The sequence below is a fragment of the Oncorhynchus mykiss genome, chromosome 30, assembly GCF_013265735.2.
Source record: "Oncorhynchus mykiss isolate Arlee chromosome 30, USDA_OmykA_1.1, whole genome shotgun sequence".
In the NCBI taxonomy this organism is placed as follows: Eukaryota; Metazoa; Chordata; class Actinopteri; order Salmoniformes; family Salmonidae; genus Oncorhynchus; species Oncorhynchus mykiss.
This window is the reverse complement of record NC_050570.1, coordinates 21865239-22142399: the sequence shown is the minus strand read 5'-3', so window position 1 is coordinate 22142399 and position 277161 is coordinate 21865239. Positions and strand designations below refer to the sequence as shown.

Sequence of the window (277161 nt, the reverse complement as noted above, 5' to 3'; positions counted from 1 at the left end):
AGCAGAAACACACAATTATCACAAGACCACTTCTGGTTACCTTCACCGATTCAACAGCACCCAGCAGTTTTCACCACAAATGGATCAGCCAAAAGGCAAAGGGTCCACTGTTTCCAAAAACTTCACTCCTGTCACAGATTCATCTTTATCCTGACCCCCGGTGCTCCGAGACCTTCACCACACCTACCGCCTCCGATACTTCGACCTCATTCCCTTCCAGTTTGCCTCCTGTCTTCAGCTCACTTTTCACCATCTTTTTTTTAAACATAATTTTTAACCAACTCTAGCTCATCCTCTCTCCCTGATCTCCTCTGCCTCTCTTTTTTCCTCCATTCCTCCTCCCCTGTATTCCAAGTATTTTGCTCCTTATAATACTGCACTTCTCCTGACATACATCTTATTCTAGCCTTCTCAAGGGACACCATTTAAGCGGCTGTCACAATCTCTGCACAACCAGTACGAACCCCTCGGGCTGTGGTGCTCAACAGTACATCCCACCTATAAAGCAGCTACTTCATCTTGATGTTGTTCTTTATCAAATGCTACCGCAAAGCGGTTCCATTTCAAACAAGCAAGCTCTTCCAACCACCATCTAGCTTCTTCGATCAAAACCCGACCAATCGAATTGCGATGCATGCTAAGGAACATAAACACATTTGTGCGGATCACAGTACTCCAATGAGACTTTAGTCTAGTAAAGTTTATCATTCGAGGAGGATTTAGTTCATAGATACTCCCCCCTGTTTTTATGTGATCTGAAAGAAATGGATAGTGATCATGTGCACCCATCTCTTCCAATGAACACAAAACACTTCAAAAGTGTTTAATCATTTAATAAACCCAATAGAACAATACAGAAAATGGTAACATTAAATATATTAATTATTACAGTACAATAGAGAACTCAAACTTCTTAGGATTGTGGACCCTGCCTGGAAGAAATGCCATGATTAATAAATAAGACATCCACCCAGACACTTCAGAGCTTAGAATTCATTTTCCATGCCAATCTGGAATATTCCAGTACTATCACGTACACGATAAAGGTGTCAAGCCTACTATGAACGTCAACCTCATTTGGGGATATTTCTCATATTACCACTTAGATAGGGACACATTTTCTAATAAGTATGAGCAGTTAGGGGTATAGGACAAATCATATCCTGGTATACCCTGTCAGTAGCACTGGGCTTTAAAAAAATATATGAATATACAAAGACTTGCCAAGACAACACTAACATCCATAAAGTTGTTTCTAAAAATCAAATCACTACTGTACACTAAATCAAGAGAAGTTCATGAACTAACCATACATTTTTTTCACTCGTCAGAAATCTATTGGAATTAGGCTCTTGTCCCCACTATACAGGGTGCCAGTATTATACAGTAGAAAACAGAAGGAGCTGTTCATACACATCAGAGCGCACTAGGACTTTACATCTCTCGCTCTGTGGCTTTAACAACCGATCCAAAGTACTCACCTCAACATAATGTAAAAATATCATGGGACATTTCCGTAGTGGGTTAGAGGCTGTTTAACCTTTAAACTGCTTTGCAATAATTCTAACATTGTACTAAAACAAGGTGATCCATCTAAACAATTGAATTATTTCTGTGGTTCCAATTCAGTTTTTTAGCCGTGTTTGTTAAAGGTTTAGCTACCTATATACCCGTCTAAAATGCATTGGACATGAGTAACATCTGAATAACAGATTTTCAGAGGACATGCTACAAGTTGTTTCTCTTTGAGTGAACAAGGTAGCCTTTTGCTTTGATGATCCCCCTGCTTTTGACAATGATGGAGTAGCGCAAAACCCACTCCAACCTCCAGTCTGCTACCTTCAGGTCCTGAGTGCTCTCCTGCACTGCCTCCTGGAAGCTGGCAGCAGTAATCAGTTCTACAGGAAAATACAATGTGTTAATTCAGTGCCCCTCAGAGCACACACAGCCTTTCCTTAACATGTATTATCTGATTATACAGTGAAAAGATTACAAATTGAAATGATCACAATCTTCACCTTTTGGGTCATTATGAGTCAGTAGCTGAATGTCAAACTCCTTTGCAAAAGCAGTCAGGTCAGGGGGCATCACACAGCAGGAGGCCAGATTCACCTGGTTACTACTGGGTTTCACCTAGACCAGGAGAAAATAAAACAATTCAAAACCCCAAATACACCAACGCTAACCTACAACAATCTGATGGTCTCGTCAGCATCACCACTCACCTGGGCCCAGTTGTAGAGCTGCTCCAGGAGCTCCTTGTCCAGGTCGGAGGTTCCGATGGCAGCGATCTTGTGGCTCTGCACCAAGCCCTCCAGCTCCGTCCAGGCAGGCTGCAGGTTCTCCAGGGTCTGGCTCTCCCCCTCAGGCAGAACAGGGGGTGCAATGATCACCGAGTCCAGCTGGGACACAGCCAAGGCCTGACAAGCTGTCACAAACAGTCTTATGAGCATGAAACTAGTATACAGAGTGCGTACTTCTTAAAGCTGAAATCTGTAAAAGGGGAAACAGTGCCTTTGTTTTACTTAGATGAAACAGAGAAGAGGAGCTTCCAGGAGCGTGGTAAAAAATATACACACAGCTCAGTACATATTCTGGTGTTCTACCGCACATTCAATAATGTCGGGGGAAAAAAGTTTGTTTTTTGAAGTGATCAACATCTTTGTTGTTGTAATATCCCAAACAGATGTGATAGCTTCTGCCTGTACGGATTTCATCTGTCAAATACAACAAATTGAGGTAAGGAAAGGAGTTGGCATGCCAACAAAAGCAGTTCACCGATACTAAAGTCTGTTGCATTTTTATTTGACGTGGTCAGGTCTACAAATGACTTTTCCGTACAGTCACCGAGTCAGTGGTCCTTTGCTGTTTTGTAAATGTAATACTCACACTTATCGACTGCATCTTTGATTGAAGAGAGGTCTGCCTCGCAAATAAATAGTTTCACTGTAAAGCAAGAATATGGACATGTTAATAAAAACGCAAACAATCAGTAAGGCACCAGGAATGGTATTTTTGTCATGAAATTCACACACTGGGCTCATAATTCCTTATGCCAATGCCACACCAAACTATGGTATCAAAGCAGGGGTTCCTAAACTTTCAGGCCAGGGACCCCTTTCTGATAGCAAATTCATAAGGGACCCCCCTCATAAACAGAACACAACTCGAGTGAGATAAAAATAGCATACAAAGAGTTCAGTGACTTTGGCAATACATGGCCCACCGAAGGAACATTTTAAAAACCAATTTCTTGGCACGGAGAGAACATTTGGGAGTGTTCAAGCATATTTCCTTCAATTCTACAGATAGTCAAGGAGCAGAGAGATTTTTTGGTTGTTGAAGCTAATATCCTGCAATTCTTCACATTTTGCTATGAGGCAGAGAGAATAAATTATATATATATAATAATAATAATAATGGAGTACTGTAGATACCAATATCCCTGTATGTCTCCCAGGCCCATGCTGCCCAGGGTTAAGAATATAACATTTTAGACTAATAATTGCATTGTATTACACCCTCTGAACTTACTCCAGGGATCCCTTGGCCATTAAAAAAATAAATAATAATAATTATGTAAAAAAGTGGGGCCCATGTGCCACTGAGAACCCCCTGTCATAGAATACCAGTAACTCACCAGAGACCTTCAGCTCCTCCCTTTCTTCAGGTGTGATTGCTTCTGTAGCTTGAGGGATGGAGCAGTCAATGGTGTCTGGTAGGTCCTAAATGTACAACAAACGTGTTAAAGAAAAAGACTAGCTTAAAAATACAAAGAAAAAAAGCAACATCAATATTGTCTTAACTTTGTCCAAATACAAACACATGCTTTTGATTTCACAAACTTGTGGGATTTCATTGCAGGGAACATAAGCTTTGACTTTGTGTATGTAAGACCCCCCGCTGTACTCACTGAGCGTGTGGAAGCAGATTAGCTGACCCCAGCAGAAAAGCAACAGGGCAAAGCCACTCAAACTTCACAACAGAAGCACATGTAGAACCTTTCACAGCCAACTTTGCATGAATGATTACTATGACAGTTCCCTTTCATCAGTCTGATAAATTCATTGTGGTCAATCAACGTGCAGCTATTTTGTTTTCCCAGCAGAAGAACGGAATTGCATAGTAGTATCGTAACATTGGGACTACTGTAAGCTCCAAAAGTATTGGGACAGTGACTTTTTTCCTGTTGTTTTCGCCACATATCGGGTAAACTGTTTGGAAATTACAGCACCTTTGGCACAGTCCCCACATTTTATCAAAAGTATTGCGACAAATTCACTTATGCGCATTGAAAGTAGTCAAAAGTTTAGTATTTGGTCTAATTTCTAGCTCGCAATGACTACATCAAGCTTGTGACTCTACAAACTTGGATGCATTTGCAGTTTGTTTTGGTTGTGTTTCAGATTATTTTGTGCCCAATATAAATGAATGTTAAATAATGTAGTGTCATTTTGGATTCACTTTCATTGTAAATAAGAATGTTTCTAAACAGTTCTACATTAACAAAGATGCTACCATTACAGATTATCATGACTGAATCGTGAATAATGATGAGAGAGAAAGTTAAAAGCAACGCACTATGTACACAACGTACTGTAAAAATCGAAACAGTTCGCCTGATATGGATGAAAATACCCTCAAATTAAAGCGGACAGTCTACACCTTAACATACACATAGTCATTGTATAATTTAAATTCCAAAGTGCTGGAGTACAGAGCCAAAACAAATAATGTGTCACTGTCCCAATACTTTGAGCTCCCTGTATAACTCCTGTTCCCTGAAGGAGGGAAACGAGTTACAACATACTATGGAGAGTCGCACACTCCTGACTTCAGTTTAAAGATCTACAATCACGCCTCGCAGGGCCACTGAAATCTATGCCTCGCTGGAAGCCCCTACTTCCACATCTGAAAAGCGCGATGCTCGGATTCATTCCTTCAATTTAATACCACTCTTCACAAGCCCAGGGACGGGTGGCCAAACAGGTGTTGTGCCTTGTTTCCCTCCTTCAGGGATCAGTTGTTATAGTCATAACGTTACGCTCCCTTTCAGTCAGTCAACTTCGGTACAACAAACTACGGTCACTGCCCAAGCTGAATGAAGTGGCCCATGGCAGAGCACCCAGACCTGACCCAGCCAGATGCGTCAGTCTGGGTATTGCAAACACCTAGTGACTTTCCCCTGTCCGTAAGCACACTGTGGGATACACAGAGCAGTGACTAACGATAAAAGCTCAAGAAAATAAAAAAAGTGTGGCGATGCCCAACTGTCCGCAGCACAAATATCTCCTACAGTCAATCCTTTAAACAACAGCCAAGACACTGCCAGACCCCTGGTGGGGTAGCAAGTACACTGCTAGGGGACACTTGCTGCAATGTGCCAGGGAGATATCCTCTACAATCCAGTGGGAGATGCGCTCCTTAAAAGAGTGTCCTGACATGAGCTAGATTAGCAAAACAGACAAAAAGCTGGTCACATAACCAACCATAACCATTCAGTGCATGTGCATAAAGCTCACACCGGACACAGGCCATATAACCTTTGTTGCTCTTCAGAGCAAAAGGAGGAGATGAAAAGGGAAATCGCTCAAAGCTAAGGACCTGTAGGACATTTCCATGACTTCCGGGGCTAAGGCTGCATTTGGAAACAATGTCACCTTAGTCGCCCGGGGCAAACGAAGTACAGGAAGGGTGTACTGATTACACGTGGTTGGTCTCCAACATATTTAGCCTAGGCCAAAGTCATGAGTAGGGAGGTTTTGTAGAAGGATCTTAAGTGCCACCAACTCCAGAGACTCAAAATGGGACACACAGTGCCCCAAAAACCAGCCCCAAAAACCAGCACCAAGTCCCATGTGGGCGCAATAGGTTTAGAGACTGTGTACACCTTTCAGGAACTGCACAACGTCCCCGGTGTGGCTCCGTCAATTCCCACACGACACACCCACATAGCGATCACGTACACTTTTAAAGTAGAGAAAGCCTGTCCCTGCTCGAATAGCTCCTTTAGGAACATATCGATGTACCTCAGAGCACTGAAAAGGAACCAGCACTCCATCTTATCAACAGAGCTCAAACACTTGCGACAAATGCATAAGGTCCTCACGTGGAAGTGCACTTGTGGACTGAATGGTAGCAATAACTTCCGGCGCCGACAGAGATGGCCGCCTTGCTTCGCGTTCCTAAGAAACTATGCAGTTTGTTTTTTTATGTGTTATTTCTTACATTGGTACCCCAGGTCATCTTAGGTTTCATTACAGTCGAGAAGAACTACTGAATATAAGAGCAGTGTCAACTCACCATCAGTACGACCAAGAATATAACTGTCCCGGAGCAGATCCTGTGTTCTGCCTTCCACCCAGGACATCCTGCGACCCAAAACAATGACGTCGTAAAAGAGGCAAACGAAGCGGTCTTCTGGTCAGGCTCTGGAGACTGGCACATCGCGCTCCACTCCCTAGCATACTACTCGCCAATGTCCAGTCTCTTGACAACAAGGCTGATGAAATCCGAGCAAGGGTAGCATTCCAGAGGCACATCAGGGACTGTAACGTTCTTTGCTTCACGGAAACATGGCTCACTCGAGAGACGCTATTGGAGTCGGTGCAGCCAGCTGGTTTCTCCACACATCGCGCCGACAGAAACAAACATCTTTCTGGTAAGAGGGGCGGGGGCGTATGCTTTATGGTTAACGTGACGTGGTGTGGCCACAACAACATACAGGAACTCAAGTCCTTCTGTTCACCTGATTTAGAATTCCTCACAATCAAATGTCTACCAAGGGAATTCTCTTCGATTATAATCACAGCCGTATATATTCCCTCCCAAGCAGACACATCGATGGCTCTGAACAAACTTTATTTGACTCTTTGCAAACTGGAATCCACACACCCTGAGGCTGCATTCATTGTAGCTGGGGATTTTAACAAGGCTAATCTGAAAACAAGACTCCCTAAATTGTATCAGTATATCGATTGCGCAACCAGGGCTGGTAAAACCTTGGATCATTGCTATTCTAACTTCCGCAATGCATATAAGGCCCTCCCCCGCCCTCCTTTCGGAAAAGCTGACCACAACTCCATTTTGTTGCTCCCTGCCTACAGACAGAAGCTAAAACAAGAAGCTCCCACGCTGAGGTCTGTTCAACGCTGGTCCGACCAATCTGATTCCACGCTCCAAGACTGCTTCCATCACGTGGACTGGGATATGTTTCGTATTGCGTCAAACAACAACATTGACAAATACGCTGATTCTGTGAGTGAGTTCATTAGAACGTGCGTTGAAGATGTCGTTCCCATAGCAACGATTAAAACATTCCCAAACCAGAAACCATGGATTGGTGGCAGCATTCGTGTGAAACTGAAAGCGCGAACCACTGCTTTTAATCAGGGCAAGGTGACCGGAAACATGACCGAATACAAACAGTGTAACTATTCCCTCCGCAAGGCAATCAAACAAGCTAAGCGTCAGTATAGAGACAAAGTAGAATCGCAATTCAACGGCTCAGACACAAGAGGTATGCGGCAGGGTCTACAGTCAATCACGGATTACAAAAAGAAAACCAGCCCAGTCACGGACCAGGATGCCTTGCTCCCAGGCAGACTAAATAACTTTTTTGCCCACTTTGAGGACAATACAGTGCCACTAATCTTTAAACTGAAGTCAGGATTGGTCCACCCACACAGACAGCATCGTGAAGAAGGCGCAGCAGCGCCTCTTCAACCTCAGGAGGCTGAAGAAATTCGGCTCGTCACCAAAAGCACACAAACTTCTACAGACGCACAATCGAGAGCATCCTGGCGGGCTGTATCACCGCCTGGTACGGCAACTGCTCCGCCCACAACCGTAAGGCTCTCCAGAGGGTAGTGAGGTCTGCACAACGCATCACCGGGGGCAAACTACCTGCCCTCCAGGACACCTACACCACCCGATGTCACAGGAAGGCCATAAAGATCATCAAGGACAACAACCACCCGAGCCACTGCCTGTTCACCCCACTATAATCCAAAAGGCGAGGTCAGTACAGGTGCATAAAAGCTGGGACCGAGAGACTGAAAAACAGCTTCTATCTCAAGGCCATCAGACTGTTAAACAGCCACCACTAACATTGAGTGGCTGCTGCCAACACACTGACTCAACTCCAGCCACTTTAAAAATGGGAATTGATGTAAAATATATCACTAGCCACTTTAAACAATGCTACTTAATATAATGTTTACATACCCTACATTATTTATCTCATATGTATACTGTACTCTATATCATCTACTGCATCTTTATGTAATACATGTATCACTAGCCATTTTAAAAACTACGCCACTTTGTTTACATACTCATCTCATATAATATATAATGTACTCGATACCATCTACTGCATCTTGCCTATGCCGCTCTGTACCATCACTCATTCATATATCTTTATGTACATATTCTTTATCCCTTTACACTTGTGCGTATAAGGTAGTAGTTTTGGAATTGTTAGCTAGATTACTCGTTGGTTATTACTGCATTGTCGGAACTAGAAGCACAAGCATTTCGCTACACTCGCATTAACATCTGCTAACCATGTGTATGTGACAAATAACATTTTATTTGAACATTCGGGAGGTAAACCTCTAGCCATCAGATTAGCCCACTCAGGGGCCAGGCAGAAAATAACCAAATCGTTCCACGCCAAACCTGCCTGTGCACCTGGCACAACAGGTCCCCGTGCAACGGGAGTGGCCACAGGTCCCCGCCTAAAAAGGTGAATGATCTCCGCGAACCAAGGCTGCTTGGGCCAAAGTGGAGCCACAAGAATCAATGATAAGCTCTCCTGGCGCACCCTCTCCAACATGGGTTGAATCAGAACCACTGGTGGAAACACTTAGAGGGTCCGAAGCCACTGGTACGCCAGAGCATCAGTGCCCAATGGTGCACTCTGTTCTCTCATCAAGAAAAATAAACGACAATGCGCGTTTGAGTTAGGCGTAAAGACCTGTGTCGGCATTGCATAATCTCCCATATCTGGCAGTCTCCACTTCTGCTATCCAGGGGGGCACCCCCCAGAGTTGAGGCAACCGGGAACATGAATCACTCGAAGAGCAAATGCAAACTGCTCCACATGTTCTATTTCAGTAATTTATCCAGAGAAACTTACAGTAGCACGTGCATACATTTTCATACTTGTCTCCAATGGGAATAGTACCCACCACCCTGGTGTTTGATGCGCCATTCTCTACCAATTGAGCCACACAGCAACAGGGTGTGAGCCTAGGTGAGGCGGGGAGGGACCGTGTGTCCCACGCCTTCTGATGGATGCCACCGTCATCATGATGGCTCTGACCAGCACATGCCGGCCCGACAAACGAGGGAAGCAGCGCCAGAGCGCTATTTACAGTGTCAGAAGTTCCAGGTAACTAATATGCCAGGCACTCTGACACCGTCCATACTCCCCGAATTGAGTAACCCTCGCACAGCTCGCCCACCCTTGGGGGGGGGGGGGGGGGGGGGGGACGGGACACACACGTCTGTCGTGACCATATTGCAGAACACCCGGACAATGAGAAACCCTTGTGACAGTAGCCAGCGATCCCGCCACTGGGCCAGTGCCCTGAAGGCAAGTCAAGGACACATGAATCGAGAGGTTTAGGTGGCGATATGTATCCAAGCTCATGGCTAGCAACCAGCACTGGAACAGTCACAACAATAGTCCCAGGGGAATGACCACTATCATAGAAGCCATCAACCTCAGTAGGCGCAGAAATTGGTGAAAAAGTACTGTGCGCCCCAACCTAAACTGGGCCAAGCAGAGCTGAAACCCGGACAACCTCTCCGGGGTTAGAAAAGCGCTATTTGCAATTTTCCAGCCCCCTTGTGGACAAAGCCAACTTATTACTCTCACTATGGGGAGAAATGGTATACCACTTGAGCCCTGTGAACACCATGGAATATGGGGTAACAGAGGAGCTTTAAACATGGACAAAATTCCAAACTAAATTGTGCTTCCGTGAGACTATAGCCTGGATGAAGCCCGGTGCCCCCACGTTTGGCCGTAACCAAACGTGGGGGCACTGACTGACATCACCGTAATGTTTTTGTTTAGGGGTTCACCGGTTGCGCAGACCCGTGAGAAGACCCCTCACTCCAGGGGTTACCCATGCCCAGTGCTCGGAGGCAGCTTCATCATTGAAGGTGCCCGCAAGCCCCGCTTCCTCCACTCTAGGAATGTGATTGCCTTAACGCCGGAGGAAAGCTAGTAAGCTTAATTTGCCGGAAGTTATGCATGCTAGCCGACATTAGCCATGAGGCTTTTAGTCTAAGCTAGCTAGCCTCAGATCGCAGCACGGTCCATTTAGACTAACCAAGCGACGTAATGCTAGATCGGAGCTACCCAAGCAATTCTACCCAAACACCGCTAGGAAGGCGGAATAGCTAGAAGTTACTAGCTTAACTGGCTAGCACGCTATGCATCGCTTTAGGGAAACACCAAGCTCCCTAAAGAATGCTCCACGATTGTCAAGAGAACCTGTGCCACAAACGAGTAAGGGAACAGTGACAGCGGTCTCCTTATCTCGCACATGAACTGATTTGAGTGAGGGCAGCCTAAGCATGCACCGAGCCAAGTCATACAATAAAACTAACTTGAAGAACTAATTGTATGGGATTAGGAAATGTACAAGAACCATACAAACCTCAGCACACAATGTCCAGGGGGTGAGCACGTTTTGTTAGCGCAATGTAAAAGTCTCATGTTCTAATTGTTTGTTTTAGTAGCGCAAATCATTCCTGTTCACACCGAGGTGAAGAGCAGAATAATTTAAGGAATGAATCTGAGCCTTATCACCCAGTGATGTGACTAACAGGGTGCGCTGTACTGAAGCCATCGCGAGTCCATTTTGGTACTCCTCCCCATTGTCATTTAAAGAAAGCTATAAAAATGCTTTTATTAATGTCTATTTTTTTTTTTTACATGTTTATTCTATTAGACACCTTAATTTCAATATACATGATCGAAACAAAAAAAAGTATACACAAAGAACAAACGTAAGACAACGACCAACAATTTTACAAAATTACAGTTCATAGGGAAATCAGTCAAATTCATTAAGCCCTTATCTATGGATTTCACACAACTGGGCTGGAGTGCAGCCATGGTTGGCCTTGTAGGGCATAGGCCCACCCACTTGGGAGCCAGGCCCAGCCAATCAGAATGAGTTTTCCCCCACAAAAGGGGCTTTATTACTGACCGAAATACTCAGTTTCATCAGCTGTCCAGGTGGCTGTCTCAGACGATCCCGCAGTTAAAGAAGCCAGATTTGGAGATCCTGGGCTGACGTGGTTACACGTGGTCTGAGGTTCTGAGGCCGGTTGGACGTATTGCCAGAGAATTGCCAAACATTCAATTCTCTGGCAATAGTTATGGTGGACATTTCTGTAGTCCGCATGCCAATTGCGCGCTCCCTCTACTTGAGACATCTGTGGCATTGTGCTGTGTGACAAAACTGCACATTTTAGAGAGTAGCCTTTTATTGTCGCTAGCACAAGGCACACCTGTTTAATCCACTTCTTGATATGCCACACCTGTCAGGTGGATGGATGGATTATATTGGCAAAAGAGAAATGCTCACTAACAGGGATGTAAACAAATTTGGGCACAACATTTGAGAAATAAGATTTTTTTGCCTATGGAACATTTATGGGATCTTTTATTTCAGCTCATGAAACATGGGACCAACACATGTTGCGTTTATATTTTTGTTCAGTGTGTGTGTGTATATACACTGCTCAAAAAAATAAAGGGAACACTAAAATAACACATCCTAGATCTGAATGAGTGAAATATTCTTATTAAATACTTTTCTTTACATAGTTGAATGTGCTGACAACAAAATCACAAATTATCAATGAAAATCAAATTTAGCAACCCATGGAGCTCTGGATTTGGAGTCACACTCAAAATTAAAGTGGAAAACCAAACTACAGGCTGATCCAACTTTGATGTAATGTCCTTAAAACAAGTCAAAATGAGGCTCAATAGTGTGTGTGGCCTCCACGTGCCTGTATGACCTCCCAACAACATCTGGACATGCTCCTGATGAGGTGGCGGATGGTCTCCTGAGGGATCTCCTCCCAGACCTGGTCTACAGCATCCGCCAACTCCTGGACAGTCTGTGGTGTAATGTGGCGTTGGTCGCTGGAGCGAGACATGATGTCCCAGATGTGCTCAATTGGATTCAGTTCTGGGGAACGGGCGGGCCAGTCCATAGCATCAATGCCTTCCTCTTGCAGGAACTGCTGACACTCCAGCCACATGAGGTCTAGCATTGTCTTGCATTAGGAGGAACCCAGGGCTAACCGCACCAGCATATGGTCTCACAAGGGGTCTGAGGATCTCATCTCGGTACCTAATGGCAGTCAGGCTACCTCTGGCGAGCACATCGAGGACTGTGCGGACTCCCAAAGAAATGCCACCCTACACCATGACTAACCCACCGCCAAACCGGTCATGCTGGAGGATGTTCCAGGCAGCAGAACGTTCTCCACGGCGTCTCCAGACACTGTCACGTCTGTCACGTGCTCAGTGTGAACCTGCTTTCACCTGTGAAGAGCACAGGGCGCCAGTGGCGAATTTGCCAATCTTGGTGTTCTCTGGCGAATGAAAAACGTCCTGCACGGTGTTGGGCTGTAAGCACAACCCCCACCTGTGGACGTCGGGCCCTCATACCACCCTCATGGAGTCTGTTTCTGACCGTTTGAGCAGACATGCACATGTGGCGTGCTGGAAGTCATTTTGCAGGGCTCTGGCAGTGCTCCTCCTTGCACAAAGGCGGAGGTAGCGGTCCTGCTGCTGGGTTGTTGCCCTTCTACGGCCTCCTCCCCGTCTCCTGATGTACTGGCCTGTCTCCTGGTAGTGCCTCCATGCTCTGGACACTACGCTGACAGACACAGCAAACCTTCTTGCCACAGCTCGCATTGATGTGCCATCCTGGATGAGCTGCACTACCTGAGCCACTTGTGTGGGTTGTAGACTCCGTCTCATGCTACCACTAGAGTGAAAGCACTGCCAGCATTCAAAAGTGACCAAAACATCAGCCAGGAAGCATAGGAACTGAGAAGTGGTCTGTGGTCCCCACCTGCAGAACCACTCCTTTATTGGGGGATGTCTTGCTAATTGCCTATAATTGCCACCTGTTGTCTATTCCAATTGCACAACAGCATGTGAAATTTATTGTCAATCAGTGTTGCTTCCTAAGTGGACAGTTTGATTTCACAGAAGTGTGATTGACTTGGAGTTACATTGTGTTGTTTAAGTGTTCCCTTTATTTTTTTGAGCAGTGTATATAAAAGAGTACTAATGTTACTGGCCCCACTACAACAAAAAATGCATGTTATTTGGTCCTTGAAACATTTAATTGAAATACTATAGAATTCTGTTCATTCCTATGGAGGACTACTCCAACTGGGGAGTGCCAATATGGCCAACCAGTGCTTCAAAGCCTCTCAATGGCCAATACATAACATCAGCAATCCAGGATTTATATACATTATTGTTATCACCTGTGGAAGGCGGTGCTTCCAGCGAGACAGGATTTCATTGACCTTGTCAGGTGTGATTGTAGATCCTTTAACTCTAGTCGCAACAGTGTGAGTATGTTGTACCAAACTTGACTGACTGAAAGGGAACCAATGGTTACACAATTGTTTTTCATTATGGATCCATCCCTGCTAGATGATGTAAAATGTTAGCAGGTACTGTAGACACTTGGTCACTATGGGAACTTGGTAAACAGGGATTATGGACACTTGATACTGTTTGGATGTTGGTGAAAAGCTGTTATGTAGCCATGTGTGTAATAAAATATGCATGGGAAATACAACTATGTGGTATTGAATAGTGAGTGTGTGGACGGAGTGATGTCTCACCGTTGGTGAAGTTGTTGGTGGTATGGTGGCACACCACTCATTAAGAGTGGCTCGAACACAGTCTTGAATCTGTAATGCAAAAAAATGTTTGAGGGGACTAAATGAATAGCAGTGCTAACAGGGTTGCTATAAACACTTGTAACTGGGTAGGGCTTTCATGGACACCTACAGATCATGCAAAGATGCTAAATTATCTAACATTACTTTGAAAGATGTCATATGGAAAGTATATGATTATTTTGTACACTGCTGGGCACAATGGGTGATTTGAACAGCATGAGAATGTGTGGCCAGAGCTATAGCATGTTATACAATAACTATGAAATGGTGCAGGGAGAGTCTTAGTTACACTTATGAGAGTCAGGTGGTGCACAGCTTCAATGACAGTTATGGTTGTTAATGCTAAATAAAGGCTGGCCTTTTAGAACCTACACATGACAAGTCCTTGTCCTCAAATGTATCATGCATTCTTGAATCTCATTATCAGGTGAATCCTGGCCCAGATACCTTTAAAAAAAAGGTAGGGGCCTGGATCAGAAAAGTATCTGTGACCAACAGATATCTGTATTCCCAGTCATGTGAAATCCATAGATTAGGGCCAAATTTATTTATTTCAAATGGACTGATTTCCTTATATGAAATATAACTCATTAAAATATTTGAAGTTTATTTTTGTTCAATATAGTTAGCTATTTAACGTCGAGGCTATGGTTTTTCAAGCTAACTAGTTAACATCTAGCCAGGGGTGTATTCATTCTGCCAATTCTGTTGAAAAACGTTTCTTAAACGGGAGGGAATGGGACCTACCTGAATCTGTCCGTTTTTGGACCATGGGGATTAATGACTACACTCCAGCTAACTGACCAATGTTGCACTATTTTCTTAAACATCTTACTTCAGCTAGCCAGTCAGTTATGACAGAGTCCAATGGTCAGTCTTACCTCTTCGCTAGGTGAAGACGGACATTGTTTCTTGAGACGGCTTCGGTTTACTAAATTCCCCGTGTGAAGATACAAAATCGTAGCATGGTTGAGGAGCACCTTAGCACTGGTGGTGTGTTTTTCCATGTGGTGTCCTTGGTAAGTCGATAAATCTATCGTGGTAGAAAGCCTTTATGAACTATTCAGCAACTTCAGTTACTTTATTCTAACAGGAGTGACCTCGTTTCCAAACGGTAGCTACCGCTGAATTAGAATGACTTGCATTTGTAGATTATTTAGGACGCCCACATTGTAACCGGGTGTTGTGTGCAAAATCTGGCATGGAGTTCTGGACTCTTTTAACCAAGAGATTGTTACAGCTCAGCAATGGTGTTATGACTCACTGTACATTGGAATGTACACTGTAATCATGACACAGCATGTTTCAAGAGACCAGATGTTCCATTTTTTAATTCAACATTCACCCCTTGACCCTAATCAGAGGGCAACACACCCACACAGAAGACAGTTTGGGCAATAAAAAGTTAAGACACAATCAATTTAGTGTATGTAAACTTCTGACTCACTGGAATTGTGATACAGTGAAATAATCGTCTGTAAACAATTGTTGGAAAAACTACTTGTGTCATGCACAAAGTAGATGTCCTAACCGACTTGCCAAAACTATAGTTTGTTAACAAATTTGTGGAGTTGTTGAAAAACTAGTTTTAATGAATCCAACCTAAGTGTATGTAAACTTCCCACTTCAACTGTATAACTACTCCTGTCTATACAGAAATAAATTAAATCACTCTAAATACTTCACCAGAAATCATGATTTAGCCAGAGGAATCGAGGATCATTAGCTTTTTTTTGGGTGGGGGGGGGAGTGTGGAAATAGGCCTGGCTGATTATTGACTTGAGGCGGTCAGTGAAAAGCATCTAAAATATGCTACATGACCAAAAGTATGTGGACAGAATCATCTAGAATGACTTTTATCTCCCTCACCAACTTCAAACATCTGCTATCTGAGCAGCTAACCGATCGCTGCAGCTGTACATAGTCTTATCGGTAAATAGCCCACCCAATTTTACCTACCTCATCCCCATACTGTTTTTATTTATTTACTTTTCTGCTCTTTTGCACACCAATATCACACCTGTACATGACCATCTGATCATTTATCACTCCAGTGTTAATCTGCAAAATTGTAATTATTCGCCTACCTCCTCATGCCTTTTGCACACAATGTATATAGACTCTCTTTTTTTCTACTGTGTTATTGACTTGTTAATTGTTTACTCCATGTGTAACTCTGTGTTGTCTGTTCACACTGCTTTGCTTTATCTTGGCCAGGTCGCAGTTGCAAATGAGAACTTGTTCTCAACTAGCCTACCTGGTTAAATAAAGGTGAAATAAATAAAACAATTGTATGCTGTTGCTTTAAGATTTCCTTTCACTGGAACTAAGGGGCCTAGCCCGAACCATGAAAAACAGCCCCAGACCATTATTCCTCCTCCACTTCACTGACACTATGCATCGGGGTAGGTAGCGTTCTACTGGCATCCGCCAAACCCAGATTCGGCCGGCGGACTGCCTGATGGTGAAGCATGATTCATCACTGCTCCAGAGTCCAATGGCGACAAGCTTTACACAACTCCAGCCGACACTTGGCATTACACATGGTGATCTTAGGCTTGTGTGGCTGCTCGGCCATGGAAACACATTTCATGAAGCTCCCGACGAACAGTTCTTATGCAGACAGATCGGTTGAAATGGTAGTATAAATTGTAAGCTTGCCCAAACTTGAAACTCACGCGCCGCCTATGAAGTCGTTTCCATGGTCGGATTTTGCCTATAGGCTACTTTGAAGCAAAGTAAGACATGCCTCATTATATGAAGTTAAACATTCAGATTTCAAACAATGGATTTCAAAATGCATCCTGCCTCCAGCTCACATTGTAGCGTGGTGGTGACATGCTGATAGCCTTTTGCCTGCACTTGAATGTTGAATGGGAGGTGAGCTTCAATTAGGCTACGAGTTGAGAAATAAAAATAGTATGCCTAGCTCTTTTTAATTGTGCACCAAAACTGTTTAACATGCAATTGCATTTACAATTGTTGTGCAATGGGCTTATAAAAGCACATTTTACTCTTGCAGTAAGCAACTGAGGAGCTGCAGGAGGAATCCCGCTCAAAATAAGCTCTGTATGCTGTGTGAGTGATAGTTATGTTGGATAAATCAGATAGGCTACATGACTAACGCAAATACACACGCCAATTTTATTCCACTATATTATGCAAATTGACCTATAGACCGATAAGAATGATAGTCAAATGTATTTCCATCAATGAATAAATAACATTTTGCAATGGGAGTTTTTTTTTTACCAGTCATTTTGGACTGCAACAGTTTTATTTAACAGCTTTTCATTGATTAATTTGTTTTCCAAAAGCTGACAATTGTTGGCTAACCGAAAACCCTGATTGGCAGAATAGTCCAAGTTAAATAGCTACAACAGGCTCTATCACTTCTTCCAAAACTTGCTGTAATCATCCACTTTGAAATCATCTTCGAATTCCACTGTCCTCTGCTTAACAGCGCCCTTCCTGGGATCCCGCTTCCGCATCCTAATTTTCCTTTCTTCCTCTGAGAGTGTACTGATGTCCACAGGCATCTGAAGAAGGGATACAATACCAAATCCTCACAATCAGTCTCACAATCTGATTAGATTTAGTATTCCTGAATAGCCAAACACTGCAAAAACAGATAATCCAATTTTTGTTTTCAGTTCAAGGATGCTTACCATGAGTATCCTCTTGGGCTCTTTGTACCTAATGTTAATTGTGGAACCATCGGGTTGTACGAGCAACAGTGGATACAACCTTTCATACTTCTGTCGACTGCTTCGTACAATTGATGTCTTGTTGGAGTTGTGCTGAGTGGTTGTTGTGTGTAAACTTGATACACGAAGGAAATGACTCTGAGCAACCATCTCTTGTAGACATCTAAAAGACAAAACATTCACAATGTTGAAACAATTAGGATCTAGAAAGGACAAACTAATATAAAGGCTTCATGCAAATGTACTCAGAAGCTTGCCGCGAGCTGCCCAGTGATGCGAGCCTACCAGATGAGCTAAATGCCTTTTATGCTCACTTCGAGGCAAGCATGAGAGCAGTATATCGGGGATAGTATATCCAGAGAGAGACATGATTCCGTGAAACAAAGTATGTTACAGTCCCTGATGTCTATCTGGAAGGAGATCCTCACCCTGAGCTCATCTACTTTATTGTCCAGGGACTGAACATTAACGAGTAATATACTCGGAAGCAGTGGATGGCGCGCATGCCTCGTGAGTCGGACTAAAAGTCCGCTCCGAATACCTCTTCTTCACCGGCGGCGTCTTGGAGCAGCCTCTGGGATATTCACTCTGATATCCAAAAGTTATTTCCGGCTGTATGTAATAACAACACAAAAAAAAAAACGTTCCGGGCTAACAACGTAAACGTAAATACTGCAAAGTTGCTTAGGAGCTAGAAACAGAGCTTGCTGTTGCTAGCACATTTTTCCTAGGATATAAATATTTGGTTGTTATTTTATCTGAAATACATATGGTCCTTTTTTGGCTGGATATTTGTAGAATTTTGACCTATTTTGAGTCATACAAAATCATGTGTTCTCTACTCCAACAATTAATCCACAGATAAAAGGGGAAAGCTAGTTAGTTTTCTTTGATTAATATCTAAAAATAAAATAAATAAAAACTCTCCTCATTCATCTTTCCACTTCTTCTGGATTTGATATGGTGGTTGGCAACCAACTTAAAGGTGCATACTACCACCAACTGGACTGGAGTGTGGACCTCTTATCTTTCAATCATGTGGGTTAGTATGCTCATAAAAAACAATGAGTAGTTGGGAAAGGCGGGACATGTAGCACGTCAAGCATCTATTTTAGCTCCTGGCTACACAGGCCTGCAGGAGCAGTTTGGATGAAATTATTCACAAACATGCATGTGTACATTTATTTTGCAACACGGACAGTTTAGTCAGCATGTAAGAAATCATTTTTCACTTCTCTCATTGACTTCCCCAAAACCCAGCCTGGTCGGGTTCTATTGAACAAATTCAGGTAGATCCCTCCCCGTTTAGTTAGTTTCCGTTTAAGAAACGCGTTGCAACAGAATCGTCATAATACATACACTCCCATGGGTGTATTCATTACGTATTGCAACTGAAACAGTTTACCATTTAAGAACCAAACAGTAGCAAATAAAGCAAAACCTGAATTTGTCCAATAGAAACTTTCGTTTTCGTTGCAAAGCGGTTTCGTTGGAATAAACGGTTATAAACGGTTTCTGTTGCAAAACCGACTAAACACTTTGCAACAGAATCGGCATAATGAATACACCCCTGCAGTGGCCTGTTTTGTATGTTATTTTGGCATTCAAACTTGTCACATCAGTTTACAATGTAAAAAATACTAAATACAATTAAGACACATACAAACATGGTCTCTTTTTGCTTTCTTGACCAAGGCTGGTCCAAAATGCAAGTGTTTCAGCCTAGCTCAGCGCTTTCTGTGTTTGTGGGAGAGCCAGCAGAAAATACAGAGCGTTGGGGTTGGTAATGTTCTCTATTTGCGCCGTGATTGGCTCAGTGTTCTGTCACTCATGGGGACATGACATCACCGCAAAATCTACGGGGAGAACTCGAATATTCAAGACCCTTGGGTACTGCTATAGATTTACATTTGAAGTGCCCATCCAAGTCCGACTCAAGGTCATTTGCCACAGATAAAATTACATCAAATCACGTTATATCTATCATAGCTTTGATTGGACTGTCAACATCATACTTAGCTAGCAAGCTAAATCTTAGACAGCAAGCTGGAGAAGAAGTCATCATCATGAATCAAGTCGGCAATCTACTGGCAAACCGTTTTTAGTCCTTGTCATATGAAGAAAAGTTATAGATAAAACGTATCGGTGCTCATCAGCATTGGACATAAAAAGGACACAAGAGAAAACACAAATTAAACAATGAGTGGTTTGAAAGAAATCAGTGGCTAACTGTAAGCGTGGCAAAGCAATCACTAGCCTGCTATTCAGTGGAGAGGGTGTGTTGTCCAAGTTGGGGTTTAAGGGTCTCTTTTCCCAGCTTAAAAAGATCAACATTCACATGCAACACCATGGGCCAGAAAAGGTTGAATACATTGGCCAACTGGAAACTTGGAAATCTCAGACTTAGTTAGTTCAAGACAACTGGGAACTCTGAAAGAAACAAGCTTAGAGTGGGTAAATACATTTTGAAAGATCATCCAACTTGGTCTGGAACCCGGGCCTCTTTTTAGAGCTCCAACCTGCAGATCACTGACGTCATGATTCAACCTTGATTCAACCTTGTTTCCTCCCCCTCCCTGACTTGCCTAGTTAAATAAAGGTAAAAACATGTTTTGTTTGTTTTAAATTACAGGGCGTTGAATGCGGCTCAAGCCGCAAGTAACGCCCTGGACCAGAGCTACTTGTTATCTAACGTGCATCCCAATGAATGTCTTCAAAACCAACACTTAGTTTATTTACCTGTTTAAAACACTCTTCGACGTCCATACTTTCTGTAGGGCCATGTCGGATTTTAGCTAGCGTTTTTCTCAACGGAACATTAAATTGTTTGGTATTCTAGCTAGTTATCTCGCTAAACGTTATGTTTTAGATTTCTAAAAGAGAGAACAGGAAGTGGAAGGTCGTGCGCAGTTGTCCCGGTAAATAAACGACGTCAGGAAACAATTACCATCCAAATGGTTCCTACATGTGATAAACCACGTCAGGAAACACATCCTGCGTGAATAGTCATTGGTTTGAATCAAATCAAATGTCAACATTTAACAATAATGTAATACAGTTGAGTTTATTAAAGAAGAAATGGTCAACTTCATGCGTAAATGTATACATGATATACTTTATTCCTAGTTATATTAATATGCTCTGTCTTGTGTAGTTCAGTCCTCCTGGGATGTTTGTGGGCAGGGAACCACAGGCTGAAAAGCCAGCTGGTAATGTTGTAGTATAATACTCATTTTCTCTGTAGCCAGAAACAAGGCTCCCTTAACTGTCTCCTCAGTCTTGTTTGTTAATAAATTGCGGATGGTTGAAATATTTTTCTTAACTAATTAATAATACATAGAGTTAATTTATGTAAGAATTTCTCACTAATGTTCTTAGATTTTCGGTGATTGCTAAACAGTGTCATCTGTCGTGGTTTTTATCAGCCTTCCGTCAGCTTGGACACTTCAATAGGCCACATGTGCAAAGTCATTCACTTTAATTTAGGTTAACTTTTTTTTATTTTAGCTGAGAAGGAAGGTAGAATTGTAATATTTGGTTACTATATATTAAACATCTACAATTCATCTGACTTGGTCCAGCCATTCCATCCACAATGAAAATTCGCATTATTGTCATTAACCACTAGAGAGCGCACAACCATAGGATAGTGTTGCGTTTTCAATGTCAACCAAAGCGCTCTATCACCTCAACTTGAGAAGTGTTACACCGGCAACTCTATTAGGGCTTATTTGATTCAGCTGTTGTATTTCATTTATTTGCTGATCAGATCTGTTTGTTGCTATATTTGAGTGTAAGGGCTGCCCATTGGCTTTAAAGTAATTAAACCGTAAAATACAATTTCTTTATGACACAATAATAAAGACAAATAAACGCATGGCAGGGCATATTTTAGTTTCCCAGTAGATGCTGAAACCGCGTTTTCTACTGCCAAGGGTATGAGCAGATGCTGGTTGGAATAAGTAACAGTCCCTCTACTTTCCTTCACAAGCAACGGCTGAAAGTGAACTGTTAGAGGTGTGTGTGCAGTTGGTGGCTGTGCATGTGGCTTCTTTATATCCCTGGAGGCCAGTTGAACTGTATTATGATGAATACTATTTTCCTCTTCAATTCCAGAACCAATTATTCACTTGAACAAAAGAAGATGAATTGTGTGGCAGGTATAAGTGAGTGTTGATAATGGTGGAGGCTGATTCTCAGGGGGGTGCAGTTTCCATCCACAGTGGATCACCATCACCTGTTGCTATTAATACTGTAGTTACCTTACCTGCGGCATTAGCAGAATTGTCAGATTTGATATGACAGGGTTACCCAACTGGCGCGGGTGGTTTTATTTGGCCCCAAAAATTTTGGGACATAAAAGACTGTAAATGCAACAGAAATTTGTCTCCACATGATTTAGATTTTGTTAATATGTTCCCAATTATTTCCACGCATAATAAAGAGATTGTAAATACATTTAAGCAAGGTTTGAATTATTATGTTTTAGTCAAATATATCTGTTTGGGCTTCTTTCAGTCAATTTGCGGTCTACAAATTATTTGTAATTATGTTTCGGTCTCCAGACCATCCACTCAAGAAAAAAATCGGCCTGTGGCTGAATCAGGTTGATGATCTCTGTGATATGATGGTATTACGTAGCTCTAGTGCCTGACTTTTTTAATTTGTATGATTAATGAACTGTGAAATGGCTGAAAACCATTCAAATATGTATTTTTTTTCAAAAGTTGATGTCAAAAAGGTTTATTCACAGTCATCATGTTTGTGTTTATTTCCTAGCCAAGAATAAACCATACTGTAAATGCATGACAGTGAAATTAGATTCAACAGTAGGAGAGGGCAACCTCCCCCTCTTTTATCAAGCCCTCCAAGGAAAGGAAATATTGTACCGCACTGTCAGTCTGCACCCAATCGCTGTGTATAGCACTGGCCTTTCAACACATACATAGAGCCAGGGCACTGCAGAGGCAAGCCATTCGCTTTCTTCACAATGAGAGTTTGCCTTTTGTTCTGCTAGCCTAGATGAATGAATGACCTTATTGTAAAATTAACTTATCATCAGTCTAATTTATAATCTTTCTGTGTTATTGTGCACACGTCTCAGTTTTCAGTATTCCAGGGTTCTCCCCTTCAAAGCCAGGGCTCAGATTGGTGCTGCGGCTGTGGGCAGGTGAGTGTGGGGGAAAAAAATATGTCTGAGGAGAAAAGGCTTGCTTTGTATGACACAGATGGCAAAGGAATACCCAGACAGCAGGCCCATTATTTTTCAGGGTTAGGACAGAGAACACTATGGATCCATGTCCATTTTTATATAGATTAATCCCAAGAGTAAGAACACACATATTTAGACACTGTTATTCAACCTTACCTTATCTGTTTAAAGGTGCAATCTGCAGTAGCTACATCCATTTTTGGATTTATAAATTAAAGATGTGTACCCATTTATTCTTGAAGAATATAACTTAGAAATGTCTCATGAGTTTAGTCATACCCCATCAGAATCCAAAACATAAGCTTGTTTTACCCCAATGTTTGTAAACAAACTAAATGTAAACAAACATTGTATAGCCTCAACACACGTTTAGAACTATTATTTTGATGTCATGGATGGTCAGTCCTTGCATCCATACCTCTATCAATGAATTTGAGAGTGGTTACATTTCTCCAGCCACACCCTTGGATTTTTAGCAAAACAGTGGCAGCTGGTAGGGAAAACATTTAATCATTTTTTCAACTGCTGATTGACGTATTAAGGACAAATGTGTTTAGACGATAACTGAGAATTTGCATTAAATACTTTCTTATGAAACCATAGCTTTGATATCAGACTTGCATATGTAATAATACAACCCATTGACTGACTGTTTAAAGGTGTGTTTAAGGTCTAAATTGAATTACCAGATGTCTCATAATGGTTGAATTTAGTTTTGAGTGAGAGCAGAAAAACTGGAGGAACAGGGAATGTTTGGTTGAAGGGGGAGAACACTAACAGTGTAGTTTTTCTTATATTTTATATTTTCCCTTTCCTACAGATGTGACTTGTCAGGACAGGACTGTCCAGGGGCAATAGTAATTCATTTCAGTTTGTCCCTGTACACACAATCTGGACTGACTGCCTCCCCCATGGAGTCCCCATGTCCTTCTCAAAGGAATTTCAGACAGGGCCCCAGGCACCCTGAGTGGCTTGTTTGACTTAAGATAGTTGAGCGGGATACACTGTGGGGGAAACCATATTTTTCTTTCGCCTTATGCCACCAGTACACCATTGCAGTTCCCTTCAACAAATTGTTGTTGCTCAAGACGATACACGGACTGTTGAGAAGCCTTCTAATAACACGTGTGAAACACAAAGCATCTGAAAAATACTGGTTTGAGAAATATTGTTTGAAAGGCCTTCAAGTGTTACAGCATGTAATACAGCTGTAGTGGTAAGCGATAGGGATCATAGAATACAAAACATCTAGACGCTTGTGTTCTGTATAACTGATCTCTGTGGGTGCTTTCTCTCCTACACAGGCAAATTAAAATGGGTCCCAGACAATGTAACAGTTGTTGGGTGTTTCAGAGGGCTTATTGTGTTGTTTTGTGTGTCTCGTTCTTGGCTCTGCAGACGCAGTTTTGCCTGCCTCCTGCCATTACAACTCCACTAGATGCCCATGCCAAGCATGTCATCTGCTATGGTTACCAACAACTGACATGTAAATATTTGTAGTCCCAATTACTGTATCACACAGAGAAAGGGCTGCCTGTTGACTCGCTCCCAGACTAATTACATATCGATGTTGGGTTCGTTCTGGCGCCGCAGCAGAAATCAAAGGGGATCCTGAGACACCATGCCAAATAGTCTCATCTTCACAAAGGGGAAAGGGTATTAAACTATGATAACAGAGTTCTTCTCTCACCAGTCTCTTGGAACATTCAGCTGAATCAGAGAACATAGCCCCATGTGAAAAATGAATTTAATTCAAATGCATTACTGCAAATAATGCATTTCTAAATATGTTACTGTAAATATGAGATACATTGTCAATTTATTATTTATTTGGTTTTCTCTCCAAATGTATGCTTATACTGTATATCCCGTATTATCGTACACTTTTGTTCCCTTTAGTGAAAACAAAAAATCATTAGGAACTCTGGAATTAGTTTGCAAGTTTACATCAGTTTGTACAGTTTACACTAGTAAATGTGTAACTGTATAGTTATACAGTAGCCTATCTTAAAGATGTCTTCAGAAGTTCCTGATCAAAATATATAGAGGTCCTGAATATGACCCACATCCTGATGAAACAAGAGGTAAATGATAAACCAAGGCCATATCTTAGCAAGAACAATGGTCAGACTCAGACAGCTGAATGGGTTCTGGCTGCCAGCCCTTTATGTGGAAAGTTTAATTAACTAAGTGCTAGTGGTCTTGTCCACAGAGCATTTCATGCAAAGAATAAGGGTCAAGAGGTAAAGGTAGAATTCAGCTTAGGTGAGGATATTTAAATCCTCCACCTACCATTGTTCTTTAGCTGTGGCAGAGTGCGTCCTAAAGTTATATAGCAGACCTCATGTGGTGAGTCAGAGGGAGTGACCATTGTTATGCTGATTACAGAAACAATGACTGAGCCCTAATGAAGCATTGATGACTACACCCCATATAGCTCAATATTTATACTTTGTCCTAATCAATTGGACCATAGTCTACACTGTCAAAAAAAATACTATTTCGATCAGTCAAAAAATAAAAATACTTCAACTTGTTACAAGTGTCGTGTCTTTACTATCATTAACTGAAGACAAAAATATAATTTTTATCCCAGATTCTCTGTAATTAGTTACTGTGCGATCAACTGATTAATCACGTAACTAATTAACTAGGAAGTCGGGGCACCAAGGAAAAATATTCACATTACAAAGTTATAATTTCCTAAAATAACTTTTCAGATATTTTATCTGATCAATTAGTCTTAGAATTAATGAATTATTTACTGTACCTCACGTTAGTCTCATTCCAAACGTTGTAAATTGTTGGTTATCTGCACGGAAACCAGTCTTCACTATGAGTCATCCATACATCAATTGTCTTAAATCATTTATTTATTACTAACTAAGTAATTCACAGATGCATAAACAAACAAACATGTAAATGTGGTTACATGAAATGATAGGAGAATATGCCCTAGTGGGCTGAACCGGCATGGCGGCTTGTTTGACAAAAGGGGAAGTGGGGTCGACTAAGAAGTCACTACAGAGTGATAATTATAAAAATATAAATGCTAATCCTTTACGCATGAACGCTCACTCATTCGGGAACAATTGCAATCAATATATATATTTACGGTCAGTGTGTCATCTTGATCGCTGGTGAAAAGTTTGTCTTTCGTAGAATTGTCTGTCTCTCTCTCTCTCTCTCTCTCTCTGTCTTGGTTAGAGGGGATAGTTCAAAGTGACATTCGTTATAAAATGTATCTTTAGGCGGTTGTCGTTCTTCATGTTTAATGATACCGAATTCCTAGTTTCAGACTAGTAATTAGTATCAAAGACTTGTTCTTATTCTGTCAGTATCGATAGTCTAAGAGTTGAACCACATGGTATGGTTAAAAGATGCAGCAATGGTCTACAACCTTTGTCCTCCTAATGGAGAAAAACATGGTCTGCAACCTTTAGCCATCTCGTAATTGAGGTAAGCTTGGTCTGCTGATAATTTCTCAAAGTTGGGTTTTATTCGCAATGGCAGAAAAGGGGCTGTCCCAGGAGGCCTGACCCTAACTGGGCTCAGGGGCGGTCCTCTGATTTAGTTCAAATCAAAAGGGAATTGTATTTTTCTTCATTAAACAGTCCACAATCATATTACACAATTTATACAAACAGTATCATACTCACTCATTCATCATATACAACAATTAGATGTAAACCTCATATCTGAGGCTATTATATAAACAGCGTTATGGTAATGTGGCCACACCGTCTCCCATGAGCTTCCCAAGTTGTAACAAACGGACCAGTTCGTAGCTGGATTCTTCACCGATCTTTTATACTTTCTCTGGAACATGAAATTTGTTCGTACCTCAAGTTCTGTGAGGTGGAAGGATTTCCTTTGTCCTCTATGAAAGTTTACCCCTCTCTACTATGTGGCCATGTGGCAGCGTCTTCTCAGGAATTTACGACCTCTGACCACAGCAGCCTAGTTGAAGGAGGCAAGGGGGAGGCAGGGAGAGGGGGATGGGGTTGGGGTTGTTATACCCAAAGAGGCCAACTAACTAATTTACTTGTGTCAACAAGTAAATTAGTTAGTTTTCTTAATTGAAAAATATAACATTTGTTGAAACCAAATATGATTCAATGCCAACTGTTTTACTTTTAAGTGCTTTGACATTCTATAGAAATGTAATAAATTATTACATTTAGTTGTCACAATATCCTAACCAAGCATTGGCTAATTTAAAGGGATTCTCCAGTACTTTTGTAAACCTTTTGCCAGTATTTCTGAAAGTAGAGCTCACGAGCCAAAAGTGGTCCCCAAAAATGGCATACTACGTCACATATGTGCATCACGTCATTTCTCTCGCTCTGCTGTGGGTGCATCTGGTGTCTCTGGGGGGTCTTTGGCCAGGTTTGCTAACTACCTCTCTCAAAGAGTGCAGTGTATAAAGTCAGAACATCTGCTGTCTCAGCCACTGCCTGTCACCAAAGTAGTACCCCAAGGCTCGATCCTAGGCCCCACACTCTTCTCAATTTACATTAACAACATAGCTCAGGCAATACGAAGCTCTCTCCTCCATTTACATGCAGATGATACAGTCTTATACTCAGTGTCCAAAAAGCTTTCTCTGCCCTTAACCTTGTTCTGAACACCCCCAACACCAATGTCATGTGGTCTGGTAAGAAGAATGCCCCTCTACCCACTGGTGTGATTACTACCTCTGAGGGTTTAGAGCCTGACCTCATACATGTACTTTGGAGTATGGTACACTGTCCTTCTCTCAGCACATATCAAAGCTGCAGTCTAAGGTTAAATCTAGACTTGGTTTCCTCTATCATATTCGCTCCTCTTTCACCCCAGCTGCCAAACTAACCCTGATTCAGATGACCATCCTACCCATGCTAGATTATGGAGATGTAATTTATAGATCAGCCGGTAACGGTGCACTCGAGCGGCTAGATGTTCTTTACCATCCGTCCATCAGATCTGCCTCCAATGCTCCTTATAGGACACATCACTGCACTCTATACTCCTCTGTAAACTGGTCATCTCTGTATACCTGTCACGAAGACCCACTGGTTAATGCTTATTTATAAAACCCTCTTAGGCCTCACTCCCCCCTATCTGAGATGCCTACTGCAGCCCTCATCCTCCACATACAACACCCGTTCTGCCAGTCATATTCTGTGAAAGGTCCCCAAAGCGCACACATCCCTGGGTCGCTCCTCTTTTAAGTTCACTGCAGCTAGCGACTGGAACAAGCTGCAAAAAACACTCAAACTGGACAGTTTTATCTCTGTCTTTTCATTCAAAGACTCAATCATGGACACTCCTACTGACAGTTGTGGCTGCTTCGTGCAATGTATTCTTGTCTCTACCTTCTTGCCCTTCGTACTGTTGTCTGACCCCAATAATGTTTGTACCATGTTTTGTGCTGCTACTGTGTTGCGCTGCTGCCATGTTTTGATGCTACCATGTGTTGCTACCATGCTATGTTGTTGACTTAGGTCTCTCTTTATGTAGTGTTGTGTCCTAATATTTATCTGTTACTCATGGTGAGGGGCTAAAGGCTCATTGGTGGAACTTGAATTGCTAGGGGGCTGGCCCATGTGGGGGAAATGGTGCAGCTCAGTTTCTAAAAACTTTTGCTTTCAAACTAGGGATTTCGTGTTTAATTAAGACAGTAATTCTGCTCATAGATGATGCATGTATGATCTCAATACGGAAAGTAGTCCGATGAAGTGAAAGCTAGCACAGAATGGAATATGTTCCGGGAGTCATCTGACGGCATTGAGGAGTATAGCACATCATTCATCGGCTTCATTTGTTAAGCGGAGTGACACCGGGGAACTCAAGAGCAAACTCGGATGAGGAAACGGGGATGAATGAACCAAAATATTTATTGTTACACAGAGATATGGAGTGCAGATCCAGGGTAGCTTGGATGAGTTGCAGAAAAAACAGATGTGGAGACTGAGGTTGGAGTTGGCTGAGTAGAACAGGGTGAACAGGTCCTGAGGGGAATCCAAGGTAGTGGTGGTGAGTAAAATCCAGAGCAAGGTAGTTGGATGGTGAGATGTGGAGCAGGAGCCAGAGACCGAGCGTTAACTGCAATGAGAGGATAAACGGTGTCAGGCAGGGAAACAGGCACAGCAGAGTAACAGGATCTTGTGTAATCATAAATGGCTAGAATCATAACTGACTGAGCAGAGATTATGATCTGGCAAAGTGGAAGTGGCAGGACTGAGTATTTGTAGAGGTCTTGATTATGGAACGGGTTGCAGCTGGTAGGGATCTGCTCTGACTCCAGCACATCTGTCTCCAACCACACAATCACACAGAGAGAGTACAGGGGGAGTAACTGCAGGTCAAGAAGACACCGGATGAAAACCAGAGGGCGTAGCAGGAGCAGATGTGGCATCATTAATAAGTGCATCGATGACGTCGTCCCCACAGTAACTGTACACACATATCCCAACCCAAAGTAATGGATTACAGGCAACATATGCTCTGAGCTAAAGGCTAGAGCTGCCGCTTTCAAAGAGCGGGACACTAATCCGGACGCTATTAAGAAATCCCATTATGACCGCCAACGAACCATCAAACAGGCAAATTGTCAGTACAGGACTAAGATCAAATCCTACAATACCTGCTCTGATGCTCATCGGATGTGACAGGGCTGGCATATTATCACAGATTACAAAGAGAAACTCCGCTGTGAGTTTCCCATTGACAGGAGCCTACCAGATGAGTTAATGCCTTCTATGCTCGCTTCGAGGTGAGCAACACTGAACCATTTTTTAAATGTATACCTTTATTTAACTAGGCAAGCCAGTTAAGAACACATTCTTATTTTCAATGACGGCCTAGGAACGGTGGGTTAACCTTGTTCAGGGGCAGAACGACAGAGTTTTACCTTGTCAGATCGGGGAGTGGATCTTGCAATCTTTCGGTTACTAGTACAACGCTCTAACCACTAGGCTACCTGCCGCCCCATATGCATGAGAGCACCAGCTGTTTCAGACATAGCCAATGTAACATCCACAAGGCCGCAGGGCCAGATGGATTTCCAGGACGTTTACGCAGAGCATGTGCTGATCAGCTGGCAAGTGTCTTCACAGGCATTTTCAACCTTTCCCTGAACCAGTCTGTAATACATGTTTCAAGCAGACCACAATAGTCCCTGTGCCCATGAACGCCAAGGTAACCTTCCTACCGCACCGTAGCACTCACATCTGTAGCCATGAAATGCTTTGAAAGGCTGGTCATGGCTCACATCAACACCATCGTCCCAGAAACCCTGGACCCACTCCAATTTGCGTAATGCCCAAACAGATTCACAGATGACGCAATCTCTATTGCACTCCACACTGACCTTTATCACCTGGACAAGAAGAACACCCATGTTAGAATGCTGTTAATTTACTACAGCTCAGTGTTCAACACCATAGTGCCCTCCAAGCTTATCACTAAGCTAAGGACCTTGGGACTGGATTCTGGACTCCTTGACAGGCCGCCCCAGGTGGTGAGGGTAGACAACACATTCGCCACGCTAACCCTCAACACAGGGGCCCCTCAGGGGTGCATGCTTTGTCTCCTCCTGTACTCCCTGTTCACCCACGACTGTGTGGACACACACAACTCCAACACCATCAATTTGCATCCTGTAGCACTAATTCCAAAATGTTTTGGGACACTAAAGTCCATGGAGAATAAGAGCCCATCCTCTCAGCTGCATACTGCACTGCGGCTAGGAAACACTTACCACCGATAAATCTACGATAATAGATCATTTCAATAAGCATTTTTCTACGGCTGGCCATGCTTTCCACCTGGAAACCCCTACCCCCCGGCCAACAGCTCAGCACCCCCTGCCGCAACTTGCCCATGCCCCCCGTCCGCTTCTCCTTCACCCAGATCCAGATAGCTGATGTTCTGAAAGAGCTGCAAAATCTGGATCCCTACAAATCAGCTGGGCTAGACAATCTGGACCCTCTCTCTCTAAAATTATCTGCAGAAATTGTTGCAACCCCTATTACTAGCCTGTTCAACCTCCTCTTTTGTATCGTCTGAGATCCCCAACGATTGGAAAGCTGCCGCGGTCATCCCCCTCTTCAAAGGGGGAGACACTCTAGACCCAAACTGCTATAGACCTATATCCATCCTGCCCTGCCTTTCTAAAATCTTTGAAAGGCAAGTTAACAAACAGATCTCCAACCATTTCGAATCCCACCGTACCTTCTCCACTATGTAATCTGGTTTCCGAGCTGGTCATGGGTGCACCTTAGCCACGCTCAAGGTCCTAAACGATATCATAACCACCATCGATAAAAGACAGTACTGTGCAGCCGTCTTCATCGACCTGGCCAAGGCTTTCGACTATGTCAATCACCGCATTCTTATCGGCAGACTCAATAGCCTTGGTTTCTCAAATCACTGCCTCGCCTGGTTCACCAACTACTTCTCAGATAGAGTTCAGTGTGTCAAATCAGAGGGCATGTTGTCCGGACCGCTGGCAGTCTCTATGGGGGTGCAACAGGGTTAAATTCTCAGGCCGACTCTTTTCTCTGTATATATGAATGATGTCGCTCTTGCTGCTGGTGATTCTCTGATCAACCTCTACGCAGACGACAGCGTTCTGTATACATCTGGCCCTTCTTTGGACACTGTGTTAACAAACCTCAGAACGAGCTTCAATGCCATACAACACTCCTTTTGTGGCCTCCAATTGCTCTTAAATGCTAGAAAAACTAAATGCATGCTCTTCAACTGATTGTTGCCCGCAACCACCCGCCCGACTAGCATTACTACTCTGTACGGTGTCTGGTTAGACTGTAAACTCTCCTTCCAGACTCGCATCAAGCATCTCCAATCCAAAATGAAATCTAGAATCGGCCTATTTCACAACAAAGCCTCCTTCACTTATGCTGCCAAACATACCCTCGTAAAACTGACTATTCTACCGATGTAACGGTTTTCCTCCTCTTCTGATGAGGAGTATGAAGGATTGGACCAATGCGCAGCGTCGTAAGTGTTCATGTTATATTTATTAAACTGAACACAAAAATAACAAAGGAGAAAACGCGACAAAAGACGAAACAGTCCTATTAGGTGACAAAACAGGAAACAACTACCCACAACCCATAGTGGGAAAAAAGTCTGCCTAAGTATGGTTCTCAATCAGAGACAGCTTCTACCCCCAGGCCATAAGACTGCTGAATAGTTAATCAAATGGCTATCTGGACTATTTACATTGACCCCCTTATTTTATTCTTATTTTTTGCACTGACTCTCTTGCACAGACTTGATGTACACTGGACTAACCACACACTCACACATACTACACTGACAATCCAACACACACACACTCTCACACACACACACACAAGCGCATATTGACGCCACACACACGCACACATTCACATTCCTTCACACTCTTCACATACATTGCTGCTACTCTCTGTTTATTATCTATGCATAGCCACTTTACCCCTACCTACAGTTGAAGTCGGAAGTTTACATACACTTAGGTTGGAGTCATTAAAACTTGTTTTTCAACTGCTCCACAAATTTCTTGTTAACAAACATTAGTTTTGGCAAGTAGGTTGAAACAAGTAATTTTTCCCAAAATTGTTTACAGACAGATTATTTAACTTATAATTCACTATATCCCTATTCCAGAAGTTTACATACACTAAGTTGACTGTGCCTTTTAAACAGCTTGGAAAATTCCAAAAAATTATGTCATGGCTTCAGAAGCTTCTGATAGGCTAATTGACATAATTTGAGTCAATTGGAGGTGTACCTGTGGATGTATTTCAAGGCCTACCTTCAAACTCAGTGCTTCTTTGCTTGACATCATAGGAAAATCAAAAGAAATCAGCCAAGACATCTGAAAAAAAATTGTAGACCTCCACAAGTCTGGTTCATCCCTCAACATCTGAAGGTACCACGTTCATCTGTACAAACAATAGTACGCAAGTATAAACACCATGGGACCACGTAGCCGTCCTACCGCTCAGGAAGGAGACGTGTTTTGTCTCCTAGAGACGAACATACTTTGGTGCGAAAAGTGCAAATCAATCCCAGAACAACAGCAAAGAACCTTGTGAAGATGCTAGAGGAAACGGGTACAAAATTATCTATATCCACAGTAAAACGAGTCCTATATCAACAACCTGAAAGGCCGCTCAGCAAGGAAGAAGCCACTGCTCCAAAACCGACATAAAAAAGCAAAACTTCAGTTTGCAACTGCACAGGGGGACAAAGATCGTACTTTTTGGAGAAATGTCCTCTGATGAAACATATGAAACAAAAATAGAACTGTTTGGCCATAATGACCATTGTTATATTTGGTGGAAAAAGAGGGAGTCTTGCAAGCAGAAGAACACCATCCCAACAGTGAAGCACAGGGGTGGCAGCGTCATGTTGTGGGGGTGCTTTGCTGCAGGAGGGACTGGTGCACTTCACAAAATAGATGGCATCATGAGGTAGGAAAAGTACGTGGATATATTGAAGCAACATCTCAAGACATCAGTCAGGAAGTTAAAGCTTGGTCGCAAATGGGTCTTCCAAATGGACAGTGACTCCAAGCATACTTCCAAAGTTGTGACAAAATGGCTTAAGGACAACAAAGTCAAGGTATTGGAGTGGCCATTACAAAGCCCTGACCTCAATCCTATAGAAAATTTGTGGGCAGAACTGAAAAAGCATGTGCGAGCAAGGAGGCCTACAAACCTGACTCAGTTACACTAGCTCTGTCAGGAGGAATAGGCCAAAATTCACCCAACTTATTGTGGGAAGCATGTGGAAGGCTACCCAAACGTTTGACCCAAGTTAAATAATTTAAAGGCAATGCTACCAAATATTAATTGAGTGTATGTAAACTTCTGACCCACTGGGAATGTGATGAAAGAAATAAAAGCTGAAATAAATCATTCTCTCTACTATTATTCTGACATTTCACATTCTTAAAATAAAGTGGTGATCCTAACTGACCTAAGACAGGGAATTTTTACTAGGATTAAATGTCAGGAATTGTGAAAAATTATTTTTAATTTATTTGACTAAGGTGTCTGTAAACTTCTGACTTCAACTGTACATGTACATATTACCTCTATTAACCCAAATCCCTGCACATTGACTCGGCATGGGTAGCCCTTGTATACAGCCTCCTTATTGTTATTTTATTGTGTATTTTTCCTTTATTTTAGCAAATTTTTCATACTTACATTTTTTAAAACTCTGCATTGGTTAAGGGCTCGTAAGTAAGGATTCGACAGTAAGGTTGTATTTACCTATTGTATTTGCAGCATGTGACAAATAAAATGTGATTTGATTTGAACTACACATTGACACATCCAGCCCAAAGCAGGCGGTTTAAAAAAATACCCAGGCGGTTTAAAAAAATACTTCATAAATGCCACATTTCAGGACGATGTCTTTACATTAGAAACCTTATCAGACCCTTTAGTATCACATGCACTTTTGCAAGTATCATTACATATTCTGGCAGTGTACAATAATACATTTAAATGATGAAAAGAATAGACACATTAACTGATTCTGACTAAAGGGAGTACAGCTACGACTGTAAGTGACTTTTTCTTAGCAGGTTATGAGAATTTAAGCTGGAGTTAAGATCATTAACATGGCAGGTTAGGAAACTTAAATAAGGTTAGGAAAATGTATATTGTAAGGGTTATCTTAAACACCCCTACTCAACGAAAAGTCACGTCCTTTCATAACTGTACTCCCTCTAGTCACTACCACATTATCTTGACTGACGTTCACTTGTATGGGTTGGCAAAAAGAATAAACGGATAGCCACACCCCCAATAAACCCCACAATATTATTTTTGTCTGCCGACTCTTCATTACCCCACCGCTATTCAATGCGCATGCGCAAAGTGTTTAGAAGCTTTCATTTCAATTTTAAAAATCACATTGATCTTGTAATTTGATTTCAGACAAATTTAATAGAATAGGTTGAATGAACCAAAGTTTAATTTTAAATGATTCCAATCAGTAAAAGCACGTTAGATTAACAACAGCATTTTCCCACTTTCTACTGTGTAGTTTCTGCATCATTTCTGGCAAGTGACAATGGATTTAGTTTTACTGAGAGGGGCGGTTAGATGTGATGATGGCATGTCATTGATGTTATTTTGTCATCGTAAAAGGTGGCCGTTGTAAACACATAGCCTAAACTGATTCAGAGAGGTAGAACACTGGCAGGTTAGCGGCCGTATGAAAGGAATGTGGATGAAGAGCAATCGACAGCACAGCGCATGAAGAGCTCCCAGCGCGGCGCGAAAGTGAGATCAAGCGGGATGCAGTTGCAACCTGAAGCCCAGTCAGTGTAGATTGGAGTTGGCATTTGCTGTTATCTCGGTAGCATCAAACCTGACCTTTTATCCAATGGCGTGCATCTTTGAAGTATGTGCTCTCCACAGGTTTTCTGTCTCCCAAAGGGCGATATGGTTATCCTCTTGGTAAAGAAAGAGACACTTTTCTCATAAAATTCAACTACTCTTCAACTACTCTTTTCGGACTGCTCTTGTGTTTTGGATTGCCTTAAATTTCTCGAGTATTTCAAGGTACGTTGTGTGTTTATTTCTAAGGCTTTCCTTCAAGTGTGCATGATGAACGTGTGTTAATCAAATTAAATGGAATGCGGGACATTTGTTTATTTTATTTTAGCATTTTTGATGCTGAAATGTACATGCTTTTAGAAAATATTCATTCAAAATATGTTTTGTGGGGAAATATTCATTCCACATGCACCTGCTCATGTTGTAGCATGGCATGAGGTTAGAAGCTACACATGTAAAGTCCTGACTCCTGTGATTTATTGCAAGGTGATGTGTGCTCACTTGCATCCCACAAGAATGTTAGACAAATTATGTAAATAATGAGGTGGAACACATCACCATTTCATAAGGATTTTCTGTAACCCTTATGATATAAACAAACTGTAATCCTTGACATCATGTATGGTCATAGGGGAGAGTGGGGTACGGAGAGCCAGAGGGGCAAGTTGAGCCACCCTTGTTTCTAGGAAACCATACACAAAATTAGTAATTTGACCAAGTACTTAGTAGGTAATCATTTTATTGAGTCTCCGAAGGAAGAAACCACAGGGAAAAAGTTGTAAGCAAGTTATGTCCAAAAAACACATTTATTGTGTTAAGAGTTTTCCTGATGCTTGTATTTAAACCAAAGTAGATTATTTTAAGATTGTTCTATACATCAGTTGAGGTCCTAAATATAGCATGAAAATGTATCCCTGTAGCTGTGTGGGCTAATATAGTCAAGATGTTTGCCATGGGGTAAATTGAGCCAATGGTTGAGCCAATGGCAAGTTGAGCAAACTGAAGTGTTTTCTTCCCAGGAGTTAGGCCAGGCCCTGTTGTTACCTTGCATATGTTAAAATTGTTTAAAAGTACAAAGTGTTTGTCAGGTGTTAAAATATATTTCAAATTATTAAAAGACAAAAAAGTGATTGTGATTGTGTTGAGGGAAGTGGTAATATTTAATTCAGTACAGACATTTTGAGGCAACTTCATTTAGGGCTCAATTTACTCCATAAGTAAGTTATTTTCTTCGACAAGCAACGTTTTCAAAACTTTAATGTTTACATGAATTCATGTTATTTTCCAGTGATACGCAACATCCTGAAACATATCCTTGCACCTTGCATATCATCTTTGTTAGAACGAATACTATATTTCCCTTGATGGAGTGATGCTGAATGTAAAAAAATGCATATTTTTCCCTAAATCTCTCCCCTAAAATCTGTTTATCAAGATGCCTTAACAAAAAAACATTAGGGAGACCTTACAAGAGAATTTCAATTTTCCATGGATAATACATATGGTGTTTTTATGCTTGCCTGTTTTTATTCTTATCCCTAGGGGGCATCACTGTGGAGAGTGAAAATCACCTGCTGCATTAACATTAGTACCATGTCTTCTTCATAAGACCAGTTATGTGGTTAACATAGAAAGATCTCTGCCACAGTACCAATAAGCCACCTCTGATCCCAGGGTCTCCTGTCATCCTCATGATCATATGTTTGGTACAGAGACCTTGTATCAGTCCAGACATGTGAGCCAGAAGTGCAAATCTCTCCAAATTAAAGAAATGTGATATTTCTCACTGGAAGGCACGTGGATGCCAGGGGGACTGAGGAATGGGTTATTACCGCTATGGATGTAATTTCAGGAGACAGAGACCTGAGCCCCTTCTGGCAGTGTTTAGGAGCTAACCACACCACAGCGCTGCAGAATGTTGAGGGCTTTACATGTGGCACACTGCATCATGCCTTAGCACGATGGGGAGGCTGGCGGGCAGGCGACTGAAGAGATTTTGCTCTTCCACTCTGCTCCCACAGCTTTCACACTCACAGCTCCCCAGGATGCTGTCAACTGAACTATCTCAATTCTTTCCCCCCAACGTGGTGAGGATTTGAAGTTATGCAGTAGTCAAGAGATGTTCCTCAACAGTTATCATTACACATGTTCCCTCGGAACTTCTGAACTGAATCATTTGAGGCATGTTCAGGGAGAAGCCAAACAAGAAACATGGCATTTGACTTTAAAAAACAACACATTACATAAAAAGCTAAACTGAATTGTGTCTTATTGGTCCTTTCACTTTATTTCAGATGACTGTAATAGTGACTTTGGCTTGTCATTCACCCACAACTACTGCCAGTGTTAACACAAACATTGCTATGTTTTTATTTTAATTTAACCTTTATTTAACTAGGCAAGTCGGTTAAGAACACATTCTTATTTAAAATGGCGGCCTACCCCGGCCATGTTTAGTGTACATCATTCTAATTTTACTCTAACTTAATTCAATAAAACAATTGTAGACCTTGCACCAGCAGAGGCAGTCATATGCAGTGGTGGGAAAAAGTACCCAATTGTCATATTTGAGTAAAAGTAAAGATGCCTTAATAGAAAATGACTCAAGTGAAAGTCACCCAGTAAAATACCTACTTAAAGTAAAAGTCTTAAAGTATTTGGTTTTAAATATACTTACGTATATCAAAAGTAAATGTAATTGCTAAAATATACTTAAGTATCAAAAGTAAAAGTATAAATAATTTAAAATTCCTTATATTAAGCAAATCAGATGGCACCATTTAAAAAGTATTTATTTATTTATTTTACAGATAGCCAGGGGCACACTACAACACAAGACATCATTTACAAACGAAGCATTTGTGTTTAGTGAGTCTGCAAGATCAGAGGCAGGAAGGATGATGTTCTCTTGATAAGTGTGTGAATTGGACCATTTTCCTGTCCTGCTAAGTATTCAAAATGTAACTAGTACCTTTGGGTGTCAGGGAAAATGTATGGAGTAAAAAGTACATTTTCTTTAGGAATGTAGTGAATTAAAAGTGAAAGTTGTCCAAAATAGAAAAGTAAAGTACAGATACCCAGAAAATCTACTTAAGTAGTACTTTAAAGTATTTTTACATAAGTACTTTACACCACTGACCAAAGTTAGGGTCACATTGTGAATTCTCTAATGCTTCTCCATTGCTGCCAAGTGCATTCAGCATTTTTCTACCCTCTGCTGTCTGAGACTGTCAATCTGTCTGGGACTGAGTCCAGCTTTCTAATGGAGGGTTGGTTGTTTAGCAACAAAATTGACGCATTCGCAACTATGGGGCAAAATAGTCGAGGTTGGCTTAGATTGACAACATGTAAACTATATTTTGTCTCCATGTTTATTGAACAAATTAATACATTTGCACAATGTGCACTTGTTGTCTCTCGAGTACATTGTTACAGTTGTTGGTTAGCTAGCTAGTAAATTTTTTGTTGCCATATTAGCGTTGACATCAGTCAAAACACCTCCAAACAAGACACCCCACTGGGCGCACACAGGCTGAATCTATGTTGTTTCCACGTCATTTCAACGAAATTACACGGAACCAATGTGGAATAGACATTGAATTAACGTCTGTGCCCAGTGGGATGGTATCAAGAACAAGTTAAAACTAGCTAAAACGAGCCACCTATGTTTTCCCACATGGCAGCTTCTTGTCATTGTTGCTAGCTATCTGCCCGTTCAGGATCATAACAACGCACGACTTCTGGGCCCCTTCGATGTGGGTGCATCATTTTCATGACGTTGTCAGCCAACCCGTCTATAGATGTACTGTTTTTGTTAGAAACTTAACAATATCATAAGGATACCCAACAATTTAAACATTTGAAACACAGAAGACTTTAAGAAAATTATATACGGACAAAAGTAAATCTTTCTGAATGGCCAGGCTTGACATGGAGCCCTTTTTGTTGACTTTAGCTGATATTGGCAGCTCATAAAGGGATTTCATGGACCCACAGTAAAATAGGACATGGGAAACAGGGCTAAATGTCTCTGTTTTTATCATTATCTTTGACCTTTGGTAATCCCTTAGAACCTCTATGGTCTTCAGCCTCAGTATTGACATAGAGTTGCAGAGTTTTCCTGTGTGGAGTTGAGGACGGACCCGTTACCAAACTGAAAAGGAAAATAACATGTGAGTGTTTGGACTTTCACAGCACAACTTGACCCAGATTACTCCGGTGTACAGTCTGGGTTTGTGTACTAGCATTGGTGCTATACTGGAAAATATGCATCATATTTGTGTTTGAATGGTTAACTGTGTGATACATGGGACCATGTCAATGGCTGGGGTTAGGAATCCGAAGCCAGTGTGCTGGGAGTGTTCCAGGCCTAACTCATCAGCACAGTCAAATGTACTGCCGGGTGCAAACCCTCCCCTTCAGTCAGGACTAAGAGTCTTCCAATAGTGTTTACAGTACACTACAAACCTGACATACCAGCGTTATCTAACAGCATGTCAGAGACGATGAGTCAAGTCAAAGAATGTGGTGAGCTGTCTTGGCCTTAATGCCACGGCCCAGGCATGGCAGGCACACAGTGATTCAGCATGGCACTCACTCCAGGGAGAAAACCCACCTCCGCTTGGCTCTGCTTCCTTGTGAAATGTTCCTCTATTACACAAGCCTCTACCATAGAGCTATGAACTGGCAGATTACAGGTAATGGCCAGTTCTGGGTACTTCATGTCCAGAACTCCAGATCAAGTGCACTGATTTCAGGAGACTTGGACCAGAACGCTCAACAACTGCATAATGCTGATAGTAAATCTTCTGCAGTGCACTGCACATGGATGACATCTCTCAGACAGGTTCAGTGTCAGTACTGAATGGGTCATGCTAAATGACTGCCAAAATCTAAATCAAGTACCTCCCTCTCTCCAGCCTTGATTGATATCAGGTTACTGTTGGAGATAATAGTTGACCTGGCTGGTACAGTCCCTGACTAAAGGCTTGACAAGTGGCTGTTGGTCAATACTGTCTATTCAAAGATATGACATCACCCCTTATATAATGGGCTCAGTTTAGTAGAGCTTTGTACAGTCAATTATTTGTAACAAGAAACTTAAGAACTGTGCTTGGGGCTACAGTACCAGTCAAATTTCTACATTTAACCCCAAAAAGTGTTAAACAAAACAAAATATATTTTAGATTCTTCAAAGTAGCCACCCCTTGTTGACAGCTTTTGCACACTCTTGGCATTCCCTCAACCAGCTTCACCTGGAATGCTTTTCCAGAAGTCTTGAGTTCCTACATATGCTGAGCACTTGTTGGCTGCTTTTCCTTCACTCTGCGGTCCAACTCATTCGAAACCATCTCAATTGGGTTGAGGTCGGGTGATTGTGGAGGTCAGGTCTTCTGATGCAGCACTCCATCACTCTCCTTCTTGGTCAAATAGCCCTTAGACAGCCTGGAGGTGTGTTGGGTCATTGTCCTGTTGAAAAACAAATGATAGTCCCACTTAGCGTAAACCAGATGAGAAGGCGTATCGCTGCGGAATGCTGTGGTAACCATGCTGGTTAAGTGTGCCTTGAATTATAAATAAATGACTGACAGTGTCAGCAGCAAAGCACCATCACACCTCCTCCTCCATGTTTCACATGGAACCACACATGTGGAGATAATCTGTACACCTACTCTGCGTCTCACAAAGACATGGTGGTTGGAACCAAAAATCTAAAATTTGGACTCATCAGACCAAAGGACAGATTTCCACCGGTCTAATGTCCATTGCTCGTGTTTCTTGGCCCAAGCAAGTCTCTTCTTCTTATTGGTGTCCTTTAGTAGTGGTTTCTGTATACCACCCCTACCTTATCACAACACAACTGATTGGCTCAAACGCATTAAGAAGGAAATAAATTCCACAAATTAACTGTCATCAAGGCAAATTGTGACTACTTTGAAGAATCTCAAATATATTTTGATTTGTTTAGCACTTTTTTTGCTTACTACATGATTCCATGTGTGTTATTTCATAGTTTTGATGTCTTAACTGTTATTCTACAATGTAGAAATAGTAAAAAATAAAGGCAAACCCTTGAATGAGTAGGTGTGTCCAAACTCTTGTCTGGTACTGTATATCAATGTTTTTTAATATTATTTTTTGCTAATAGGCAAACTTTAAGACAGGCTACTGTGGAGTTTGGAGGATTATTGAGTTCACATTCTCCTAGCACTTTAAAAACTATACCCGTTCCCACAACATGCTTTGTCCAGTGTCCCTCCATTCCCTCCCTTCATGTCTTCAATGACTCACACCTGATGATGCAGTGTATTGAGTCATGTACTGCTATATACTGTAGCTGGGCAAGTGGCCACTATTTGATAGCTCCTCATTGTTTGGTATTATTACCATGCAAGCCTGTTGCCGGCCCCTGCTCTACATCATCTGTTGTTGGGTGGAAACACCAGTCGGGGTGGATTTTATATGGCCCTCATTTCCTGAACTCCTTCCCTAGACCTAAACATACACCGAGGCCCCAATCCTAGTGCCTCAGTACAGGCCATTCATGTCCCTCCAGATGGTTCTATTCAGAGCTGGCCTAAATATCCCTCCCAAAGCTGTCTGTGTGGGGATGTGCTGGAACACCTTACCATAGAGGCTACAAGCCTGACTCTGGACACCTATTGTTCTCAGCAGAAATGAAACAGACAATTCTACTATGAGTCTTCTCTTCTAGGAGCTGGGGCCAAATCACACACAGACAAACACACATATCCCTCCAGTAAAATAGTACAAATATTTTGGATAAACTCAGGTTTGATAATAAGGACAACAACAGCATGTCTTGACAGTATCATTGGATATGAACATAATTTCTTATCCAGCCATAACTCTATACTGACTAAATAACTATACCAGGTTAAGATTGGAATTTCTGCTGATCTGGAGAGAATATGAATCTGGAGAGATCTGGAGGGAATAAGAAAATAGGAAAATAATGAATCTCTTCTGAAATAATGGTTCTGTTCTGTTCAGTGGTCACAGCTCCAGATTCCTCAGGGCCAGATGTCTACAGTACTGTACTAGTGGAAGCCTGCGAGGCCTCTATGAATGGTACAATGCAGAGAAACAGCACCAGAGCACTGTTGATTAACGTAAACATCCTGCTTGCGTGTGTGTGTGTGCGCACATGTGGATGGTGATTACCATGACAGCATCGAGTGTGTTAGATCAGGGTGTGCGGTCCACCACCGTACATCACTAGTGCCGAGCTCCCTGCCATACAGGACTCTATACCAGGCGGTATCAGAACAAGGCCCTAAAAATTATCAAAGACTCCAGCCACACAAGTCATAGACTGTTCTCTTTGCTACCACACAGCAAGCGCTCACGGTGCACCAAGTCTGGAACCAACAGCACCCTGAACAGCTTCTATCCCCAAGCTATAAGACTGCTAAATAGTTAACCAAATAGCTACCCGGACTATCTGCATTGACGCTGTTCAGGGTGCTGAACACTGCTACTGCTTATTATCTATCCTCTTGCCTCGTCATTACTCATAGTGTATTTATTCCTCGTGTTATTATTTTTCTCTCTGCATTGTTGGGAAGGGACCATAAGTAAGCATTTTACTGTTAGTCTACACCTGTTGTTCAAGAAGCATGTGACAAATAAAATTAGATTTGATTTGACTGCTGAGATACAAACATTGTCTTAGGCAACGTGTTGACAGTTGGGATAAGATAAGGAATTCAATCAACTGTCACGCCCTGACCATAGAGAGCCCTTGGAGTCTCTATAGTGGTTTAGGTCAGGGTGTGACTAGGGGGGTGTTCTATAATGTGTATTTCTATGTTGGTGGTTTTGTATGATTCCCAATTTGAGGCAGCTGGTAATCGCTGCCTCTAATTGGGGATCATATTTAGGAAGCCCTATCTCCCACCTGCTTTGTATGATATTGTTTGTGTTAATGTGTTTGGGCACTAAGTCTTCACATTCTTTAAGTTTTGTTTCTAGTTTCACTTTGTATTAAAAAGATGTGGAACTCAATGCACGCTGCGCCTTGGTCCGCTCATTTTGAAGTTTGTGACACAGCTGTTCTTTGTCTCTAATTGAGAGAGGCATGCTAATCGTCATTGGTGGTTCAAAGGAACCTCTCGGGAAATATATTCCAATACAGGATAAAAAACATATTCCCACACAGGATTCTTGCAGTCAGCTTTATAGTCACATACATAATGTAACCTGGCACATTCTACAGTATAGTGAATGCTTATGTTTCAACTCTCAGCAACTGATGATTTTGTTTACTAAGTACTTAAAACCAGTTGGAAGTCATTATCTTTCATTGCAACTTTTGCATGTCTGTGACAAGTCAATACTAAATAGTTTCATGACTTAGGCACGCACAACCAGTTTAGCTTCCTTCCCTCTCCTTCTCCTCATCCCTACCTGGGCTCGAACCAAGGATCCTCTGCACACATCGACAACAGTCACCCTCGAAGCACTGTTACCCATCGCTCCACAAAAGCCGCGGCCCTTGCAAAGCAAGGGAAACAACTACTTCAAGGTCTCAGAGCGAGTGACGTCCCCGATTAAAACGCTATTAGCGCGCATCCCGTTAGCTATTTCACACCGGTTACATCTGCATACTGACTGGTGCAGACCTAGGGCTATGTTTTTGGCTGGCGTCAAGCTAGCTAAATTGTCAAAAGCATGCTCATTTGCAATTTCAACATGTTAAAGCTGGCACTCTTTTATTTTTAAACCCCAGCCCCAAGATTCGTAATTTACCTGTTTTATATGAGCTTGCTTGCGATGAGGTGGGAGCAGTGGCAATATCTGAGGCGTGTCCTTAAAAACGTGCTCCAAAGTGCCCATTTCAGTATGCGCTGGTGGGGATATTTATGACCAACCAAAAGCTGATCTTAAGCCTCGTTCACTTTACCCCATTAGTACTCGGTTACGTTGCACCAGATGTCTTGCATTTCAACAGGGATGTCCACAATGGATTGAAAACGCAATGCCCCCCTGTGTTTGAAGGCTCGGTTGCTAGACGGACACCTCGTACATTGACATTTTTCAAACTTAGCATTGTCTTCAGTTCAGCAAGAGTCCGTCGAAAAACAGAGAAGAAGATATGTGGTTTTCAGTGATTGCTTTTATGGGATAGCTAGCAACATGTAAACACTTATCCAAGTGAATACTATTTTAATAGTAATGTTAAATAATAAACGTTTGCTGTTAAGTATAGTATACTGTATGACTGTAGCCTCCTGTTTAAGTTCATTGTGACGGACGTTTGTTTTTGGTGGAGGTTGCTAGCTGCAATGGTATCTTCAACCTAGCCTAGCTTTTAGCTGGCGACCTATGCTATTTAAACTGTAGTATCAATCCACACTGGTCGAGGAGGAGATCATTCTGAGCCCCCAGCCGAATTGCAAAGACCGTCCATAACCTACAGAACTTGAGACAAACACATGCAGTATTAAGCCATGGAAATGCCTTGATTGGCCAGTGAGTGGCCAAGCCATCACACCTACAACTTGCTTGTTCATCAAAACCCAGCCCTTTCACACTACCGGCAGCTAGTGCAAGCTAGTTTGACTTGCAATTAGAGAAACAAGTTGAGGAAAAAGTAACAAAACAAAACATGTTTTATTATTACCTGAAACAATATATTTATCCTGTCTCGAATTAAATTGTCCAAAATAAATGCAATCTCTCATCATGTGTTACAAACACTACACTTGTTCGTTCAGTAGCGGGGCAAGACTCCATGAAGATGACTTACTCAGTAATGAAATGAAATACGCTTCGATGTGATCGGGACATTAGAGGAAATAGATAGAACAATGAGAGTTTAGTTAGATTTTTTTTTTGATAACACAGTGGGTTATGGCATGGATTTTGACAGCGGAGGCGCAGCCTATCCAGCCGTGACACACATTGCCCATATGCACATAGAACAAGATATGTGGTTTTTGTGCCCATAAATCTCATATTTAGAAACATAAAACATTTAATGTTTTTTTTCCATTTGTTTCATTTGATTAAATAAACAAGCGTAGCCTCCCATCCTCTTACTGAAAGGCAGTTGTTTTTTGTCATACCTAATGCATTCGCCAAGTAGTCAAGACTATCAGTAAAGGGTTTAGCTCGTGAGACTGATTTAAAAAGCAGTCTCAAGCTTTAAGCTTTATTCAAAGATTTGGCAGCAGCAAACAGTGACATCCCCTTTTTATCTATGTAGGCTATTACATTATTTTAGCCAGCTTCTGTTATAATTTTGTATGTGCATAAAAACCCCCCCATATAGGCTATATGTCATGAAATGAGAGATTAAAAAATCCATTGACATTCAATTAAAAACATTCAAGTTATTTTCATGTAATAATTGCTTGTTTTCCGTTTCGTTTGATTAAAAAACAAGGCCACCCTTACCCTACTATAACGAAAGCTGGTTCAACAACATTGCATCTGGTGTCTTTCTTATCCTATCTGGTGTCTTTCTTATCCTATCTGGTGTCTTTCTTATCCTATTCATTAGCCAAGGAGCCTATCCATAAAATATTTCTAATGTTCTACTTGTGAGGCTTTTGCCGAATTGCATTTTTCACAATTCATATAGGCCTACCTGCAGTGCATACTCCATTCACAATTCATATAGGCCTACCTGCAGTGCATACTACATTCACAATTCATATAGGCCTACCTGCAGTGCATACACCATTCACAATTCATTTAGGCCTACCTGCAGTGCATACTCCATTCACAATTCATATAGGCCTACCTGCAGTCCATACTCCATTCACAATTCATATAGGCCTACCTGCAGTCCATACTCCATTCGGCTTGTATCCATCTGCATTTCCAAAGAGCGCCTTTTTGTCCGATTACCAAAGACACTCTCTTCCAAACATCGGCTATTCAAATGTTTCAGTCCTATAATGGCATGTCAGTGGTAGGCCTGCAGGCTATATCTTGCTTATTGAGAACGTGCCACACACATACAGAACAATTTAAAGGAGTCTAGTATTTTTTTATTTGAGGAGAAGTGCAGCGCCTAAAGGCCAATAGGCCTACTCTTTGAAGCCAATTACAACAATGTTGACTGTCAACACTCCAAAGATATTTTACTGTTGCTATCACGTTATTGAAGGCTATGCTATTTAAACTGTAGTATCAATCCACAATGGTCTAGGAGGAGAATATTCTGAGCCACTAGCCGAATTGTGTTAGGTTTGTTAAAATAGAGCCCCTAGTGTAATACAGTAGTGACACAACATAAACTCATCAAAAAAAGAAACGTCCTCTCACTGTCAACTGCGTTTATTTTCAGCAAACTTAACATGTGTAAATATTTGTATGAACATAACAAGACTCAACAACAGACATAAACTGAACAAGTGACTAACAGAAATTGAATAATGTGCCCCTGAACAAAGGGAGGGTCAAAATCAAAAGTAACAGTCAGTATTTGGTGTGGCCACCAGCTGCATTAAGTACTGCAGTGCATCTCCTCCTCGTAGACTGCACCAGATTTGCCAGTTCTTGCTGTGAGAGGTTACCCCACTCTTACACCAAGGCACCTGCAAGTTCCCGGACACTTCTGGGGGGGAATGGCCCTAGCCCTCACCCTCCGATCCAACAGGTTCCAGACGTGCTCAATGGGATCTTCGCTGGCCGTGGCAGAACACTGACATTCCTGTCTTGCAGGAAATCACGCACAGAACGAGCAATATGTCTGGTGGCATTGTCAGGCTGTAGGGTCATGTCAGGATGAGCCTGCAGGAAGGGTACCACATGAGGGAGGAGGATATCTTCCCTGTAACGCACAGCGTTGAGATTGCCTGCAATGACAACAAGCTCAGTCCGATGATGGTATGACACACCGTCCCAGACCTTGACGGACCCTCGACCTACAAATTGATCCCGCTCCAGAGTTTAAGCCTCAGTGTTACGCTCATTCCTTCAACGATAAATGCGAATCCGACCATCACCCCTGGTGAGACAAAACCCAGACACATCACAGAAGAGCAGTTTTGCCAGTCCTGTCTGGTCCAGCGACGGTGGGTTTGTGCCCATAGACGACGTTGTTGCCGGTGATGTCTGGTGAGGACCTGCCTTACTACAACAGGCCTACAAGCCCTCAGTCCAGCCTCTCTCAGCCTATTGCGGACAGTCTGAGCACTTATTGAGCGATTGTGCATTCCTGTGAGACTGTCTTAGACGTCTCACAGTACAGACATTGCAATTTATTGCCCTGACGACATCTGCAGTCCTCATGCCTCCTTGCAGCATACCTAAAGCACGTTCACGCAGATTAGCAGGGACCCTGGGCATCTTTCTTTTGGTATTTTTCAGAGTCAGTAAAAAGGCCTCTTTAGTGTCCTAAGTTTTCATAACTGTGACCTTAATTGCCTACTGTCTGTAAGCTGTTATTGTCTTAACAACCGTTCCACAGGTGCATGTTCATTAATTGTTTATGGTTCATTAATTGTTTATTAATTGTTTACAAATTTTCTTTTTTGAAAGACAGGGTCCTGAAAAGGGCCGTTTATATATTTTTAACTTTCTTCTCTGTGTCATATGTTTTTAATTTTCTGATCTACTGAAATGAGGATTATAATCACCAATATTGGGGGGAAACAAAAATATTTTTTTATGCATCTCGTAGACTTTTTACATAATACATTTTTTTAAACAGATCAAGTATCTGTTGTGAGGGGTCGAGCTGTTGCTCTGAAAGCCTCTCTGATGAAGATAATTGTGAGATATCATGATGGAAAATACAGTGCCAGTAAAGTTTGGACACACCTACTCATTCAATATTTTGTATTTTATTTGGACTAATTTCTACATTGTAGAATAATAGTGAAGACATCAACACTATGAAATACTACATATGGAATCATGTAGTAACCAAAAAAGTGTTAAATAAATTAAAATATATTTTATATTTGAGATTCTTCATAGTAGCCACCCTTTGCCTTGATGATAGCTTTGCACACTTTTGGCATTCTCTCAACCAGCTTTCCTGGAGTAGTCACCTGGAATGCATTTCAATTAAAAGGTGTGCCTTGTTAAAAGTTAATTTGTTGAATTTCCTTCCTTCTTAATGCATTTGAGCCAATCAGTTAGGGGTGGTAAAATACCAAGTCCATATTATGGAAAGAACAGCTCAAATAAGGAAAGATAAACGGCAGTCCATCATTACTTTAAGACATGAAGGTCAGTCAATACAGAATGTTTCAAGAACTTCGAAAGATTCTTCAAGTGGAGTCTCAAAAACCATCAAGTGCTATGATAAAACTGTCTCTCATGATGACCGGCACAGGAAAGGAAGATCCAGAGTCACCTCTGCTGCAGAGGATAAGTTCATTAGACTTACCAGCCTCAGAAATTGCAGCCCAAATAAATGCTAAGTAACGGACACATCTCAACATCATTAGACCGGTTAAAATCTGTCCTTTGGTCTGATGAGTCCAAATTTGAGATTTTTGGTTCCAACCGCCGTGTCTTTGTGAGACGCAGAGTAGATGAACGAATGATCTCCGCATGTGTGGTTCCCACTGTGAAGCATGAAGGAGGATGTGTGATGGTGTGGGGGTGCTTTGAATTCAAGGCACACTTATCTAGCATGGCTACCACAGCATTCTGCAGCGATACGCCATTCCATCTGGTCCCATCTTAGTGGTACCATCATTTGTTTTTCAACAGGACAATGACCCAACACACCTCCAAGCTGTGTCAGGGCCATTTGACCAAGAAGGAGAGTGATGGAGTGCTGCATCAGATGACCTGGCCTCCATAATCACCCGACCTCAACCCAATTGAGATGGTTTGGGATGAGTTGAACCGCAGAGTGAAGGAAAGGCAGCCAACAAGTGCTCAGCATACGTGGGAACTCCTTCAAGTCTGTTGGAATAGCATTACAGGTGAAGCTGGTTGAGGGAATGCCAAGAGTGTGCAAAGCTGTCATCAAGGCAAAGGGTGGCTTCCTGCTTTTACCTCCACAGTATCATAGTCCTTGATTTGTTTAACACTTTTTTTGTTACTGTGTGTCATTTCATAGTTTTGATGTCTTCACTATTATTCTACAATATAGAACATAGTACAAATAAAGAAAAACCCTTGAATGAGTAGGTGTCCAAACTTTTGACTGGTTCTGTATATAGAAACAAAACCAAAAAATCACAACATTTGTGAGCTAGGCTTTTATTACTCCTGTATGAGCTGAGAAAGTGAATCCTCAGCAAGCCAGTCAGGTGGGCACCCTCAGGACACATGACTTCATATATGTACGGACGCAACATCGAAAACATTGAAAATGTATTCACTCTACTGTAAATCGCTTTGGATAAGGATGTCTGCTAAATTACAAAAATGTACATGTAAATGTAAAAATCACTTAGCGTGATTGAGGAGGCAGAGAGGACCTGATGACACCTACTGCACCAACCACTCAGTGGCTCTTAAGGGAATTGGATCATTCTGATGTGGATGTCATGTCTAGGGCAACAGCGCTAATACCTTTGTCAATCATATGGTGGTTCCTCATTAGTTATGGTTGAGTGTCAATGGGTGTCAGTGGTAGGGTGTAACTTTGCCATAGTAGATGAATAAGCAACGTCATTATTAATTATATTACTGGCCATCAATTAATTTATTCTTGACCAAGCTTTGTTTTTATTTTACTCCTCTGTTTAGCCACTGATTCAAAAATTCTGCTTTCCATGTGCTATGCAACTGCAAACAGTAGTTTATGGAATTGTTAAACAAATGACATGTTGAACAGGCATTTCCTAATGGCTTGGCATGGTTCATTGTACCAACAGACATTGTGTATTACAATCCAACTCCATTTTCTGTGTGTTTCTGTAAAACAGCATGACCATAATGATGGTAATGAGAGAGCACCATTGGATGCTTCCCCAGTGTCAACAATTCCAAGGAAGAGCCTACTCAGCTATTCCATCCCAGGGTTGTGAAGACGCAATGCGTCTCACTGTGTGTTCTGTCTGACATTGACATACATGATTGAGATGAATGGGGGATGAATCTGCCCCTGTTTTACTCTGCTGATTGCTTCACCCCAGGAGCACCATCCCAGTCAGTGGGCTCAGCTGGGGGAACACACTGCAGGTTGGATTAACTAACTACAACTTTACCACCTCATTGTCCCCTTCAGGGTTTATGACCCATGCTATGAGCCTCCATCTCCACTTTATAGAGCATTGTTTGAGTATGTAGAGAGAGGCCCTATAATAGTCTGGAGAGGGCTGCACTCTGCAGGAGTTTGGCACAAGTTTCCATTGGTTGGAGTGGAGAGAGCAAAGGAATATTTCAATATGATGCCTCCTGTAACAGCAAGAATTCTCATCAAGCAATGATACAGCTACAATATGATTAATATACAGTAAAGACTGGCAGTGCTTTAAGCTAAAGTTGTCTGTTGTCCAACTTGATATACATGCCACCTCTCATTTAGTGTTGCTGTGATGCTGCTGGTCAGTCAGAGTGGGCCTGGTTGTGATGGAGTGTATCTGGCTGAGCTGAGCGGTGGGAAGAGGACACTTCACCTGGCATAGAGAACACTTGACAAAGCACTTCTCTGCCTGAGAGGTGACCAGGCTGGCCTTTACCTGGCTGCCAAGCCCAAGTAATAACTATAATGGCCTCTCTCCAATGGCCATCTCTCGTTCTTTGCCAAGTTATTAAAGTTGTATTGTTTAACACGTAATCCCTGTATTACAGAAAAAAATGTTGAAACTGATGACAATGTTTTAGATAATGTTTGATAAGTATCTTATTAAACCCTTATTTCTGTTTTCACACATTTCTAACCATACTGAACATTGAGGAAAGCTTTTTTCTCATATGAGAAAAGTGTGTGAACTGACAGCTCAATTATTTGTTCATGGCAGGGTATTCAGGCTGTGAGTCGGCCAATAGTGCTGCACTGTATATTCCCCATTATGCAGAGTAAAAATAAAAGCGGATGACATCATCTGCTGTTGGTTCCTTGAATGTGGTTTTGATGACTGGTTTGCCTCTTTGTTCTTCACTACAAACAGATGTAGCAGCCATCCTGAGTGGGTAATAATGGTGATGCTGTTCCTGGTCCTCTCCTCAGGTGACAGAGGCCCCAGGAGAGGGAGAGGCTGGCCTGGCGGTAGGCTGGCAGCATGAAGCACCTAGCCATCTCCAAGTGGCTCAGTCAGCTGGGTCTGCCGCAGTACTGCACTCTGTTTGACGACGACTATGATGGGGTGGAGGTAAAAGCAGATTTCAGCCTGATTCACTATGTAGACACTGCACACTCAGGCACGTACATACACACACAAACAGACACACACATAAAAGCATGCACAGTAAAGGACACATACGTAGACTGCCTATGCAGGTCAGTGGAAAAGACTGCTAAAGCACAGCAGTGGGTCTCAAATGAACTACTTAGTTTACCAAAAGCAGTTAAAGTATACTGAACAAAAATATAAACGCAACATGCAAAGTGTTTCATGAGCTGAAAGAAAAGTTCTCAGACATTTTCAATATTCCCAAAATATTATTTATCTCAAATTTTGTGCACAAATTTAGTTTGCAGCCCTGTTAGTGAGCATTTCTCCTTTTCCATCACAATCCATCCACCTGACAGGTTTGGCATATCAAAATCTGATCAACACAGGTGCACCTTGTGCTGGAGACAATAAAAGTCCACTCTAAAATGTGCATTTTTGTCACACAACACAATGCCACTGATGTCTCAAGTTTTGATGGAGTGTGTAATTGGCATGTTGACTGCAGGAATGTCCACCAGAGTTGTTGCCAGAGTTGTTTACCATAAGCCGCCTCCAACGTCGTTTTAGAGAGTTTGGCAGTACGTCCAACTGGCCTCACAACCGCAGACCACGTGTATGATGTTGTGTGTGCGAGCGGTTTGCTGATGTCAATGTTGTGAACAAAGTGCCCCATGGTGGTGGTGGTGGGGTTACGGTTTGGGCAGGCATAAGCTATGGACAGTGAACACAATTGCATTTAATTGATGGCAATTTCAATGCACAGAGATACAGTGACGAGATCCTGATGCCCATTGTCGTGCCATTCATCCGTCGCCATCACCTAATGTTTCAGCATGATAATGCACAGCCTCTTGTCGCAAGGATCTGTACACAATTCCTGTAAGCTGAAAATGACCTGCATACTCACCAGACATGTCACCCATTGACCATGTTTGTGATGCTCTGGATTGACTTGTACGACAGTGTGTTCCAATTCCCGATAATAGCAAGTCAAGTAGAGAGACACGGAAGCCCAGCTAGCCTAGCTAGCCTGTAGCCTAGCTGGCTTGGCAGTCTCAAATGGAGGTCGCTGCAGGAGCTGTGTCTACTTTGCTTTATTTCGGGAAAATGTGGACCGCCTGGACTTTCAATGTAGCAACTGTTAGCTTGCAGTGGACTACTTAGCAAACAAGTAGTGAACCTACACATGCTACTGGGAAATCCACACCCGCCTACTTTTTTATTTTTCTTCTACCCCAGTAGCCGGATGCCGCTCTGATCTGGTGGAAGTGTGGCCGCCGGGTAGGCTCTCCACAGCCGACTGGCCTCCACTCTGCAGGGATCCCCTCCCGAAGGGGTCTCCCCCTTCCCTGGAGAACGGAGCTAGTAGGATGCTCCTGGATGACTTGTGGGATGTTCCTGTTCTCGGCCAAACCAACCAGCCATGGAGATATTTCATTTTCCATGGAGATGTTAACGGACATGGATCCAGAGGTTCCGGCATCTCCTTCCTTAGGGACTTCCGATTCACAATTGGATCTGGAGTTACCTGCGTCTTCGTCCTCTGTTCTGTCTCCCTCTCCGGTGGCTCCCACCCTCATCAGACCTTGAGACTGCCTGAGAGATCAGCCCATCCACGATGGATACTACAGCCGGCTCGATTCCATTCGGCCCCAACGCCCTTCGGTCCTCGAGGGGTCTTCTAAACCACTTGAGGTGAAAGAACGGCCGGGCCTCCCCGATTTCACCAGCTGTCATCATCGGCAGCTCTATGGTGAGAAACAAATTGGTTTCCAGTGCAAAAACCCTGTGCTACCCAGGAGCACAAGTACAGGACACTACAAGGTTGCTTCCGACTGTTCTACGACAGATGCCGGGAGCCGACGCTGTCATAGTCCATTTGGGGTCAAACAACATCAGGAGGGCTAGCTCGGAAATAGACTACTGAACATTGATTTTAAAGAACTGATTCTAGCATTGAAAGATTCCAAAAAGCGGACAAACATTTCAGGTCCGGTACCATTTTTGGGCTGTGGGTGTGAAAGATTCAGCAGGCTACTGGAATTACACATCTGGCTAAAATATTACTGTAGCTCTGTTGGAATCACTTTTATAGATAACTTTGACACCTTCTGGAAACGAAAGATACTCTATAGTCCATCCAAATCATTTTGTCTCCTCGCATTTCAAGGCTGCATTGAGACAATGACTTATCAATCAGCCAAGACCAGCTCAGTTAATACCTACCATTGTGACAATGAGTCGTCATAATGCATGTAATGTACATTATCCCAGTGACTTTTGCAGACCCAATGTAAGTAACTTAATTAATGTCCCACTAACTGCTCTGAATACCTCTGTTGATCCTACAGCTATTGTATGCAGTAATCATGTGCCTATGAACCAGAGTTACACTGTTAGCACTGAGGTGTGCCCTAGTAGGAAGTCCACTGTGTGCAGCTCCAATATAAATAACATTAGAAAGTCTACTTCTGATAAGCTTCCCAGTAAAGCATTAAAAGCAATCAAGCAACCCAGAAAAGTGCTAAAAATAGCCCATATTAACATATGTAGCCTAAGAAACAAGGTTCATGAAGTCAATAACTTGCTTGTAGCAGATAACATTCATATTCTGACTATCTCTGAAACTCACTTAGATAATACCTTTGATAATAGTGGTAGCAATACATGGTTATAACATCTACCAAAAAGACAGAAATGCCAACGGGGTCGGTGTTGGGGTCTATATTCAGAATCACATTCCTGTAAAGCTTAGAGAGGAACTCATGTTAAATAGTGTTGAAGTAATATGGTACAGGTTTATCTGTCTCACCTAAAGCCCATTCTTGCGGGAAGCTGCTATAGACCACCAAGTGCTAACAGTCAGTATCTGGATAATATGTGTGAAATGCTTGATAATGTATGTGATATCAACAGAGAAGTATATTTTCTGGAAGATTTAAATATTGACTGTCTTTCATCAAGCTGCCCACTCAAGAAAAAATGTCAAACTGTTACCAGTGCCTAAAACCTGGTTCAGGTTGTCGGTCAACCTACTAGGGTAGTTATAAATAGCACAGGAATGAAATCATCAACATGTATTGATCACATCTTTACTAATGCTGCAGAAATGTGTTATAAAGCACTATCCAAATCCATAGGATGTAGTGATCACAATCGTTTTTGTTTTTATTGTACATTGTGTATTGTAGATATGTAGTGGTGTAATAATGTTGTATGTACTGTTTTGTCTTTTGTTTTATTTGTAATGTAAGTGCTTTAATGTGTTAATAAATACAAATATCCAGCAACGTCGTACTGCCATTGAAGGGGAGTGGGACATTCCACAGGCCACAATCAACAGCCTGATCAACTCTAAGCGAAGGAGATGTTGTGCTGCATGAGGCAAATTGTGGTCTCACCAGATACTGACTGTTTTTTTGATCCAAGCCGTACCTTTTTAGGTATTCATGACCAACAGATGCATATCTGTATTCCCAGTCATGTGAAATCCATAGATTAGGGCCTAATTTATGTATTTCAATTGACTGATTTTCTTATATGAATTGTAACTCAGTAAAATCGTATAAATTGTTGCATGTTGCGTTTATATTTATAAAATATAACTAAAGTCAACGGAAGTCCATTTAATATAAATGTGATTCATTAACTTTTTTCCCAATGCCATAATGTAGATATGTTTTGATCTCCTCAGAGAATGCAGTCTGCAATCCTCAAATTTTTCCACAAGTCAATCCAAGGAATACAAAAACAGATAGCAATATCCCTGCCCTGGGAAATCCATCACTTCTCTGAGAAGAACTACCTCTTACCCTGGATCCCTAAACTGCAGGCCTAAAATACAATTCTTGGTATACATTTAAAGCTGTGGCTGCCCAGGCCCAGGTGAACATGTGAGGAATGTGTGTTCGCGAGGCAGGAGTGTTTGAGGGTGTGTGAGCCCTGGGCTGTCGTGGTGATGGACCTGTTTGGAGCCTGTAAACAGTAGCTGTCCCCCCTCTGACCTCAAAACCAGGCTGCTGTGGACATTCCCTCTCCCTCTTCCTCTCATAACCGCCCACCCACCCACTGTCTCCCTCCCACTGGCTCCCGCCTGTCTTCTCCCACCCCTATCTCTCTCAACCTCTGTCTTCCTTCCCTTCCCTTCCTCTCACTCTCCCTGACCACTTCCCCTGGTCTCCTCCCCCTTTCTCTTTCCTCTCATCTCCTTCCCTCGTGTATCTTATCCATACCTCCTCTCTCATTCCCTGTGTCTCTCTCCACCTCCCTCTCACTCTCCCTTCCTCTGTCTCCCCTCCACCCAATGCACCCAGCACCTCTCCAGGGCTTCCCCTCCCTCATCCCCAGGAGGCAGCAGCAGCACTGCAGTCATCTCAGAGACCCTTATTACTGGGGATTTATGACACCCATTTAACTGTTCGTTTTTGGACCCAGCTGTCTGCTGGCTGTCACAGAGGCGAAATGGTTTTATAGTGACCAGACTTAACCCAGAGCTAACCCTCTCTCCCCAAGATTAATCCTCAGTGGTGGAAAAAGTACCCAATTTCTCATACTTGAGTAAAAGTAAAGATACCTTAATAGAAAATGAAAGCAAGCCAGACGGCACCATCTTCTTATTTTTTTTTTCATATTTACAGACAGCCAGGGGCACACTGCAACAGTCAGACATTTACAAACAAACCATGTGTGTTTAGTGATTCCTCCAGATCAGAGGCAGTAGGGATGACCAGGGAGGTTCTCTTGATAAGTGTGTGACTTGGAACATTTTCCTGTCCTGCTAAGCATTCCAAATGTAACACGTACTTTTGGGTGTCAGGGAAAATGTATGGCGTAAAAAGTACATCATTTTCTTTAGGTATGTCGTGAAGTAAAAGTTGTCCAAAATATAAATAGTGAAGTACAGATACCCCAAAAAACGACTTAAGTAGTACATTAAAGTATCTTTACCTAATTACTTTACACCACTGCTGATCCTGTCCTGCTACAACTGTAAGTTATTTCCTCTGCGGTGATGTGACTCTATGGTGAAAGGTTAACGGACATAGGCTTGAATCAGATCTCATTAAAGGGTGAAAGTTCTATCTCATTCTTGATCCCAGTGAAAAGTGTGGCAGGTAGCCTAGCAGTTAAGAGCGTTGGGCCAGTTACCGAAAGGGTTCTGGTTTGATCCCTGAGCTGACTAGCACGAAAATCTGTCGATGTGCCCTAATTGCTCCTGTAAGTCACTCTGGATAAGAGTATCTAATAAATGAGTAAAACATATGAAAAGGAGATAAAATCAGAATGAGCTTGTCAAGCGTCTCTTAAGGGACCATATCAATGGGATGTCCTAGCACTCTGACTCATGTCAAGTGAAGGAGCTACTTGCCAAGGCCTCCATATTGCTTCAACTTGTACTTAACCATGACTCACACTGCTTGTTTTTGTAGTCTGAGGATGATATGTTGCCTGTGGTTACCGTTACCCCATCCCTTTGTTTCACTTCTGTTTTGGCAATATGTTATTAGATGATTAACCTACAGTATATGATGACTTACCAGCTCACAGTAGATATATTCAGCTTGTTCAAAACATGTTTTGAACAATTCCTATGATGAAGGATTAAATACAGTAAATATTTTTGGGAATCCGTATTAAAGTCCATGCCTAACAGAACAGCAGTAAGAGGCCTAAGAGTTCCACCTGTCCCCACATTATAACACATATCATCCTATGTATGAGGATTTAAACTGGCTTCATTAAGCTTCCCAGTTGTCCTCTAAAAGCATTTTATAATCAAATAAAACATATATTTAAAAAATGATATAGCCCTTCGTACATCAGCTGATATCTCAAAGTGCTGTACAGAAACCCAGCCTAAAACCCCAAACAGCAAGCAATGCAGGTGTAGAAGCACGGTGGCTAGGAAAAACTCCCTAGGAAGAAACCTAGAGAGGAACCAGGCTATGAGGGGTGGCCAGTCCTCTTCTGGCTGTGCCGGGTGGAGATTATAACAGAACATGACCAAGATGTTCAAATGTTCATAAATGACCAGCATGGTCAAATAATAATAATCACAGTAGTTGTCGAGGGTGCAGCAAGTCAGCACCTCATTAGTAAATGTCAGTTGGCTTTTCATAGTCGATCATTAAGGGTATCTCTACCACTCCTGCTGTCTTTAGAGAGTTGAAAACAGCATGTCTGGGACAGGTAGCACGTCCGGTGAACAGGTCAGGATTTCATAGCCGCAGGCAGAACAGTTGAAACTGGAGCAGCAGCACGGCCAGGTGGACTGGGGACAGCAAGGAGTCCTCATGCCAGGTAGTCCTCATGCCAGGTAGTCCTGTTGGCTTTTCATGGTCCTAGGGCTCTGGTCCTCCGAGAGAGAGAAAGAAAGAGAGAATTAGAGAGAGTATACTTAAATTCACACAGGACACCGGTTAAGACAGGAGAAGTACTCCAGATATAACAAACTGACCCTAGCCTCCCGACACATAAACTACTGCAGCATAAATAATGGAGGCTGAGACAGGAGGGCTCAGGAGACACTGTGGCCCCATCCGATGATACCCCCGGACAGGGCCAAACAGGAAGGATATAATCCCACCCACTTTGCCAAAGCACAGCCCCCACACCACTAGAGGGATATCTTCAACCACCAACTTACCATCCTGAGACAAGTCAGAGTGTAGCCCACAAAGATCTCCGCCACGGCACAACCCAAGGAGGGGCACCAACCCAGACAGGAAGATCACATCAGTGACTCAACCCACTCAAGTGACGCACCCCTCCTAGGGACGGCATGAAAGAGCACCAGTAAGCCAGTGACTCAGCCCCTGTAATAGGGTTAGAGGCAGAGCATCCCAGTGGAAAGAGGGGAACCGGCCAGGCAGAGACAGCAAGGGCGGTTCGTTGCTCCAGAGCCTTTCTGTTCACCTTCACACTCCTGGGCCAGACTACACTCAATCATAGGACCTACTGAAGAGATGAGTCTTCAGTAAAGACTTAGGTTGAGACCAAGTCTGCGTCTCTCACATGGGTAGGCAGACCATTCCATAAAAATGGAGCTCTATAGGAGAAAACCCTGCCTCCAGCTGTTTGCTTAGAAATTCTAGGGACAATTAGGAGGCCTGCGTCTTGTGACCATAGCGTACGTGTAGGTATGTACGGCAGGACCAAATCAGAGAGATAGGTAGGAGCAAGCCCATGTAATGCTTTGTAGGTTAGCAGTAAAACCTTGAAATCAGCCCTTGCCTTAACAGGACACCAGTGTAAGGAGGCTAGCACTGGAGTAATATGATCACATTTTTTGGTTCTAGTCAGGATTCTAGCAGCCGTATTTAGCACTAACTGAAGTTTATTTAGTGCTTTATCCGGGTAGCTGGAAAGTAGAGCATTGCAGTAGTCTAACTTAGAAGTAACAAAAGCATGGATACATTTTTCTGCATCCATTTTTGGACATAAAGTTTCTGATTTTTGCAATGTTACGTAGATGGAAAAAAGCTGTCCTTGAAACAGTCTTGATATGTTCGTCAAAAGAGAGATCAGGGTCCAGAGTAACGCAAAGGTCCTTCACAGTTTTATTTGAGACGACTGTACAACCATTAAGATTAATTGTCAGATTCAACAGAAGATCTCTTTGTTTCTTGGGACCTAGAACAAGCATCTCTGTTTTGTCCGGGTTTAAAAGTAGAAAGTTTGCAGCCATCCACTTACTTATGTCTGAAACACAAACTTCTAGCGAGGGCAATTTTGGGGCTTCACCATGTTTCATTGAAATGTACAGCTGTGTGTCATCTGCATAGCAGTGAAAGTTAACATTATGTTTTCGAATGACATCCCCAAGAGGTAAAATATATAGTGAAAACAATAGTGGTCCTAAAACGGAACCTTGAGGAACACCGAAATTTACAGTTGATTTGTCAGAGGACAAACCATTCACAGAGACAAACTGATATCTTTCCGACAGATAAGATCTAAACCAGGCCAGAACTTGTCCGTGTAGACCAACTTGGGTTTCCAATCTCTCCAAAAGAATGTGGTGATCGATGGTATCAAAAGCAGCACTAAGGTCTAGGAGCATGAGGACAGATGCAGAGCCTCGGTCTGATGCCATTAAAAGGTTATTTACCACCTTCACAAGTGCAGTCTCAGTGCTATGATGGGGTCTAAAACCATACTGAAGCATTTCATATACATTGTTTGTCTTCAGGAAGGCAGTGAGTTGCTGCGCAACAGCCTTTTCTAAAATGTTTGAGAGGAATGGAAGATTCGATATAGGCCGATTTTTAGTTTTTCATATTTTCTGGGTCAAGGTTTGGTTTTTTCAAGAGAGGCTTTATTACTGCCACTTTTAGTGAGTTTGGTACACATCTGGTGAATAGAGAGCCATTTATTATGTTCAATATAGGAGGGCCAAGCACAGGAAGCATCTCTTTCAGTAGTTTAGTTGGAATATGGTCCAGTATGCAGCTTGAAGGTTTAGAGGCTATGATTATTTTCATCATTGTGTCAAGAGTTTTAGAACTAAAACACTTGAGTGTCTCTCTTGATCCTAGGTCCTGGCAGAGTTGTGCAGACTCAGGACAACTGAGCTTTGAAGGAATACGCAGATTTAAAGAGGAGTCCTTAATTTGCTTTCTAATAATCATGATCTTTTCCTCAAAGAAGTTAATGAATTTATTACTGGTGAAGTGAATCCTCACTTGGGGAATGCTGCTTTTTAGTTAGCTTTGCGACAGTATAAAAAATAAATTTAGGATTGTTCTTATTTTCCTCAATTAAGTTGGAAAAATAGGATGATCGAGCAGCAGTGAGGCCTCTTCGATACTGCACGGTTCTGTCTTTCCAAGCTAGTTGGAAGACTTCCAGTTTCGTGTGGCGCCATTTCCGTTCCAATTTTCTGGAACCTTGCTTCAGTGCTCGGGTATTTTCTGTATACCAGGGAGCTAGTTTCTTATGAGAAATGTTATTAGTTTTTAGAGATGCAACTGCATCTAGGGTATTGCGCAAGGTTAAATTGAGTTCCTCAGTTAGGTGGTTAACTGATTTTTGTCCTCTGGCGTCCTTGGGTAGACAGAGGGAGTCTGGAAGGGCATCAAGGAATCTTTGTTGTCTGTGAATTTATAGCACAACTTTTGATGCTCCTTGGTTGGGGTCTGAGCAGATTATTTGTTGCAATTGCAAACGTAATAAAATGGTGGTCCTATAGTCCAGGATTATGAGGAAAAACATTAAGATCCACAACATTTATTCCATGGGACAAACCTAAGTCCAGAGTATGACTGTGACAGTGAGTAGGTCCAGAGACAGTCGATGATGGCTCTGAAAGCCTTTTGGAGTGGGTCTGTGGACTTTTCCATGTGAATATTAAAGTCACAAAAAATTTGAATATTATCTGCTATGACTACAAGGTCCGATAGGAATTCAGGGAACTCAATGAAGAACGCTGTATATGGCCCAGGAGGCCTGTAAACAGTAGCTATAAAAAGTGATTGAGTAGGCTCCATAGATTTCATGACTAGAATCTCAAAAGACGAAAACGTCTTTTTGTTTTTGTAAATTGAAATTTGCTATCGTAAATGTTAGCAACACCTCCGCCTTTGCGGGATGCAAAGGGGGTATGGTCCCTAGTGTAACCAGGAGGTGAGGCCTCATTTAACACAGTAAATTCATCAGGCTTCATCAGTGAACTCTTCAGATCTCTACATAAATGAGTGTAGCTGATTTTGTTATATGCTCGGATCAATAGTTGTTAGTTATTCCAACCATGTCTTGCTTCTACTAGTGAAGGCCCACAATGCCTCAGTAATGTGAAACAGAGATAATGGAATCTCCATTACTGCTCCATTAGTGGTGGAATTAAGGGAGAAAAGAGAGGGAGGGATACAAGTTCTAAAATATTTTTTAGAATGGACCTTCTATTTTAATGGTTGAATATGATACAATTCTAACACAAACATGCTTTTTTTATGCCTTTCTATCAACCATTGGAGAGCATCAATCAGCCAGGAGATTGTGTGTCACGTCTCTCTGCTCCACTGCTGCTCAGACAGGTGATGGAGATGAGGGGAAACGCATGACTGCATGGCTGCCTTCCTCTCTGCGTTCTGCCTTTCTGGCTCTGCAGCCTGATAACCGCCTTGTAATGAGAGTAATGGGGAGATATCAGCAGTTGCTCCTCACCCCCTGGGGACGAGTTCTGCTACACCACATTTTAACGCTGGTGAGCGTCAGAGTTACATTAACTGCAAGTCAGTCCGACCCTCCGGTGCTCCTCTCTCTGCCCATCGTCGTCTCAAGTACACCAGACAAGAAAACAACGACCCAGACCAAACCACAATCCAGACAAAGACAACTATTCAAATATCTACATGAGGAATTGATTGAAATGCCTGTCAGTTCTAAAGGTACTTATGTGACTACATATGGTACGGTCGGATAATGCATAGGAGAGTCTTCAGGACAGACCAAGGGCTGTTTTTGCCTATTGATGTCAGGAAGTGGGCAAGAGGGTGTGGAACTACTAGGGGCCTCTTTGGGTAAGCAGTGTACACCTAAGAGCCATCAGGGGATAATGGACCCTTACCAGCATAGGGCACCCAGACAGACACACACCTGCCCAGCTGCCCTGGGAAGCTGGCTGTGCCTGGGCTCCCTCTCACTCTCTCTCCAACCCCCCCCCACCCCCCGACCCCCCGACATAACAGATGCAGGACAATGCAGAAGAATGCCTGGTGATCACAAAGATCCTGGCTGAGATTCCACTGGGATAGAGCACAGATAACAGGGACAAAGACTCTAATGCACTGTGGTGGAAAACTAACTCTCTGATGCCTTAAAACAATCTGGTCCAGATCACTGCTCCATTGCACCAGGGACAATAAAGGCAAAGCAAACAGCCTAGCTGAGAATTTGAACTTTGCACGGTGTCGTTATGAATGATGTTATTATCATGTGACTAAAGCGAACTTGGTCACTTCACTTGCATCAATAATATACGTTATCAATGATTTGTAATTATTTGTAAGCTAACCCTGATCTCATTAAGTACATGAATGCAGAATAATTTTCTCTGTTTGGATATTTCAGTATTTTTAACACAAGCTGAAAGGCATGTTCCAAACAGCAGAAAATATCTTCTAACCAAACCTATCATTTAACTTGTCTGTTTTGTCTTGCTGGGGAACAATGCACGCTGGAACACTGAGAGAAACAGGGTGGTGTTTGTGAAGACACCACCCAGAATGTATGGTTTTGAAACCAAAGCAAGCCCCTGGTTTGAAGTGTAAGAAAGGGCACCGTTGGCAGCAGAGTGGCAGCCCAGTAATGACAGGCAGTGTGTGGTGCTGGCCTGACTAGATTAGGGGGAGGAGAGGACACACTCAGTTTGGAGGGAGGGGAAAGGTGTCCTTGGTGTCTGCCTGGCTAAAAACAGTCCTGTCTAGCCCCCGAAGAAGGCTGTTGTAGTTGAAATGTTGTCTGCATTGTGGTACAGTTTGGTATACTTCGTGGGCTTGTAATTTGCAGGCTTTCTTTCCTTCTTCATATTGCCTAACCCTTCACCCATCCATCTCTGCAGGACCTGTTGCATCTGAATGAGCTGGATCTGCTGGAGCTGGGGGTCCGTAACCACCTCCACCGCATCCACCTCCTCACGAGCATCCAGATACTGCAGGAGAGCGAGAGGAGGAGAGGTCAGTGGCTCAACATCTCACTGGTAGTTATCTTCCTATACCAAACCTGTTCATGAAAAATATACTTTGTTGGTCTGTTCACATTATGAGTCACTGTTGTTGTGACTCAAATCCTGAAAAGTAATTCCCACTGAAATATTCCCAGTTATTCCTTTTGAAAGCCACAAGACTACAGCATACATTTTGAGCTGTTGTTTGCTAAATGCAATATGCCGTGCATATGCCCCATACTATAACACACTGCACTTACACTTGTTTGGATGTGAAAGTAGGGAAAGTGGAAGTGCTTTAACAAGACAAGTGTCTTTCTCTTCCAACACTCACACGGCTGACCAAACAGCCTTATCATGGCTGTTTTCACAGACTGGCTCAGGCCCTGTTTGTCTGGTTCCCAGCCCTCCCTCCCGCTGTCTCCCCCTGTCCGGTCCTCTGTTTGTGTTGGGAAGCACAGGCCCCATAATGTGTTTGGAAGTATAGAGAGAATAGAGAGGATAGGCCTAGTGAGGAACAAGACCCCCGGCACTCTCCCACCAGCCACTGCCACCCCACGGCCCCACCTTTCTGGTCCAGGGGTCAGAGGAGAGGCCCCTCCGGAGAAACAGTGTTGTGGTGAATAGTAGCTGACACTTTCCTTATAGTCACCAGGGAAAACGATGTGCCCTAGTTAAAGGCTAGAGACTTTTTCCTGGCCATCTGAGTGAATAAAGTCACCAGTGACTTGATTATCCTCACCAAGTCACTGATGAGTCAACAGTTTTTTTTTTCTCCTATTCTTATCCCTTGACGCCACCTATAAAGACAAGAGAATCTAATGAGGTGTTCAGCTATAAGTCATGAAAGCACCAGGAGGCTGATGGCAACACGTAGGGATTACTGAGATAAGACAGACAGGCATCATGGTCCTGGGAACAGAGGAGGAAATCAAAACAGTCTCATTTACTGTAAACACAGGTATTGTGTCACTCAAAGGCATGCTTCCGCACATATCACAGCATTATACTCCTACAACCACAGTGGAACACACAAACACCTCAGGTGGCCGGTAGCACCATAATTGGGAGGACGGGCTCATAGTAATGGCTGGAACAGAATAAATGGAATGGTATCAAACACCTCAAACACATGGTTTCCATGTGTTTGAACCCATTCTATTCACTCCATTCCAGCTATTATTATTATGAGCCATCCTCCCCTCAGCAGTGTCCTGTGACAGACACACACACACACACACACACACATACATACAGGGTCTACCCAGGCAGCTGTAAGAGTTAGAGCAGTGGTGACTGCCCTGAGGCAGGTGCCCTGCTGTGTATAATCAACTCTAGAGAAGTGGGGATGAGGACTCATGCATTATACGCCAACTCCCTACTGTTGCTATGGCTACTGCCAAGATTTGGTTTAGAACATTCTAGTAAGGCCGTTTTGTCAATATTCCATTCCTAATAAAAGACACTTCTTGTTTTTATGTGTCTGCAATAAGTGGCTTTGGGCTGCTGGTAAATCCTGTTGTAGCACCTGAGAGGGTTTGTGGTAAAAGGGTCATCCATTCTCATGTTGCACCATCCATCCACACCACAAGTTTAAATGCATCTCTCACTAACGATCAGAAAAGCAAACTTGCAGGGAGTGTTAGTCCATGGTGTGTGGATTCAGGGATAGTGCTAAATAGACTGAGTGTGGCTGACGTGACTCACGTGACTCACAGCGAGGGGGAGCTGTGACACACTGGTCTGGACAGGAGACTGTTGCAGAAATGTGCACCTGAATGTGCTGAGCTTGAATGTTTTCTTCTTTTTTTTTTTAAGTATTAGTACCTCATGCTGTTTGGATTTGAAAATCCAACAGTTGTATTGGAAGGGGGCGGTGCTCACGGGCTGTGTGTGGCTGTCCATGTGGGTGTTTCAGTGAGAAAGAGACAAGGAGAACCAATCAGAAAAAAAGCACATCCCCTTCATTATCGACCATCGTGCCCGACAACATCAAAATAGCCTTTCCAGACTCTGAAGTCAGGAGGACTTTGTTTGGTGTTAGCCAGACTAAAATAGATTCACCTTCTGTTATTCTGACTGTTATCTTTTCTCTTTGAGGAGTCTGAGCTCTATGAGACAAATATGACACATTCGACATTGTAATTCAGTAATGTAAAGCAGATGGATTAGTTGCCTCAAAACGATTAGAATGGAATTGTCACTATTGAAACGCATTGAATTTCTACTGAACATATTTCCCATGCAGTACTGTGTGTTCCACAGAAGTAGATTAAATGTTTCAGTCATGCTGGGTGTTTTTTTCATATGATAAATTTAAAGACAAGCTCCGGAACTTTGGCGGTTTGCTGGTTGTGACAATGTGCAGTTCATACATGCTTAATCTATGAGCAGAATTACTGTTTTACCCCAATTAGCCACGAAATTCCTAATTTGAAAGTGACTGTTTTTCTGGAAGCTGTGCTGCGCCATTTCTCCCAATTTTTCCCCCACATGGGCCAGCCCCTTACCAATTTGAGTTCAACCAATGAGCTTCAGCCCCTCGCCATATGAGTGACAGCAAGCAAGATGCACTTGATAAACCCACAGCAGGGCGAAAGAGAGAGCAATGACATGGTGCACATATATGATGTGGTACACCATTTTCAGGGACCACTTTTGACTCATGAGTGCTACTTTCAGAACTTCTGGCTAAAAAGTACACAAAAGTACCGGAGAATATTTAATCAAATTATCATCATTTTAAACATTCAAGCACATTGTCATTTCATGCTTTATGACTTTTGTGAAATGCCCTCTCATAACCCACTGTTTCCAAGCCAAATATATGTTATTAGTATCAGGCTAAGATTCAAATGCCTTGTATTTAGAGTCGTAAACAAATCCTCTTTTCGATTAGGGAGACTTTTAAAATGTTTTCATAATATTTGTTATAATTAATCTATTCCTTTAGTATTCTACAGACTTCTAAACATACATAACATTGCTTTTCTTGGGAAAAAAACATTATAATGCATCCCGTTTCTTGTTCCTAATGCTCCTATAAGATTCCTTACTGAGCATTTAAGTCACCCCACAGCATCGACATAGATGACAGGCCAGAGTATCGCTGAGAGCAGGTAGTATAAGCCTACCATTAAATGGAGAGTTGGCATGCTGCCTTCCCTTCTATTAGGGCAGATTGTCTATGTACAGTATTTGTTAAAGTTAATGGCATCCTTTGGAAATTGCAAACTCATCTTGTGACCCAGATAAGAGCATTTGAAAGACAGCACTTTCATCTATGAGAATTAGAAACACTGCAAAAAAAAAGTTAGCTGCAATAAATAAAGGTATAAGATCAATGTTATACTAGTCTTTGCCCAGTGAGTCCCACACTATGATCATTTAATCTCATCATGACGACATACAGCAATCCTCTCTGCATTACCCCTCAGGTCCTGAAGGTAACGTAATGTCACAGACATGGCCATGATTGATGGGATGGTTATGGAAACTATAGTGAGAGCCAGATTATGACAGCATGGGGATGAAATGCTTGTGGGTTGGATAGAAAGAGATTGACATGTCAGATGTAATAACAACAATGCCTGCTACCATTACAACAAGATGCCTTTTGAAACTTCATGGGATCAATGTGTTGGGATTGAGGAGGGCGTTCTCAGAGTGGTCCCAGTTCCCGTGTCTCCTCTGTCACATGGGGCGGGACAGTGGAAGGTTTGACGGTTAGTGGTGAGAGAGTTCAGTCTGTCCAGACCAGACTAGCTATGATCGTCACCAACATAAACACAGTCCTCCATTGTCAACAGCATGGGCATGCTGCGTAAAGAAAGAGAGAGAGAGAGAGCTAGCTCCGTTTGAAATAACACGTCCTAATTATCTCTTTCTTGATGCTGATAGCTGATTGTAAAACAGTCACACGCCACTCCAACTAGAAATTACTGGTCAGGTATATTATCAACCAGGCTTGTGTGACAAATGTCACCATGCAATGTGAGCGCAAACCAAGTTTAAGCAGCGTGTCCAATCCAAGGCCATCCACCAGCCTGCTGCATTAGTCACCTTGCTTCCCAGCATTGTCACTGACACAGGGCCATCCATTATTTTTACAACACTCACTGCTGACTGACAGCCATAGGTTTTGTTGTGCTGTTGGGTCTCAGCGCATTCCTCTTCACACTGTGTGTGGACTTCCCCTTGGTGACAGGCTGAAAGACACTCTTACTGACAGTTGCCCTTGTGCTGCTGTCTGTGCCCAATAATGTTTGTACCCTGTTTTGTGCTGCTACCATGTTGTGCTGCTGCCATGTTTTGTTGCTACCATGTTGTTGTCATGTTTTGTTGCTACCATGCTATGTTGTGGTCTTAGGCCTGTCTTTATGTAGCGTTGTGTCTCTTGTCGTGATGTGTGTTGTCGTATATTTGTATTCGATTTATATAGATTTTTAATCCCAGCCCCCGTCCCCGCAGGAGGCCTTTTGCCTTTTGGTAGGCCGTCAATGTAATAAAGAATTTGTTTCTTAACTGACTTGCCTAGTTAAATAAAGGTTCAATATAATAAAATAAATTAACAGGTCGTCAGTAGTGTGAGAAGATAGATGAACAGAAATTCAGCAAAATGCCGATGAGCTATTATTTGTCCCTGACGGAAAATACTAGTTACCATGGTGAGAGAATTCCACCATGGAGACTGTGGACCAAACATTGGTCATAACTGAATACCAGAGGATTTTACGAGTTGGTGTTGTAGTTGAGTCATACTCAGCTTAACCTGGTCCCACTAACGTTGTTCTGTTATCAGAAGAGTGTTCACCAACAGAGTTAGGATGATCTGTTTGATCACAGGTTAAATATCCACTCTTCCAAAGAAATGGATTCCATGCCAACTGAAGTACAACACGTCCTTGAATTTATACCCCGTTAAAAGTTATGAAATGAGGTGTTCTTTAAAACAAGGATAGTTTACATGTGCTGATAAACTGTTCTTCTTCTCAGCCTTGGGTACTGGGCAGAGAGGAACATCTTCAGGTTTACATACTATTCTCTACTCAGATCAAAACTACAGCATAGGGAAAAGACTGTTAGAGAAACAGTCTTAGTAGACATCCAGTACATCCCTGTACAAAAACATTTCCCTTTACAGAACAAAATCACTGTATTTTTCCCAGAGGGAACTTGGTTATGATTGACAGCTCATGGGCATGGGATGGCTGGCTCCTGAGTCATGGTGGCTGTCAATGGGCATCAACAGGCAGTGCTGTGAGTAACCACCAGCAGATTACAGATCAGGGTCTTGACTCAGAGCAAATAATGGGTGGAGGAGTGATTTCCTGGAAATGCCCTCCTTTGTTTACAACCATGTGAGAAATGGGATGGATCACGACTTTTGGATCTTTTCAGAGGGGAAAAAAGCATAGCACCTGGCATCCAAACGTTCCCTTGGTGTTCTCTAATTGGTTCATGTCAAAGAACATGACTTTGACTGATTGAAGTTACATCACATAGTATGCCATTCTGTTTATGTAACATTTCTACACTAAACACGTTTCATATTTGTAATGTGTGAATCATTTTTAGATACCTGACATCTTGACAAATGAGGGGTGTTATAAGGTATACTCATCTAGAGTATAGTCATGGCAGGTGCAGTGAAACTGGAGATTGTCTGTTTACAGATGTCTTTCCAGTGTATGCCTGGTGTGTGTCTCTGTGTGTGTGTGTCCTCCTGACCAATGCCTGACTTTGACTGAAATAGTTGACGTTACTCATGTTGGATGCCATTACTGTTTATATTTAGGTGCAGGAGCTCCACAATACTTTTTAGCTAATATTCTATAAGAGGAAATGCAGTAGAACATTTGAGGTGCCGGTACTCAGCTCTGGTGAGCTCCTGCCCAAATCAAGCACTGCTCCTGACAAAAGACCCAGCTGGGTCTCATGTGCTGAAGGCTTCTGTGGAGACACACACATTCATATATATATACACACACACACACACAGAGCCCTGACCCTGAGTCACCGTGGCAGATTTAGCATAACGTTACACAAAACAAACATCACCTGACTTAAGATGACGCAGAAGAGGATGGCTGATGTTTTACATACCCGTAACCAATTGTGCTATTTTGTTCAGTTTTTTGCAACTTCTTTTGTACATAATGTTTCTGCTACCGTCTCTTATGAACAAAAATAACTTCTGGACATCAGAACTGGGATTACTCACCACGAACTGGAAGAAGCTTTTTCCTTTAACGAGTCCGACGAGAAAGATATACTTCTCTCCTGGGAACAGGCCCAGATCCCTGTCATTTGCATGAATAAAATATGGAGGAAAGAGGATGCCGATCGAGTTGCCTTTTGAGAATCCGTAAGCAAGCGAGTGAACTCCCACTGCCATCAATTCTACTTGCTAACATGCAATCATTGGAAAATACATTTGATGACCTACGATTACACTACTTACCAATAAGCCTCAAACAAGGTTCTAAAGACTGTTGACATCTAGTGGAAGCCTTAGGAAGAGCAATATGACCCCATAGGCACTGTACATTCAATAGGCAATGACTTGAAAAACTACAAACCTCAGATTTCCCACTTCCTGTTTGGATTTTTTCTCAGGTTTTTGCCTACCATAGGAGTTCTGTTATACTCACAGACATCATTCAAACAGTTTTAGAAACGTATGAGTGTTTCCTATCCAAATCTACCAATTACATGCATATTCTAGCTTTTGGGCCTGAGTAGCAGGCAGTTTACTCTGGGCACCTTGTTATCCAAGCTACTCAATACTGCTCCTCAGTCCCAAAGAAGTTAAGAGCTTGTAGTAAGCATTTCACGGTAAGGTCTACACTTGTTGTATTCGGTGCATGTGACAAAGTTTGATTTGATTTGACCTGTGCTCTCAATCATGGGGCCATGGTACTGGTATCCTCTGCCAGGGGGAGTCAGGAAGGAACACACACAAAAACACACACACTGGGGTGTGTGTTATATTTAGAAGACAATGTGGAATATTTAGAGGACAAAGACAGGGGAAAGTGTATTCAGTACCACAGTCAAGACAAACACGACTTCCTCTGTTACAAGACACGATACTAGCTACCTTAAAATTGTATACAAATTATTTTAATGTTTTCAGAGATGTGACCAGATTGCACATCATAGGCCCACTGTTGCACTGTCTGTATAATGACAAATGACAGTAACGTCTTGTTCAAAGAACATTAAAAGATATTTATCACTACTTAGACCTTTTTGTTTCTAGCTGCCATGACATAATGTGGAGTGAAACTGGGCAGTAACAAAGGCTGTTGTTGGGAGGGTTAGGCTGCTCTGTCCTCTATCCTGGGCTTTGCTGAAAGAGGAGAGTAGGAAAAGAGGGGGGAAGAGGAGAGGGAAGTTTTCAGTGCTGTGGGGCAGTAGGAGGATAGGGGGTGAGGGGGAGGATGGAGGGTGAGAAGGAGGATGGTGGAAGGTCAGGGGCAGAGGCCGGGGCCGGGCAGGAGACAACTCTGCTGGCTCCACCCAACCCAGAGGGTGTGGCTAGGAAGTCATAAATCACTCCCCTATGGGGCGGTGTGTGTGGAGGAGCAGGGGCATATGTGTGTGTGTTTCAGAGAGAAAGAGGACTGATCACCCCAATCCACAAAAGTGGAGACAAATTTGACCCCAATAACTACTGTGGGATATGCATCAACAGCAACCTTGGGAAAATTTGCTGCATTATCATTAACAGCAGACCCGTACATTTCCTCAGTGAAAACAATGTACTGAGCAAATGTCAAATGGGCTTTTTACCAAATTATCGTACGACAGACGACGTATTCACCCTGCACACCCTAATTGACAAACAAACAAACCAAAACAAAGGCAAAGTCTTCACATGCCTTGTTGATTTTTAAAAAAAGCCTTCGACTCAATTTGGCATGAGGGTCAGCTATGCAAATTGATGGAAAATGGTGTTGGGGGGAAAAACATACAACATTATAAAATCCATGTACACAAACAACAAGGTGTGCAGTTAAAATAGGCAAATAACACACACATTTCTTCCCACAGGGCTGTGGGTTGAGACAGGGATGTAGCTTAAGCCCGACCCTCTTCAACACATATATCAATGAATTGACGAGGGCAATAGAACAGCACCCAGCCTCACCCTACTAGAATATGAAGTCAAATGTCTACTGTTTGCTGATGATCTGGTGCTTCTGTCACCAACCAAGGAGGGCCTACAGCAGCACCTAGATCTTCGGTACAGATTCTGCCAGACCTGGGCCCTGACAGTAAATCTCAGTATGACCAAAATAATGGTGTTCCAAAAAAGGTCCAGTTGCCAGGAACACAAATACAAATTCCATCTAGACACCATTGCCCTAGAGCACACAAACACTATACATACCTTGGCTTAAACATCAGCGCCACAGGTAACTTCCACAAAGCTGTGAATGATCTGAGAGACAAGAATGGCATTCTATGCCATCAAAAGGAATATAAAATTTGACATACCAATTAGGATCTGGCAAAAAATACTTGAATCAGTTATAGAACCCATTGCCCTTTATGGTTGTGAGGTCTTGGGTCATCTCACCAACCAAGATTTCACAAAATGGGCCAGACACTAAATTGAGACTCTGCATGCAGCATTCCACAAAATATTCTCTGTGTACAACGTAAAACACCAAATAATGCATGCAGAGCAGAATTAGGCCGATACCTGCTAATTATCAAAATCCTGAAAAGAGCAATTAAATTCTACCACCACCTAAAAGGAAGCGATTCCCCAACCTTCCATAACAAAGCCATCACCTACAGAGAGATGACTTGGAGAAGAGTCCCCTAAGCAAGCTGGTCCTGGGGCTCTGTTCACAAACACAAACAGACCCCACAGAGTACCAGGACAGCAACACAATTAGACCCAACCAAATCATGAGAAAACAAAAAGATCATTACTTGACACATTGGAAAGAATTAACAGAAAAACAGAATGCTATTTGGCCCTAAACAGAGAGTACACAGTGGCTGAATCCTGACCATCGTGACTGACCCAAACTTAACCTCTCTAGGGTACGCTAGTGTCCCACCTCGTCAACAGCCAGTGAAACTGCAGGGCGCCAAATTCAAAACAAAAATCCCACAATTAAAATTCCTCAAACATACAAGTATTTTACACCATTTTAAAGATACACTTGTTGTAAATCCAGCCAGTGTCCAATTTCAAAAAGGCTTTATGACGAAAGCACACCAAGTGATTATGTTAGGTCAGAGCCAAGTCACAGAAAAACACAGCCCTTTTTCCAGCCAAAGAGAGGAGTCACAAAAAGCAGAAATAGAGATAAAATGAATCACTAACCTTTGTGGATCTTCATCAGATGACACTCATAGGACTTCATGTTACACAATACATGTATGTGTCACGCCCTGACCTTAGTATTCTTTGTTTTCTTTATTATTTTGGTTAGGTCAGGGTGTGACATGGGTGTTTTTGTCTCTTTCTAGGGTGTTTGTACTGTCTATGGGTTTTTGTAGATTTATGGGGTTGATTTCATCTAGGTGTTTATGTTGGTCTATGGTTGCCTAGATTGGTTCTCAATTAGAGGCAGGTGTTTATCGTTGTCTCTGATTGGGAACCATATTTAGGCAGCCATCTTCTTTGGGTATTTTGTGGGTTATTGTCTATGTTATGTTGCACATTGTTTATATAGCGGTCACGTTGTCTTAATCGTTTTGTTGTTTTTTGTTTGTGTTCTTCATTTCAATAAAGAAGAATGTATTCAAACCACGCTGCGCTTTGGTCCCCTCCATACGACGATCGTGACAGTATGTTTTGTTTGGTAAAGTTCATATTTATATCCAAAAATCAGAGTTTACATTGGCGCGTTATGTTCAGTAGTTCCAAAACATCCGGTGATTTTGCAGAGAGCCACATCAATTTACAGAAATACTCATAATAAACATTGATAAAAGACACAACTATTATGCACGGAATTATAGATACACTTCTCCTTAATGCAACCGCTGTGTCAGATTTTCGAAATAACTTTACGGAAAAAGCAAACCATGCAATAATCTGAGTACAGCGCTCAGACAACAAATCAAGCCAAACAGATATCCGCCATGTTGGAAGCATCAGTAGCATTAGCATAGCATTAACAGCATTAATAGCATTATAAACATTCACTTACCTTTGTTCGATAATGTTCATCATTTATGTCAAAACACCTCCTTTTTGTTCGCGCGTTTAGCCCAGTGTTCCAAATTCATGACGCGCGATCACTAGGAGCAGACGAAAAGTCTAAAGGTTCCGTTACAGTCCGTAGAAACATGTCAAATGATGTATAGAATCAATCTTTAGGATGTTTTTAACATAAATCTTCAATGTTCCAACCGGAGAATTCCTTTGTCTTCAGAATTGCAATGGAACGCAAGCTAACTCTCACGTGAATGAGCGTGGCCAGCTCGTGCCTCTCTGGCAGACCTCTGACTCATTCCCCTCTCATTCGCCCCCACTTTACAGTAGAAGCATCAAACAATTTTCTAAAGAGTGTTGACATCAAGTGGAAGCCGTAGGAAGTGCAATATGATCCCATAGACACTGTGTATTCGATAGGCCAAGAGTTGAAAAACTACAAACCTCAGATTTCCCACTTCCTGGTTGGATTTTTTCTCAGGTTTTTGCCTGCCATATGAGTTCTGTTATACTCACAGACATCATTCAAACAGTTCTTCTGAGTGTTTCTATGCAAATCTAAGCTTTTATGGCTGAGTAGTAGGCAGTTTAATTTGGGCATGCTTTTCATCCATAATTCCCAATGCTGCCCCCTACCCTAGAGAAGTTAAGGAAAGCTTTGACTATGTACAGACTCAGTGAGCATAGCCTTGCTTTTCAGAAAGGTTGCCATATGCGGACCTGGCTCTCAAGAGAAGACAGGCTATGTTCACACTGCCCACAAAATGAGGTGGAAACGGAGCTGCACTTCCTAACCTCCTGCCAAATGTATGACCATATTAGAGACACATATTTCCCTCAGATGACACAGATCCACAAAGAATTCGAGAACAAACACAATTTTGATAAACTCCCATATCTACTGGGTGAAATACCACGGGGTGCAATCACAGCAGCAAGATGTTTGACCCGTTACCACAAGAAAAGGGCAACCAGTGAAGAACAAACACCATTGTAAATACAACCCATATTTATGTTTATTTATTTTCCCTTTTGTACTTTAACCATTTGCACATTGTTACAACACTGTATATATACATAATATGACATTTGTAATATCTTTATTCTTTTGGAACTTCTGTGAGTGTGATGTTTACTGTTCATTTTTATTGTTTTTTTCACATTTGTATATCTACTTCACTTACTTTGGCAATGTTAACATAAACTCAGCAAAAAAAGAAATGTCCCTTTTTCAGGATCTTGTCTTTCAAAGATAATATGTAAAAATCAAAAAAACTTCACACTTTCTACTGACTCTGAAAAACACAAAAAGAAAGATGCCCAGGGTCTCTGCTCATCTGCGTTAACGTGCCTTGTGCATGCTGTAAGGAGGCATGAGGACTGTAGATGTGGCCAGGCCAATAAATTGCAATGTCCGTACTGTGAGACGTCTAAGACAGTGCTACAGTGAGACAGGATGGACAGCTGATCGTCTTCGCAGTGGCAGACCACTTGTAACAACACCTGCACAGGATCGGTACAACCGAACATCACACCTGCGGGACAGGTACAGGATGGCAACAAAAACTGCCCAAGTTACACCAGGAACGCACATTCCCTCCATAAGTGCTCAGAATGTCCTCAATAGGCTGAGAGAGGCTGGACTGAGGGCTTTTAGGCCTGTTGTAAGGCAGGTCCTCACCAGACATCACCGGCAACAACGTCGCCTGTGGGCACAAACCCACCGTCGCTGGATTTTTCGTTTATCGCTTATCATCGAAGGAATGAGCGTTACATCAAGGCCTGTACTCTGGAGCGGGATCGATTTGGAGATGGAGGGTCCGTCATGGTCTGGGGCGGTGTGTCACAGCATCATCGGACTGAGCTTGTTGTCATTGCAGCCATCTTAATACTGTGCGTTACAGGGAAGACATCCTCCTCCCTCATGTGGGTACCCTTCCTGCAGGTTCATCCTGACATGACCCTCCAGCATGACAATGCCACCAGCCATACTGCTCGTTCTGTGTGTGATTTCCTGCAAGACAGGAATGTCAGTGTTCTGACATAGCCATCGAAGAGCCCAGATCTCAATCTCATTGAGCAAGCCTGGAACCTGCTGGATCGGAGGGTAAGGGCTAGGGTCATTCCCCACAGAAATGTCCGGGAACTTGCAGGTGCCTTGGTGGAAGAGTGGGGTAACATCTCACAGCAAGAACTGGCAAATCTGGTGCAGTCCACGAGGAGGAGATGCACTGCAGTACTTAATGCAGCTGGTGGCCACACCAGATACTGACTGTTACTGTTCTTTTGATTTTGACCCCCCCCCCCCCCCCCCCCCCCTCCTTTGTTCAGGGACACATATTTCCATTTATGTTTGTCACATGTCTGTGGAACTTGTTCAGTTTGTCTCAGTTGTTGAACCTTGTTATGTTCATACAAATATTTACACTTTAAGTTTGCTGAAAATAAACACAGTTGAGTTATAGTGAGAGGACGTTTCTTTTTTTGCTGATTTTGTGTCCCATGCCACTGAAGCCCCTTGAATTGAATTGAGAGATAGATATCATACTACTGAGGGGAATAGGAGGGCAACACAGCCACTGTGGGAGGCCCAGGGACACAAAGCAAGAGCGAGAGAGAGAGAGCGAGAGAGAGAGAGGGAGAGAGAGAGAGAGATGAGGAAGGAATTTGTTTCTGCACGCTGGTCTTGTTGTTGCCTGTCTGTGTGAGTCTTTGTGCTGGTCAGTCAGTCTACTATGCCTTGGACTCTGTAGTGCTACAGCTCAGGAGGAACTCTACTCAAGTAAAGTGAGGAGGGAATCTCTGGCTGTGCTCTTTTTCAAAACAACTTTAAATAGACAGGTAAGGAATTTTGGAAATGATACTGAATGGAAGTCACAGGGAGTGTTGGAGTGTGATGGTGTTGTATCTAAATGCTGATAGGAGTTACAGAGGTGTGGGCAGTATCTATCTCTCTAGTATGTTTACGACTTCAAAGAACGTTGATTTATTCAGACTTTACACGTCTTCACAACAACAGGAAACTCTCAGTATTGTTTTTAATAGAGTTACTTTAGTCAATTCAGTTTTTGCAGCCTTTTCTCGCTAACAAGGTCAAACTTTTACAAATATTTCCTAAATGTTTTTTCTTTATTTTACACAATATCATAAGATAAGCATTTCGACTACTGAATCAATGTCTTTCAAGGACTTTGCTTTCTGAGACTTTTCCCTTGGGAAATTGTCCACCTAAGATGCTGTGTGTGTAGGAGAGAGATGACAGTAGCTGGTCTTGTTGGTGAGGAATGGAGTGGCAGCCACCGCTGTGGGCTTTAATAACTAGCGATTAATATGTCACACACAGACCAGCCATGCAGCCCATAAACTAAGACTCAGCGGGTTTCTTTCTCTCTCTCTCTCTCTCTCTCGCTCTCTTTCTTGCTTCTCTCTCTGTAGCTGTCTTTCTCTCTGAGGAGGAGGAGAGGAAGATCTGAGTTCATATCAAACACCCCCCTTTCTCAACAAAAGAAGGGCCCAAACAAGTGTCATGTGACAGTTGGGCTCATTGTTCATTTCAGAGATCTGGAGAGAAAGACTGGCCAGGGGATGCTTCAGTAATGCACTGGTGTGTGTGTGTGTGTGTGTATGTTTATGCTAATGTCTGTGTGCAAGCATGTTTGTCCTCAGTTTTCCGCCCATCCACTCTCTCCAGTTTGCGGTGAGAGAGGAAGGGCAACCTCACTCAATCAGTTTCCTCTGGTTAATTTTATCCCTCTCCATTTCCCTGCATGATTTTTATTTGTGGCGTTGTTTTCCTGTGCCACTCATTAGCTTTCCCTGTGTGTCTGCTTTGCTGTCTGGGTAATGAGGGGCCAGGCCTGCAGCATGTGACAGAGCTGGAGCTGTAGGGCCTTATAAAATCTGCGTAGCAGAGAATGTGGACAGAATCCAGACATTAAAACTGAATGCAACAATATTTAAAAATGTATTGGATTTAGTAGTAGGAAATCAACTAAATCTATTGAACTTATTAGAAAATGCATTAATTGGCCCAAGTTAATCATAAGTCACGAACAAAATGTATCAGTGATTCATATTTTCCTGCAACATTGTGAAACAAAACAGGAATGCCCCTGTCTATGTGTGTGCGGTGCACGTGTATGTCTACACTTTGTGTAGCCGCTAGCGATGATGCTAATGATTCCATCTCAACCAGAAGAAGGTTTTCCCAAAAACCTGTTAACTTTGCATCAATCCCAGTGGCCATTTGTTTTGCAAACTCTGCAATGAGATGAGTGCTACAGAAACACTGCTAACCAAACAATGGTCTATTGCTGGTGTGCACAAAATCTATTAGATTCTTCCCGGATGTCAAAAATGGTCCCCTGATGTGGTTGAAACATTGTGTTGTTTTTCTTTATAAAAAATAAGTATGATTATAAGAGGGAAAAATGAAATCAGGCAAAAATTAAACAGATTTTATAGGTCCCTAGAGCTGTGAAGTGTCTGCTGGCTGCTGCATTTAGAGGCCCATCTGAAAGACATCCGGATCTCCCTGCCCTGCCTGTTGCCTCCACACCTCAGCTGATTGGGCATGTGAGCTATTCACAAGTCAGATCCTTTCTCCACAGCTTCCTGTTCCTTCCTGTAAACTAGATAAGATGCATGCTGGACACCCTGCTATAGAAACCCTGAAAGCCGGCTCAGAGCCTGTATCCAGCCTGATTCACTGTGATTTGTGTACTGAGTGGAGGACCAGCGTTAATGCAGGGAGAGAGAACTCCCAAAGCCCTGGGTGTGATGGGTCTGATGGGGGGAGAGATGTATGGTCAGCCCAAATGATCACGGAGTACAACAGGCTGATATTCTAAACTAGACTAGACCAAACTGTTTTGTCTCCCTCAGAACTGCCTGTTTCCATTGTCAGATATGGGATGGATGGGAGAAGCTGGATGGGCATAGCAGTCAGCCCTATAGTGCCAAATGTTTTAGAGGTTTTATTTTGCAGAGTACTCTCGTGGCCCACAGCCTCTCTCTGGCCTTTTGTCCACTCAACGCAGGTTTGAATTCATTAAAGGGGACTTGCATTATTCACTAGATTCACATGGAGGAGTGAGTGTGGGGGAAGGCTGGAGAAAACAACATAACTCTGATTATACTGGCCAGTTGGTTTTGAAATGCACTGGAATATTCTCTTCCTCCACTTTTCAGTAACTTCTCTAATAAGCTTTAGTTTTGATGTTTATAGTTTCATTTCCTTTATATTTTGACTCACATATCTTTCTGATCAAGGCCAATTTTGTCATTGCTCACAATTAGGTAACAGATTTGTAGATGCTGTGTGACTAGTGCAGGACACAATGCTCCTACTATAAGTACAGTAAAAAAATACAATATTTGTGTTTGTTGACATGAGCTAGTGTGTGTGTGTGTGTAATATACATAGGATGATGTCAGCAGTGGGCAGCAGTTAAAGTGATGAGAGGACAGAGACAGAGATGGAGAGAGCCAGAGAAAGACCATTGTGCTTGTGAGAGGTAGACAGACAAAAGAGAGAAAGGAAGTGAAACAGTGTGAGGTAAAGCGGAGTGACATCATGAGGCAGAGAGGAGATAGACAAAAGAAGAGGGACGGTGGCGATTTTCTACACTCACACCTCAGTTCAAATAACAGCCATAACCTTGTCACTTCTTCTAGTATTTCACATGAATCATTTATTTGATCAGAATATTGAATATTCATGTTGTCTTAATGAGCCCAGACAGAGTTAACCCTTTGTCTTCCAGCACGTGCAACAGACTCACCACAGGGAAGTAATTATCAAACAGCATTCCTTGAGTGGGAACAGATGTGCCTGGTTTTGGCCACACTGACTCACTACTGGTTTCTCATTCTGCTTTTTCTGAGGTCAACAGCAAGCCTCCACACACTGGCCAGCCCTAAGCCCTCAGGCACCAGCCAATTAACCCCTTGCCCCAGCCCCACCAGTTTCACTGGCTTCTATAGGAATCCTCACCTGGCCACTGAAGAGTGGTCTGGCACAAAATGGCTGCTTAGCACTAGGTGGGTGCTGTTGGTTAAGGTCGGGTGTTTGATTGAGTCAAAGATAGTTTATTATATTGACAAGATAGTCAAGTGACCGCTCTAACAAAATAAATACAGTGCATTCGGGAAAGTATTCTGACTTATTTTAATTTTTTTTTGCAAATTCAACTGAAATACCTTAATTACATACGTATTCAGACCCTTTGCTATGAGACTCAAAATAGAGCTCAGGTGCATCCTGTTTCCATTGGTCATATTTGAGATGTTTCTACAACTTGATTGGAGTCCACCTGTGGTAGATTCAATTGATTGGACATGATTTGGTAAGGCACACACCTGTCGATATAAGGTCCCACAGTTGACAGTGCATGTCAGAGCCGTAACCAAGTCATGAAGTTGTAGGAATTGTCAGTAGAGCTCTGATTATGGATTGTGTCAAGGCACTGATCTGGGGAAGGTTACAAAACATTTCTGCATTATTGAAGGTCCCCAGGAACACAGTGGCCACCATCATTCTTAAATGGAAGAAGTTTGGAACCACCAAGACTCTTCCTAGAGCTGGCCGCCTGGCCAAACTGAGCAATCAGGGGAGAAGGGCCTTCGTCAGGAAGGTGACCGAGAACCCGATGGTCACTCTGACAGAGCTCCAGAGTTCCTTTATGGAGGTGGGAGAACCTTTCAGAAGGACAACCATCTCTGCAGCACTCCACCAATCAGGCCTTTATGGTAGGGAGTCCAGACGGAAGCCACTCCTAAGAAAAAGGCACATGACAGCCCGCTTGGAGTTTGCCAAAAGGCACCTAAGGGACTCTCAGACCAAGATAAACTAGATGCTCTGGTTTGATGAAACCAAGATTGAACTCTTTGGCCTGAATGCCAAATGTCACATCTGAAGGAAACCTGGCACCATCCCACGGTTTTGCTAAAATTTCTCAGAACCCGATTTTGCTTTGTAGTTATGGTTTTCTTTTTTCTTCTTTTTTTTTTTTACAAATTCCACACTCCCTCATTGACCGCCATACAAAAATTGCTCATTTCGTGGGGTTATTTTCGTGGACAGATTTTGGGCAGAGTAAAACCTCCCCTCTCTGGGTGAGTTGTGTGATTTGTCACACCCCCATAGACTGTAATTTGTGTTTGTTCTGTGGTATGATGTTGTTGATGATGATGATGAGTAAGTGGAACGTGCTCAGTGACTGAGCCCACATGATGAGTCTGGACACAGAGCAGGGGAATAAACAGCTGTGGTGATTTGAGATCCACGTCAGGACATGTGATCGATATGATATTAGAGGTGTTAAGCAATTTCTGGGAGACTTTAAAAAAATATAGTGGAGTTTTTGATTCTGGATAGCTAACAGTACCAAATCACTCTGTGAAAGCCAGTACTCTGATCTGATCTTTAGTCTCACAATACACCTGGAACACAGTAGGTGGATTAAAAGTGTTTCCGATCCAATTTCACCCTGAAATGCCCTAAATTCTCCTGAGATTGAAACCTGTTGTTAACCATGGTTATTTCCCAGCATTCTATCATCTCATTGATGCTGCTATGCTGAGTAAGGAGACATAGAACAGAGAGAATGGAGATCTTCGCATACGTCAATTTCAGGACTATGTTGTACTACTATTTAAATTGCATTTACATGATAGGAATGAGTGTGTCTGTGTATTTGGAAGTGTGCTGTCATCACAGGGCAGATTATGGTACTCTCCCATCAGTCAGTCAGTCAGTCAGCAGTACCCGTGATGGTGGGGAATTCCTCCCATGCTACAGAGTAGTCCTCCCTTCTGCTGCCCTCCTGGCACTCAGCCAGCGGGTTAAACAGCGGAGCATCTCCCCATAGAAGAACATATCTGGTTGCACTGCAATCCCTGTGGGGAGGATGAACCATTTTAGGGATGTGAAGCAGGGCCTTAATCTCCCCCTCTCAGTTAGAGACAGGTCACAGAGTTAATACCAGACCTAAACACTGACACCAGCGCTGGCTCAGATTAAATTTCACACAGAAGAAAGAGGACAAAGGCTCTGAAAGCAGCACCAGGCCTTGTGTGTGTGTGTGTGTGTGTGTGTTGGGGTCACAGTGACCGTGTGTGTGTGTTGGGGTCACGGTGACCGTGTGTATGTGTGTTGAATAGCGCTAGTTAATAGGGTCAGTGCGTGGTCACATTCAGCTGTTGTCTGGGTCAGTGGATTCTCCACCTCTCCTTGTCCCCATCCTCCCCAAGGGGCTGTTTCTATAGGACTGCTGCTCCCTCAACCCACCGCCCATTGTTTTACACGCATTCTGCACTACTCTGCTTTTTTAATCACACAGAGGTTCACATCCATACATGAATGTGTAAAGCAAACCCTGATGAAAAAAACAGTAACATTTCAAGCTGGTCTGACCAGCATGGTCTAGCTGGTTAGGTTGGCCGACCAGCTGGTCAAGCTGGTGACGCTGGTGACCAGTTTATGATGGTATGCTAGTGATCATGCCGATCTATGCTGGTCCACAATAGTCTAACTGGTCAAGCTGGCCTGGCAAAACCATGCCCATCATTATCATATTTCCCAGAATTCTCTACTGCAGTTAGATATTTTTGAATGGTTTGTTTCACATTTTTTTGTGTTTTTGCATGTACATTGATTGATTAATAAATCTTATGCTACACAACGATAAATAACATACATGTTTATAAACTAATCCAATCTGTTAGTTGGACTTACTGTACCTGTTACTGAAATGGTTGTTCCAGTTTAGATGGTTTAGGTAGTTTCATTATTCATCTTTCTAACCCAGGCAGTAATTATGAATACAGATTGTGGGTGAATAAAAGTTACAATTGTTATATATCCCCCATTCTGTCTGGATTCCAACAGGAATTAAAAATCCATTTGCAAGCCAGCCTGATGTGACTTGCAGGCCTGATGTGGCTACTGTATTAGGGGGAAACTAGAACCTGAAAAGTAAGGCCTTATAGTACATGTAATGTTCTGTCTTAATTAATGAAGCACTTTGATGCTGGTTTTGCTGGTGACCAGCATACCAGAATAGACTGGTCACCAGCATACCATGCAGGTCACCAGTGTCCTAAACACAGTGAAGACTGATCACCAGCAAAAACACAGTGAAGGCACCAGCAAAAACACAGTGAAGGCACCAGCAAAAACACAGTGAAAGCACCAGCAAAAACGCAGTGAAGGCTGGTCACCAGCAAAAACACAGTGAAGGCACCAGCAAAAACACAGTGAAGGCGGGTCACCAGCAAAAACACAGTGAAGGCTGGTCACAAGCAAAAACACAGTGAAGGCACCAGCAAAAACACAGTGAAGGCGGGTCACCAGCAAAAACACAGTGAAGGCGGGTCACCAGCAAAAACACAGTGAAGGCTGATCACCAGCAAAAACACAGTGAAGGCTGGTCACCAGCAAAAACACAGTGAAGGCGGGTCACCAGCAAAAACACAGTGAAGGCTGGTCACCAGCAAAAACACAGTGAAGGCGGGTCACCAGCAAAAACACAGTGAAGGCGGGTCACCAGCAAAAACACAGTGAAGGCGGGTCACCAGCAAAAACACAGTAAAGGCTGGTCACCAGCAAAAGTACAGTGAAGGCACCAGCAAAAACACAGCGAAGACAGCAGCAAAAACACAGTTAAGGCTGGTCACTGGCAAAAACACAGTGAAGGCTGGTCACCAGCAAAAACACAGTGAAGGATGGTGACCAGTCTTGTCTAGGCTGTTTTTTAAGAAATGATCAAAGTGCCAGGCGATCTTAACCAAAGGTTTTCTTTATCTTCCATCACCACAAAATTGTATTTGAATGAAGACCGCAGGCTTTATCCTCAGTTGACCCCTTACAGTATGATAATCAAACAACCTAAATTACAGCTAAACCCTGAGATGATTGACATACCATTTTGTTTTACACTCACTCCCCTTCACATGCCACGTCAAGTTTAAGAAATGAGACAGGTTATGAATAATCCTGTGCTGCTGCTCTTTGAGGAGCAGGTGAGGAAACAGCAGCAGCAACAACAAGTGACGTCATCCCCTCTCTGCTGAGGAGGGAATTTGGTTTCTCTGCTTGTTAAGCATGTTAAGGAGTTGGCTGGAGGCAACAGATAAAAGCAGAAAGCTGAGCAGAAAAGCTTCTCGGCTTAGAAAGAAGTCTTTATTTCATTGTCCAATTAGAGGCGTAGTGGTCCAAACTGAGGTAAACATGTTTTTGGAGAAGACCGAGAACAAGAGATCCCTATCTGCTGTTGTGTTGTCAGAGTCAGACTGGCTGGTGGTTCACTGATAGCCTGGAGTTGTGTCTCCATGCTCCTTGCTGTTCCTCTCTCTCTGGGTGGTTGTATGGAGAGGGAGGGATCATCAGTGGAACTATGACTTGGATAAATGAAGGATGGTGGTCTCTGTGCCATTGGCATCATTTCAGTGTACTTACGTATATAACATGATCTTAACATATCCAGTAGCAATGCCATTGTCACTGTACTGTACTATACTGACAGCTTAAGAGGAAAGGCACGCACGTAAATGTTGCCACCCATCTTGTGCATCAGCAGCACCTGTTTACTGTCCCAGACACCATGTCTCTGTGATATTGTCATAACAAGGAGAAAACACAGTCGTCTGCGATAACCAGCCTTATATAACCTCTAGGTGGAAGTAGGTCCTCAGTCCACTCTTCCTGCCATCTGTTCTGATGTGTGTCTCTCTCTTTCTTCCCTCTCAGAGCTGAGGATGATGGCGGAGGGGAAGTTTGCCAGTCTGCCCAGGAATATGCACATGGGCGTGGGCAGCAGGCCGTGTCCCCTGGCCTCCTCCATGGACCTGCTGACCTCCAGGCCTGCAGTACCAGAGCTGCCCCAGGCCGGATACCACAGTGTCTCCATCCATGGCACTCTGCCTAGGAGGAAGAAAGGGTCCCCAGCCCCTGCCCAGGGCCCTGCCCGCTCCTGGGACATGTACAGCCACATGGGCACCCTTCCCCACCCGGCCCGCACCCGCCTGCCCTCCTCGCCACTCATTCACAACATCATAGAGGAACACCAGCCTTACCATACAGGGAGGGAAGGCCGCTCTGCATACAGGTACAGACACACATCCTTTAATGCTCCAGTGCTATGCTTTATATTTAGGCCTAGTTTAGGACTACCTTGGCAGCAGCTAATAAGAGTCCTAATAAATACTAAATACTACATTTTCCTTTGTTCATATCACGCAATCTAAAAGAAAGGGTTATGTTTTGTAAAATAAGACACTTAGGGGTCACTCTTCAAAGCTACTTGAGTACTGTGCTACTATCACCCCCCTGACTGACTGAGACTACTTCACTCTGAAATAGTGTCCCAGCTCAAGTGTCTGTCATGGTAAGCAGGTCAGCTGAGATCTAATCCGTGAGCAGCACATGTTAGCACTAGCCTCTCTGCTACTGTCTGTCATATCCCTCAGGCTCTGTTGAGTCACTGCATTGCAGCTTCACTCTGGCCCCCTCTAGATGTTATCCGGGGCTTGGGCCTTCCTCCTCCCCACAGCACCTTGCACTCACTACTGAAACACAACAGTGTCAGACTGCTGATAGGGCTAGCTTGATCTTAGATAACACAGAAAGGGAAGGTAGAAGTTCCACAGCATCAATTCATGTGATTAGCCCAGAAAGCTGTGGGCAGAGACATAATAAAACATACACACATCTCACAGAGATGGAGTGACGGGAAGGCTTCTGTTTAGGGTGATATAAACCACCCAACACAACAACAAAGCTTGTCTCTAGTTGAGAGATATAGGCCCAGACAGCCCTGGCTGTGAGTTAGATCCTGTGTGGCAGAGTCTTAAAGTGGCACTCCAGTCTCCTTTTCACCTCATTTAACACCTGATTTACTTAACAAAAGGCACATCTCAATAGGTTGTCCAGGCAAATCATTACATAGCACAAGTGGGGGGGGGGGGGGGCTTTCATCTTTTGTTCTCTATTGCTCCTTTAATGTTCCTTAAGCAACGGGGAGTCCAATGACATCATGGATTCCCATCAGACCAACTCATTGAATGCCCTACTCCTTGAAGTATGCAGTTGTGTAAAAAAATATATATATTTTTTGCTCAAACATTGTTTTTACCCTTTAGTGTGTGAAAGTAACTGTATTTATACTTGGGATATCACTTTTTAACAGTAAAAGTTTTTTTGAAATCACTGAAGGATGTCTTTATGTGACACTGTAGACCAGAGCAACCCAGCAGCGCGGGACAGAATGAAACACAGCCCCCCTCTTTAGACACGCTCTGAGCAGGCAGATAGAATATGTCTGGGCCTGGGTGGAGGAAGTGGGTCGGGGTGCGAGGGGGGTGTTAATTAGAACTGAAAAGGCTGCGTCCATCCCTTGACATTTGAAGGTTATCTAATATTGGTCTAGTATTTCATCCCCATAAAGCTGGTGAGGTTAGTGAAGGTAAAATCTAGACAAAGGGAAAGAGAATAAATTAGCCACTGGTTTCCATAACAACCTCCATTCTGGCACTATGGGATACACAGTGGAGGTGAAGAGGAACAACAAGGGTAGAGGACTGTCTGACTCAGCAAAGTGAGGGGAGGAGGGAGAGAGAGAGAGAGAGGAGGAGGGAGGGAGAGATGGTGAGAGAGGGAGGCAGAGGAGGGTTAGAGAGGTACTGAAGAGAGCCCTGAGGTGTAGTGTCTTCTTCAGAACATTGCACGTCCTAATATTTATATATTTATTTTACTTTTAGATTTGTGTGTATTGTTGTGAATTGTTAGACACTACTGCACTGTTGAAGCTAGGAACACAAGCATTTCGCTACACTCGCAATAACATCTGCTAAATATGTGTATGTGACCAATAACATTTGATTTGAACAGGGGATCCTGTGGCATTAAGTACACAGCCCAGAGTCCAGCTGTAGTGTATCCGATTGTGGCTGCTGCTGTAACTCTAGACACTGATGTGGGGACATGGATGAAGGCTAACAGAACACTATAAAAGCTTTAGTTCTTAGGGACCCATTCTGCCTGCACTGTGCTGCCTGCTACAGGACAGGACTGCAGCCCCATTGTGTCTATCTTAAGGCCACTGGTTGACTGGTTGTGGCTGGCTAGAGGGGGAGATTTCAGGATTACTCAAAGGTCTTTGTCCTGTTCTGTTATGAAAAGATAGGTCTGTCCTTAACTTCAGATGGGAGGATATGCCACTCTATCATCTCTTTTCATGGAGATTACATGAGTGAATGACCACTTCATTTCTGCTCACTGAACTACTTGGATAGTTGTTGTTCCATGGATATTGTACATGTTTTAAATAAACCTATGTTTCTTTGTGCTGACCTGTTAGTCTCCCTGACTGTCTGTTGACCCTTGCCCCAGACAGTGCTCCATCCTTCAGTGACACGCTACTTAATCAGTGTTTATTCTGTATCGATGACACTATCTGGATTGATCCACAAAGGGAGACATTTTTCAGGTGACCCCTGACCTCAGTCTGTCTGTGTGCGTATGTATAAGCCAGATAGCCCCTATAACCCAGGGCTCACTCACTTTGCTCCAGGGAGAGATAGACAGTTCTGGCTGCGGTGTGCCTGCAAATCCTTTACGAGTTGGTCTCAGGTTGAGCTGGAGAGGAGATTTACAGCCTCGTAGAGGAGATGAAAGGGCTGATTAAAGTTGGAGCTGGCCGTGAGCTCAGAATCTAGACTGACCTGATCTTCTCTGTTTGTTCTGTTGAGAAATGGGCTGCTGCTGAGTTTGTGCCAGACCCCTGTATGGTAACAGGCAAGGCTGGAGAATGGGGAAAAGTGGTGGAGGTAAAACAAAAAAAAGTGAAGAGTGTTTTTCCAGATATCTGACTGCCAGGGTCAGTTCTGAATAAACCACTCTGATCCAAAACAAAAACATGGAGCTGCAGTATGTACAGTACATTGATAGGACCATGTGGGTAGGCGAATAGACATCACACACACCACATTCTTTCAAGGGACATATTGTTGTTTTCCGGCCATGCCAAGGCTATCCTCAGGATCACAACAGAGATAAATCATGATGCCAGGCCTCGATGTTTCCAAGGACGCAGTGCGCTAACCCGAATCCAGGAAAAATATGCTATTGTTATGATCAAATCATGCTGTGGTTGGTTAGGTACAGTGAACCTTCAATTCCAATATCAAACACAGCCACAGAACAAACATTTACTGTACACCATCATTTGTATTGATTGGCTGTGGGACTCACACGCTTCTAAGCCAATCACAGTGTACACACTATAATTCCTGTCAGTGTGTTTGTAGTTCTGTTTATAATGTTCACCCAGCCCAGACCATCAGGTGCTGGTACTGCTTTTGGAAGGCTGCTGCTACATGTCCTTCTCCCCAGCTGAACCAGCCAGCAAGAGGCTGAGGGACAGAACATGTTCTATCTGAGGGGACACACACCTGCTGCTACCCTGTAAAATAAAGAGATTTATCCGACTCACCCTGGGCCAATCATTCACACCCCTTCACCTCCCCCAGTTTCTCCTGTATTAACTATTCCATGGCCAGATGGTCACTCAGTGTGAGTAGTATATGTATGCATTTATTAATGAAAATGACTTCAATAAGGTGACTTGATTGAAGTTATGTTGTGCCCCGTAGAGTGCTGATTCACTGTACTATACGTGTAAAAGTTGAGGGATTTGCCAATAGAGTCACACTGCCCCTTGAGTCAGTAATGTGCATGTGCCTTAGGCGTGCAGAACAACCTTTGACTCTTCTGTAAGGCTGAGGGAGTGTTGCATGTCAAGTGCCCCTCTCTCTCAGTCAGTCAGTCAGAGAAGGGGAGGTTGTGTGCGAGAAATCCAATTATAGCCAGGTCGTCTGTGTGTGACCTGGCCTGTCCTTGTCCTTGGCTTGACTGAGATCCATTTGAACTTGAGGTTTGAGGAAAGTCAGTGGTTTTGTAGGGTACACATTTTCTCTCTGCGAAACGATGCAGCTGTGGTTTGGCTGACACTCAACCGCTCAGAGGGAGAGGCTCTTTGGCTGGCCTGCGGCCTCGCTCATCCTCTTTCTGTGAAAAATAATCAAATCTCCACTATGCCTCCCAACATCTTTGTTCTCTAGCCTCTCAGACCCAAGAGGTTGGGGATATATTGTATGTCCTGAAAGATACCAACGCGCAGTGAACTGTATGATATCACCGTACTGTGAACTGCATGATACCACCACACTGTGAACTGCATGATACCACTGCTCTGCGAACTGTATGATACCACCACACTGTGAACTGTATGATACCACCTCACTGTGAACTGTATGATACCACCACACTGTGAACTGTATGATACCACATACTGTGAACTGTATGATACCACCACACTGTGAACTGTATGATACCACCTCACTGTGAACTGTATGATACCACCACACTGTGAACTGTATGATACCACCACACTGTGAACTGTATGATACCACCACACTGTGAACTGTATGATACCACCTCACTGTGAACTGTATGATACCACCACACTGTGAACTGTATGATACCACGTACTGTGAACTGTATGATACCACCACACTGTGAACTGAATGATATCACCACACTGTGAACTGTATGATACCACCACACTGTGAACTGTATGATACCACCACACTGTGAACTGTATGATACCACCACACTGTGAACTGTATGATATCACCACACTGTGAACTGTATGATACCACCACACTGTGAACTGTATGATACCACGTACTGTGAACTGTATGATACCACCACACTGTGAACTGTATGATACCACTGCTCTACGAACTGTATGATACCACCACACTGTGAACTGTATGATACCACGTACTGTGAACTGTATGATACCACCACACTGTGAACTGTATGATACCACTGCTCTACGAACTGTATGATACCACCACACTGTGAACTGTATGATACCACGTACTGTGAACTGTATGATACCACCACACTGTGAACTGTATGATACCACTGCTCTGTGAACTGTATGATATCACCGTACTGTGAACTGTATGATATCACCACACTGTGAACTGTATGATATCACCATACTGTGAACTGTATGATACCACCACACTGTAAACTGTATGATATCACCACACTGTGAACTGTATGATACCACCACACTGTGAACTGTATGATATCACTACATTGTGAACTGTATGATATCACTACACTGTGAACTGTATGATACCACCACACTGAACTGTATGATACCACCACACTGTGAACTGTATGATATCACCACACTGAACTGTATGATACCACCACACTGTGAACTGTATGATACCACCACACTGTGAACTGTATGATACCACCACACTGTTAACTGTATGATACCACCACACTGTTAACTGTATGATACCACCACACTGTGAACTGTATGATATCACCACACTGAACTGTATGATACCACCACACTGTGAACTGTATGATACCACCACACTGTTAACTGTATGATACCACCACACTGCGAACTGATTGGGATGTTACCTAACACTGTAGCTGTAGTTGTTGAGTAACAAGGCCAGCTCTTTATTCGGAGGGAGTGACTTCAGAGCTGAACCAGCCAGCGCAGCAGCCTGCCTGTGTTGTGTTGTGTTCCTCTGAGGTGGTGTGACAACCACCCACTCACCCTGCTGAAAGAAAAGCCAGGTTATTGTGTGGGCTGACATGAAAGAATATGCAGAGGAGAGAAAGTTCAGTTCTCCCAAGTTCAGTGAGTAGATGAGACGTGGTCGTACAGAAGCTAAATGGAGAAAGAGCTGAGAGGAGCTGTTTAAGAGCTAGTGGCCGACGCTGAACTTCTCAGGATGCAGCAAACATCCTCTTTCCAGTTGACTTTATTCGCCACCGTATTTCCTGCTGCATTCACGCCCTGTTCAGAACATTAGGGAAAAAAGGAAAGACCAAGGGCCATCAACGTAGTTTGGTGAGTTACTTTTAGATTGTAATCTTACTGTAAATTCTTTGGTTTGGATACCTGTTCGCTTAGCCAACATTTTGTATGGAATAAGGGGCAACATTCGACTGTTTTCTATTCCACAGAGGCTCTTCTTAAAACACTTTTTTTGAACACATATTTATTAGTTCCAAATTAACAATTACAGAAATACATGGATTTCTTTATTTCCACACATACCCCACCAACCCCAAGAGACAAAAGCATAACAACCAAACATTCACAGACACATTTCTACTTATAAAAATACATAAAAAGTATTATATTCAGTCGTAGATAATGCAGATTACGCTTCGACTATAGCCAATATTCGCCTAATATTCACCTTCCAATTCTTCTAAAATATCACTGGTTTGCAAAAAGTCACAAAACAGATCCCAAATATCATGAAACTCTGGGGCTTTCTTTTTCACTATATAAGTACATTTTTCAAGAGCCAGGATTGACACAAATTATTTTAACCAATGACCAAGTGAGGGTGAACTGACATACTTTCAGTGCAGAGCAATTGAAAGTCTAGCTTGTAATAGACAGAGATCAACCATTTTCTTCTCTTTCCTATGTAAAGAGAAATTCCCTGGGTAAAGATTTAGGATGCAAAGTTTAGGGATTAATGGTATTGGGGTAGAGGTAATCTCAGAGATATAGTGCAGTACTGAGCTCCAAAACGTTTGTATTTCAGCACATTCCCACAGGCAATGATACAAGGTGCCTAAATGCATGTCACATTTAACACAGGTCTGGGATATTAGGGTCAAATATGTGGAGCTTAACAGGTGATATATGTTCTCATTATCAAATTGTATTGCAACAATCTCAGGCAGGTGTTTATTGTCTGTATCTGAACTCTAGAGCATATCCTACCCCTGTCCTCTGCTGAAATATCTTCCTGCATATCTTGTATCTACTGAAGTCTCTTACTATCAGAGTTTATGAGTATCTACCATTTTCCCATATAGTGACTCTCCCATAACACACACTAACAGAGAGAGTTTCTAAAGTGGTCAAAGGACGTTGTAGGGACGATTGTTTTAGACTGGAACAAAATAAATCTTCTCAATTGTAAGTATTTGAAAAAAGGCTTTTGTGGTAAGCTAAATCTTTCATTTATTTCTTCAAACGACATGAGCCCTTTTTAATTGAATAAATCCATTACTTTAACAATACAATTTCTTGGCCATTCTTTAAACCCAAGTAATTTTTAATAGGTGTGAAATTGTCATTGCCCCAAATTGGTGTAAAACTGGATAATACAGGGGATTCGCCCAGATATTGCTGTACTTCAGGCCACATAGTTAGGATGTTTTTAACAAAGGGATTAGTAGTATTCTTCTTTAGCTTCTTAAAGGGAGCAGAGTACAAATATCCATACAGAGTTAAGCCTTTTGTGGACAGCATTTCAGTCTGCAGCCTGGGTAAGTATGGTTTCTTGGAGAACCAAAACATTGCAGCCCTAAGTTGTGCAGACCAGTAATACCACTGTAGGTGTGGAAGTTGCAACCCCCCTCTGTCATAGGGCAAATAAAGAAGAGAAAGTCTAAGCCTTGGTTTTCTGTTGCTTCAGATCAAATTTGAGAGTATCTTTCTGATCTTTGTGAAAAAATAAAGGTGGTGGAGCCAGAGGAATTGATTGAAATAAATAAAGAAATGTGGACAGAATATTTATCTTAATGATATTTATTTGACCAATAATAGATATAGGCAATGATGTCCATCTGTTGATGGATTCTGTTACACTCGTTACCATGGGTTCATCATTTGTTGAAGTCAAGGAGCCAATTTCTGGTGTGATTTTAATACCAATATATGTGAAACCTTGTTATGTATTCACAAATGGATGCTGTACAACTGGATTCAGTCTCTCTTGCTTGTTGAGGAAAAGGATAGAAGAGGTTTAAAGTTGTATTAACTTTAAATCCAGAAACCTGACCAAAGTTATTAATTATATTGGAGAGGGAAGAGATAGAATTCTTTAGATCTGTTAAGAATAAGAGGGTATCATCTGCATACATGTTCAGAATCCAATGTTTTAATTCCACTAATTGACAGGTGGGACCTTACTGCAATGACAAAGGGTTCTATAGCTAAAATAAAGAGTATTGGACTGGCCGGACATCCTTGTCTCGTACCTCGAAAAATCATAAAAGGTTGTGAAATCAAGTTGTTAGTGGCAACTTCTGCAGTGGGGTCGGTATATAATATCTTAATCCATTTACGGAAGTAGTTCCCAAACCCAACTCTCTTAATTAAGCACTTCAAATAAATAAGACCACTCAACTCTATGGAATGCCTTCTCTGCATCATGTGAGAGTATGACAGTATCAGGGGACCCTTCACATGTGCACTATGTTTAGTACTCACCTCACATTGTGAAAACCTTGACGGTTTTTCACAAAGTCATTTTGGTCTTTGTGTGTTAGAAATGGGAGCACTCTATCCAATCTCCTGGCTAAAGCTTTGGCAATAATTTTTGAGTCAGAGTTCAGAAGAGATATCAGTTTAACTTTCACATTTTGTTGGGGATTTATCAGGCTTCTGAATAAGAGTGATTAAAGCACTCCTTAGAGAGAGGTGGAAACAACCTTGCTGAGAGGATTCAGCATGCATATCCAAAAGTGGATCTGGAAGTTTGTCCTTAAATATCTACTAGGAGAATCATCTGGACCTGCCGCTTTACCTCCCTTCATATTAGAAATAGCATCAGATATTTCAACACCATTCAATTCCTTTCCAGATCCAATTTTGTGTCTTCTGACATAGAGGGAAAATCAAGACCATCCAAAAATGATGTCTGATTAGTTAAGTTAAGATTCAGAGTTGTAAAGTGTGTTGTAGTAGGAAGCAAATGTTTGGTTTATTTCTACAGGATCCATTGATAATTGTCCTTGGAAATTAGGAATTCAATTAATGGCTTTGTCTGAATTTAACTTCTTAATGCACCAGGCCAGCAATTTGCCATGTTTTTCACCTTGATCACAGAAGGACTGTTTCAGCCTTGTTAGGCTGTTTGCAGCCTTTGAGGTGGAAAGTTCTTCATACTGAGCTTTAAGAGTAAATAATTATTTGTTTACTTCTAGTGAGGTATCCAAAAAAGCTTCCCTCTCCAATTCTCTGATTTTGCTGTCCATCGCTCTCATTTTCAGATGTAATTGATTTGATTTGAAACTGGTAAAACGTATAATTTGCCCCCTAATATAGGCTTTGAATGCCTCCCATCTGGTACTCGCTGAGGTTTGGTCAGTGTTCAATGTAAAATATACATCTATATGCACTCCAACGTAACGTAAGAAGTCTGGGTCCTGTAACCATCTGGGATGCAAACACCATCTAGAGGATCCTTTTACCAGTTTTGTATCCCTATAGAATAATGACACAGGAGAATGGTCACTCAAAACAATACTATTATATCCACGTCCTGCTACATTGGGAAGCAATGAGCAATAAACTAAAAAGTAGTCCATACTACTTAGTCCTCCAAGGTTAATTAAAATAGATTTAAGTCCGTAATGAAATGCTGTAATGTCTTTCTACTCTGCGAGTGGGAAGTGTCTAAACCAGAGGAGCAAGCTAGATGAGGATCAAGAGTGCAATTAAAACCCCCTGCTATTATGACTTTATTAGGAAGGGAGGCTATCAATAGAAATACATTCCTAAAGAATTTGGGAATAGCATGATTAGGACCATCAACATTAACCAGATTAATACACCCATTCAAAAGAGTTCCCTGTTAAAAATCTATCTAACTGCTGTATCAGTTATAATATTTTCCACTTGAAACGGAACAAATTTGTGAATTAAAACCATAACACCACGAGAATGAGAGGAGAAACAGGATGCTTTTACTTGGCCTCGCCATCTCCTGCGTACTTTAAGTAGCTCGTCCTTAAACACGTGAGTTTCTTGTAGGAACACAATAGATGAATGAAGTTGTTTAAGCCTAGTAATAACCTGTTTAAAGCTTGGATAGTTTACAAACTCTACAGACATTCCCCAAAGTAAAATTAAGGTTGACATTTGAAGTAATTTATCCGAAGATGTAAACATGGAATAAGCTATAGCATAAAGATGTAAAGATCTGTTGGAACAAACAAACATAAATCTATCCTAACAGTAAAACACTGAACACCATTCCCTTGTCTCCCTAACCGAGACACCCATCGCTTCCTCTCCAACCTCCCCCTAACCGTAGAGTGTAGCCTGGTGGACGACTGATCCGTTAAAGGGAGCAGTCTAACCTAAGCGACCCTAAATAAAACAGTGTCTCCTACCGTCTCTCTGCCATTACTCCTCACGAACAAAACAAAAGGCCCATCTTGCAAGATGTTATGTGAAATATCACAACAAAACACATATCTAGCAAGATGATATGTGAAATACTGTATCACGTAGTATTCGTTTGAAAAGTAGCAAACAATAGCTCCACCTAAAACAGTAATGCTAGTCAGTGAAGCCTGGCTAACGCTAACGTTAAAGTATGGACAGTCCAAAATAGCTAGTAGCTACCATGTAACAAAATGGCCCATACCTATAGCATTAACGTAGTATACCATGATAAGTTTATAAACCAAAAAAAGTATCAAAGATCAGAAATTAACAGGCTATGTGAGAAAAAAATATACCCTTGAATATGTGCTACATTACCCAAAGGCCCCAGCACATGATGTAGAAGTCAGGCTTGCACATGTGTGTCTTCATATAAAGTAGTCCCGATACTTCTCGGTAATGCAGGATGAATGAATAAGGTCCCGATGTGTCCATTGACATGGAGCTAAACATCTTCATCAGCATTTTGGGGCAGGTGGTAGCCTAGTGGTTAGAGTGTTGGGCCAGTAACCAAAAGGTTGCTAGATTGAATCTCCAAGCTGACAAGGTAAAAATCTGTCGTTCTGCCCCTGAATGAGGCAGTTAACCCACTGTTCCTAGGCTGTCATTGTAAATAAGAATTTGTTCGTAACTGACAAGCCTAGTTAAATAAAGGTTAAAGAAAACATTTGACAGTGTTTTATGTAATCCAATGGAAGAGAATTATCAACATAACATAAATAAACTTAAACATGACATCCAATGTTCAATGGACAGCTATCTTGCCTGTCATATTGAAGAAACTGAGCTAAGTGATGAGCACATACAGGCTACAAATATTATAAGAAAACTGAGTGGGCTAGCTCATCATATTATTCACTTAACTGTTATGCTAGCTACAGTACTACAGTAGCAGTTAATAAATTAGTTATTGTTAGTTAGCTTGCCAACAGTCACATAATCCAAGCGGGTTTAATTCTCCATAGTCCAGAGTGGTGGTAAACTTCACAGCTACAACATGACTAGGAAGAAGATTTATGTTATATGCCATGGATGAACGCCTCGGTTTGAGAGGGAGATTCAAACTCGTGTGACCATCCATTGTCGGTCAGATATTCCATGAACAATGTTGAGGGACCTGAGCTGGTTGTTTGACCCTGTCGTAGCCTTTTCCTTTTCGGCGGAGAACCGCAGATAGGTCAGGAAAGAACAAGATCTCTTTGTCCCCGTATATCACCTTGCCCATAGCCCTGGCTTTCCGCATCACTCGGACTTTGTCTTGAAAGTTGAGAAACTTAATGTTAAGGACTCAAGGAGAGGGATGGTTTCTCTGGCCTGAAGGAGCAGGAAGCAGATGGGCTCTTTCAACTCATTGGGGCCGGACAACTTTCCGTACCCCTTGCGCATTGAAAGAGCACATCAGCTTCCAAGAGAGAGAGAGCGAGAAATGCAACTGCGTCACCATTTGCCACTTTTTCAAGTAGATTAACCAGTCTCAAATTAGACCTCCTGTGGTGGTTCTCGAGTTTAGTTTTGAAGTAAGATCCGCCACCTGTTTATCCAACTTTTCGGTCGTTGTTTTGACAGAGCCGACAGTATCTTCCACCATGCAAATGTGTTCCTCTGCTTCGTCCAAGTGCGTGAAGTAGGCTTGAAGGTCACGTTTAACCTCACTAATCCCTGTTAGGACACCTTTGTGTTTTGCGGAAAAGTCCGCCCTCATGGCAGAGATTGCTTCCAAAACCCCTTAGTTCTGGTTCTGGTTGTCTACTTTGCTGGTTGTCATGTCGGACTTGTGATGTGAGGAGCTTGTAGGTCTTGCTGGGTTAGTAGAGCTGGCTGAATTAGCAGGGCTAACTGGCCTACCCTGGACCACGTTGCCAATGCGAGATGTTCTTCTTGTTTTAGGAGGACTATGTTTAAGTCGATTCATAATGGATGTAGATACGCCTGAAATTGTCCAAGAAAATTGATGTTCATGTTACCAGGATTAAAAATAAGAGATCAAAATAAGTTTAGCCGAAATTGGCAGGAGAGTACTAAAAACACATCCTCCCAGTTCAATGCCATAATATGATGTTTGTGTTTTTTCCCTTCACAATCTTTATGGGAAAAGAGGTGAAAGGCTCAAGGAATTAATTCCCCCCCTGTAAGGCCTCTGCATCAAGGGTTTAGATTAAACTACTCTTTAATCACACAAAACAGAATATTGGAGAAAAAAGTAGAGTAGAGAGGCAGAACTAAAAAAAACAGAATGTTTAGCAGAACCCTAAGGGGGCATCGTCTCGTCCTCAGGGATTTGAAATGAACTCCTCTCAGCCGTTAGAACTGATTTCTTCTCAAAATCCATTATGGACATCTTGAGGTGGTTCTGAGAATTTAGGGAGGACTAGCCCTGCTAATGACAGGGACAGTTTAAACCCCTTTTTCTCATCTAATGTAACAGAGAAAGGACTCATGTGGGAGTTTCTTACCCCTCTGTGAATTTGCCACTGAGGTCAGAAGAAGGGGACATGTGGCTGTGACTTGTGTGGGGGCTGGTTGGGTAGACAAGTGGGTGGCGGCGGGTGGTGTCTGAGCTTGCCACTCCTGTCAGAAAGGAGGTAGAATCTCAGTCAGCAGCCAGGATAGTAGCAGCAGCTCTGCAGACACAACACAGCACAGGGAGGGAGTGGATGGGACCAGCAGCAGCCAGTAGAAATGTGTTCACTCAACAGAACCCTGTCTCTTTTCCCCAGGGACCTCAGCAGCAGCATGGATCCCACCATGGAGTATGTCAAGGTAGGAACCCACTCAACCATTACACATCTGGCTGAGACACAGGGCTCAACAGGTGTCACTATTGTTTTGTTATCTCACTTTGTTTTTAAACCGATTCAGAAGCGGTCAGAAATATTGAGGTTTGATTCATCACTTATCTGAATGGTGTTTTAGTCAGGACTGACAAGACCAGTCATACAGGTTTATGTTTTCTACCAGACAACAAATACTGTAAGGAAATAGTTCAGCTTTTTGAAGTTGATATGACACTAATTCCTACAAAACAGTTGAGACTAGTTTTGTTCACGAGATCAGTGAAATAGGGCAAGAATGCTAGTAGCGCTCAAGGACCTCTGACACAAGATGTTGATCTGACATCAAGGATATGAAGTGTCTTGGTTTATTTTTCCAGGATTTTAAAGAGATACAATGAAAGATTAAGACAGTAAATATGTACAGTATATATGGAGAAGACATGATGTGTGTACAGTATGTGTGTGTGTGTGTGTACATGTGTACATGTCTGTGTTCGTGTGTTTGAGTTATAAGGCCTGATGATGTCATGTTTTGTAACGTACTATTCTTTTGACAAGAGGTTGAACTTTTTGTTCTCCAGACAGGTTGAGCATTCAGTTCAGAAAGTTTCGCTGTGTAAAAGTGTCCTCTTCAAGCTTTGTTTCCTGTGTAGACATCATCTAGTATACCCATTGGTTAGAGAGAGAAAGGGGCATTTGTTTGAAAAGGAGTGAAGATCCAGACGTAGCCCTCATAGGCTCTCAACTGTTACCGCAATGCCACAGGAAAACAGTAGGCAGACAGGAGACTGTAATCACTAGTTTTGTTGTGTTTTGTCTCAGAAGGAGCCACACTGTACTCATCTGTAGCTAAGGAGCTGAGTAACATCTTCAGTGGAGTAACGTCTCTTTGGTTAAAAAGTAGCAGAGACCACTTGGGTAGAAAGGAGTGTCTCTTAGATGGAAATGATGTGGAACACACAATGTTGCATTTCCACCAAGAAGAGAGACATTTCTCTTTAGACTTTTTTGAAATCTAGTGCTCTAAACGTTTGTATAGTACATGTTTAAGTAGCTAAGTAACTGATGTTAGCTCTAGCTATAATTCCTCTTTATGTAAGTTTGCTGTGAGCATAAATGATTCTACTCTCTAAGGGGGAAGCTGTCAAGAAGCCTCAAAAGGAAAAGGACGAGCGAGCGGTGGAAATGTCCTCTGTCTAATACACTAATCTAATTTCTCTCCAGGCTACGAGGCACTTTGTCTCAGAAATAGGTCAACGTATCGACCAAATCATATTTCCTATTACCTTCACCTGTGTCCCTGCTCACTGTGATTGGGCTTGAGTGGTGACTGAGGTTTGTGTGTTCTGATACCACACGCCTGACAACTCTCTCTCTCTTTCACACACATGCTCGTTCACCCACTCCTTCTCTTTTCCCCCTCACCCACTGTCACTAATACCCTGGGCTGCTTGCCTCATACGATAGGATGCTCTCAGGTCAGTGTGAAAAGCACACATAGTGGTTCTTCACATGCAGGTCAGGAGAGCAAACAGCTCTCATATCAGGTGCCATGGCAGCCTTTCATGAACACACACACAGCTCTGCTACCTCACTAGGGTAGTAGGCAATGTTCCCTATAAGCTGCGCCAGCTCCCCTTGGACAGATGAAATATCAGCCTGAGCAGAGATGCACGAGATTGAACTTCCCTTCACTTTCTAGAGTTTTCCTCTTTAGTTTACACTATTAACGTTTCACTCTACTGTGGGAATTGAATGAATAGTTGTGTCCAAACTTTTGACTGGTACTGTACACACATCTACACGCACGTACACTAACACACACACACACTAACATAAACATCAGCCCATCTGTAAATAGCCCATCAATCTACCTACCTAATCCCCATATTGTTTTATTTACTTTTCTGCTCTTTTGCACACCAGTATTTCTACTTGCACATCATCATCTGCTCATCTATCACTCCAGTGTTAAACTATAATTACTTCGCTACTATGGCCTATTTATTGCCTTACTTCCTCACGCCATTTGCACACACTGTATATAGAGTCTTTTTTTCTATTGTGTTATTGACTGTACGCTTGTTTTTTCCATGTGTAACTCTGTGTTGTTTTTTGTGTCTGCTTTGCTTTATCTTGGCCAGCTCACAGTTGTTAATGAGAACTTGTTCTCAACTGGCCTACCTGGTTAAATAAAGGTGAAATAAAAAAATAAACACACAGAGGTACACACACACACAAACTCTGTGGTGAGTATCACTAGATTCAGGGTAGTAAGTGTAGAGTTTCTCCTGTGGTGTTTAACCAACGCTAGAGAGGCCCGACGAAGCACAGCCCGCCTCCAACAGACTCATCCAACTGTGTTATTCTGGGCAGCCACAGTGCAGAGGACAGCAGGAGTACAGCAGACTAGAGCACCTCCTGTTAATATCTCTCCCATTGTTTTTGTTGGAGATCCAGCTGCTGTGTGTGGGGCCTTCCTGCTGAACTGCACTGTCTGGCCCAGGCCGTATATAACGCCCATGATACTTTATCCACTGTTACTGTGAGCTCCACACCTCAACACAGCCCATCCAGGTGTGTTTGTTTTTCCACCCAGCTGGGCCTTAACTGAACAAGCTATTTAAACAACAATGAATGTTTGCCACACATGAACAGGATACATCAAAGGCCGATGTGCCAAAGTAATTTCCTGTGGGTAAGTGACCCGTGTTGCAACACGGAGCTGGTCAGGGTAATACCCACAATCCTACTGCAACCAACCACTGGGATAGTGGTTTAGGTGGGTGGACTAGAGACACAGAATGACTGAATGCTGCACCAGTGTAGCTTCAAACTGTTCTTTGTGAAAGTCTTGTTGTTTTGCCTCCAATTTCACATGGCTACTATCTTCAAAGCCAATCTAGAAGGCGGGAGAGTGGAAATTGTTCAAGAAAGACTCAATGCCTAAAAATACAACTTTTTTGCTGGATGGAGCCCAACTTCTCCCTCTGGGAGTGTGTGGTGTTTATGAGAAACAGGTTTTATATCATGGGCATGTGTCTACATGGATTAGATTGAGATTAACTGTCAGAGTGACTCAGAGACACAGTCACAAAGAGAAAAGGGTGTCAGATGAGGACAAAGGGCCAGGACCAGACACCTGCTACTCCAGTAGACTCTTCAGTCTAGTTTTGATTCACATTTGGTTGAGTTGTCAGCTAATGTGAGTTCAACGTGAAATCAACCCAAAAAAGTCACCATGTCATTGAATTTAGGTTCAAAATTGGGTGAAAAAAATTAAATGGCCTTACGTTGATGACCTTTTGCAAATCCAATGAGATTTCCACATTGATTCAGTGGCTGGAGTGTAGAAGAGAAGAGGGGTATAGCGTGAAAGACTGAGTGACCTAGTGAGAAGAATGGAAAGAGAGAGCATGAGAGTGAAAGAGAAGAACCGGAGGACAAGGAAAGACAGGATGGAGAACATCAGGCCTAGTGGATTGTTTGACCTGTTGGTCTCCCCGGGCCCCCGATGAAGGGATTTCTTTACTTCTTTTCACACGAGGCATTAACACAGCCTCTCTCTCTCTCTTCCTCTTAGAACCTGCTGAACAGTAAGCAGCTAACTGCTTATGAAAGAGCTTTAAAGGGAACAATGGCTCTCTGTGCCTCCTGTGAGATCTCCAGCCCTTGCTAAACACCAGATGAAGACCCTTTGGCCCTCCGTGTGGCCTGCACAGCACAGAACAGCACGCGCAGCCTGCAGAAATACACACAGAAATACACACCATATGTGACAGGCAGGGTGAGATCTGACAGTCTGACAACTCACCAGACTAGACAGCCTGTATGTAGGATTGCAGTCCTATCATCTTCATCAATACCAAGTAAATGAATTTGCCCAGCACGTAAAACGTTTTCTACTGCAAGGTCAAAGACTGTGGAGTTTAGGTGATCTTGCTGTAGATAAGGAGAATTGTGTTGCGTTCAGGGAAATAGTCAGCAGTGTCAATTTCCCGGGGGTTAGAGAGATTGACTTACCAATTTGAAGAAAGAAATTGCCAGAACTGCAAAGACATAAGTTTGGATTTCTCACAATACTTCTAAATAGGAACATTCATACATAATGTGCATATGGTGTGGCTAGGATATGCAGCACAGGTGTGATTGAGACGGACCGGACCAATTGCATTTCTTGGAAAATCAGATCAGCTCTTTTGACAATAATTGGGCATAAGATCCGAATTGGGCTGTCTGTGTAAATGCAGCCACAGAGTCCACAGTTCATACCACAATGTAAGAGAAATGGCAATCTCTAGTGGTTTGATTGAAGTACTACAGTATAATTTATTACACAGCAGAACAGCTGGACAGACAGTGTTGAAGTGCACCCATAATTCCAGTCAATCTCTTGATAGTCTGTTCTTATCTTTTTATTTTCTGGAGTTGAATTAAAAGATGTGCCAATATGCTTTCCAGGGAAATTGTATTTGTGTTATCCTTTGTAGTTTCCAAAATTCTAAAGGACAGACATTACACACAGTTTCTAGATCTTTTAGACATGACCAAGAGACAAATGTGGACATTGTATGTGATGTGCTGTAATGGCACACTTGGCACTGGTCAATACTGCTCTTTGGTTCTGTGCCAGCGTTGTGTGTTGTGTGTCTCACCTTTCATCACAGCGTTGTCATCATCAGTGTCAAAGGCATTCTAATCACTTATTGATGCTTGGTTGCACACTTCTATCTGGCTCTATATCCATCTTCCTCTTTGCTCGTGTCCAAGAATGGTAAAGTAACTGAAATGAACGACTACAGACCCGCAGCACTCACTTCCGTCATCATGAAGTGCTTTGAGAGGCTAGTCAAAGACCACATCACCTCCTCCCTCCCGAGACACTCGACTCTCTCCACTTCACCTACCGCCCTGACAGATCCACGGATGACACAAACGCCATTGCACTGCACACTGCCCTCAACCACCTGGACAAGAGAAATACATATGTGAGGTTGCTGTTCATTGCTTACAGCTCAGCCTTCAGTACCATAGTGCCCTCTAAGCTCACCACAAAGCTCACAGCCCTGGGACTGAACTCCTCCCTATGCAACTGACAAATGACAGTCCATCATGAGCCCCACAAGGGTGTGTCCTCAGTCCCCTCCTGTACTTCCTGTATACCCACGACTGTGTGGCCTCACAGTTCCAACTCCATCATCAAGTTTGCTGAGACGGGACAGTAGTAGGCCTGTTTACCAACAACGATGAGATGGCATACATGGAGGAGGTAGGTACTCTGATGGTGTGGTGCCAAGTAAAAAACCTCTCCCTCCACGTCAGCAAAACAAAGGAGCTGATTGTGAACTTCAGGAGGAACCAGGTGGGGCATCCTCATCAACGGGCTGCCGTGGAGACGGGAAAAAAACTCACATTTCTCGGCATACACGTCTCAGAGGAGCTGAAATGGTCAAACCACACAGACACCGTGGTGAAGAAGGCATGACAGCGACTCTTCAATTTCTGGAGGCTGAAGAAATTCAGCTCGACTCCGAGGGCCCTCAGTGTCCTACAGGAGCACCATCGAGAGCATACTGTCAGGCTGCATCACAGCCTGGTACAGCAACTCCACCGCAGCAGACCGCAAGACACTACAGAGGGTGGGACGCTCAGCTGACAAACCATTGGGGCCCCACTGCCTGCCCTCCAGGACACCTACAACACCAGGTGATGCAGGAAGGCCAAGAAGATCATCAGTGACCTCAGCCACGGGCCACCCGCTTCAAACACTCAGACGTGGGCAGAACAGGAGCATCATGGCTAAAACTAGCAGACTGGCCAATAGCTTCTACCCCCAGACCATCTGGCTGCTGAACAGCCACCACTAGTCAGCTACCTGCTCCTCCTGCCTCCCCGGACTTCCTCGAGTTGAGTTCCTCATCCTACACATGCACTGTTTGTTTGCGGTTGTATTTGCTCTGTTTCCAGTATCTTCTGTCTGTTTTGTCTTACATTCGTTTTTTGTTGTTAAATAACAATTTGTTCTTAGTTGACTTGTCTGGTTAAATAAAGTTGTAATACAATTAAAATGATGATACAGGTCAACTGGATGTCAGTCAAAAGTAAAGTATTCTGAGTTGGCTGTTCCTCCATTCCACTTGTCTAGAGAAATAAATGTGTGTATTTTGGGGGGTACTTTACTTAAAGCTGGTAATTTGAAGCTTGTGAAAACTCTCTAACAGGTTCCTCTCTTTCCCAGGGGCACGCAGTCTTCTGGGGTTTTAATGAAAGCAATTAACTTGTTTGATGTGTTTCCTGCGGGAAAGCATTTCTGCACTGTGTAGAGAAGAGGGAGTTCCAGCCTGCTTTCCCTAATGTCTTTGTTTACACTTTATGAGCGTTTCGGAGGCAGGGGAATGGAACCCAGCCGATAGATAGCCAACTGTTTGCATTTCTTAATGGCTCTTGGGTAATTACACTCCTGCACTCATTGGATCTCCTGACCCTTTCCCAATGTGGTTACAACGGGAGCTTTTTGTTCTTACAACAGATTTATGAATGGCACAAGACAGAGAGGACCACTTAAAACTATTATACAACATGAAAACAAAGCACATGGATGACTGATTTGTCCTGTAGCGCCCCAGATGTGCTCCAGATGCATATTGGAGATAGATGGAGTAGAAGAACATACTTAATAGAGTATTCACTTTACATAGATTCAAAATGGCAGATTTCCTTCTTTTTTTTTTTAGATATTGTGTAAATGGGAATCATTAGGTCAGCCGGTTCTCACTCCCCCTCACCTGTAGTGGGACCGTATCGCTGATTCATAGGGATGAAGCAAGCCAGTCCTGTGAGGCTGTATCTAATGATTGCTATAGTATATTTTCATCCGTCTAGCAATCTGGCTTTTTCCCCACATGCCGGTAATAGGCTGTAAGTTTCCCTAAAGCTTTTTCAACTGAATGAAGCTGGATTTTACCGCTCACGCGTTAGGATGTCAGCTGATATCATGGTATTGGAGGTCCAACCAAACATTCCCTGGACAATGAAATGTGGTTGGTCAATTCCTGTAGTTGTTGGAGTGGTTGACATTCCACTCTGTCGGCATTACTTGGGCAGTTGACAAAAAGTGGTTCTGTGTCAAATCAAATTAAATGTTATTTGTCACATGCGCCGAACACAACAGATGGAGACTTGACTGTGAAATGCTTAATTACGAGCCCTTTCCAAACAATGCAGAACTAAAAAGTATGAAAATGAGCTAATAAAAATAGAAAATAGTAACAATAAATAACAATAACGAAGCTACTGTATATACTGTACAAGGAGTACCGGTACTGAGTCAATGTGCAGGGTTACGAGGTAATTGAGGTAATATGTACATGTAGGTAGGGGTCAGCCATTTGGTAGCCATTTGATGAACCATTCATCAGCCTTTGGGATAGAAGCGGTTCAGGTGTGAACAGAGTGAACAGTCTATGACTTGGGTGGCTGGGGTCTTTGACAATTTTCCAGACCTTCTTCTCACACCGCCTGGTATAGAGGTCCTTGGTGGCAGGGAGCTCTGCCCCAGTGATGTACTGGGCCGTCCGCACCACCCTCTGTTGCGCCAGTGTGGCTCAGTCGGTAACAGTGTTCACAACATCAAGGTCTTGGGTTCAATTCCCTGCAGGATCCACCGACATAATATGTATGCAGTCATTGCCCTGTAAGTCATTTGGGTAAAAGCACCTGCTAAGTGCCATTGCTTTCTAATGAAGAATACAGTCTTCTGGACATGCTCAGTTATACTCCAACCATCTCTCTGACTGAAGTTAAGTGGCCTTAGCATTGAAGGACACAGAGACATAGCTCTAACCCCAGTGAATATGTATCATCACTACTCCTGCCTCCCATCTGTGTACTAATACATTCTGCTCAATGGTTGTTCAGAGAGACAAATTAAATATAGACTGAGAAACCAGATCATTTGCCTATTTCTCTGTTCAACAACTATGTCTGACCGACTTAGTATTAGATCAAGTATGAAAAAAGACCTTCACAGTTAAAAACAGCAGTGTGTTAAAAGAACAGAAGAATCACAGAGCATGTTTATGGTGGCGGTGTTAATCAGAGCAGCACTGTTGGTAGGGTACCGGGCTTCAGAAGAACACACAGGAGCTTCTCCCCTCCCTCTAAACTCAGCCAGTGGTAAGAGGGGGCTGCAGGGGTTAGTCCTGGTAGAGGCAGTAGAGGCAGTGCCCTCCAAGCTGGCTCTGACTTTATTAGTGCGAGAGCAAGATCACATGGAGTTTCCACCGCTCCATACATGGAGCTCCGGGACTGCGTGAAGCAGCATGGATTAGTGTGTTCACCGTGTAGAGCACAGACAGCAGGGCTGCTTAGACTGAAAAGGAGACGAGAGAGAGCCACAGAGTAAGGTGCTGCAATGCTCACCCCCTCGGTGTGACATAGGTGAAGGCTAATTGAGAATCTCTGTGCTGTTTTGATGCCAAGATTTGTTTGTGAGGCCGTTTTTGCGAGTTAACCGAAAGGTGCGAAGGATGTCAGAGAGATGCAACGTTCTGAGTACCTTGACTGCAGCCCTGTGCTGCTTCTACCAGAAGAGCTCCGTCATCAGGGCCAAGGTGAGTGACGTCATGCCACTGTTTGTGTCACACGGTCATCTGTCAGCATTCACATCATAGCCTACTGTGTGTTCTCATAGTCAGTGTCTTGCATGTTTTGAAACCAGGTCATCTTAACTGCCTGCACCAAATTTCCTGGAATTACTTCTGTACTTTAGTGAAAGGAAAAATGAATCAAACCTGGAAAAGGGCTTTGATTCATCCTCTGTAATCTTATTCTAAGCTTTCTTTGGGCAAACAGGCTTAGCCAATGGTAATGTAGATGAATCATCAGTTGCTCCTTTAAAAAGAGGCTTTATCCTTGATCCCTTACTGTAGCCTGAATGTTTGGGTGTGATGAATGTGCCCTCTGGGCTGTGTGAGTGCTGAATGTCGTTTTTGGGGGAGCTTTCTCTTCTGTATTGACTAGTTAATGTGGGTTAGAGTCTGTCACTGTTGTGGGATGGAGAGAACTTTTAATTGCTCTCTGTGTTTTTCTATGCTCTGTGCTGCCTGGCACATGTGTCTGAGTGAAAGCTTTAAATAGCCCTGTTAGTCAGTGCTGGTTGTTTTTTTCCTCCCAGATCAGACCTGCTGTTTAGATATTTTCATTATAGTAAGTGAAGAGGTCAGCCAGACATCCCATTCCATGTGACGACTTATGGGAGTTGGAAAGTGATGCTAAGTGTGTTCGTGATGGTGTGTGTGTGTGTGTGTGTGTGTGTGTGTGTGTGTGTGTGTGTGTGTGTGAGAGAGAGAGAGAGACTATGCCCTTGGACTATAAATGTGTGAGAGCTCATCTGTATAATCTGTGTAATTGATTTAGAATGTATCTCACAATCCACTTAAGTTATTAATGAAATTCTTTACTTTTCTTTGTTTGAAGTATGGCTTTGATATTCCTTTGTAATATGTCCCATTGAAAGTGGTCTGTCCTTTATGACATCAGGGGGAATTGTTACAGTGGCATTAAGTGAATTGGATGGTGAGGCTGGAAAGAGAGAGACACTACAGTATATCTATCCCAACAGTGTTATAGAAAGGCCCTATATCTGTCCCAAGAGTGTTATAGAGAGGCCCTATATCTGTCCCAACAGCATTTATGGAAGTGACACAGGCCTGTAACTTCAGAAGGGGCAAGGGGGTCATGAGATGGACCAAAATACTGACATTATTAATAGCCATTATCAGTTATGCCAATTATTTGTGGCTGGCTGAAGAATGACATATACTGTAGGCCTATTCTGTACAGTACAGTACTTACAGAGACACCTTGTACACAGTGTGTAATACAAGTGGGTTGTAAAAATTGCCTTAACAGATAAGCTGCAAATGAGTTGAAAGGCTTATAGGAAGTGACTTTTCCCTGGAGGTCTACTGCCCCAAAGCTCATCAGTGTTAACCACAGTGAGATCAGCCCCTCACCCCCAGTCCTCCTCCTCATCATGATTATCATCTACATCTATGCTGGCTCTCACACTCGTCCATCACATAGTGATCCCTCCATCCCTATTTCTTTCTCGATCCATCAATCTCTCTCTCTTTTCTTTAGTGACCCTCTCTCATCATGACCCACAGTGGAGAACGGCATGTTTCCTACAAGTCTATGATTCATCTGATTCTATTATTTTAAGGAGAGATATTTGCCCCAAAATAGCCCACAGTTTGTTGCTCCTGGAGTCTGGCTGTTTGGGCCCAGCGGACCCTAGAGAGTCCAGATAGTCTGTTAGCTTAGACATTGGCTCTGTTTTGTTTGGCCCAGGCTTAAAATAGTTCCATGTAAATACCTGGTTCGGACACGCTAGTCTGTGTGTCGGGGTCACAGGGGGTAACACAGTGGGCAGTGTTGGGCCTTGGGGCTCTGGGCTCTGGTGCATGGGGCCATTAAAGAGGGAGAATTATTGCCTGACGGACTCACTCTGAATTTAATTCCGCTGCTCTGTCGATCGCTACATACATTCAGTCTGAATCTCCCATCCTAGGAGTTGATAATGTCATCAGCCTGGCTCTGGGACCAATCCGAATGGTCACAATGTGTTCGCATTCTAGAAATTGTATGGGGGTGAGGCAAATCCAGACTCATCGTGGAGAAGAAACATCAGTTTGGCCGGAACGATGTGGATGTGTAGCCAAGTAAGGAGAATTGCTCTGGGGCCTGTGCTATGTGCTAGCTACTGAAAGACATCTCACTAATTTCCTCTCCATTAAAACAACACCCAGCAGCGGCTTAAGCACTAATAAAGGACCCAGGCAGCTCAGCAGCACAGCTGGGAGTGGAGGACAGCCATGTAGCTCCAAGGAGATGTACTGTATGCTGAGGGTGCAAACACCACACACACTCTGCAAGGTCAGAGTAGTAGTGCTAAGCAATTAACCAAAATGATGGTTATTTTTCAGTTTTTAAACAATTCAATTATTTGAATTCCATTTCATTCAGTTTTTTTTCTGTGAGCTCGATGTGCAGTTTCTGTAGAGATAAATTAGATCAAGCCTGAATTGGCGATGTAGTAGGGATTTTCCAACAGGCCAATAGTCTACATAGTTTAGCGCAGAAAACATGGTAATTAACTACAATGACCATAATCCATTGCGCCGCTTAAACTTGTCCGGTCTGTGTATAGCAGATACGAAGACTGAGAAGCGAGAACGAGCGATCGAGAGGGATAGAAAGCAGTTGCTTCAGGAGTCTGAAAATACATGACCTAAGTGATTGATAGTTACTATTCAGCAGTCATAAGAGAGTGCCTTATTTACTTGGAAGACCTACTAAGATAGTGATTTTGTCAGAGAGCATAGGCAGCAGCTCTACAGAGATGAGATGATGACTTTATGATGGTTAATACGTGTAAAGTAATAATGGGTAGTCACTACCATCATGGGACTTTTATTCATTGTTTTATTCTGTGTTGTTACAGCATTCAACCCACATAATGTATAGTGCTTTTAATGCGATGGGCTGAGTGGATTGCTGTGTGGGGGAGCACAGCAATCCTATATTTATATTTTTAGTTTTAATCCCAACCTCTATCCCCGCAGGAGGCCTTTTGCCTTTTGGTAGGCCGTCATTGTAAATAAGAATTTCTTCTTAACTGACTTGCCTAGTTATATAAAGTTTAATAAATAAGTCAAAATAAGAGAAAAGCCTCTGGAAGGTGCTGATTTAACACAGCCAAGGTGGACACAAAACCCTGCATTCTTCTACTCCATCTAAACAATGAGGTTTCCTTCCAAATGGCAAAAAAAAAAAACTCTGAAGGAAGGCTTTCATCTTTTAGACAAAGTGACGAATTAGAAGAAGTACAACCGATCAGAACAGCGCCGCTTCAGAGAAATGTGGACTTTAAAGCAGCAATCAGCAGTTGAAACAATAACAAATTGATTTTCCCGCCCCTGTTTTGAGATAAAGGTGAGGGATGAGGCTGGAGAAATGTAACCACTGTCAAATTCATAGACAGAGCTATGGATGCAAGGACTGACCATCCATGAAATCAAAATGATCGTTTTAACCATGTTTTGAGGCTAAATAGTGTAGTGTGTGTTTACATTTACTTTGTTTTTCAAACATTGGAGTAAAATAAGCTTATATGGTGGGATCTGATGGGGTACGACAGTTGAACTAGCACATGAGGCATTGATAAGTTATTTTCTTGAAGGATCAATGGGTACATATAATTCTAGAGGGATGTAGCAGCTACAGATTGCCCCTTTAAGGCTTGTGTCCTCTCCTCCATATCCATCACTTCGCATGCTTTCCTGTGTGGATGTGTCCTGTTTCTGGACATTATATTACCAGTGTATTGTTGTGGATGGACATGGCCATGGAGCCCAGTTGTCGTAAACAGGTCAAGAGATAATGGAGGGTGAGTGGACTGCGGCAGGTCTCCTGAGGGGCCTCAGACAGAGATAGGATGCCCTGATGGTCCCATTTTACCCCTACACAGGAAGGGTGAGCCCACATAGCAAATCACAGATGAGAATGATAGAAAGGCCATGAAAGACTACTAAAAATACCCCCCTATTCTTTAACCTCTGTGGCGAAGTGTCCTTCTCCCCCCATCTCCACAGGAAACTCAGTAATCACCCACAGGGTTGATGTTCTGAGGCAACATTCTGGCTATCACATTTCTGTGACAAATATTGGATGTATACTAGGCCATTGGTATTATAGGTCCCCCTGGGTTCAGCTCCACATGTAATCCTAAATCTGCACTGCCAACTGACTAGAGTTTCAACCATTTAGGCCAGTGTTTCCAAACTCCAGTGCCTCCAACAGCACACATGTTTGTTGTAGCCCTGGGCAAACATACACAATTTAATTAATTGAGGGCTTGATGATTAGTTGACAAGTTGAATCAGGTGTGCTTGTCCAGGGCTTCAATAAAAATGCGTAGTGTTGGGGGTACTTGAGCACTGGAGATGGGAAACACTGATGTTTACTGATGTATACTACAGGGTTAGCAATGTAAGGACCGGGATTAGGAATAAGAAATCGTTATCTCCAAGCGGTCATTATCTCCAAGCGGCTTATGATGGTTCTGTTAACTAGAGGGTCTGGAGACTGACTGAATGAATGGGCCGTCAGCTTAAAAGGGACATTTAAAAATGTTCTACTTCATATTCATCATCGTCTATGGGCTCCCGAGTGGCGCAGCAGTCTAAGACGCTGAATCTCAGTGCTAGAGGCGTCACTACAGACCCGAGTTCGATTTCAGGCTGTATCACAACCGGCCGTAATTGAGAGTCCCATTGGGCAGCGCACAATTGGCCCAGCGTCGTTCGGGTTTTGGCCAGGGTAGGCCGTCATTGTAACAGAATTTGTTCATTAACTGACTTGTCTAGTTAAATGAAGGTTAAATAAATAAATAAATAAAATCTTCAGCAGCACCCGAACATCAACATGTGAAAATGGCGCGTTTATGTTTTGTAGTAAAAAATAGAGGAAGTGTGTCCAATGACATCATAAACCAATTAGTAGGCAATGCCTACTCATAATTGGTTAAATATCACATGATACACACTGATGTCATTGGAAACACTAATCTTCCTCTGTCCTTTTATACTACAAAACATAGAAATGCGCCATTTTCACATGTTGATGTTGGGGTGCTGCTGGAGATGATGAATAGGAAGTTGAAAATGTGTGCACTGTGATAGTCTCAGAGGTCCTTTAAAAGTGCAGAGAGCATCATGAAGAACAAGGAACACACCAGGCAGGTCCGAGATACTGTTGTGAAGAAGTTTAAAGCCGGATTTGGATACAAAAAGATTTCCCAAGTTTAAACATCCCAAGGAGCACTGTGCAAGCGATAATATTGAAATGGAAGGAGTATCAGACCACTACAAATCTACCAAGACCTGGCCGTCCCTCTAAACTTTCAGCTCATACAAGGAGAAGACTGATCAGAGATGCAGCCGAGAGGCCCATGATCACTCTGGATGAACTGCAGAGATCTACAGCTGAGGTGGGAGACTCTGTCCATAGGACAACAATCAGTCGTATATTGCACAAATCTGGCCTTTATGGAAGAGTGGCAAGAAGAAAGCAATTTCTTAAAGATATCCATAAAAAGTGTCATTTAAAGTTTGCCACAAGCCACCTGGGAGACACACCAAACATGTGGAAGAAGGTGCTCTGATCAGATGAAACTAAAATTGAACTTTTTGGCAAAATTTCAAAACGTTATGTTTGGCGTAAAAGCAACACAGCTGAACACACCATCCCCACTGTCAAACATGGTGGTGGCAGCATCATGGTTTGGGCCTGCTTTTCTTCAGCAGGGACAGGGAAGATGGTTAAAATTGATGGGAAGATGGATGGAGCCAAATACAGGACCATTCTGGAAGAAAACCTGATGGAGTCTGCAAAAGACCTGAGACTGGGACGGAGATTTGTCTTCCAACAAGACAATGATCCAAAACATAAAGCAAAATCTACAATGGAATGGTTCAAAAATAAACATATCCAGGTGTTAGAATGGCCAAGTCAAAGTCCAGACCTGAATCCAATCGAGAATCTGTGGAAAGAACTGAAAACTGCTGTTCACAAATGCTCTCCATCCAACCTCACTGAGCTCGAGCTGTTTTGCAAGGAGGAATGGGAAAAAAATGTCAGTCTCTCGATGTGCAAAACGGATAGAGACATACCCCAAGCGACTTACAGCTGTAATCGCAGCAAAAGGTGGCGCTACAAAGTATTAACTTAAGGGGGCTGAATAATTTTGCACGCCCAATTTTTCAGTTTTTGATTTGTTAAAAAAGTTTGAAGTATCCAATAAATGTCGTTCCACTTCATGATTGTGTCCCACTTGTTGTTGATTCTTCACAAAAAAATACAGTTTTATATCTTTATGTTTGAAGCCTGAAATGTGGCAAAAGGTCGCAAAGTTCAAGGGGGCCGAATACTTTCGCAAGGCACTTTATTTCAGTATATAAAATACACTATATATACAAAAGTTTGTGGACATACCCCTTCAAATTAGTTGATTTGGTTTCCCCATCTGGCATTCCAATGGACGAGCCCTGACCTCAACCCCTTCAAACTCCTTTGGGATGAATTTAAAGACTGATTGCGAGCCAGGTCTAATCAGTGCCAAACCTCACTAACGCTCTTGTTTCTGAATGGAAGCAAGTACCCGCAGCAATGTTACATCTAGTGAAAAACATCTGAGAAGTGTGGAGACTGTTACAGCAGCAAAGGGGGGACCAACTCCACATTTGACGAGCAGGTGTCCACATACTTTTGGTCATGTAGTGTATGTACAGTATATATATATAATTATATTCTGAAAAATCAATGATACTCACGAGATGAATATGGGGCAAGGTCCTGGCTGTTCACAATCATCTTGTCAAAGACAAATGGCCAGCGGTCCCTAGTAAGCTAGATCCCGGTTAAAACCCAGAGAGATTACTAATAACAAACCGCTACAGAAACCATCATCTGGAGCAGGGGGTGAAGGGGCCAGCTCTCTGAGGAGAACCCACTAAACTCAAGTCAATAAATCAGACAATGAACGTCAAGCATTTCCAGTAACTCACAGCCCTCAGAACAAACAAACAATTCTCGCCCGTGTTCATCTGGAAGGATGAAACTTCTGTCACTGTCCTGCTGTGTTTGCCTCTGTATCATTCTGGGGGTTGTGCTGTTTAGCTAGTAATCTGGGTGAAGATGAAGGTGACACCACTTAACTGTTTTAGGGAATGGTAGTCAGGGTAATGTGACTGAGCCCAGCCAGAGATATGCACTTGACACACTCATGATTGAGAGTCAGCCTAATATGGATGGGTGCTTTCCAAGGTGATGACATGGACGGTAAAGGGAAGGCCTTTAAAAAGCAACCACATGATCAGTCAAACAAATGTGTGAACATGCCGGCATAATGTGTGCAGCGCTGAACAATATAAATGAGCAGTTTATTAAAAGCAAATGACATTTAGTTGATTGAATGCATGTAGTTACCCTGAAGGATTAACTATGGCCATCGTATCATCAGGCTCCTCAGAAGTAATTATACCGGAGCTATTTTAAAACTCAGGTTAAGAGTTGATTGCCTCCAGCTAAGTGGACCAGGGCATGCTGTAATTCCCCAGCATCGTAAAGTGGTGCCTCAGTGCTGTTGAAAAGCCAGGAAATGCCAAGAAAATCTACTTCAGTTGGCGTCAAGTTCCCCATACCGCTATAAAACACCCTTAAATCAACAGGGCTAAGTGTCAAGGAGAGGGAGAGGAGGAACTCTGAGTTTGGATGGAGGTTGAAGGTCTTCGGTAGTATTATGTAATGAATTGAAAAAAGTAAAGACTGAAGTAAAGACAAACAGCTCCTTGATAGATGCTTTTCTTAGGCTGCTGTGTGAATATGGAGCGCCTGGTAATTTTAAGGTTGAGCGGTGCTGGCTGGGCCTGAAGGCCTCTAAAGACTGTTGACAACATAGAAAGAGAATGCCTGCCTACCCTGCCACGGCGTGGCCGCCCATCCTTCAGTACAATGCCAGTGCCATCAGTGGTTATTTCAGTCTGTGCTCGCCTGCCCAGGCCTGGTGATTGTAAGCCTCTATGGCTGACATGTATATATACTCAGAGGAGATAGTGATATTTACATTACATCATTGACATACAGTAGTGGCCATGCTATGTTTGCTTACTTTTCTGTGGTATTGTATGTAATATTGCATTGCACACTATTCAGGCCTAGCCAGGGGTGCATTTTTTATTGCAGGTTGACGTTTACTGTAATGAATCTTGCCGTGGAGGCAGAACTTAACGATTTCAGCCAGGTGGGCCAGCTGCAAAGTCAAAATTGGATTTATCGTAAAAAATCATGAAAACTCAAATTTGCTTTTGGGTCAGGTTTTCGAGTTAGAAGTGTGGTTAGGGTCAAAATTAGATTGTATGGCTTTGTGGCTGTGCCAGCTAGTGACCATTCTGCAGAGATGCCTCCAGGGCAAGATTCATGACAATAAATGCCAACCTGCTTTTTTATTTCACTCGTCATAACTCAGTTCAATGAAGGACCCCTGGGGGCACACACCAGAGTCATGCAACGACACGGTACAGCTCTGACACATACCACACATACCCTTCTGCAACGGTGAAACGGTTTCACCCTGTCAGCGTATCCATGGAAATAGCATGATGCCTGAAAGCCTGTGACAGAAGCTAATGCCAGAGCCAGAAATATGACTTCAGGACAGTGAAACACTACACTGACCTATATGCTTATCCTATTCTCTATTCTCACTGGATGGCAATACTCTGAACTTGCTCTGACAGAGTCACACAGGGAGGTCCCCCAGCTGTGATGCACAGCAGGGCATATCCAAAAATTGATTGATTTGATTGACACACGGGCATTCATGTTATACAAGTACGTTATAGTTAAGCAATAAGGCCCAAGCGGCTGTGGTATATATGCCATTATAAACTGAGTGGGTCGAGCTCTGAATGCTGATTGGCTGACAGCCATGGTTTATCAGACCGTATACCTTGGGTATGACAAAACATTTATTTTTACTGCTCTAATTACATTGGTAACCAGTTTATAATGGCAATAAGGCACCTCGGGGGTTTGTGGTATTTGGCCAATATACCTCCGTGTTGTGTCGTGCATAAGAACAGCCCTTTAGCTGTTTATAATTGATCATCTCTCATTGAGTACACACAAGTGATCAAAACAGAATGATTTTCAGCCCCCTAGAACAGATTTTTCTCCATGTAACACTCTCTCAGACCATCAAAGGGCCTGGTATAGGATAGGTACCATACTCAAGACTGGAGTTACAGTATATAACATTCATCAGGACTGTGTTACCATATGGACCAAAATCTTGTCTCTGACCATTGGGAATAATCTTACCATAATCTTACCATTAGCTGTGACTTCTAGACTTGTAGCTGTCGAGGACACAGGCCACCAATAGTATCTAGGATCTCATGCTCTGTCCGGCAGTGTTTGTGAGATGCAGGCGCTCTCTCCTCAGCTGCCCCAGGGTAGTGGGCCGTTTCTAGGAGAGTGTTAGGCCGTGCGGGCATCACACCTGGCTGACAGGCTGTGGCCAGCCCCTTCTCCCCCAGGGTGTTTGTGTGTGTGCAGGCACACTCATGCGTGTTTTTGTGTGTATGTGCGTATCTACAGTAAAGCAGAGTGAAGGCCTGCCAGCTCAAAGGATGCAGTTTAGGAAGAATATTAACTACTTCTGTCATGACACGGCCAGATCTTGTGTGCTTCACATACATTGCTCACCACTCTAAGTTCAGCATGTATGTCTGTAAGGGGGGAGGGATTTGGGATGTTTTCTCATGTTGGACGGTTTCAGTCTCAGTCATCTGTATCCTCACTTGAGGAAGTCTCTCTCCCGCTCTCTCTCACAATTAAGTCTGAGACTTGCCTTTGAAACACATAAAACCTATTTGAATCTGATGAGCAGCAGGCCCACTGTCTCCCCAACAGGTCTAATAAGATGTATACAGATATATAAAGCAGCAACCCGTAGCTAAATTAGCTCTCTGGTAAAACAAATTGCGCCATATTAACTCATGCTAGAGTTTCCCATGCTTACCCCCTCCACCCGCCTCCTGCCAATATAAAACCCTTTCCTGGAGCCTTTAATTCAGTTTTAGTTGGCATATAATTCAGTCGACAACAACAGGAAAAACTGAAATTTACAGTAGTTCAAATGTTCTCTCTGGGGACAAGGGTGAGCGCAGCCTAACAGATTTAGCCCTAGGTTAAGCAGTAGTAGCAAATTGCCTGTTAGGAGCAGCACAATACAGTGTGTGCTTCTGTAAGTGGTCAGTGAAGCCAAACACTGTGCATTCTGAACATTCCGAACAGTTAGCCAATGACAAGAAGGCCTCATGCTATTTTAGTTGGGGACAAATGGGTGTGTTCCTGTCCCATTCCTTTAAAGGGAAAAACAGAGCTTTATGAAGAGTTTCTGTTCTCAAGGCTATTGTTGGTGATGTCAATATCCGCCATAAATACCATTGTTTTAGTGTGCAGGGACAAAGACGGCACTAGGTAAGTACGGTTAATGCATTAGAAAACCAAGTATAATATTGGTTACTGCAGGAAGGTATTGAGTTGATTTAACAACATAATCCTTCAGGTCATTGCTCACCCTTAGGGCTGACGCTGAATTGCCAGTCAACTCCCCCCCCCCAACATTTCTTTATGATCCAGGTCTTGGCAGCCCCTTGTAATGCTCAAATTGTGTTTTGGAAAGATGCAGATTGGGTGCCAACATCCCAGAAGAACACAATGGCTACAGTACTTTCCCCCAGTCTAATGCTGCCTGCCATCTCCAGGGGGTTGGTTTAAAAAGCAGCAGAGTTTTAAAACGTTGTTGTTCTGGGTCCAACGGACCTCTAGTTAAAAGAGGGGAAAACTGATGCTCGGTTCAACCCCACAAGTGGCGCCACTGGAGGGAAATGTCATTATGTCTCCAGAAGTATTACGTCTAACTCAGTACGACATATATTACAGGCAGACAGACAAGTTGTGCAACAGACCAACCCTTTTATAATGCGTTTAGAAAATATAAGCCAAAGCAGGAAGACAGTGTGGAGGGGAAGTCTATTGATTGTGAAAGAGGATTTCCTCAAAGCAGGACTGAGAAGAGTCTCTGTATTATCAACCTGAGAGGTATTTCCTGGCAGGAACCTGCTATCATAGATGAGGTCATCCCATGTCCCCTTTTTTGTTATATGACTGACACAATGTGTGTTTTGAACTATGCAAGTAGACTGTAAATCCTAGTGTGAATCACAGCAGCCTGGCATAGTGGACTGTGTGTGTATGAGTGTGTGTGTCACTGTATTCAGGTGAGTGTGTTGTTGCTCCACCCGGAGGCCTCTTGCTGGGGCAGAACAGGGCAGAGGGGCATGGCAACAAGGCCAGGATATGACACAGCAGTCAAAGCAGAGGCAGGTAGAGCCCTCGGCCAATTGGAGCCTTCGGCATAGTGCATCTCTGGGAAGTTACAGCCCAGGAAACAAAGAGGGGAGGAGAGCTCTGTATGACACATGCTTACACAGAAAAAAAGACAGAGAGGGAGAGGGAGAGAGAAAAATAAAGTGTGTGTGAGAGGTAGCTAGAAACAGTAGAGGGAGAGTTATATTACAAAGGTTTACCGGTACATAGACAGACCGACAGATAGATGCAGACAGCCAGTGCAGTGCACACAGTGTGCACCCTCAGTACAGCAACCATGTCTGTGAGGATACCAGTACTGAAAGAGCCTGTTCTTCCTGTCTATGTGCAGTTCTCCAGGGACAAGTACATCATGGAGGGCCCACCGGAGAAACTACGCAAGGAGCTGGAAGACGAGCTGAAGCTGGGCAGTGAGGAACCACGCAGCCACGCCTGGTACCATGGTGCCATCCCCAGACAGGTAAAAAAAAAAACACACTCTCTCTCTTTCTCTGGAGGGACAACTCAGCTGCCTGTTTGCCATGCCTGTTTTAGAGTCCAATGATTTAGCTTGAGTCAAAGGATTCTTGATAAAGTATTTTTTTTGTGGCCGGCGGCACATGCTGGCTCTTTGTGAAAGAGGATATTTAAATAAAGAGATGGAGCCAAGAGAGGCTTACTGTGAAACACGACCAGCCCAATGAAAGCATGCAGAGGGGAGGGGTTCCTCTGTTGCCAACAGCTACGGCCGGGTGTCCAGTTGCACACTGATTTCATTCAGGGGCCTGTCACTCCCACCCTGTGGAGGAATCACAGCACTGGCGCTCTGAAAACATGGCAACCATGCAAAATCTTGCATACCCACGCAGAGCAGGACAGCTGGCCAGACAGACACGTTTACAAGCTCAACCAAAAATCTCTGTAATGACATCCAACACAATGCTTTGTTTGGTCACACTGGAGTATTATGTGAATGGAGTCAGGGAGCTCAGACACTTTGGCAGGCAGCTCTTGTCATAAATATGTGAAAACTCCCAGTGACTAGAGGTTTCTAGAGGGGATCTGTGTCTCTTTCATGTGGACTGAAGAGTAAAAGCTACATGGCTGAGGGTCTGGACTTAGGAGGGGGCTGTGACAGTGTGACAGATCCCTGCCCTCTGACAACTAGCGCAGCAGTGTTCAACTATTACCCTAGGAGGTCAGGAGCCTGTTGGTTTTCTGTTCTACCTGATCATTAATTGCACCCACCTGATGTACCAGGTCTAAATCAGCCCCTGATTAGAGAGGAACAGCAGAAGAAAAACACACAGTGGAACTGGCTTTGAGGTCCAGAGTTGAGTTTAAGGGCTCTAGGGGCTGAGCCTGATTTTGAACACAGGGGTGTAATGTCTGAGGAGTGTTACTGATGATGACCCACCTCAACACCCAGAGCTCTGCTCAAATAAGTGCTTGTACACAGAGTAGTAAAATCAGAGACTGTGTTTTTTCCTGTGATTCACTCTCAGGCAACAACTTGTCTGAAACTGGTTGAGCCAGATCAGAATCAGACAAATAAGGACAAGTCAACAACGGAAATAAGTATTTATCTTGACAGGTCTGTTCTACAGCACTGGCTGTATTAAGTCCATTAGGCTGTGTGAGGCTCAGTGACAAAAGGGCAGACTCACTGTCAGTTTGACATACTGTGGCTGAATGGTTCATTGAAATGGGCTTCATTTCAACCTTGTGCTTTCATCAGTATCTCACTAAGAGCTTGTCACTGAGAACTTGTCACTGTGAACAGAGCGGCGCTGACACACACTTAGTAGTGAAAGCTCAGGCCACAGAGCTCGGTCCATGAACCCCAGCCTCAGCACACACACACAGAGCTCGGTCCATGAACCCCAGCCTCAGCACACACACACAGAGCGAAAGGTCTTAATTGGATGGTAACAACACAGGGGTTCAATCAAATGACATGATGCTATTTATTAACATCTTCTGTTATAGCCGTCCACTGATCTGCCAGGGACCACGCCTCTATCAGTCTAATCATCACCCCTAAGATAAAAGCTCATCTGTGCTCACTGTGCCACCCATCCCATTTCCCAGTACACCTGTCACCTTCTGGTTTCGTCCTACTGTATCTCTCAGTGGAGTGTATGTAGGCCAGGGAGACCTGCAGCCTTGTTCCATGTCTTACGTTGTGACCTTGTAAGGGGTGTGAGCCAGCATGTATCACAGCCCTCCATTAGGCATTGTGAGAGTCACAATGGCTCTGCCAGTCCCTGGTTACAGTAGCTGCACACACTGTCCTGTTTACCCACAAGACTGGGCGTCTCTGAACTAGAACTACTATAACTAGTAAGACCAGCTCAGTCAACTCCCATTCTACCATTAGAGAACACATCAGCAGCTTCTGGTGATGGAGGAGTCCCCGTCCCCCCCCCATGCCAGTGCATCAGGGATAGTGAATGTTGTCACAGTGCATGTATGTCCCAAGGAAAAACACTGGCCACTCAAGTTGCTCAACGAGTTGTGCTGGCAATGGGATTGTGTTACGATTTTCCCTGCTGTAAAAATAAAAACGCATAGCTGTTTGAAAACACTTTCAATTTCCATATAATTTCACAACAAAACATTTCACAACGGTTATCTGTCAGAAATGTATAAATAACTTTGCATAGCTAATGGATGTAATATGGAACGCAATTTCAATGAGCTATTTCATGAGGTATAAATCATATGACTTTCAATGCGTCAACTGGGTTTAAAATCTTAAAGCATCGCCTCGTGTGTAAAATCACAGATGGGACCTGAATAAGAAATGGAGCTCGTTTGAGCTTGTCCTTGCGGGCATGTGACAGGATGGCATAAGACTGGTAAACACACACATGCTCAGCTTTACATGCTGCACCTCGTCGGCAGAACAGGGACTTTACTTTACGTAAGGACAAGGTAAAACAGCATTCATGCTGCCTAGTGATCCTAGTAAGGTTTAATAAGCTCCTTCCTGGTGCTACTGCGGCCAGATTGTGAAAAGAGGGCTTTTAAACTTTTAATTAAAAACCCTCCACCTTCCGACACCAAAACATAATTACTAAGTTCAATAGTATCTTAATTAAAAAGGTAATTAAATGTTTGGAAGAACAACATGAGTGGAGTGTGTAGACCAATGTGTGACATGACTGAGTTTCTACGCAACACTGGGGCTTTTGGTCATTTGACCCTACAGTTTGGCTGTGTGGCCTGCACTCAGAGAGCATTTTGGGAGGTATCATGATGTTACAGTACAGTAACAGTAGTGCTAGTGAAAACATTCAGTGAGCCAAGCATGTTACTGAGAAGGCCATTCAGTGAGGGAGTAGAGCGCCTGTCGCCACAAATCCAACAGTGAGACAAGTGTGACAAACTGAAAACACACTAGATACAGTTCTAACTGTGTGATATTGAAAATACAACCAAGTGTGTGAGCTACATGTCTGTGTGTATGTGTGCTCAACATGTGTCCTCTGGGTGTCCAGGTGGCAGAGAACCTGATCCAGAGAGATGGGGACTTCCTGATCCGGGACTCTCTGTCCAGCCCTGGGAACTACGTCCTGACCTGCCAGTGGAAGAATAGCCCGCAACACTTCAAGATCAACAAGAAGGTGGTGGCCATGAATGAGGCTTACTCCCGGGTGCAGTACCTGTTCGAGAAGGAGGGCTTCGACAGCGTGCCTGCCCTGGTGCGTTACTACGTTGGCAACAGGAAGCCAGTGACGGAGGCGGTGGGGGCCATCGTCTTCCAGCCCATCAATAGGGCCTTGCCCCTGCGCTGCCTAGAGGAGAAGTATGGTGTGGCCTGTGTCCGTGTGGAAGCTGGCCTGACCCTGCCCGAGAGGAAGAGCCAGACATCTAAACGCCTGAGCCTCAACATCATGAACGGACACACCCAGGACCACAGCCTCGGACGGGGGAACCTGCTTAGGTTAGTAGGCTATCTACAGAGGCTCAGGCCGGTACATCGTGTATGTGGTTGGAAATTGTCTGTGAGCCGTAGGCTACAATGGAGATGCTAGCTGATGCTGCAAGATCCATTTAGATCCAATACAGCAATAAAGTGCCCTTTATTTTCCTCTGCAGCCATTTATATGCCGGCAACTTATAAGTAGCTATAAAATATAATTTTGTAGGGGGTTTGTCCAAATGGAATTGGCTCCGTATAATTTCATGTATAGCCTAACATGCGAACACGTGCACTCCAAATTTGTAAGACTAATGTGGGAGTCACAGAGATAAGTACACGTCTACAATAAACCATTCCTGAGGTGAAATAAGGAGTGGTGTTTAGCCTGGATGGAGAATACCAACCTCTGAGCACAATACCAAGGCAAACTAGGACAAAAAATACCCCATCAAATTACACTGTACCATTTTACATAACAAACAGTGCACACAATGTATCAGGTTTCTCTAGGGGTTAGTGGTGTGGTGTGCCCAGTAGCCATGTCTCAGTTGGTAGCTAGAGGGATCAGTCCAACTGAACACTCCTTTTCTCCTTCTCTTCCTCACTCTCTGTCTATCAGGAACAAAGACAAGTGTGGAAGCCAGCCGGCGTGTCTGAACCACGTTCAGGAGAGACGACGGCCCCTCAAAACCCACCAGTCAGAGAGCTTCCTCCCGCTAGGTATGTACCATCCCCGCTCTCTTACTCATTATGCTGCAGTCAGAGGATGTACAGCTCTGACGAGCCTGCAAAAGCCTTGTTTCCGTGAACATGCACTCTTTGCACAGGGGTGGGAATATTTCAAAGGCAAATATAAACATTTTCTTCTTCAAAACGTTGCTTTGTACACTTTCAACTCAGAAGTGAAAAGTGTGACATGAGCTGGAGATGAAGATAAATGTATTTCTGAAAGGATTACAGATAAAAGTTGAAATGGGAATCGATAGATGCGCTTGAAGTCTGAGTCTTTGGAATAAAAGAGACGAGAGATCAGAGAGATTCAAAAAGCTGCATTCCATTCTGTGACTGACAATGTAATTAAGCTTTCTATGCAGTCAGACTTCAAATAGACAGCAGGACTCCCAGTCAGCAGCTACAGAACACAGCATGGCTCTAGCTGTGTGGTGTTGCTAGGCTGCAGTGTGCAGGTTTAAATAATGATGTTTACTCGCTCACCCTCTCCCCAGGCTCCAGGCCCCAGCCCCAGCTCATGGAGCACCAGCCAAGCCCCAAGTCTCCAGTATTCAGGACGGGTAGTGAGCCGGCACTCAGCCCCACCGTGCCAAGGAGGATGGACTTTGAGACCCAGGCCGGGGAGGCCATACGGGGCTCAGACAGCCAGCTCTGCCCCAAGCCGCCCCCTAAGCCCAGCAAGGTGCCCTCCATCAGGATGCCCCACTCCCCACGTCTGCAGCCCCTGGCTGCCCCAGCCCAGGGCCCCCCTGTACCCCCACTGAAACCCAAGAAGCAGCATGTGATCCAGGCTCTCCAGCCTCTGCAGCCCCCCAGCCCAGAAGTGAATTACTGTGAACTCAGCCCCTGCAGCCCAGCAGAGTTGGACAGGCTCCAGGCCCCAGCCCCAGGGCCCCAGCCCAACAACAACAGCTACGTAGAGAGGCTGAGGACGGAGGAGAGCCAGAGGAGCAGATTGGACCGCAGCTCCTACCACCACGCCATCGAAGCCCTGGAGAATGGCAGCAAAGAGGAGGTGGAAGGAGGTGGAAAAGGAGGGATGGAAGAGATAGAGGAGACTGTGGAGGAGAAGGAGAGAAGCTTCCAACGGCCGGTGTTTGAGACTGCGTCTGCGTTCCGGCCGGGGGAGTTTGAGTCGAGGCTGCTGCCTGCAGAGAACAAACCCCTCGAGATGAGTGTACTGAAGAGAGCCAAAGAGCTGCTGGTCCATAAAGACCATCACATCATCGCCAAACACATCCTCATGGCAGACTGCCAGGTACTGCATTGTACTGTCCCTCTACACACCGTACCCACATTACGTTCACCACACCACTAGTCCTACCAGATGTCTGAACACTCTGGGCTGAATCCCAAACAGAGATCATAACTCAAATTTCAGTGTACATCATGAATTGATTATATACACCGAGAATTCCAAACATTAGCAACACCTTCCTAATATTGAGTTACACCACGCCCCTTTTTGCCTCAATTCATCAGGGCATGGACTCTACATGGTGTTGAAAGTGTTCCACATGGATGCTGGCCCATGTTGACTCCAATGCTTCCCACAGTTGTGTCAAGTTGGCTGGATGTCCTTTGGGTGGTGGACAATTCTTGATACACATGGGAAAGTGTTGAGTGTGAAAAACCCAGCAGTTTTGCAGTTCTTGACACAAACCGGTGCGCCTGGAACCTACCACCAGACGATACCTCATTCAAAGGCACTTAAATATTTTGTCTTTCCTATTCACCTTCTGAATGGCACACATCCTCGATCCATGTTTCACTGGTCTCGAGGTTTAAAAATCCTACTTTAACCTGTCTCCTCACCTTCATCTACACTGATTGAAGTGGATTTAACAAGTGACATATAAATAAGGGATCCTAGCTTTCATTTGGTCAGTCTGATGCAAAGAGCAGGTGTTCTTAATGTTTTGTGCACTCAGTGTAAATTTGCAGGACAGTGTGATGAATTTTTTTGGATTCTTTTGGTTCTTTTGGTTTTGGTTTTTTGGATTCTTTTTTGATTTTTTTGGTGTTTGGATTCAGGCCTCATTCAGCAACATCTAACTTAGGGGCTAGAAACAGCCAGGCACACCAAGGGCATCAGAGACTGGTATTTCATTCATTTCCTCTCGTTGGTATTTGGCCTTTTACAGTCAGGTGTCTTATATGTCTGTCTGCTACACCACATAAGGTGCAAAACCAAAACCAGTGAATTTAACTTTAGTAAGACGCACCAAAAATGATCTGCAGCCAAATCCTGGGTGTCTAGTCTGAGGGAAACATGTTCCCAGCGTTGTTAAAGACAGCTAGAGTACACAGTTATGTAGATGTGGCTTTGAGGTGTCTAGTCTGAGGGAAACATGTTCCCAGCGTTGTTAAAGACAGCTAGAGTACACAGTTATGTAGATGTGGCTTTGAGGTGTCTAGTCTGAGGGAAACATGTTCCCAGCGTTGTTAAAGACAGCTAGAGTACACAGTTATGTAGATGTGGCTTTGAGGTGTCTAGTCTGAGGGAAACATGTTCCCAGCGCTGTTAAAGACAGCTAGAGTACACAGTTATGTAGATGTGGCTTTGAGGTGTCTAGTCTGAGGGAAACATGTTCCCAGCGTTGTTAAAGACAGCTAGAGTACACAGTTATGTAGATGTGGCTTTGAGGTGTCTAGTCTGAGGGAAACATGTTCCCAGCGTTGTTAAAGACAGCTAGAGTACACAGTTATGTAGATGTGGCTTTGAGGTGTCTAGTCTGAGGGAAACATGTTCCCAGCGCTGTTAAAGACAGCTAGAGTACACAGTTATGTAGATGTGGCTTTGAGGTGTCTCTTCTTTAATTCAGTCAGAAGGAGCTAATGATCAACGATTTCCCCAAGCATGACCATACTAAAAACACTTCTAAAACCACATTAATGCAACAACAAAAATGGTGTACCTGACAGGTTGCTAGGGTACATGGCATCTCTGAGGAGGCGAAAGGTCAAATGGGTGTGTCCTCTGGTCTGGAGCTGGTGACCTTACCCCACGGCAGGCAGCTGCGGCAAGACCTGATGGAAAGGTAAACACACACCCCCAAATCCACCTGGCACTCCTCCTCGGGTACTAGGGACTCCTCATGTAGACGCAAAAGGTTCGAGGGACTTATGACTGAACTTTTTGTCGTGTAACCCAGGCACCACACCATGGCCATCGGGGTTGCCGTGGACATCCTGGGCTGCACAGGAAGTCTGGAGGAGCGGAGCGCCACACTGAACCGTATCATCATGGTGGCTCTAGAACTGAAGGACTCCATGGGGGACCTGTACGCCTTCTCCTCCATCATGAAAGCACTGGACATGCCTCAGGTACCCCACTCAATACAACTGGACACACAAGACACGGTCCACCACATGGTCTGAGTTGAGTCTTTAACCATTCACCCTCGTGGGAGTTGGCTAAATTGAAATGTTTCTTACAGAAGACATATGGAAAGCATATGCATAACCATGGTAGCAATTGAAAGGGAACAGGTTACAGTTCACCTGACCAGACTGAATCATAACATCACACTGTTGATTTTATGTGCATTTTACATTTACTGTACCTTTCGCTGTATTTGTTGATCACGAAATCTGAAAATACTCTGGATACATTCAGTAACATAAGAATATTCCTGGAAAATGTGCGGTAGGTGCAACATAGACAAAAAATGACAAGGGGTTTGAGTGAGAGGTTTCACTGGCGTTACTGTACAGCCACTGCGTTCCAATTTAGGCATCTATCAGTGTCCAAATCTGCCCTTTTCAACATGTATACAGGTACGAGTGTAAAGGGCTGCAGGTGTAAGCGGAGATTCCTGGAGATATTGTGGTGTTTGTTTCCTAACACTGCGCTTGACCACAGATCACACGGTTAGACCAGACCTGGACCATGCTGAGGAGGAAGTACACTCAGACTGCCATCATATACGAGAAGTCTCTCAAGCCATTTTACAAGGGACTGTATGAAGGAACAGGTAAATGCACATCATTGGAGCCTTCAGTTGTAGTTGTGTGATAGTGGCTGTAGTCTCTGACCGTGTCCCTGTGTGTGTGTTTAGTGGACATGCCCCTGACTGGCACCACAGTGCCTCTACTGATGCCACTGCTGATGCTCATGGAGCGCCCGGCGGTGGCGTTCGAGGGCATGGAGCTGTGGGAGAGCAACGACCAGGGCTGTGAAATCCTGCTACGCCACCTGGAGGAGGCTCGCAGCGTGGCACACAATGCTGACTCATACACCGCCAACACTGAACGAGTCCTGCAAGGTAATGCACTCCACCGCTAGATACACACCTACTGCTAGATACACGCCCACCGCTAGATACACGCCCACCGCTAGATACACGCCCACCGCTAGATACACATCTAACAGTTGTCCAAATTAATTGCTATGCAAATACTCTTGTCCAAAACGACCTGTATTCACATTTGCCCTTAGCGTTTTTCACACTATACCAAATGCCATTCTGCATGTCTCGGCAGGTATGATGAGTTACAAGGCCAATGATAATGTGTTCTTTCTGGCTACAGATTTCCAGGCTGATGAGGATCTGTTGGAGATCTGTAAAACAGACTTCCAGCTGCGTCTGCTGTGGGGCAGCAGAGGGGCGGCTGTCAACCAGACGGAGAGATACGACAAGTTCACACTCATCCTGACTGCTCTGTCCAGGAAGCTAGAGCCAGCGGTCAAACACACAGAACTCTGAACAGGACAGTCAGGCTGGTTAAGAGAGAGGATGAGGAAGATTGTTACAGAGCGAGACCGCTGTCCTTTCCCAACCTGTCCACTGGAGTGAGTCAGATCCATTTGGAACTCATCCTTGGCAGGACACCGATCTGAGTGTGCTGATATGAAGGGGAAAAATGTCCCTCCTTGACGCAGGACGGGGGGGGGGTTGCCTGGTCCCAGATCTGTTTGTGCTCTTGCCCACTATTTGGGGTCGGCAGGTAGCCTAGTGGTTAGAGCGTTGGGCCAGTAACTGAAAGGTTGCTGGATCGAATCCCCGAGCTGACAAGGTAATAATCTGTCATTCTGCCCCTGAACAAGGCAGTTAACACATTGTTCCCCGGTAGGCTGTCATTGTAACTAAGAATTTGTCTTGCCTAGTTAAATAAAGGTAATTTTTTTATTAAAAAAAAAAAAATACTCCGTTGCCAATGGCATGACAATGAGTGTCAGGGAGTTGGCACAATTGCACAAACAGACTGTCACCCAGGTTAGGAGGGGGGCATTTACACCATATATGGTAGTGTAGCCCTTTGACCCTGGTCCTTAGTCATCCTACTGTATGTTAGACTGGAACACACACCGACCACAGAGAGGACTCAAGAAGTGTTTCTGAAAGTGTTTGTCAGATGGAAATGTATGTATGAATGTGTCACTAAAGTAGTGATTGTACACCCTTGTTATAACGGTACAACAATGACTTTGAAAGGAGAACATAGAATGACGAGACAGAAGTAGAAGGAGGAAAACGATTGGTCGCTATACAATAGAGGCAGTTTAACCGTATATCTTCAATACTATATACTGTATGTACATTAACTAGATCTTCGACTGTGTGTTCCATGTTCCTCAGATGGTATGAGTTCATCTGGATAATCCTGAATGGTGTACATAATACATAATCATGTGAATGCTAGACTGTAATATATTTCCCTCTTAAATATTGACTTGTAAATAGAGTTGAGTATAATATCTTTATATGAATTATTGTCAAGAAATGAATAAATAGATGAAGAAATTACATGGTGTCTGAGTAACAACAACAACCGTGGAACATTTCACAGTAAGTATTATGATGCAAGAAAATGGTCTGGATTCCATCCATATCACACAAGTATTGTGGAAGATCAGAGTTCACAGTAAGTATTATGATGCAAGAAAATGGTCTGGGTTCCATCCATATCACACAAGTATTGTGGAAGATCAGAGTTCACAGTAAGTATTATGATGCAAGAAAATGGTCTGGATTCCATCCATATCACACAAGTATTGTGGAAGATCAGAGTTCACAGTAAGTATTATGATGAAAAACAATGGTCTGGGTTCCATCCATATCACACAAGTATTGTGGAAGATCAGAGTTCTTGCTGGATTGAAATGGAAAAAGGTGGAGACTGTATTGACGGGAAACACTGCAATGTCGTCTCAGTTGGAAATCACCTTTATATTTGAACATGGATCTTATGCGATACAGATTGAATCCAGCCCTGTGTAAATTAGGAGGGAATAAGCCGAAAATCCAGAATAGTCCAACCAGGATTTTTGGAAAACCAGGGAATTTTACAACCCTAATGAAGGCTTCAATAAGATGCTAAATGTTCTTTGGTATGTTCATGTGTTTGTTTTATTAGAACAATGAGAAAAAAACAGATTCCCCCCCCCCACAAAGTGTCTTGACAACATGAAAAAGTAAAGAGATGTGCACAACAACATGAAGAAGTAGAAGTACTGCCATTGATTATTACAATGTGTTAAAATAAGAGTCAACAGTGAGATTATCATATCTACTTTTTGCAATTAAATGAATTTGCTACCATGCCAACTCAGCTAGGTTGGTAGATAACACAATTTGCTCCTTGCCGTGATATGCGTGAATTCTTTATATCATCTTAAAGCATATTGTTAGGAGGTTTTTTTGCATAATGATCAGAATTACAGCATAATGGATATGATTTAGCTCACAGTTTTAATCCAAAGTGAAAATCACATTTTTAAATGTGGTTGCTAGTGAAAAACCTACAGCATTATCTATCGTCATACTTTGTCACCACTGAAGGCCACTTGCACCACGGTGCCAAGAATACGGTTAGCACTGTTTTAGGCCATTAGAGACAAGCATGTCAAAATCCTACGAATGAAGGATAGCCAGACACACACACTGCTGAAATTAATGGGTTACGGTGCTTCATATTCAAATCAACTACTTACACCATGACAGCTTTTCCTGATTTAGAGATCTACAATGCCATGTTCTAGATATTGGATGATATTGTAGGGTAGGGTCAATACATATTTGCTGTAAGCTCCAGAAATGTTGAGTCAAGCATGCACCTTCATGCCCTGAAAGCCATTCAAGGGAATTTCACTGAAACGAAAGGGAGGATTCCAACCCCCACTTTCTGATAACACACCTATTAACCAGTTCAACAAGAGAGGAGTGATGATTCAAATGAGAGCATTCATGCAGGCAATGGAATTTACATGATAAACTAAAAATCACAGGATTTATATAACATGCACTGTTCCATTTGATCTGCATGAGCTTTGTTAGTGCACATTAAATCAACGAAGCAGATCGGTCTTAATCAAGACATCCAATGGAAGTACGAACATGGGGTTCTTTAGGAAGTTCAGAGGTACAGTTCAAGTAAGATGAGCATATCATGATATGATAACAATGTCACTTTCACAGCTTTAAGTATTGATGAAGAACTAAAGCACTGCTCGTATAAGCATTTCAGAGTGGGACCATCAGATTTACAGCAGAAAAAGTTGTTTTTAATGGTGAATATTATACCCTGCCAAGGGTAAAACGCTGTGTCAGTCTCATAAAAGCTACTTAACTTCTTTGATTAAAGTCCAATCACTCACCATGTCAATTATGCTCATATGCAAATTCAATTCACTTTCAAATTCATTCAATTCAAGAGGGTTAGTATCAAAAGCATTTACACGGCTAGCTACAGTAAATGCCTTTATTTTGTGGTAGTTCTGAACTCTACACCTCCTATAATAACATAGTGGTCACCTTACATTTGTACAAAAGGTAGCATACAGAGTCCATTTCATTCATTCATTTATTCATTGATATTCGATTCAAATGCTATAGGGCAAAAGTGCATCAGTGAAGACCATGTCCCTATTCAGAAGGATGTTCTGACAACAATGCATGGTTACTTTGAGCTAACGGCACGGCACGATTCTGAGAAGTGAGTCATTCATCTGATTAAAATCCCTATAAAAAGTCACAATAAAAACACATTCAGCATGAAATAAAAGAGATGTTAATACATACAATTTAGTAATAAAACAAACTACGTATATGCATACACACATTAGTACGCATACATATGTATAATCACATTCACAATTATAATATGCGCTTGAAACAGGAACGGTATGGGAATGCAACACTCTTTCACGTGGAGACCGCACGCAGCAAAGCCCCAGGATGCTCCTGTAAGACCGAGGAGAAGAGACGCGGCAGGAGTCTGGGTGGGGCCCAGAGGAGCACCACAGCAAGCCACCGTAGACTGTCGGTTGGAGCCCTTGTGTGCGGCAGAGAGTGATGGAAGAGCAATCAGCAGGTCCATCCCCACTCCCAGAGTTAGTATTAAGGCAGAGACTGCAAGGAGATTTGGAGTGTTGTTGTTGAATTGCGGGTTGATGCCCAGTCATTTGTCTCAGCTCAGCCTCCAGGTTTCCTAGCCTGAGCTGCTGTGTGATGACTGGCTGGTGAGGGAGGAGGTTTCCTAGCCTGAGCTGCTGTGTGATGACTGGCTGGTGAGGGAGGAGGTTTCCTAGCCTGAGCTGCTGTGTGATGACTGGCTGGTGAGGGAGGAGGGCCCTCTGCTGGCATGCTGCCTTTCTCCAGTCTGCGGTGCTGGTGCAGGGTTGAGGAGGAGGGGATGAAGTGGTAGTGTAAGGGCAGGCATGCTGTTTCTAGAGAAGTACTGCTCCTACGCTGATCTGAGTGGCCGTGCCACATGAGATCCTGAACAACAGCACGACAGAGGTGACGCTCAACACACACACGGCATGATGGGAATGTTTTGATTAACACAGAAAGAAAAGAAACGGAGAGACAAAAGAAACCAAAATCGTGGATGAATGAAGGAGACAAGACAGGAAGATTAGAAGTGAACCAACGGGCGGCGAGGGCAACCACAGAGTTACATACAAGACGCTGCATTCCTTCCCGTATGACGTAATGACAGTTCATATTACAGACATGCTGAAGCACGTTAAGGTAAGGCGACCGCAGGCGAGTAGCACAGACAGGCAGACATTCCCAACAACGGAATGAGAATGTAACAATGCGACAACAAGGCAGGCTGTTAGTGCTGGATGTTGCCTGAAGAGCAGAAATACAACATTAAGAGATACGTAATAGTGGAGTAGTAGTGTGTTCATTGCTTATCTCTCATTATAAAAGATGTTGTGAGTCGCTAACTATAAGCCCCCTCCCTGGTCCCTGATCTTGCTGGTATGCTGCAGTGGATTGGTTACTCTGTGTTGTGTATAGACAGTTTAGAAGAACACTCCCCTCCTATAGAGGCATAGCTACCACCTCAGGAATCTTCACTGCTATGGAATGATGTTAATGGCCATGGATGTGTGCATGCAAACATGTGACCTGCCAACCCCCTCCCCTCCCAAGTCAAGCCCTGCCTGCCACTAGCTCCACCAGACTCAGCATGTACCCTCCACCAAAGACCTCGCCACACTGCTCCACTCAGGAACCTGCAGTCCAACAGGAGAGAGAGAGAGAAAGGAGAGGAGTTACTGTACCGACCCCCACCCCTAGGACAGAGACAGATAGCGGACAGTAAGTAGTACACAGTGAAGAACCACGCCCCTGGGTGTAATATAGCCCTGACCACCAGAGGGCAGCATTGTTGTGACACACACACATACAAATCAAAGGAAGAGAGAAGAAGTGTACAATTATCTTAAAGGGTAGTATGGTGGTGGGAAATATGAGTCATATAGGCACAAACTAGGCCACTCCTTACCGGGACGTATTACTGCATTCCTGTCTTAATAGGTGGAGCAGAGTACTTAACATACCAGGCTCACAACAGCTGAGTGATAACATATAGACAATACAATGGGTCAAATCTGTATACGTCACTTTTCCTATTTTCCAAATCACTTTGATCCAAAGTAGAAAGATCTTAAAACCAGAAGAGCATTTTATCATCTACCTTAAAAAAATAAAAAAAAGATACATGAACTAAAAACAACAAATCACTTTTGAAATATTAAATAAAATAATCAGGCCTAAGGGGTGATGAGTCCCCTTGCCATAGAGCATGGCTATGGATACGTCGTCCTACAGACACACATGGCTTAATTCATTGATACTGAGCTCCTAGAGGGTCACGACAATAGCAGGACTGTAGAGTGTTTGTTTGTCCGTGAGCTCACACAGTGAACAAAGAGGACTTGCTGTTCGGACCAGCATTCCCCAGAGGAAGAGGGCTTATAATATGAGTCCATGCAGGTGGTCAGATCAGATGTAGGTGACTGCACCTTTGCTGTTCTTCTCCATGGCGATCTCCACGTAGGACGTGGGCACATAGCCCTCCTCTCCGCTCTGCTTCCTGGCTCGCGTCCAGCCGTCGCCCTTGTCCTCCTCGATGATGTACAGCACGTCGTCCTCCTTCATCAACAGTGTTCCCTCATTCTGACCTGGGGGTCAACAGCACAACACAGACCAGAGACATTCTGTTAGCGCACAGAGAAAGAACCACAACACAGACCAGAGACATTCTGTTAGCGCACAGAGAAAGAACCACAACACAGACCAGAGACATTCTGTTAGTGCACAAATAACCACCTTACAGGAATATCACATCACATCATTAACATGCCATATTCACATTCATGCAAATGCTAAAAACTGCTCCAGTGTTTGAGTCAATATCCAGTGTTTGAGTCAAGTTGAAATGCCCAACCCACCACACACAGTGTCACCACACAGTAAGACAGTGAAATGCACAGAGCGCACCACTGGCTCGGCTGTACTATACCATCAAAGGAGTAGAGCGCTTTGCAGTGGCCAAGGACTGGGAGGGGGTCGTCGTTGTCAAATTCATCATCAAACTCGTCTGGCTGGTGGGCCTGTCGGGGGTCTGGCTGATGGGCCTGTCGGGGGTCTGGCTGGTGAGGGGGGCTGCGGTGCTCCTGGCTGGGGTCATCTGTGTAACTGCCCTCAGGGCTGAGGAGAGGAAGAGGAGAAGAAGAGGGTGGGGCGAAGAGATGGATGAGAGAGTCAGTGCCATCTCAGCCACTCAAGCTGTAGGATTCTGCTCCAGGCAGACTGTGACCGAGCGTTCCGAGTCATTTTCCTTTAGAAAAACTATTACGACTCCACCCATGTTAAGCTTTCAAAGACACAAAGAACAAGGTGTGTCATTCTATTTATATACAGACATCTGGTAAACCTGTTAGATTGGATTTGTTCAATTTACGCTATGGCCCAGGGGAACATGTTACTTTCACTACAATAACTCTCCTATGTTACTACTATTAATACTTCTTCTAGTCTACAATCTATTACTACCACATAAACAACGTGTTTCTGTGCCCTCTGACCTCTCTCTGCCATGGGGTGTGTGATGGTTGACGTCGGCACTGGGTCTTCGATCTCCTCTGGTGCTCACCTTCCCCTCCACCTCTGACAGCCAGCTCTGTGTGTGTGAGGGAGACAGAGAGAGAGACAAAGAGAGAGACAAAGAGAGCGAGAGAAAAGGACATTAAGAGGTAGACAGTCATAACATTCATATTGCTGTTAATACCCCCACGATGGATACACTCATTCTTATCCTGGATATGCCATTGTTCAACCAGTCTTTCAATATAGTGTGATAGATGTAACCCTCGGACTCTCAAAGAACTCCTATCCTGTTCTACTCAGTGTTCTGTTGACAAAGGGAAGCCGTGCATTTAGTCATCCCCCAGAGGGGGCTAACTCGGCACAGGAAACCGTCGCCCAGTCACTATTTCTCCAGATGTACTGTGATGCCTTTCTTCCGCTCTCCTTCACCCATTCCTTCCTTCAGGGCTCTTGGCTGGGGAGGCTTACCTCATTCTTGTGGATCTCGGAGCGTAGTTTCTCCATGTTGCACATGGTCTCAGAGATCTTGGGCTGGAGGCTCTGTGGGTCGCCCATCTGAGGGTTCTTCTCATACACATCCTTCATCTTGTTCAGTGCATCTCTTCACAAACATACACGCAGTCACAATGTCATAGTAACATAAACTATTTAACAAATGACACTGACATGCCAATGAAACACTAATGAAATGTGGACAGTATAAGAGAGACACAGATCAGTGTTAAAGTAAGTCTTCCCATGGCCTACCTTTGGTCCACCTCTTTCTGTAGTTCTTTGCTGAGCTCGTCGATCCGAGCCTGCAGCCTCTTGCGTCTCTGTTCGGGAGGCAGATGGCTGAAGTCCTCCAGTGACGGAGCCTGAAATCGCATCAGGACACTATCCAGTTACAATGACACAGTCACTCGTGGTCTCTAGAGACCTTCTCACAGCAAGAACCTACGAGAACTATACTAGTAGAGACCGGAGAACGAATAGGTTGGAGAGCCTCACTCTAGAACGGCTCGTGACACTAGACCTGTCCTATAGAACTCCACAAGGTGAGACACGTACAGCTAACTACGGCAGACCAGACCTCACCTTCACTGACCACTGGGCAGGTTTGGGTTACAATAGAAGAAAAAGCAAAAGATGGAACGGTTATCAAAACATGTAGGTTGTCACGGTAACTACGAGCACAGCATCACAAGGGTGTGACTATGGAAGGAGAGTCAAGAGGTTGTCGGGGGTTACCCACAGCTGTCAAGAACAAAGATGGACAGAATCTGATGAGCCCTATTAGTGTGTCAATCTGGGTGAAGTTATACTTATGTAATCTGTTATTATATTTCAATCATTTAACTTATTGAATCTTAACACTACATAGAATGTGGGGTATCATGTATTGGAAAGGCTATCCTCCAAGGAGAATACATTGTTCAAGATATCCTTTTAATTCCACTAAAAACAAGTTGACATCTTAAAAGCCCTCTTTAGATGATGCGATGCCATTTGAAGCAGGAAGAAGGTTGTTTCCAGGAAGTCCGTCTCCATACTGCAGACAACCATGAGTCACCTCATACATTAAGGAAATCAAACTAGGTCCTTCAGCCAGAAACCAAATGGGACACACAGGGGTGACACACAATCAATGGTCTGGCACAGTAATACCACTGTGTGACATTCATTTGACTGTTTAGCCGGCATACAGTATATTGGCTGGCTCATGATGAGGTCCAGTTGACCTTCATGTCATTTCGACATACCACCGTAACCTCTCCTTATCCAAATACCACCTACAGCTACAGTATCACTTCCTACACGTCACACAACACGCTCTACAATGGCACTACTGTGATTTCAACCCACATTCCTAACTAGAGAATAACTAACTGGATCAAAACCAGAGAGACAGAAGAGAGGGGGGTGAGAAGGGAGAGGGAGAGAAAAAGAGAACGAAATAAGGAGAGAAAAAGAGACTTAAATCACTGCAAACCCAAACACACTGACATGCTCTTCATCTTACCCCTCGTTTAAGACCCCTGAAAGAGGCTATCCTGGGTTTGACCGTTCTCAGTTCAGACAGACAGAAAGCTATGGGGTCACTAGCAAATTTAGGAGCCTGACAGTGGCTGGCGGTAGCCAGGTCGGGGCGGTGGGGAGCAGGGGGAGGAGAGGAGGGGGGAGACTGGGACGACAAAAAAGGCGTGATCAACCTGAAAACTTTTAGAACTAGGAACATAATTGTAACGATGGAACATAAAGTCATGGTGTAGTGAGACAGAGGTAAAACAATTAAAAATGTGGTTATCCAACACATTGTCCCATAAAACAAATCTCAACAGGAGAAACACCAGTTAAGGAAGATCATGCAATATGAAATCTGAGAGACCTTCGGGTGAGACACCATAAGAAACCATAAGACAAGAGCAGGCAAATCAAAGTCAATATGAGCACCAACAACCCTTGTATTAGACAAGTCATTTGAAAATGGTTAGCTACTCTCACACAAACCTACAAAAAGTTATAGATTAACAGACGGTATTGCCTTTGGTAGGTCAAAGTGTAGTGATTTATGTAATGAGATAGAAAATGCTAGATTCAGGTGACTGTTATAAAAAGACAGCTACCGTAAGGTATAAACCTACCAGTGGACTCTGTTACAAGAAAAGAACAGACAAAAATCAGTGAGTGGGCACACACACACACACACACACATACACACATACATACATACATACAAGTTGTTCACTATTGAAACAACGAGTAAAGGTCTTGATAGCAGGTGATGATGAATCTCTCACCTTGGGCTTTTTCCCAAAGAGCCACAGTTTGTTCTTGGCCGCCTTGCTAATCGAGTGTTTGGGGTCTGGCTTGACCACCCCCTCGTTCTTGGGGGTGCTGATGGTGTTGTCTGAGCCCGTCCGGGAAAGGTTCTGACTGTAGTCCTCAAATGGGAAGTCCCCTGGAGGCTCAAAGCCTGACTTAAATGACTCCACTACAATCGCTGAGTCCTGACAGAGAGACAAAAAAAAGACAGTGTGAGACTAAGATATAGTGAAGAACAAACATTACAGACTGACATTTCTTTAAAATGATGTTTTCTGGGACACCATGACCTGAGTGCAGAGTACAGCTCAGCCCCGGGTGGAAACCAATGTGCAGCATGCGCTGTGTGCATAAAGAACAATCAAAGGAAAACATGGCCCACTGAGTGGGAGCAGCTCTGCTCAGCTGGCTGGATGTAGAACCAGCCAGGCTGTATGTAGGCCCGTGGGTGGGAAGGAGAGAGGAGGCTCTGCCTGCCGGGGCCAGCCAGCAACACAAACACTGGAGGAGACAGAGGCTGGAGACTAGGCAGAGGCTGACTGATACACCACAGCTAGCATGCTAGCAGATGCCCATAGACTTCTAGTCATTGCGCTAGTTGGCATTGGCTCGCGAAACTACCTCTAACCTCCTTTATACTGGACACAGAGACATAAAAACGTAGTAGACAAAGTAGACAAAGGGCCTCATTGGAAAAATCCTAAAGTATCCATATAACACTAGAACCGCATGGCCTTTCAGCATCCGCTAGAGAACGTTGCCGGGCGTTCCTATAGCATACGCATCAGATGCATATGCGCGAACACAAGCTCCAAAGTTTGATAAACAGTGCATAAACAACTGTAAATGATAAATTGCATGAAGAAATATTAGTGGAAATATATCCATGTAAAAACATAACAATAGTTATTATTGGGCTCTTGAGTGGCGCAGCAGTCTAAAACGGCAGAGGTTTCCCTACAGACCCTGGTTCAATTCCAGGCTGTATCATTCAGTTAGGCCTAATTGAAATTCAATTGTGAAGTAAAGTGCACAATTATCGCCCATTCATCCATGACATTCATTCAGTGAGGAGACGCACACATTAGCGCCTGGCTGGGTACCAACGTCCTACAGCACAAGTTGGTGAAAATGTTCAATACTTTTAAAACATTTGTGAGTTCAAACTTCTGAAAAATGAGCAATGTAAAAATATAAATATTTAAGGAAAAGTCAAGGAAAGAGCAAGAAGTTGCATTTTGTTTTGGCAGATTTTTTATTTATTTACAAAATCAAAACGTCAGTGGCCGTTGACCTATGGCGGTTCCAGTGTTTAGAGAGCCATTGCCTCACCGCTGGCCTGGCTGGTGGGTGGATGACTAACTACTGATCCTGCTCCACCCATGAGCTGCCTCCGCTCTGTGCTAGAGTCACCATGCTAAAGCAAAGTCTTGTGTACACCCTGCTTCAAACTATAGAGCACCGTCACATATGCTCATGCTATAAGGGAATCATGCTACTGTGTAGGCCACCATAGCATCATAACATAGGGCACCATGCTCCAGACCCACCTTGCGTTGGTCCACAGCCTTGGCAGCAGTCACCATGCCCTCCAGACACTTGGAGATGATGGGGACGACTCTGCGCTCCACTTCGGCAAAGTTCCGGTACGTCTCTCCCAGCTTCACTGTCCGCCTCTCGTCCATGTCCTGCAGGTTCTGGAGAGGTCGGGAACACACACACACACCCCGTGACCTCTGACCTTTTGGTGTCCTGTGAGCCAATCACAGCTCAGATTTCCATCTCTCCGGCCAATGCGGGATGAGACAGAAGTTGGAGCCTGGAGGAGAATGGCTGGCCGTGGCTTACCTTGAATATCTGTGGAATGGCCACATTGAAATGTTTCCACTGTTCCCCGTTAAAGTTCTGCAGCTGAGCAGCATACTCGTTCTTACTCTCGTCTGCTGAGTGTGTGCGCAGGTACAACTGGGACTTTGCCTGCAGTGGACAAGATGGAAAATTCAGGACCACTCAATACACACAGCAAATGACAACCTCCGATGTGTATGGGTGTAGGTAGTTTACATGTCAAGGCTCAAGCCAGGGCAGGACTTACCTTTTCTACCTCTGACTTGGTGGCGTTGATGTCGTTGTCTAACCTGTCGTAGCTGATCTGTGATTTCTCTGCCTCCTTGCACTCCCGCTCAAACTTCTTCTTGCTCTAAGAAAGTCAAATAGGAGACAGATTATTAGTCAAGACATATTGACCTCTTCTCTAAACCAGGAGTCAATCCTGCCTTGTAATGAATGCAAGCCTCTACCATTTCTACAGGACATAGATAGGAGAGCAAAACAGAGCAGAAACACTTTGTGGTTAAACAGGCAGCAGAGCAAACGAAAAACCTCTAAATAAATGTATGCTTTCCTCCTGCTAAAAAATCTGTGCTGCATTACGTGACAGTGCAACAAAGAGGAATACCTAAGGCATTACTGACATTCTCAATGTGAGATTCAACTGATGCTGGCTGCAATCACACAAGCCCTAAAAGCAGCAAAAATAATTCAATAATTCAGCCTTTGACTATGTGACACACAGGCAAACTGGAAAGGCATGAAAGGCAGGAATTACTTCTCTCATCAGTGTGTGTATGTTTGTGTGTGTGTGCCGATGTGTTCTTTTATGTATGCATCTTCCTGTGTGTGTGTATGCACTCCTTTAAGTGTGTGTGTGTGTGTGTGTGTGCGCGTGCAGAGGTAAGTGGAGATCCTCTTGGCCCTCTCTCACAGGCGGCCCAGCAGGACTGGGCGTCTGGCTGTCGGCAGAGGGGAGCAGGTCCCTGCTGGAGGTCCACGTGTCACACAGGCCTCCTTCCCTGCGAGGGGCCTTCCCTGTCCTCTCCGTGCCCTGTGCCACGTGGCCCTCCCTCCCTCCATCCATCCATCCATCTCTTCCCTGCCTCCTCTCACACACTCACATTGTCCATATGTTTCCAACACTGGTCCAGATACTGCTGGGCCTTCCTGCCCTCCTGAAGGTGCTGTGGAGTTAAAACACACAACTCAACACACAGATGTACCATCTTAATTTGACTAGTTTCTCACAGCGGGAAAATAATCCTGCAGCAACAGGAAATGTTAATTATTATGTGGATTCAAATTAAATTTACATTTTTGTGTAGGGTTTGATACATTTAGCTAGGATAATTCAAGGTTGACATTTTAAAGTGGAAATAAACTTTAGAAGCCTTTTTAAAACCTTGAATACACTACAATTTGCATTTCCGATGGAACAGAGTAAATAGGTATTTTAACGTCAGATTCAGCCGGTGTCTATTCCACAAGTCACCACCGGCTGAATCTGACGTTAAAATACCTATTTACTCGGTTTTATCCAATCAGCATTCAGGATTAGACCCACCCGTTAAATACATTAAGATAGTGCACCTGTACGAACAAGAGTATCTACTATACACAACATAACAACACTGTACATAATGAAGCCTGCAATACGTACATCCAGGGATTATTGTCCTACTGGTAAAGCCACTCACGTGTTTCCTCTCTGACTTGAGGTCCTGTGAATACCTCATCAGCTCTCCGTACACATTGTGCCCCATCTCCTCGGCCACTACCTCCCTCTGCCCCGCATAGTCATTCAGCTCATTCAGGATGGAGTAGAAGGACATGCACGACGAGAACCTGAACACAGGACAGGTTACTCAGCACAACAAACAAGGATATTAGCAAGTAAACTTTTAGAAATGAATTTGTGAGGATAGAGAGAAAGACCGATCAGATGGCAGTGGTTATGGACAGATCTATAATATGGTTGGTCCTATGCTGGACCTAGGCTCTGATTAAAAAGAGAGACCGGCTCCCCCTCTGTATCACACAGAGAGTATGAGGCCTAGTGGGAACTAAAAGGCCAATAACATGTCGGACTCTGTGATAATATTGATAACAGACCCACCTCCCCTTAGTGACATCACCAGCTCCCTTTATTAGAATTCTCCTATCTGTACTTTACTATTTATATTTCTGACTACTTTTACTTCACAACATTCCTTAAAAGATTGTAGGGAGTAAAAAGTACATTTTCCCTGACACCCAAAAGTACTCGTTACATTTTGAATGCATAGCAGGACTGGAAAATGGACAAATTCACTCACTTATCAAGAGAACATCCCTGGTTCATCCCTACTTCCTCTGATCTAGCGGACTCACTACACACACATGATTTGTGTGTAAATTACATCTGAATGTTGTAGAGTGACATCTGGTTTGCTTAATATAAGGAATTGGAAAAGCTTTATACTTTTACATTCAATATTTTAGCAATAACATTTACTTTTGACAGACTTTTACTCAAGTAGAATTTTACTGGGTGACTTTTACTTAGTCATTTTCCATTAGGGTATTTTACTTTTGCTCAAGTATTAAAATTGTGTACTTTTTCCAACACTGCACACACGCATCCACTGAGGAAGGACCAAGGAAGGAGGGATAGGGACATAAACTCAGCAAAAAAAGAAAACATCCTCTCACTGTCAACTGTGTTTTTTTTAGCAAACTTAACATGTGCAAATAGTTGTATGAACATAACAAGATTCAACAACAGACATAAACTGAACAAGTTCCACAGACATGTGACTAACAGAAATTGAATAATGTGTCCATGAACAAAGGGGCGGATAAAAATCCAGTGTACGCCAGTATCTGGTGTGGCCACCAGCTGCATTAAGTACTGCAGTGCATCTCCTCCACGTGGACTGCACCATTTTAGCCAGTTCTTGCTGTGAGATGTTACCCCACTCTTCCTCCAAGGCACCTGCAAGTTCCCGGACATTTCTGGGGGGAATGGCCCTAGCCCTCACCCTCCGATCCAACAGGTCCCAGAGGTGCTCAATGGTATTGAGATCCGGGCTCTTCGCTGGCTATGGCAGAACACTGACATTCCTGCAGGATATCACGCACAGAGTGAGCAGTATGGCTGTTTGCATTGTCATGCTAGAGGGTCATGTCAGGATGAGCCTGCAGGAAGGGTAACCACATGAGGGAGGAGGAAGTCTTCCCTGTAACGCACAGCGTTGAGATTGCCTGCAATGTCAACAAGCTCAGTCAGATGACTGACACCGCCCCAGACCATGACAGACCCTCCACCTCCAAATCGATCCCGCTCCAGAGTACAGGCCTCTGTGTAACGCTCATTCCTTTGACGACAAATACGAATCTGACCATCCCCCCGTGACGGTGGGTTTGTGCCTATGGGAAACGTTGTTACCGATGATGTAAGGCAGGTCCTCACCAGACAATAGATCTACAAGACCTCAGTCCAGCCTCTCTCAGCCTATTGCGGACAGTCTGAGCACTGATGGAGGGTTTGTGCGTTCCTGGTGTAATTCAGGCAGTTGTTGTTGCCATCCTGTACCTGTCCCGCAGGTGTGATGTTCGGCTGTACCGATCCTGTGCAGGTGTTGTTACACGTGGTCTGCCACTGCGAGGACGATCAGCTGTCCGTCCTCTCTCCCTGCAGCGCAGTCTTAAGCGTCTCACAATTTATTGCCCTGGCCACATCTGCAGTACTCATGCCTCCTTGCAGCATGCCTAAGGCACGTTCACGCAGATGAGCAGGGACCCTAGGCATCTTCCTTTTGGTGTTTTTTAGAGTCAGTAGAAATGCCTGTTTAGTGTCCTAAGTTTTCATAACTGTGACCTTAATTGCCTACCGTCTGTAAGCTGTTAGTGTCTTATCGACCGTCCCACAGGTGGATGTTCATTAATTGTTTATGGTTCATTGAACAAGCATGGGAAACAGTGTTTAAACCCTTTTACAATGAAGATCTGTGAAGTTATTTGGATTTTTAAGATTTATCTTTGAAATACATGGTCCTGAAAAATGGACATTTATGTTATGCATCCTTTAGAGGGCCTCCTTCACTCCCTCCCTCGTCCTCTCCCTGTCCTGTTACAGCACCAGTGTTAGCACACAGGGCCAAATGATGTAGGGATAATTTAATTAATTAGGGGAAGAGTTTCAGAGAATTCAGAGGGTGGTGTCCCAAATATCAGTGCTGTGAGGCTGAGGCTAAAGGGAGCCATCTCTCCCTCCCTCAGGTCTCTCCCTCCCTCCCTCCCTCAGGTCTCCCTCTCCCCTTCCCTCAGTCTCTCCCTCCCTCCTTCCCTCAGTCTCTCCCTCCCTCCTTCCCTCAGTCTCTCCCTCCCTCCTTCCCTCAGTCTCTCCCTCCCTCCTTCCCTCAGTCTCTCCCTCCCTCCTTCCCTCAGTCTCTCCCTCCCTCCTTCCCTCAGTCTCTCCCTCCTTCCTTCCCTCAGTCTCTCCCTCACTCACAGACCTTTGATATCATTCCTGTGCGATAGCAGCCAATAATGTCCACGTCAGAGTCAGATATCCTACACAGCTGTAGGACTTGCTAACTCTTGCTGACTTGTTACTCTATTCTATGGAAGCAATTAAACATTTAAAAAGTGCTGTGTTGCCATGGCAGTCTGTGTTTGTGGTGACCGGTCTAGTGGAAAGGCCCAGTGTGTGTGGCATAAAGCTGATACCGTTCACAGGTTGTTAACCATTTAATACACATGGGTCTAATCTACTCACCTAGGTTCATCATCTTTGGAGCGCTTGGGACAGTACTTCTTAACCAGGTTCCTGTGAGGAGAGAGGATACATATGGTCAGAGACAGATAAGAGTGAGACAGACAGAACAGACAGCTGCCTTTTTTACTCCCCAAGACAGGAGCACATTAACCAAAATTACAGCTCTTTCTTTATTTCAGTATTTCCTTCTGTATGTGAATATGATAAAATGATTGGCTGAGATAGCTCAGTTTCTCGCATTCAGACGCTCCTCAGAGAGAGACTAGATAAAAGTAGGTCAGACCGACACAGATAACCTGGTACTGTGTGATATTCCTGCACTCTCCTCGGTTGTTCCCTACAGAACACATGCAGGAGGAGCAAAACAAAAGACATGGTTGTCTTTGATAAAGTAGTCCCTCTGGACAGGGGCTCCTGTAGTGTGGGGCTGTGCTGTGGTGCTCTTCAGGCATGCAGTGCTCAGGTTCCACTCGCTCTTTAGGGATGAATAGAGGAGGAATACAGAGAGGTTTTCAGAACTTGCCGCCGCCCTGCCCCCCTCCTCCAATCAGTCCACACTGAGACCAACTAATGAAGGGGCTTACACCAAACAGCACTCGGTTTCCCAGTCCTGGGAGGCAGGGGAGTGGCTACACACACACACACACACACAAACAGACAGACTGTCCAGGGAGTCAGAGACTGGGGAGAAATACATCCACAGAAACGGTAGAGAGAAGGAGTGCTGAAAATGGTAGCAGCGTGAAGCCGATCAGCATGTAATGCACATGTTTTAAGAATGCATGAGGGCGAAATCACAAAGCTCTTCTTCAGCCCATGATTCATAGCTGGATATTCACTGGGTTACACACGCTGTGACTAAACATTCCCAGTTTAGTCGTCATTCAGACGCATCTCTTTAAAATAAAATATTCCTCAGCATATTGGTGCTGTAACTAGGCAACACCCAAAGGAGGGGGGGGGGGGGGGGGGGGGGGGGGAGTAGAGCCTGGTGGGGGTGCAGAGGCCACAGCTGGAGCCTCTACGTTACAACCACAGCTCCAGGGATGACCACAGCTCCAGGGATGACCACCGCTCCATGGGGACTGCACTGATACTTACGGCAGGTTGCATTTTATGTGTGCTAGAATGTACCTATATGCATCTGATCAGTGCGGGGATCACCTATGGTTTACCAACCTAGCCTACATCTTCCTAATCTTGTCAAACCAGTGGTCTCACTAACTAAATAACTTGTCGTTTTAGAACTCTTTGTTGTTTTTTTTTTCTCCTTGGTAGATTTGCTCCAAAGGTGATAACATGGTTGTCAGGGAGGATACAGCCTTGAGGGTGCAATCCAACAGCGTATAAATGGGTTTACATCTGTAACAAACTCCAGCGTTCCCATTGGAGGGGCGTTGGCATCTGCCTACTCCTCTACTGTCTAGAGACTGGCCAGTAGCCACCTCCTAGATATCTATTATATTGATTTGTGGCCCTCCAAAAATCTATTAATGGCAGCACAACCATGTCAGATTGGGCTGAGCTGGCCCTATTGTTCAGGCTGAGTGGACACTTTTAGATACTCATCAAATCACATAATTTGATAATTATCCTAGTCATTATTTAATTACCGGTAATTCTACATTGATATTAGATGATTAGCATATTGAAGGTTAATATACAGTACTAATGCATCCATCCACTAATGTGATTTTCTGGAGTTTTTTTCTCATTTTTTCTGTCATAGTTGAAGTGTACCTATGATGAAAATTACAGGCCTCTCTCATATTTTTAAGTGGGAGAACTTGCACAATTGGTGGCTGACTAAATACTTTTTTGCCCCACTGTACGTCTACATCTATAACACAGAATACCGTATTCTACACAGAATACTCATTCAACTAATGATGTAAAGTATAGGCAAAACCACTCAAAAACAGTTCTATGGAACTGAACGATAAAAGCCATATTCTTACCTTAACTGTTTTGCATAGGTCTGTTCAATCTCCAGCCTTTCCTTGACAAACTTTGCATACCTCTCTAGGAAGTCGATCCCCCATTGAGTATGCTTGTCAAGGTTTTCAAACTGGTCCTGAGAGAGGGATGGAGAGAAGAGGGAGAAAGAGAGACGTTAGGGTTGGAGAGAGATTACTATATGAGTGCTTACAGTGGCATGCATATGATGGATTAAATTAAACGAGGCATGAATGAGAACCCAGTCGTCTGACATTGAATTACAAGCACATGTTGAGTCACTACGTTATTCCTGTGCAAGGCTGTACTTCCTCAATGATCACACTGGGTACTATCAAGAGTATGTCAAATGATAGGAAAGCTAGAGACACACAGCACAGGCATACAGACACACACAGCACAGGCATACAGACACACACAGCACAGGCATACGGACACACACAGCACAGGCATACAGACACACAGCACAGGCATACAGACACACGGCACAGGCATACAGACACACGGCACAGGCATACAGACACACGGCACAGGCATACAGACACACAGCACAGGCATACAGACACACAGCACAGGCATACAGACACACAGCACAGGCATACAGAATAGACACTCCATACTTCTACAGATGAGAATTCCAAGGTGTCTAAGAGAAGAACCGGTAACCTATCGTTTCCAGAGTTAAACGGAAACTTTACAACTTTTCAACTTCATATTCATCATCTCCAGCAGCACCCCAACATCAACATATATGAACCTGGTGCGTTTCTATGTTTTGTAGTAAAAAAATATATAGGTAGATAAGTGTTTCCAATGACATCAGTGCGCATCGTGTGATTTTGACCAATTGTGTAGTACGCATTGCATATGAATTGCCTACAAATATGTTGTCATTGGAAAGTCATCTTTCTCTATATTTTTGACTACAAAACATAGAACTGCGCCATTCTCACATATGTTGATTTTGGGGTGCTGCTGGAGATTATGAATATGAAGTGGATTTTTTATTATATATATATTTTTTTTTTATGTACCGTTAAGGCAGAACAGGCTTTACAGTATATTTTAGATGGTTTAAGCAGCCTGAGATGAATATCCATACAAGGTCAACGTTGTATCGTTTCGAGAGATGCCTTATAACAGTGCTGGGCTGAGAGGAAAATGTTGAAACCACACCACAGTCAACACAGCTGACAACCTCTCCTCATGTGACCCTCTTGGCTGAAAATTTTAAAAGTGTATTTTTCCATATATAGACACATTGTGTGTTTTAAGTCAAATCAACTATATGCACTAAGCTTATCTGATGCTTTAAGCACACTGTTTTATGAAATCCATTAAGACAAATAACTAGAGGGAGTACGACCGCAATTGATTTCACTGTGCAGGGCTGGGCTCAGACTCGCTGCACTAAAAAAGGACAGCCACTGACTGTGACTCGCCCCCATTGTCTCTCCTTCCTGCTGCAGTGACCACCACAGAACATCAAGTGTTTATCGCGTTGTTGAAGCTGCAACATAATTATAGCCATTACTGACTGAACATTTCTGCTACCAAAATCATTCATTTGTTTAGGAAAAAAATCCCTATTCCCTCAACCCTTGCTCTCTTTACGTGACACATGTATGCATCACATGCTGACCTTTAGCATGATCACATCAATAAATGGGTTATAACAAACTCAATGCCGTACCACGTGACAGCAAAATGGATGCAGAGAACATGACAAAAAAACGGGGGAATGTTTACTGGTTGCTCAGGAGGTAAAGGGGAAGTCAGATGTGTGGAATATATTTGACTAGTTGTGGAAAACACTGGAAGATCAAGAAAAGGCAAGGAGCAAGTGCTGCGTGCATATTATGTGTACCAAACTGGTGCTGTTGGATTACAATATAATTTTCCTGAACGATTGGTACGTAAACAACAATAAATAAATTAAGCGTACAAGAGAGTTGTAAAAAATAAAAACGCTAAAGCCTTTATTACAGCAAAGACTAAAAACAGTCGCATACATTCGTGAATGCAATTTCTGGAACGGAATGATTTATTATTTACACATTATTCAAGGGTCGCTTTATTGTATTTTAAAACTAAAATGCTTGATTGCATTTCAAATCATGAATGACTCGTATGCTGCGTGATGTCAAATGAATGAATGATTGATACAGTAGCCTCTATAAATATTGAAATATAGGCAGTAAAACTAAACAGGACACGCTCTTACGCCTACAGCGCAATGGTGGTTATACTTATTATTATAATGATAATAATAATAATAATAATAATAACAATAATAATAATAATAATAATAATGAGAAAAGGGAGGGTTATTATTATTATAAATATAATTTGACAATTTGGAACAGTGTAAACACTAAATCAATTATAAATAATACCAGAGACTGTAAAGCCTTCATTACAGAATGGCAAAGATTAAAAACAGCCAAATTTGTGAAATTGTTTAACCGATATTGTGGTTTTGTGAGGCTTAGTGCTCAAGGAATCCTGTAGGGTATTAAACAAATACTCAAAACAGGCAACAGAAGCTGGATCTGTCTTATTTCTGTAGGTAAATATGGATGATTTATAAAGCCAGGCACATTTAACAGTTAGGGTTTCCTCCTCACTTTATTTTTCTTTACAATTAAGACAAGGCCTGTTTCTCGTCTCCTAACACCGCTGCTGCCGCCACACCAATATGGTGGTTAACTTTGTTATTATTCACATAGCAACATGGTCTATGAAAAGTAGAGGTCGACCGATTATGATTTTTCCACGCCGATACCGATTATTGGACGACCAAAAAACCCGATACCGAATAAAATCGGCAGATTTTTTATTTTTTTTGTAATAATGTCAATTACAAAAATACTGAATGAACACTTATTTTAACTTATTTTTGTTTTTTGCAAAAACAAAAGTGTTGGAGAAGAAAGTAAAAGTGCAATATGTGCTATGTAAGAAAGCTAACGTTTCAGTTCCTTGCTCAGAACAGGGAAACATGTGAAAGCTGGTGGTTCCTTTTAACATGAGTCTTCAATATTCCCAGGTAAGAAGTTTTAGGTTGTAGTTATTATAGGAATTATAAGACTATTTCCCTCTATACCATTTGTATTTCATTAACCTTTGACTATTGGATGTTCTTATAGGCACTCTTATAGGCACTTTGGTATTGCCAGTGTAACAGTATTCCGTCCCTCTCCTCGCTCCTCCCTGGGCTCGAACCAGGAACACAACTACAACAGCCACCCTCGAAGCAGCAGCGTTACCCATGCAGAGCAAGGAAAACCACTTATTTATATATATAAATAAAAAAACACTCCAAGGCTCAGAGCGAGTGATGTTTGAAACGCTATTAGCGCACGCTAACTAGCCAGCCATTTCACATTGGTTACACCAGCCTCATCTCGGGAGTTGATAGGCTTGAAGTGATAAACAGCGCAATGCTTGACGCACAACGAAGAGCTGCTGGCAAAACGCACTAAAGTGCTGTTTGAATGAATGTTTACGCGCCTGCTTCTGCCTACCACCACTCATTCAGATTATATGCAACTCAGGACACGCTAGATAATATCTAGTAATATCAACCACGTGTAGTTAACTAGTGATTATAATTGATTTTTATAAGATAAGTTTAATGCTAGCTAGCAACTTTGCTTGGCATACTGCATTCGCGTAACAGGCAGACTCCTTATGGAGTGCAATGAGAGAGAGGCAGGTCGTTATTGCGTTGGACTAGTTAGTTAACTGTAAGGTTGCAAGATTGGATCCCCCGAGCTGACAAATGAAAATCTGTCATTCTGCCCCTGAACGAGGCAGTTAACCCACCGTTCCTAGGCCGGCATTGAAAATAAGAATGTGTTCTTAACTGACTTGCCTAGTTAAATAAATATTAAATAAAAGGTGTTAAAAAATACAAAAAAAAATATATTTTTTTAAATCAGCAAAATCGGTGTCCAAAATCACAGATTGTTATGAAAACTTGAAATCAGCCCTAATTAAAATCGGCCATTCCGATTAAATCGGTCGACCTCTAATGAAAAGGCACCAATTCAACTGCGCACTGATGTGTTTCAGAACTGCGAAGAGCGTTCACTATCCAACGCAGGAGAAAGCACATTTGTTATATAAATAATAACAATTGTTCTTACGTAATACAACCATATACATTTTCAATATCACGTCTTAGAGTGATGGACTGTGCCATCCCCACGTCTTCCACAATGAATCAGTCCACTCAGACGGGTGTCTTGTACACCATGATTTTATATTTAAATGTTTAGCTACTGCCCGACTAATGAAATCTCGGTCGACTAACAAACAATCGACCAAACAATCGACCAGTTGACTAAATGGGGTCAGCCCTACACGTCACATTTTTATTTTACATTATGAAGGTTACCATAGTACCCCAGAACAGTTGCGCCAGTCATGTGTTTGTTTGTAAATAGCAGAACGGGAGAAAGCAGGAGCAGGTTAGTTCAGCTGTGTATTGACAGGGGTCGTGTTTTTTTGCTTCATTAGCGTGATCAGGGACATGCGACTATAGTTTTCCTTCACAGAAAATACATCAGTGCAACACATTTAGGCAGAAAATGTTATCTGATGACAATGAAGCTAACAGAAGAGTTTTTCCTTCAGCCAAGTGTAACAGTACAAATTTAGACCGTCCCCTCGCCCATACCCGGGCGCGAACTAGGGACCTTCTGCACACATCAACAGTCACCCTCGAAGCATCGTTACCCATCGCGCCACAAAAGCCGCGGCCCTTGCAGAGCAAGGGGAACTACTACTTCAAGGTCTCAGAGCAAGTGACGTCACTGATTGAAACGCTATTTAGCGCCCACGCTAACTAAGCTAGCCGTTTCACATCCGTTACACTCACCCCCCTTTTGACCTTCCTCCTTTTTTTTTGCAGCAACCAGTAATCCGGGTCAACAGCATCAATGTAACAGTACAAATTTAAACCGTCCCCTCGCCCATACCCGGGCGCGAACTAGGGACCTTCTGCACACATCAACAGTCACCCTCGAAGCATCGTTACCCATCGCTCCACGAAAGCCGCGGCCCTTGCAGAGCAAGGGGAACTACTACTTCAAGGTCTCAGAGCAAGTGACGTCACTGATTGAAACGCTATTTAGCGCCCACGCTAACTAAGCTAGCCGTTTCACATCCGTTACACAAGCATGTGTCAAAACCTTGTTCATTTGCACAATATCTCTCGTTCACATTCGCTTGTACAATGTCCAACTCACCAAAAATGACATTTGGTTCCCCCTACCTATATATCTATAACTCCATGGAAATTCATTCATACTTGTGCTAATTTTCTTTGCATTCTGGTAATAGACAACCAATGGGCTTTTATGCACGGTTTTTAGGCACCCCCTTAAGGACGGTAAGAACATCTGGATACTGTACAGTACAGCTAGGTAGGTCTAGGAGGGAACAGTGGAGCCATACCAAAGTCAGTCAGACTCCGCATACTGATAGCCTTTGATTTCACCTGAGGGCTAACCTTCCTACTTCAGAGCTTGTTTGGAGGCTGAGAATAGGTGGTGAAAAACTGTCAGTATCATCCCCACCAAAGATATATACACAGCCCAGACCTGAGTCAGGTGAGGTGAGTAACTCCCATGCTGTGTTCTGGGATACCAAGGGAAAGAGAGGGGGATAATAGAGGAAAAGAGAGGGGGATAATAGAGGAAAAGAGAGGGGGATAATAGAGGAAAAGAGAGGGGGATAATAGAGGAAAAGAGAAGGGAATAATATAGAGGGAGATAGAGGGAATAATATAGAGGGAGATAATATATAGAGGGAAAGAGGGGGATAATAGAGGGAAAGAGAGGGGGATAATAGAGGAAAAGAGAGGGGGATAATAGAGGAAAAGAGAGGGGGATAATAGAGGAAAAGAGAGGGGGATAATAGAGGAAAAGAGAGGGGGATAATAGAGGAAAAGAGGGGGAGATAGAGGAAAAGAGGGGGATAATAGAGGAAAAGAGGGGGATAATAGAGAGGGAAAGAGAGGGATATTAGATGGAAAGAGAGGGGGATAATATAGAGGGAAAGAGAGGGGGATAATAGAGGGAAAGAGAGGGGGATAATAGAGGGAAAGAGAGGGGGATAATAGAGGAAAAGAGAGGGGATAATAGAGGAAACGAGAGGGGATAGAGGAAAAGAGGGGGATAATAGAGAGGGAAAGAGAGGGGGATAATGGAGGAAAAGAGAGGGGGATAATGGAGGAAAATAGAGGGGGATAGAGGAAAAGAGGGGAATAATAGAGGAAAATAGGGGGATAATAGAGGAAAATAGAGGGGGATAATATAGAGGAAAAGAGAGGGGGATAATATAGAGGAAAAGAGAGGGGGATAATATAGAGGGAAAGAGAGGGGGATAATATAGAGGGAAAGAGAGGGGGATAATATAGAGGGAAAGAGAGGGGGATAATATAGAGGGAAAGAGAGGGGGATAATATAGAGGGAAAGAGAGGGGGATAATATAGAGGGAAAGAGAGGGGGATAATATAGAGGAAAAGAGAGGGGGATAATATAGAGGGAAAGAGAGGGGGATAATATAGAGGGAAAGAGAGGGGGATAATATAGAGGGAAAGAGAGGGGGATAATATAGAGGGAAAGAGAGGGGGATAATATAGCGGGAAAGAGAGGGGATAATATAGAGGGAAAGAGAGGGGGATAATATAGAGGGAAAGAGAGGGGGATAATAGAGGGAAAGAGAGGGGGATAATAGAGGAAAAGAGAGGGGGATAATAGAGGGAAAGAGAGGGGGATAATAGAGGGAAAGAGAGGGGGATAATAGAGGAAAAGAGAGGGGGATAATAGAGGAAAAGAGAGGGGGATAATAGAGGAAAAGAGAGGGGGATAATAGAGGAAAAGAGAGGGGGATAATAGAGGAAAAGAGAAAGAGGGATGGATTCCAGTTTCACCCTGAAGTGGACTGTCTGAAGAGAGCTCTGGTGTCGTCTCCTCTCCGCATGTCTGAGCTGTGCTGGAGGAGAGGGGGAGAAAGGGAGAGAAGAAGAAAAGTAGAGAGAGAGGGGAAGGGGTGTCTCAATCTCTCCCATGGCTTGTTCCCTGCCTGGGAGCGAGGCTGTGTTCAGGATTGGCTTAGGACCTAGACAGACCCACAGAGACTGACTGGTGGACTCCAGCCAACACACTTCCCCTGTGAGAGAACAATAAGCAGGCCGTCCCAATGGATCCCTCCTCACTGACGCTTCACAGACTCAGTCCATATGCACACAGGGAGGGAGGAGATAAAGAATGTGCAAGCTACAGTCAATTCCATGGGCCTGTTAAACCATACATGAAACCCATTTTCAGAAAATGTGAGCACAGATCATGGTCTAATACTATGACTAATACCATAACTTTACCTTCCTCTGGCTCAGGGACAAAGATGTGTTGTTCATTTAAAAATAATCATGAACATATGTAAGTATCCGTACCCTGTTGGATCTATAAAATCAACAACAGATACGGAATTGACAACCATTCCAGAAGTACATCCTGTGACGAGGCAAAGCATGCCAAATGAGATGTTTGCAACCGTTTCACACCAACACACAGACACAGAGAAAGAGCGAAAGAGGACAGAGAGAGAAGAAAAAACAAGGGGCTAAAAAGTATTTTCTGGAGCATTGACTGTGACCAGGTCTGCCTGAGCGGCCAGGCCCCTGCTGCTGCTACATTCTCATGCACACAGCTCACTCAGCTGCCTGGATGGAAATCATTTCTCCTCCAATAAAATGGCTTATTTTACAATTTCAGGCTCTCCAGAGCTTCAGAGCTTAAAAGCTGAGCACATGTCAGGGTCCTGTACTCATGACAACCTAGGGGGGGAATGGAGAACAGAGAAGGAGGCCTTGTGCCTCCAATAACAACAAGAACCAATTATTCTCACTTCTGCTTAATTGTCCTCTGTCTTTTCACACAGTAAACCAACAGAGAAACTCCTTTGGTTGAGTTAATGATTGTTGACATTAGAGAAATATCACATTTTTGGGCGGATGCCAATACCGATTTGAGGGTCAAGGAGGCTGATATTTTAGACCAATATTCAATATCATTATATATTTGAAAATGTATCACTTTTTTTTTTACTCAGCTGCCAGGACAAAAACAAATGAAAACCACTCCATTGGCTAGTTCAGCAATGTGTCAAGAAATTATCCTACTGCTACGATAGGATCGAGCGAGGCTGTAACTCCATTCCCTTTCACATCTCTCTCCATCGCTCATATCACTTGCTGGCTGCTGTTTATTGCTACTTTGTTAACTAGCTCAATGGCGAGGTCTTCTGCTACCAAGCCTAAAATGTGCACATCTCACAAGGAGAGTGAGGGTAGGAAAACGATTTAACGTCAATGCACGTTCTGTCCATAGTTTGAGAAGTGAGAACGTGCACGCTGATCTACCGGTTTCTTTGTCCATAAACATGCAGGAAGATCCTTAGGTAGCTAAACCTACTGCCAACGTCCTTCTTTCCCTATTACGACATATCATCTAATCTGACTATCAAGTGTCAATTTACGGACACGATTGCGGATGGTCAGATCATTACACCAGTAAATAGCTAACGTTACACCAAAAGAGGTTTAGAAACTCTGGTTACACCGCAAGTCAGATGGCTTGTTGCCGGAAATGGTGCATGTTCAAAATTATAGCGTTGGCTATTAGCTCCCATCTGATATCTTAGCATTGTGTTTATCTAGCCAACACCACAGATGAAAAGGTTAGTTAGCTATGTGACCTGCAAAGATTACACTATCTGCTTAGCTAGCTAGCTTGTTTATTGCATGCATGGCCGGGCACGTCGACACAAGCCTTGTTATTAGTAAATTAAACTGAACAAATATTTGCAACAGGAGTTACATTTTTGGCCACTGTCAATTAATCCGTTTCTCAATACTGCACCCTTCTGTTGGAGAATGAGCTAGCTTGCTGCTGCTACTGATTATTGATAGTCCATAGACTAAGAAAGGCCAATATCGTCCCGATATTGACACGGAAACGGAATTGACCACAAATAAAGATCGGGTCAGACGGGGTGTCCTACCTTCCATTAACGTCAGCAGGTAAACCAGCTCCTCCTTACCCTCCATGTTCTGATTTCATCCAAACCCAAACAGATAGTTTAGATTTTGTTTTTTGATTATGATCCCATTCCTCTACATATGCAAATAAATAGTTCATGACAAACTACACGAGACGGAGTTAGTTGATGTACGTCATATTCTGTCAATGTGTGTGCGCGCGTAATGGACACAGCTAGGGATTACTCAGGGTACAGTGAGCACAATCCCAAGCCCCTGCAGCATGCCTCCCAAGGAAATTACTTTACCAGGAGACTGGTGCTCTGCTCAAGTGGAAAAACAATAGGACTCCACGCGACTGTCTGCCAGCCACCAACTCTTACAGGCCCACGGTACTGTTAGAGCATGACGGTGATAAGTATCATAACCATAAAGAATTACATTAATAAAGTCATAATATTTATATGATAGCTTCTCTCCTCCTGATTGCATAGCAAGTTCAGATGAGGACCCTATCAACCATCACATTGGGTATGCTGTGCACAGCGCTAAGCCTGTGTTTTGTCCCTCAACAACACCGCTCGACACTCTAACCTCCAGGGATGGCCTGTTCAGAGTTATGACATTATGAGTGAAATGGTTGTAAAGCACCCGACTCATCCAGCAGGTGACGGCATGTCTGCATGTAGGCTACAGTATATAGCAGCCACACTTCCTCAACGAAGCAAGTTCAACTCAGTCCCTGGTACAGGTGTGGTCTACCTGAATTCATACCGACAGCAGCAGCTTGCATACAAAACAATGCTAAAAGGAAAATCAGGGCAGCATACGCACGCAAAGAATCGGACAGACCACGATCACATGTGCCATGACAGCAACATGAGGTGGTAAGGTATTTACAGTGTGAAGAGGCAAAATAAGGGGATAGGAAGAAAACCACAAGAACCTCAAGTCCCCAAAATAATATTTCAAATGGACTGAGCTCAGCAACCCACAGTGACTACTATGACGACGCCGGGTAACAACCTTGCAATAAAGCCATAAAGCCGGGGGGGGGGGGGGGGGGGGGGGGGGGGCCTTGATGAAAAAAAGAATACGCAGGTCCCAAAAAATATAAATTATGTGTTATAGCAGCAAGGTCTGTTTCACAGATTGATTGAACTAAGACACCCTGTGAATGTAACTTCAGTTGTTGGTGCTGTGCCATTTCCCCTCCGAGACAAGCCTGTTTACTGACACTAGCCCATTCCCATATGGGTCCCCTGGCATAGCTGCACCACTGGGCCTAACGGAAGTTTTATATAACTCAAGGCAGTTTGAACTCAACATAGTGGGCCTGGGAGCAAAGCCTCCTCTCCTCCCAGGACAGCCTGTGTACTACGAGGACAGCTTGTGTTTTCATTCTCCGCTCACTGCTTAATCTCAAAGTGATAGTATTCTCTCTCTGCGGCAGAGATATCACAATATGCTGAATGTGTTCCAGAGCCAAATAAGAGCTTGATTCTGGCCCAATATATAGTGGTGTTTAGCGCCAGCAATGCGTCGGTTGGGAAACAGCTTGCGCGTGCAATACAGCCAATCCTTACAACACAGAACACAGCCTCTTCAGTCGGAGAAAAAGAGGTTTCAATCGACCAATGACAACATCAAGGCAAAATGCTGTGTGGAAAGTAACTTTCTATGAAACAACCTACAGGCTATGAGCTGCATTAAGAAACAAGTAGAATTCATCAGAATAATCTGAGCATTAAAATAAATAGACCTCAGTCTCCTATAAGCCGCTGTGTTGACTTCATGAAGAGAGGAGACAACTGAGGACTTATGGCTAAGCCCAGGACAGACTGGCTCCCGTCTTATAGCAGAAACACAGCTTTGACCATTACTCCAAAGGCTACTGTTGACTCATGAACTTCTTTTAATCTTTGCTCCTCGCTTTTGAGTGTTGTGATGATATAGGTTACTGGTGCCATCAAAGTGCAGAATACTATTACTAATTAACACAACTACCAGCCATAGCTGACAGAGCAGGAGAAAATGTTCATGTTCCCGAGAGCGTCTGTCCCACGTCAGCTTTCCTCCATCGCTCAATACTCATGAATAAGTAACTCCCTGAGCTCATCATCCCATCGTCTGACTGCCTGCTCCTCTCTGGCTCACCACATCCACGTCTGTACTATGACGCACCATACAGTAACAACATACAGAACAAAGCTTCACAGTGCAATGCAGCACAATATAGCGCAGCGCAGAATGGACTGGCCAGTGATCCGGGCCCAGAGCTCACCTTTCAGTAACTTGACCTCCACACAGAAGCCTGTCACCACTAGGATCTCGCTATGGATAAGCCTGAGGGGGAACAGCAGTATGGAGGACAGAGCACAAGCCAACAGACCGTTGGATCTGTCTGGGAGAGAGACTTCAAGCCAAGTTTCTCACTCTCAGGGGCTGGACTGACTGAAAGGAATGTATTTTTTGGTGTGAAGAGGGGAGAAACGTCCTTGGATTCCTGGATTCCCAGGAATTTGTTTGGAGATTCCCAAAATGCCAGTTCAGCAGATCGGATTTCTCTTTTGAGTGTTCAGGTTTCATTCTCCAATGTTTCTCTTTGCAATGTCTGGGGATGATGTGTTGAGACACACAGGGCAGTGCCAACATCACTACTATTCCATTTAGCCAGCCCGGTTTTCCCTTTCACTCACTTTCTATCTCAACCAGAGTCAGTTTTAGCAGAGGTCCGATGGTTGGGTTTCAATATAATTTCTCTGTCTTGTAAAGTTAACCCCCTTCCAAGAGTGGGAGCCCAGTTAGCACAATGGCAGTGCACAGGAGAAATTAAACAGATGACCGTCTTATATTTCCTCTCATGATGAAAGATACAGAGCAAACATAATGATTTGATGAAATTCAGTACCCATACCGCTAACATTTCAGTAAAGACTTTACTGACCATAAGACCACATTACTGACCACGCAATAACTTTCACTGAATAAAAACAAAGGGATCATGTAAGGCAGCCACCCAAAACGTCAGACTAGCAGCAACTAGCCACGACCCCAGAAGAACACAAGCATATCTGGAAAGAAATCTCCCTAGGCCAGAGGAAAACAGCCCAATTAAGAATGTCAGGAAGTGATGTCATCACTGGAACAATCTCAGGACTACCAAGGTCTCTCTCTACTAGAAATGCTCTGCTCCATGTAGATAATAAAGGGGTTCGATTTGCATACACGCACAGTGCCTTCATAAAGTATTTCCACATTTTGTTACGTTACAGCCTTATTCTAAAATAGATTCAATAGTTTTCCCCCCTTCATCGATCTACACAAAATACCACAAAATGACATAGCAAAAACTGTTTTTTTTGGCAGCAATTATTTTAGTTTTTTTTAACTGACATCAAATTTACATAACTATTCAGACCCTTTACTGAGTATTGTTGAAGAACCTTTGGCAGCGATTACAGCCTTGAATCTTCTAGGGTATGACGCTACAAGCGTGGCACAGATGTTTTTGGGGAGTTTCTCCTATTCTTCTCTGCAGAAGAATGCTGCACAGCTATTTTCAATTCTCTTCATAGATGTTCGATTGGGTTAAAGTCCAGGCTCTGCCTGAGCCACTGCGGCAGGGTAGCCTAGTGGTTAGTGTTGGACTAATAACCGAAAGGTTGCAAGTTCAAATCCCCGAGCTGACAAGGTACAAATCTGTCATTCTGCCCCTGAACAGGGCAGTTAACCCACTGTTCCTAGGCCGTTATTGAAAATAAGAAATTGTTCTTAACTAACTTGCCTAGTTAAATAAAAGGTAAAATAAAAAAAATTAACTTGGCTTGTGTGCTTAGGTTTGTTGTCCTGTTGGAAGCTGAACCTTCGCCTTGGTCTGAGGTCCTGAGTGCTGTGGAGCAGGTTTTCATCAAGGAACTCTGTACTTTGCTCCGTTCATCTTTCCCTCGATCCTGTCTAGTCTCCGCTGCTGAAAAACATCCCAGTAGCACAAATGGTGTCACCATGGCTCACCGTAGGGATGGTGCCAGGTTTCCTCAAGACGTGACACTTGGCATTCAGGTCAAATCGTTCAATTTGGGTTTCATCAGACCAGAGAATCTGGTTTCTCATGGTTCGAGAGTCCTTTAGGTGCCTTATGGCAAACTCCAAGTGGGCTGTCATGTGCCTTTTACTGAGGAGTGGTTTCCGTTTGGCCACTCTACCATAAAGGCCTGGTTGGTGGAGTGCTGCAGAGATGGTTGTCCCATGTAAACATAGGAACTCTGGAGCTCTGTCAGAGTGACCATCAGGTTATTTGTAACATCCCTGACCAAGGCCCTTTCCCACCGATTGCTCACTTTGGCCGGGCGGCTAGCTCTAGGAGTCTTTATGGTTCCAAACTTCTTCCATTTAAGAATGATGGAGGCCACTGTGTTCTTGGTGATCTTCAATGCTGCTGCAAAAAAAAAATCTGGTACTCGTCCACAGATCTTTGCCTCGAGAAAATCCTGTCTCGGAGCTCTACTGACAATTCCTTCGACCGAATGGCTTGGTTTTTGCTCTGACACACTCAACAGTGGGACCTTATATAGACAGGTGTGCCTTTCCAAATCATGTCCAATCAATTGAATTTGCCACAGGTAGACTCCAATCAAGTTGTAGGATGATCAATGGAAACAGGATGCACCGGAGCTCAACATCAAGCCTAATAGCAAAGGGACCGAATACTCATGGAAATAAGGTATTTGTTTTAATTTGCAAAAAAATCTAAAAAAAACAGGTTTTTGCTTTGTCATTATGGGGAATTCTGTGTAGATTGATAAGGATTTTTAAATTAATTTTAGAATGAGGCTGTAACGTAATAAAATGAGGAAAATTTCAAAGGGTTTGAATACTTTTTGAATGCACTGTAGCCGCAGGGACAATACCCTCATTATGCTCTGGTGTTCTGGGGCAGTGTCAAAAGTAGGGTGGAAAATGTCACCCTGTCTAAAACACTGGCATCAAGCCCTGCCTGTAGTGAGTTTGAGAGTGTGAATGTGTGCGCACAGACATTACAGGTGCATCAAAGCTTGGACCGAGAGACTGAGAAACACTTATCTCCTGGCAATCAGACTGTTAAACAGTCACCACTAGCTGGCCTCCGCCCAGTACACGGTCCTGAACTTTAGTCACCATTACTAAACGGCTACCACCCGTTACCCAACCCTGCAATTTAGAGACTGCTTCCCAACATAGTCATTGAACACAGGTCACTTCAGTAATGTTTGCAAACTTTTTACCCACTTTATCCGTATATAGAGTATTCTAGTCATGGCTCACCCTATATAACTACAGTTGTACACACATTTCTATTCACATACTGTCCATACTCACCATTCACATATATACAGTGCCTTCGGAAATTCAGACCACGTTCCTTTTTCATCATTGTTAGATTACAGCCGTATTCTAAAAATGGATGAAATAAAACCAATTCCCTCAATCTACACACAATACCCCATAATGACAAAGCAAAAACAGTTTAACATTTCTTGCAAATGTATAAAAAAAAATTAATAATACCTTATTCACCTAAGTATTCAAACCCTTTGATACGAGACTAGAAATTGAGCTCAGGTACATCCTGTTTCCGTTGATCATCCTTAAGATATTTTTTTAAAGTTGAGTCTACCGGTTGTAAATGCAATTGATTGGACATGATTTGGAAAGGCACACACGCCTGTCTCTATAAAACGTCCCAGAGTTGACAGTGCATGCCAGAGCAAAAACAAAGGAGGATGAAGGAATTGTCCGTAGAGATCCAAGTCAGGATTGTGTCGAGGAACAGATCTGGGAAAGGGTACCAACAAAATGTTGCAGCATTGAAAGTCCAAGAATACAGTGGCCTCCATCATTCTTAAATGGAAGAAGTTTGGAACCACCAAAACCCTCCTTAGAGCTGGCGGCACACCCAAACTGAGCAATCAGGGGAGACAGGCCTTGGTCAGGGATGTGACCAAGAACTCAATGGTCTCACTGACAGAGCTCTAGAGTTCCTCTGTGGAAATGGGAGAACCTTCCAGAAGGACAACCATCTCTGCAGCACTCCACCAATCTGGCCTTTATGGTAGAGTGGCCAGACGGAAGCAACTCCTCAGTAAAAGACATGACAGCCCGCTTGGATTTCGCCAAAAGGAACCTAAAGACTTTCAGACCATGAGAAACAAGAATCTGATCTGATGAAACCAAGATTGAACTTGTTGAACTGACTGAATGCCAAGCGTCACGTCTGGAAGAAACCTGGCACCATCCCTACGATGAAGCATCGTGGTGTCTACATCATGCAGTGCAGATGTTTTTCAGCAGCAGGGACTGGGAGACTAGTCAGGATCGGGGCAAAGATGAATGGAGTAAAGTACAAAAAGACCCATGATGAAAACCTGCTCCAGAGCGCTCAGGACCTCAGACTGTGGCGAAGGTTCACCTTCCAACAGGACAACGACCCTAAGCACACAGCCAAGACAACACAGGAGTGGCTTCGGGACAAGTCTCTGAATGTCCTTGAGTGGCCCAGCCAGAGCCCGGATTTGAACCCAATCAAACATCTCTGGAGAAACCTGAAAACAGCTGTGCAGTGACGCTCCTCATCCAACCTGACAAAGCTTGAGAGGATCTGCAGAGAATAGGAGAAAATCTCCAAATACAGGTGTAGCAAGCTCATAGCATCATACCCAAGAAGAACCGAGGCTGTAATCGCTGCCAAAAGTGCTTCAACAAAGTACTGAGTAAAGGGTATGAAAACACATGTAAACATTGTTTTTAACACATTTGCAGAAATGTAGGTTTTTTGTGGGGGGCTTTGTCATTATGGGGTATTGTGTGTACATTGAGGGGGGAAAAACAAATGTAAAACATTTTAGAATAAGGCTAACTTAACAAAATGTGAAAAAAGTCAAGGGTCTAAATACTTTCCGAATGCACTGTATATACAGTATTCCAGACTCTGGTCCGGAAGCTAATTTCCAACAATTCTATCAATTTTGCTATGGAGTTTTGTACTGTGCATTTATATACACAGTATTCTCGACATACAGTACCAGTCAAAGGTTTGGACACACCTACTCATTCAAGGGGTTTTCTTTATTGTACTATTTTCTACATTGTAGAATAATAGTTAAGACAACAAAACTATAAAATTACACATATGGAATCATGTAGTAACCAAAAAAAGTGTTAAATCAAAATATATTTTATATATGAGATTCTTCAAAGTAGCCACCCTTTGCCTTGATGACGGATTTGCGCACTATTGGCAATCTCTCAACCAGCACACTCGGGCGCATAAAAATTGCCTGTCCTTGGTTGCAACACTCACTACCGAGTTCCGAACAGCCTCTGGAAGCAACGTTAGCACAAGAACTGTTCGTTGGGAGCTTCATGAATTGGGGTTCAATGGCCAAACAGCCACACACAAGCCTAAGATCACCATGCGCAATGCCAAGCGTCAGCTGGAGTGATGTAAAGCTCACCGCCATTGGACTCTGGAGAAGTAGAAACGCTTTCTCTGGAGTAATGAATCACACTTCACCATCTGGCAGTACGACGGACAAATCTGGGTTTGGTGGATGCCAGGAGGACGCTACCTGCCCCAATGCATAGCCACAACTGTAAAGTTTGGTGGTAGAGGAATAATGGCATTCTATATGGTTTACATTCTAGGCGATTCTGCGCTTCCAACTTTGTGGCAACAGCTTGGGGAAGAATATTTCCTGTTTCAGCATGACAATGCCCCCATGCACAAAGCGAGGTCTATACAGAAATTGTTTGTCGAGATCGCTGTGGAAGAACTTGACTGGCCTGCACAGAGCCCTGACCTCAACCCCATCGAACACCTTTGGGATGAATTGGAATGCCGACTGCGAGCCAGACCTAATCGAACAACATCGATCACTGATTCCAATATCTAGTGCCTTCTCAAAAGAATGAAGGCTGTTAAACGTAGTAAAGGGGGGACCAACTCCATATTAATGCCCATGATTTTGGAATGAGATGTTCGACAAGTAGGTGTCCACATACACAACATGACCAAAAGTATCTACTGCTGTACATATCATTAATATATCTTGTGTAAATTAATCTAGTGTATATATATGTATGTATAGATTGCATTTGGAATACTGTTACAGTTCTAGTCGGGTTAATTGGATTTGTTCTTGATGTCTTGTTAATCTTTTTTTATTATTCATGTACTTGTTTGACATTTTACTGCATTGTTAGGCACTAGTAACATAAGCATTTCTCTGCCCCGCCCCCCCTGTAACATCTGCTGAACTGTGTACGTGACCAATAAACTTTGATATGATTTGGTTTTGACGACATCCAGAAAAGAGAGGCTCAGGCTCTGGGTTGAATGTTGCGGGGGGAGGTGAAACTATGCAGCCTCCAGTCTTCATTTCCTTGTATCAAGTTGCCTGGCTGCCTGCAACATTTATGACTCTGGTCAGTCGATCCCTAGTTGTTCTGCCGGCAGGCAGGCAGGCAAGCCGGAAAAGTTACAGTCGGCCTGGAGGCTGACCATGCAGAGTGCAGACAGAGGCTGCAGCAGCACCAGCACCGTGGAGGTGGTAATCCAACTCACATGCAGAGCAGAGCACTGACTGGATCATTCATCCCCTTGAGGTCGTTGCTGTAAATGAGAATGTGTTTGCAGGCAACTTACAGTGGCTTGCGAAAGTATTCACCCTCCTGGCATTTTTCCTATTTTGTTGCCTTACAACCTGGAATTAAACATGTTTTTTTTTCGGGGGTTGTATCATTTGATTTGCACAACATGCCTACCACTTTGAAGATGCAAAATATGTTTTATTGTGAAAAACAAGAAATAAGACAAACACAGAAAACTTGAGTGTGCATAACTATTCACCTGCCCAAAGTCAATACTTTGTCGAGCCACCCTTTGCAGCAATTACAGCTGCAAGTCTCTTGGGGTGTCTCTATAAGCTTGGCACATCTAGCCACTGGGATTTTTGCCCATTCTTCAAGGCAAAACTGCTCCAGCTCCTTCAAGTTGGATGGGTTCCGCTGATGTAAAGCCATCTTTAAGTCATACCACAGATTCTCAATTGGATTGAGGTCTGGGCTTTGACTAGGTCATTCCAATACAGTTAAATGCTTCCCCTTAAACCACTCGAGTGTTGTTTTAGCAGTGTGCTTAGGGTCATTGTCCTGCTGGAAGGTGAACCTCCATCCCAGTCTCAAATCTCTGGAAGACTGAAACAGGTTTCCCTCCAGAATTTCCCTGTATTTAGCCCCATCCATCATTCCTTCAATTCTGACCAGCTTCCCAGTCCCTGCCGATGAAAAACATCCCCATAGCATGATGCTGCCACCACCATGATTCACTATGGGGATGATGTTCTCGGGGTGATGAGAGGTGTTGGATTTGCACCAGACATAGCGTTTTCCTTGATGGCCAAAAAGCTACATTTTTGTCTCATCTAACCAGAGTATCTTCTTTCATGCCTTTTGGCGAACACCAAACATGTTTGCTTATTTTTCTCTTTAAGAAATTGCTTTTTTCTGGCCACTCTTCCGTAAAGCCCAGCTCTGTGGAGTGTACGGCTTAAAGTGGTCCTATGGACAGATACTCCAACCTCCGCTGTGGAGCTTTGCAGCTCCTTCAGGGTTCTCTTTGGTCTCTTTGATTAATGCCCTCCTTGCCTGGTCTGAGTTTTGGTGGACGGCACCCTCTTGGCAGGTTTGTTGTGGTGCCATATTATTTCAATTTTTTAATAATCTATTTTTAAAAAATGGTTCTCCGTGGGATGTTCAAAGTTTCTGATATTTTTTTATAAACCAACCCCGATCTGTACTTATCCGCAACTTTGTCCCTGACCTGTTCGGCGAGCTCCTTGGTCTTCATGGTGCCGCTTGCTTAGTAGTGTTGCAGACTCTGGAGCCTTTCAGAACAGGTATATATATATATATATATATATACTGAGATCATGTGACACTTCGATTGACTAACTAATTATGCAACTTCTGAAGGTAATTGGTTGCACCAGATCTTATTTAGGGGCTTTTTTAAAAAATTAATTAAAACAAGATTTTTTTTATTTCACTTCACCAATTTGGACTATTTTGGTTATGTCCATTACATGAAATCCAAATAAATATCCATTTAAATTACAGGTTGTAATGCAACAAAATAGGAAAAACGCCAAGGGGGATGTATACTTTGCAAGGCACTGTATGTGGTAAAATAAGGGTAAAAAATAAATAAAAAATAAATAAATAAATAAATAAAAAAAATCAGGTTGTACGCAGCAGGGGTCAAGGGAGGGATGAGGGGTCATTTAAAGTGCACACTTTCAACATGCAGTGAGCAGGCTAAGAGACGTCATGTCTTGGCCACACCACATGGTCTTTATGCCTGCAGTTGGCTCCCTGGCTTCAAGCATGGCAATTTCTTTTCAAAAGCGTTCTAGAAGCAGAATCCCTGTGGGCCTTGGATGAGTCTCTTGCTTGGATGAGTATGCCTTGCTGATACATGGAACATCTGGAAGACGCTAGTGAGAAGGAGAGGATTCTGCTGTTTGGATGGAGAGACAGTGGGGCTGTTGATCAAACGAGACCCTGGAGATGAATGTTATCATGCGTAGGAGGACTTGGGACAGGAAGAGGCTGCAGGGCCCAGGGACTAATGTTACACAATGACTATAGTACTGACAGAAGTTTCCCACTGGTGCTGCAGGCCGCAGCCCCATGCACTCAGCCTTGAAGACTCACAGGCTCCTCTGACAGTAAGTTCCAGGCGGATGGCAGTCAGGCAGTCAGGCAGTCACATGGAGCGAGATGGTAATTCACCCCCCTTTACTCCACTCGGTGAAGTGGCATCGGTCTACAACTCTGCCTCTGTTCGTGCTGTGTTTGTCATGATGATCTCTCATCGACACTCCTGGGTCCGAAGAGTAGCGGATGTGGCAGACAGAACTCTGGCTTGTCCAGGACATGATCAGGTGGATCAGATTAACAACCTCAGGAGTCTTCAGGAGGGGGGTGAATTTGCATTCAACTGCCTGAGAACTGACCCTTTAGAGGGGTTACAGTAGTTTGAGATGAAGGGAAGAGTGAAACAAGATAGGCCCATCGTATGCTTTCCAGACGATACGCCTACGATTCAGAAGCACTACAGTTGCATATCATTTCATATTTGTCTAGATTTTGGTCACCAATGAATAGACTTGGTGAAATGTGAGCTCATTCATGGGCCATTTGGGACAAACTGAGGAGTTAAATTTGACAGGAAGGAACACAAGGGCTATTTTGTGCATGACCCAGTATTTCAGCAATATTTATGCAAGAACTTTAGTAAAATATACACAAGTTGGCAAGTAAGGAACATTGTGCTTCACTGCATGGCACAGAGGCTAAATGTTTAGCGTGCAGAAAGACAACATTGATGGAGAGGAAGTAGCCAATGTCTTTAGTGAGTCATGGGGGGGAATTTCAACCGAGACACTGACATTATGAGTCCTACTACCACCACGGGCTCGCAGAAACAATGGCTTCTTGTCATACTAGTAGTGCCTTGGCTAGTTCATATATACTCATACCTCAGCCTTGGAACAAAAGACATACTGTGGTGTATGACTAACTAACCCTTATGAGAAGGATGGGGGCCTGGGGGAAATAAACTAGGCCCTGTTTTCTCATCAGAGCACAGGCCCTTCAGCATGTGAGAGTGGTATTCACCCAGTAGCACTCTGGTCATGCATAATGAGCAAGACAGATTGGCCTAATAAAGTTAATGACACAGCATTTAAGTGACCTGGCTACACACCACAATGGTAATTTATTAAACACTAATACTAATACCTTTAACATGACACAGAGCCCTAGAGGGTCTCAGCCGGGTATGACTTTATATAGAGAGGAAGAAAGACTGTTTTTAAAGACTGTCTGTAAAACATTTAGCTCAGAGATTTGTTTATTGCACGCAACATAAAATCATAGTGGTGCTTCCAAGGGTTGAATACATGTTGTGAAAAGTATATACCTTAAATATACATGTCAATAAAACACATCCATCTTCTGCCCGAGGTCAGACGAATAGGGAAAATCTAGGCTAAAAACGTACTATTTTCAGAAAGAGATTTTAAGCAGACATCTAATTTTCCTGTTATGTGATTCCCTCTTGCCTTGTTTGGCTGTTGGCTGTAGAACAGCAGTCTAAATACAGGGCTGACCCTAGCCTGCCTGACACCATCTGGGCCTGAGCTGGTGAGCTCATCATTGCTCCTGGACCAGGGAATGAATTCTGACAGTGTGGACCCAGCACTGCAGCCAGGCTCCCTTAAAAAAAAAGTCCACTAGGGTTGAATAGCGGGACCAGGGTTACTGACATATCCCAACCAAACCCACTCCCTTTTCCTGGGATTAATAATTGCAAGCAACCGGTAAATGATATACGTTTTTTTTATACATTGGAATATTTGTAGCTACTTTAAGTATATACCTGTAGTAAACTTGTGCAATACGTTAGGAGATAAAGAACATTGTGTTCTTCATTTCACCTGTCACATTATTATGAATCTTACGGTAGTCCCCAGTCACGTGTTCTAAACACACAACGACGAGAGACCGGAAGTGGTTAGCATCTTCCAAAATCAAGAATTTGCTTGGTAACAGCAGAGAATCCACTCCTGGATCAAGTTAATATTTTGTTTTGTGCATGCGGCAAACCTTGAGTAGCATTTTTGAGTAACTTGTATAATTTAGGTCAGAAACCATACAAAATGTTCACACTTGTAATAAATTTAGTTAGCATTCTCTATGGGATTAAACATTTACTTGTCCGCATTGCTAACCTTGGGATTAGAGAGTATCAGTGGGGTTTGAAAACAGCACCCCTTGTGTTCAGTGCCGGTACAACAGAATATCCCAGTATGAAGGTATTTAAATAATAATAATAATAATTTCACCTTTATTTAACCAGGTAGGCTCAATTTACAACTGTGACCTGGCCAAGATAAAGCAAAGCAGTGCGACAAACAGAGTTACAAATAGGATAAACAAACACACAGTCAGGATAACAATCTGGATACCGCCCAAGCCTATTCAAGACAGATTTATAAACTGAATGGTTCGAGCCCTGAATGCTGATTGGCTGAAAGACGTGGTATATCAGCCAGTAATCACGGGTATGACAGAACATTAATTTGAATTAATGTGGCAGTCCTCATGAAAAACTAGACTAGAATAGCTTAAAGGATTTTTTTTCCTTCTACTTTTCTAATAGACTATTCGAAGAGGAATGCAGGCTCGTATTTGCTGAATGTTACAGAGCAGCCAATAGAACTCATAGGGAGTTTGAAAGAAGTGAGAGCGCACGATGGCAGTATGCTATAGCAGCCATTTATTCAGACGCATAACCATTTCAATCTTCATGAAGACAAGTGCTAGCCGTCTGCATCCTATTCAAGTCCTATATTATTTAAACATGTCATTAAAATGAAGATAAGGACAACAAAATGTATTTAAACTGTTGAAAGCGAGAAAGGAATGAAGTAACAATAGAGAGAAAGGTTTGTTAGGCTAATACTTACGTCGCACAACATTAGGGGAAATATTACGAAAGTCATAGGAGTCAGCCTACTAAATGATAAATGTAAAATAGGCCCTATTATATTTCAAAATTCAAATTTGCTAGCAAATAATTGTAACTTTGTAGGCCGCATGTCCTGCACCAGCATCGCATGTTCTCTCCCAGCTTCATGGTTTAAACGATGTGTGTAATTCAAGTCCATAAATTACAGTATAATACAGTACAGTAATACAGTCCACACTAAACAAGATTAGTCTACTGGAAATTGTTTCATTTATTTTTCTATAATGTGTAATGTGTAGTAGCCTATATATCATATTGGTATTGGATAACGAAACAATCATTTGGGCTTGGGATCATAAAATGTCTAACGTATGGCTCATCAGCCCCATGCTTACATTTTCATGCCAATCAAAGCTCTAATCAAATCCAGACATATTTATATGCTTTAGAAGGACACGTCTGGTTTGAGTGTGAAATACAATGTTTTGCTACCTACTGGAGAGCTCTTCTTTGTCTACACCCATTCAGTGTAGTATACTTACAGACACAAATGGAAGAACAGCTCACTGACCATTTTACCCGCCCTAGCAGAGCTGGTTAGGCTTCTTTTATGTTATCCAGAGCGTTGGTGACTGCAACTGTGTTGCTGCCAACAATTTAATTACGTTTTTTTTGCCAACATTTACTGACACTGGCCATATTCAACAGGTGTTGAGCATTTGTAAATGTCAGTTATTCTGCGCTCTGGCACACTCAGACGAGGGTTCTCTGAAATCAGAGTAGATAGATGAAGCTGGTAAATTTGCTCTGTTGCCGCAGTGACAAACATTATATTGAAATAGTTACTTGCATTGTGGAGTATTTTGTTAGACATGTAGCTAGCAAAACAATGAACCATAATCCCAACTCCTAACTTTACTACCCTGCATGTATCTGCAGGTAGTTAACCAACCAGCTTCAATGTTAGCTTGCTAACATTAGGCTATAACTAGCAATGCAAATGGCTCTGAGATACAAATAATATTACTACACAGATCATACACGTAACGTTAGTGTATGTTAGTGTTCAGCTAGCTAGCTAGAAATGAAAACGACTGACAAAATTAGGAATGTGTAATATCTGAAAATGTAGCTAGCTAGACTCTTACCTGTATACATGGATGGACGCTTCTCCCTCTCTGTCACAGATGCCATGGTTGCCCTAAGTTTGAAGATGTAATCCGGAGACGGGTGTTTTATACAACAGCCTTCTGTGTTGTCTTTTCAACTCCATCTGCATATTTGCAATCAAATGCCAGAATTTTCTCCATCTTCTTAGCTATCATAGTCCAATTCCACTGATTTCAAAACTCGGTCCTCCACAAAGTGGAGAGCAACACTCATGCAGTTCTACTGTATCATATCTCTCAAAAAAGGTGCGTTAGAAAGGATTACCTACACATATTGACCAGCTCATATTATAGACAGAAACGCGCTACATGGCAGACCAATCCGATGCATCTCTCGGCATGTTCAGCCCACTCATTATCTCAGCCAATCATGGCTAGCGGGAAGGTTGCTGACTTTCTGTGGTTAAACCAATTAGGCTCGTAATTTCACAATTGTCTTTGTATTTAAATAATGGCATACACATATGGTATTAAGGCACATGAAAGTTCACATGCTCCAGAAGGCATTTCTGCCCCCAAAAAAACATTTTGTTTTTTCAAAAAAGTTTACGTTCATATGGTGCTCCTGTGAAGTAGTGACACACACTTAGTTTCCAAAAAAAATGAGTCACGATTGTGCATTCACACACACACACACACCTCAACAATACACTTCTATACAGTACAATTTAAATATGTCAGTTCCATGACCTTGCAACCTGCCATGTTATGTGCCCTGGACGTGTAGTCCATGTTCTAATAACGAGCTTGGGAATGTTGTTCCGTCCCAACTGCTCAGCGTGATGGCTGGGGGCCAATGTTCCCAGGACAGCACACACATCTACTGTGGGAGAGAAACTTGAATCAAAGCTCAGAGAGACCTGTTCATTAACAGTCAACCCAACTAACAATTGCTTTTAGTACCAGAACACATCAACACTGAGCCAGTCATCCTGAGGCCATGTAGTGTGGTTTAGTAACCTTGTGACAGGTCTGCAGTTTATATATCCACATCCAGAGGTCTCTTGGCTGTCGTTAGATAGAGCCCGACTGAATTCAATTGTGGGTGTTTTTTTGTCATATCACAGATATTTGATTACTCTAGAGTTGCCATAGCTACACTACACGCCTCTATATTTAATCCATATAAAAAAACCTGGACGAGTTTCATAGCAACCCAATATGCCCATTGTCTGCTCTGCTCCTTCTGCACCCCCCCCCCCCCCCCCCCCCCCCCCCCCAAAAAAGCTAGGGAAGAAGCTAGGGAAAAATCAGAATATCAGAGCAATATTAGCACACAAATGCTAATGGTGGTTGTTGATGTTACAGACTCTTCCTGTAAACTAATGAAAATAGATACAGATAGACAAGTTCAATACTTGATCGTGTTTGTAAGAGACAGCTGGTCACCGTTTGTCACTAAAAATGATTAGCCCATTTCTTTCTTGTTCATCAATTAAACATGAGGGCTTGATTATAATGTTGTCCTGGCAGTAAATATAAGACAACATGTCTCATCTTGCACCTGTTATTGTGCTCCCAGGTTCCTTTGAGTTAGCATGTATCATGTAGGGTGGCAGAAGGCGCTGTGAGGAGTGGATAGGGAGGCCAGACAGGCAGCCTGGGTGCCAGACAAGCACATGCCATTTATCAGCCTCTGGGCCTAATGACACACACACAGGCACACATGACAGAGAGAGGGCTAAAACAGGACTAGTGATTGACCCATTCACCTCGCCTGGATGTACCAGAGTTCAGTCAAAGAGAAATGCCTATGTCGTCATATGGAATCACCCTACAAATTGAAAGGATGTGCCCGTCTATGACTTTCCTTGTCATACAGCAAAACTGTTTTGATGACACATTGTTCCATGACTCCCTGTTGATATGATCAGCGCAGTGTCCGAAGTGAGAGGCCAACCCATGTTGCTGCATGTAGGGCTATCAAAAAGGCACATCTGCTCTTGTGTATCTTTCTATATCTATATATATATATCTATATATATATATATATATATCTATATATATATATATATATATATATATCTATATATATATCTATATATATATCTATATATATATATATATATCTATATATATATATATATATATATATCTATATATATATATATATATCTATATATATATATATATATCTATAATCTATCTATAATCTATAGATATATATATATATATCTATATATTATAGATATATATATATCTATCTATAGATCTATCTATCTATCTATAGCTCTATCTATCTATCTATAGATCTATCTATCTATCTATCTATCTATAGATCTATCTATCTATCTAGATCTAGATCTAGATCTAGATTTAGATTTAGATATATAGATATAATAAAAAGAGGTTGACCAATTAATCGTAATGGCCAATTAATTAGGGCCGATTTCAAGTTTATAACAAATCGGTAATCAGCATTTTTGGACACAGATTATGGCCAATTATATTGCACTCCATGAGGAGCCAAGGTAAGTTGCTAGCTAGCATTAAACTTATCTTATAAAAAACAATCAATCAAATCTTAACATAATCACTAGTTAACTACACATGGTTGATGATATTACTAGTTTATCTAGCTTGTCCTGCGTTGCATATAATCAATGCGGTGCCTGTTAATTTATCATCAAATCACAGCCAACTTTGCCAAACAGGTGATGATTTAACAAGAGCATTCGTGAGGGGGGAAAAGCACTGTTGTTACACCAATATGTACCTAACCATAAACATCAATGCCTTTCTTAAAATCAATACACAAGTATATATTTTTAAACCTGCATTTTTAGTTAATATTGCCTGCTAACATCAATTTATTTTAAAGAAATTGTGTCATTTCTCTTGCGTTCTGTGCAAGCAGAGTCAGGGTGAAGACCATTTCTTCCTAACAAAGACCATAATTAATTTGCCAGAACTGTGCATAATTATGACATAACATTAAAGGTTGTGCAATGTAACAGCAATATTTAGACTTAGGGATGCCATCCGTTAGATAAAATATGGAACGGTTCCTTATTTCACTGAAAGGATAAACGTTTTGTTTTCGAAATTATAGTTTGCGGATTTGACCATATTAATGACCTAGGGCACGTATTTCTGTGTGTTATTATATTATAATTAAGTCTATGATTTGATGTCTGAGCAGTGGTAAACAGCAGCAGGCTCATAAGCATTCATTCAAACAGCACTTTCCTGCATTTGCCAGCAGCTCTTTGCTGTGCTACAAGCATTGCGTGGTTTATTACTTCAAGCCTATCAACTCCCGAGATTAGGCTGGCAATACTATAGTGCCTATAAGAACATCCAATAGTCAAAGGTATATGAAATACAAAATGGTAGAGAGAGAAATAGTCCTATAATTCCAATAATAACTACAACCTAAAACTTCTTACCTGGGAATATTGAAGACTCATGTTAAAAGGAACCACTAGCTTTCACATGTTCTCCTGTTCTGAGCAAGGATCTTAAACGTTAGCTTTCTTACATAGCACATATTGCACATTTACTTTCTTCTCCAACACTTTGTTTTTGCATTATTTAAACCAAATTGAACATGTTTCATTGTTTATTTGAGGCTAAATTGATTTTGATGTATTATATTAAGTTAAAATAAGTGTTCATTCAGTATTTTTGTAATTGTCATTATCTATCTATCTATGAACACTGGTCAAACTACTTCCATACAGTTATGTGGCCCCTGGCCTGACATAGCCTCTCTGTTAGTCGAATGGTGGCACAATTATTGTTTGGCTAAGAGGGCAAGGCATGGCCAGAGAGTAAACACCTTTTGGGAGACAAAGTCCCCTGCTTCAAATCAGAACCTAAGCTACGGCTGCTGCACGAACGCACACACGTCACATGCACAACACAGTTAAACACACACACACACACACACAGACGTGACGTCATGGTCCAGCCTCAGGGCCTAAGTCCGTGTAGAAAGGGCACCTCCACAGCTGGCTGCTAACCTAACAGCTTTCATATCTCAGTAAGCAGAGAATAGCCCTGCCTGCATGACATGGAATACCCAACACCTCCAAGCCTGTCAACACCCTGGCCTGTTAGGAGTGATGAGAACTGTGCTAATGCCCAGACACACAGGATACAAATAGAAAGGCCTGCCATGCCTTAAAGTCAAATCAGAGTTCCAATGTTAGGAGTTATCAAGAAACCACATAAGTTGGATGTGACTATGGTGTTGAGTTGTTGAAGTATCTGTACTATTGCTGGGCCATGGTGACTTACTGACTTAATACACACAACAGGGATTCCGTTAGCTGGTAATGGCAAATAAATAAAAATAAATAGCCAATAAAAAGCACCCCCCCCCCCAAAAAAAAACATACCATTGCGAAATAATACTTTATAGCCTATTCATTGGCGGATATACCAGTTGACATAAATACATTTGACCGGTCATGCTTATAGGTCTATAGGTTAATATGCATAATTTTGTGGAATTAAATTACATTTGTATTTGTTATGCATCTTATTTATCAAACGCGCACAGCGTACAGAAACTTTGAGCGGAAACTCTGCCAGACAGCGCTTTTATAAGCAATATCATTGAGCAACGATTCTATATGCAATCGTGTGTTAAAAAAATAGTTTTTGGTACCACAATTAAAAATAGCTACTATTTTTAATCTCAACTGGTAATTGCATAGGCAACCAAAGGCAGGCTTCATCAGTGCGTCACACCACTTTGCAATGAGCTGGAGGCAGTACGCATTTTGAAAACATATAGCTACTTAACTTGTTTGAAACCTGAACATTTTACTACATGAGGCATGTTTTACCTTGCTTCAAAGTAGCCTAGGCAGAATCCGGCCATATCCGTGGAGGCAATTATTTTATAAAAAGACTTCCATAAGCCATTGAAACCAGTAGCCTATTTCTCTCATGTTCTATTGGTTTTCAACTTTCATTGTTCAGTAGCCAAATGCACATTAGCTCCGAGCCTACTGCCTTGTGTGTATTACTGTGCTAATAATGTTCCGGAATAATAGTTGAGCAAATTATTGCTTTTTAACGTTTTTGTTTGTAGTCTAGGCCTACTTGTATTTTGTTGGTATCTAAAGTCCCATAAGTGTCCCAGAGTCTGTTTGGGCCATTTCTTTTTCAACAACCTGACCAATAGAATAGGTCAACTTTTCTCCTATGGGGGATAGTAGATTGACATAGGCTTATAGGCGGCACATCCAAAGGGATAGGTAAACCATTCCCTAAATTGATTGAATTAAATTGCCAAAATTATATATATTCATAATTATTCTATTCATAAATAAATAAATAAATAAATACAATTGGGCTACTAAAGCATGATTGGCCACAGAGGATCATTAGCTTCCCTTAGCTTTAAAAAAAAGTAAGTTGTGGATTGTTTTAAAAATCGCAATACCTACAGTCGGAAGGAAAGGCAGCGTGCACAGCAAAAACCAAATAAAAGATGAGAGTTGCAACTTGTCAGTGAAGAGGCCCAAACTAGGCATATAACAATATTTCAAAATTCAATTGCGGGAAAACATTTCGGAAAGCAAATGGCTATTGTGGAATAGAGAAGACAATGAAAATACTCTAACCTGTCTTTTAATAAACACAATTCTCGACTTAATTGAGCGAACAACAGTAGGCCTACAGCCTAGTCTTACTGGCACCAACAGAGAACATCGGCCACGTCACGAGTGAGTGCGCACTGTGCATATTCACTACCGTCGGAAAATATTCAGGCCCCTTGACTTTTGCGACGTTACAGCCTTATTCTAAAATTGAATAAAACATTCTCATCAATCTACACACAATACCTCATAATGACAAAGCAAAAACAGGTTTGTAGAAATGTTTGCTAATTTATCAACATTTTAAATAAAAAAAAGGAAATATTACATTTACATAAGTAATCAGACCCTTTACTCAGTACTTTGTTGAACCACTTTTGGCAGCGATTACAGCATTGAGTCTTCTTGGGTTTGATGATGCAAGTTTGGCACACCTGTATTTGGGGAGTTTCTCCCATACTTCTCTGCAGATCCTCTCAAGCCTTGTCAGGTTGGATGGGAAGCGTTGCTGAATAGCTATGTTCAGGTTTCTCCAGAGATGTTCAATCAGGTTCAAGACCAGGCTTAGGCTGGGCCACACAAGGACATTGAGAAATTTTTACTGCGCTGTCTTGGCTGCATACTTAGGGTCGTTGTCTTGTTGGAAGGTTCTCCCATCTCCACAGAGATACTCTGGAGCTCTGTCAGAGTGAACATCGGATTATTGGTCACCTCCCTGACCAAGGCCCTTCTCACATGATTGCTCAGTTTGGTGGTTCCAAACTTCTTCCATTTAAGAATGATGGAGGCCACTGTGTTCTTGGGGACCTTCAATGCTGCAGAAATGTTTTGGTACCCTTACACAGATCTGTGCCTCGACAAAATCCTCTCAGATCTACGGACAATTCCGACCTCATGGTTTGGTTTTTGCTCTGAAATGCACTGTCAACTGTGGGACCTTATATAGACAAGTGTGTGCCTTTCCAAATCATATCCAATCAAGTTGTAGAAACATCAAGGATGATCAATGGAAACAAAGGGTCTGAATACTTATTTACTTAAAACTTATTGCGGATCAGTGGGACGCTAGCGTAAATATAAAATATAAATATTAGACTTTCATGAACTCACAAGTGCAATACATCAAAATAAAGCTTAACTTGTTGTTAATCCAGCCGCCGTGTAAGATTTCAAAAAGGCTTTACGGCGAAAGCAAACCGTGCAATTATCTGAGGACAGCGCCCAGCACACAAATGCATAACAAATCATTTTCAACCAGGGAGTTGGGACACGAAAGTCAGAAATAGCGATATAATATATGCCTTACCTTTGAAGATCTTCGGTTGTAACTAGGACCTTTTGGAGTGCCCTTACAAATGGTCCTCTTGTTCGATAATGTCCTTCATTATATCCATAAAAACTCAGTTTAGCTGGCGCGCTTCAGTCAATAATCGACTCAGTTTCCCTCCATCAAAATGCATACAAAATTAATCCCAAACATTACTAATAAACTTTTCCAAACAAGTCAAACAACATTTATAATCAAGCCATAGGTATCCTAATACGCCAATAAACTATAGAATTTAAGACTGAGAATAGTACGTTCATTACCAGAGATAACTAAGAAAGAAGGCTCTTTCTTCCACACGCTTGGAAACACTACAGTCAAAATGGGAGCCTCCTAGAAAAACTACAATTTCTGGGTCATCTTTCCAAAAACTAACCTGAAACTCTTTCTAAAAGACTGTTGACATCTAGTGGAAGCCCAATAAACTGCAATTTGGGAGGACTTATAATTATAGTACTAGCCATTGAAAAGTGGTAAGGTGAAATATTATTTTTTGGGGATGTTTGTCCTCGGGTTTTCGCTTGACATATCAGTTCTGTTACACTCACAGACATATTTTTAACAGGTTTAGAAACTTTAGAGGGTTTTCTAACCAAATCTACCAATTATATGCATATCCTAGCTTCTGGCCTGAGTGACAGGCAGTTTACTTTGGGAACACTTTTCATCCGGACGTGAAAATACCACCCCCTATCCCAAAGACGTAGTTTTTTTATTTGTTCTTGCAAAAGTCTAAAAATCTGTTTTCGCTTTCTCATTATGGAGTATTGTGAGTAGATTGAGTATTATTATAATTTTTATTTCATCCATTTTAGAGTATGGCTGTAAAGTAACAAAATGTGGGAAAGGGAAAGGTCTGAATACACACATATATTTTTTAGACGTCGCCCGATTAATCGGAATGGCCGATTAATTAGGGCCCAATTTCAAGTTTTCATAACAATCGGAAATCAGTATTTTTGGAGAAGCAATTTTTTTTTAACACCTTTATTTAACTAGGCAAGTCAGTTAAGAACACATTCTTATTTTCAATGCTGAGTTGCATTCAAAGAACACCATACCTACTGTGAAGCATGGGGGTGGAAACATCATGCTTGGGGCTATTTTTCTGCAAAGGGACCAGGACGACTGATCCGTGTAAAGGAAAGAATGAATGGGGCCATGTATCGTGAGATTTTGAGTGAAAACCTCCTTCCATCAGCAAGGGCATTGAAGATGAAACGTGGCTGGGTCTTTCAGCATGACAATGATCCCAAACACACCACCCGGGCAACGAAGGAGTGGCTTCGTAAGAAGCATTTCAAGGTCCTGGAGTGGCCTAGCCAGTCTCCAGATCTCAACCCCATAGAACATCTTTGGAGGGAGTTGAAAGTCCATGTTGCCCAGCAACAGCCCCAAAACATCACTGCTCTAGAGGAGATCTGCATGGAGGAATGGGCCAAAATACCAGCAACAGTGTGTGAAAACCTTGTGAAGACTTACAGAAAACGTTTGACCTCTGTCATTGCCAACAAAGGGTATATAACAAAGTATTGAGAAACTTTTGTTATTGACCAAATACTTATTGTCCACCATAATTTGCAAACAAATTCATTAAAAATCCTACAATGTGATTTTCTGGATTTTTTTTCTCATTTTGTCTGTCATTGTTGAAGTGTACCTATGATAAATTACAGGCCTCATCTTTTTAAGTGGGAGAACTTGCACAATTGGTGGCTGACTAAATACTTTTTTGCCCCACTGTACATACACACATACATACGTACACGGTAGTAGTCAAATTTTTGGACACACCTACATATTCCAGGGTTATTTTTACTATTTTCTACATTGTAGAAAAAGTGAAGCAATCAAAACTATGAAATAACATATGGAATTATGTAGTAAACAAAAAAGTGTTAAATAAATCAAAATATACTATATGAGATTCTTCAAAGTAGCCACCCGATACTTTGACAACAGCTTTGCTCACTCTTGGCAATCTCTCAACCAGCTTCATGAGGTAGTCACCTGGAATGCATTTCAATTACCAGGTGCGCCTTGTGACAAGTTAAGAAGGAAAGAAATTCCACAAATGTATGCGCTTGAGCCAATCAGATGTGTGTTGTGACAAGGTAGGGGTGGTATACAGAAAACGGTCTTTTACCAAATAGGTCTAAGTCCATATTAAGGCAAGAACAGCTCAAATAAGCAAAGAGAAACGACAGCCCATAATTACATTAAGACATGAAGGTCAGTAAATCTGGAAAATTTCAAGAATTTTGAAAGATTCTTCAAGTGCAGTCGCAACAACTATCAAGCACTATGATGAAACTGGCTCTCATGAGGACAGTCACAAGAAAGGAAGATCCAGAGTTACCTCTGCTGCAGAAGATAAATTCAATAGAGTTACCAGGCTCAGAAATTGCAGCCAAAATAAATGCTTCAGAGTTCAAGTAACAGACACATCTCAACAGCAACTGAACAGAAGAGATTGCGTGAACTAAGCCTTCCTGGTCAAATTACACCAAAAAGAGAATTGCTTGAGGCAAGTAACATGAGCAATGGACATCATACCAGAGGAAATGTTATTTGGTCTGAGATTTTTGGTTCCAACCGCCATGTCTTTGTGAGACGCAGAGTATGTGAACAGATGATCTCCGCACGTGTGGTTCCCACCGTGAAGCATGGAGGTGGTGGTGTGATGGTGTGGGGCTGCTTTGCTGGTGATCCTGTCAGTGATTTATTTAGAATTAAATTAGCCCAAATTAATCTGCCTGCTACTCAGGCCCAGAAGTTAGGATATGCATATAATTGGTAGATTTGGATAGAAAACACTAAAAAAAAAATCCAAAACTGTTAAAATATTGTCTGTGAGTATAACAGAACTGATATGGCAGGCGAAAACCTGAGGAAAATCCATCCAGGAAGTACTATTATTTTGAAAGGCTGTTTTTCCTTTGAAAGCCTATCCACCATACAAAGACTTAGGACCCAGTTCATGATCTCTATGGCTTCTTCTACATGTGGCCAGTCTTTAGGCATTGTTTCAGGTTTTTTCTCTGAAAAATGAGGGAGATACAGCACTTTCAATGAGTGGACAGTGGAAATTTCCAGACAGGAGGAGTCCAGCGCGTGATCGGGAGGGTGCCTTTCTTGTTTCTCCTTTTCTATTGACGAAGCTTTTGTCCGGTTGAAATATTATTGATTATTTATGACAAAAACAACCTGAGGATTGATTTTAAACATCGTTTGACATGTTTCTGCAAACTTTTATTGTACTTTTTTTGACTTTGTCTGGATATTGAGAGCGCGCTTTGTGCCTTTGGATTACTGAACTAAAAACACACCAACAAAAACGGAGGTGTTTGGACATAAAGAGGGACATTATCGAACAAAACAAACATTTATTGTGTAACATGGAGTCCTGGGAGTGCCACCAGATGAAGAGCAAATGTTAGTGATTCATTTAAAAATGGCTATTTCTGACTTTTGTGAGTCCTCTCCTTGGCTGGAAAATGTCTGTATAGTTTCTTGTGGCTAGGCGCTGTCCTAAAATAATCTCTTGGTGTGCTTTCGCCATAAAACCTTTTTGAAATCGGACACTGTGGTTGGATTAACAAGATGTTCATCTTTAAAATGGTGTATAATACTTGTATGTTTAAGGAATTTTAATTATGGGATTTCTGTTTGAATTTGGCGCCCTGCACTTTCACTGGTTGTTGACGAGGTGAGACGCTAATGATACCAGAGAGGTTAAGATGCATTACCATAATCTAAAATGTGATTTCTATCTTTCTGAGTACCATGGGTGGACGCCCTAATCAGGTTAAGCACCCAATGCATAGGCCTATGCTGCCCTACCAAACAAAAAGGCAGTAACTGCTCATTTGGTCATATTTGCTACATTAAATACATGCTTAATCATGTGGACAAGTATCCTGCCTCTAATGTATTGCGTTTTGGAGAAAATGTGGGTCATATTAGCAGTAACTGTATAAAGTTCCTGTGAAACCAAGGTAAATAAAAGCAATTTCTCAGTTCCACGCTATGAGCAGTTACTGCCTTTTTGCTTGATGGGGCAGTATGGATTGGTAAATTTCTCAAATGTCCTGCAAATTAAAATGCTGCCGGTCAAACGTCCAGCGCCACATTTTCATAAAGGAAACCCTGACACACACCAACTGAAGGAAACTACAAAGTACAATCAAGGAGAAGCTCCACTGATTATCTCTCGCTCTCTTATTCACTCTCCGTCTAACAGCCACCTAATTTCCTGCCTCTCTGAAGTATGGTTAAAGTGCCCCTTGAACAAGACAGTCATCACATCCTCCTCCTTTCTCGGCATGCTGGGCAATACACAGAGAAATGCCACGGCTGACATGACTAATAGCACACAGTGCAGTGGATCTCAGTGAGTTCATACTACTACTAAAGCCATTGGCTACCTTTAAGGAGCCCCCCCCCCCCCCCCGTTTAAAAAAAAAAGAAGCCCCAAACATCCACTAACATTTCAGCTCCAGCAGGAAGCAGTTTCCTTCCTGGCATCCACTTGAGACAGAGGAGAGAAAGAAAGACTGTATAGAAATAAAAGAAAAGAGGAGACAGAGGATAGAGCTGTAGAGAGAGAATAGAGAAATAAGATAGGCAGAGAGAATAGGGAAATACAGGAACAGAGAGAAGGTTAGAGACAGAAATAGAGAATGGGGGGGGTGAGAGGACACTGGCACTGCCATAATGCAGCACAGCAGGGCCACATCACAAGTTCACAGTAGTATCTCCATGTAGCAGGAGCCTCAGCTTTAGCCCAGCCAGCCAGGTTGTTACCAACTACTGTACTGAGGAAGCAGCAGCAGCACTGACCTCAACCAGGTGACCTGCCCAAGCCACAAACATGAACCACTGACAACCACAGCTATTCTTATCTGCACCAAACGGAAACTCTTCTTCTACCCTCTACGAGTGTATTATGACAGCACATCCATTCTCACTCAGTCTCCCTGCTGAATGAGTAGCCAGAGAGGAGAGAATGTTTTCAATAGTCAGGATGAGAATGTTTGTATGTTCTGCCGTCCCAGTAAATCATCTTCAGGACATTTTAATCAGAGGACGATCCTGGCACAGCTGGTGTAGAGGCTGAGGGGGCAGCCAGGACTGAAAGGGGGGTAAGCAAATCTGTTGTGCCCTTGTGTCACTTGGCTGTCTTCCTAGCTCACTCCAGAGCCTGCTTCCAAAACATAATATATGGCATAGAAAAAGCCAACAGTAGTGTGAACGTAAGAAGTCCTCCGGTTCAGTCCAGCAGGCTGAGTCAGCCAAATGTACCATAAATTAAAATCTTCCCTACACAATCTGACAATGTAATTTCAATGCGCTGCAGTCCTGAGCAGTTCCACAGAGTCCTTTAGGTGCCTTATGGCAAACTCAAAGTGGGCTGGTGTATGCCTTTTACTGAGGAGTGGCATCCATCTGACCATAAAGGCCTGATTGGTGGAGTGCTGCAGAGATGGTTGTCCTTCTGGAAGGTTCTCCCATCTCCACAGAGGAACTTTGGAGCTCTGTCAGAGTTAACATCAGGTTCTTGGTCACTGACCATGAGAAACCAGATTCTCTGGTCTGATGAAACCAAAATTGAACTCTTTGGCCTGAATGCCAAAGAGAATGGTTGATTGTCAAGGGCAATGAATTCCATTATCTTGGCGTCAATGATTTCGCCTTTGAGTCGTCTCGCTGAAATTCTCTTACTCTTTCAAAATGACTGCTCGACTTGTTGACTACTCGATCCACAGAGCTGACATTGTGGGCTAGGTTAGGAATGCTGTGTTGCACATGTAGCGTAACATTTTACGTGGCGTCATTACGTCATGTACCAATGTTATATAGTTACGCCCGGTAGCTTGACATCACATTGGCGTTAAACTAGACATTGGGCCAATGCCGGCATTCTTAGCTAATATCGGTCGATTCCAATATGTTCACAGATATACCGTGCATCCCTAGTCTGAATACCTCCCCGAATGCACTGTATATCCTCTTGAATGGATGCCAGTTCAGTGATGATGCGTCAGGTTCCGCTTTCTATTGCTGAGTTTGAAAAGACATCAAAGCATTAGGAATTATATTTGGAAAGAGTGGTAATTGTAACAAGAACTCCAACTCCAAAAAACGAGCAATATTCTTAAAACAGTCATTATTATTACTCTCACGTCAGCTTTTTTTTGCGTAAATTAGAGGATGGTCAAAGGGGTTTTCATTCACCTTATCAGAGGCATTAGCTGCGTTCACAGAAGCTACAACAATAATTCGTTTGGAACATAGGCGCTAAAATTCTTGTTGTAGCTTCTGTGAACGCAGCTAATGCCTCTGATAAGGTGAATGAAAACCCCTTTGACCATCCTCTAATTTACACACTCATGAAGTGGTAGACTTTTTGAAACTTGTGTCCTGGGTTCATACGGGTAGAAGACCTTCTGACTCTTCCACACAACACAGTAAGAGTAACCTGCAGGTGTAAAGTAAGAATATTGCTCTGGAGCACTGAAGGCTTTTGACACTGCTGGGATTGATGTCTGTCTAATGCCTTCCCTCAATGTGTACAAAACAGCATGCAAACTCCGTCAGGTGATTTGTTGTGATCCTTATCTGTGCTGTGGACATCCTAACTACAAACATGCATACAGTTGAAGTCGTCAGTTTACATACACTTAGGTTGGAGTCATTAAAACTCGTTTTTCAACCACTCCACACATTTCTTGTTAACAAACAATAGTTTTTGCAAGTCGGTTAGGACATCTACCTTGTGCATGACACAAGTAATTATTCCAATTCCAGTGGGTCAGAAGTTTACATACACCAAGTTGACTGTGCATCTAAACAGCTTGGAAAATTCCAAAATATGTCATGGCTTTAGAAGCTTCCGATAGGCTAATTGACAATTTGAGTCAATTGGAGGTGTACCTGTGGATGTATTTCAAGGCCTACCTTCAAACTCAGTGCCTCTTTGCTTGACATCATGGGAAAATCAAAAGACCTCAGAAATACAATTTGTAGACCTCAATAAGTCTGCTCCCAAGGATGAACTAATTTCCAAACCCCTGAAGGTACCACCTTCATCTGTACAAACAATAGTACGCAAGTATGAACACCATGGGACAACGCAGCCTTCATACCACTCAGGAAGGAGACGTGTTTTGTCTCCTAGAGATGAACGTACTTTGGTGAGAAAAGTGCAAATCAATCCCAGAACAACAGCAAAGGACCTTGGGAAGATGCTGGAGGAAACAGGTATAAAAGTATCTATAGCCACAGTAAAACAAGTCCTATATCAACATAACCTGAAAGGCCGCTCAGCAAGGAAGAAGCCACTGCTCCAAACCCTCCATGAAAAAGCCAGACTACGGTTCGCAACTGCACATGGGGACAAATATTGTACTTTTTGGAGAAATGTCCTCTGGTCTAATGAAACAAAAATAGAACTGTTTGGCCATAATGACCATTGTTATGTTTGGTGGAAAAAGAGGGAGTCTTGCAAGCAGAAGAACACCATCCCAACAGTGAAGCACAGGGGTGGCAGCATCATGTTGTGGGGGTGCTTTGCTGCAGGAGGGACTGGTGCACTTCACAAAATAGATGGGTATCATGAGAAAGTAAAATTATGTGGATATATTGAAGCAACATCTCAAGACATCAGTCAAGAAGTTAAAGCTTGTCGCAAATGGGTCTTCCAAGTGGACAATGACCCCAAGCATACTTCCAAAGTGGTGGCAAAATGGCTTAAGGACAACAAAGTCAAGGTATTGGAGTGGCCATCACAAAGCCCTGACCTCAAGCCTATAGAACATGTGTGGGCAGAAAATAAAAAGCGTGTGCGAGCAAGGAGGCCTACAAACCTGACTCAGTTACACCAGCTCTGTCAGGAGGAATGGGCCAAAATTCACCCAACTTATTGTGGGAAGCTTGTGGAAGGCTACCCAAAACGTTTGACCCAAGTTAAACAATTTAAAGGCAATGCTACCAAATACTAATTGAGTGCATGTAAACTTCTGACCCACTGAGAATGTGATGAAAGAAAGAAATCACTCTACTATTATTCTGACATTTCACATTCTTAAAATAAAGTGGTGATCCTAACTGACCTAAGACAGGGAACTTTTACTAGGATTAAATGTCAGGAATTGTGAAAAACTGAGTTTAAATGTATTTGGTCAAGGTGTATGTAAACTTCTGACTTCAACTGTATCACCTGAACTCTTGTGCTGCTCCATATTCAGAAACTCTTTAAACCGGGCATAGCTCGATGTTGTAATTAACATAAAAAACAAGGTATGACCATGCATTTGAAACATTGAATGCAGATTGAGTAGTGTCAGCGCAAGTTATTGTGTGCCAAACAAACTCTGTCCTGGTGTCCCACTTCTGTTTTATTACTTTATGCTTTTGTTCCAAGAACTATGAGCATTTGGCAGCCATTGTTCTGCGAGCATGGAAAATGAATTTAGCTTTAGCATGGGCTCTCTGGGAGTGGGCTTGAGTTGTATAAGAGGGTAACTGAGTTTATTGTTCACTTACTCCCCATTCGTTTTTTTACTGGGCCTCTTGCAGCTTGACTAATAGCTTGGGTCTGTTTACATGAAGTGGGAAAAAAAAGACATGAGAGAGCAGATAGCACTGTTTCACCTTTTTGTTGACATGACAAAGCAATGTATTGCTTATTGACCGGATAAATACAGACTGAACCACATAATCTAGGGGGGATTGAGTTGTGTGTGTGCCAAGATTCCAGGAAAGTTGTCGTTTTCAGACATTTTTTCTTACCTACCTATTGATTCACAGGCTGTTGTTTTTCTTCCCAGACAGACAATGAGCCAAGTAGGAAGAAGGCACGTGTAAGAAAGGAGAATTATCAGGCTGTGTTTTAGTGACCTGCATACTAACGTGTTGACTGGGAGTTGTTGCTGCTGTGGAAACATAGGACAGACAGGGGGTTGTTTGTATCCCAGGCAAAATGTCACTAAGCTGACACTTTAGTACGCAATGTGCTAGGTTACCCTCCTCTGAAAGAAGACTGACGTAAAAAAAATTATATATATATTATATTATATAAAAATGTCAGGTATTGGACTTTCTCATGTACAATTTTTATTTTTTTATTTTACAAATGGCCCAGACCAGACAAGTCCTGAGTATCAGGATCAGCCCATATCCTGCAGGCCAGGGTAGGCAACTAGATTCAGCTGCGGGACGATTTTTGTCAGAGCGAATGGTCAGGGTACCAGAACATGATTATAATCATTGAACACAACTAAGACCAAATGGAGTTTGTTATTTTCAAATATAATCATTTCATAACTTGATAAAATTGAGGAACAATCATGCCACTTTTTAAAAACTGTACAGGAATACGTGGGAACAGATTTCCTTAAACTCATTTTTAGCTAAACTCTTTTTTTTTTCCACTTAAAACTTTGGCCCGCAGGCTGCATGTTGCAGGCTGTGTTTTACAAGAAAATACTTTAGCAGTACAAGAAATGTATGCCTCATCTCCAGAAGTTAATTATTTAACAGAGAAGTAGATTGGCCAAGCATGCCAAGCAGGGTCTTACTAACTAACCTACACTCTAGTTGACACAGTGACTAAGACAACTCTTAACATTTGATTTTTTTCCCCCTTCTATTTTAGTCATTTAGCACCGAAACAATTTGGCTTAAGTGCCTTGCTCAAGGGCATACTCAACAGACATGATTTTACCTAGGTCGGCTCAGGGATTCGAACCGGCAACCTTTCGGTTATTGGCCCAACACTTTTAACCGCTGGGCTACATGCCGCCCGCAGACTTGAATAACATGTGCCAAATATTTATTGCATGTATGTCATGTTTTGTACTGTTGTGTAAAGTCAACATATGGTACATTTGGAAAGTATTCAGACTACAGGTCGACCGATTAATCGGAATGGGCGACTAATTAGGGGCGATTTCAAGTTTTCATAACAATCGGAAATCGGTATTTTTGTGCGCCGATATGCCGATTTTATTTCTTTATTTAACTAGGCAAGTCCGTTAACCTCTTGATCCTACTTGAGACGCAGACGTCTCATCTAGACACCTGGAAATGCAAATGCGCTACGCTAAATGCTAAATGTACTCGTTAAAACTCAAACGTTCATTAAAACACACATGCAGGGTATTGAATTAAAGCTACACTCGTTGTGAATCTAGCCAACAAGTCAGATTTTTTAAATGCTTTTTGGCAAAAGCATGAGAAGCTATTATCTGATAGCATGCAACACCCCAATATACCTGAAGGGGATGTAAACAAAATAATTAGCGTAGCCGGCGCTACACAAAACGCAGAAATAAAATATAAAACATTCATTACCTTTGATGATATTCTTTGTTGGCACTCCTATATGTTCCATAAACATCACAATTGGGTCTTTTTCCCGATTAAATCCGTCCATGTATGCCCAAAATATCCATTTGTATAGCCTGTCTGGTTCAGGAAAAAAGCTCTCTTCCAACACGCAATGTCATTTTTAAAAATTATATAAGTTGCCTATATTCTTTGACAAAACACTTCAACCTACTTTTGTAACCCAACTTTAGGTATTTGTAAACGTTAATAAGCGATCAAATTGATCACTAGGCGATCTGTATTCAATAGCAGCTACTCAAGAAAACAATGTCCTTTTTCTCGCTTCCAAAATCGATTGCTGTATGCTGGACGGAATGAAGGATCTATTTGTCATTACACAAAGGATTTTTGTCAATGAAAATGACGTTTTTGGCTACATCGTGTGGAAGTTGTAGGAACTGCAAGCTCCCTGCTATATATTTTTGCTTGCCATAAACAACCCAGAGACTGGCGGATTAATACTTTTCTGTGGTTTTTGTGACCAGGTTTTTCTGGGGATTTCGCTGTTCACGTTCTGTTATAGTCACAGACATTATAATCTGACTGAGCATATAGCATATAATACAGCATATAATCTGACTGAGCATACAAGTATCTAAGTATCTGACTGAGCGGTGGTAGGCAGAAGCAGGCGCGTAAACATTCATTCAAACAGCACTTTCGTGCGTTTTGCCAGCAGCTCTTCGTTGTGCGTCAAGCATTGCGCTGTTCATGACTTCAAGCCTAACAACTCCCGAGATGAGGCTGGTGTAACCGAAGTGAAATGGCTAGCTAGTTAGCGCGTGTTGTGTTGCTGGTTCGAGCCCAGGGAGGAGCGAGGAGAGGAACGGAAGCTATACTGTTACACTGGCAATACTACAGTGCCTATAAGAACATGAAATACAAATGGTATAGAGGGAAATAGTCCTATAATTCCAACCTAAAACTTCTTACCTGGGAATATTGAAGACTCATGTTAAAAGGAACCACCAGCTTTCATATGTTCTCATGTTCTGAGCAAGGAACTGAAACGTTAGCTTTCTTACATAGCACATATTGCACTTTTACTTTCTTCTCCAACACTTTGTTTTCATTATTTAAACCAAATTGAACATGTTTCATTATTTACTTGAGGCTAAATTGATTTAATTGATGTATTATATTAAGTTAAAATAAGTGTTCATTCAGTATTGTTGTAATTGTCATTATTGCAAATAAATAAATAAAAATTGGCCGATTAATCAGTATCGGCTTTTTTGGTCCTCCAATAAATCGGTATCGGCGTTGAAAAATCATAATCGGTCGACCTCTAATTCAGACCCCTTGACATTTCCACTTTGTTACATTACAGCCTTATTTCTAAAATGGATATTATTATTTTTTTATCCTCATTTTACAAACAATATCCCATAATGACAAAACAAAAAACAGAAATACCTTATTTACATAGTATTCAGACCCATTACTATGGGACTCGAAATTGAGCTCAGGTACATCCTGTTTCCATTGATCATCCTTGAGATGTTTCTACAACTTGGAGTCCACCTGTGGTAAATTCAATTGATTGGACATGATTTGGAAAGGCACACACCAGTCTGTATAAAAAAAGGTCCCACAGTTGAAAGTGCATGTCAGAGCAAAAATCAAGCCATGAGGTTATAGGAATTTTCCGTAGAGATCCGAGACAGGATTGTGTTGAAGCACAGATCTGAGGGAAGGGTACTAAAAAAATTCTGCAGCATTGAAGGTCCACAAGAACACAGTGGCCTCCATCATTCTTAAATGAATTAAGTTTGGAACCACCAAGACTCTTCCTAGAGCTGGCAGCCTGGCCAAACTGAGCAATCAGGGGAGAAGGGCCTTGGTCAGAGAGGTGACCAAGAACCTGATGGTCACTCTGACAGAGTTCTAGAGTTCCTCTATGTAGATGGGAGAACCTTCCAGAAGGACAACCATCTCTGCAGCACTCCACCAATCAGGCCTTTGTGGTAGTGTCCAGATGGAAGCCACTCCTCAGTAAAAAGGCACATGATAGCCCGCTTGGAGTTTGCCAAAAGGCGCTTAAATACTTTCAGACCATGAAAAACAAGAGTCTATGGTCTTATGAAACCTAGATTGAACTCTTTGGCCTGAATGCCAAGCGTCACGTCTGGAGGAAACCTGGCACCATCCCTACGGTAAAGCATGGTGGTAGCAACATCATGCTGTGGGGATGTTTTTCAGCGCCATGGACTGGGAGACTAGTCAGGTGAACAGAGCAACTAGTCAGGTGAAAGATGAAACGGAGCAAAGTAGAGAGATTCTTGATGAAAACCTGCTCCAGAGCACTCAGGACCTCAGACCGGGGTGAAGATTCACCTTCCAACAGGACAACAAACCTAAGCACACAGCCAAGACAATGCAGGATTGGCTTTGGGACAAGATTCTGAATGTCCTTGAGTGGCCCAGCCAGAGCCTGGACTTGAATCAATCGAACATCTCTGGAGAGACCTGAAAATAGCTGTGCAGCAACATTCCCCATCCAACCTGACAGAGCTTGAGAGGAATATATATATATATATATATATATATATATATATATATATATATATATATATATATATACACACACATACATACATACATACATACGTGGGGCAAATTTTTATTTTTTTTTCTCATTTTGTCTGTCATAGTTGAAGTGTACCTATGATGAAAATTACAGGCCTCTCTCATCTTTTTAAGTGATAGAACTTGCACAATTGGTGGCTGATTAAATACTTTTTTGCCCCACTGTATATAAAAATAGTGATTTTGTGTATGACTGCGGAAGACAAACTATCAATCACTTAGACCAGAAGAAACTGTTCCTAAGAAACTGCTCTCTATTAGTGATGCACTGATGAGACATTTTATCCAATACCGATATTTCCGTACCAAAAACAAAAAAGATAGCAATATAAAAAAAAGCGTCCTTTTAAGCAGTCTAGTACAGTTAAATAATTAAACACCTATGGACGCAGCGGTCTAAAGCACAGAATCTCAGTGCAAGAGGCGTCACAACAGTCCCTGGTTTGAATCCAGGCTGTATCACATCCGGCCGTGATTGGGAGTCCCATAGGGCGGCGCATAATTGGCCCAGCGTCTTCCGGGTTTGATCGGGGTAGGCCGTCGTAAATAAGAATTTGTTCTCAACTGACTTGCCTAGATAAATAAAAGGTTACACACACACACAAAAAAGTTGTTGGCATTTGTGTATGTTTTACTGGTAATGGGAACAATCAAAACCTATTTCTTTCACTTACTTGCTGTGCTGTTTCATTGTTTATTTGTTCAGTCGTTTCATTCTCAACCAGGATTTCTATGGAACGCCATGTGGGTCTTTGCTATGGAACGCCATTTGGGTCTTTGCGTGTCAAAAAATATACCATTTAACACTATTTGACAAGTCAAATAAGCTTGCTGACTAATCAGGACCTGAATATGACTGCACATCACATAATAATTTAATGCATTGATTCATTTTTACGTAGCTATTACACTATCACTCATATTTCATATGTCACAACGATTCATCTGCTATGATGCTGGTAAAGTTGTCTCGCGCACCTACAGTGCTGGTCATTAAAAATGGATGCAAACAATGTTCTTCAACAAAAACATAGCAAAATGACAAACTGTTAAAGTAGCGATAGTTAGCTAGCTAACTATATAGCTAGGTCATCATCTAAAATAACCCTAATTTATAAGACAGTTCTTATTTATTTTATTAATGGTGGTTGGGCCCATCTATGTGAAGCTAGCCACAATAAGGATTAGGCACAAAAGCGGAATTTGCGGTTAGCCTTCAAAATAAAAGTATGGCATAATTATACTATTTATATTCATTTGCACCACTGTCAAACTTATTTTGAAGGCTAACTGCAAATTCCCCTTTTGTGCCTAATCCCTATTGTGGCAAGCTTCACAACACATAACCCGCTGCGTTCAAGCCTCACTAGCCAGATGAAGCTAGCTTTCTGCTTATAACGTTAGCTTTGGGTAACAGGTTTAAGTAGCTGGATAGCTATTTATTTTCATGAACTGAAGTTTAATTTCAATAGGTGAACAACAAGTGGCAACCTAGCTAATACTTACCCACAAGGATTCTTAAATCATTGCTAACAATAATGAAAATGACTGCAGTTTCTACTGGTCATTGTTTTCAGGCTGGTTGTATTTGTGCTAGCTAGATACCAAGCTAAAGCTAGCTACCCCAGAAGTTGTGGTCGAACAAATTATGTATTACCAACGCGTTCTTGTAAATACATCGTTCGTGGCCGGTGTTTGCTTGTTTGCAGATTTTTTTGTACAGCTTTGACAGTGCTACTGTATCTTTGTGTAGCTAATAGCAGTGATGCTATTACTGAAAAATAGTGCATTTGGTAGTGTGTACCGGTGCTCAACCAGTCGGCGAAAACCAACATCACCCATGACAGAGAACAGTTGATTGTCTAGGGCAATGAATTCACTTATCTTGGCTTTAACGGATTTCGCCTTTGAGATGTCTCACTGAAATTTTCAAATGACTGCTCGACTTGTCTGCTGTGTGGATCGAGCAGTCAACATTGTGGGCTAGTTTAGGAATGCTGTGTTGCACATACAGCGCAAAATTTTACGTGGTGTCATTATGTCACGCACCTACGTTATATAGGTATGCACATCAGCCTTGACATCGGTTTTGCACATCAGCGTTAAACTAGACATCGGGCCGATACCAATGTTGGCATTTTTAGCTAATATCGGACGATTCCAATATGTTCACCGATATATCGTACATCCCTACTCTCTATGTATCCCCTCTTGATTGCGCATTCTTCTGTTTCTTACATAGCAGGTTTAAAAGAAACACATGCCGGACAAGTTTAGCAACGCAATGGATTATGGTGATTGTAGTTAATTACCAAGTTTTCGATGCTAAACTATGTAGAACATTGGCCTGTTGGAAACTACAACTCCCTAATACAATCACATTGTTCGGGCATATGATCAGATTTGTCTCTAGAGAAACTGCAGTGCAATGAGAGCATTGAGCTCAGGAAAACCAAAAACCAAAACGGAATTCAAATAATTGAACCAACATCTGTCAATTAGTTGTTTAAAAAACAAAAAATGACCGACATTCCGGTTAAACCGCTCAGCAGTGCCAGAGGCATATGGGGCCAAAGTCTCATACACTCGATCTGAGACGGTTTCACACACACACCACTGGTGTCTCCTCTACTCGGTTTACCCAGCAGAGAGATGGTTTAAAGCTCTGCTTACCGGTCAAAGTCACCTTGAAATTGTGTGGGGGTGATGAGCCCCTTGTATTGAATGGGACAGGAAGAGAACGGGGAGATGCAGGCCTCATGGTCTGCCCCCCCCCCAACCCCATCCTCCTGGGCAGACCCCCAGCCACACACAGCTGTAGTGCTGAACTAACACCACTCAATTAAATGATGATAACAGAGCACACAGGGCTATGTCCCTCTAAGGCCAGATGTTAGAAACTCATGATGCTATTATTCACCAAATGAATCCCTCTCCCACATGATTGCATAAGAGTTGTGTTAAAGCCAAATGCATTTTTTCCTCAGATGTATCATACTATCACTTTAGCACTGTACTAATGTGGCTTATGACATGCGCTTTCTCACTCTAAATCAAAGCGTGAAAATTACACAGAACTAGATAGCGAATATAATGAGCTCAGTGTGTCAGACCCCAATATCACAACAGCACATGAATACAACACTATAAATTACTAGTTGATTAGATAACAAAGAGTAGAGTCGTAACACCTTCAATTTATCCAAACAGAAGCTGCCTCAGTACAAGTCCATTTCGGTTCTCTCCCTGCTTGAAAAGTCTTGCAATTTGCATGTTCGATGGGCAAATATTTTTTCCAACCAGCTGAATTTTTCTTATACTGCCCTGAGCATCAATTCCCAATAATTCAAACATGCATAATCATCATCACTACATGTTGGCTAAACATTGACATGATTTGACAATTTACACTATTGTTGTCTCTTGTTAGAGCCAAGTGAGGTTGTCATGGCTGCTGAGTTAGGGGCAATTGTAACGCAGTGTTAAAATGAACCGGAGCCAAATGATAAAATATATATTTAACTTTAGGATTGTATGAATTATACAGTGCCTTCAGAATGTAGTCAGACCTTTTGTTACGCTACAGCCTTATTCTAAAATGGGGGGGAAGAGAAAAAAAGAGAACTACACACAATACCCCATAATGACAAAGCGAAAACATTTCTAAAACCCTGTTTTTGCTTTGTCCTTACTGGGTATTGTGTGTAGTTTTAAAAATAATAATAATTTGAATAAGGATGTAACGTAACAAAACGTGGAAAAAGTCAAGGGGTCTGAATACATTCCAAATGCACTGTAAGTGTAATGTAATAATGAAATGCATTTTAGGAATTGGGTGCCTAATGTGTAATGACTTTAGGCTTCTACAAACAAAGCCTATCGGCTAGCTAGTGAACTCTGGCAGTTTATCAATAAAGACAAGTTCAGCAATATGCTTAGTTACAGCCTCCGTACAGTTGAAGTCGGAAGTTTAAATACATTTAAACTTAGTTACACAATTCCTGACACTTAATCCTGGTAAAAATTATCTGTCTTAGGTCAGTTAGGATCACCATTTTATTTTAAGAATGTGAAATGTCAGAGTAGTGGTAGAGAGAATGATTTATTTCAGCTTTTATTTCTTTCATCACATTCCCAGTTGGTCAGAAGTTTACATGCACTCAATTATTATTTGGTAGCATTGCCTTTAGATTTTTTAAACTTGGGTCAAATGTTTTGAGTAGCCTTCCACGAGCTTCCCACAATAAGTTGGGTGAATTTTGGCCCATTCCTCCTGACAGAGCTGGTGTAACTGAGTCAGGTTTATAGGCCTCCTTGCAAATATTGTACATTTCTCCAAAAAGTACAATATTTGTCCCCATGTGCAGTTGCAAACCATAGTCTGGCTTTTTTATGGCAGTTTTGGAGCAGTGACTTCTTCCTTGCTGAGCGGCCTTTCAGGTTGTCGATATAGGACTCGTTTTACTGTGGATATAGATACTTTTGTACCCGTTTCTTCCAGCATCTTCACAAGGTCCTTTGCTATTGTTCTGGGATTGATTTGCACTTTTCTCACCAAAGTACATTCATCTCTATGAGACAGAACACATCTCTTTCCTGAGCAGTATGACGGCTGCGTGGTCCCATTGGGTTTATACTTGCATACTACTGTTTGTACAGATGAACGTGGTACCTTCAGGCGTTTGGAATTGCTCCCAAGGATGAATCAGACTTGTGGAGGTCTACAATTTTATTCAGAGGTCTTGGCTGATTTCTTTTGATTTTCCCATGATGTCAAGCAAAGAGGCACCGAGTTTGAAGGTAGGCCTTGAAATCCAGCCACAGGTACACCTCCAATTGACTCAAATTAGGTCAATTAGCCTATCAGAAGCTTCTAGAGCCATGACATCATTTTCTGGAATTTTCCAAGCTGTTTAAAGGCACAGTCAACTTAGTGTATGTTAACTTCTGACCCACTGGAATTGTGATACAGTGAATTATAAGTGAAATAATCTGTCTGTAAACAATTGTTGAAAACATTTCTTGTCAGGCACAAAGTAGATATCCTAACCGACTTGCCAAATTATAGTTTGTTAACAAGAAATTTGTGGAGTGGTTGAAAAGCGAGTTTCAATGACCTAAGTGTATGTAAACTTCGACTTCAACTGTATGGCTAGGTTACATGTTGCTGATAAGCTTAAAAATGGAATGTATGAAAGAGCATAGAAATTGAGGTTACATGACATATAAAATCCATTTAGGGATGAGAAGAGTTGCAGGGACAAGAGTGGAGTCACATTTACAGAGCGCACCAGCACAACAGGAAGAACCCAGCAGGTGTATTTTCAATGTGATTGTCAGAGGACGTAGACAGTGCCAGCAGAGAGTATTAAAAGGTACAACGCTATAATTGTGTATAAATCTCTATTGGATTGCACTCATTATCCTGGGGTTGTACTGTGCAGGAAAGGTGTAAAGTTCCATTTTAAAAAATTTAAAAAGAAGCTTGGCTGAAAACAAAAATGTAACAATATTAACATGATTCTTCAAATTTGTTTTAAATCTGTTTTTTTATCCAAACTGTGCCATGACATCTTAAGAGAACACAATCTCTCCATCTTTATCCACATTCAGCGCATGATCCCAAAAACCACAGATTGGAGGGGAAAATCACAGACAGGAGATTGCCATGGCATGTAGACAAACACTAGTATTTTCACACTGCAAAATAAAATAACTTCAGCTGAGATTTTAAGTTTGGTCAATGCCCCATTGTTTTAACCCTATGAGCAATGGATTTGAAATGTGTGCTCATGGAAAACCATTAACTTTGCTCCTTACTGGAAATAGATCAGAGACAAAATAAATATGCCGGGTCATGGTGAACCATGGCCTCAGTCAGCCTTCAATTGATGTGACCAGATCTCAAAAACTTGATAGCATTAAGTACCAAATATAGACCAACTACAGCCTACTCATTAGTCATTACCCAGTCTTCATTCACCATGGTTGTTATTGGAAGGAAGCCTTGAAAGCCCCTCTGTGAGGCAGGCTGGCAGCACCACCAGACTGGCAGGGAGAGAGAGTTTAGCTCTAATCTTGGCCAGTTGGCCTCACCTGATTTAACCCCATGTTGTCCAGATTAACACTAAGAAGGAAGCCTGGACAAAGGAGGTTCACCAGCCAACCCACAAACCATAGGAGGAACTGAGCAACCCAGAATGTGAATCATCTTTTTAACAAGCTATTACAGGTAGGCACAGTCTACATTATTCAGAGGACATGGGATTGCCCAGTCAGAGAGAGAGAAATATATAAAGACATGTTGTATGGCTGTAAACCAGCTAAATACCACAAATTGATGCTCTGAAAATCTGCATTAGGGCGTGAAACATCTGCCAAAAAGTTCCTACTAATCCTATAATGGAGAAGGAGTTCAAGTTGTCAAAAACATGACAGAATCACAAGGCCAGGACGATGATTCAGCCCAGTCTGGAGGAATAGCACTAATTAAACTGTCTTCGACTGTGCTCTGCTGTTTCTGTGACTCCGTTCTTAAAGCTCTGACCGCCAGTGAAGCGTTACAATGCACCGTCTGGGTAGGAGACGCACGCTGCGTCTGGATAGCATGCGCAGCAACCCCCCCATAGTAAGAACCCATCTTAGACCTCCCTAATAATCACAAAAGAAAAATGGTCTGTCTGATCATTATGACAGATTATGGTTTATTTACCTTGTAAAAAGCAAAGACTCCAAAGGCAGTCCAGTGTGTCCAGGGCAGGCTTTGACAAGATGCAAATTATAGGGCCTAGGGGATGGAGCCCAAGTAGCGACGCTAAATAACTTCATACTGTCTGAAAATAAAAAGGTATGAGGACACCACTTCTGAGTGTTTGACATAGCAACTAGAGGTCGACCGATTAATTAGGGCCGATTTCAAGTTTTCATAACAATCGGAAATTGGTAATTATGGCGCCAATTTGCCGATTTTGATTTTATTTATACCTTTATTTAACTAGGCAAGTCAGTTAAGAAAACATTCTTATTTTCAATGACAGCCTAGGAACGGTGGGTAAACTGCCTTGTTCAGGGGCAGAACAACAGATTTTCACATTGTCAGCTCGGGGGATCCAGTCTTGCAACCTTACAGTTAACTAGTCCAACGCAATAACGACCTGCCTCCCTATCATTGCACTCCACAAGGAGACTGCCTGTTACGTGAATGCAGTAAGCCAAGGTAAGTTGCTAGCTAGCATTAAATTTATCTTATAAAAAACAATAAATCATAATCACTAGTTAACTACACATAGTTGATGATATTACTAGATATTATCTAGCGTGTCCTGCGTTGCATATAATCTGACTGAGCATACAAGCATATAATCTGACTGAGCATACAAGTATCTGACTGAGCGGTGGTAGGCAGAAGCAGGGGCGTAAACATTCATTCAAACAGCACTTTCGTGCGTTTTGCCAGCAGCTCTTCGTTGTGCGTCAAGCATTGCGCTGTTCATGACTTCAAGCCTATCAACTCCCGAGATCAGGCAGGTGTAACCGAAGTGAAATGGCTAGCTAGTTAGCATGCGCTAATAGCGTTTCAAACGTCCTTCGCTCTGAGCCTTCTTGTAGTTGTTCCCCTTACTCTGCATGGGTAACGCTGCTTCGATGGTGGCTGTTGTCGTTGTGTTGCTGGTTCGATCCCAGGGAGGAGCAAGGAGAGGGACGGAAGCTATACTGTTACACTGGCAATACTAAAGTGCCTATAAGAACATCAAATAGTCAAAGGTTAATGAAATACAAATGGTATAGAGGGAAATAGTCCTATAATAACTACAACCTAAAACTTCTTACCTGGGAATATTGAAGACTCATGTTAAAAGGAACCACCAGCTTTCATGTTCTCATGTTCTGAGCAAGGAACTGAAACGTTAGCTGTCTTACATAGCACATATTGCACTTTTGCTTTCTTCTCCAACACTTTGTTTTCATTATTTAAACCAAATTGAACATTTTTCATTATTTACTTGAGGCTAAATTGATTTTATTGATGTATTATATTAAGTTAAAGTAAGTGTTCATTCAGTATTGTTGTAATTGTCATTATTACAAATAAATTAAAGATGTAAAAAATAAAATAAAAAATAAAAATTGGCCGATTAATCGGTATCGGCTTTTTTGGTCCTCCAGTAAATCGGTATCGGCGTTGAAAAATCATAAATCGGTCGACCTCTAATAGCAACCTCATGTTACACTGTTTTATATCAGAGAAATCCCCTGACAGTATCTCTAAAAACATACGGTAGGTCAGTTTGCGAAACAAGTGTAGGCAAAATCCGGTTAAGCCATCATAAACCACAACAAACTCTTTCCTTCAATATTAGGTCCAATGGCCTGACATGCCTCAGCCAATGACCTATACTATTTATCATAAAACTGCACAACTAAAAGCTCAAACATGACCAATGGATTTACACGGTAAATCTGTGCAGATTAAGCAAAAATAAACAAATGCATGCAATCCAACGCTGCAGGCACTCTGGAAATGTAGTAGTGCCTCCACCTATCAAATCCCTGTTCACTTGTGATTCCTCCTGATATACCTCTCATTGATTGTTTTACCATATTTCCTTTGTTTTGTCCCGTGTAATTTACTTGGGCAGGGCAGCATTTCCCCTCAATGTTCCCAGTCTTCCCCTGGGAATGCATGGGAACACACGTTACACACCAAACCCTCTGTCTCCACGACGCTGTCTACCTCCCTCCACACTCTCCCTGCTTAACATCTTCCTGAGCCATACCTGCTAGCACAACTTCCCTTTATTAAAGACGACATCCACCCACACACTCCCCTACACAATCCTGTGATATCACACCCCTCTACTCACTGAGGAGAAGGATTTCATGTTGGGTGCTGTGAACTGAATGCAATGGCAGGTCTCAGCTGTGATTCAACATCTGTGTCCTTAATTGAACTCACTCAAACTCCGTCACTCTTCATTGCACAAAACGACAAGCCAGACTTTAACCATGATCATATCCCTCCCTGTTAACAGCTGTTGCAGTCAACAGAACATAACCTAGCCTATAAGACATCTGTTATGAAAAAGAATGCTAGAATAACTGTTGATAGCCTGTGTGCTCAGCATGGTAAAATTTTGTAGACACACTGCTTCCATTCACAAACCATCTCCAGTGGATCAGTCTCAGTCAGTTAGCTGCTGGGGAAATGCCAACCCCATGTAATAAGATGTGTTAGTCTCAGGCTTTAGGTCACAAAGCCATGGATGAATGCCAACATGCCAGGCAGACAGATAGTACTTTGACATGTGAACAGATAAAGGTGTAATGCACACATATGGCCTACAGTAACAGCCCATCAGAGCCTAAAATCATGTCAATATCACACCTGTCATTCCTTCACTACAGACAGGCCCAGATGTGTTTTTTTGAATCATTGCAATGTGGTTAGTTTCCTTTCTGAATACTCTCTGGAGTACGCTTACATGCACACTAATAACTCGATATTAAACTGATTATGGCAGTAGGCCGAGTATGGCGTTAGTCATGCAAACACCTTATCTTCATCAGCTTAAGGTCATAATCTAAGTAAGCACACGGCGATTAAAATACCTGCTTTCCTGAATAATCATTCTAATTATTAGGACATGTAAACAGCTTAAAAATCAGTGTTTCAGCTGTGTAATTGATCTGCCGCATGTGCCAACACTAATCAAACTATTATGTTAATCTGACTCAATGTCTAGGCAGGAACCAGAAGGTATCAGGGCTAAATGAATGTCATTCATAAAAAGAGACAAGACAGACGACATCGGTGTTACTGTGCTACAGATGCTAATTCAATCTACTCTATGTAACTAGAGATGCCTTTCAGTGAACCAGAGAATCCAGGGAATAAATAATCCAATCAGGTCTTGAAGGGATTCCTGATAGAGATTTAAGAGTAAAACAATACGGAATGACCATTTTGAATCAAGTTGGTGCCCGTATAGCACACCGTTCAAATATTAGGGATAAGGGCCTAACACATGCAGCCAGACAATCAGACTATGCCCGCATGGCCGATTAATTAGGGCCGATTTCAAGTTTTCATAACAATCGGGAATCTGCCTTTTTGGACGCCGATTGTGGCCGATTACATTGCAACCCACGAGGAGAGTGCGTAGCAGGCTGACCACCTGTTACGCGAGTACAGCATCAAAAGGACCTTGTGGCTGCAAGGAGCCACGGAAAGTTGTTAGCTAGCATTAAACGTATCTTATAAAAAAAAAAACAATCAATCATCACATAATCAATAGTTAACCTAGTAATATCATCAACCATGTGTAGTTAACTAGCTTGTCCTGCGTTGCATTTAATCAACGCGGTGCCTGTTCATTTATCATTGAATTACAGCCTACGTCAACTTCACCAAATAGGTGATGATTTAACAAAAGCACATTTGCAAAAAAAACACTACAAATGTTTGTTTTGTTTTTTTTGCACAAATGTATCTAACCATAATTTAATGACTTTCTTAAAATCAATACACAGAAGTATATATTTTTTGAACCTGCAAATTCATGTTAGCAGGTAATATTAACTAGGGAAACTATGTCACTTCTCTTGCATTCAGTGCAAGGAGAGTCAGGGTATATGCAGCATTTTGGGCCGCCTGGCTCGTTGCGAACTGCGTGAAGACAATTTCTTCCTAACAAAGACCGTAATTAATTTGCCAGAATTTTACATAATTATGACATAACATTGACGGTTGTTCAATGTTACAGCAATATTTAGATTTAGGGATGCCACCCATTCAATAAAATACAGAACGGTTCCATATTTCACTGAAAGAATAAATGTTTTGTTTTCAAAATTCTATTTTCCAGATTTGACCATATTAATGACCAAAGGCATGTATTTCTGTGTGTTTATTATATTATAATTCAGTCTATGATTTCATATTTGATAGAGCAGTCTGACTGAGCGGTGGTAGGCAGCAGCAGGCTAGTAAGCATCCATTCAAACAGCACTTTACAGCGTTCGCCAGCAGCTCTGAGCAATGCTTGAATCACAGCGCTGTTCATGACTTCAAGCCTATCAACTCCCGAGATTAGGCTGGCAATACTAAAGTGCCTATAAGAACATCTAATAGTCAAAGGTATGTGAAATACAAATGGTATAGAGAGAAATAGTCAACGCATTATAATTCCTATAATTACTTCAACCTAAAACTTCGTAACTGGGAATATTGTAGACTCATGCTTTCATATGTGCTCATGTTGTGAGCAAGGAATTTAAATGTTAGCTTTTTTTACATGGCACATATTGCACTTTTACTTTCTTCTCCAACACCATGTTTTTGCATTTAAACCAAATTGAACATGTTTCATTATTTACTTGAGGCTAAATTGCTTTTATTTATGTGTTATATTAAGTTAAAATAAGTGTTCATTATTCAATCAGTATTGTTGTAATTGTCATTATTACAAATAAATATCTGGAAAATTATTTTTTAATTAATAAAAATAAATAAAAAGATTAGGCCGATTAATCGGTATCGGCATTGAAAAATCATAATCTGTCAACCTCTAAAATCAGACAGCATAGGCTAATGGCTTTACAGCACAACTCAAAATGTTTGAATTGCAGAAGTTTGGCCAAATTAGGCATTTTACAGCATGGTGCAGTAGGTTAGGTTCATGAGACCTTTATTATACATACAGCTCTTGCAATCAAGCAATAAGAGCCTCACAAACTGAACTGTAAGCTATTGCCCGAATATACACTGCTCAAAAAAATAAAGGGAACACAATGTAACTCCAAGTCAATCACACTTCTGTGAAATCAAACTGTCCACTTAGGAAGCAACACTGATTGACAATATATTTCACATGCTGTTGTGCAAATGGAATAGACAACAGGTGGAAATTATAGGCAATTAGCAAGACACCCCCACGAAAGGAGTGGTTCTGCAGGTGGCGACCACAGACCACTTCTCAGTTCCTATGCTTCCTGGCTGATGTTTTGGTCACTTTTGAATGCTGGCGGTGCTTTCACTCTAGTGGTAGCATGAGACGGGGTCTACAACCCACACAAGTGGCTCACCAATGCGAGCTGTGGCAAGAAGGTTTGCTGTGTCTGTCAGCGTAGTGTCCAGAGCATGGAGGCGCTACCAGGAGACAGGCCAGTACATCAGGAGACGTGGAGGAGGCCGTAGGAAGTCAACAACCCAGCAGCAGGACCACTACCTCCGCCTTTGTGCAAAGAGGAGCAGGATGAGCACTGCCAGAGCCCTGCAAAATGACCTCCAGCAGGCCACAAATGTGCATGTGTCTGCTCAAACGGTCAGAAACAGACTCCATGAGGGTGGTATGAGGGCCCGACGTCCACAGGTGGGGGTTGTGCTTACAGCCCAACACCATGCAGGACGTTTGGCATTTGCCAGAGAACGCAAAGATTGGCAAATTCCCCACTGGTGCCCTGTGCTCTTCACAGATGAAAGCAGGTTCACACTGAGCACATGTGACAGACGTGACAGAGTCTGGAGACGCCGTGGAGAACGTTCTGCTGCCTGCAACATCCTCCAGCATGACCGGTTTGGCGGTGGATCAGTCATGGTGTGGGGTGGCATTTCTTTGGGGGGCCGCACAGCCCGCCATGTGCTCGCCAGAGGTAGCCTGACTGCCATTAGGTACCGAGATGAGATCCTCAGACCCCTTGTGAGACCATATGCTGGTGCGGTTGGCCCTGGGTTCCTCCTAATGCAAGACAAGGCTAGACCTCATGTGGCTGGAGTGTGTCAGCAGTTCCTGCAAGAGGAAGGCATTGATGCTATGGACTGGCCCGCCCGTTCCCCAGACCTGAATCCAATTGAGCACATCTGGGACATCATGTCTCGCTCCATCCACCACCACAGACTGTCCAGGAGTTGGCGGATGCTTTAGACCAGGTCTGGGAGGAGATCCCTCAGGAGACCATCCGCCACCTCATCAGGAGCATGCCCAGGCGTTGTAGAGAGGTCATACAGGCACGTGGAGGCCACACACACTACTGAGCCTCATTTTGACTTGTTTTAAGGACATTACATCAAAGTTGGATCAGCCTGTAGTGTGGTTTTCCACTTTAATTTTGAGTGTGACTCCAAATCCAGACCTCCATGGGTTGATAAATTTGATTTCCATTGATAATTTGTGTGATTTTGTTGTCAGCACATTCAACTATGTAAAGAAAAAAGTATTTAATAAGAATATTTCATTCAGATCTAGGATGTGTTATTTTAGTGTTCCCTTTATTTTTATGAGCAGTGTACATACTTTAGTCTTTTCAGGGCACCGACATGCTTTTGAGAGTTAATTTAGCAGTAACTGAATCATTCAAGGAAACATAGTAAATGTACATTTTATCAACAAAACAGGTTCAAAGGTTAATCATACTGAAGTGAACCCATATAAGCCACATCAGTCACATGTTGAATAACTCTTCAATATATTGTTCTCTTCCCTCAAACTACATAACAGTGCAGTTCTCTCTATCAATGTTAGAGATGAATGTAATTGGTATGAAACAGGCTCATCACTTCTTTGACTAGCTATCATGTTGGCAGCGACACTGCAGTCTTCGCAACTATCCATATTAGAATGATTAGGGGGAGAAGCTGCCCCATTAGGTAGGATACTGGGGGTGACCAAACGTTTTATGGGCAACACCCATGTAACTGGAATACATGTCAAAGGAGTTCAATGTCCCTGGTGAGGAATATTTCGATAGGTGCAGATTATTTTCTCACTAACCAAATAACGTGGAACAGATTTTTGCTGCAGTAACATGGTAGCTAGATATAGTCACAAAAATAATTTGGACGATAAACCGCTTGGGCAAGCCGGGTGATGTAGCCAGGGGCCTGGCTGTCAGAGGGCAAGCCAGACAGAACATGACAAAGACCGTACCTGGAATAAGCCCCCCCACGTCTGTTCAATGGGTGAGTCGTTTTTTGTTATATTTGGGAGAAGAAAAATGCTTGATTTCCTCAAGTCTACTATTGTTTAACTATTTGACTTGCGCAATCTCATTGCAAACTGGGAACAATGCTGGTCAAGCAGCTTGAGGAGTCACTCAGACCCAGCCATAAATAAACACTCGAGCTTTAAAACCAAGTTAAACGAAATGTGTAAGTGCATTGTTTCATGCTGGTAGCCATCAGATCCATAAAAGCATCGAGAGAAAAATAGTACAGGTGGTTACTTGCGTTATACCCTCCTGTCTCCACCTTTTTGGGGGGATAGCTAACGTTAGCTAGCTTGCTAGTCTATGTGTGAACTAAGAGGGTGTGATGACTCCCTTTTCAAAAATAAAACAATAACTGATCAATCAAGCCCCTGTTAGAGACAGTGTTATGATAACAAGTCCTAGACAAAGATACGCAAATTATCCCCTATGCCTGGCGGACATTTCTACACGTCTTGCCTATTGTTTACCGTCTGTAGTACTATGGTAAAGGTGCATGCCAGGCTTAGCTGGCTAGCAGCTTACACAATGCTAAGGTAACCGAGCACCTTCATCGAATTCGTGCTAAATTTTGGCAAGCGTGTTATCAACACAAGAACAAAGAAGAGAGCAACATGGTTTATACCAATAGCAAACTTACCCAAAGCTCCGTTCCCCAAGTCATTGTGGACTCCCCTGGTTGCTAAACCCCCAGATTGTCAGTGTATTCCCAGCTCAAAACTCGCCAATGTTGCGTTTCCAATCGTCTGCTGTCGTCTGTGGTATACACTCCTTGCTCACATCCTGAGGAGCTGTCTAAATTCAGCTCTAGCGAAGGAAGTTGGGATCTAGGATTCAGAGAACCGGGAGGTTCAGGTTCGCCAATAAAATGTTAAATGTATGCATGCTATTCCTTATTATTTAGTCATCAACAAAATAGTTATATAACTTTAATTCAACACATAAAATAATTAAATTAGCTATACTAGAACTATGCTGATGACATGATCCTCTGCACAGTATTTTTTAAATTCCAAAAATTTGGTGGGAAGAGCAAGACTTTCTGAATAAATTGTATCATCAATTCATTAATTTTGTTGAAATATTCATATTAGCTGCTATCGACCACAATCACTTTGATGATTTTGTTAGAATAATTTGGCCTCAAAAGTTATCCACAATAAGTAATTAACCTTTCATTTATTTAACTCTTACTGTTGAATATAATGAATTTATAAATATACATTTAGTGGGCAATGTCAGGGGACTAATGTCACCTTTTTTATGATTTGCACCGACGGCTATAAACTCTGCGATTGAAAAACAAGCTTAATCTGTTTTATTGATTAGTAAATGGCGCCATTTAGTGGTATGTATGGAGTATAGGCCAATCAGATAGGCGCATTAAGGGATCCTTTTTGTTTCTGTCAAGACGTTAATCGTGTAACACCTATACGCGGGGTTATTTTGAAACACGTCTAATATATTTTACGCAGCTAAATAGTCATGTAAAGTTGCCTAAGTAGCTACTTTTCTGCACACAGTCCAAATTATTTGTGATATTGCTGATATTATGTCTGTCTACTGTAAATATCAGTAGTTGGTTTTATATTCACACTTTCGGACATTCAACAGACATTCACAGAACAGCGCAAACTGGCTCTAACCAGAATAGAAAGAAGAGTGGGAGGCCCCGGGGCACAACTGAGCAAGAGGACAAGTACATTAGAGTGTCTTGTTTGAGAAACAGAGGCCTCACAAGTCCTCAACTGGCAGCTTCATTGAATAGTACCCGCAAAATAACAGTCTCAATGTCAACAGTGAAGAGTCGACTCCGGGATGCTGGCCTTCTAGGCAGAGTTCCTCTGTCCAGTGTCTGTGTTCAATTGCACCTCTAAATCTTTTATTTTTATTGGCCAGTTTGAGATATGGCTTTTTCTTTGCAACTCTGCCTAGAAGGCCAGCATCTCGGAGTCGCCTCTTCACTGTTGATGTTGAGACTGGTGTTTTGCGGGTAATATTTAATGAAGCTGCCAGGTGAGGACTTGTGAAGTGTCTGTTTCTCAAACGAGACACTCTAATGTACTTGTCCTCTTGCTCAGTTGTGCACCGTGGCCTCCCACTCCTCTTTCTATTCTGGTTAGGGCCAGTTTGTGCTGTCTGTGAAGGGAGTAGCACACAGCGTTGTACGAGATCTTCAGTTTCTTGGCAATTTCTTGCATAGAATAGCCTTCATTTCTCAGAACAAGAATAGACTGACGAGTTTCAGAAGAAAGTTATTTGTTTCTGGCCATTTTGAGCCTGTAATCGAACCCACAAATGCCGATGCTCTAGGTTCTCAACTAGTCCAGTTTTATAGCTTTTTTAATCAGGACAACAGTTCTCAGCTATGCTAACATAATTGCAAAAGGGTTTTCTAATGATCTATTAGCCTTTTAAAATGATCAACTTGGATTAGCTAACACAATGTGCCATTGGAACACAGTAGTGATGGTTGCTGATAATGGGCCTCTGTACGCCTATGTAGATATTCCATTAGAAAACAGCCATTTCCAGCTACAATAGTCATTTACAACATTAACAGTGTCTACTCTGTATTTCTGATCAATTTGATGTTATTTTAATGGACCAAAAAAATTGCTTTTCTTTCAAAAACAAGGACATTTCTAAGTGACCCCAAACTTTCGAACAGTGGTGTACGTACAGTATATAGGGTATATATATATATTTCCATGGGTATTGAAAGATACCAGAGGGTGGATAACAAAAAAAGCATTAATATAAGAAGTAGATGGTACATGTTTGGTTTTTGGGCTAAATGCATACACTATGATTTGCCTCTGAACTGTATATGAACCCCTCTGTATTCTACTGGCACTAACCATTAAAAACTTGGATTTGAACCAGGCTGTCCCTATGCTATTTGCTCTCTTTCTCATTTAAACTGCTAGCACAAAGCCTACGTGAAAATCATGAAAAAATATATAAACTGGCCCAAATCTGCTCTACATAATTCAGCAGGGAGGTGTGCAACAACCACACATTATACCCATTATTTATTATTATTCACCGTTATTTAACTAGGCAAGTCAGTTAAGAACAAATTCTTATTTTCAATGACGGCTTAGGAACAGTGGGTTAACTGCCTGTTTAGGGGCAGAACGACAGATTTGTACCTTGTCAGCTCGGGGATTTGAACTTGCAACCTTCCGGTTACTAGTCCAACGCTCTAATTATACCAGTGTAGAAACTATGCCACCTACATAGGTATTACCAAATCCCTTTCAATTCACATTCCTTACAGAAATAACTATTTCCAAACCTTTTAAAACATTCAGAAAGACAGTGGTCTTAGAGTGGTATTTATACTTTAAAATACATGTTTTATGTGAATGAATATGGATGAAAGAATTCTGCCAGTGTTTTAATGTCTTACTTTCATATTTTTGTCTTTACCTTCAACTCTATATATCCAAGTGAGCCTACCCATTGATCAAACGTATAACAGACAGACAATGCTCAAAGGAGTTGTTTGTGATGTCTACACTCAGTTGCCACTTTATTAGGTTCACCACCATATTCACGAAAATAAATTGCTCCTACATACACCAAGTCCAGTGGTCTTGACCTTCTAGACACTAAAGCATGCAGAGAAGTATTCAGGTTTTATGTTACCGTTTGTTTGAACTTTAGAGTGTGCAAAATGACAGCACAGTCTGTGATGGTCTTTTGTAACTCAGGAAAATTACAAAACAGTTTTTTTAATCATTCCAACACTCAGCTTGCAGTGACTGAAATTAAACTCCAACTGGACTTAAAAACTTGAACAGTCTATCTCCTTTCCCAGTTTCATCAACTGTTTTTAATTCACACTGTTCCAGATGCAAAGGGGGTTGTACCTAATAAAGTGATCCCTGACCACTGTATCTATAGACTTTCCAGAATTTTTTCGGGGTATACCCGTATTAAACATTTGGCTGTAAGTGTTGAACCTCAGGAAAAAAGCCTGAAAAAGGAAATACTGATACCGGAAAATACATTTTGGGAGGTATAATGTACTTTGATGTAGGTTTGATGTACCTACTGTAGTTGTTGTAATTCATGTGCCATAATCCCACATGGTGATCTCATGGAACCTTTCTGTTTTTCTGTTTTAGCCATTAGGGGAGGTGTTATTTGTATTCTGCATTAGGCTAACAGGAAATACAGAAAAAAGGAGGGAAATTCTCAGACTTACAGTAGATTACAACAAGGTTGACTAGGTGTTTTTGAGTCTCCAATAGGTCATGTAAAGCAGAAAGACGATCTTTGGGGGACCCTTTGCTAGAGGGTGTGGGAAGGGGGCAGAGCACAGACAGTGAGAGAACAATGTAGTATGCAACTGTGAGGGACAGATTTTGTCTTTGAAGCACAACCTTTAAAATGATGGGTTCCAGAAAGCGTCTTTAATTATGTCAACAATGCATAAAAAATGTGGTCCTCTTTTTGTTCCAGTCTTCAAAGCGAAACAAGACTGCTCAATGTGTGCTTTGCATCATCCAGAGAAAACTGATGATCATCTGACCAACTGGGTTTGTCTTTGTGTAATATAACAGTAGGCTATGAAAACTCATGTAGTTTCATCCTTAAAGACATTTAGAAGTATGAAACTTTGTCTTGAAACTCTTTTATCAGGGTTATCCTTGTGTTATTGCTAGGGTTGCACATTTTGGGGAATATTCAGAGGTGGAAACTTTCCGTGGGAATTAATGGGAATATATGTCAATTAATATTAATACCATTTAAATGTAGATGTTTTTTGCATTGGATATATTAGCCATATCATATGGAGACAGAAACATAAACCTTTTACCTTATCATAAGTAGACAAATTGCAAATGATGAAATCCTTCCAATAGAAAAAAACAACAATTTAGTTATGAATTGAACTTTAATTAAATTAGTTGACTCTTCACATGGGATGATTTCACTGAACAAAAGAAAGGGAATATTGAATGATCCCCAGCGCCTCTTCAACCTCAGAAGGCTGAAGAAATTTGGCTTGGCCCCTAAAACCCTCACAAACCTGTCGGGCTGTATCACCGCCTGGTACGGCAACTGCACCGCCCACAACCAAAGGGCTCTCCAGAGGATGGTCTGCCCAACGCATCACCAGGGGCAAACTACCTGCCCTCCAGGAAACCTACAGCACCTAATGTCACAGGAAGGCCAAAAAGACCATCAAGGACATTAACCACCCGCGCCACGGCCTTTTCACCCCGCTATCATCCAGAAAGCGAGGTCAGTACAGGTGCATCAAAGCTGGTACTGGGAGACTGAAAAACAGCTTCTATCCCAAGGTCATCAGACTGTTAAATAGCCATCACTAGCCGGCTACCACCTGGTTATTCAACCCTGCACCTTAGAGGCTGCAGGGTTGAATAACTGGGTGGTAGCCGGTTATCACTGGCCACTGTAATAATGGAACACTAGTCACTTTAATAATGTTTAAATAATGTTTACATACGGCTTTACTCATCTCATATGTATATACTGTTTTCTATTCTACTGTATTTTAGTCAATGCCACTCCGACATTGCTCAATCTAACGTTTATATATTTCTTAATTCCATTCTTTTACTTTTAAATTTGTGTGTATTGTTGTGAATTGTTAGATACAACTGCACTGTTGGAACACAAGCCTTTCGCTACACTTGCAATAACATCTGCTAAATATGTGTACGTGACCAATAAAATGTGATTTATAACAACCATGTCATCCATTCATTGCTTTTCAGGGGTTTGAGGATCAAAGGCAGACTACGTCCTATTTATAGCTCATCTCAGTCAACTCTATGGAACGTTGACCCGTGCACATCTAGCATGCCCAGGTGTCCAGAACGCTGTTTACACTCAAGCATATCAGCAGGCAACCTATGGCAACGTTTGGCACAGATTCTGTCAGGCCGAGCTAAACAGCAGCCAGTGTCTTCATACTTGATGAGCACCAGTGTGCGCGGAAGGCGATTTGCTAAGTGCCTTTCCAGTTTTAGATGATGCCCTCCAGCCAATTCACAATGATGTATTCCAGGCAGAGGAGGCTGGTGGGAGGAGCTATAGGAGGACTGGCTCATTGTAATGACTGGAATGGAATTAAGGGAACGGTATCAAACATATGGAAACCACGTTTGACTCCGTTCCATCTATACCATTCTATCCATTACAATGAGTCCATCCTCCTATAGCTCCTCCCACCAGCCTCTACTGATTCCAGGCTAACCTACGAAACAGCCAGGCATGCCAACAAAGGTAGGTAGAAACTCCATATAACTCAGCAATGTCAGTGTATCAACTATTTTTCCATTTGTGCTGTATTGTACCAGCCTTCTGACTATGGTGGCCCTTGCAGGTATATTTTAATACTTTAATACTTAAAGAAGTGGGTGGAGAGAATGCAGTAAAGAGGCACACCCAGAGAAACAAAAAGATGTTGGTTACGGACCGTCTACGCATGCTGTTAGAAAATGGATACTAACTTGAGCGGTCTCCCTTCGCTGGAATGAGCCTGCTCTATGGAGACATCCCCTCAGCAGGCTGAGTAACAAGTAGAGAGGGTGCTCTGCTCTGTCAGTGATGGATGCTCTTAATGCATGCCTGTCACTCATCTAAATGTCCAAGCTCAAATTTGGCAGCAAGGGAAATCTCTTGGTCCAGTGCATTGTAATAATGAAGTATGTATAAATAAGAATAGGTGTTATAATCATCATAATGACTTTGGGCACTCTCCACTGTTGCAGGCATAGGTCAAATCAACGGACTGTGGTGTGTGTTTATTGCTAATGATGTCACTGAGTGGTGGTACAGCCTACCCCATAACTGTCAAGAAACAGCTCAGAGCCCAGGATGTGGCCATCCAGAACCAGCTAGTCTACTTGTTGGAGAGTGGAGGTGCATTCCCTCCTCTTCAGGTGTGAACTAGAATCACTGAGACCAATACAACTAATGAATGACTCATATAAAGATACAACAGAACACTAATACTACTGATCAAATTATTTCATCTGCAGTCTGAGATCTTCCCTGCTTAAGACCAAGGAGGATGCTGTTGATTGTGTGATAGTTTTTAGTTTTGAAGCATTTACCTATCCTCCTACAAGATGCCATCTAGACTTTTTCTTAAAGGTCAGACTTTTACAACTAACTTAATTATATTTTCATGCAGTCTTTCATTGCTTCATAAAGTACATGCATATAGGAACCTCTTATATGATCTATGTTCAAATAAAATATTAATTACCTGACACATTTTTTAAGCAGAATGTTCAACAAAAGAGCATCAGGACAATGAAGTATTTTTTTGTTTAACCTTTATTTAACTAGGCAAGTCAGTTAAGAACAAATTCATATTTACAATGACGGCCTAGGAACAGTGTCTCGTTCAGAATCACAGATTTTTATCTTGTCAGCTCGGGGATTCAATCTAGCAACCTTTCAGTTACTGGCCCAACTATCTAACCACTAGGCTACCTGCTGCCCAAAGTTTAACCCTGTTAATTTGCAAATCAGTTTGGTGTGTTCTGACCAATCATATCTTTCCCTACCAAAACAAGAACCAGATTAAGATGGGCAATCTTTTTGAATGAGAATGGAGAACACAAGGAAAATAAGTCTCTTCAGCCAGCTTTCATCTGCCTTTACAGATCGGCTCATTGCCATGGCAGTGGAATATTCTAGATGCAGAGGGTATTGCAATCTTGATCAGGTGATGGTGCTCAAACAGTCGGTCTGGATAACAGAAATTACTTGTTGAAAACCTTAATAAATCTTGACAGAAAGTTTACTTTAGTTTTTCATTCTTAAAAACTCCACTTAAAGTACACATTTTTTTATAAAGGCAATACGTTTTATTCAAGTGTAATTGCCTGATTTGAATGTTTTTCTTCAGGCATCAGGTTGGCAATGTGGCGAGTAATGGGGAATGCATCATTGAAAGGCAGCCACTCTGTCTAGCTGTGTGACCAGCGAGACACCCCCCTGATATTTCTACAGAACACCGTTCCAACGCCAGAGTGGACCCTTTTCTAAACCCAGGAGTGGCACTGCAGGCAACCCTGAGCACTCACCACAGAATGAAACAGCACATTGTTATGACGCACAAAAACTGGTGAAAAGGAGCACAGTGAGGCATCTCAACATGCCTTTGTAAACACACAGACATTCCTGTGGAACTCAGCCAGCTCTGTTATATAGCACTATGATTGGAATCAGGTCTTGAATTCAAAACGCCATGTCATCAGAATGTTTCATTAGCTGTTGTTTTACATTTGTCATTTAGCAGACACTTATGCGCTCAGTTCTCACACTCATTCTTAAACATGGCTGTGGAATTTCATGTCAGTGTCTTAAAAAGGCTGGCTGGTGAACAGATCTGTGAGTATTTATCCTCTCTCTCCTGTAGGCAGAGACCAACAGACTAAAGGCTCAGGGTTCCATGACGTCTGCTGTAGCATGTCTCTGTTCCAAAAATCACTGTCGCCATGGCCCTGAGAGTTATGCTATGGTTTGTCCAATATGGCCAGTAGTAGTCACTATGAAAATCTGCCTTGTGCCTACACATCAATTCCTTTATATATTGAAAATACGAACGAAACTGGTCCCTGTCTTTTGTGTGTGTTTCAGGAAGAAATATGGAAAGCAAAAATATGGAAAGAAATATGGAAAGCATACACATAACCATGGTAGCAATTAAAAGGGAACAGTTTGGAGATTATGGGGAAATTATTAGAGGAAAGGTGAGGACACAACAGATCACCTGACATAATCCAAACATTACACTGTTGATTTTATGTGCATTTTACATTTACTGTACTTTTCACCACATTTGTTGATAACAAAATCTAAAAATACTCTGGATACATTCAGTAACATAAGAATATTCTTGTAAAATGTGGGGTTGGCGCAACATAAAACCCCCAAATTAAAAGGGTTTGAGTGAGAGGCTAACTGGTGTAAGTAATTTCAAGGCACTTTATGACTCAAAAGAAGTCTTCAACTTTTTTTTTTTTTTTTTTTAACTCTCCTAGCTGTGCCATTGGGGAATTAGAGCAAAAACACTTGTAGTTGTTTTGTTTGGAACACAACCCTGCATCTCCATCTTTACACAATTACTGTTGTTTACGCAATCCAAAAACAGTCCATTATAAATTGCAATCTGATTCATGTGGGCATAAAGCCCACATGAAAGCTTGTACTATTAAAGCTTGTACAATTGCCAACATGATTAGCTAAATTATAAAATATATCTTACAGTGTTAGGCTTTCACAAAGAAATTCAGAGAAACAGATCATTTTGGTGCGCATAGATTGGAGTCGTGTGCAGATGCTTGGTCCACAGCAAATTTTCTTCACAATGCAACAAAGATAGGCTCATTCTGTTGAGGACAACCCAATGCTGGCATCTTGTAACTGTACATCAAACATAGTGATCATAAACGTTGACACTGATATAGCATTGGTTTTATATGGAAATGTGAAGTGCGCGTTCGGATTCACAGGGGTTTGGCTTGTTTGTATGACAAAGCAGTATTTATTATAATCCTCATCCTTTCAAAATACATAGTCCTCGTAATTTACAGCAATTCCCACAGGAAACCAAAAACTTGCAAACTTCTTGTCGCATGCAGTGTTCAAGTTCAGAACAGCGGTCAGTCAAAACCCATACAGCGCTGGAAAGCGCAGAGCCAGAACTCTGAAGTCATGTGTAGTATGTTACTTTGCAGCCACTGCGTTCCAATTTAGGCGCTTATCAGTGTCCAAATCTGCCATTTTCAACCCGTATAATGTTACGAGTGTAAAGGGCTACCAGGAGTGTTTATCCTTTTAGGTTAAAGGAGAGCTCTGCGTTCTTCGTCTGGCAGACTCTAGGATGGAGTGATTCTTCCCCAGGACACGGGGAAGGTAAATCTTTGAGAATCATACCTGACACTTATATAGGTTCACAGTGTATTGGCTGGTTCTCACTGACTGGAAGCAGCTGTTGAGATTTTCCTTGGAAAAACCAAAACCATTACATAATGGCAGTTTATTTGGCTCTGGCCATCACAAGTCATTATTTTGGGGTTTGCCTTTAAGATGCAGGATTATTGAATGGCACTTTGTTCGAAAAAAAATAGTGTTGCAAATCCTTTGAGTGGAAATCCTGATCAGTTTACACATGCCCATTCCATGTTTCTCTTCATGCTCATCAGGTTGAGTAATTGCCTGAAAATCAAACAGGAATACCAGCTCTCCAAAGACAAATTAAGTACACCATTACTCTGTGAGAAGCTGACTCACTGGTTTTTATTTTAAACAATTACCTTTAGCAGAAGTATAATGTTAAATCTATTTGACAAAACACCTTTACAGAGGAACTAATTAGCTAAACAATGTGTACCATCACACAAAAATGTTTTTGTTAAGATTTGTAATGTAATAACACTATCAATACAATTTGTTTATTTGTATAAAAGTAGCTGAATACATTTGTAAATACAAGTTGAAACATGTACCATAGAAATCTCAAATAAGTCTGATGTAAATTATCACTATGCGGTGCAGACATAATGGAACATGGTTCCATTATAGCTAATGAGCACTAGGCCTCATTATGCAGCACAGTTTCAGGGTCAAGGTTAAGACAAACTCGGCAAAAAAAGAAACGTCCTCTCACTGTCAACTGCGTTTATTTTCAGCAAACGTATCATGTGTCAATATTTATATGAACATAAGATTCAACAACTGACAAACTGAACAAGTTCCACAGACATGTGACTAACAGAAATTGAATAATGTGTCCATGAACAAAGGGGGTGTCAAAATCAAAAGTAACAGTCAGTATCTCGTGTGGCCATCAGCTGCATTAAGGTCTGCAGTGCATCTCCTCATGGACTGCACCATATTTGCCAGTTCTTGCGGTGAGATGTTACCCCACTCTTCCGAGGCAACGCTTATTCCTTCGACGATAAACGCGAACCCGACTATCACCCCTGGTGAGACAAAACCGCGACTCGTCAGTGAAGAGCACTTTTTTGCCAGTCCTGGTCCAACGGTCCAACGACGGTGGGTTTGTGCCCATAGGCAACGTTGTTGCCGGTGGTGAGGACCTGCCTTACAACAGGCCTAAAGGCCAGTCCAGCCTCTCAGTCCAGACAGTCTGAGCACTGATGGAGGGATTGTGCATTCCTGGTTTAATTCGGGCAGTTGTTGTTGCCATCCTGTACCCGTCCCGCAGGTGTGATGTTCGGATGTACCGATCCTGTGCAGGTGTTGTTACGTGTGGTCTGCCATTGCGAGGACAATTAGCTGTTCGTCCCGTCTCCCTGTAGTGCTGTCTTAGGCGTTTCACAGTACGGACATTGCAATTTATTGCCCTGGCCACATCTGCAGTCCTCATGCCTTCTTGCAGCATGCCTAAGGCACAATCACTTAGATGAGTAGGGACCCTGGGAATCTTTCTTTTGGTGTTTTTCCAGAGTCAGTAGAAAGGCCTCTTTAGTGTCCTAAGTTTGCATAACTGTGACCTTAATTGCCTACCGTCTGTAAGCTGTTAGTGTCTTAACGACCGTTCCACAAGTGCATGTTCACTAATTGTTTATGGTTCATTGAACAAGCATGGGAAACAGTGTTTAAACCCTTTACAATGAAGATCTGTGAAGTTATTTGGATTTTAATGAATTCTCTTTGAAAGACAGGGTCCTGAAAAAGGAACGTTTCTTTTTTTTCTGAGTTTACATTACTATGTGGACTAAGCAAATGAACAGGCTACATGATCAAACAGTACATTCCATAGGCAACACCAGCGATGCCTCAACAAATGGATACTCAAATGATAGTGCATTTGAAAAGTATCCAGACCCCTTGACTTTTTCCACATTGTTAAGTTACAACCTTATTCTAAAGTGGATTAATTTTTTTTTTTCCCACCTCAATCTACGCTCAATACCCCTTTTGGATTCGGGGCTAAACTTGGAACATTGTTATACTCAGAGGTATAGGAACATTAGCTACGAAAGAGAAATGAGGGGTGCCATGATGAAGCTTGGGAGGGGCTGAGTGCAGGGAAAACAATCGCATGTGACAGTACTGATAAGGGGAGAAACCGTTGAAGGCTCATATCACTTAGTTCCCTGCTTAGCAAGAATGATGCAATGTTTAGCGATAAGGAGGAGACTCCACCCAAAGTGGGGTATGAATACCACCACGGGGGAAGCCATGTCTGAGTCTGAATTACAGCTGTATCGACCCTTTGGGAAGAATTCAACTTGGTTAAGCTTCTCTAGTGTCCTTGAGTTATTTACTCTGAGAATTAGAACCTAACACCCCATAATGACAAAGCAAAAAACGGTTTGTAGACAATGTTGCAATTTTAAAAAAACTGAAATATCACATTTACTAAGTAGTCAGACCCTTTACTCAGTACTTTGTTGAAGCACATTTGGCAGCGATTACAGCCTTGAGTCTTCTTGGCATGACGCTACAAGCTTGGCACACCTGTATTTGGGGAGTTTCTCCCAATCTTCTCTGCCAATCCTCTCAAGCTCTGTCAGATTGGATGGGGAGCGTTGCTGCACAGCTATTATCAGGTCTCCAAAGATGTTTGATATGATAAGTCCGGGCTCAGGTTGGGCCACTCAAGGGCATTCAGAGACACCCTGAAACCACTCCTGCGTTGTCTTGACTGTGTGCTTAGGGTTGTTAACCTGCTCCAGAGCGCAACAGGACTTCATCAAGGATCTCTGTACTTTGCCTCGATCCTGACTAGTCTCCCAGTCCCTGCTGCTGAAAAACATACCCACATCATGCTGCTATCCCGCTTCATCGTAGGGATGGTGTCAGGTTTCCTACAGATGTGATGCTTGGCATTCAGGCCTAAGAGTTCAATCTTGGTTTCATCAGACCAGAGAATCTTGTTTCTCATGGTCTGAGAGTACTTTTAAGTGCCTTTTGGCAAACTCCAAGCGGGATGTCATGTGCCTTTTACTGAGGAGTGGCTTCCTTCTGGCCACTCTACCATAAAGGCCTGATTGGTGGTGTGCTGCAGAGATGTTTGTCCTTCTGGAAGGTTCTCCCATCGCCACAGAGGAACTTTAGAGCGCTGTCCAAGTGACCATCGGGTTCTTGGTCACCTTCCTGACCAAGGCCCTTCTCCCCTGATTAATCAGTTTGGCCGGGCAGCCAGCTCTAGGAAGAGTCTTGGTGGTTCCAAACTTCTTCCATTAAAGAATGATGGAGGCCACTGTGTTCTTGGTGACCTTCAATGCTGCAGACAGTTTTTGGTACCCTTCCCCAGATCTGTGCCTCAACATTCCTGTCTCGGAACTCTCCGAACAATTCCTTCGATCTCATGGCTTAGTTTTTGCTCTGACAAGTACCGTCAACTGTGGAACCTTATGTAGACAGGTGTGTGCCTTTCCAAATCATGGCCAATAAATTTAATTTACCACAGGTGGACTCCAATCAAGTTGCAGAAACATCTCAAGGATGATAAATGGAAACAGGATGCACCGGAGCTCAATTTCAAATCTCATAGCAAAATGTCTAAATATTTATGTAAATAAGGTATTTGTATTTTGATAAATACATTTGCAATAATGTCTCAAATATAATGACACTTGGTCATTATGGGGTATTGTGTGTAGATTGCTGAACTATTTTTATCAATTTTAGAATAAGGCTGTAACGTAAAAAAAAATGTGGAAAAAGGGAAGATGTCTGAATAATTTCCGAATGCACTGTAACTATTGCTTGCTTGCTGTTTGGGGTTTTAGGCTGGGTTTCTGTACAGCACTTTGAGATATCAGCTGATGTACGAAGGGCTATATAAAATAAATTTGATTGATTGATTGAACTAGATGTCTTGTGTAAAGTATAATCCAACAGTTTTAGTATTATGATTGTTCTGTAGATGTGTTGAGAAAGTGGTCCTAAGGCTTGTACATTCCATGGAAGGTGACAGGGATGATAACCTCCACCTCAGCCCGTGCAATCTCTGTCAGATCTCTGGCATTGAGGATGAGGAGGTACCCTGGCCTCTGGTCTGCTCCAGGGTTCACCACGATGCTCAACAACACCCCTAGCAGGAGGAAAAGAGAGCAGTATCACAACCACAAAACCAGAAGTGTGCGAGAGAGGCATACCTGCATTTGTATTTCAAGTTGTATACTGCCGGTATGTCAGCATTTTACATCACACTAAGGTGAATCCTACTGATGGGTTCTGACTTAAAAACTTGAAATACGGTTAAATCATCAGGTATCCTATGGAAAGGAGAAGGGCCACAGTCTGGTTTCTAAAACAGAAGTGAATGGTTATCTGTAGGAGGAACGTATATGGTTGCGGTCACTGATAAGGGTGGAGAGCTGTGGATTAGTGAGGAATGGGAGCCGAGTTCAGTTCAGGTCCCATTAAGCGAGAAGGAACAGTTTATTACCCACATCACTTACATTTATAGCTAGGCAGGAAGTTGTAATATTTAGAGGGAAGGAGGAGACTTCACCCATATTGTGGGCTGGAGATAGATACACATATACAGTTGAAGTCAGAGGTTTACATACACTTAGGTTGGAGTCATTAAAACTAGTTTTCAACTGCTCCACATATTTCTTGTTAACTATAGTTTTGGCAAGTCGGTTAGGACATCTACTTTGTGCCCGACAAGTAATTTTTCCAACAATTGTTTACAGACAGATTATTTCACTGCATCACAATTCCAGTGGATCAGAAGTTTACATACACTAAGTTGACTGTGCCTTTCAACAGCTTGGAAAATTCCAGAAAATGATGTCATGGCTTTAGAAGCTTCTGATAGGCTAATTGACATAATTTGAGTCAATTGGAGGTGTATCTGTGGATGTATTTCAAGGCCTACCTTCAAACTCAGTGCCTCTTTGCTTGACATCATTGGACAATCAAAAGAAATCAGCCAAGACCTTAGAAAAAACATTTTAGACCTTCACAAGTCTGGTTCATCCTTGAGAGCAATTTCCAAACACCTGAATGTACCACGTTCATCTGTACAAACAAAAGTACGCAAGTATAAACACCATGGGACCACGCAACCATCATACCGCTCAGGAAGGAGACGCGTTCTGTCTCCTAGAGATGAACGTACTTTGGTACAAAAAGTTCAAATCAATCCCAGAACAACAGCAAAGGACCTTGTGAAGATGCTGGAGGAAACGGGTACAAAAGTATCTATATCCACAGTAAAACAAGTCCTATAATCGACAACCTGAAAGGCCGCTCAGCAAGGAAGACACTGCTCCAAAACCGCCATAAAAAAGCCAGACTACGGTTTGCAACTGCACATGGGGACAAAGATCGTACTTTTTGGAGAAATGTCCTCTGGTCTGATGAAACAAAAATAGAACTGTTTGGCCATAATGACCATCGTTATGTTTGGAGGAAAAAGGGGGACGCTTCCAAGCCGAAGAACACCAACCCAACCGTGAAGCACGGGGGTGGCAGCCTCATGTTGTGGGGGTGCTGTGCTGCAGGAGGGACTGGTGCACATCACAAAATAGATGGCATTATGAGGAAGTAAAATTGTGGATATATTGAAGCAACTTCTCAAGACATCAGTCAGGAAGTTGAAGCTCGGTCGCAAATGGGTCTTCCAAATGGACATTGACCCCAAGCATACTTCCAAAGTTGTGGAAAAATGGCTTAAGGACAACAAAGTCAAGGTATTGGAGTGGCCATCAAAAAGCCCTGACCTCAATCCTATAGAAAATTTGCGGGCAGAACTGAAAAAGCGTGTGCGAGCAAGGAGGCCTAGAAAACCTGACTCAGGTACACCAGCTCTGTCAGGAGGAATGGGCCAAAATTCACCCAACTTATTGTTGGAAGCTTGTGGAAGGCTACCCAAAACATTTGACCCAAGATTAAATTGTTTAAGGCAATGCTACCAAATACTAATTGAGTGTATGTAAACTTCTGAGCCACTGGGAATGTGATGAAAGAAATAAAACTCTACTATTATTCTGACATTTCACATTCTTAAAATAAAGTGATGATCCTAACTGACATAAGATGGAATTTTTACTAGGATTAAATGCCAGGAATTGTGAAAACTGAGTTTAAATGTATTTGGCTAAGGTGTATGTAAACTTCCGACTTCAACTGTATATACACACACACACACTTGTGCTGGTGGGAACATGTCTGTCTGTTCAGCTGCCTGACACATTGGGTGAATAAACTTGGTTTGAGCTTTTATAGTTCTCCGGCAGTTTTTTCCTGTTATTTAGAACCCAACACTGCTTAGGTATGGTAATTCATGCCACCTGATCCAGTTGAAATGTTAGACAACAGATTGTGATATTATAGAATCGCCTAAAACCCTTCTGTTTACCGTCATCTTCCTCCACAGAGTCTGGGGTCTGCACAAAGATGGGTTCTGAGGGGTACGAGTCTGGCTCCTGCCACACCCACGTCTCCTTGGTCTTCACGTTCAGTTTGCAAATCTGGAGCAGGACACAATCAAACTCAATCCCTGAATGACTATCAGCAGGTTAGTTTAATCATAAACCTAATCAGAGTTGGATAATGTACTACTAGTTCTCGTCTGCGTGCTATACTTACCCTGTCAGGGATGAAGTGGTTCAGACCCAGTCCATAGGCATAGCTGTAGTTCTTCCCAGAGAACTTACTGTAGTTGATCTGAGGGAACTCAAATGCTGCAGCGATAAAGGATTTTCAATGACTGATTCTACCGAATAAGGAAAATCTTACGACTGATGATATGAAAGAACAGATAGTTAGTGGCATCAGATGGTAAAATAATAGGGGAACCATAAAAGTTTAATGAAACACGCTGTGTGTGGGTTACCTTGTCGTGGTCCAGAAAACAGAACCTCAGGCTCCAGCCAGATGGTTCCATCACTGCGCATCACTGCAGTGGCTGTGGTGTACGGAAGGGATATCAGATTCTTCCCCTGTTTCTCCTGCAAGTACAAAAGGGAAAGACTTCACTGATATAGTCCTCTATCCTGAGATAACATCAAAGCAGTGATTACTACTCATTTCAGAAATGACAAGAATAAGGGCACAAAGCTTACTCTGTGGACGTCTATGGGCAGAACGTATCGCCGGACCTCCGGTTGAGGTGCCCTCATAGCAGCTTTCTTCACTTCCTCCCAGTTCTCCCGCAGGTTGGCCAGATATAGGTAGTTGTAGACAAACTCATGACTGAAACCAAACAAAAGAAAGGGGCACAGGATAAGTGTCTGGTACATGTTATTCTCAAGTCATTACAACAACTGGTCAATTACCTACCCTTTCCAAGTGCACAGGTCAACAACGATGAAGCCATCGTCCTCATAGCTGTTGATGTGATGGAAGAGATTGAAGGCAGAGGTCCTGAATTTATGCTCTATGTATTTAGCTGGGTCCTTCATAGCCAGATGGAACCATGTCTATATAAGAAAAATACTATTATCTGGTGATGAAGACATTTGCAATAGTGAGATTGATATATTGGCACTATATTAATCAAAAGTGAAACGCTAACAGGCTTTGTATACAGTTAGAGAATAGTGGTCTACAAGTTTACTTACACCCATGGTTTCGTTTGACTCAAAGCAATCCATGTAATTTGTGCCCCAGATGCTCCAAGCAGTCAAGAATTTTAGAAGGTTGATCTTTATTGGAGTCTCAACAAAGACAAAGTAGTTTTCTGTCATTCCAAAGCTGATGGACACAGAAAAAGCATTGAAATAAATGTAATAAGCATGAGTGTTCCAATATAGAATGTGAACTCAATCAACGATGTCACTAACCTATGAACATACGAGGGCTTGAATCTCTCACTGCTGGGTATCTGCACAAGAACCTTGGACTTTGCAATGGGATCGGACTTGTCTGAAAACAAGCATCAGAAAAAGACAAGACCCAATGCACTTAATTTAGGGACATCTCACTTCAAGAAAAATAGTCTCAATGCTATATGCAGAACTAACCTTTCTGCGTGGGAGGAATTTTTACAATGTTGTAGGCCAATGACATGTTCTTCCCAAAACAGTTCCCAAGGTTGTACACCGTTCCATCACTTTCAATGTGTGGATGAGCCGTCACCCCATTGACCGAGAGGTAATCACACAGGTCCACCTGGAGAAACCGTTTGTGAGACTTCTCCTTTGTGACGTACGACAGTTCTTATGTTCAATCTATCTGATGTTAGCCAGGGTGAGCAGCACATACCTTTTTCAGAGTCTCCAGTGTGTCTGGGTCCACTTTGGTGATGTAGTTGGTTTCTGTGCAGGCATAGAAATCCTCACCAACAGGGTACACATTCACTAAGCAATTATCTGTCACCTCAATCCCTTTGAAGTAGGTGAAAAACCTACAAAGACAGAAGAAAAGGGTTCATGAAATGAGGAAAGCGTGGATAATTTATGTAATGCCTAATAACTGAATTGTGAGGACATTGTTTTACTTTATCATAAAATTAGAGCAAATCAGACCGTGAGAATATATTTTTGCAGGGGTCTGGGTAGGCTGCTGTTCCAAACTCAGTGATGACCACTCTTTTCTCTGTCATGGCTCGCACATAGGCATCTGTTTTGACAAATCTATAGAGGAACATAAGGGTTAACTTAACAGTCTAAGCCCTGTCATTGTTGGCCTTACTGCCTTGTTAGCCCATCCAAACACATTGAATAACAGTTTCACTACATGGAACAGTCCCCCCAAAAAATCCAAAGAAAGTTGGTTCTGAAGTGTCTTTTCTTTATCAGCGATATATGTTTTTATTTTTTACATTTAGTGCCTTATTTTTGGCACTAAACAGTCTCCATATATACACTGTACTTCCATTAATTTTTTCCCCACAACTGGTGCCGGGGGACCTTCAGACGAGTCTTGTGAGCATCCTAGAGCAAAACAACATGTATGACACTTAGCCTAAACTGTTCGGACACTCCAGACAGAAGTTGTCAGATCAGCTGTACCCACTTCAGACAAGTCCCAAGATGCTTGTGGGGGTCATAAAGCAAAACACCATCGTTTGTGAGAGTCCCATTTGCGTACACTACAGACGATTTTGTAAGACGACTAATTTTCGTGATGTCTTATGGTCTGACAAACTCCGCTCTAGCTCTCACCTTTCACCGCAGATGCGGAAGTGCGACTGGCGATTGAGACACATCCAATGCAAAAAAATATATAGCTCTAGCTAAAACTGACTTATGGGTATTTTTTATTATGCCAATTAGATTTGCACGGGTGCGCGGACATCGACTCTGAAGTTGAAATAATACTGTGAAAATGATAATACCCTGTTAGTGTAAGAGTAGGTGGGGGGGGGGGGGGGGGGAGAAGGAAAATAAAAAAATAAAAACTTGGAATTTCAGCCTGTTTTGGAGGGATGGAGTTTTGGCCTGTCTGGCGACATCACCAGGTGGTAGAAGTTAATTGACCAAGAAAGACTTAAACCTCTGCCAATAACCGTTAGTTTTCAGGATGCATACCGTCTCTCCCTCATTAGGCTCTTCCAATTAGGTCCCGCACGCAGACCACTCCCAGACAGTCCTAACAAAATTCTTGCATGAGAAATTACTTTTTCAATTTAAAACAGTCAAAAAACACACACTAATTGTTAACTAGAAATGATTTCATAGAGAAAAAAAAACAGCTGCATTGGAGCTTTAAAAACAATTAACATGTAGCTTGGAACATACAGATTGGGAATTGATAGGCCCACTTCTGTTTTAGCTTTCAGAAGCCTTTGAGAGCAGAAGGTCTCTGTGCTTTAGTCACTGTTTTAATTAGAAACAGCCCACGCTGAGGTTGCCCAAAACATTCCAGTCACATTTATTGGCCGAGGGGAACATTTCACAAAACTCCACAATTACTACCAGTGTGTTACTGTAAAATGATTGCATGCCCCCCTCATAATATAGATTTTACCACCGTGTGTAAACGTGTTACGCATCATCACTGAAGTCAACACGCAGGGGCTTACTTCCGATAGTAGGTCACATGGCCATTCTTTAGGTCAAACTTGTGCATGAGGGCCTGGCCATCAAAAAGGTGGTAGAAAGGTTCCGCCCCCACCTCGAACAGGCCGGGTCCCAGACGCAATAGACTGCCACTCAGCCATTCTGGAATCACACCTGAACACAGCATGAAATTATCCATGTTACCCTGTCGTGTTCAATCCTCACTCAGCCATGATATAACACCAACCTTCTTGCTTGTAAACCAAAGGGGAGTGGAGCCTAAGACCTGTTCCTCACCTACCTACAACGATAGCAGGAATAGGTTCATTCAATTCTCCACACGTCTCAAATATTTTCTTGTACCCACCAGCCGGATGCTGAATTCTGAAAATGAAACAAAAGTGAAAATAAACATCCATTCACAAAAGCATAGGCTGGTGATCTGACTTTTCTGGCCCAACCTAAAAATCAAAATGAGGTACCTCATTCTGCCCTATATGTGAAGTTTAACTTCATCAAAACCAAAAACTACAATCTCAGACCAGAAAAAGAAATGTTCAACTGCTTGACAGTAGCATGCAGTAAAATAGTAATGAGAAGGTACAAATACTTTTTTTAAAAATATAACTTAGCACAACAGTTTATCAACAATTTACATACTCCTGCCAGTTACGCAACGCAGAAAGTCTGCAAAAAGTTTGCTTACTCACCAACTTACTATATTCTTGCATGGGAAAGTTATGCGAAGCGAAGGAAAATGTACAAAAAGGAGTTACTCACCGACTAACCATTTTCCTTTAGAGAATCAACAGCTTGTGTGCAGGAAGCCCAGTCTGAAATGCGGAGTGAGCAGCAGCCTTTATAGACAGTTCCATTCCCATGCAGAGCGGCGGGAGTCTGAGAATCTACCCCCAAACCAGAGGTCTCTGAAACAAAAGTTCCTTTGTGTCCAGACCATTCAGTTTCCAGTGAAGTTTAGCCCACCGCCACCACACAATTCTACCCCTTCAAGGAATTTCTCAGCCTAATTAAGACCAGAACCACATTTGCTAACCTGAGAGCCCCAAAAGGTTACAAAAGGGGCTAAACAACAAACACTTAATTGAAGTGAACAGGAAAGTAATGCAGTTCATTATGCAATATCTTTGGTTTCAAATATGTGTTCTACACGTTTTGTCAGAGAAAGATGTTCCTACTCTAGTTAACTAATTTGATGGATTCCAGATGAAAACAAGTTTATATTTAATCAATATTCTCTGTAGGCACCCACACGGAGGGTGTTATGGATGAGTATGATTAACACCGTCTTCCTCTTCTTCATCCTGATCTAGATGAATGAAGCGGTCAGTTGGTCAGACTTGGGTTGCAATGCACTTGGAATTATAAGATATTTCTCTGCCACATCCTTCCAGGGATAGTGCAATGATACTGTGGAATTTGTGCATTTTAAAAAGTAATTAGTGATACAAGGCAGTATTTCTGTCTGAGTAGCAACCATTGCTCTCCCTTCTTGTGCTAGACAGTACAAGGACACTAAGGTAAACAAATATGAAATAAATCACATCCGTCAAAACATTAAGCCAATATATTTGCAGAATTAGTAAGGAGAAAACATTTTGTTTTAGTGTTGGACATTCTCCTAAGAATGTAGCATAACAGATTTTTGGCAAGGAAATAATACACAAACGTTTATAACTGTTGTAATTGGCTCTTCCTTTGAGGTAAGTATACAGCCATAGAGGTATTCGGAAAATGCATCAAACGGATTCCAAAAGGTTTATTAAGACTTCATCGATGGCATAAAAATACATATTATGGCAGATATCATATATATATATTAACAATTGTATTGATTGGTCAAAGCTACCATTCTTTTAAAATGACAGAAAATAGTGCAAAACTTTTCTGTATCCGAAATGGCTGAACATAACTTGCCAGGTAAGAAAATAGAGACAAATCCCAAGCCCAAAATATAAAATAAAGCAGTTTGAGCTTAACTTTAAGAGAATGTTATGGAATAAAAAAAATACATTAGATGAAAGATCTACAGAAAAGTGCAATGCAAGAAAAGTGAAACGTGGATACAAAATGTTATGAGCACTTCATACAAACCTAATGAACTAGGTAGACAAATCACACAGTAACAAACGTAATCCCTAAAAAAACTCAAACGTTTTAAAGTTTGAATACTGTATACTCTGTTAATGGTAGTGTATGAATGTAGATCAATTGCAACATTGACAGAAAAACACCAAATCTAATCTTGGTTTGCTTTAGTCTCTTATTATACTCCATAAGAAATCAAAGTAACTTAATTGGTGCACTAAAGATAACTACTGCAGTAGTTTCAAAATAACATACACAAAAACACATTACTCAACATAAAATATGCATAATTCAACCCTAAAGATAATTGTTACATACTTGCAGTCTAAATTGGGAGGTGATCTCACCTGTATAGTCCTCCCACCTTTCAAAATGTACAAAATGTACCTTCAGTTTCTAATACTAAAAGCTTGTGGTCTATTCATACTTATCAGCAATGGTGGCTTGCTCTTTGGTTAATCTCAGTGGTTGGAAAATGGCCAGAGTAAATGTCTGGATACTGCCTATGAAACTAATCATAGAAAAATGTATTAGACTTTGATTAACTTTATATTTTTTTAACACCTTAGTTAGAATTTCAAATCATAAGTTGTAAACAAAGTTGTAGTTCGATGGAAAATATGAAAGCGTTCAGACAACATGCCATCTAACTTGTTATCTGCTTGAGCTTCTCCTTCCTGTCCTTCATCGACATGTTCTTGTCTTGACCAGGCTCTCCAGTAGGTCAGCGATCGCAGCCTGGGACAAACTCAGCTTCTACTCATCAAACTCTTTGGTGCTGATCCGTCTACAAAAGGAGTGGACGGGCACAGGGGCACCAACAATGTTATGTTATCTAGGGGAGGAAAGAAAACAGGCTCAAATCTCATACATGTAAGCAGTTGGGAAAAAAAGAAATCATAGAAAATTGATCATGGAAGCTTTATTAAAATAAAAGCGACAATAGTACTGTACCTGCACTTTCCTGAGGTAGGCGATGTGGTCCTGGACTGCATTCTGCAGATAGACAGGCACCTGGAGGATCTCCTGGTGATGATCCATGAGGAAGGAGACCAGTCTGGTGGCCAGCAGCTCATCCAGGTCCATCTCCTCCTTACAGCCCAGCACGCAGTGAGAGAACATATGCGCCATCTGAAAACGCAATGGGATTGAATAATGGAGTTGAGGACATGTTCATTTCATGCTCTTTTTAGGTTTACCATGTTCAGATCACGCAGAATTGTAAAACCTGTTTCTCCTCACCAGTGTGTGTGTTGCTATGGCGTCATGGAGCCGAGGCAGGTCCATGTTCTGACTCATCCGGGAGATCATTCTCATCAGCAGCTGGAGCTTCCTTCGGCTGGCAGGAGGCAGAAACAGGGTGCAGAGCTGCAGAGCCTCAATGGCCACCTGCTCCAACTGAGGCTGGAGGAGACCTTCACACAGAATGGGTGTGTGAAGTTGGCCCTTTGTACACATCAGATCATAATGATACACACAACCACTAGGACTTGAGGCTAATGAAATACATTGAAGTGACTGAAGCATCCGTGTGATTAACTGGAAGAAATAAATGTATATTGCAATGGCAAAAAAGCAATTGCTTCTCACTACAGTAATAGCACTTGTACAAGTTACTAAATGTAATGTCATATCTAGACATAGGGAGTATCAAGGCAGACTTTAAACAGAGCAGTTTAAAGTTCTGGAGAGCATCCATATGGATACATTTGAAATTCATCCAGTGATAACATTAAAGGACAATTAGATCCTCACCCCCCATTAGTGAAAGCCCAATGAGTAATGTTAGTCAGGTGTTAAGACATGCAAAAGCACAACACACAAGCATTCAGTTAAGATGGCGCCGAAGAGAATGGCTGATGTTTTACATGCCCGTAACCAAATTGTGCCATTTTGTTCCTCTTTTGCATTGTTTGTAAATTATTTTTTACAACTTATTTTGTACATAACATTGCTGCTACCGTCTCTTATGACCAAAAATAACTTCTGGACATCAGAACTGGGATTACTCACCACGAACTGGAAAAAGCTTTTTCCTTTAACGAGTCCAACGATAAATACATAATGCTCTCCCAGGAACAGGCCTAGAGCCCCGTCATTTGTGTGAAAAGACAGCGGAAAAGAGGACGCAGATTGGGCTTCCTTTTGAGAATCCGTAGGCGAGAATCCCACTGCCGTCAATTCTACTTGCTAACATGCAATCATTGGAAAATAAAATTGATGACCTATGATTATCCTACCAACTGGACATTAAGTACTGTAATATCTTATGTTTCACTGAGACGTGGCTGAACGACAACAGGGATAATAGAGCTGGAGGGATTTCCAATGCACTGGCCGAACAGAGAAGCTACGTCTGGTAAGACGAGAGGTGGGGGTGTCTGTCAATAACAGCTGGTGCGCGATATCTAATAAATAAGTCTCGAGGTACTGTACCTTATGATAAACTGTAGACCACACTATCTACCAAGAGAGTTCTATATCTATATTATTGATAGCAGTATATTTACCACTACAGACTGATGCTGGCACTAAGATAGCACACAACCAACTCAATAAGGCCATAAGCAAACAAGAAAATGCTCACCCAGAAGCGGCGCTCCTAGTAGCAGGGGACTTCAATGCTGGCAAACGTAAATCAGTTTTACCAAATTTTTACCAGCATGCAACCAGAGGGGGGAAAAAATTTATAAAATAATAACTAGACCACCTACACAGAGATGCATACAAAGCTCTCCATTTGGCAAATCTGACCATAATTATATCCTCCTGATTCCTGCTTACAAGCAAAAACTAAAGCAGGAAGTACCAGTGACACGCTCAATACGGAAGTGGTCAGATGTGTCATCTACCAGATGTGGATGCTACAGGACTGGTTTGCTAAGACTGGAATATGTTCTGGGATTCATCCAATGGCATTGAGGAGTATACGACCTCAGTCAGCGGCTTCATCAATAAGTGCATCGACAACATCGTCCCCAGTGACCATACGTACATATCCCAACCAGAAGCCATGCATTACAAGCAACATCCGCATCAAGCTGAAAACTAGAGCTGCCGCTTTCAAGGAGCGGGACACCAATCTGGACGCCTATAAGAAATCTCGCTATTCCCTCAGACGAACCATCAAACAAGCAAAGTGTCAATACAGGATTAAGATTGAAACCTATTACACCGGCTCTGACACTCGGATGTGGCAGGGCTTGAAAACTATTACGGACTACAAAGTCCAACTGGCAAGTATCTTCATTGGTATTTTCAACCTCTTCCTGTAATACCTACATGTTTCAAGCAGACCACCATAGTCCCTGTGCCCAAGGAAGCGAAGGTAACCTGCCTAAATGATTTCTGCCTCGTAGAGCTCACGTCAGTAGCCATGAAGTGCTTTGAAAGGCTGGTCATGGCTCACATCAACAGCATCCTCCCAGACCCACTCTTATTCGCATACCGCCCCAACTGATCCACAGATGACGCAATCTCAAATCGCACGCCACACTGCCCTTTCCCACCTGGACAAAAGGAATACCTGTGTGAGAATGCTGTTCATTGAATACAGCTCAGCGTTCAACACCATAATGCCCACAAAGCGCATCACTAAGCTAAGGACCCTGGGACTAAACACCTCCCTCTGCAACTGGATCCTGGGACTTCATGTACCGCCTCCAGGTGGTAAGGGTAGGCAACAACACGTCTGCCAAGCTGATTCCCTCCCCCCCAGGGGTGTGTACTTACTCCCCTCCTGTTCTCCCTGTTCACCCACAACTGCGTGGCCAAACACGACTCCAACACCATCCTTAAGTTTGCTGACAACATTGGTAGGCCTGATCACCAACAACGATTAGACAGCCTATAGGGAGGTGGTCAGAGAACTGGCAGTGTGGTGCCAGGAAAACAACCTCGCCTTCAATATGAGCAAGACAAAGGAGCTGATCATGGTCTACAGGAAAAGGCGGGCTGAACAGGCCCTCATTATCAACGGGGCTGTAGTGGAGCGGGTGGAGGGTTAAGTTCCTTGGTGTCGACATCAACAACAAGCTATCATGGTCCAAGCACACCATGAGTCGTGAAGAGGGCACAAAAAAAATATTTGCCCCCTCAGGAGACACAGAAGATCTGGCATGGGTCCCCAGATCCTCAAAAAGTTCTACAGCTGCACCATCGAGAGCATCCTGACCGGTTGCATCACCACCTGGTATGTCAACTGCTCAGCATCTGACCTTAAGGTGCTACAGAGGGTAGTGCGTACGGCCCAGTAAATCACTGGGGCCAAGCTTCCTGACATCCAGGACCTATATAATAGGTGGTGTTAGAGGAAAACCCATAAAATTGTCAGACTTCAGTCACAAGTTATAGACTGGTTTCTCTGCTACCGCACCGCAAGCGGCTTCTACCCCCAAGCCATAAGACTACTCAACAATTAATCAAATTGCCACAGGACTATTTACATTGACACTCCCCCGCCATTTGTTTGTACACTGCTGCTACTCGCTGTTTATCATCTATGGATAGTCACTTCATCCCTACCTACATGTACAAATGAACTCAACCTGTACCCACAAACACTGACGCGGTACCGATACCCCCTGTAAATAGCCCCGTTATTGTCACTTATTTTTTACTTTAGTTTATTTGGTAAATATTTTCTTCTTCTTGAACTGCACTGTTGGTTAAGGGCTGGTAAGTAAGCATTTCACAGGAAAGTCTACACTTGTATTCAGCACGAGACAAAGTTTGATTTGCAGACGCAGGCTTACTTTGCTCGGGACTCCGGTACCGTGCATAAGTGGACACCGAAGGCAGAGCAAGGGTCGGCCTAGACAGGTCCAGAGAGCTCTGACAGCGCCTGCTAACAGAGGGCTCTGGTCAGAGGTCCATGCTGCTGGTCCTCAGGTTGAGCAGACTGGGGCCCCTCAGGCCAATAATGGAGGAGTCTGGCTTCATGGTGATGTCTGCTACAGGGACAATAACACCAAAACAGCTGGCAGACATCTTTCTGTGCTTAGCTATATCCAAACAGGTACCAATGCTCCTTGGGCATCTGACTGAATGAGGGGTTGTCCATTGGTAGGGAGATGCCGATTCTGGCGCAGTGAGCACTACCCTCTACAGAAGTCACACCTGAACGAACTGGTGTCACAACTAGGAGCAGTTCCCATGGTGACAAAGCCTTGGGATTCAGAGTTAGGGCAGCTGTCTGGCTGGTGGAGTGCTGTACTTGCTGCCATTGTTACTTTTGCAGGACGCCAGACTCTCAGAAGACTGGAACAACTTGAGTCGGGAGCATAAGTTGGACTCTGGCAATTCATCCAAGATTCTCTCCAGGGAACAGCTCCTGGGTCTGAGCCTAATGGACAAGGCTCCACTGCTCTGACCGGGACAGGCTCAGACTGCTGCCTTCAAAGACATCCCCAGAACTAGACCTTCAGCCTGGCAGGCCCATCTGGGGGACCCTCCTGGTACAACCTGTCTTCAAAGCTGCATACATGGACTGGGCATTCGAGCTGAGCACTTCTCTCATTGGTGAGTCGCCCTCATCAAAAGCCCCCTTCCGAATTAAGCTCAACAGCAGAGATTCGGTAGATTTGAATTGGTTAACAGCACTGTTCGTGTGATGGTTTTTTGCAAATGACATTACGGGTGAATTGACCCTTTGCTATGCCCCACACTGGACTTTGGGGCAACCAATGGCAGCACTCAAATGGGGGAGGGGTCTTTAACAGTGAACCAAGGGCACTTGCTACTGTTTATTCCTGAAATGCAGAGTCTGTTGGAGTATTCTTCCAATCTGAAATTATACTTTTGTTACATTGTTTGCTAGCTATGCTGCTTAGCTAGCCAAGTCTCATAGACCACCAAACATTGCCAATGCTAGTCAGCCACTCAATATAAAACTTGTTTTTTCTAAATGCATGTTAACCAGCCAAGTTATGAATACAACTCCCATCTGCTGTCAACATCAGGGTATGATTTGAGAGCTCTAGCTAGTTAGCGCCATGCTGAGTGAATTCAGAGCCATTCAATGGCTAGCCACACTACAAACATAATTTTACCAGGTTCATGTGAAGCAATTGTAATGACAGTCCACCACAACATATCCAATTTCCTGATTAGCAAGGGGTAGTCGGTCTTTTAATAGACAATGAAATTGAACAGAGTTTGAGCTCAACAGTAACCAAAGGGGGCAGGGCTTAGAGAAGGGTCAATTTAATCCAGATTTTAGTAACACCTTAGTTTAGGGAGGAACAGAGAAACCCTTGAAATTGAGTGTCATACAATTTCACCTTTGACAATAATGCATTCAATTCAAAAGTTTGTCAAATGTATACATACCCAAGATGTTGACAAACAACTTGTAGTATTCAGATGTGAGAATTGGCCGAGGGAGGCTATAGAAGTAGTCAGAGACCGTTTTGAACACATCCCTCTCAAACCCAGGATAGGATGGCTGGCTGGCATCATACTTCGGCCCTAGAATGGTATGGGTGATATTTGACATGTTGGTCTGAAACAAAAGCTCTCATATTGAGCCTTGTTTCATATGAGGGGAAATATTCATACAATACACACACACAAAAAAAGTAACTTACAGTTTGCAAGACCTTTCATTGCAGACAAAACCCAGTGTGGGAGGTCATCTGTGGGGAAAAAGCTTCAATGAGGTCCGGCGGGCCGCACTGACATTGGTTACTTTTCCTCGCCGTCGAAATTTGCAAATGAAGTCCCGTTTATTGTTTTTGGAATTTAATGCTCTTTGACTGTCTAGCTTTCATTTAGGTGATTATTAGCGAGCTGGACACAGTCAAGAAACTATGAATGTACGTCCTTCATCATTTCCACACACCCACCCGCGGGTTGGATTGGACCCCCTAGCGGGCTGGATCTGGCCTGCGGGCTGTATGTTTGATACCCCTGGTCTACACTGTGTAGACAGAGTGCAGATATAAAACTCAAACCTACCCGTCTTATCCTCAAGTGTAACAACCCCATGCTTGTTCACAATGGTCATGTTGTACACAATGTTTTGAGGATTGATGTGTCTTGGATCCAAAACAACCTCAAGTGAGGTCAATCCCAATGTTTTCTGCAGGCTGAAAACATGAAATGGCAATAGATTAAGGATCTAATCATTCAAACTTTTGAGAATAATTTAAGAGTGGATCTTACTGTGTGAGAGTGATGCCTCTCCAAACATCCTGGATTTCTTCCTCTGTTAATACTCTGGGCTGTACCACTTCGCTCACAGGCTCAGTCTCCATATCTTGTTTTGAGCGAACCACATTTTCCTGTGAAAAATAATAATGCATCTGTCAATTATGTAGACAAGTGAGGAAGTCATACCAGAGACACTGCGGTTGCCCGGCTACCCATCCACAGCGCTCCGGCCAAACGAATGATAGAGGACTCGTGCTCAAAAGCTTGTTTAAGCAGGAGAAGCTCCATTGAGGACTTCCACAATTTTAAAGTATTCAACTGGGTGAGACTTCCTATGGATCTGATAATTCCATCCAGGTCATCAGGAGGGATCAGCCAATGAATTACACGTGTGAGCAAACATTCTATCTGCAGGTGGCGGTAAATCATCAACCTTGGCGTTATACCTGTTCAAACACACTCCAGGTGGCAGTATGCACTATTTCAGTTTGTTTACCAACTCAGAAGTAGAAGAAAATGGACTACTTCAAAAATGGAGATGGCCTCAATGGCGCTGCCCATGTGCTCACAGACACCATTATGGGACAGATGCAGAGTCATCGATCATTCAACAGTCTGGATTTGCCTCCCTCCCCGACAACTTCTGGAATGCGAAACACTGACCATTCTGATTGGTCCCAGAAACCAATGGGTTGGGCCATAACTGGCCTACACGATGTTGTTATCAACTTTGATACTCATTCTCAGATGTTAGAGACGATCCAATCACTGATAAATTCGTTTTGTACAATGGCCCTCATGTTGACTTCATGTACACTACATGACCAAAAGTATGTGGACACCAGCTTGTTGAACATCTAATTCCAAAAATCATGGGCATTAATATGGAGTTGGTCCCCCCTTTGCTGCTATAATAAGCCTCCACTCTTCTACAAAGGCTTTCCACTAGATGTTGGAACATTGCCGCAGGGACTTGCTTCCATTCAGCCACAAGAGCATTAGTGAGGTCGGGCACGCATATTGGGTGACCAGGCCTGGCTTGCAGTCGGCATTCCAATTCATCCATAAGGTGTTCGATTGGGTTGAGGTCAAGGTTCTGCAGGAAAGTCAACTTCTTCCACACTGATCAACAAACCATTTCTGTATGGACCTCGCTTTGTGCATGGGGGCATTGTCATGCTGAAACAAGAAAGGGGGATACCTAGTCAGTTGTACAACAGTGCCTTCAACTGAAATGTGTCTTCTGCATTTAACCCCCTCTGAATCAGAGAGGTGCGGGGGGCTGCCTTAAAATCGACATCCACGTCTTTGGCACCCGGGGAACAGTGGGCTAACTGCCTTGCTCAGGTGCAGGACAGATTTTTACCTTTCGGTTACTGGCCCAACGCTCTAACCACTAGGCTACCTGCCGCCCTCCTACAAACTGTTGCCACAAAGTTGGAAGCACAGAATCATCTAGAATGTCATTGTATGCTGTAGAGTTAAGATTTCCCTTCACTGGAACTAAGGGGCCTAGTCCAACCATGAAAAACAGGCTCAGACCATTATTCCTTCTCCACCAACATTTACAGTTGGCACTATCCATTCAGGCAGGTAGCGTTCTCCTGGCATCCACCAAACCCAGATTTATCCGTCAAACTGCCAATGGCAAAGAGTGATCATCACTCCAGAGAGCACGTTTCCACTGCTCCAGAGTCCAATGGCTGCAAGCTTTATACTACTCCAGCCAACGCTTGGCACTGCGCCTGGTGATCTTAGGCTTGTGTGCGGCTGCTCAGCCATGGAAACCCATTTCATGAAGCTCCTGACAAACAGTTATTGTGCCGACATTGCTTCCAGAAGCAGTTTGGAACTCGGTAGTGGGTGTTGCACGATTATTATGCGCTTCAGGATTCGGCAGTTCCGGTTCTGTAAGCTTATGTGGCCAACCACTTCGCGGCCGAGACGTTTTCCACTTCACAATAACAGCACTTACAGTTGACCGGGGCAGCTCTAGCAGGGCAGAAATTTGATGAACTAACTTGTTGGCAAGGTGGCATCTTATTACAGTGCCACATTGAAAGTCACTGAGCTCTTCAGTAAGGCCATTCTACTGCCAGTGTTTGTCTATGGAGAATGCATCGCTGTGTGCTCAATTTTATACACCCGTCAGCCACGGGTATGACTGAAAAACTCAGGATGAGTCATCAGGCCATAATAGGGGTACATTTATAACAACAGTACTTACTACAGTATCTTTGTCCAGTTTCTTGGAACTCCTACATTTGAAGCCTTCCTTTTCCCTCATTGAGAAACTCTTCTTTACGGATGCAGGCCCTGACACAAGTGGGCAATGGGGAATTCCCTTCAAAAGAGAAGGGAACCTAGGACATTCCAGGTGAAATTATTTAAATACATTTGTGAAATCAAATGTATTGTCAATCATATACAAAGTGTCAGACAAATATCAACATCAAGTATGCTTTGATATCGCATGTTTACAGATTCTACAATTCAAAAGAAACACACCAAATAGATAAATTTACATGTAGAGATGGCAGTTGTCCTCGAAATCTTCGCAACCCCATCTGCCCTTTACATCCTCGATTACATGATTCTTGAGGAACGTCTTCAGCAGCTGGACAGTCTGTTGTCTGGTGACATCTGGTCCGAAGTTACTATTGTTCCTGAGCAGTTCATGCAACCAGTCGACAGCTGCCACAGCAGTAAAACAGTTCGCATACACTCTGAAGTGCTGCCGATGTTTTCGCAGAGGCATTCCCGCTCGGAAAAGCTTTGCAACTTCATTCCACTGCAAATGGAAAATGTAAATAGCTGTATGCATGCATGCCTACAGTACTTTCTAAAAGATTAGGTAATTATCTGTAACATTGCATTTGGGTTGAAATCCCAGTGCAGTCAAAAACGTGATTTGTGTGATATTACTTTTAACACTAGGAGGTTGGAATACTACTGTGAAAAAGATGCTGTTTAGTGTGAGAGCTGTTTGAAAAGACAGAGTTTTGGCCTGCCTGGGGATATAAATTAGTTAATAGACCAATAAGAAAGACAGTTTCAAAACTCTGCCTATAGGGCTCCGAAAGGACACGCCCCTCTTTCCACAATTTCGGTTCTGGAACTGACACTCACTCATTTGTAGCATACTAATTTCAACAACAACAGCAGCGTGTTTCCAAACATTGAATGGGTACAAAAATAAAACATTTTTTACCGAGACGAAAAGTCAAGGCTATGTAGATACCAGAGTTAGTTGTCGTACAAACTACTCATCCTGCGAACACATGACGGCACTCAATAACTGCTGTATCGTCCGATCACAGCAGCTACAAGTCACTTAAACTGTTAGCGAACAGGTCATGTCACATCATGTGTTCAATAACAGATCGTTGGACAATAGAGACTGCAAAGCTCATGCTAGTGTAGGTTTTGGTGTTCTTTGAAACAGAAACTGACAGTAAAAACATCATTTCTCAACACAGAGGTTGGAACTCTCATAACCGATGGGCACTACATCAACATACAAATTGTTTAGCAAACGTCTACATTACAGAGTAATATCGCCAATATTTGATATCACTACGGGTTTCGTGGATTGAGAATCCATGTCCGGAATCGCTCGTTGCAGCTCTAACAGCTAGTTTTCCCCTCCCCACTCAGACCACTCCCAGACAGTAATAGTACATTTTTAACCTTTATTTAACTAGGCAAGTCAGTTAAGAACAAATTCTTATTCACAATGACAGCCTATCCTGGCCTGCACTGGCCCAATAATGCACCGCCCTATGGGACTCCCAATCACAGCCAGATGTGATACAGCCTGGAATCGAACCAGGGACTGTAGTGACACCTCTTGCACTGAGATGCAGTGCCTTAGACCATTTGTCTTTCTTGTTTACCATTTTAATTGAAAAGAATCACAGTAAGGTACTTAATTGTTACGCAGAAATGACTTGATATTGAGATAAAAACAGCTACATTGGAACTTTAAACTATGTAATTAAGCTGATTAAGGCACATCCTAAAACATTGGCAAGCAAGCAAACTATCGGGACAGAGGCATATACAGAGTATACAAAACACCTTCCTAATATTGAGTATATTTGCCCTCAGAACAGCCTCAATTCATCAGGGCATGGACTTTACAAGGTGTTGAAAGCGTTCCTAATTAGCATTAAAATATTCCCCATGTAATGTTATGTACCTGAATGTCTAGAATGAGCCTTATGATGCTTTTATGTCAACATTCTATGGCAGCCATGTTAGCTCCCCATTAACATTACATGGGGAATATTTAAACACAATAATCTGGGTGGTTCGAGCCCTGAATAATGATTTGCTGACAGCCTTGGTTTATCAGACCGTATAAACTCACCCCATTCCGTACAAATGTGCGCAACCGCGACATTCAAACGAGGCTACAAAGAAAACGAATGGGACTGTAGCGACTGTGTTGACTTCAAAATTGGGGGTGTGAACTAGGTTTCTATTCAAGCGCTGATCGACATGGTAATGACTCTATAGTATTGGAGAAAAGTTTTAAAAAACGGACCCTTGTACAGCACGCATAAAGCAACTATTCTGTCTTACAATCTCTCTCCACCAGGTGTAGCACGTCTCTCATCCTTTAAAAACAAGAAATGGACAGTGACGGGGGTAAGGGGGGGATACCTAGTATTTTTTTGCGTCAGCATTGCATGCGATCATCATGCTCAAAGCCGCTGTTTACTTCTAAGATCACTTTAGCACCGCCCTAAAAACCCGATTCAAATTCGACACAAACCTTCAAATAGGTATGTAATGACACATTATATAAACACTTTATAGTGTTTTATTTACACTTCAGAGGCGATAGGTTGGACAGATGGAGTGAAAAAAAAGTAATTTTCCCACACGACATCTCTCCTTCTCACTATCACACATTAGTTTCGCTTCCCCACCCGCCATTTTTAAAAAGACCCGACGGGGCTCATTGCCTGCTTGAATTATGCAGAAATGGGCAGTGTTTAGGTCATGTAATTGGTTCTGTTGGAAAGGGAAGAAATTGTGCTTTACAATGGTATTGACATTACAGTTGATCTGGAAGTATTACGTTTTTGGGGCGCTAAAATAAGGGCAATTGTACGGACCAAGGCGATGTACGAGTTTACTTTACCACGGGTATGACAAAACATTTATTTGTAGTGTTCCAATTATATTAGTTTATAACAGTTTAGTTTATAATAGCAATAAAGGTGCCCTCGTGTTTCCCAGACGAAACAGGAAGTTCAAGTGCATATACTAAGACACATTTGTTGGATTTGGGCATTGTGACTTTCGGTTGTTCGGCTGGCCTCAAGAAAGTTGTGTGCCCGAAGTTCGGGAGCCGAAGTCAACGCCCCATCGTCCATGATTGGTCAACTGTAGGGATTCTTCAATAAAGTAGTCATTGAACGAGAGACAATACTGTGCCAACCATCTTAGTTAGATGTAAAATTTCGCAACTAAGATTTACGACAAAAACATAACAATTAATGACCGAATTATTGAGTTACCTTAGATTAATTCTGACTATTTTGAAGAATTGGATACTGCCTACGATGTCTCAAAATTGACAAATACTGTTAGTTTATTTTTTATTTTTCAAGCGTTATTTTAAAGGGAGTATGCAAACACTCTAGGTTCCCATAGCCAACGTCATCCGAACTGAAACATGCTGATATCTTCAGGCACCTCGGGGTTCGTGGTATTTGACCAATATACCACGGCTAAGGTATCCAGGTACTCAGCGTTGCGAAAGAACAACCCGTACGCTTCGAACACATCGACCGCTCTTGCATGTTGGTACAAATTGAAACGCTGCGTTTGCATTGCTTTCGGTGTGGTGCATACGGAACGTGTGAGTCAAACTGTATGTTTAGATGGCTTGACAGAAATGGTAGCAGGAAGTCAATGTCGAACTTTTGTAGCGGTTCATGCCGATACTATTTGCGCAATGATACTGTCGGTGTGTTCGAAGCGTCAGCCATGGTATATTGCCCACATACTAATACCCCCGCCCCCCCCCCCCCCCCCCCTCTTCTGCATGTTTAGAAATAAAACAATATTCAACATTCTAAAAGAAGGCCTAATTATTCGTAAGGCTCTGTTTCGAGAGGTTTTACTGCTCATCCTAACATATTGTTGGCTCGGGGTTGTCTGTCTGACTAAAAATTAAACATACAAGACAGTGTTATTTTGCATTTTGAGTGATCTGCTCAGATCTTAGTTAACTACTTCCCAGTCAACTTGCGTTGTACTGGCTAGCAAGCAGCATTATTTCACCACACTGTACTGGCTAGCAAGCTAACTTAACGGTCAACTTCATAACAAGAAAAGATTACCAGTTTTGTCGCCCTGTAAGGACCGGGAGTGACAAGCGAACTCATAATATTGAAGCTAGAAACGAAGACAATCAACATGCAAAAACACACATTGTCTTATTTTGTTGCTAGCAGGGGCCAACTTGCCACATTCTCAACAGTGCCGAAGTCACAGATCGAATTAAGGGTTCCCTGGCGTTCCACACTATTTAAATGATGAGCCTTGTTCTGGAGGCAGCTGATTGAACAACATTTGTCACGTGACTATTCATAGGCGGACAAATTAAATAAAAGAGTACTGTACAAATAGGTGAGACCTTTGACAAGACTCATGAGTGATTATGCTAACACGGGCAACAATGTATCAAATCTCATCAGAGATTATCAAAATGATATATCATGTAGCAGTGAATTCTGAGAACCAGAATTTATAGTGAAACATTGAATGTAGACTGCCACCTGGTGCATGCACTATGTTCCTACAACCAACAAAGCAGTACATACAGTAAGCCACTACAAGCTGTTGTTTTGGCTTAGTTTAGTTAACAACATTTAGTTATAGCCCAAACATACCTACAGTGAGCCAGTACTGTAAACATTAGCATATATAAACTATATGCCTGCGGGAATAACTTATTGAATGACATGTTACCATTCATGACACATTCAGTAACTAATCACAAACGGTCTGGTAGTTACTGTTCTTTGATGTTTCATTTATTGAACTAGGCAAGTCAGTTAAGAACAAATTCTTATTTCCCCCAGCAAAACCCAGACAACACTGGGCATCCCAATCACAGTCAGATGGGATGCTGCCTGGATTTCAACCAGGTACTGCAGTGACACTGGAATGCAGTGGCGTAGACCACTGCGCCACTCGGGAGCCCAAGTTGGATGTGATTGGCATCCAACTTTGGTACTGAGATTTTTGTTGTTGTTTAAACTGTCTACATTAAAGCTGCTCATTAAAAGCTGCAGGCTAAATTGTGCAGATGGTCATAAATATTGCATTGGAAATGAAACTCCACTATTGAAAGAAGGAAGAAAATGAGGTGTTAAAGGCCCTGTACAGTCAAACGTAATTTTCCTGTGTTTTATATATATTTCCACACTATGAAGTTGGCATAAGACCTGATTTCAAATGCATGTGTATTTGAGTATCTGTTATTAAAGATATTTTTTTCTGTCTATTTGAGTATTTTCAATTATACAACCCAGTATTTTTTATTTTTTTTTAACCTTAATTTAACTAGGCAAGTCAGTTAAGTCCAAATTCTTATTGACAATGACGGCCTAAATTTTAATGGTTATTTGTAGAAACAAAATAGTTGATGAAATTGTATTTAATGGGATTTTCAAATACCTGGGTTAAATGCATGGGAATGTATTGGAGTCAGTGTCTTACAATTTTTCAAATACTTTCCAAGTGTATTTCCAAATACATGAACATTTTCACCTACTTGTCTTTTCAAATAAAATATATATGAATACTTTCTTCGAAATGTATGTGAAGGTAATTGAGATATAGTATTTGGACCCAGGTCTGGTTGGAATAATAAAAAATGATGATAATGCCCTTTTAGTGTAAAAGCTGTTGGAAAAGACCACCTTAAATTTCTGTTTTAGCCTACTTGGTGATATCACCAGGCAGTATAAATTAATAGACAAATAACAAAGGGAGTTTCAAACTTCTATGCCAATAACAGTTCATTTTCAGGTTACATATCCCTCCCATTAGGCTTGACCAATTAGTCCCCTCATTCAGACCACTCCCAGACAGTGCTAGCAAAATTCTTGCTTGAGAAATTGCTATTTGCTAAGAAGTTATTTTATTAATTTTGAAAATGTAAATGTAAAACAATCCCAGTAAGGTACTTCATTGTTACCCAGAAATGTTTTGACATTGAGATAAAAATGGCTGTATTGATTGGAACTTTAAGAAATGGGCTTTTGGAAACATATCTGCTGAGCTGAAAGCGTACTAGTGTGGTTCTCTCTGATCAGATCTTCGGAGGAGGCAGCTTCAGAACTACATACAGTCCCTCCTGCTGAGTTGTGCAGGACAGGAACCTCTAATACTATAATCTCATCACCGAGGGCCTCCACTATCCAGGGTTACTGCCTAGTTCCAGTAGACAAGTAGTCCCTTGTCTAATAGTAATATTATTCTACAACTTAACTCTGGATTCTAATCATATTTTGCAATATTGAATTATGGGTGCACCTTTCCTCAAGACATGGGAAAGGTAGTAACACAGCAGGGAACTGTTGTGTGGGAATAACAACTGTAATCTTGTGTATAAAGTCATAGAATGTCTTTACCCCTGTGCAATATCAGGATAACAATAACAATATGTTATTTTGGTATTATGGTAATCATTTGTTGTTGCATAGATCTTCGTAAAACCTTTGAAAAACAATATGTTGAGGGTGGGGAGAGTTTGACAGATGGGTGGGAAAATAAAGGAAGTCACTCTACTTTGTATAACAAAAGGCCTGGGTGAGTTAAATTACAGTGGGACACAGCTGGATAGCAACACGATGTGTAAATCATCTATTGAGGCCCTCTCCTTTTGTCTCTTTAAAAATGTTTCTGAACTATGCTTCTAACATTTTCTAATGAACTAATAAACCAATGTGTATAGCAATTTTGACTTGTTTTTTCTTTTCCTTCTTTTTTGCAAAATAGCACAAAGAAAACAGTGATATTATATAAATGGTTTTCTCTAGGCTCATAACAACCACCCCCTGCTGTATGTTATCCAGTTAGGCATTGCTGTGACACAAAATATTAAAGTAAATAAAAGGAGGTTAGGTCATATGGTCAAAAAAGGTGAGGGTAGTGCTTTAGATTTGCTAATGTCAGTACTGATTGTACGATATACTACTCACTGCAACCATCCCCACAAGCCACCAAACTCTCTTTTTTTAAATTTTACCCCTTTTTTCTACCCAATTTCGTGGTATCCAATTGTTGTAGTAGCTACTATCTTGTCTCTTTGCTACAACTCCCGTACGGGCTCGGGAGAGACGAAGGCTGAATGTCATGCGTCCTCCGATACACAACCCAACCAGCCGTACTGCTTCTTAACACAGCGCGCATCCAACCCGGAAGCCAGCCGCACCAATGTGTCGGAGGCTACACCGTGCACCTGGCAACCTTGGCTAGCGCGCACTGCGCCCGGCCCGCCACAGGAGTCGCTGGTGCGCGATGAGACAAGGAGATCCCTACCGACCAATCCCTCCCTAACCCGGACGACGCTAGGCCAATTGTGCGTCACCCCACGGACCTCCCGGTCGCGCCGGTTACGACAGAGCCTGGGCGCGAACCCAGGGACTCTGATGTCAAACTCTCTTTAGCAGTGATTTAGATCTGCAGCAGAGCACAGTCTTCTGCAGTAAGAGAGGTATGTGACATATATGGACATAAGTGAAGGCAGGGGCGAAATTAAGGCGTCCCCATGCTTCCCAACAGTTCCTCCATATATTACGACATTTTGTGACGTTTTTGTTAATATTGAACACAACATTTTTTTCTGGAGGCAACCCGAAGTTCGGAGCCGAAGTCTACGCACCTTCCTCGGTGATTGGTCAACAGCTGGGATTCTTCAATAAAGTCTTTATTGTCATTCAACGAGAGACAACTCGTTTTCCTGCAAATGAAAAATACTGCACCAAGCATCTTAGTTAGATGTAAAAGGTCTCCTCGGCAAAAATGTCAAAATTTCTTCAGTTATCTTAGATTCATTCAGACTATTTTGAGGTAGCGCATACTGGATACGGCGCCTCAAAATGGACAAACAGTACTATTGCCGCTTTTCCAAATTTTTTAAACTAAGATCTTTTAAGGGAGTATGAGCACACTTGTTCGGTTCGGCCAGCCACGTGGCTAGGCGCCAGCCGTACTGAGGCATGCAGACACCTTTAGTGATTTGGAGGACTCAGGCAGAGGCCAGTCTGAGACCCCCCACCCATGTTTAACACATTCATGGCTACTGAATGAAGAGCTGTTCTGAGCCATCTCTTTTAGGTGAACTATGCAGAATGAAAAGGCTAACTGAAAATACTTAAAATGCTCTTTACTAGTAACAACCTTTTCATTACCACATCACTTTTCATAGCTCAGGCAGTAGGAAGCTCTCTTCTCCATTTATATGCAGATGATACAGTCTTATACTCAGCTGGCCCCTCCCTGGATTTTGTGTTAAATGCTTTACAACAAAGCTTTCTTAGTGTCCAACAAGCTTTCTCTACCCTTAACCTTGTTCTGAACACCCAGAGCTTGAGGTAGTCACCTCATACAAGTACTTGGGAGTATGGCTAGATGGTACACTGTCCTTCTCTCAGCACATATCAAAGCTGCAGTCAAAGTTAAATCTAGACTTGGTTTCTTCTATCGTAATCACTCCTCCTTCGCCCCAGCTGCCAAACTAATCCTGATTCAGATGACCATCCTACCCATGCTAGATTACGGAGACATCATTTATAGATTGGCAGGTAAGGGTGCTCTCGAGCGGCTAGATGTTCTTTACCACTCGACCATCAGATTTGCCACCAATGCTCCTTATAGGATACATCACTGCACTGTATACTCCTCTGTAAACAGGTAATCTCTGTATAAATTAAATCAAATCGTATTGGTCACTGTTGTTTAAAGTGACTAGTGATACATTCATTACATCCAATTTTTAATTAATAATGTGGCTAGAGATTGAGTCAGTATGTTGCCAGCAGCCACTCAATGTTAGTGATGGCTGTTTAACAGTCGGATTGCCTTGAGATAGAAGCTGTTTTTCAGTCTCCCGGTCCCAGCTTTGATGCACCTGCACTGACCTTGCCTTCTGGATGATAGCGGAGTGAACAGGCAGTGGCTCGGGTGGTTGTTGTCCTTGATGATCGTTTTGGCCTTCCTGTGACAGCGGGTGGTGTAGGTGTCCTGGAGGGCAGGTAGTTTGCCCCCGGTGATGCTTTGTGCAGACCTCACTACCCTTTGGAGAGCCTTACGGTTGTGGGCGAAGCAGTTGCAGTATCAGGCGGTGATACAGCCCAGCAGGATGCTCTCGATTGTGCATCTGGGGGTGGCCCGTCAGAAAGTCCAGGACCCACTTGCATAGGGCGGGGTCAAGACCCAGGGTCTCGAGCTTAATGACGAGTTTGGAGGGTACTATGGTGTTAAATGCTGAGCTGTAATCGATGAACAGCATTCTTACATACGTAGGTATTCCTCTTGTCCAGATGGGTTAGGGCAGTGTGCAGTGTGATTGCGATTGCGTCGTCTGTGGACCTATTGGGGCGGTAAGCAAATTGGAATGGGTCTAGGGTGTCAGGTAGGGTGGAGGTGATATGATCCTTGACTAGTCTCTCAAAGCACTTCATGATGACGGAAGTGAGTGCTACGAGGCAGTAGTCGTTTAGCTCAGTTACCTTAGCTTTCTTGGGAACAGCAACAATGGTGGCCCTCTTGAAGCATGTGGGAACAGAAGACTGGGATAGGGAGAGATTGAATATGTCCATAAACACACCAGCCAGCTGGTCTGCGCATGCTCTGAGGACGTGGCTAGCGATGCTGTCTGGGCCGGCAGTCTTGCGAGGGTGAACACGTTTAAATGTTTTACTCACATTGGCTGCGGTGATGGAGAGCCCACAGATTTTGGTAGTGGGCCATGTCAGTGGCACTGTATTGTCCTCAAAGCAAGCAAAGAAGTTGTTTACTTTGTCTGGGAGCAAGACATCGGTATCCACGACAGGGCTGGTTTTATTTTTGTAATCCGTGATTGACTGTAGACCCTGGCACATACGTCTCGTGTCTGAGCCATTGAATTGCGACTCTACTTTGTCTCTATACTGACGCTTAGCTTGTTTGATTGCCTTGCGGAGGGAATAGCTACACAGTTTGTATTCGGTCATGTTTCCGGTTGCCTTGCCATGATTTAAAGCAGTGGTTCGCGCTTTCAATTTTGCGTGAATGCTGCCATCAATACACGGTTTCTGGTTTAATAGTCACCGTGGGTACAACATCACCGATGCACTTGCTAATGAACTCACATTGTCCCCGTCTGAACTGTGTGCGGGTGTGTGTGGACTATGTTAAGTCCTTAGTGATGTGGACGCCAAGGAATTTGAAGTTCTTGACCCGCTCCACAACAGCCCTGTTGATGAGGATGGGGGCGTGCTCTCCCCTATTTCTCATATAGTCCACAATCAGCTCCTTGGTCTTAATGATGTTGAGGGCGAGGTTGATGTCCGGGCACCACACTGCTAAGTCTCTGACCTCATCCTTGTAGGCGGACTCATCGTGGTCGGTGATCAGGCCTACCACCGCTGAGCAAATTTGATGATGGTGTTGGAGTTGTGCACGGCCACGCAGTTGTGGATGAATTAGGAGTACAGGAGGGGAATAAGCACACACCGTGTTGAGGGTCAGCATGGCGGAGGTGTTATTGCCTACCCTCACCACCTGGGGCCGACCAGTCAGGAAGTTCAGGATCCAGTTGCAAGGGAGGGGTTCAGTCCCAAAGGTCCCTAGCTTGCTGTTGAGCTTGGAGGGGACTATGGTGTTGAATGCTGAGCTGTAGTCTATGAACAGCATTCTCACAGGTGGGAGAGTGCAGTGTGAAGTACAATTGAGATTGCATCATCTTGGATCTGTTGGGGAGGTATTGAAATGGGAGAGGGTCTAGGGTGTCTGGGATGATGGTGTTGACGTGTGTCATGACCAGCCTTTCAAAGCACTTCATAATTACAGATGTGAGTAATACAGGGTGATAGTCATTTAGGCAGGTTACCTTGGAGATCTTGGGAACAGGGACAATGATGGTCAGCTTGAAACATGTTGGGATTACAGACGGGGACAATGTGAGATTGAGAATGTCTGTGAAGACACTTGCCACCTGGTCTGCGCATGTTTTGAGAACACTCCCTGGTATTCCTTCTGGGTAAGCGGTTTCTTGTTTGTTTATGGCCCCACACAGTTTGTTGAGCGCCAGAGTGGTGTTGGCTTGTGGAGGGATGTAGACAGCTGTGATGGTTATGGATGAGAACTCTTTTGGTCGATAAAAGGGTCTGCAGCTTACCATGAAGTATTCTTTATCAGTTGAGCAAAAGCTTGACATTTCCTTCACACTTGAAGCACCACACCAGTTGTTATTTATGAAAAAACACACTCCACCTTCTTTTGACTTCACCAAAGCCGATCCGCTGCATGGAGTATCCACCGAGTACTACGTGCATAGCGTCATCATCCAGCCACGTTTCCGTAAGACATTTAATATTGCAGCTTTTCAAATCTCTCTGATAGGATACTCTCAAATGAAGCTCATCCATCTTATTCTCGAGTGACTGGACATTTGCCTATAGAATGAAGGGGAGCTCTCGTTTTTTTCTTCGCCTCAATTTCAACGGGACTCTACCTCATCTCCTGCGGCTACTGCCTGTTGCGTTTTGGTAGTCCGTTGGACAAAGGAATACAATTAATTTGGAAATGCTTCTATGATTGTCATTCACTTTGAAAATGTAGAGTACAGGTTGTGTAGATCTGTAGGAAAAAACAAACTTAATCCCCTTTCAGACTGTGCAAATTGTGTGTAGACTTTCATTAGGCACTGTAGGTCCATTATAATTTCTACATATTCAACCTGTTTATAGCACTATCAAGTTAGGGATTCATGATGTATAAATTCAGGGCCGACACCCATACCTGATTTTTTCTTTGCAATATCGATCAATACCGACATTTTTCTTCTTCATTTTATCGACTTTTTAAACCATTCTAGCACAAATACAAACTGCAAACACAGTTTCTATGTTCATAAGGCCAATAAGAAAAAAATGTAAATTAGCTTGAATATTGGAAAGTGGAATGCATCAAAAAGGTATTGGAAAGTTCCAGAAATCATCAGGGAAGATCATCAGGTAATAATTATGTTTGTAGAACGAGCACAGTCCCTTCTAGAGTGTCCTGCGCGGCTTGTGCGCATCGTAGAAGGAAATTGTAGACAAGACATGTACGTTTTCCTGAGAGTCATAGCTTTCAGGAATGGGGTCTTAATAACTAATAGCCCCAACCATTCAAAAGCTAGAGCCAAATTCAGAGGAAGGAAACGGAAACTGAGAATTTTGCTAAATAGCGCACATAAACACTGTATTATTAAACTAATTATGCCAAGTTCACGAGGCCCACTGATGGTGTGAGGCCCCAGGTAATTTCATTAGTTGCCTAATGGTAAGTCTGCCACTGAGTGAAAGTGATGTAAAGGCAGAGGAGAAAGGGCATAAGGCTGTGATGCCGATCATTTAATTTGAGGATAACTGTTCGACAGCTCTTGGTCAGCAGTGGACGATTTCAGTCTCATCTAAAATGAAATAAAATTGTATTTGTCATGTTTTGTCAACAACAGGTGTAGACTAACAGTGAAATGCTTAGGGGCCCTTCCCAACAATGTGGAGAGAAAGAAAACATATAAATAAACGAAAAGTAATAGCATGCAATAATAAAAGTAATAATAAATACACGATTAGTAACGATAACTTGGCTATATACACGGGGTACCAGTACAGAGTCGATGTGCCTGGTAATGAAGTAACTGAGATTGATATGTACTGTACATATACAGTTGAAGTCGGAGGTTTACATACACCTTAGCCAAATACATTTATTTGGCTAAGGTGTTTTCACAATTCCTGACATTTAATCCTAGCAAATATTATCTGTCTTAGGTCAGTTAGGATCACCACTTTATTTTAAGAATGTGAAATGTCAGAATAATAGTAGAGAAAATTATTTATTTCAGCTTTTATTTCTTTCATCACATTCCCAGTGGGTCAGAAGTTTACATACACTCAATTAGTATTTGGTAGCATTGCCTTTAAATTGTTTAACTTGGGTCAAACGTTTCGGGTAGCCTTCCCCAAGCTTCCCACAATAAGTTGGGTGAATTTAGGCCGATTGCTCCTGACAGAGCTGGTGTAACTGAGTCAAGTTTGCAGGCCTCCTTGCTTGCACACGTTTTTCAGTTCTGCCCACACATTTTCTATAGGATTGAGGTCAGGGCTTTCTGATGGGCACTCCAATACCTTGACTTTGTTGTCCTTAAGCCATTTCACCACAACTTTGGAAGTATGCTTGGGGTCATTGTCCATTTGGAAGACCCATTTGCGACCAAGCTTCAACTTCCTGACACATGTCTTGAGATGTTGCTTTAATATATCCACATAATTTTCCTCCCTCATAATGCCATCTATTTGTGAAGTGCACCAGTCCCTCCAGCAGCAAAGCACCCCCACAACACATCTGCCACCCCCGTGCTTCACGGTTGGGATGGTGTTCTTCGGCTTGCAAGCCTCCCCCTTTTCCCTCCATTATGGCCAAACAGTTCTATTTTTGTTTCATCAGACCAGAGGACATTTCTCCAAAACGTACAATCTTGTCCCCATGTGCAGTTGCAAAACATAGTTGTTTTTTTACGGTGGTTTTGGAACAGTGGCGTCTTCCTTGCTGAATGGCCTTTCAGGTTATGTCGACAAAGACTTGTTTTACTGTGGATATAGATACTTTGTACCTGTTTCCTCCAGCATCTTCACAAGGCACTTTGCTGTTGTTCTGGGATTGACTTTGACTTTTCGCACGAAAGTACGTTCATCCCTAGGAGACAGAACACGTCTCCTCCCTGAGCGGTATAATGGCGGCTGCGTTGTCCCATGGTGTTTATACTTGCGTACTATTGCTTGTACAGATGAACGCGGTACCTTTAGTTGTTTAGAAATTGCTCCCAAGGATGAACCAGACTTGTGGAGGTCTACAATTATTTTTCTGAGGTCTTGGCTGATTTCTTTTGATTTTCCCATGATGTCAAGCAAAGAGGCACTGAGTTTGAAGGTAGGCCTTGAAATACATCCACAGGTACACCTCCAATTGACTCAAAGGATGTCAATTAGCCTATCAGAAGCTTCTAAAACCATGACATAATTTTCTGGAATTTTCCAAGCTGTTTAAAGGCACAGTCAACTTAGTGCATGTAAACTTTTGACCCACTGGAATTGGCATACAGTGAATTATAAGTGAAATAATCTGTCTGTAAACAATTATTGGAAAAATTACTTGTGTCATGCACAAAGTAGATGTCCTAACCCGAATGGCCAAAACTATAGTTTGTTAACAAGAAATGTGTGGAATGGTTGAAAAATTAGTTTTAATGACTCCAACCTAAGTGTATGTAAACTTCCGACTTCAACTGTTGCTAGGAATAAAGTGACTAGGCAACAGGATAGATAATAAACAGTAGCAGAAGCGTATATGATGAGTCAAAAAAAGTTAGTGCAAAAAGGGTCAATGCAGATAGTTTGCGTATCTATTTAGTTAACTATTTAACAAACTATTTAGCAGTCTTATGGCTTGAGGCTGTTCAGGGCCCTGTTGGTTCCAGACTTGTGCATCGGTACTGCTTGCCGTGCGGTAATCAGAGAGAACAGTCAATGACGTAGGGCTTTCTTGTGACACTGCCTGGTATAGAGGACCTGGATAGCAAGGAGTTCGGCCCCAGTGATGTACTGTGCCACACGCACTACCCTCTGTAGCGCCTTGTGGTTGGATGCCAAGCAGTGCCATACCAAGCGGTGATGCAGCCAGTCAAATTGCTCTCAATGGTGCAGCTGTAGAACTTTTTGAGGATCTGAGGGTGGATGACAAATCTTTTCAGCCTCAAGTGTGGCCAATAAATTGTGTTGGAATAAGAGCTTTACTATGTTTTTGGCTGTGATGAATGAAGAGGCATGCGTAATACAAGCATATGATACAGTAGTATAATGTATTGCCTTTGAATAGCACATATCCAAAGAGTAGCTTAATTCATGCATATCTCCTCTCAAGGCGCTACATAAAAAAGTAAGAAACAACAATTAATATACAGAGGTTCTTGAAATATTCTAAATTCCGACGAAATAAAAACATTTCAAACGGCCCTGGAGTCAACTTGATAACTAAAGACCATCAGCTCTTCACAGTTTTATCCCACATCCCTTCTCTGCTTCACTTTCCACAGATCAGTCTGTTGCTAGGCAACTGGTAAAATAAAGCAGAAAACCTCTGAAGTCAGATAGCCTCCTACCAATCACCCTCCACTTCATATTCACAGCATAGATATGGGCCTTTCGATTATTACATAGGAGTGGGAGGATTTGGAGGGGAGTGATTATGATGGCCTTTTTCACAAACAAGATAAAATTATATTTAGAAGAAATGTCTTTATAGATTGTTGAAGTCTATACACTTAATGGAATTCTCCTGCTTGTGGATAATGAAAATAGTTTGTGTTATCTTAAGTAACTATGTAATAGTTTTATGTGACAGGGTGCTACTTTTGCTCTGTCACATGGGGATACCTGGGTTGGGTCTGGAATAGCCTATCCTAATTCATTGTATTACTGGCAATGCTATTATAACACTGTAATAATACCCATCTAAGTACAGTGCAATTCAAGTGTAGGTGCACATGTACAACTATGCTAAACTCACAATATGCATTAAGCCTACTCTAACACCATAGATTTTTTTTTTTTGTAAATCATATACATAATAAATGTAATTGTGTAATAACACAAACAGGTATTGTTGCAAGTACACCTATAGGGCCTGTGTAGTTATAGTAACGACCGGTAGGTCAGGGAAGCGAACCGGGGGTCGCTGGGGTGAAAGGCAAACACCCTACGCATCGCGCAAATATAATTATTTATTTGATGGGAATTGTAACGTGACTCATATAGCGAGGATCGCTACAATATCATCAAATGTAATTTCCCTCCAATTATCCGAGGTGATTAGAAAAAATGTATTGCTCAGAAAATGTCTGCATACATTGTGGATAAATATAATAAAATATGGAATGTAACCATCTGTATCAACAACCTGCACCCTGTGAGTTTACAATCTGGCTTCCAGTATGTGAACATCGGTGCAGTTACGTTAAAAATGAATGTCAATCAAACATAATGAGCCAATCCCCGTTATAGGGGTGGGAGCTCCAATTGCCAATGAACCTGTGTGATTGACTTTGAAAGTCCATAGCGCAGCACACTGTGCCAATCGCAGCAAATATTTCACAGCTCAATATGTAGATAAATTATTAAGAAATCTAAAGACCATGCGAGGAAGTAGCGATAACACATACCTACATTTACTCCAACCGTCACAATCCCGAAAGGAGGCATTTGGGAAATTTTTATTAAGAACGTGATTCATTCGTAAAATAGAGGATTTGACAGAGGGAAAGCTATACTAACCTTGTGGGGGTTTTATGAAAAGGTATCATACGACCTGCTCAACAAGGTAGGTAATTTTTTAAACAAGTGATTATGCATGTGCATGTTCTCTACGCTATGCAGAAGGCTCGTTACATCATATTACTGTACGGGTCCAGTGCTGTAGTCTACTGTACTGTATCTGCATTGTGGAGGAGAAACTACACCTACTGAATTAGGCAGATTATGTATATTCAAGTAAACACTTGTTTTTAGTAAAGCGAGTGTCTTGGCTCAGTTGTTTATTTAATATTTACTCTGAGCCGATACAATGATATCCAACTTCAAGGAATTACACTAGCTTCAACACAAACTCCAGCAACGCTTTATTTGCATATGAGGGTTGTCATCAATCGTGAAGGGCCAGTTTACATTGGTTACATTGCAGGTCACATTGTTGCATGTAAACATCACCAGCTTTTAGACAGCTTGCTTATGTGCCCGGAGCGGAGCCTCCAATGAATAGATATATACTAGAGTGGATGCCTATACAGACTTGACCTCATCCCTACTATGCCAAATTATATGATTTCTGAAGTCCATCCATTCTGACTCTAAAAACACCATTCACAGTGCTGTGTAAAGCTGCTGATGCCTTACATTATGTCAACGAGACTGACTAATGAGGGAGTTACATATGAGGGGAACAAAATAATATAATTCACCAGGCTGTATTCCAGTAGGGTGAGGCTGTGAAAGGATTGATTGGAAAGCACTCTGTCATCTTATACATGTATCATCCGCTTTGTGTATATTTTGTGTTTGGCAGCTCTCGACTATCACTACTAGCACTTTTGTACTAGTACAGTTGAGACTTAAGAGCACATGTACATAACTCCTGTACTGGATGGACTTCTTGCCTTCACGCCTCATAAACTTCCAGAACAAAATATTTGCCCTGGAAAACCCACCCCAAGCTCTCAGCCGAATACCAATGATCATATCAAATGTTTTTGTGCTATAAGTGATCTAACTTTTTTTGCCGTTGTAAGAAATCTATTTTTCACATTAGACAATGATATTTTATGCTAGCTGACCTAAGCTATTTGTTTCTTATGGAGGGGAGGGGTTCTCCATGTCCTTGCCAGCTCAGTTGGGCTGAGACACCACTCTCACAGGCCAGAGCTGAAATCAAAAGGCAATGTATTGAATTATTACCAGTAAAACAATATCCGGTGACACAAGTTGTTTTACTTATGTTATTGGTACTCACAGAACTGGATATGGTATCTTTTTAGACCTTAGAAAAACGGACCCTTATTTGGAAAATGTGTCAGCTACTAAAGCCTCTCAGGTACCAATGTGTAAGATAGTGGACCCTAGGCGGTCTTGTCAGGGGGTGCGAATCATTATGAGTCAGATGAAATCTGAAACTCGTCTCCTTCCTGAACGGTATGACGGTTGCGTGGTCCCATGGTGTTTATACTTGCGTACTATTGTTTGTACAGATGAACGTGGTACCTTCAGATGTTTGGAAATTGCTCCCAAGGATGAACCAGACTTGTGGAGGTCTACAATTTTTTTCTTCTGATGTCTTGGCTGATTTCTTTTGATTTTCCCATGATGTCAAGCCAAAAGGCACTGAGTTTGAAGGTAGGCCTTGAAATACAGTGCCTTGCGAAAGTATTCGGCCCCCTTGAACTTTGCGACCTTTTGCCACATTTCAGGCTTCAAACATAAAGACATAAAACTGTATTTTTTTGTGAAGAATCAACAACAAGAGTGACACAATCATAAAGTGGAACGACATTTATTGGATATTTCAAACTTTTTTAACAAATCAAAAACTGAAAAATTGGGCGTGCAAAATTATTCAGCCCCTTTACTTTCAGTGCAGCAAACTCTCTCCAGAAGTTCAGTGAGGATCTCTGAATGATCCAATGTTGACCTAAATGACTAATGATGATAAATACAATCCACCTGTGTGTAATCAAGTCTCCGTATAAATGCACCTGCACTGTGATAGTCTCAGAGGTCCGTTAAAAGCGCAGAGAGCATCATGAAGAACAAGGAACACACCAGGTAGGTCCGAGATACTGTTGTGAAGAAGTTTAAAGACGGATTTGGATACAAAAATATTTCCCAAGCTTTAAACATCCCAAGGAGCACTGTGCAAGCGATAATATTGAAATGGAAGGAGTATCAGACCACTGCAAATCTACCAAGACCTGGCCGTCCCTCTAAACTTTCAGCTCATACAAGGAGAAGACTGATCAGAGATGCAGCCAAGAGGCCCATGATCACTCTGGATGAACTGCAGAGATCTACAGCTGAGGTGGGAGACTCTGTCCATAGGACAACAATCAGTCGTATATTGCACAAATCTGGCCTTTATGGAAGAGTGGCAAGAAGAAAGCCATTATCCATAAAAAGTGTCATTTAAAGTTTGCCACAAGCCACCTGGGAGACACACCAAACATGTGGAAGAAGGTGCTCTGGTCAGATGAAACCAAAATTGAACTTTTTGGCAACAATGCAAAACGTTATGTTTGGCGTAAAAGCAACACAGCTCATCACCCTGAACACACCATCCCCACTGTCAAACATGGTGGTGGCAGCATCATGGTTTGGGCCTGCTTTTCTTCAGCAGGGACAGGGAAGATGGTTAAAATTGATGGGAAGATGTATGGAGCCAAATACAGGACCATTCTGGAAGAAAACCTGATGGAGTCTGCAAAAGACCTGAGACTGGGACGGAGATTTGTCTTCCAACAAGACAATGATCCAAAACATAAAGCAAAATCTACAATGGAATGGTTCAAAAATAAACATATCCAGGTGTTAGAATGGCCAAGTCAAAGTCCAGACCTGAATCCAATCGAGAATCTGTGGAAAGAACTGAAAACTGCTGTTCACAAATGCTCTCCATCCAACCTCACTGAGCTCGAGCTGTTTTGCAAGGAGGAATGGGAAAAAATGTCAGTCTCTCGATCTGCAAAACTGATAGAGACATACCCCAAGCGACTTACAGCTGCAATCGCAGCAAAAGGTGGCGCTACAAAGTATTAACTTAAGGGGGCTGAATAATTTTGCACGCCCAATTTTTCAGTTTTTAATTTGTTAAAAAAGTTTGAAATAGCCAATAAATGTCGTTCCACTTCATGATTGTGTCCCACTTGTTGTTGATTCTTCACAAAAAAATACAGTTTTATATCTTTATGTTTGAAGCCTGAAATGTGGCAAAAGGTCGCAAAGTTCAAGGGGGCCGAATACTTTCGCAAGGCACTGTACATCCACAGGTAGACCTCCAATTGACTCAAATGATGTCAATTAGCCTATCAGAAGCTTCTAAAGCCATGACATCATTTTCTGGAATTTTCCAAGCTGTTGAAAGGCACAGTCAACTTAGTGTACGTAAACTTCTGATCCACTGGAATTGTGATACAGTGAATTATAAGTGTAATAATCTGTCTGTTAACAGTTGTTGGAAAAATTACTTGTGTCATGCACAAAGTAGATGTCCTAACTGACTTGCCAAAACTATAGTTTGTTAACAAGAAATTTGTGGAGTGGTTGAAAACTAGTTTTAATGACTCTAACATAAGTGTATGTAATCTTCTGACTTCAACTGTATACTTAGTAGCCTAAATTTAAACAATGTTAACAGTTCTAATAGCTTGTGAAATTTTGTATAACAATTCATGTTTGTAATCGCTAGCATCATGAACAAGCGTTTGCAAACATTTAGAATCTGTGTTTTGTGCTAATGCTGGGTTCACGTACTTGTCGGAACCAGGAAATTCGAAAATGTTCGATTTGCTAACTGGTTGAACATGGCACGTGTATAATGCTGCGTTCACTTCATGTCGGATTCTTGGGACCTCCAAGTTAAATATAACTGAAGTTATTTGCGTAGACTAGAGCTTCCTATGGGTTGATTCTGATACGTCTCAAGTGGGAACCTCAGAATCCGACTCCTCCGCCTAGGTAAGCAAGTCGGACATTTCTGAGTTTTCTGACTTGACGTGAACAAGGCATTATGCTGGGGATAGCGAAGTGAGATGTCCCACGTGACGGGCACTCTACAGTGCACATGGTAGTGTAGAGGTTTATGCCACGTTCACGTCATATCGGCAACTCTGGCATTTCCAACTTGTTAACTTAGGCGGAAGTGTCGCATTCCGAGTTTCCCACTTGCGAGGAATCAGAATAAACCAATAGGAAACTCTACACAAATAACTAACGCTTATTTGAACTCAGAGGTCCTGAGTGTCCAAAATGACATGAACACAGCATTATAAGGACAAACAGAGAAACGCTTTTTATTTTTGATATTCAGACAGTTAGAAAATAGGTTTGGGATGTACTACCCATGCATAATCTGTAATGACATTCCTAATTACATTGCAAAGCCTGTTCAAACTAGAAGCACTCTGGGTTAAGTTCCAGCTACTTCCAATCAAATCCAATTAACCTTTCCCTAATGCACAAACAAATCATGAAATAAAATAGGGCCAATTATTGTTTGGTGAAAAAAAAACAGTTGTAAAATGTAATACAATCTTCAATAAGCAAGCAGTGCAGGTCAATAACATTAACCTGATACCTCACCAAATAATGAATGTCCATTCTTCATTTCATACATTGAACATGTTTTGATATTTTTTATTTGTATTTATTTAACCTTTATTTAACTACTCAAGTCAGTTAAAGAACAAATTATTTACAATGGATGGCCTACCCCGGACGACGCTTGGCCAATTGTGTGCCGCCCTATGAGACTCCCAATCACAGCCAGATGTGATGCAGCCTGGATATTATCTTTTTCCATTAGTGCCCCAAGGAGTGTACAGTATTAGGATAGCCTGTTGAGCTCTGTATATTCCAATTAGTATGATCTGAAATACATTAATCAGGTTATGTAATGCTAAATGCTATTCCATTACTGCCTTGTCAATAATGACTGACAGAGTACCATGACTTGAATGGTTTGGCTTTGGGCATTATTACTGCACACTTCTTGTTCCTTATATAGAGAACAAGCACTTGTTCCTTATTTAGAGAACAATCATAAAAACAGCATAATCATTCTGATTGTGTCGTGAAATTTTAAGGCTATTTTCACTGTTGGCTTTATTTTCTGCTGGCGCTAAGGAGGCGCAATTGTCGAAGGCACATTAGCTTGCAATTACGTCATGCAAAACTTGGCGCACTGGCCCTTTCCAGCGCTACCGCCAGGTTCGGCAATACACCTGTCTAACATCAGCTTTCTTGTGCTGAGGTGGGAGGGGTGGCAATATTTGAGGTGTGTCCTTAAAAACAAGAGGAAGTGACAATTACATGCAGCGCTAATTGGAAGTTAAGACACACAATAAGCAGTTCTTAGTAACGCAGTTGATAATGGCATGGAAGGAGAGATGTGCCTTTTGCATTGTGAATCTCATATTTACCCACTGGTCAAAAACTGGTTGAATCAATGTGGTTTGCACGTTATTTCAACAAAAACACAATGTGATGTTGTACGGAGGAGACCAAGGCGCAGCGTAAGATGAATACATATTTTAATGAAGACGAAGAACACTTAAACTATACAAAACAAACAGAACATGAAGCTATAATAATACTAGTGCAGACACAGGCAACTAGACAGACTATATCCCACAAAATACCCAAAGAAGATGGCTGCCTAAATATGGTTCCCAATTAGAGACAATGATAAACAGCTGCCTCTACTTGAGAACCAATCTAGGCAACCATAGACAAACAAACACCTAGATAGTAAACGACCCCATAAACCTACAAAACACCATAGACAGTACAAAAACACATACATCACCCATGTCACACCCTGACCTAACCAAAACAATAAAGAAAACAAAGAATACTAAGGTCAGGGCGTGACAGTACCCCCCCAAAGATGTGGACTCCCGGCCGCACACCTAAACCTATATGGGAGGGTGTGGGTGGGCATGACTCCAAGGTTGCGGTTCTGGCACAGGACGTGGACCCCGCTCCACTTCACCCTTAATGTCTCTGGAGCGGGAACCCTCACCGCCGACCACGGACTAAAGGACGCCACTGGACTGATGGTCGAGTCTGGAGTGAGTGGCGGACTGGAGGGAGACTCTGGCGGACCCGGACTGGATGGAGACTGGCGGATCCGGACTGGAGGGAGACTCTGGCGGATCGGTAGGTTCCGGACTGCGACCCGTCGTGGTAGGTTCCGGACTGTAGACTATTGCCGGACGCTCTGGACTGGGTACTGTTGCCGGATGCTCTGGACTGGGTACTGTTGCCGGACGCTCTGGACTGGGTACTGTTGCCGGATGCTCTGGACTGGGTATTGTTGCCGGACGCTCTGGACTGGGGAGGCGCACTGTAGGCCTGATGCGTGGTGCCGGTACTGGGCCGAGGACATGCACCTCAGGGCGAGGAGGAGGAACAGGGCGTGCTGGACTGCCGAGGAGCACTATAGGCCTGGTGCGTGGTGCCGGCACTGGTGGTACCAGGCTGGGGACACGCACCTCAGGGCGAGTGCGAGGAGCAGGAACAGGAAGTACTGGACCTTGGAGGCGCACTGGTGGCCTGGTGCGTGGTGGGGGTACCGGGCTGGGGACACGCACCTCAGGGTGAGTGCGGGGAGGAGGAACAGGAAGTACTGGACCTTGGAGGCGCACTGGTGGCCTGGTGCGTGGTGGGGGTACCGGGCTGGGGACACGCACCTCAGGGCGAGTGCAGGGAGGAGGAACAGGATGTACTGGGCTGTGGAGGCATACTGGAGGTCTGGTGCGTGGTGTTGGCACTGGTGGTACTGGATAGACCGGACCGTGAAGACGCACTGGAGGTCTCGAGCTAATGGCCTGCACAACCCGTCCTGGCTGGATGGAGGCTCTAGCTCGGCACAGGATGCACTGGTCTGTGCAGACATACGGGTGACACAGTGCGCAACGCCGGAGCATGATATTCTGGCCCGAGGAGACACACTGGCTGTCTGGAGAGCAGGGCTGGCACCATCTGCCCTGGCTAGATCCTTACCCTAGCCCGGCAGATGCGGGGAGCTGGGATGTAGCGCACCGGGCTAAGCATGCGTACTAGGGACACCGTGCTCTCCACCGCATAACATGGTGCCTGACCAGTACGACGCCCGCCACGGTAAGCACGAGGAGTTGGCTCAGGTCTCCTACCTGACTTAGCCAAACTCCTCGTGTGCTCCCCCCCAAAAATGTATTGGGGCTGCCTCTCGGGCTTCCATGCTAGCCTTTTACCCATATACTGTACCGTCGCCGTTCCTCCTGTGCTCTCTCCACCTGCTTCCATGGCAGGGTCTTGTCCCCTGCCATTACCTCCTCCCAGGTCCAGGATGTTTTACCGTCCAGTATTTCGTCCCGAGTCCTCGATTCCACAAAGCGCTGTTCCTCCTTATCACGCTGCTTGGTCCTTTTATGGTGGGTTATTGTCACGTTCGTTGTACAGAGGAGACCAAGGCGCAGCGTAAGATGAATACAAACTTTAATGAAGAACACTTAAACTATACAACTCTTCTTCTTCTGCTTCTGCTGCTTCTGCTGCTTCTGCTGCTTCTGCTGCTTCTGCTGCTTCTGCTGCTTCTGCTGCTTCTGCTGCTTCTGCTGCTTCTGCTGCTTCTGACGACACAAGCAACTAGACATAGACAATAACCCACGAAATACCCAAAGAAGATGGCTGCCTAAATATGGTTCCCAATTAGAGACAACAATAAACAGCTGCCTCTAATTGAGAACCAATCTAGGCAACCATAGACATACATAAACACCTAGATAGTAAACGACCCCATAAAACAAAGAATACTAAGGTCAGGGCGTGACAGAATCAACATGGAAAACTGATTGGATTTGCAAAAATTAATCAACATAAGGGAATTTAGTAGTTTTTTTAATCCAATTTTTAACCTTAAATCCAATGACATGGTGACATTTGTTGTTGATTTCACGTTAGTTGACAAATCAATCTAATTTAAATCAGAATTTGACGTATAAATGAAGTCTGTGCCCAGTGAGTAGAAACATAAACAAGATTGGTTTCCCATAATTTCGTTTAATTTGATTAAAAACCAAGCTTAGGTAGGGTAGGGTCGCATAGGTGCATTGTTTTATCCTGGCCATTAGCAAAAAGTAGTCTATACATAAAGGGGTTTTAAATGATCTACTGAGAGTGCTTTTACATTTTATTCACAATTCACATACCTGCACTTTGCTTGTGCATAGGCTATCCATTCCCATTTCAGAGTGGCCCTTGTCTGATTACCAAAGACAAGCTCCTCCAAACTATTAAGTCCTCCCTATAATACCATAAATGCCAGATGTTTTTTTTTTCTGCCCCGCACATAGGCAATGAGACAATTGACAGGAGCCTAGTATTTTGTATAGATGTGCGAATGTTATGCGTAAAGACATTTCGGCCTATGTGTGCCCACAGTGCCATGGAACGAGAGAAGCGATCCTATTAAGAAATATTGTTGTTGGTTTAAAAAACAGATTGTTTTTAGTTTAATTTGATTATAACAAAATTAGAAAGATACACCATCCATGGGTTTATGGTGATAATGTACATTGCTCGAACGCAATGCAATTTCATCTGATATTTCTGGAGAAGTGCCAATAAGATGGTTCCATGATGTTTATAAAACATTCCATTTGTGAGCAGTATAATGGTGAGTGGACATTTCCCCTTTCTTTTTATATTGGATATTTATCCAGCTCCTGTGAAAAGTTTGGATGTGCGTAAAAACGTCCATACTTTCAGTTGCCCTGTCTGTATTATAGGCCCACGGGGAGCAATTATGATGCCGGTATCTGCATTTAGACATAGCTTATTTCAAACAAGTTGTTGTTTCATTTTTATTAGCATTTGATTAGATTGATATACTGTCTTTTTAGGCCTTATCAGTAGCCTAGGGAATTTAATCTTGCTTATTGACGAGGTTAGTCCAGACTGCAATTTACAGTAGGCCTAGCCGCTATATCAGTGTGAATGCTATAGCCCATGTTTAAGTATGTATTTACATATTGACGCAAATTCAATTAGAACAATGTGGACTGCAAACATGTTCAACATATTTAGAAAATATGGGGTTGGCTATTTAATGAACTAGGCTATAACAGACTAACATTCGAATTGGAGTTGATTACAAGCTAAATACATAAAAGACCATAAATAGACAACTTGAAACAAACACATATTTAGCCATGGAACACATTCTGATTGGCCAGTGATGGGCCAATCCTCGACATACCCACAACTTGTTTATTCATCAAAACTCAGCCCCTTTGCACCGCTACTGCGCCCATATTCCTGTTGTGAAAAATATTTATGACACCCCCGAACCTATAATGCCGCCAGCTCTAAGATTTACCATTGTGTTAGGTTTGTTAAAATAGAGCCCTGTGTTTCCTTAGAAACAACATTTTTGGGCATCCCGAAGTGGCACAGCAGTCTACGGCACTGAGTATGGAGTGGAGTTATGGCCTCTGGCTGAGAGAGATTTGGTTGCTCAGTGTAAAATATACCCTCTCAGCACCAAGCCTTTCTATTTAACCACTGGAATAAATGAAGAGCCATCAGTTATCTCTCTCATTGCTCTGGATGCGATCATATCTGATGTTCATGCATTTATCCTCACCATGAAGAAATATATATTTTTGAGGATAGCACAGCAACCTCATCAGACTGCCTTATACTTACCCTCTCAGTTGATTCAGGACCTTCCTCCGGACAAGTTATATTGTATGTCCCCTTGCCTTTACATTGCCTCCATTATTTTGGAAGCTCATGATTCGTAAGTTCAGCTACACTCCTACTGTTATAATACAACAAAATGGCAGGTGTCTCAGGTAAAATAATTGTTAATTTTTCATTTCAAGCTATCAAGCACAGTCTTTCTAAACTTCTTTCAGACTCAGCTCACAAACAGAATACTTTGGTCTGACAGAAAAGAGCCATTGCATAGATAACAGACAATCAGACATATCTCATAAAATTACTCACTTTTCAAGCAATACATTGTTGGGTCCAGTATATTGACTATAAATTGATGTTCCATGCAGATGTCCTTAGTTTCCACTTGGACTATACAAGCTTTGATCATTTTGATGTAATTCCTTGGAAGTATCTGAATTCGTCTCCAGTTATTCTGAGGGATGATATTCATGCCTTGGAGGATTTGACGTTTCTCCTGCCGAAGGTCACATCCCTGAATGGTTTTCCTTTTCAAAGTCATTGGAGAGCCAGTGGACCTGGCAACTAGCCAAGAAGAAGAAGGATCCATAGCCTAACATCTGGTTATCTGCTATCTGGAGAAAGAGAGAGACAGAGAGGGTTTGTTGAAAACAATCAAGCATATACTGTAACAATACAAAGTATGAGGAGGAGATATAGACAGTTTTTATAGACTTCCTTTTCAATTATAATTTTCCAACCCTCATTAAAATCACAGTTTGTCATTGAGTGGGTGTGTGTGTGTGTGTCATCATTATTCATTCTAGGCCTTGGCATCTCGCCATCACCAGTTACATAACTAAGACAATGAAGCAAAAGTATTATACTTTCTAGTAAAAGCCCATGAGGCTAGTTGTTGTCATTGTGTACTGTATAACATTTGGAGTAAAAGTTGAGTTGTTGTCTTATTGTGGAAATCATGGTGGAACTATCCACATAAAATATACTACAATTTTCTATGGAATACTACAGTACTTACTATAGAATTCTGTAGTAAACAGTAGTGTACTGTAGAGTACTATACTACACACTGTAGTATCCCTCGATCATGTGTAGTAATTAGTATAGAATTGTGTAGTGTACTGTAGAATGCTATAGTAAATGCTACAGTATTATCCACAAAAAAATACTAGTAAATACTACTGAAATGTCAAAAATACTACAGTCCACAAATACACTTACTTTTTTAAACTGTAGTAAATACAACAGTATACAATTTGCATATACCTAACCCTGCCCATTCCCCTCCCCCTTATCCCAATTTGTGCCACCCATAAGTGAGAAACCTACATGCCAAGTATAGACCATATATTGTGTTCCTTATGGTTATAGAAAAGAACAGAAGTGCTGAACTCTTTGTTCAGAACCCAGTCCTACCTACATTTAATAAAACAAAGAACTTTAGTAAATACTTTAGTAATATCCCCCCAAAACACTACAGTAAATACTATAGCATGCTACAGTCTGCAAAAACACTACAGTAATTACTGCAATATATTCTACAATTTTTTTACAACAGTATTTATCCTGTAGTAACTACTACAGTATACTGCAGTAAATACTACAATATTCACTGTAACACTACAGGGAAAACAACAGTAACGTCCGCAAAAACACTACAGTGAATAATACTATATTATTCTACCATAGTATACACTAGTATTTTTTCATGTGGGTAACTGTAAGAGGACACATTTGGGACAAACAAGCAGAATGTCTGCTAGCCATTACTTTTATCCTCCCGAGTGGCGCAGCAGTCTAAGGCACTGCATCGCAGTGCTAGAGGTGTCACTACAGACCCTGGTTTGATCTTGGGCTGTATCACAACCGACCGGGATCGGTAGTCCCATAGGCCTTCACAGAATTGGCCCAGCATAGTCCGGGTTAGGGGAGGGTTTGGCCGGGGTAGGCCGTCATTGTAAATAAGAATTTGTTCATAACTGACTTGCCTCGTTAAATAAATAAAAAAACATTTCAGCAGGACCTGTCTTTACCATGAGATAGATGACAAGCATTAGGGTATTACTAAATATTTATTTATTTTACTAGGCAAGTCAGTTAAGAACAAATTCTTATTTTCAATGACGGCCTAGGAACAGTGGGTTAACTGCCTGTTCAGGGGCAGAACGACAGATTTGTACCTTGTCAGCTCGGGGATTCAAACTTGCAACCTTTCGGTTACTAGTCCAACGCTCTAACCACTAGGCTACCCTGCCGCCCCATATATAACTTATCTATAATATATGCTTTTTCACTCTCTTCAATCCAGGGGTTGTTCCCCACAATACCTCTACAGAGATTAATAAAGTGATGGCAAACATGACTTTGAATAGGGAATATATTGCCACAGTGGGGGAAATTGATGTGTAATGTTGATGCTGAGCATTAAGGCCGGGTACTGCTACTTTCTGTGACATGTCACGTTTCAGCTGGGATCTGCAGGGGAAGAAGGAGGATATGGCTGTGAGACATGTCTGGTTTGGATTAAGCCTGGTGTCGTGTCTTCACTATCATTAACTGAAGACTGATAGTTTTTATCAAAGATTCTCTGTAATTAGTTATTACGCAATTAGACTGATTAATCATGTAATCTTAATTACTAGGAAGTCAGGGCACCGAGGGAATATATTCAGATTACAAAGTTATCACTTCCTAAAATAACTTTTCAGATAGTGTATCTGATCAATTAGTCTTCGAATTAATGAATTATTTACTTTACCTCACGTTAGTCTCATTCCAGACGTCGTAAATTGTTGGTTATCTGCACGAACCCAGTCTTCACTATGAGTCATCCATACATCAATTGTCTTAAATCATTTATTTATTACTTACTAAGTAATTCACAGAAATGCATAAACAAACAAGGTAAATGTGGTTACACGAAATGATAGGAGAATGTGTCCTAGTGGGCTAAACCGGCATGGCGGCTTGTTAGACAAAAGGGGAAGTGGGGGTCGACTAAGAAGTCACTACAGAGTGATAATTATAACAATTGAAATGCTAATCCTTTACACATGAACGCTCACTCATTCGGGAACAATTGCAATCAATATATATATTTACGCTCAGTGTGTCGTCTTGATCGCTGGTGAAAAGTTTGTTTCTTTTGTAGAATTGTCCGTCTCTCTCCCTCTCTCTCGGTTTGGGTTAGAGGGGATTGTTCAGAGTGACATTCGTTATAGAATGGCTGTTTCGGCGGTTGTCATTCTTCGCGTTCAATGATACCGAAATTCCCAGCTACAGACTAGTAATTAATATCAAAGACTTGTTCTTATTCTGTCGGTATTGATAGTCTACGAGTTTAACCACGTGGTATGGTTAAAAGATTCAGCAATGGTCTACAACCTTTGTCCTCCCAATGGAGAAAAACATGGTCTGCAACCTTTAGCCATCTCGTAATTGAGGTAAGCTCGGTCTGCTGATAATTTCTCAAAGTTGGGTTTTATTCGCAATGGCAGAAAAGGGGCTGTCCCAGGAGGCCTGACCCTAACTGGGCTCAGGGGCGGTCCTCTGATTTAGTTCAAATCAAAAGGGAATTGTATTTTTCTACATTAAACAGTCCACAATCATATTACACAATTATACAAACAGTATCATACTCACTCATTCATCTTATACATCAATTAGATGTAAACCTCATATCTGAGGCTATTAAATAAACAGCGTTATGGTAATGTGGCCACACCGTCTCCCATGAGCTCTCCCAAGTTGTGACAAACGGACCAGTTCGTAGCTGGATTCTTCACCGATCTTTTATACTTTGTCCGGAACATGAAATGTGTTTGTACCTCAAGTTCTGTGTTACGACGTCTCTCTGACCACAGCAACCTAGTTGAAGGAGGAAAGGGGGAGGCAGGGAGAGGGGGATGGGCTTGCTATACCCAAAGAGTATAGCAATATACCCTAACATCATGACACTGGGAACTGGTAGTGGATAAAGCTTGATAAAGCCTATCAGATGAAAGTAGGTCCTATGTCATCTAGGTCACTATGGCCTACATTCACTCGTCCCATGGAATAGCTTGACTGATTTTCCCAATCTGTTTCATAACAAAGGAATGGGCAAAGGGAAGTTTTCAATTCAGTATATGCTCAATATGGCCAAAGACATAGCCTATGTGAGCATTACTCAGTTGTTACATAATTTACTCTTCGATTATGAAATTCAATACATTTGAAGTTTTTTGTTAAGAACAGAGATCTGTGTGTGGGTTTTCACCTGTTGCAGACTTTATTCCAGCACCATCTCAAAGTTTCACCTTTGACCTCCCCACAGCACTCTCATCATCAGTTCTGGTTTTCAAGTCTCTCTTTTCCTTTGGCTATCAAGGAAATTCAAAGAGAGTTCTATTGATGTGTTAATCAAAAGTGTAATATCTTACACTTCTTATGACTATACAGACACATTGATTTCAGATTGATATTCTGTTGGTCATTGCTTTCATCTGAAGGTGATAGTATTGTAGAGGGTGGAGTCAGTGATGATTGAAGAGAGATAGATCCACAACGCTGATAAATGATTCAATAAGTCAAGTTTCTTCATAGTCTTCCCTCAAGATGAACAGAAGCTTTCTGGAATTGCATTCAGTCTAAATATAGCCTGCATTGCGTTGATGACTTGATGGAGCTCCATCTTGTCATTAAAAAAGGGTCCCTCAATGGCCTCCCGAGTGGCGCAGTGGTCTAAGGCAGTGCATCGCAGTGCTAGCTGTGCCACTAGAGATTCTGGGTTCTAGTCCAGGCTCTTTTGCAGCCGGCGCACAATTGGCCCAGCATTGTCGGGGTTAGGGGGGGGTTTGGCCGGCAGGGATGTCCTTGTCCCATCGGGCACTAGCGACTCCTGTGGCAAGCGCAGTGCACACTGACACGGTTGCCAGGTGCACGGTGTTTCCTCTGACACATTGGTATGGCTCTCAACCTTCACCTCTCCCAAGTCCGTATGGGAGTTGCAGCGATGAGACAAGACTGTAACTACCAATTGGGGAGAAATGGGTGGCTGCTCCCTGTCCCTTAAAGTAGTACTTTAGAGCAGTGAGTTTCCTTGGCCTCAGGGAAAATATCATACACAAGAAGTCACACGCTTTGTAAACAACAGGTGTAAACTAACAGTGAAATGCTTACTTATGGGCCCATCCCAACAATGCAGAGAGAAAAATTATTTGAAAAAAAACCCCTCAAGAAATAAACCCAATGAGTCTAACTTGTCTATATACACAAGGTTCCAGTACCAAGTCTATGTGCAGGGGTACGAGGTAATTGAGGTAAATATATGTACATACAGTTAAGGATGAAGTGACAATGCAATAGGATAGATAATAAACAGTAGCAGCAGCATATGTGGCGAGTCAAAATAATGAATGCAGATAGTCCGGTAGCTACTTTGTTAACTATTTAGCAGTCTTATGGCTTGGGGGTAGAAGCTGTTCAGGGTCCTGTTGGTTCCAGACATGGTGCATTGGTACCGCTTGTCATACGGTAGCAGAGAGAACGGTCTATGAATTGGGGGGCTTTGAAAATTCTTTGAAAATCTTTGAAAATTTTTAGGGCCTTTCTCTGTCACCGCCTGGTATAGAGTGTCATGCACAGTATACAAACAGAGCAAGGTCATTTACTTGATGCAGTTGATTAAGCATATTGACTTTGTTCTGCTCTACAGTCAAATGTCTTGTAGGCACATTTACCGTAGGCACATTTACCGTAATCACATTTACCATAGGCACATTTACCGTAGGCACATTTACCGTAGGCACATTTACCGTAGGCACATTTACCATAATCACATTTACCATAGGCACATTTACCATAATCACATTTACCGTAGGCGCATTTACCATAGGCACATTTACCGTAGGCACATTTACCGTAGGCACATTTACCGTAATCACATTTACCATAGGCACATTTACCGTAGGCACATTTACCGTAGGCACATTTACCGTAGGCACATTTACCGTAATCACATTTACCATAGGCACATTTACCGTAGGCACATTTACCGTAATCACATTTACCATAGGCACATTTACCATTGGCACATTTACCGTAGGCACATTTACCGTAGGCACATTTACCGTAGGCACATTTACCGTAATCACATTTACCATAGGCACATTTACCGTAGGCACATTTACCGTAGGCACATTTACCGTAGACACATTTACCGTAATCACATTTACCGTAGGCACATTTACCGTAGGCACATTTACCGTAATCACATTTCTTAGACAAACAACATTTGTGGAAACCCCTTCTTCCACCCCAACATTTTTGTTACAATGACACAAGAAACCTTTTCACCTTGAACAAACTGTTGTAAATTAAGCAAACTGTCAAAAGATATTCCGTTAAGGTTCAAGGAAACATTAGGAATGTTTGGGAATTAGGAACATTGGGAATGAAATGGTTTGATCAACGTTAGTAACTGTTCATTCAGTGATCTTTAAGCCAACTTTTAGCACCAATTAATATGCATCTTCAGCCACATTTTCCTTGTAATGAAGATTTACCATATGCTCTGCATAAGAGTAATGATATCAAATATTGCCTGACATAGAAGTGCCCCTATTTTTGGTAAGACATCTTTCTAGCTACGGTACCTCATTAAACTATTGGCGAGGCCCAATTACCACTATGTGTAGTCCGACCAGTAAATCACTTCCTTTAACACTTCAGACAGAGCTTTGCACAACTTGCCAGTGGACTGGCCACCTCTTCCAATCACCATAGCAACAGTGTACTGGATCAACACAGCATAAAAGTGTAAATCACTCATATTGTATGTAGGGATGTATTCTGACTCTGTTATTTACGTTAATATAGTTGTATACTTTAGTGAGACAGGTTTTACAAGCTGACACAAGCCCTGTTGTACCCCTCGGATTACTTTGGGGAGGGGGGAGTTTTGGAGAAGAGAGGAGAACAGATAGGAGAGGAGAAGAGAACAGAGAGGAGAGGAATGGAAAGGACCCATAGGCTCACTGAGCTCCCACATGAAAAAATACTATAGTATACTATAATATACAGTACCATTCAAAAGTTTGGACACACCTACTCATTCAAGGGTATTTCTTTATTTTTACTATTTTCTACATTGTAGAATAATAGTGAAGACATCAAGACTATGAAATAACACATATGGAATCATGTAGTAACCAAAAAAGTGTTGAGAGGAGACTGTGTGAATCAGGCCTTCATGGTCGAATTTCTGCAAAGAAACTACTACTAAAGGACACCAATAAGAAGAAGAGACTTGTATGGGCCATGAAACACGAGCAATGGACATTATATCGGTCTGATGGTCTGATGAGTCCAAATTTTAGATTTTTGGCTCCAACCGCTGTGTCTTTGTGAGATGCAGAGTAGGTTAACGGATGATCTCCGCATGTGTAGTTCTCACCGTGAAGCATGGAGGAGGAGGTGTGATGGTGTGGGGGTGCTTTGCTGGTGACACTGTAAGTGATTTATTTAGAATTCAAGGCACACTTAACCAGCATGGTTACCATAGCATTATTCAGTGATATGCCATCCCATCTAATTTGCACTTAGTGGGACTTAGTGGGACTTTGCACTTAGTGGGACTTAGTGGGACTTTGCACTTAGTGGGACCCAACACACCTCCAGCCGGTGTAAGGGCTATTTGACCAAGAAGGAGAATGATGTTGTGCTGCATCAGATGACCTGGGCTCCACAATCACCTGACCTCAACCCAATTGAGATGGGATGAGTTGGACCGCAGAGTGAAGGAAAAGCAGCCAAGAAGTGCTCAGCAAGACTGTTGGAAAAGCATTCCAGGTGAAGACAAGAGTGTGCAAAGCTGTCATCAAGGCAAAGGGTGGCTACTTTGAAGAATCTCACATTTGTTTAACACTTTTGTTGGTTACTACATGATTCAATATGTGTTATTTCATAGTATTTATGTCTATACTATTATTCTACAATGTAGAAAATAGTAAAAATAAAGAAAATCCATTGAATGAGTAGGTGTGTCCGAACTTTTGACTGGTACTGTAAATAAATAGTATTCACTGTAGTGTTTTATAATAGTTTACTGTAGTGTTTTTGCTGACATGACTGTTGTATATACTATAGAAATTACTGTAGTGTTTTTGCGGACTGCAGTATTCACTGTAGTGTTTTAGAATACTTTACTGTAGTGCTTTTGGGGACATTACTGTAGTATTCACAAAACATTTTTTAATGAACTTTCACGTTAAATTGGGGGTCTTTCTCCTTCAGGAAACCTACTGGAGAAATACTATTTCCATAACCTGCAGGCAGGCAGGCAGGCAGGCAGGCAGGCAGGCAGGCAGGCAGGCAGGCAGGCAGGCAGGCAGGCAGGCAGTTCAGAGCTACTGCACTTTTCATAACCTGTAGGGAACATAATATATGGTCTATACTTGGCATATAAGCATGTAGGTTTCTCACTTATGGGTGACACAAATTGAGATATGGGTGATGGGAGCCTCTTTAACTTTAGCAAGCATGCAGAATGTCATTCACTTATTAACTTTAGCCTATGAGCATGGCACACTAAGGCAATTCCACCACGCTTGCTGATTAACCTATGGGCTCACTCGTGCAATAATCACTTCCCTTTGTTTCAATCAAGTGGCATAAATCTAGGGGAGTATTTATATGTCAATTTACCCATGTTCTCTCACTTGCTGTTCTTCAGCAACAGTTGTCGACAACCATCCACCTCCCCACCACCACCAGCATAATAACCTTAAGGCCCATCATTGGAACCTCGTTTTTCCAGCGGGAGACCTGTCATCAGCATCTGGCTCCGAGGAGCATTCCTCTTACACGAGGCCATACCCCAAACCATTCAATAAAATTCCATATTCCATTTTGTCTTTGTTATCATTCAGTTAATCCTGTACTCGATTGAACTATAGTGCGAACTGTAGTGTTTTTGCGGACATTACTGTAGTATTTACTATAATATTCTACAGTCTACTATAGCATACTACAGAATTATATAGTAAGTACTGTAATATTCTATAGTAAACTGTAGTATTTTTTTATGTGGGCTGGCAGCTTAATTCCACTTGACTTTTTGTTGCTCATACAGTATCTGTCAGTGGACACATAATTAGCTGCAGACAGTGGTGGAAAAAGTACCCAATTGTCATACTTGAGTAAGAGTAAAGATACTGTCAAGCTGTATAATGATAGGAGACAGGCTCAGGAATACGTAATAGGGGATTTGATTTATCGACACAAAATAAAGTACGTCATGAAAACGACGGGGACGAAGTCCCCCAAAAAACATGTATATATATATAACACAGGGATGTGACCCAAACAAAAGAGCGAGGTGTAAACAAGTGCACAATAACACGTAGTACGAAAGCCGATACAATAGAGCACAGGTACTCACAAGACCAATGGACATGGGACAATAATCGACAAGGACATTGGGGAACAGAGGGCACATATATACACATACTAATCAGGGGGAATGGGAACCAGGTGTGCATAATGAGACAAGACAATCCGGGTTGGTGGTAATGATCCAGTTCAGTGATGCCTAGAAGGCCGGTGACATAGACCTCCGGAGCTGGTGAACGGAATGAGCAGCAGTACCGGGGGGGATCCGTGACAGATACCTTAATAGAAAATGTCACCCGGTATAATACTACTAAAAGTCTAACAATATTTGGTTTTAAATAAACTTAAGTTTCAAAAGTAAATGTAATTGCTAAAATATACTCAAGTATCAAATGTAAAAGTGTAAATCATTTGAAATTCCTTATATTAAGCAAACCAGACGGTACAATTTTCGTTATTATAATTTTGGGGGGGATAGCCAGGGGCACACTCCAACCCATACGAAGCATTTGTGTTTAGTGAGTCCACCAGATCAGAGGCAGTACAGTAGATATGACCAGGGATGTTCAATTGATAGGTGTGTGAATTGGACCATTTTCCTTTCCTGCTAAGCATTCAAAATGTAACGAGTACTTTTGGGTGTCAGGGAAAATGTATGGAGTAAAAAGTACATTATTTTCTTTAGGAATGTAGTGAAGTAAAAATAGAAGTAGTCAAAAAAATAAATAGTAAAATGAAGTACTGATACCCCAAAAAACGACATAAGTAGTACTTACAATTATTTTTACTTGAGTACTTTACCCCACTGGCTGCAGATATCTGCACATTTCAATGGTGCTGCATCATCTGTGCGAAAGAGCGAGAGCGAGAGAGATAAGGAGAGACGCCAGTCCGCACACAGCCCATCCCAGGCCGCACATAGATCTACTCTCACTCCTCCTCCTGCAGTGCTCTTCAACACCTTGTTATCATTCCCCTTTATTATACTGTATATCATCACACAGTTTCCTCCCATTATCCACACTGGCTCAGTGAGCTACACAGCAACAAATCAAATTGTATTAGTCACATGCGCCGAATACAAGACGTGTAGACCTTACAGTGAAATGCTTACTTACGAGCCCCTAACCGACTGTGCAGTTTAAAAAAATACAGATAAGAATAAGAGATTAAAGTAACAAGTAATTAAAGGAGCAGTAAAAAGTAACAATATGTACAGGGGGGTGCCGGTACAGAGTCAATGTGTGGGGGCACCGGTTAGTTGAAGTAGTATGTACATGTAGGTAGAGTTAATTAAAGTGACTATGCAGAGATGACAACAGAGAGCGGCAATGGTGTGGAGGGGGGGGGGGCAGGCAGGCAGGCAGGCAGGCAGGCAGGCAGGCAGGCAGGCAGGCAGGCAGGCAGGCAGGCAGTTCAGAGCTACTGCACTTTTCATAACCTGTAGGGAACATAATATATGGTCTATACTTGGCATATAAGCATGTAGGTTTCTCACTTATGGGTGACACAAATTGAGATATGGGTGATGGGAGCCTCTTTAACTTTAGCAAGCATGCAGAATGTCATTCACTTATTAACTTTAGCCTATGAGCATGGCACACTAAGGCAATTCCACCACGCTTGCTGATTAACCTATGGGCTCACTCGTGCAATAATCACTTCCCTTTGTTTCAATCAAGTGGCATAAATCTAGGGGAGTATTTATATGTCAATTTACCCATGTTCTCTCACTTGCTGTTCTTCAGCAACAGTTGTCGACAACCATCCACCTCCCCACCACCACCAGCATAATAACCTTAAGGCCCATCATTGGAACCTCGTTTTTCCAGCGGGAGACCTGTCATCAGCATCTGGCTCCGAGGAGCATTCCTCTTACACGAGGCCATACCCCAAACCATTCAATAAAATTCCATATTCCATTTTGTCTTTGTTATCATTCAGTTAATCCTGTACTCGATTGAACTATAGTGCGAACTGTAGTGTTTTTGCGGACATTACTGTAGTATTTACTATAATATTCTACAGTCTACTATAGCATACTACAGAATTCTATAGTAAGTACTGTAATATTCTATAGTAAACTGTAGTATTTTTTTATGTGGGCTGGCAGCTTAATTCCACTTGACTTTTTGTTGCTCATACAGTATCTGTCAGTGGACACATAATTAGCTGCAGACAGTGGTGGAAAAAGTACCCAATTGTCATACTTGAGTAAGAGTAAAGATACTGTCAAGCTGTATAATGATAGGAGACAGGCTCAGGAATACGTAATAGGGGATTTGATTTATCGACACAAAATAAAGTACGTCATGAAAACGACGGGGACGAAGTCCCCCAAAAAACATGTATATATATATAACACAGGGATGTGACCCAAACAAAAGAGCGAGGTGTAAACAAGTGCACAATAACACGTAGTACGAAAGCCGATACAATAGAGCACAGGTACTCACAAGACCAATGGACATGGGACAATAATCGACAAGGACATTGGGGAACAGAGGGCACATATATACACATACTAATCAGGGGGAATGGGAACCAGGTGTGCATAATGAGACAAGACAATCCGGGTTGGTGGTAATGATCCAGTTCAGTGATGCCTAGAAGGCCGGTGACATAGACCTCCGGAGCTGGTGAACGGAATGAGCAGCAGTACCGGGGGGGATCCGTGACAGATACCTTAATAGAAAATGTCACCCGGTATAATACTACTAAAAGTCTAACAATATTTGGTTTTAAATAAACTTAAGTTTCAAAAGTAAATGTAATTGCTAAAATATACTCAAGTATCAAATGTAAAAGTGTAAATCATTTGAAATTCCTTATATTAAGCAAACCAGACGGTACAATTTTCGTTATTATAATTTTGGGGGGGATAGCCAGGGGCACACTCCAACCCATACGAAGCATTTGTGTTTAGTGAGTCCACCAGATCAGAGGCAGTACAGTAGATATGACCAGGGATGTTCAATTGATAGGTGTGTGAATTGGACCATTTTCCTTTCCTGCTAAGCATTCAAAATGTAACGAGTACTTTTGGGTGTCAGGGAAAATGTATGGAGTAAAAAGTACATTATTTTCTTTAGGAATGTAGTGAAGTAAAAATAGAAGTAGTCAAAAAAATAAATAGTAAAATGAAGTACTGATACCCCAAAAAACGACATAAGTAGTACTTACAATTATTTTTACTTGAGTACTTTACCCCACTGGCTGCAGATATCTGCACATTTCAATGGTGCTGCATCATCTGTGCGAAAGAGCGAGAGCGAGAGAGATAAGGAGAGACGCCAGTCCGCACACAGCCCATCCCAGGCCGCACATAGATCTACTCTCACTCCTCCTCCTGCAGTGCTCTTCAACACCTTGTTATCATTCCCCTTTATTATACTGTATATCATCACACAGTTTCCTCCCATTATCCACACTGGCTCAGTGAGCTACACAGCAACAAATCAAATTGTATTAGTCACATGCGCCGAATACAAGACGTGTAGACCTTACAGTGAAATGCTTACTTACGAGCCCCTAACCGACTGTGCAGTTTAAAAAAATACAGATAAGAATAAGAGATTAAAGTAACAAGTAATTAAAGGAGCAGTAAAAAGTAACAATATGTACAGGGGGGTGCCGGTACAGAGTCAATGTGTGGGGGCACCGGTTAGTTGAAGTAGTATGTACATGTAGGTAGAGTTAATTAAAGTGACTATGCAGAGATGACAACAGAGAGCGGCAATGGTGTGGAGGGGGGGGGGGGCAGGCAGGCAGGCAGGCAGGCAGGCAGGCAGGCAGGCAGGCAGGCAGGCAGGCAGGCAGGCAGGCAGGCAGTTCAGAGCTACTGCACTTTTCATAACCTGTAGGGAACATAATATATGGTCTATACTTGGCATATAAGCATGTAGGTTTCTCACTTATGGGTGACACAAATTGAGATATGGGTGATGGGAGCCTCTTTAACTTTAGCAAGCATGCAGAATGTCATTCACTTATTAACTTTAGCCTATGAGCATGGCACACTAAGGCAATTCCACCACGCTTGCTGATTAACCTATGGGCTCACTCGTGCAATAATCACTTCCCTTTGTTTCAATCAAGTGGCATAAATCTAGGGGAGTATTTATATGTCAATTTACCCATGTTCTCTCACTTGCTGTTCTTCAGCAACAGTTGTCGACAACCATCCACCTCCCCACCACCACCAGCATAATAACCTTAAGGCCCATCATTGGAACCTCGTTTTTCCAGCGGGAGACCTGTCATCAGCATCTGGCTCCGAGGAGCATTCCTCTTACACGAGGCCATACCCCAAACCATTCAATAAAATTCCATATTCCATTTTGTCTTTGTTATCATTCAGTTAATCCTGTACTCGATTGAACTATAGTGCGAACTGTAGTGTTTTTGCGGACATTACTGTAGTATTTACTATAATATTCTACAGTCTACTATAGCATACTACAGAATTCTATAGTAAGTACTGTAATATTCTATAGTAAACTGTAGTATTTTTTTATGTGGGCTGGCAGCTTAATTCCACTTGACTTTTTGTTGCTCATACAGTATCTGTCAGTGGACACATAATTAGCTGCAGACAGTGGTGGAAAAAGTACCCAATTGTCATACTTGAGTAAGAGTAAAGATACTGTCAAGCTGTATAATGATAGGAGACAGGCTCAGGAATACGTAATAGGGGATTTGATTTATCGACACAAAATAAAGTACGTCATGAAAACGACGGGGACGAAGTCCCCCAAAAAACATGTATATATATATAACACAGGGATGTGACCCAAACAAAAGAGCGAGGTGTAAACAAGTGCACAATAACACGTAGTACGAAAGCCGATACAATAGAGCACAGGTACTCACAAGACCAATGGACATGGGACAATAATCGACAAGGACATTGGGGAACAGAGGGCACATATATACACATACTAATCAGGGGGAATGGGAACCAGGTGTGCATAATGAGACAAGACAATCCGGGTTGGTGGTAATGATCCAGTTCAGTGATGCCTAGAAGGCCGGTGACATAGACCTCCGGAGCTGGTGAACGGAATGAGCAGCAGTACCGGGGGGGATCCGTGACAGATACCTTAATAGAAAATGTCACCCGGTATAATACTACTAAAAGTCTAACAATATTTGGTTTTAAATAAACTTAAGTTTCAAAAGTAAATGTAATTGCTAAAATATACTCAAGTATCAAATGTAAAAGTGTAAATCATTTGAAATTCCTTATATTAAGCAAACCAGACGGTACAATTTTCGTTATTATAATTTTGGGGGGGATAGCCAGGGGCACACTCCAACCCATACGAAGCATTTGTGTTTAGTGAGTCCACCAGATCAGAGGCAGTACAGTAGATATGACCAGGGATGTTCAATTGATAGGTGTGTGAATTGGACCATTTTCCTTTCCTGCTAAGCATTCAAAATGTAACGAGTACTTTTGGGTGTCAGGGAAAATGTATGGAGTAAAAAGTACATTATTTTCTTTAGGAATGTAGTGAAGTAAAAATAGAAGTAGTCAAAAAAATAAATAGTAAAATGAAGTACTGATACCCCAAAAAACGACATAAGTAGTACTTACAATTATTTTTACTTGAGTACTTTACCCCACTGGCTGCAGATATCTGCACATTTCAATGGTGCTGCATCATCTGTGCGAAAGAGCGAGAGCGAGAGAGATAAGGAGAGACGCCAGTCCGCACACAGCCCATCCCAGGCCGCACATAGATCTACTCTCACTCCTCCTCCTGCAGTGCTCTTCAACACCTTGTTATCATTCCCCTTTATTATACTGTATATCATCACACAGTTTCCTCCCATTATCCACACTGGCTCAGTGAGCTACACAGCAACAAATCAAATTGTATTAGTCACATGCGCCGAATACAAGACGTGTAGACCTTACAGTGAAATGCTTACTTACGAGCCCCTAACCGACTGTGCAGTTTAAAAAAATACAGATAAGAATAAGAGATTAAAGTAACAAGTAATTAAAGGAGCAGTAAAAAGTAACAATATGTACAGGGGGGTGCCGGTACAGAGTCAATGTGTGGGGGCACCGGTTAGTTGAAGTAGTATGTACATGTAGGTAGAGTTAATTAAAGTGACTATGCAGAGATGACAACAGAGAGCGGCAATGGTGTGGAGGGGGGGGGGGGGGGGGGGGGGCAATGTGAATAGTCTGGGTAGCCATTTGACTAGATGTTCAGGAGCCTTATGGTTTGGGGGAAGAGGCTGTTTAGAAGCCTCTTGGACCTAAATTTGGCGCTCCGGTACCGCTTGCTGTGTGGTAGCAGAGAGAACAGTCTATGACTAGGGTGGCTGGAGTCTTTGACAATTTTCAAGGCCTTGCCCAGAACACCGCCTGGTATAGAGGTCCTGGATGGCAGGAAGCTTGGCCCCAGTGATGTACTGGGCCGTTCGCACTACCCTCTGTAGTGCCTTGTGGTCGGAGGCCGAGCAGTTGCCATACCAGGCAGTGATGCAACCGCTCTCAATGGTGCAGCTGTAGAACCCTTTGAGGATCTGAGGACCCATGCCAAATCTTTTCAGTCTCCTGAGGAGGAAAAGGTTTTGTCGTGCCCTCTTTCCGACTGTTGTGGTGTACTTGGACCATGTTAGTTTGTTGGTGATGTGGACACCAAGGAACTTGAAGCTCTCAACCTGCTCCGCTACAGCTCTGTTGATGAGAATGGGGGTGTGCACGGTCCTCTTTTTCCTGTAGATCACAATCATCTCCTTTGTCTTGATCACGTTGAGGGAGAGGTTGTTGTCCTGGCACCACACAGCCATGTCTCTGACCTCCTCACTATAGGCTGTCTCGTCGTTGTCGGTGATCAGGCCTACCACTGTTGTGTCATCGGCACATTTAATGATGGTGTTGGAGTCGTGCCTGGCCGTGCAGTCATGAGTGAACAGGGAGTACAGGAGGGAGCGGAGCACGCACTCCTGAGGGGCAGCTGTGTTGAAGACCAGCGTGGCGGATGTGTTGTTACCTACCCTCACCACCTGGGGGCGGTCCGTCAGGAAGTCCAGGATCCAGTTGCAGAGGGAGGTGTTTAGTCCCAGGATCCTTAGCTTATTGATGAGCTTTGAGGGCACTATGGTGTTGAACGCTGAGCTGTAGTCAATGAATAGCATTCTCACATAGGTGTTCCTCCTGTCCAGGTGGGAAAGGGCAGTGTGGAGTGCAATAGAGACTGCATGATCTCCTCATCTGACTCATGTGGGCGGTATGCCCTCTAACCTGTAAATACTTCAACAGAGAAAAAGTCAGTTGTACTTGTGGGTTCATTGAGTCCATATGGGTGTGCCATGCTGAGTTTCCTGAGCTGGTGTCTTGACTGGCTTTAACTGGGTAGGTCATGAATATGCAGAGTCCATCTCCGTTCTCTCTTCTACTCCAGAATATGGCTGCAGCTCTGGCTTGTCTGCCCACAGACAAAATCTGTGACAAGCTTTTGCTTATAACAAAGCGTGGGTGTCTTCACTCTGAACAGTTACTCAGGCAGCAACCGAGTGGGGGCCCCTACAGGCCCCTGCTGCCGACGAGAGCAGCAAGCCAAAAATGGCCCCTGCTGCGGGGAAAGTAAAGAGAGCCTGCTGCAGGATGGGAAACTGGCTCTGTGTGTGTGTGTGTGTGTGTGTGTGTGTCTGTGTGCATGTGAGAGAGAGAGGGAGAGAGATATTCTGCATGCAGCACCATTTCCCTATTCCACTGTGTTCTGGGCCCTCGGTTTGTGGTGCTGCAGAGGACACACAGAGCTACATTCATCTCCCACAGCATGAGCCTCTCTCTTTCCCAGGCCTGTGTGAGAGCTACTTTTAGGAAAATTGGA

The 277161-nt window shown here is 42.5% G+C and overlaps 6 protein-coding genes and 1 long non-coding RNA gene across 27 annotated transcripts; 1 reads left to right on the top strand and 6 right to left on the bottom strand.

The window, feature by feature from the left end:
- Positions 1 to 817: 817 nt before the first annotated feature.
- On the bottom strand, positions 818 to 15142 carry LOC110521555 (glutamate--cysteine ligase regulatory subunit). The gene is made up of 7 exons (XM_021599172.2): positions 14850 to 15142; positions 13909 to 13977; positions 3641 to 3725; positions 2890 to 2946; positions 2226 to 2428; positions 2019 to 2133; positions 818 to 1898 (listed from the first exon to the last, which is right to left on the bottom strand). Exons 1-7 carry the CDS (start codon positions 14973 to 14975, stop codon positions 1729 to 1731), a joined length of 825 nt encoding a protein of 274 aa, XP_021454847.1. The 5' UTR covers positions 14976 to 15142; the 3' UTR covers positions 818 to 1728.
- A 1947-nt stretch (positions 15143 to 17089) lies between these two features.
- Positions 17090 to 20625, bottom strand: mrpl55 (mitochondrial ribosomal protein L55). Its single transcript, XM_021599170.2, has 3 exons — positions 20415 to 20625; positions 17637 to 17838; positions 17090 to 17507 (listed from the first exon to the last, which is right to left on the bottom strand). Exons 1-3 carry the CDS (start codon positions 20456 to 20458, stop codon positions 17358 to 17360), a joined length of 396 nt encoding a protein of 131 aa, XP_021454845.1. The 5' UTR covers positions 20459 to 20625; the 3' UTR covers positions 17090 to 17357.
- Positions 20626 to 35012: 14387 nt separating this feature from the next.
- On the top strand, positions 35013 to 132057 carry LOC110521551 (breast cancer anti-estrogen resistance protein 3). 6 transcript variants are annotated; one of them, XR_002473164.2, is made up of 15 exons: positions 35013 to 35465; positions 51358 to 51499; positions 63084 to 63198; positions 84125 to 84482; positions 97397 to 97439; positions 117804 to 117932; positions 120955 to 121400; positions 121999 to 122099; positions 122606 to 123369; positions 125037 to 125152; positions 125267 to 125438; positions 125977 to 126088; positions 126173 to 126379; positions 126645 to 130539; positions 130588 to 132057. XR_002473164.2 is itself a non-coding variant. In XM_021599165.2 (14 exons), exons 2-14 carry the CDS (start codon positions 51410 to 51412, stop codon positions 126818 to 126820), a joined length of 2829 nt encoding a protein of 942 aa, XP_021454840.2. In that variant the 5' UTR covers positions 35013 to 35465; positions 51358 to 51409; the 3' UTR covers positions 126821 to 132057. The 6 variants fall into 6 exon arrangements, 4 of the variants coding, with proteins under 4 accessions (XP_021454840.2, XP_036824981.1, XP_036824982.1 ...); XR_002473166.2 differs by having other exon boundaries at positions 126645 to 130635; positions 130684 to 132057; XM_021599165.2 differs by having other exon boundaries at positions 126645 to 132057.
- LOC118945801 lies at positions 38598 to 40588 on the bottom strand. Of its 2 annotated transcripts, none has more exons than XR_005040933.1 (2): positions 40530 to 40588; positions 38598 to 39393 (listed from the first exon to the last, which is right to left on the bottom strand). It is a non-coding gene; the product is annotated as an uncharacterized LOC118945801 (long non-coding RNA). The 2 variants fall into 2 exon arrangements; XR_005040934.1 differs by having other exon boundaries at positions 40496 to 40559.
- LOC110521552 (formin-binding protein 1-like) lies at positions 129904 to 203317 on the bottom strand. Of its 4 annotated transcripts, none has more exons than XM_021599169.2 (16): positions 203096 to 203317; positions 144818 to 144933; positions 142860 to 142910; positions 139798 to 139945; positions 139222 to 139284; positions 138363 to 138467; positions 138116 to 138244; positions 137818 to 137964; positions 136243 to 136452; positions 135465 to 135626; positions 134540 to 134551; positions 134210 to 134319; positions 133931 to 134063; positions 133441 to 133535; positions 132876 to 133063; positions 129904 to 132534 (listed from the first exon to the last, which is right to left on the bottom strand). In XM_021599169.2, exons 1-16 carry the CDS (start codon positions 203117 to 203119, stop codon positions 132356 to 132358), a joined length of 1872 nt encoding a protein of 623 aa, XP_021454844.2. In that variant the 5' UTR covers positions 203120 to 203317; the 3' UTR covers positions 129904 to 132355. The 4 variants fall into 4 exon arrangements, with proteins under 4 accessions (XP_021454844.2, XP_021454843.2, XP_021454841.2 ...); XM_021599168.2 differs by lacking the exons at positions 134540 to 134551; positions 135465 to 135626 and adding an exon at positions 136087 to 136095 and having other exon boundaries at positions 129904 to 131583; positions 132376 to 132534; positions 203096 to 203315; XM_021599166.2 differs by lacking the exons at positions 134540 to 134551; positions 135465 to 135626 and adding an exon at positions 136087 to 136095 and having other exon boundaries at positions 203096 to 203315.
- A 12602-nt stretch (positions 203318 to 215919) lies between these two features.
- On the bottom strand, positions 215920 to 223320 carry LOC110521549 (retinal Mueller cells isomerohydrolase). Of its 6 annotated transcripts, none has more exons than XR_002473163.2 (15): positions 223173 to 223320; positions 222694 to 222776; positions 222416 to 222566; positions 220917 to 221024; positions 220654 to 220795; positions 220413 to 220560; positions 220233 to 220314; positions 220011 to 220143; positions 219730 to 219869; positions 219513 to 219642; positions 219284 to 219398; positions 219037 to 219131; positions 218807 to 218918; positions 216302 to 216526; positions 215920 to 216191 (listed from the first exon to the last, which is right to left on the bottom strand). XR_002473163.2 is itself a non-coding variant. In XM_021599160.2 (14 exons), the coding sequence occupies exons 1-14, from the start codon at positions 223181 to 223183 to the stop codon at positions 216378 to 216380; spliced, it is 1599 nt and encodes a 532-aa protein (XP_021454835.1). In that variant the 5' UTR covers positions 223184 to 223320; the 3' UTR covers positions 216207 to 216377. The 6 variants fall into 6 exon arrangements, 1 of the variants encoding a protein (XP_021454835.1); XR_005040929.1 differs by having other exon boundaries at positions 222690 to 222776; positions 223173 to 223317; XR_005040930.1 differs by having other exon boundaries at positions 222690 to 222776; positions 223181 to 223291.
- An 831-nt stretch (positions 223321 to 224151) lies between these two features.
- LOC110521550 (DEP domain-containing protein 1A) lies at positions 224152 to 238187 on the bottom strand. 7 transcript variants are annotated; one of them, XR_005040932.1, is made up of 11 exons: positions 238010 to 238187; positions 234176 to 234441; positions 233878 to 234013; positions 231663 to 231781; positions 231456 to 231586; positions 231086 to 231133; positions 230829 to 230966; positions 225741 to 225913; positions 225453 to 225629; positions 225157 to 225285; positions 224152 to 225009 (listed from the first exon to the last, which is right to left on the bottom strand). XR_005040932.1 is itself a non-coding variant. In XM_021599164.2 (10 exons), exons 2-10 carry the CDS (start codon positions 234215 to 234217, stop codon positions 225262 to 225264), a joined length of 1005 nt encoding a protein of 334 aa, XP_021454839.2. In that variant the 5' UTR covers positions 234218 to 234441; positions 238010 to 238187; the 3' UTR covers positions 224152 to 225261. The 7 variants fall into 7 exon arrangements, 6 of the variants coding, with proteins under 6 accessions (XP_021454839.2, XP_021454838.2, XP_021454837.2 ...); XM_021599164.2 differs by having other exon boundaries at positions 224152 to 225285; positions 234159 to 234441; XM_021599163.2 differs by having other exon boundaries at positions 224152 to 225333.
- Between the last annotated feature and the right edge of the window lie 38974 nt (positions 238188 to 277161).

Coding starts and splice junctions, on each gene's coding strand:
- LOC110521552 (XM_021599169.2), bottom strand. CDS start 203,119: ATGACTTGGGGAACGGAGCTTTGG. Junction 144,934..203,095: donor CTTGGGGAACGGAGCTTTGG/GTAAGTTTGCTA, acceptor TCCCTCTCTCAG/GACCAGTTTGAAAACCTTGA. Junction 132,535..132,875: donor AGCGCTCTACTCCTTTGATG/GTATAGTACAGC, acceptor GTTGACCCCCAG/GTCAGAATGAGGGAACACTG.
- mrpl55 (XM_021599170.2), bottom strand. CDS start 20,458: ATGGCCCTACAGAAAGTATGGACGTCGAAGAGTGTTTTAAACAG. Junction 17,839..20,414: donor TCGAAGAGTGTTTTAAACAG/GTAAATAAACTA, acceptor TTTGTCTTTTAG/ATGTCTACAAGAGATGGTTG. Junction 17,508..17,636: donor AGCCCAAGAGGATACTCATG/GTAAGCATCCTT, acceptor TCCCTTCTTCAG/ATGCCTGTGGACATCAGTAC.
- LOC110521551 (XM_021599165.2), top strand. CDS start 51,410: ATGAAGCACCTAGCCATCTCCAAGTGGCTCAGTCAGCTGGGTCTGCCG. Junction 122,100..122,605: donor AGAGAGCTTCCTCCCGCTAG/GTATGTACCATC, acceptor CCCTCTCCCCAG/GCTCCAGGCCCCAGCCCCAG. Junction 123,370..125,036: donor TCCTCATGGCAGACTGCCAG/GTACTGCATTGT, acceptor TGTACCTGACAG/GTTGCTAGGGTACATGGCAT.
- LOC110521549 (XM_021599160.2), bottom strand. Junction 220,796..220,916: donor TGCAAAAATATATTCTCACG/GTCTGATTTGCT, acceptor CTGTCTTTGTAG/GTTTTTCACCTACTTCAAAG. Junction 219,399..219,512: donor TGCCCATAGACGTCCACAGA/GTAAGCTTTGTG, acceptor TTGTACTTGCAG/GAGAAACAGGGGAAGAATCT.
- LOC110521555 (XM_021599172.2), bottom strand. CDS start 14,975: ATGGAAAAACACACCACCAGTGCTAAGGTGCTCCTCAACCATGCTACG. Junction 3,726..13,908: donor CACCAACAACTTCACCAACG/GTGAGACATCAC, acceptor TTGTACATTTAG/GACCTACCAGACACCATTGA. Junction 2,429..2,889: donor CAAAGATGCAGTCGATAAGT/GTGAGTATTACA, acceptor TGTTTGTGACAG/CTTGTCAGGCCTTGGCTGTG.
- LOC110521550 (XM_021599162.2), bottom strand. CDS start 238,087: ATGTTGATTGTCTTCGTTTCTAGCTTCAATATTATGAGTTCGCTTGTC. Junction 230,967..231,085: donor AATGAAAGGTCTTGCAAACT/GTAAGTTACTTT, acceptor ATACCATTCTAG/GGCCGAAGTATGATGCCAGC. Junction 225,286..225,452: donor CCTACCTCAGGAAAGTGCAG/GTACAGTACTAT, acceptor CTCCTTTTGTAG/ACGGATCAGCACCAAAGAGT.